Source organism: Corvus kubaryi, unplaced genomic scaffold (genome assembly GCF_017639235.1).
Source record: "Corvus kubaryi isolate FWS band 111438036 unplaced genomic scaffold, C.kubaryi_AGA036_p1.0 68, whole genome shotgun sequence".
NCBI classification, from domain to species: Eukaryota; Metazoa; Chordata; class Aves; order Passeriformes; family Corvidae; genus Corvus; species Corvus kubaryi.
Genome location: NW_024582056.1, coordinates 21,713,096 through 22,001,453, shown reverse-complemented (window position 1 = coordinate 22,001,453; position 288,358 = coordinate 21,713,096). Strand labels below are relative to the sequence as shown.

General features: G+C 42.6%; 5 protein-coding genes and 1 long non-coding RNA gene across 18 annotated transcripts in view; 3 read left to right on the top strand and 3 right to left on the bottom strand.

Moving 5' to 3' along the window:
* Positions 1–76,326: 76,326 nt before the first annotated feature.
* On the bottom strand, positions 76,327–82,490 carry TDP2 (tyrosyl-DNA phosphodiesterase 2). The gene is made up of 7 exons (XM_042048846.1): positions 82,276–82,490; positions 82,114–82,202; positions 80,034–80,201; positions 78,918–79,009; positions 78,337–78,455; positions 77,779–77,949; positions 76,327–76,970 (listed from the first exon to the last, which is right to left on the bottom strand). Exons 1-7 carry the CDS (start codon positions 82,465–82,467, stop codon positions 76,689–76,691), a joined length of 1,113 nt encoding a protein of 370 aa, XP_041904780.1. The 5' UTR covers positions 82,468–82,490; the 3' UTR covers positions 76,327–76,688.
* A 12,901-nt stretch (positions 82,491–95,391) lies between these two features.
* CUNH6orf62 (chromosome unknown C6orf62 homolog) lies at positions 95,392–102,995 on the bottom strand. Its single transcript, XM_042048847.1, has 5 exons — positions 100,808–102,995; positions 98,749–98,925; positions 98,049–98,171; positions 97,186–97,320; positions 95,392–96,686 (listed from the first exon to the last, which is right to left on the bottom strand). Exons 1-5 carry the CDS (start codon positions 100,934–100,936, stop codon positions 96,561–96,563), a joined length of 690 nt encoding a protein of 229 aa, XP_041904781.1. The 5' UTR covers positions 100,937–102,995; the 3' UTR covers positions 95,392–96,560.
* Positions 102,996–104,943: 1,948 nt separating this feature from the next.
* On the top strand, positions 104,944–111,221 carry LOC121674462. The gene is made up of 3 exons (XR_006019625.1): positions 104,944–109,447; positions 109,911–110,045; positions 111,071–111,221. It is a non-coding gene; the product is annotated as an uncharacterized LOC121674462 (long non-coding RNA).
* A 149-nt stretch (positions 111,222–111,370) lies between these two features.
* Positions 111,371–119,726, top strand: GMNN (geminin DNA replication inhibitor; the record flags this gene model as incomplete). The annotated part of the gene is made up of 7 exons (XM_042048656.1): positions 111,371–111,614; positions 111,907–111,971; positions 113,653–113,751; positions 114,095–114,227; positions 114,910–114,992; positions 115,071–115,181; positions 116,727–119,726. Coding segments are annotated over 7 exons (939 nt in total), but the record flags the coding sequence as incomplete, so codon positions are not given.
* Positions 119,727–122,840: 3,114 nt separating this feature from the next.
* On the bottom strand, positions 122,841–231,469 carry RIPOR2 (RHO family interacting cell polarization regulator 2). Of its 7 annotated transcripts, none has more exons than XM_042048695.1 (24): positions 231,449–231,469; positions 156,982–157,108; positions 155,662–155,817; positions 154,954–155,032; positions 154,712–154,735; positions 153,663–153,716; positions 150,653–150,802; positions 149,656–149,719; positions 145,710–145,753; positions 144,311–144,436; positions 142,775–142,923; positions 141,599–141,728; positions 140,913–141,059; positions 138,896–139,585; positions 136,054–136,238; positions 134,134–134,302; positions 132,586–132,721; positions 131,523–131,684; positions 130,394–130,552; positions 129,160–129,362; positions 128,836–128,901; positions 127,624–127,707; positions 125,620–125,710; positions 122,841–124,473 (listed from the first exon to the last, which is right to left on the bottom strand). In XM_042048695.1, the coding sequence occupies exons 2-24, from the start codon at positions 157,080–157,082 to the stop codon at positions 124,373–124,375; spliced, it is 3,270 nt and encodes a 1,089-aa protein (XP_041904629.1). In that variant the 5' UTR covers positions 157,083–157,108; positions 231,449–231,469; the 3' UTR covers positions 122,841–124,372. The 7 variants fall into 7 exon arrangements, with proteins under 7 accessions (XP_041904629.1, XP_041904632.1, XP_041904630.1 ...); XM_042048698.1 differs by lacking the exon at positions 231,449–231,469 and adding an exon at positions 191,488–191,730; XM_042048696.1 differs by lacking the exon at positions 231,449–231,469 and adding an exon at positions 175,001–175,204.
* A 26,251-nt stretch (positions 231,470–257,720) lies between these two features.
* CARMIL1 (capping protein regulator and myosin 1 linker 1) overlaps positions 257,721–288,358 on the top strand; it is a 193,529-nt gene continuing 162,891 nt past the window's right edge. For all 7 annotated transcript variants that reach the window (XM_042048962.1, XM_042048958.1, XM_042048956.1 and 4 more), the window contains exons 1-2: positions 257,721–257,947; positions 261,830–261,927. In XM_042048962.1, coding sequence (XP_041904896.1) covers positions 257,908–257,947; positions 261,830–261,927 — 138 coding nt within the window. In that variant the 5' untranslated portion in view covers positions 257,721–257,907. The remainder of the gene's footprint in view (positions 257,948–261,829; positions 261,928–288,358) is intronic.

The window sequence follows — 288,358 nt, the reverse complement described above, 5'->3', positions numbered from 1 at the left end:
GGTCTGATGAACTGTGGGTGATATGCACAGTGTAAATGTTGTTGGCTTGTCCTGGAAAAGGACCACAGAAACAAAAACCTTGTGCCTTCTCTTTACTGAAATATGGCCATTCTACTTCTGTGAAAAGGTACGAGTATGATGCTTTAGTTCATGTCAGATTTGCACCTCTCATTGGTTTGATATTTATGAGTTCTAAATGCAGTGCTCTGTACATTTCACAGAAACACAGAATCACAGAATGGGTAATCTCGGAAGGGACCACAGTGGGTCATCTGGTCCAACCTCCCTGCTCCAGCAGGGTCGTCCCAAAGCATGTGGCACAGGATTGTGTCCAGACAGTTCTTGAGTATCTTCAGTGAGGGAGACTCCACAACATCTCTGGACAACATGTTTCAGTGCCCGGTCACCCACAGAGTAAAACAGATTTTCATGTTCCAGTGCCATTCCCTGTACATCTGGTTTTGTCCATTGCATCTTGTCCAGTTGCTTGGCACCACTGAGCAGAGCCTGGCTCCATCCTCCTGACACCTTCCCTTCAGGTACTGGTAGACATTGATGAGTTCCTCTCTCAGCTGTGTTTTCTCAAGGCCGAACAGGCCCAGATCCTTCAGCCTGTCCTTGTACAATTCATTGAGGAGTATTTGTCTTCTGCTCAAAGCTGCAGAAACTTCACTTTGTGTTAAAATATGATGCAATCTCCTCTTCATGTCTGGGATGACTTTCTTCAGGCCCAATTCCTAGGACTTTCTTTCATTTTGCATTGGACTTTTTCCCTCAGAGAAAGGTTTTCCTTTGCTAAATCTTAGTCCTGAAAACCATTTCCTTGGGCCTTCTTGGTTTTGGCAGAGAAGTTTAATTATTGCTGACTGTAACTGATCTGTCATACATGTTTCATTTTCACCAAACTATGATTCTTCTTTTTTTTTTTTTTTTGCATGAAATAAATACTGAGAAAACACAGGATGGCATAAATATAGATAATACCACATATCAAGATCATTATTTCACTGTATCCTAGACTTGTGAATTCCATGATCTTTCATAGAAGTTCATAATCTTTCTGTCTTTCATAAATCCTCCTTCATCTGTACTTAGCTCTAAGTTACTGAGCAGGCAAATTAACTGATAAATTCTGCAGTTATATCTTGATAGACAGATGTGTTTCTGTGAATCCATAAAATAATTCTTTTTCCCGAATGATATTGAAAAGTGTGATGAGAAGGTGTGAAGTTCAAATTTTATTTATGTTCACTGGGAGTTTGTGCCGGTACAGATTAAATCAATTGAATTTTTACCATTAATTTCACTGGGGGAAAAATTTTAACAAAGCCAGAAAAGAAAAAATAGAGAAAGAAGGGGGAAAGTCAATTTAAAAAGTAATGCTAAAGCAGTGAAGTATTAATTCAACTCCTTTTTAGGCTTTGATTGGCAACAACAGAGATCAGGTTAAAATTTTAAGAATGCCTGTAAAACACTTCCACAGTCATCAACCTGGAGAGCATTATCCAATTCTCCCAATTTGCAGGTATGTTGGTTAGATATGCAAGGGGGGAAAAGATAGTCCAGCACAGTAGATAAGAAGGCAGTGTGATATCTCTGCGCCTGTTAATCAGGTCTCAGCTTGGTGGCTCTTGGGAGCAAAAAAAACTTTTGATTTTGGAGAACTGCAGGTGGCAAACAAACAAAGAGATGTGCAGTTTAGTTTTGGATTAGGTTTTGCTTCAATATTGTATTTCTCTTCAAGTCTGAACTGGTTCAAATCTGAACAAATGGTTTTGTTTAGATTTGTGCTGCTATCATATCCAGGCAGATATTTCAAAATTACGTGCACAAGTGCTTGACAAGGATTAGTGATCCTCTTACAGTCATTGGAAACAAAAATCTCATAAAAGCAGATTTCTGCTCTTTCAATGTTCACTTTGTCAGGACTAGAAAAGACACACATCTCTCAATATCTTTTTTAAGTCCAACATGCTCTTAAAAAAAAAAAAAAGCAGAGAAGTCAGTACTTCTCCTTTAGAGATATCTATCTATCTGTCTATCTATCTATCTATCTTTAATTATAAATGAAAATTTGTCCCTAATTTATAAAGATTCTTTCACCTCTATATTAAGTCTTCCCAAATGCGATGTTTTAAATTCGTCACGTTTAGAGCCTATTTCTGTGTTTTATTTTACCATGAAAATTAAAAGAACATATACATGCAATCAGAAGCAAGTAATTAATAGTGTATTATTTTTTAAATGGCAAGTGGCACTATCTCTAGATCTTCTTTCTTTTTTTTATTCCATAATTATGTGCCAAAAGATCTATTAGAAAATAATAACTAATTCCCAAGAAAGATCAGTATCTGGGGTGATCTGCAATACTTTGTAGCTGCCAAAAAAAGGTTTCAAGCAACACTAGTCTTAAAATTGCTAGTAGGGAAACTCAATTTGTTCAATGTATTTTCATCCAAGACCAATTTAAATGCTGCATTCTTAAGTTAAAATTACTAAAAAGAAACATTCTTGGTTTGACTCAATTCTGTAAAACCAAACAGGACCATCTAAGATCAGAAAATTTCCTAGATGATCTCCAGATAAAAATGCAACAAGATTGCCAGGGGAGGGTTTAATTACTTCTTGAAGCCCTTCTTTATGTATTGTATGTTGTGCAAAGAGTAGGAGCATAAAGTTTTGGGAGTTGACACACACTTATTATTAAAACATTTTGGAGGCAAAGAAGACTCCAAATAAAATTTTTAAAAGCTGTATTCATCCAGCTTTTTTGGATTTTATTTGTAAATGCTCCTGTAGGGTGGTTCATAACAAATTAATGTCCTCTAAATAGCATTGTGGTGATGTAGAACTGCTTATGAATCCAGATGAATGCATAAAGATTGGTGACTTCATGTACTTTGTGTTCTGAAATGTCTGATAAATATAATTTCTGGTAGATATGTTAACATGATTAACAAAATGTTAAATAAAAAAAGGATTTTCAGGAAATTACTCTTGAGCAAAGATCTTGAGGTTTTGAAACTCTGAATAATAGCAACTGATGCAATATTACAAATGTACAAATATTAATTTAGTTTCAAAGTGCACTTTTTTCCTGCCATGAAATTAGAAAGAACTGTTTATTTTTGAAAAGAAACAGGACTATAGATAGCTCTGATGAGCTAATGCTCACTTGAAAAAATGGGGTGATGATTATGAAAGAGAAAAATGGCATTGCAGACTGTAAAAGGAAATGTTAGAGGCAACATCAGGGTGTGAGGCAAGATGGATGCATGAGGTAATAGTGTCAGAAATCCACTAGCTTTTGATTTTCCTTAAGGAAAAAAAAAGCCAAAATCCCTCAAATAAACCAACCCTGTGAAATTTCTAGAAAGCCCTTCAACCTGCCCTCCTTCCTCAAAGCCTCAAAACATTAAATGTTGTAGATGAAGCTGCCTGCAACAAAATATGTTTAGGTTGCAAATTATCAACATTGTGATACTTACTTTTTGTGCATTGCAGAGTGTGACTTCACCTGTATCTGCATGGTCCTTTGACAGCTGTTCAAATTTTAGCCTAGACTATTCCATTGCTTTTTTATGTATCATTGACTTATTTTTTACACCATCTGTAATCTGTCTCATGGAATACATGCTCTGACTGGAAATAGATGAAAAACAGTCCAAATATAAAACAGACGGAATATGTTTTATAAAACTTATCTGCAATGTGTTCTGTTGGTAAATACAGTTCCCACCTGATTTATCTTTTGAAGATCTTGCTCGTGTTTTTTGTGGGAAAAACAGTCAAAAATATGTTCTAGGTGAATGTGTAAACATCCCTATTTTGTTGTGACATAAGCTATGTTCACAGTACCAGGACAGAGATGTTAGTAAGTTATGTTCTTGTTTTTATTTTTTGAAGACAGATCTGGAACTTAGAACCTTGTTGTGTTAGGGTACTTCTGATGCTTCTGAGAAGTGGAAATTTTTGTTCATTCCATTATCCAACCCTATCAAAGTTTAAGAGCACATAAGGCAATATGCTGCATTTAATTTCTTCTATTTTCTATTTATCTGATGATTGAACTACTTGTAATTCTCTTGGCAACTCATCTTACCACCTGAGGATAGTAACAGGTTCATAGAAAACCACATTTTTATTCTGAACCTTTATTTATTCACTAACATAAATTTGAAGCAGTGTCCATATGTCTTGCCCTCTTCACTGAGAAAATAAGAGTTTCAAATGCAACAACCTGCACAATCAGTATGCATTCACTCTCTGAATCACTTGCTCTAAACTAAAATCAGTTGTAATTGCTTGCCTCTTTCTCATCACCTGCTATGCCAGCATGGAATAACCCAGGGATTTAAGGGGTCAGAGCTATAGCAGACTTGTAGTTTACTGACTTAGCTGCTTCACAGTTAACATTGTGGTTTACTTTCTGATATTTCATATAAAACTCTGTATTTAGTGATTTTTTTTTTTTTAAGTAAGAGTATATGATCTTTATTTACCTTATTCTACCAATGTCATTCTTCTTGTATTTTCAATTAAAGGAAAAATTTGACAGTCTACTGAAATTCTTAGTTTAGGTTCTGAAAATGAAATGCATTTTTAAGTATCTCTGTAACATTACCCAGGCCTGCCAAGCCTTAACTACTTGAAGAAACCTAAGAATCAAAACCAAGTGTGTTTCTCTTTTCATAAGAAATGTATTTGCCTTCAAATGCACAAATTTTGCTCAGCATAGAAACCTACTTCTTAGTAATACAACGAAGTAAGGCATCAAAGAAATTTAAACACTAGTACAAATTAAGTAAATGGCTGGTTTAAAGCACGCATATGTACAATATTACTGCTCTTAAAAATAATATAAGAATTGCCTGAGGTTTTTGCTGTAAAAATTAGCACTCATATAGTTTGAAAGTATGAAAACGTATTAAGCTGGTGAAAAAATTTAAATAATAGTTTTCCTCTGTATCATTATGACTCTTAAATCACATAATTGAGTTTGAGGGAATGCATAAAATACAGCTGGAGGAGAGCCATTGGCTTGTTGGAACGTACTCATATTTATCCAGTGACTCAGCCTTAGTATATCTGTGTTCACTTCATTATGCAGTATCCATATATTTTAAAACCAATATGAAATCCAGCTAGCTCAGACCAATAATTATAAAATTCATGTTCATGGTTTATGAAAAACAGTATGGTATTTATGTTGATAATGAACTGAGTGAAGGCTATGTGGAATTTAGAAATAAATTTATTATAAGTTACATATTCCATAATAATGTTCTTAATTAACAGAGCCCATCATTTCCTATGGAGCACACATAGAAGTTCTTTGCAAAAGATTTTCTGTAAGTGGTATCCTAAAAATCACTGAGCCACAGGAACTGGAGTGACAATGATGACAGAGAATGTGACATTTTTATCTGTAGACTCCTGTGTATCTCACACCTTGCTTAACCCTGTTTCTGATCCCTCCTGAGTACACATTTTGGAAGAATCAGAATAAGAAAAAACATACAAGAAAATCCTACTGACAGTGCAATTTTGTTGTATAATAAGATTCACCAAATTATTGAAATTATTTTTAAGAATAAGGAGGAAAAGTGTTTCCTCCTACTGGGAAAGTGTTTCAGGATCTCACTGTGTGGTGATTGGAAAGTACTTTCCAATCTCTAGCCTAAATTCAGTCACAGCCAGTTTCTGCCCATTGCTGCCCATTGCTAGCATCATCTTTTAGTTTAACATCCCTTTTCTATCTTTTTGGAAATTATAATCATCAAAATCTCCAGCAAGATAAAAAAGCAAAACTTTTCTCTGGTTTTGGGAGAGCATCATGAAAGTCATCATCGGTGATCTCTAACTTGTTGTAGTGGTTTGGTTTGAAATAGCCATTATTTTACTTATTTTTCTTCTGTGAGATAAGAATTGGGAGGAAGCAAAGCAGGCACAAAACTTGAAAGAATATAAAGAAGATTATTAACAGAACTAAAAGAATGAAAAAAAAAGTCAGACTAAACCTTCAGTACATTTCCCCCCACCTTTGTCCCTTCTCCCACTGACAATGTAAAAAGACAACCCTTGAGATTTTCAGTCAGTTTACCACCTCTATAATAACCTTTCTTCCAGTTCACTTAGGGAGAGGAGTCTCTCTTGCTCATGCTATGGAGACATCTCCACAAGAAACAGTTCTCTTACGGCTTCAATGTCACAGCAAGACAGCTGCCCAGATTGGCTCTCTGCTCGCATGTGAAAGTCCCTTCCCTCGTCTTACAGCTTTTCCCACAACTGCTTTCAAGGGTCCAGTCTTGAGCTACTGGGGTACCATTTTAAGGATGAGCTGTTCAGAAGCAAAGGTTCTCTTCACCCATCTCTGGGAGCATCTTCAGCTCCAGGAACAGAGGTCTTCTCCTTCCCTGGGAGCAAAGGTCCTCATCACTTTCATCTCTCTCTGTTCAAGCTTCTAATCTGATCACAGCTACTTTAAGATTTGCTTATTTCAGCACAGGTACTTTTGCTCATGGTTGTGGTTTGAACGCTCCACCCCTCATGCTTTCATGAAAATCACAACGGGTACTCTGATGTATCATATTTCATCACCATAGCCTTACAACAGAATTTCAGCTTCTAGGTTTTAAGCATCTCCTCTTTCTCCTCTCTTGGGGTTTCAGCTCTTCCTTCTTCACTGAATTTGGTGTCTTTATGGTGTTTTCTTCATGTGCTTTCACATTTCCCTTTCCTCTGACCTGGGAGAGGATTGATATCTGCAGGCTTCATCTGTTCTGGAGGAATCTTACAGCACTAAGAGAGTTAATCTCACCCGGGCCTTGCAGCTGGAATTCGCCTCTCGCTGTAGGTCACATGATCTTTGATGGGCAGTGGCCTCAGATGAATTTTGGCTGCACTGGGTGAGGGCCGGCCTGCCTGAGCCGCACTGCGGGGCCGCCTGCACGGAGCAGGGCTGCGGGTGGAGCAGGGCCCCGTGGCTCAGGGGTGGCTGTCTTCTGGCCGGCCTAGCCTGCACTGAGGGGGCTGTGCCGGGTGTCCAGCAAGCAGAAGCAGCTGAGATCCCAGCCAAGCCATGCTGTGGCTGACCTGGCCAGGCTGTGCTGAGCAGGGCCCGGCCTGGTCCTGCTGGGCTGCACCACGAGCCCCCAGTTACCTGTCCGAAGGCCGGAAGCAAGAGAGCTTTCCTGGGGTTTGTTCGTTCTTAAATGTGGATCACAGAGGCCTGTTCGAGCTTCTTAAGTGGCTTAAAAGGTTGCCAATATTCAAACTAGCCAGTTGATTGGTTCTGTGCGGTCTAGAGGAAGCTGTAAGCACCTCTGGAAAAGAATCACTTCTGTGGCTGATGGAGCCCTCCTTAACTAAAAACGCAAACTATGCTAAACCATGACACTTGTAAGAGGAGAAACCTCCTAAAATCCCTGCTATGAAAGTGCAGTTTAGAAAGGAAATGAATATTGGAGTGACTGAACACTAAGGTGCTTTAATATCTCATTTCGTTGGGATAGGAATTCGCTGTATCTGGTTAATCTTCCTTAGGAATAAGCTTCTGTCTCGGTTTTTGAGACAAAACTTCAGGAGAAAACACTCCAGAATGAGTGTTCCTCCCCTTTTCCTCCATCAACGAGACAAATGGGTCCCAAGGAGTGAAAGTGAGAAAAAGAAACTAAATTGTTTATTAACACACAAACAAAACAGGGTAGAACAGGATTTAAAAAACCCTCAAAATGCAACAAATTCTGGGGAGGGAATAGACAGCTGGGCTTGGACCAGCCGGGGCCACCCCGCAAGCCCGCTGGGGTCGCCCCCGCAGGCTCCCCGGACCAGCGAGGAGGGAAGGGAGGCAGTGAGGCAAGGGGAAGGAAAGGGAAAAAAGAACAAGAAAAACCCAACAGAACCTTTTTCCAGCTAGCTGGAACACAAAGGAAACCAAAAAGCAGCACAGTGCTCCCAGCGCACTCCCTCCCGAGCCCTGCCCAGACCCCTCAGAGCCCCTGATCTGTTGGGCCCTGGCTGTTAAACTGCCCCGCACTCAGTCCTGTGACCCCCAGGTCCATCAAAAAGGCACAGCGTCCTTGGGCACTGAGCGGACGGTTAAGGAATAAAGCGGCTTCATAACATCACCCCAGGACATTCCACCCCTTATTCCATACCGTCTGCTCAATGTCCAAATTAATACATTTCAACTTTAAACATACACGTTTATACATATATATACAGCTAGGAATTGGATCTCTCAGGCAGGTCCCTTGACTTTGTTCTTTTTGATGGCAAAGCCGGCTTCCAGGAGAATCTGGATGATCTCTCCTTTCCCAAATACCTCCAATGCTGTGTTCCCCCACACAGTGATGTCATCAATGTACTGCAGATGTTCTGGAGCTTCATCCTTTTCCAGTGCAGTCTAGATCAGTCCATGGCAGATGGTGGGACTGTGCTTCCACCCCTGGGGCAGTCGGTTCCAGGTGTACTGCACACCCCTCCAGGTGAAGGCAAACTGAGGCCTGCACTCTGCTGCCAGAGGAATGGAGAAAAAAGCATTAGCAATGTCAATAGTGGCATACTACTTCGCTGCTTTGGACTCCAGCTCATACTGGAGCTCCAACATGTCTGGCATGGCAGCACTCAGCGATGGAGTCACTTCATTCAAGGCACGATAGTCCACAGTCAATCTCCATTCCCCGTCAGACTTGTGTACAGGCCAGATGGGGCTGTTGAAGGGTGGATGGGTCTTGCTGATCACCCCTTGGCTCTCCAGCTCGTGGATCATCTTGTGGATGGGGATCACAGCATCTCGATTTGTCTGATACTGCCGGAGGTGCACTGTCGAAGTGGCAATTGGCACTCGCTGCTCTTCTCCCTTCAGAAGCCCAACTGCAGAAGGATTCTCAGTCAGCCCAGGCAAGGTGTTCAATTGCCAAATGCCCTCTGCCTCCACAGCAGCTATTTGGAAGGCCCACCTGAGTCCCTTCGTGTCTTTGAAATACCCACTCTGGTGAAAATCTATGCCCAGAATACATGGGGCCCCTGGGCCAGTCACAATGGGATGTTTCTTCCACTCTTTTCCAGTTAGGCTCATGTCATCTTCAAGCAGTGTCAACTGCTGTGATCCCCCTGTTGTTCCAGGAATAGAAACTGGTTCTGCCCCCACATGTCTTGATGGAATCAAGGTGCACTGTGCACCCATGTCAACCAAAGCTTCATATATCTGTGGTTCTGATGTGCCAGGCCATTGGACCCACACTGTCCAAAAGACATGATTTTCCCTGGCCTCTACCTGGCTAGAGGCAGGGCCCCTCTAATCCTGGTTATCATTCGAAACTTGAGCTACTTCCTTTCTGGTGGAACTCCCTCTCTGAGCATTACCATCCTTCAATTCATGCACCCGTGCTGCCAGGACAGAAGTTGGTTTTCCATCCCACCTCCTCATGTCTTCCCCACTGTCACACAGGAAGAACCATAGTTCAGCTCTTGGGGTGTACCCTCTCTCCCTAGCTGTGGGACGTCTGCTTCTGGTAACAGGGCCTCTGGTCTGCACTGATGCGATTTGGAGAAGGTCCTCTTTCAGCTCCTTCCTGAGTTTCTGATGAGTCTTGTCTATCCTATCTTCCATCTTCTGTATGGTGTCTGACAGACTCTTTTCCACAGCTGCGATTCTTGCTTGTGTTGGGCTGTGCACAGTGTCTGCATACGCCCAGAGCCTCCTCACCACAGTACTCACTGTCTCATCCCCGTCTTTCCATGTCATCACTGCTAAAGCAGGGGCATATTCTGGTGGCGTGTGTCGTGCAAGTTTCAGCCACATCACCGGTGTACATTTTACCATGTCAGGGCTCCTAATTGCTTGGTCACCTGAGAATATGATCTCTATCACAGCCAGTTCTCTCAGGCATTGAATCCCTTGTTCCATGGTTTTCCAGGGGTTTAGCTGCAGCTGGAGATCTTTTCGGCACAGGTATCTTTCCTTCACACTTCTTAAGAGATGTGTCCAGAGACCGAGAGCTTCAGGACCCCTTGTCATCCCTTGGTCAATACTTAAATCACATGACGGTGTCCCAAATGCCTTGCTTCAGTGCCATCCAGAATTGTACCATCACCTGCAGCATCCCAGATTTGGACCATCCAACTTAATATAGTTTCATCAGGCCATCGGGTGTAATCTTTCCTCAGGGTACGAAGGCTCTCCATGGACAGGGACTCGGTAATGATTTCGGGTTCCAATTCCTCTGCTGGCTGTGAAGGTCCTGGCTGTCCGTCATCATCCACTGGGTGAATGGATTTGGCTTTGTGTTTCTTTCGTTGGACAGGAGCAATTGTTGTTGGTTTAGGCTCCCCATCTGCTTTAGCTGCAGCTGGAGTGATTGGGGTGTCTGCTGGCTTATTCTCCTGATCCTCTGGCTGTATCATCTGCCCTATAGTACCCAGCAGCGTGCAGTAAGCTTTAGCCAGGATCCAGCACACGGCAATGAGCTTTTTCTTTTCATCCACGTTGTTATTGCAGTTTTCTTTCAGATACTTCCCCACCTCAGCTGGATTCTGAATTCATTCAGGGGGGAAGTTCCAGGCTACTGAGTCAGAAATTGGCTTCAAGGTCTGGCCTATATCCTCCCATACCCCACACCACTTCAGATTTTCCACAACTGGGGCAGGTGTCTGGGCAACCCCTCTGGATATCTCAGCCTTTATTTTAGACAAGCTGGGGACCACATAGAGAAACCCTGCTAGATAACATAATAAGAAGGTGGTATCTTTGACATCCAGGGGAAACTGGATGCTTTCAAAAGGTGACGTGCCAAATCTGAAGGGGAAGAAGGAGATGAAGGGCTGGGAATTATCATCCCCTGCTTTTCCCCTAACAAACTGGGTGTAATTACTAATATATTCCAGAAGAAAACTACCAGTGCCAGAATGGAAAAACAACATAACATACACATTCTCAGTGGTTGCCATTACGTCAGCCAAACTTCGAAAAATCACTAGCACCAGGCATATCAAAATGGCAGTCCTGATTCTTATTCCTGACTTATAAAAGGTGTAAGCCAGGGACCCGACTACCCATAGCTGTGGACATGTACTTATGGTTAAGTTCCACAGAAAAATTATTAAATCAAACAGCATGGTCTTACTGCTGTAGTTCAAAACAAGGTGATTCAAAGCAAAATGTTGGTGGGGTTTTTTTGTTGGTTTTTTTTTTTTCCACTTTCACGTGACCCTTAAGTTGGGTGCCAAATTTATGTCTTGGTTTTTGAGACAAAACTTCAGGAGGAAACACTCTGGAATGAGTGTTCCTCCCCTTTTCCTCCATCAGTGAGACAAATGGGTCACAAGGAGTGAAAGTGGGAAAACTAAACTGTTTATTAACACACAAACAAAACAAGAAAAACCCAACAGAGCCTTTTCCCAGCCAGCTGGAACACAAAGGAACCCCCAAAAGCAGCACAGCGCTCCCGGCGCACTCCCTCCCGCGCCCTGCCCAGGCCCTGGAGCCCTTGGGCTGAGCCGTTCAGCCGCCCCGCACTTGGGTCCCGCGGCTCTGGCCCCGCCCCCGGGCCCATCCTAAAGGCACAGCGTCCTTGGGCATTGAGCGGACGGGTAAGGAGTAAAGCAGCTTCACAACATCACCCCAGGACAGCTTCTCAATTGCTATAAAGCTACTGAGTTGTAGGCAGAGCACTTCTGACCAAATATTGTACTGTACCTGAGATCAGTGGTGTGCAAATTAGGAAGCAGGAAAGAAATTTTTTGCTTTTGCTTTACTACCCTAGCAAATTCAAACATTCATATTTTAGTATAAAATTCAGTTAAATATAAGACATTTTAAGTCCTAACAGTGAGGCTCAAAAGCTGATTAGGAGGTTTTCCATCAGGCAGCAAAAAGTACTCATGAGCTTATGGAGAGACTCCAATTAGCCAGTGCTGATTAGATGACACATGGCTGTGGGAGGAGGCGGGTGTCCTCTGGGAACAGTCACCTCTGGGAGTGCACCTGCATCAGCAGTTCAGTGCACAGGTTTCCTTGAGCTGTGCATTTTCTCATGTCTGTACCTGCTGCTCTGTACAGCACACCTCTTTGCTCCACTCATGCTCAGATAAAGGTTTTCAGGATTCCTCACTAGATCAAAAGCTGGTCAGTATGTTCCCAGAGACTGCCACAGAGAGGTAATGTTTCTAGAAATTTATAAAGAGCTTGGTTCAAACAAACTGGTATTAATAAGGTCCTTCTGTACAAATTCTCCAAACGAGGCAATCAGACTGAAAAATGTCTTAACTAAAACTCATTAGCCTGAGCAGTCTGCACTGCCAAGCAGCTGAGCCGTGTACCCACTGCTCCACAACTGTTCGTAGCTGGCAGGAAGAAAGAGGGCTTTGTCTTTTGTTTCAGTGTTTAACTCATTGTAGCATATTATCTGCAATTTTAGTCTCTGTAGCCTAAATTGGTTTTGCATTGGAGAAGGGAAACAGGGTCACAAAAACATGTGTAGTGATAAACTACTTTTTTCCTAAATTATTAAATATATCCATCATACATATATGTCAAAGCAGAACATTTTAAATTATGAACCTTTTCTTAGTGTCTGAGTTAAATATCCCTTCTCTAAATTTAAGTCCATTGCTTCTTCCCTTTTCCCTTTGGACATGGGGAGTCTTTTAACAAACACGGGATGTCCTTCGGTTTTTCAGCTCTAAACTAGAATCTCAGTTGTGTTTTGGCCTTCTTTTGTGGAACCTTCTTATGGAGTTGTAATCATTCTTTTTGTTGTCACTTTGAAATCCCTTTGCTACCTGTTACTTGCAAAGCGGTACTTACAGTTGGATATAACACACCATCTTCTTGGTGTGATTTGCTTTAGAGGAGAAGTCTTCTTCTTCTTGGCAGTATGATCTTGGAAGGAGAGGATGATGCTGATGCATGTTCAGCTTGCAAAATTCTAGAATGTCCCACCCCTCTTCCACAAAACAATTGTTCACCAACTGTGTCTTTGTGCAGTTGATTGCTCCTGCTTAAATGCAGAAGTCTGTACATAATAACTCCTCTGGTTCATACATATCCACTTGATCCTGCTCATCAGTGGGATTGCAGCATTTTCCAGTTCTGAGTTTTGCACTCACCTGTATTTCTACATTTTTGATATCTAAAAACTTGCTTGTAAGACACTGTCAGAGAAGACCTGATTAGATTTTAAAGGCCTGCTTCAGAGCCTGGATATGCATATCTGCAGCTTCCAATCCATCCTCGGGCCTTTTGCCCTGTCGCAGGAGGAGATTTGATTGATTTGATGCTATCAGGAGAGTTCTGTGAAGTGCACACATTTTGATATATTACTCTTCATTTTTTTCTTCCATGTCTTTACAAGTAGTTCACTGGATTATTTTTGCAGACAGTGCATTTTCTGGTTCTTCTTTATTCCTTTTTCAAGACAGCCATTATTTTATCCTCTGCAACATGCTTCTCAGTTCTCTGAGATCACTTTATCCAATTCTTTAACTGTTTAACAGTATTTTTGTTGCTGCCAGTGCAGGTTCAGGCTAGAACACATTGAATATAATATCTGTGTGCATTGCTGTGCGCAGCAGTGACTAAAATGAATTAGCTTAGCTATGACTTTAGAGAAAAAAAGGGCTCTATCTTCAAGTCAGAGAAGTTTTATGTGATGGGATTATTATATCCTTTTATTAATTCTTATAATAAGTAAATCATAATGTTCTTGTGCATCAACATTTTTAGTTTTTAGAACATGAGACAATTTTCATGAGTTACTGATTTTCTCTGTTGTGACTTCACAGAAATCTGAAGGGAGCTGGTTTTAATTGTTGCATTCTCACAAGCTATAGAAATACCATCCCTTTTAATATGTAAACACAACTGCACTGTAGAAATCAGCAGCTCTCTTAATGACAGCTGGTTTTCAAATATCACTTAGGGACTTGGTGAAACAATAGCAAAGTGATGTGTTACATAGGGGGGCACTTTGTGAAAAGAGCACAGATCTGTAGTGCTTCTTGGTTTTTCCTGGGTTGTCTTCCTGTTTGCTATTTCCGGCTGGGCACTCAAAATCCTCTCCTGAAGGCAACAGCGACACGAGCCTGATTGTGTAATGTCAGATATACTTCAGGCCTGCACTGTGAACAACACTGTGGGTGGTTACAGCTCCATTAAAAACCCCAGAGAATTGCCATTAAAGTAGTTTTTAAGCAAAAATTGCATTATTAAGTTTAGACATGATTAGTTTATGTTGCAAAGCAATAGAAAAGCATATGGCTAGCAACTCCCAGATTTGGTTTGTTTATCCCTGTCTTACATTGAGGCCAACTGCATGAACTGAATAATCCTGTATTAAAAAAAAATTGGTGTGTAGCCCAGGAGGTTCGGGCATTACTTAGTGAACACATGCAAGTCTCCTCTCAGTCTGGTTTGTTAGAATTCTGCTAAAATTCTGTGGCCAATTTGCACTCTGTGTAGAAATACATCAGAAGAGATGAAGGAAGAATATATAACTTCTAAAATGCTTTACAGTCTCTTTACATGAGACTTTCATGGATCACATTCTAATAGAGACTTTCAAGAAGTTCCACACCAATTCAAAACCTACTGCACTCTGTGGGATATCTGAGGGTAATTTATTTGCCATCATAAACAATCATGATATAAATTTCGGAAATGTTACTAGAAGCAAGTTACATGATTTTAGGAATCTCTTTCTCAGCATAATAAAATGCAAAACTTCCTATTACAAAGTAATGGTGCTTATACAAAATTGGTTTGCATCATGAGATACAATTATCATAGTTTATATAAAGGCAAATAAAACCAAAATAAAGCGAGAGGGAAAAAATTATGCCGTGGAATAAATGAAACTGCAGTACTTCTCCTGACTTTTTAATATCATGCATAATTTTTATTCTTTAAAAATTGTTTTGGCAGCTCTTTGTGTATCTTAATTACTTATTTTAATCCCAGGGCTAACTATTTTTCCTGCTGTATTATATGAATAACCCCTTTTTAGCACAGAGATAGATTATTTGAAAAAAATGTGTATTCTACCTGTGATATTTCTCTATCAACTATTAAAATCTCATCAAAGAAGTTTTCATTTGAAAAGCAATTAACTAAAGAGTATAAGGAAAAATGGCTGTTTTTCCAAAAGTTGAAAAAATTCAGAATGCGCAATTATAAGAAGCTGCAAACAACATAGCAGATTGCAGAAATGTGAAAAGAAGAGGTAGAATTTAAAACTACATGGAAAGGAGTAGGGATAGCAAAAACAAGAGCTAAATACTACACATTTAAAAATCATCTTACAATTACATCCAAGATCTGTTGCGAGAGAATAAAACTCAGTTTGCAAATACTTTCCCTGGCTAGAGGAAGTTCTTCAGACATGCAAATCTCTCAGATATTTTTTGGTTCTTAAGATGTTTTCCTATAGCCATGAAGATCTTCCATTTGTTAATGTCTTATTTCATATTTCAAATGTTCTCTTACCTTTATTAAAAAATATATTTTAAATAAGCCACCAATATGAACCTTGATATTCTCTATAACCATTTCAGTGTTAGATTGAACCTTGTGTTACTCCAGTGCTTTGCCTTTCTGGAGGAGTGCAGCAGGAGGATGGTGCTTCCTTATCTCATGGTGCCACAGCTGCAGAGAACAAGGATGTACAGTGCAGAAATAACTCACTGGACAGGTCTCTGCAAGGAATGGGCAGAATTATTCATAAATGACGTAGTCAGTGCATTCTTCTGCAGAAAGCATAGATAATAAAGTGAAACGGGAGTCTGAGAGATCACCTACTTTCCCCACCTCATCTAATTAGTCCATCATTTCTCGTAGCATTCTAACCTGCAGGTACAGCCCTTATCCTTTTTTATCATTGCAGCTTTCTACATCAGAGTGTGGTAAGTATGTCCTTCAGGTTCATTTCTGTAGAAATACTGGCTGCCTGATTATTCCCCAATTTATGTCTGTGCTGCTGGTTATTTCTCTTATTTCTGGAAATCATGCCAGTGCATGTTGTGTTCAAATGCTATTCAAGTGGTTCCAACTATAATGGTATCCTCAAAAATACTAATCTGTCACTTTTTTTGTGACACTTGTAGGTTTATAACCAGGTCTTTTATCATCCAGTTTTGCCACAGAGAAACTACTAGGCAAAAAACAATACAGTACAATTGAGAAAGAAAAAACCCAAACCCAAAGCCGACCTTTAATTTTTTTTTTTAAGGAAGGAAAAGATCTGGTGTTTTTATTCAGGAAAACAAATAACTTTTTTGAAGAACATAATGAAATGTAGACTTGGATAACTCAGTCTGGACCTATATTTATCTGTAGATACACAAACCCTACTAAATCTCATTTCTTTTAGAGCCTGGATACCAGAGTATCTCAGATAAGCACTACACTTGCAATGAAGAGTTTCTTTAAATCTCTGACATATCCAAACTTCCTTTTCTGAGCCTTTGGAATAAAATAGCAGAATCTTTAGTGTGACTCAGCTTTGCAAGAGCATATTTAACACAGAGGACTCCTCAGTTTTATTCTTCTGTAGGGGTTTCAGACAGTGAAGAAATATCTATTCATGTAATAGTATACTTTATTTTTCTAGTGGTGAAATATACATTTTCTACTTATTCTCTAGCTTAGAAAATGAAATGCCCCTTTTTGTCACAGTGAAATACAGTTTTATATAAAGTTCACTTCTTAGATTTGATATGAGGAAAAGACAGTAGAGCTGTCTCTCTGACATCTTCCATTAATTCCATGTCATCTGAATTCACTCAAATATTGTATCCATGTTTTATATCAATAAATTCTAAATCCTCACTTTTTGATTCATCAGCTTTAGAGCTTTGGAAACTCTATTACTCTCCCAGTTAGACACAGGAATATGCTCATACATGTGCGGGGTCACATCCTGTAATAAAAATAAGGAACTTACTTCCTTTATTACAGTCAGCAGTGCATGTTGGGGCCCTCCCTCCCCTGCCATGTAGTCCTGGGAGAGGGGCCCTGGGCGGGAGACACGGCATTTCCCTGCCCCTGGTCAGCCTCGTTCCCATTGGTTGTTTTGTGTTCCCCTGCGCGGGCAGAAGGACCCTCGGGTCCCGGGATTGCCGCAGTTTCTTGGCAGAGCCCCGGCCATGCAGCTGGAGAAATAAACATCTCTGAAACATCTACCAAGAATCCGTCCATATAGATTTCTTTTCCACGGCCCTCCTGTGTTACAGAATCCGCACTGTAACAAGTGCGTGACTACATAGACCATCAAGCCACACGAAAAGACCACATTTTTACATAGTAATTGGAGTAAGATTTCTGTCTGGAGATCCAATCCAAAGCTTTACAGTGTTTCAGATCTGGCCTAAGAACCCAAAGGAGACTCTCTTCACTTCTCTCTCTCTTTTTTTTTTTTTTAAGAAAACTATATAACCACCTTTTTTTAAGCAACATTTTATGTGAATGAACATTTCTGAACTACGTTCCTTAACAGATTCAATAATAAAACTTTTATTAATTATGAACTTGGCAGCTTTTATAATGCAGATTTTCATAATCTCTGCATTTTATGGCATTGTATCTTTTGAAATCTTTAAAGCATGCTAAAAATCAAGCTTTTATAATAAATATCTTTTATGACACAAGGCAAAAAGCACTCCAGATTTTCAGATCTTAACTATGTAAATTTCTCCTAAAATTCAGAAGATAAGAGGATATTAAAATTAGCATATTCATCAGGTTTCTCCATTTCAAAAACTCTACTCCTGGAGTAAGCCTTGCATTAGACAGAGAACAGGAAATTTATTTTGTGTCTTTGTTCCCAAAAGTGTGGTCATTATGTTTAGGAACCTGGTCAAAGACACAAATATTGCCAGAGGTAATGAAAGGCAAAAGATTTTCTGCTGCAGTTTTGTGCGATACAGAGAAGAACCATTGCTTTCGAGGGGATGAGGATCTGGGAGCAAACCGAAATCTATGAAAATGGCAGCGGACCTCAACAGGAAAGAACAATAGGCTTTCAAATTAGAAACATGATGAAAATGCTCTTGTCACTCCTGCTTCATTTCTGGCTATTGCACTGCTTATTTTTTCCTACCACTTTTTGAAGACTGAACATATTACAAAAGGAAGGATGGTATCCCAAAGTGTTTGCAGTAGCAAAGTCAGATAGGCTTAGGATTTTCTAAGATTAATTTTGTCCAGAGAAGCCAGAGCTTCTGGGTGAATAGCACTCCATTGTTGGTGGATTGAAGTTACTAGGCTTTGCAGAAGCATGCCAGCTCCCCAAAGAAAGATGTGTTCAAAGAAAAACAATGTCTTTTTATTTCCACAAAGAACCTGTTGCAACATCTTTGTCTCTACTTCCAGCAAACTTTCCCAGATGAAATTAATTCTAGACAAAAATAAACAAATTTCTCTCACAGCTGCTGATAGTTACATACAATCTTATGTTTGAGTTTTCACAAAATGCTGAAAAATAACACCCGAAATGCGGTTTTAAGAGCCTCACAAAAGGAAGAAGACAGATGTGGATGTATTTTTGATGCAACATTTATACAAGTCATTAAAGTTACACATCTCCTGTCCCACTGGTGTTTGAAGACAGTAATTTCCTGACTGAGGGATGGTCTTTCTTTGGTCCTTGCACATTTCTTAGCATATGGTCAGGCACACATGTTCTCAGTGCATGTAAAATGTCTTAGATGTTGAAACTAAGCTGGGTTTGCTGTCTTCAGGTAACTTCTGGAACAAATGGACAACTCATTTTATCTTTTGACAAGTAAAAGATTAAACATTTCAGTTCCTTTAAGGGAAGAAGCTAAAGTGGCTTTGCACTAAAGAAACCCTTGTGCTACTTATGAGGGACTAATTATTAGATAATTATATACAAGCAAAAATTTGAAGAAAACTTTAGTAATTCTTTGGGTTTCTGATGATGATCATATCCTTTTCTGCCATCTGTGTCATGGTAATATAGTCTGTAATCCTGATAAAATCTGCTGTGTAGAGATGTCATTGTTAAAAATGATGGTAATACCAGAGAAAATGTTTTTCATTTTATGTCAGTATGATCGTGCTCTTGCTGTTGTTGAAACATTATCAGAGAACACTGAGAGTAATGTATCTGAGAGGGATGAGAAACTCCTCCCTCTTTTTTTCTTTTTTTTGGAGCTAAACACACTCTGAAATAAATTTATATTTTTGTGTGCAATGCTAAGTTACTGAATTTACATTAAGTTATTTTGAGAGTCTAAACTCTTAATGGTTACTTTGTAGTGAATAATTATGGGGACCAAAGCACGAAAGATTGACAATCTAAAATTACAAAATCTAGCAGAGAAGATGTATCAGATCTTTGATGGGCTTGTCAGGAATAAAATAACAATGAATGTTCTACTTATATGTAACTGTTAGAATAGCACCAAGAGGATAGTGAGGCAATATAAACATTCAAGGTTAATAATATGGTGCCAAGACAAGTTCTCTCCCTCATTTACATTGTCGATCAAAGAAACTAGACAGAAATAAGCCTTGACTAAGTGAATCTGTGTCCAGGATCAGAGCCTGACATGAATCCTGCTTCAGACTTGCCAGGACACCTCATGACTTCCAGAGGGGAATGCAAGGCAACTCTAGACCACAGAGACCTCTCAGGATTTCTTGTGTCCAGTCTGGTGTCTGTGGGCCCTGAACTGTGCAACCTCAGTCTTTCCAAAGTGAGATCAAACTGAGTCTTATTTCCTCTTCCTTGAGGCTGTTTTTCCTTGGTATTTGGGATTATTAAAAACATTTCAACTATGTGGGCTCCTTTTGTGGTTTTCATTTTCTTTTATTTTCTTTTGTTTTCTTTTGTTCCTAAGACCAGTACTTTAAAGTGGTTGTTTTAATCTCACTTGTCTGAAACTCATTCTTGGAGGAAATAGAGTATATTTTAGATTAAAGGTTAGATTAGAAAACGTACTTTTAGATGAAAATTTCTGTTTCAGTCACAGTACTGATTTCACAGCCGAAATTCCTCTCAGTGCAGCTTACAAGGACAGCTGTCTCCCTCTCATATTAACTTGTGCTTGATTTGACTTGGGTACAAACTTCTTTCTTGGCAGGTCAATAATGAAGACCACATCACTGGAAATGCAGTGGCTGCCCAGCCAAAAGCACATAGCAGAAAGTGTACATGAAATGGACCTCATCATTAGTGTGTGCAAGCAAGGAAACCTGGCACTTAAAGGCTGTAGTAGTTGCTTGTTAAAATTTAAAACAAAGCTGGTGGGACATTTCTGCATTTAAATAAAATTGATTTTAAAGTATTGTACAAATTCCAACAACTGCTTATCAGTTCTGCCCTTAATTGTTCATGTTAATTTTAAATAAATACATCTGCCTTTTGGATAATATACCAACATCTTATAATGTAAAAACATGGCCATGTTTATGCTATAATTAATAGCAGTGGAACAGGCTCAGTTAAACTTACTAAATAGAAAGCAAGAAAACTCTAATACACCTATACTCAACTTTCTCAACTTTAAAGAACATACTTAGAATGCACTAAAAGTTCCTTGAAAATGTGTATTATACTCTTCAGGATGTTACTTATCAATATCTTTCTTTTGCTCTTACTTTTTCACTTCTTTTTTTCCCTTCAGTTCAAAGTATTTCAGAGCATCAAAGGATTGCCTTGGATCTCACTGATAGAAATTTTATAACAGGCTGTGCACTGTATGTGCTGTTGCTAAAGGGCACTTGGAGGTGCTTGGAGGTGCACAGGCTGCAAGGAGAGCAGGGAGGATGCAGTCACATCCACTATGCTCTAGGTGAGAGCTTGATGGGATAAACTGTATCTTCAAAACTGTTTGCAGGCTTTTCTGCAGAGAAAAGCTACAGGAATATTAAAAAGCAGACCCAGGAGCAGAGGATATGGTTCTCATATTTGTTCCCTGGCCCTCTCTGGTAACTGGTAACACTCAGTTAAGACCTACCATAACAGCAAGGTCAGTGGAAATTTAAAGACTCTAAGACTAAAAAATCACCTTCAAACTTTATTCAGCGCAATGTCTTGCATGTGTGTGTGTGCATGTGTGCAGTCTGATCTGAAGCCAAAAGAAAAGAATAATATCTTAAAACAGGTTCATAAAACACCTGAAAATGGAATAATTTATTCTCTTTCCTATAAAAGGGAGCGCACTAGAAAAATTAGTGACTGAGCCAACAGGGTGAATTCAAGGCATAACATCTCAGTTCTTTCATTTAGTTAGTTGTGCTTGTCTCGTAACAAACCAGTGGGACTTGCAGCTACAAGAAGTGAATCCATACTTGCTTTTGAGCAGCCTGTTTTGTGGCAATGTTACAGAAATACCTACCAATGTTTGGTTTTGGTTTTTTTTTTTCCTTTTTATTCCACTGCCCCTCAAACACTGGTTTATCACAAAGACAAATTATCTTGTCTCCAATTTTTGTATAGTAGGTAGAGGAAATAACTGAAAATGAACCCCCAGGCTTGTGGACACCAAGAGACCAACGAGTAAACAACAGTTTGAGCAGTGCAAGCCAAAGGTAATGGAGGGGCAGCTCATGCGAAACCTTCATTTCCTCTGTGTGACCAGAATCAGGAGCATTCAGAGCTGGGAGGACAAAAACTTTTTAAAGCTTTACCAGGAATATCCTTAGCTCTTTTTTTTCTCTGGATGTGATAAATGGCCCTGCTATGAAACACTGGGAAAGAAATAAAAGAAAATAAGATTTTAAATTTTTTCCTTTCTTTTTTGGGTACTAGAGATGTATTTGTACTATGGCAACAAAGAGCGCAGCTCTAGTCAGCATCTGGAAGTTAAAATAAAAACCACCTAGAGGCAACAATATAACTTTTACTACTCTTGGCACTAAATACGTAATTTAATTTTCACTTACTGAGTCCTTTTGTCCTGATTTCTCTTCATCTTCCAGTAGTCAATGCTTTAAAGTGGTGTTTTTCCTGCAGCTTATTGAGTCAGCTTACTTAACTTGTTGCCTTGTAAAAAACTCCATTAATGTTACTTTTCTTGGCTGCATTTGAAATAAAAATAATATCCATAACTACTTTTGCCTCTATTTATTTATAGACAGTCAGAAAAATATACCAGTTTGTCTATTTTCCTGTATGTCTTTTCTTCAGGTCAACAGGATGTATATAAAAGCATGAAGAATGAACGGACAATTTTGGGAAATTCAAGCTTCCATAATTTGAGAATCTGGGAATTCCACATTATTTATGATGAGTTTCTTTTTAACTTACAAACTTCTAACTACCTAAGAGAAAAAAAAAATTATTAAATTGATTATTTTCATTTCACCACAAATCTTTTTTTCTGCTACTAATTAAGTTCTGCCTTTCTTCTGTGAGAGCCTGAGGCTTCTTCAATTTAAATTCTCATTTCAGTTCTTACTCCTCTTTCTTGTCCTCCATTAATCAAGATAATTACCATTAATGATAGTGTGTATGTGGGGGGGAAATAGACCTATTTCTTAGATACAATTTTTTTTGACTGATGTTAAATAAAAATCATCAAAACGCTGTTGCTGGTACAGCAGACAGATTTTTAAATTTTTCATTTATATGATCAAACTTATCACATTTCCGCCAAATCTTATATGGAAAAATAGTCCAAAAAGTAGCCAAACTAAAAGGCAGCTGATATCCTTTGAGAAATACATGGTACACACAGAGGCAAGCAAATCTCAGTGGTCACTGTACAGTAATTTGACAAAAATAAACCCTAACAAGTTTACATTTGTTGCTGTTGTTGTCCGGGATAGCTACACGTGACAGTTCTTTGAGGTTGTCTGAATTTCTAGCTGTATTACTGTGTATGCCAAGGAAAATAAATAACAGATCTTCCCTAAGAGGAGACTCCATGCTGACAACAAAATGCTATGGGAAATAAATATGGGAAATAAGCAGTAAACATTTTAAAATCACAGTCACTGCCAAATGAAGTTACCATTCATTTCAGAGGTGCATTTCACTGACTTTTCAAAAAAAAAGGGTTTATATTCAAAAGTGGAAATGATGTCTTTTATTCTGACCATGTAGTTTGAAGATAAACATTTATTTGCTTTCACCAGAGTACCATAAATGTTCAGAAATCAAGACAGAGATGTGAGAAGAAATAATATCTTGCATTAGATCAGCATACAGAGATGGAAAAATAGAGCATGCCAAATGTTTTTCAAGCTTACCTCCAGAAACACTGAGATTTAAAATGTTTTCACTGGGAAAGGGGATCTCCATGTCAGTCAAGGCAAATATTATTTGTTTGGAATCAGGCAGAAAATTAAATGGTAATTATGTAACTTCTACTTACATGCTGAAATCCATCTCTTTTTTTCCCTTATTTTATAGTGATTTCATATTTGAGTGAGACTGACTCTTTCTCCAAGATGTGAATCAGACTGGGGCATACATCTCAGGTCTTTTCCTTTTTTTTTTTTCCATTAAGTGATTAGAATATAGCAGGGAATTCTGGATGAGTCTGTAAAGTCAGAAGCACTCTCACATTCATCCGTGTTAAAAGCATAGTATGTGAGAAGTCTTGCATGAATCAACTGACCTTTGAGAGGCAAATCAAGTGTTAGTAATTCTCAGGCAGAGAACAGATAGCAAAAGAAAGGGCATAATGGCATTTTTTGGATCCATGGTTTGCCCAAGTCTTGAAGGTGCAGTTCCGATCCTCTTTGTCAGTGCAGAAAAAGTGAGAATTGAAAAGAAAGCAAGCTAAATAACCTGCTTACACTTGTCTGACTGTTGAGACAGCCCACTCAACTTGCCAACCCAGAGGAGAAATAACCCAGCAAAATGGAATGTCATTGAGCTACGTGGGAGGGAAGGAGCAAAAGGCTCATTCTTTTAAAACAATCAGTGATGGTCTATGTTGAATTTAAATAAATTAAACAACCTTCTTAATTTTCATGAAAATATTTAAGACTGACAAAAACATATGAAATTTTAGAATAACACTGCTTACCTTCAGTATTCTTTCCTGCAACATAGATGAGAGTAGGCAGAATCAGATTTTCATATCTCCTAGATCATTTAATGCCACTACAGCAGCATAAAAGAGATTGTAAAGCAGATGTGAATTATATTGGCACACACATTGAGGCAATGTTGGGATAATGCCAAGTGCCTTCAGTGTAAATGAAAGACTGGTTTCAGCAATGGCTAGTAAGTGTATCCAATTATATTAGTCAGCACCATATTAAATGGACGAGGACTCTCAGACATTATGGAAAAAGCCAATGACTAATTAAGGAAGCATGGAAGAAATGGTTTGAACAATTGAATGTTGACTGTGCATATATTTCTTCTATTTTTTGTTATGTTTTTAGATAAAATCTTTTTGGTTTCTTCTGGGATACTGAACTAGGTGCAAGTTCTGCGTGGCAAAATTTGTTGGAGAAACATTAAGTAGAGCAATATTTTTTACATTTTGGAGAAGGTCATTAACTCATTTTTCCATTTTAGGGAGCTTTTCACAGAATCCTGTCTTGCTCATGTTAGCAAATTCTTATCAAACCACATATTGAGTAGGAATTGCTACAGATTGTTTTTTCTGAAACTTTGCTTTCTTCTTTGCTATGAAATATTCTGTCACTTAGGAAAAATATTAATTAGGCATTTTACTTATGAGTTAAATTTATAAGAGTTAAAACTTTCAAGTATTAATTGCTTGCATAAACAAGTAATCAGAAAATATGCTGTTTGCAGATCAATGTGCTACTTCAAACAGTAATAATCCCTGGGTGGTAGAGACGAACAAATCACAGCAAAATGTATGACAGTAGAAACAATATTTCCTCAGGCATCCAGTGATGCTCTAGGACATTATGTTTTGCAACAGGAAGCCCAGAAGTAACCCTAGAAGGCAAATATGCCACAGACTGCCTGTTTTATATCACTGGGAACTCCAATGTTTGGTCTCCTGGGTTTACAAAAAGAAATACCTTTTTATTTTGGACTTAATCCAGATAACTCCGTATCCCTACATACCCGGTTCTGAATGGCTGCTCCTCTACAAATATATAAATAGAGATAAATATACATATATGCACATGTGTGTGTATTGATTTCTTATTTATTTATTTATTTAAATACATATAAATATATATACTGACATATATTACATATTACATACTACATATATATTATATATTGTATCTTATATATTATATGTTATATATCATATATCATATAGTATATACTATATAGTATATACTATATGCTATATACTATATATAGAGGGAGAGATAGCTATATAGAGATATATATGTACAAAGATGCTACCACTTCATGAATCATGCCATTATGTTCTAGCCTAAGTTTGACAATTACTAAACTACTGAACATAATGTTAGTAGAGTGGGAAAAGAACCACAGATAAGACAATGGCCTAGCCTAGGACTCTGACAGTTTGGTCATTAAGCTCAAATAAACAGACACATACAATGGAGGTTGCAGTGACCCAGTCCAAGCCTTTTGCCAGATTCTCCTCACTAATTTTAGCTGTCTAAAAGTTAGATGCCTGATCTAAGCTAGCTTTCCAAATGTCCTTAGTATTCAGCAGAGATAAAGGCACTTCTGGAGGGTGATTCATCTGTCTTATTTTACAGAGGTGCTTATTGCACACGTTGTTGTTTTAGCTTAGTAACCCTAAATGTTAGGGTTTAAATAAGCAACTTCACAGCAAACATGCCAGGGGGTCATACAAATTGTCAGTGCTGGTCATAGCGAATTCACAACTCTGAAAGCAATTGCCATCAAGTAGGAGAAGTAATTTTTGAACAAACTCTGTCGATTTCTCGTGCAATGACACAAAATGAGGAAGCCTGGTTTCTTGCAGATCTCTGCCTGGCAATGCATGAATACTGGCTGCAGCACTTCTCACGTATGTGGCAGGTATAATGCCACATGTACCTTCTGGGACAGGGAATTATGATGGTAGACACCTCTGCAGGTAGGTTTCCTGCTTTACCTTGGCTGCTGCATTTTCATTAATTTGTTGCCAATTTGGGGTTATTTACCCCTGGCAAACTGAGGAAAAACTGAGCTGTGGGTTCAAATATCAGTGGGGCTATGGAAGGAGGAAAGGTACACATAGACACACACAAATGAATGCCTGTCATGATCGCAGAAACCTTTTCATAACAGCTCATGCTTAGAGGAGTGGAGCACCTCTCCTACAATGAAAGGCTGGGAGGGTTGGGTTTACTCAGCTTGGAAAAGAGAAGGTTTCAGGATGACCTACTTGCAGCCTTCCAGTACCAGAAAGGATCCTACAAGAAAGATGGAGAAGGACTCTTTAAGAGAGCAGGTAGTTGTTGCAGTGGCTAAGTCCACTTTGCACCCCTCAAGTTGCCTTAAAAGTGGTCTCTCCTTACAACACTGTGCTAGAAAGTTCTCCCTTTGTCTAGATTCTGCTGGTCATTGGCCCTCTCCCCCTCCCATCCCTTTTCCTATTGGCCCCTGTTATGCCAACCTTGCCTCTGCCCCCTAGCCCTCAGACTATTGGTTTTGGATGCTCTGCCCGCCTTTGGGAGTTTACTGTGAGGGTGGTGAGGTGCCAAAACAGGTTGCCCATAGAAGTTGTGGATGCCTGATCCCTGAAGTGTTCAAGGCCAGGTTGGATGGGGCTCTGAGTGACCTGATCTAGCGAAAGGTGTCCCTGTCTATGGCAGGGGGGGTTGGAACTAGATGATCTTTCTTGTTCCTTCCAACTCAGGACATTCTATGCTTCTATGATTCTAAAAAAAGCAAGCAATTCTTCTCCAAGAAAAATGAGATGCTCTAAACCCACAATCTTGTCTTTAATCTTCTCTGTCTGCCTGCTAATTAAAAATGCTTGGCTGGCCTACTTGCAACTTCAAGTAAGGCTAATGTTAACTAGAAGCTATCATAATCTTAACCACAAGACCTCCAACACTATTCAAATGGAAGAATTTGCAGACTGATACCAAAAGCTGTGAGTTATATGCAGAGAATGATGTAAAATACGTAAGTGAAGCAAAAAAAAAGTAGGAATGATTAAGGGCAGTCAAAAGAAATTTTCAGTGATTAAAAAAAAAGGACTAGCAGCGCCAGTGTGTGGTTAGGTAGATATTGTGGAGACGGCAGTAATAATTCAGTGCCTATTATGTTCTGAATTTAGGAGAAAACAAGCAATTCCTTCCTGGAGAAGGCTGATTAATAAATATGTGCTAATAAAACTGCCACTCAGAACAGGGTGATCAATAAAGACAGAGGCTTCTAAACCAGTAGCTGCAGAGGGTTTCATCCAGCAGCTGTCCAGGAAGCTCCCTGAGCTGTCAGAAGACCAGCGTTGCACCACCAGTCAACAAAATTGGAAAAGATAATGTAAGAGTTGTTTAGTCCATCAACCATGGCACTGATCCTGGACAAAGTGAAAAAATGACTGCTGCAGGTGTTAGGAAAGATGGGGCTGAGAGGACTGAAGGACCAAAGTATCCGAAGGCAAATCTTAGATCTACAGACTCAGTAAAGCTCTTTCTTGGGACCTTTTCCAGTCATAATCTTTTAAAAAAATTGTATCAGTTCATATTCTTTCTAGGATCAACTGAGTATTGGAAAGTTGATGTACCTGCCAACCCAGTTTGGGATTCCACAAAGGTCATGTACAGTAAAACATGTGAAATTAGAATACCTGTAAGTGGGGTCAATGGCCACCATTTCTTGGGCAAAATACCAAAGCCAAATAAGGTTGTTACCTAGACAAGATTTGAAAGGTTTAGGAAACCAACAGCTCATCATCAAAATAGCACAAAACAGTTGAGCAAAAATGTAGGAAGAAGTATTACATAAGCTCCAGTTATTCCTGGAAGTTTCATTCACTTTACAGACCATCTGAACTCCTCTTCAATATCAACTTCACAAGCTGACTTTGCCAGCAAAGTAAACATGATGAAAGTACAGCCTCTATGTGCTTTCACAGTTTTAAAGATGTTCTTTTCTCTGCTGCTAACACAGTTACTTCTGATGAGATTGCAAGTTTGGTTGATAAAGATAATATTATTAATGTAGCAGACTTGCTCCTGTAAGGCATTTGACTTAGTGTTGCATGACATCTTGATTAATTATCCAGGGTGGTACAGTATCAACATGGCACTAATGAATTTAGGACAGATTAAATTACAAGTCCCAATAGTAATTATAAATAAGAAATTATTACTGAGTGCTTGTGCTTCTTGTGATACCCTGCAGAGATTTTTGGCCTCCAATGCTTAATGATTTTATTTGTGTGTTGAAACAAAATCAAGTATTAGTGATGAAGTTCTCAGTTAAGATGGCAAATTAAGTGTTGAATTACAGGGTGTTTGATTATGATGGGAATATTTATTCACAACAACTCTGTTTCTCCATGTGCTGTGGAATGCAGTCCAGCAACAGCTAAAATCAGATAGAGGAGTGGGTTGCTCTCTGCACATCTGTAAGGGATGGTTTGAAATCAGATTTCTGGTATGGTTGAGACAAAACTGTGAGTATTGTGCTTGAAGCTCTGAAGCTCATTTAAATTCTTTTTAAGCACATAAATCCAGCTAAAAAAAAAATAAAATATTTTCAGCATGGTTAATGACCTGAAATAGCTCACTGCAGGCTGATTAGTGCTGTGGCCAGCATGAAGAGGGCAGGGTGAAAGCATGGCAGAGGAAAGGGGTGCTGGGAAGGGCAGGACCATGGTCACCAAAAATCACAGCCTCTCCTGTGAAACTGTCTTGTAGAGAAAGGTCCTCAAACCTATATCCACAACATGAACTATATAACCTCATAATTCTATTTTATTTACTTACAGCCTGAGATAATGAAGCTAAAGGAGCGTGATTGTGATTCTATTTAGAAGCTAAGAGCACCTGGTTTTTAAAAATTTTTTCATTTTCGTGTAATTTCTGCTCTCTTGGTTCCATTGGAGATATTCCCTTTGAAAAGAGATTGTGTGAAATGTGGTTCTAGTTCTGCTCCTTAGTGGACAGAAGGTTAGTGGAAAGCCCACGTGAATATAGCAGTTTGTCTTTTGAGGAGCAATTCTTTTAAAGGAGAATGTCCCAATGACAAAGCATTCCAGAAGATATTGTACCAGACTGGATCGGTGCAGAATAAATCCTTCTGTGTCACTTTCAGTCAGAGAATACACAATTAATTTAGTTCACAGAGACAGTTCAAATTAAACCTTCTCACTGTGATAATTATACCAGTTAGTGAAGCAAAGCTTTAATCTAAGTGTTACTAAGATAGAAGTAGAGAATAAGATAAGAAGCAAGATTGCTATGATCTAACTGGCAAATATTTATCTGTGTTGAAAAAAGTGTTTGAAAATGCATCTAATGTTAGGTGGCTTCACAAAGAGGTGTGGAAATTCTGCTGACCATGTACAAAATGGCAAAATATTTACACTTTCTGAATGAGAAAGACTGAAGTTAAGTGGCATGTATCTTCTTCAAAGATAAATAACTTTTATTAATAAAGTCAAACTTCTCTCAGCATATAATGGGAGATGACAATTTTCATTTTGGGGAAGGTTTTTTGTCACTTGTCCTTTGGACTTGCCATGGTAACTCCATGGTGACTGGGGAGATAAGGGAGAATTGATAGAACTAATACTTAATGTGTTCAAAAAGTTAAAAGTTTCATAACACAGCAATTACTTACCTCAGACCAATTTTCACTATCATAGTACCTGAGTTTGAAAGGCTCATTGCCTGAAGTCCTGCACTGGGCTACCACAGGTCAACTATGAGATGGGCTGATCCAAACTTCCAGCTTGATCCTTTTGAAAGAGAGGATCTCGCCTCGCCTCGCCTCGCCTCGCCTCGCCTCGCCTCGCCTCTCCCAGGTGTGGGGGTCCCATCCCTCCCCAGAAGATGCTTGATGGGCAGAGAGCAGGTCACACTTGCCATCCTGGTATATGTGTTTATTTTCTGGATTATTTGAACTAAGCACAAAATTCCTGCTCACGTTTTACATTTGAGCTGTAGGGCAAGATAGTAAAGGTTCAGCTGTGCTTTACAATGCGTTTTTGTCTGGAGTGAATAATCCTCTGGTGATTATTGAGGTAATTCAAAAGAAAGTAAAAAGACAAAGTAGAAATTCTTATTGTCAGAAGAATGTTTGCAGAAGTCTGTGACTGTAAATCTGTACAAGATAGAGTCTATGATTCTTTGGTACTAAAAATGAAAGCAGAGAACTTAAAGCAGGACCATGCTGGTTGTACAAGCAGTAAGCATGTCCCACTGGGATTGCAAATGCCTGCTACCACCAGCTTGATCTTTTGTGGTGACAAAAAGGGACTAAGGCTTTAGAATTTGATTTCAAACAACAACATTTTGTGGTGACTATTATGTCACTGTAACAGACATAATTATGTAGTATTTCCAATTCCAAATGTATAAATTAATTTATTAATGTAAAAATGAGTGAGAAATTGCTTTAATTTTTATAAATATCATTAATCAACATTATTATAGAAAAAAATCTCAAAGTATGAATTTATTTTTTTGTTTTCATTGGAGCAGTAGAAATTCTTAATGTTAACCTGGTATTTGTTTCATATTAACATAATTATTAATAGGACTTCTTACATCCAGGCCTCCTTCTCCTACAATTTTGCTTAAGAAAACAAAATTTCAACTAGGGGAAAGCTGGTTTTTCAAGAACTAGCAATACATTAGCCCTGAAAGAGGAAATGCTGAACCTGATCTTGCCTTGCCTTCTTCTCTATCTGTGTGTGCTTGCACAGATTATAGCCGCTTGTCTCCAAAGCCATAAAAATGGCTACACAGAAGACAGGACTCTCCTGGCTCTTTAGCCAGGGGTTTCAGAGAGACATAAATTCAGGGATAGTTTCCTTTGATGCTGTTTACCATATTTGTTTCTTGTCTGCCACGTAATTGAAAGAATGGCTGATTCACAAATGTTCCACAAGTATCTATCAGAATGATGCTATCAATTCTTTGTAGTAAACACACAATTACCTACTCTTCCTGTATGTTAACCACACCAATTCTTATGAAGTATCTATGTAAGAGATGTATTTTACTTTTTTGGCTCCAAGGCCATTTCTTTAGTTCTGAAACTCTTCAAATAAAAAATATCACTCACAAATCTACTGTCCCACTAGTTCCCATTTCTAGCAATAACAGACCATGCTGGAGAAATCAACATGTGTAATGCATAACTGAAAAATACCATAGCTCTCTGATAACTGCACAGTTATGATGTGTTCGGATGGATCAAGAGGATATTCAGACTTTGCACCCAAGTTGCCTGTATCTAACCAGGTACCTGGTCATTTAAACTGCAGCCAAACACAACTGGAGCTTCTCTTCACTCCTCAGCTACAAAAGCAACCTTCAATGCCACTGAACCAGTAACTGGCCTGGGCTCAAAAAGGTGGTTTCTGCAAAAAAAGGGGAGAATGGAAAATTCAAAACTCACTCCTGGACTTTCAGCTAACAAATTATTCAGATTACATGGAGGAGAATAACACTTTGTGCCACTGCAGATGTCTGGTGCTTTCGCACTTCACATTTTAAATAGTGTTCTCTTGGAGCTTGACACATGAACAAAAACTCCATAGCAGGAATCAAACATAAATGGTTAGGGAGCAAATTAAATAGTGCCAGCCTCTAAACATCTTGAAACAAAATTAGTGAGGACTACAGCATGAGGCCAAGAGAAAGGCAAGGGCTGTTATCCCCGCCCAGGCGTTGACTAGCAGGGAAGCAGAAATAAAGGGCTGCACTCAGGCTGCCTCACTAATGAGAGCTGGGGCAACAGGAGAGAATAATACCAGCTGCTAATTTTGTTCACATCTGTTGGCAGAGACAGGCAAAATGACATGGATGTGGCCAGCTCAGTCATTAACATCAATCCTAAGATGTCCCAGTAACGAGAAGAAATACTGGAGAGTGTCGGGGTCCCTTTCCTCCACCATGTAGCCCTGGGAGAGGGGCCCTGGGAGAGAGATGGAGTTTCCCTGCCCCTGGTCAGCCTCATTCCCCATTGGTTGGTTTGTGTTCCCCTGCGCGGGCAAGAACCCTCGGGTCCCGTGATTGAGCAGTTCCTCAGCAGAGCCCCGGCCATGTGGCTGGAGAAATAAACATCTCTGAAACATCTACCAAGAATCAGTCCATATATATTTCTTTTCCACGGGACTCCTTGTTTGATATATGCGTGTTACAGTATTTGCACTGTAGCAGGAGAGGTCAGCCAGGAGTCCTGTTGCAACAGTCATGGCTCACACTACTCCCCTCAAACAGCCTCCTGCACTTAAACTGCCTCAACCTTCCTTGCTGTCCTCCTGGCCTTTACCCAGGAGCACTGCTCTCATCTTTCAAGTGTTCATCCAGAAGCAACCACCTGCCATATTCACAAGTGCTTTTGTCAAGGACAGACTTTCCCCAGTTCTTTTTGATCTCCCATAAGAGGTAGCATACAGAGGACTCCCAGTTCTTTTTTGTCTCCTTTAAGACACCATCCTGAGGGGTTCAGTGGGTCTGAGCACAGACATGCACAGAGCATTCAGCTCTTGGTCCTCTCGTTCCCAGCAAGTAGGTGGTGACTCTGTCCAGAAGACTGTTTCTCAGGTGAAGGGGGTGGGAATAAGCAACACACTTGTCAGGAACAGCCTGGGGAGAATTTACTGGCCTTACAGCAGCAGTAACGTGTTTGCCCTCCAAAGTCCTGTCAAATGTTGTTCTTATGAAGGACATTTGTTCTGACGTGTGGCACAAGCAGTGAAGCTGAGTAACAGCCCATGGGACAGATTAGTTCTCTATTTTCAGCTCAGTTGTATTCTTCCTCCACATATTATTGTGATATTACTGACCACCGATTCTTGTAACAACTGCCTTTGACTTCCAGTTTCTGCGGTTTTCTGCATATTTTCCAGGATAATTTGCACTGCAAAACCAGAAGCATGTGAGACATGAATTTCAATCCAGAGTCTGTTAAATGCTACTAAATTATTTTAGGGTAAACCTAATGTGATTTCATTGATGTAATCCAGGACGGGAGGAATCTGAGGGATGGAAGAGATGAAAAGACAGTCTTGCATGATGAGAAAGAAAGGAATGAAATTTGATGCATCAAACGGCTGTGAGGAAGGGTAAATCTGTGAAAGTGAAATGTTTTAACTGAACATCAGATTTTCAGTCTCTTTTTACGTAGTTTAAATGTTAGCTGCAGTTTCAAAACATCAGGTACTAAACAAATTTTAAGACCTTTTACTAAGGAAACCATAACTGGTGGTAGGAGGCTTGTTCCCTCCCAGCCAATCTAGAGACACGATACCACCAAAATGGGGGAAGGAGGTGCTGGTGTTCCCACCCACTTTGGTCTTGTGTTCCCTCACTTGCTCTTATATCAGTTAAAGACCTTGATTTAGCTGTGCAAGGACTGGAAACAAATTTTATACACAAAAGAAGGATTTGTGTTCAGTTAATTAAATGGTCATTTTCATAAGGCTCTGCCATCATATGGGAATATAGAGTCACAGCCAGGGAAAGTGTGAAATTGTTGGTAGCAGCATGGTTTTAGACCAGCTTAGACTGTCTAAAAAATATGCCTTTCATGCTCATACCGAGAATGTAATACACAGAGGACACAGAAAGAAATGTTAGTTTCACAGCAGGGGGTATTTTCATCTGAAAAGAAGTATTACACTGATTTCCAAAGCACGTGAGTAATCTGCTGCTGGGCAATGTCTTCACCAGGTCACTGACCATTAGTGCAGCCTTCTCGTGAGCTGCAATATGGGGCAGTCGGTTTGGTTAGAGAGCCTGGGAGGATCAGCCTCCTAGCCCAGAACCTCACTGGGTGAACCAGAACAAGTGAAACTCGTTGGAAGTGAAAACTGGGGCAGGCAACCAGCAGTCTGTATTTCCATGAGAAAACAGGAACAGATAGCAGTGTAAGACCCAAATCCTTGGCAAACAAATTAATTGAATCTATTTATTTATTCAGAACTTTGTGCAAATAGCTGTTCCTTATTTGTTTTTGTGACTGTCTTCAAAGTGAATGGATCTGGGTCCCTCAGATAATAGATAAATGAGTGCAAATTTGTCATCTCCTCTGTGTATTTTAAAAACCAGTACTATGAATAACAAATTCAACAATTACATATACAGAATCTTATTGTTCCATTTGCATTCACCATAAAATTGCAACAGCAAAAGCAATTTCAGCCATGTGGCAGGTTAACAATTCCTTTTCCCCAGACATGTGTCTCCAAATTTATCAAAAATAAATTGCAATCTGGAACAGGAAAAACTGAATATGGGGAAAGCCCCAATCCAAGGGCTTTATTTTTATTAAACCAAATGTATGGCAACAATTAACTCAGTTTGCCTTATGCATCACATTAATTTTATGAATAACCTTTAATTTCATTCTTGTTAGTCACTACTATTCGTTTTGATGTGGTTTTAGCTTGGATGTGCTCTGATTCTGTTTTTCTGTTCATATCTGTTTTGTTTAGACAGAGATCAAAGACTCTAAAAATTATTTTCCTCCCTGTAACTTTTGTGGGTTTGTTCCTAGTTTGTAGCTTACCTCTGAGAGCTCTTTAACATTTTCTCTATGTTTTATTTGTACAAAAATATTTTCCTAGGGCTAGTAGTACCTCAGATAAACTTTTATTGAATTTTGTGCTCCTTTTTTCAATCACTAGCACAAAAAAAGGGGTAACTGGAGCAAAGCAGCTAACACAGCCAGTTGAGATACACTTTTTGTTTAAAACTAGTTTGTAGAAGTAGATAGTGGTAGTTCATTCCTCTGTGTTGAATGAAAGGAGACCTCTTCAGGTGGTTGATCCCATTGCATAGTGCCTGACTTTAGACATCTAAAGGATCATTTTCAAACAATTTTAGAAGTGTATAGAAAGCACTAAAATTTCAGAGGCACTGACAAAGAGAAGGGATTTTCAGAAGACCTGGTTCCCACTACTACTAGTTATTTTTAAGTGTTGAATGTTGAAAAAAACCCTGCCTTTAGACACTTCTTCTTTGACTTCCAAAAAAGAGAGACCTCCCATCTGCCAGTTTGTCTTAGGCTTACTGCCCCTCTCCACTCTATTCTGTACATGTTATTGCTGTGTTTGAATTTGAGTGAAGCAACCTCAGAAGGAATAAAGTCTCTAGAGAACAAGGGTGTAGAGTAGATTAAGGAGATTATTTTAAGCCAAATCGCAGCAGTAACTGCATTTGGGTTGTTGTCATCCATGAAATTTAAAAAAAAAATCCTGACTTCTTTCCCCACCATTGCCAGCTTATTTCTGCTGGAAGACTCAAAGGTTTGAAATTATAAATGGAGTTAGAGGAAGTCAGCTGGAAATGACTCGAGGTTCTGCAAACATTTATAAATTCCTTTCCTATCACCTGTGGCATTTGCATGAGATGTGAGTTTCTTGGCTCAGAGATCTACCAGCAGCTGATTTGTAAAATGAACTCATCTGTGTTTTGATTCAACCCTGGATTAGTTGCCATTTTAGAAGAGCTACTGGAACTGGAATTTTGTGACTCACCATCATCATTTTTTGGCTAAGAAAGTGTCTTGGGTTGAGAAAAATTTGGAGGAACATGCAAAATTAATGTACTCTGGTAGAAGACAGGGTTTCAGCCGCCCCTCCCCCACCAGGTTCAGGAAAAAAATTCCTCGGAGGAAAGTGCAAACACCCTATTTATTTAACAAGCAAAGCACACGCAGGCACAGAAAAAAAGAATGATGTTAAGTAATAAAACCTCTCGTTGTGGAGAGAACTTGGTAAATTCAGAGTTCTTTGTGGGTGTGGCTCTCTCCTCTCTGGAGCTGGGGTTTGGCGTGGACCCCTCCGGGCCGCGGTTTGGGGCCTCCTGTGATGATGCTCCACCCAGAGCAGAACAGTCCCAAGAAAAGTTCTTGCCAAAGAGGCAAGCAGCTCAGCTAACAGGCTAGCTGAACAGCAAAAAGTTTTAACTCTCCATCTCCCTCCCGAGAAAAGGAGCCGAGAGCTGGCTAAAAGTAGGAAAGTGCTTCCTCCACTCCACCGCAGGAACACAGGGGAGTGTATGTGTCCTTAAGTACAAAACCACTCTGAAAAATTCACCTGGCTTCTCTCCCCCCTCTCCTGAGAAACAGCTTAAAGACACAGAAAGGCACAGGATTCATGTCTGGGAATAGAGCAGACGATAAGGGATACACATCATAAAGACACCCCAAGACAGAAAGATACAAATGTGATGTTTGTGACAACTGATAGTCACTACTTTCCTGCCTTTCTTTTTTTTTTTCTTCAAACATCATAAACTCCAAGCACCTGGGGCTGTTGTTGTTTGATCTTGTTGATGTCATCTACAAAAGAGGCCCAGAAAAGGCAAACAATCACCATCTGTAGCCCCTGTGTTTTTCACCACACTCAGCAAGAGGAGCCTGAGGGAATCAGCAGCAACAGCCACTACCCTGAGAGCTCTGCCAAGTTTCTCTGGAGTGTTGCAGTGTGTTGAGGACAGCACTGAAAGCATTCTGAGGTTTCAGTCCCATGTCAGCTATATCCAGTCAGCAGAAGATCTCTTGGCAGAGTTAGTCCTCATGAGGCACCTGGGAATCAACCACATGTGAAATTATCATGGAGAGAATCCTTTATTTGCTGAAGAGTGGAGAGCATCCAAAGGCAGTCTAGCCTGCCAAGGATATTTCCCTGTGATGCTGCTGCAGCTGCCATTCAAGGACACCAGGGTGGCGGCAGCAGCAGCTGCAGCAGCACCGTTGCCCCACCTGCCCTGTACCCCATCCTTCCTGGGGAATGCTCGACACTGACAGGGTGACTGCCAAGCTGGAGAGCCCAGATGGGTGAATGGCAACCTCCTGCTGCTGCTGTGGAGCCTGCTGCTGTCACTGTGACAAGCCATGGCGTGCTTTTGTGAATGGGCATTACAGCTACAGTACCTTTTCCTTTCCCCTTGCACTGGCACATTTGCAGCTGGCAAAGCTGCAAATTTGAAAATTATGTTCCCACGGTGACCACTGCCATGCTGGTGGTGTGGTCCCAGAGTAATCAATCAAATCAGTGATTTGGGAAATAGCACATTGCTATTTCCCAAAAAAATGCTCAGTGCATGCTGAGTGGAGAAACGGTGGTCTTTTTTCCTTAACAGTTTGTGTTGACTTTGGGCTGCTTAGGGGCTGTAAATTCCTGCCAGGGGTGACATCTATGGAGGAGTTTTCAAAGCTCTCAGGCACTGCCATATGTCACACACGCCTGTCTCTCTTGACTAGCCAACTGGCCTTGCTTCTGCTCTTGCAGTGCTTCCTCCTACCCTGATTACCTCTACTGTCAAATTCAATTAATAGTCCTAATTAAGGGTGATCCTTTGTCCTTTTACTCATCTACAGCTTGGCTAAAATAATTGTTATCAAGCATGCATTAATAAAGGGAATTATCCACATCACAGAGAATATAAAAAATTATGATGTGGTGCTCTGTTAATGCCTGGAGTCTTAATAACATCAGTAATATCCAGAACAAGAATCCTGATTTGTGTTATAGTGGGCACACTAACTAAGTTCTTTTTTCTTATTTTACATTTTGGTAGTTTTTTATTTTCTTTCAATAAATACAACTAATTCATTGGATCCTACTGCTTGTTTTAGCAAGGGAAATTATGAAAATAAGATGAGTATTTGGCTTGTCCCCTTGTGTCCCCAGACATTTTTACTCCGGAATGGCAGCAGCCAACCACTGACAACTGCAGTTGTATGGATATTTCATAGAAGCACCTGCTACAGAAAATGAACATAAATTCCGTGTTTCGTTGCCATACCAGCTGATCAAGGAAATGTAGGCTGTTTATCAGATAGCTGGAGGATGACAGAAATAAAGCTATCAACCACCAGGAAGGATCCTGAATATAGCCTATTGCGCTGCTCAAGGGCTATAAAATCTGGAAATTCTCCCGTTATCAATTATACACATATATGGAATAAAATCTCCTTCAGTGTCTATAAAACAATTCCAAAGTTAATTTCCTGTAACCAGGAAATACAAACTTAGATGAGGTCATAGCTTGTCTTGGTTCTTTGGTGCTTGGCTCTACAGAGTTAACTGTGTCAGAGTGCTCTGAGTTTTCCATCTGTGGCGCTATCCAGTCCCACAGGTCAGCCTTTAGACCGTTCAGATGTTCCTCCTTTGGTAGCAAAGACATTATTTTGTGTTAGCAAGAGATAGGTACACCTAAAATGTTCTTCTCCCCTCATGGTTTATGAGCTAAAAGGAAGGAGCAGGAAACACCCAAAATCCGGAATAATTTTGGAGGGCGCTTCTCTGTCCATGTGTTGCTGTTACACTCCCTCTTCTGTGGTTTGTTGCACCTGCGATGCTGCATCACACCCTGATGTGCTGTATCATGTCTGAACTTGTTGGATCTGACAGCACTCCAGCAAAACAACCGTGAGACATTAAGGACTTGCATTAGGGTTGTTCCAATATGCTGGGTGGGTTTATTTGTGTTTGTTGTCATTGATTGTTTCCTCCTCTCTCCAAATGATGCTCAGTTTTCATTCATTTCTGTCAAGGCAGGTGTTCTATTTCCCTTCCCTACACAGCTCCAACACTTAGACCAATGACTGTAGGGCCACCTGGCACTCCTAAACGGCAGCGTTCTTACCTCACCTTTCCAATTATGAAATATTTCCATTCCATCTTTCCGTAACAAGATTGTACCTACAAACATTTTTCTAACTCGCCCTACACACCAATGGCATTTAAACAGTGGTAATAGAGTCATGGTATGTGCTGGCCATTTGAAATATCAGGTACTAACACTCTTTACTACAAATATATTAATTTCTCTATCTTCTGCGTAGTAATTCTGAGGTTACACAGCAGATGAAAGTTACCTGTTTTGCATTTCAAAAAGAACTAATTTCTACATTAAATGGCAAATTGTGAGGGTCCATTTCAGAAGATTTCTGATGACTCATTACTAAATTGACTTTCTGGTATATATTTATTTTTCAAAAGTCTTCTGGTTTAAACACCATCCTGATGTTTTCTGATGTCATAAACACCCACTTTAAATAACTGGAGCTACACTATCTACAAAAGAATAAATAGCCTGATAGCTAAAATACACACTGAAAAGGCCTTGGAGCTCTTTGACATCTTGGGACAGATCAGCTGTACCTCAGAAAAAATTGGCTGAAACATATCGAAAATAATTACTCTATAGAAGGTAAGTAAGGTGTGCAAAATACTTAGGGATTATAGATATCTGCAAAATCTTATGAGAAGCAGCTGAGGGAGCTGGGGATGTTTAGCCTGTGGAAAAGGAGGCTCAGGGAAGACCTTATCACTCTCTACAACTGCCTGAAAGGAGGCCGTAGCCAGGTGGGGGTCGGCCTCTTCTCCCAGGTAACAAGTGACAGAAGAAGAGGAAATGGCTTCAAGTTGCATCAGGGGAGGTTTAAGCTGGACATTAGGAAAAATTTTTCCATAGAAAGGGTTGTCAAGTGTTGGGACAGGCTGCCTAAGGTAGAGTCAGCATTCCTGATGGTATTTAAAAGACGTGTAGATGTAGTACATAGGGACATGATTAAGTGTTGAACACTGCAGTGTTGGATTAACGGTTAGATTTGATTATCTTAGAGAGCATTTCCAACCTAAATGATTCTATGATTGTATTTCCTCTCCGAGATGTATGCAGACCTTACAGCATTCCTGAAAGCCTCTGAATTTATCTTGCCAATATAGCTGAGGGAGGTGAATCCAACCACAGAAAAATGAGCCATGTGTGACTGTACCCCCCTGACAAAAGATTTGTCTCATTGCAGTGGTAATAGCAAGACATCCAGTGATGCCACAAGGGCAATTACTTACAGGCTTCACTCTGTTATCTCACAGAGTAGGTTTTGGAGCAGAACAAGGCTCATATTTGCTGTCTGATATGACCATAGTGTGTGTTTTCCTCTCCTAGCAGCGGAAAAGTCAGACTCTGACCAGCCACCATGTTGCAGCTCTGCCTCTGACACTGACTCCCAAACCACAACCTTCAACCCTCACGCTGCTCCTGCTTCACCACTGCTTGTCAGTGTGACACATGCTCCATTACTACCATGGCTACAGATTAATTTACTGAAAAAATTGCTTTAAAATTCTGCCTCCTTTTGGATGCACGCAGCGGAGCCTGTTACACCTTCCCTTGCAGCTGGATTACTGTGACAATACATCTCATACCATAAGGTCCTGAGTAGCTCCATATGCTATATCCCCCAGAGAGATGTGAGAGACTGAAATGCTTAATGGCTTAAACATTGCTAAAACCTTTGAAAAACAACAGATCTTGCCCAAAGATGTTTCACTGTGGTGCTTCACAGCCCCAGTGGCCTCAGCCTGGTCAGGTCAGGTGAGCACTGGAGAGGGAGTTTATAGAGGTGTTGGGAAATTCTGAAGTACAAGCCTGTACTGGGTTTGCATGGGAAGGTTTTGGTAGCAGGGCAGCTACAGGCATGGGTCTGTGAGAAGCTGCCAGAGGGTTTCCCATGTCCAACAGAGCCAATGTCAGTCAGCTCCAAGATGGACCCACCATTGTCCAAGGCCAAGTCCATCAGTGACAGTGGTGAAATCTTCAGGATAACAGATCTAAGAAAGGGGAAATAGTTGCTGCAAAATAGCAGCTACAACCAGAGATAGAAGTGAGAACACGTGAGAGAAACATCTCTGCAGACATGAATGTCGTTTAAGAGGGAGGGTTTGGAGATGCTCCAGGCGCTGGAGCAGAGATTCCCCTGCAACCTGTGGTGAAGACCATGCTGAGACAGCTTTGCCCCTGAAGAGAGTGGGACATGGACAACCCTGTTCTGGAGCAGGTGGATGCCTGAAGGAGGCTGTGACCCTCTTGGAAGCCCACCATGTAGCAAGCTTCCTGTGACCCCTTGGAGTGAGGAGCTGCATTAGAGCTCCTGTGGACTGTAACACATGGAAGGGACCCAAACCGGAGCAGTTTGTGACAAACTGCAGCCCTTGGGAAAGACTCGCTTTGGAGAAGTTTGTGGAGGACTATCTCCAGTGGGAGGGACTCCACACTGGAGCAGGGGAGGAGTGTGAGGACTCCTCCATCTGAGGAGGGAGTAGCAGAGACAATGCGTGAGGAACTGACTGCAGCCCCATTCCCTGTGCCCCTGTGCCACTGACGGAAAGGAGGGATAGAACTCGGGAGCAAAGCTGAGAATGGAAAGAAGGGAGATGTAGGATGAAGGGGATTTAAGATTTGGTTTTTTGTCTCATTATCCTACTCTCATTTGACTGGTAATAAATTAAACTAATTTCTCCAAGGCGAGTCTGTTTTACCTGTGACAGTAACTGGTGAGTGATCCCTCCCTGTTCTTATCTTGACCCATGAGCCTTTTATTATATTTTCCCTCCCCTGTTCATCTGAGGAGGCAAGTGATAGAGTGGCTTTGCTGGGAACCTAGAGTCCAGCCAGGGTCAACCCTTCACAGAGCTGATTACCAGGGAAGCTGTGCAGGGATATTGCTTCTGGCTACAAGTTATGTCAGCTGTTTAATCATCTAGTCCTTAATTAGGTTCATCTTTTGAAGCAGGCGCATGAAACTGGGCAAAACAATTTCAGAAATTACTGTACAATAAAAATAACAAGACATATTTTAACATTCCTTCTTATAACATTGCAACTATCATTTTGTTACAACATATGGTGATAACATTATCCTAACTGTGTGTTATTATGCTTAGAGCCTATCTGGCTTTATGGAGAATGGAACAAATGAGCTGCAGCTGCCTGCCCTTATCAAAAGAGCCGTTCCTTCATCAGAATAAAAAACCCCAAGTTGCAGTTTTTAATCCATAATCCATTGAATCACTTATCTCTGTACAAATATTGGGCTTTAGCTAGTGAAACACCGAAGATATATTTTTCCTGAAAAAATGTTTCACTCAAATCTTCCTTGTAATGACATCAGGTTTACTATTGTCATCAAATAGTAAAAATGAAGGCACCTTTTTTGTCTCTCAGGACTCTTGATGTTGCAATACATTAATTACCTGGTTTGCATGGGTTTCAAACCTAACACGAATACTCTGCAGTGTGATGCTGCTGTTAAGCTATTAACGTGAATCACATAACCTTCCTTTGCATATGAATTGTCCACATACCTTGATAAGGACTTCCCTAACTCATACATCCAAAAGTCCAAACAGTCTTACATGTTGTTATGAGACAAAAAGTTAATCCTTTCAAATCCTAAAATCTATTTCCACATGCATTTTGACAAAAGGCTTTGAAAACAACAACAAATATCATAGTACTGTTATTTGTATTACTTTAACTTCCATGTTGGCCACACTTTAGTAGTTGATACGTGACAAGGTTAGAAAGTGGAAAAGCTGTATCTTCTTTCCCAGTGATATGATAATGCAGTTTCTGGCTGCCATTTAAATCCATTCCCACTCTTATCATCATGCCCCAATGCAATCAGTCTCTACACAGCGTGCAGGATGAAGCAGTTTTAGTCAACATGCTGCTGGCTAATCTGGCATGGTTAGATATATTATTTAGGCTGGAGGACATATTATTATAGCAGCAGGCAGTTAGCATCCGCTTGCATTTGTGGAGTTTTTTTATAAAATAAATTCTAAGTAAAACTCTGTGTCAACATCTATTTTAAGCAGGGAACTTTTCTATGAAAATAATTGTTAGGAGGAATTTCTCTCTCTCTACCTCTCTCTCTCTTGCTATACACGCACACCGTGAACTAGGAAATGCAGACGGGTGAGGGCCATACATTTTAAACAGATATTGTCAAAGGCTGCAGACAGCCCATTTTGTGACGAAAGTGTAACAGAGAAGACTGGAGTCCTTCTGTACAATGGGAAAACATTTCTATCTTGATGCAGTTATGCTTTTAAAATTGCATTTTAGTGGCAAGATTCAGTGTCTGCTTTCTTATTTTTCAAATGAAGACATAGACTAAAATCTAAACTTCTCAGGGAAAGACTTAAAAGTGGAGCAGGTATGGCAGCTGCAAGCAGCTGTTTTGAAGCATCCTCAGAAGAAAGGGTGGTTTCCCATCTGACTTTTATAATCTGAATCCACAGAGATGAGCATTCAGAGGAGTGAGCTTCAGGGCATTTCAGATGGACCACGATGTGTATACACACCCACCAAACACTGTACATACATAAACAGAAACATTTTGCTTTACTGAAATGGAAGATCAAGTTCACATAAGCATGGCACTGAAAAATTTGCAACTACATATTCTAATGCCAAAAACCAGAGAATACTTAGTCTGCATGCAGGGTCAGACAGTAATGAAAGGGCAAAGTCAACGTCAGATTAAATGGAATGAAAAGTACCACAAGACCAGAAAGGAAGATATGTTGGATGAGTTCTCCAAACTACAGCAGGACTCTGGAAAGACTCCTAGAAAAGTAATGATTTACTGAACGAGACAGAGAAATCCATCTGGTGCCTGTTGAATGGAGGGAGCATTATTGCTGCTCTTCTGCACTGAAAGTTTGCTGATGAGCTCCCACAATATTTTGAGACCCGTATAACCAGATACTTGCAAGTGAGGAAATAAGTGAGCTCTGGAAGGAACACTAGACGATGAGAAATAAGTCTGTATTTTATTTCATGTGCAAAGGGGAAGCATATTTGGAACTCTTTCCCGTGGAGTGTATGCTCACAAGACTACCTACTCATAACCAAAGATTCAAGTTTGCCCTGTGCCCTGAACAAATGTCTTATAGTCCCAAGAATCACAAAGAGAACAGTAACTTCTCAAGTACCAAAAATTGGATATCTGTGTAAATAAACATCAAGTTTAAAGGCATTAGTTTCTAGTTGCAGTACATCTTATTAACTTGAAATTCACCAGAGACAAACAAGAACAGTGTCAAATTTGGTTTCTGCCAATCTTTCTTTTGGGGTTTTATTCACATTGTAAAAAGCTGATGGTGAATGCCACCGTATTGTAACGTTATAATAAAGCATAAATAAAACAGGTTCTTACAGAACACACTATTCAATCTATTCAGAATCTGAAAATTTTAATGTAATGTAGCTACTTACTTTTTCAAGAAATAATGTATCACAAAATCCTCTCATATTTGCTCTGAGCAATACATACTGAAGTTGTTTATCAAAGCTCTGGGTTATTTACATATAAAATATTTGGGATTTTCAAGGGACATTGATCTTCCCCGTCACTGGGGGATTTTAAATAACGAATTAGTGCTGCCCTCTGCAGTTATTTTGGAGTCAGAACCCCTTTCTACTGCTCTTACAGCAGTGGTAACAATGCTGCGGTTGCTGCAATGGTCTAAGGATATATGAAAAGCATTTTCTTAAATTAAACTATTGTAGCTTGGAAAAAAAAGCCCAAACACAGATGAGGTCTGAGAATGGGGTACAAATTGTTATTCTGGTCTAAAACAGAAGCAGGACACATTTTTTTCAGGCTAGGAGAAAGGCTGACATGCTGAAAGCTCCTCTGTTTCTTCCAACCTGTATGACTAAAGTTCTTTCAAGATAGCACCACTCCCTACAAATTTTTCCACCTGAGTAACTGAAAGAAACCACAGATCATGAGATGGGTAAATGTGTAAGGTCACCCGGCTCTGCTGTGCAGCTTTTTAAGAGAGTCCTGAGACCAACTAAATATTTTATCTAAAATCTTAGAACCATAGAATATCCTGAGTGGGAAGGGACCCATAAGAATCATCGAGTATAAGGAGTGACTCAGACATGGAAGACTGAACACTCTTCTCGTAGAAAAAAAAGATAAGGATTAGGGGGAAACAGTAACCATTCAGGCAATTTTACAAGGAAGATGCATGCTTTACAAAGTGAAGGAAGGAATGTCAAAAGCACACATTGATGTTAATGTCACCGCAGGAGCAGGTACTGCTTCTCATGCCTGTCATTTAGATCTGCAGCCTTCTAGAAATACCGGTTTAGAACCATAAATCTGTTGATGGAGATTAAATCTTACACAGTATTCAAAGCAGAAATCATATTTTCATCTGGTCTACTAGGACATGTTGCTACAAAGAGATTTCTGGACTCCACATTGTCTCATTAGTAACAAGTGAGCAAGACAAAACATTATGTATCTTGTTAAAATTTCTCAGGCTTCAAAGTCCATGAGTACTAAAAGTAGGATTTAACAGGTTTTGTTTGAAGTTTAGGAATACTGCTGGAGTTGTACCAAGCATATCAACAGCTGCTTGGTTGTCATAACAATTATACAAACTCGATGGCTTTCTCTTTTTAACTTCTTTGAAATGAAAACCCATTTATTTATGAATAAAAGGACTTTAAATAAAATTAGTGCGTTATATATTTTTACATCTAAACATCTGCAACTGGATGAGATTGTAGTCACAGTTTCTGGATAGCTGGCATTTTCAATACTGAGGAGACAACAAGAGAGCCCCAGGGACAGATAACTTTAAGGACCTGCACCCTAAAGATGTCTCAGAAGCCAGTGGTTAGTTTTACCTGCTGGAAGTTAGATTCATGTTATGATCCTTAGTAAAGTACTGCCACCCTATTGATGTTGCAGCATACAAAAGTATGACCTAGAAACACTGAATCATCACTGACTTAGTGTTAGCTCTTCATATAGTAGGTTGGTAATTTGAGGGTTGTACAGACAGTGACAGCAATAGTATCTTCTGCATATGACACAACAGTTTTCACATATACATTTACATTTTGCTTATCTTTTGCCTACGGGTCATTCTTTTTAGTTGTGATGGATTGAATTTTATTTCAGCTCCAGTTAGTCAGGGATGTTCTCAATTCCAGGGGGTTTTTTTCCCCAGTTTGATACGGCTTACCATGAAAAAACAAAATATTGCTTACTAGCTGAGTAACAGCAACCTTTGATTTGTCAGCCAAGCTGTCAGTAGAAATACTGAAGAATACCACCCAATAACCTGTGATCCCATCCTTTATTTATCCTATTGTTTCCTTGGAGTGCACTTAGAGCCCTTAGTGCACCCATCATATTCCACAGTGCTTGCATCTGTCTAGGAAGAAGTAAGACACCAAGAAACCTATGCTCATACTGGTATTAAGCATGCATTTAAACAACAAAACTGTTCATTTGTTGAGCTTTCTTGAAATCTGTTGTACCCGGAGCTTGTTGTATTTTACACATTTTTAAGTCTGTCTCTAATGACTTAGCTTGCACACCCAAATACAGAGAAATTACTCAAAGGTTTGTATCCATAGTTGTATATGCAAGCAAAAATTGTTGCTTCATAAAAAACAACTAGAAGGAAAAAAAAGGAAAATAAAAGATAACAAAAATGAGTGTGTCTGAGAATTCTGGTTACAAGTCCAGTCTTCCCATTTGTGTAAATTGCAAGCTAGAAGATAGTCGGAAGGAGCAGAGCTGATGATTAGCAGGAAAGACAGCTGTGAGCTTTGAGGAATACCAGGCTCACAGAGCATCCAGCTCCCACCATTTTCCTGTTTCGATCAACACCACTCCGTAACTGATCCAACCTGAAACTGCAGCATCACTCCCGTAATTCACACAAGTGCACTTTGAAACAAAAGCCTGTAGGCAGACTCATTAAATCAAAGGCACAGTGTCAAACATAAAGCACTTGTCGTTCTTTTCAGGTCTTCCCCTGGCTCTGTTCTCACTTCACCCCCTCTCTTGTTTGTCACCATAAAATAGTTATTTCCCATCAGTGGTGGCAGCTTCATCAGCTACTTGTCTTTCTACAAAAATTTACAGAAAATGTACATCTTCCTTGTAATAAGCTCCTTCACTTAAAAGAAAATTTACAGCCTCTGTAGGCAACTCTGTGAGCAGAGTGTCAGGAATGGAGGTGAAATTATTTGTGAATACACATGTAGTCAGGTCAGGATTAGAAGAAGGTGACAATCCAGGTCTGAGGTCCTGAGCACTGCTGTGTTTGCATTCCTTTTACAACAGCACAATCCTGCAGCAGTCTCACATGGCTCACTTTGTGATGTGTTCTTTACAGGACATTTTGTTTCCTAGTCTGGCAAATTCCAAGCATTAGTTGACTATTAATACTCAAGCTTTTGCTTTGAGCATGTATTATAGAGATAATATAACCTCATGGGTTTCTGATAACACCAGTCAACTTTGATGTCACTTCACAGGAAAAAAAGTATTCCAAGGTTTGTTGTGCTAGATGCAGTCATATTCTGTGTTTTCCTTCAACCTCAGATGCAACGTTAAGAAAATTGAAAGCTACAGGTGGCATTAAACTGGCAAAAAGGGAACAGCTGCCAATGTTATTAATTATCTTTTTCCCATGTCCTAGCTACTATTTAACAACTTGCCTTGACTGAAGTCCCAGATAATCCCCCTTTTTCCTCACCTCTAAACCTGCTTTGCTGCTTTAATTGTGTAGGGAGAATATAGATTCTATGAATCAGCCTTACTTCATTTTCTAGAGCAGAATGAAAGCAAAGATAAAAATTAAGTGACTCGAGAGAAATATTTATCTGCAGCAATTTAGCATGCACTGGGAAAATATCTTTCCCACAGGGAAAATTGAAACAATTTTGAAGGACCTACATCAAAAGAATTTCAGACACACTTCTGTGTACTTTCTTTAATAAAAATCATCTCGTGGTAAAAATATTCATGCACTAGTGGTTTGGAGAAGCTCTTGAGCAGAAAACTTCAATCCCTTCAGATACATGCTATGGCTTCCCACAAAATTTTTGTTTATTGCTATAAATATGTAGCAATATGTCACACAGGCAGCATGATGAAAGAAGCATTCCCTTGGCTGGTTCTTGTTTATGAAAAAACAAAATACTGCAATGTTTAAGCCTAGTAAGTATGAAATGTCAAAAAGCTGCATATGCTTATATATCAGAAAGTAAGTGTAAATTCAACTCTTATCACTTCATTATCTTAGTTCTGCTGCTTTATGAAGGCTACTCTACAAGGTAAAAGAATGCATCCAAGGCAACATGGGACAGCACTGAGTTTTAGATTACGCTTTTTATCCTCTAAATTAACTACAGATTGCTAAAAGTGGAAGGGGGAAAGAGTTTTTCTAACTTTTTGTAACATTACGCAGATTGTTTTGTCATGCCAACTCATTTAAGAGAACGAATGGGGTTCCAAGAAGGAAATAGCATTAGTATTTATTGTTTCTCATCCCCAGTATGGATTTTAGGATTCAGTTATCTCAGAAAAGCACTAGGAGGTATTTTAAGAAGAGAACATAAATGTAAGATGAGTGATAACCAACATGAACCAACATGTGCATGTAAGATTAGTTTGCCATGGGATTTTTCACAAAGCCTCCATCAGTCCTCCCCCAGCTTCATGACCCAAGGTTCTACAAGTGCAACAATTCAACCAAAGTGCCACATTTACCAAACACAACTCTGGGTTCTTGTAGGCACACTTGTATTTGAATCCATGTGAACTGACCCAATAAATTATAGTAAATACCATAAATATCTCTAATTTATATCCAAACACACATCAAAACCACTGTGCTTTTAGTTACAGACTGCCATGGCACTACTCTTTAGGAAGTGATGTGGTATTTGTTGGCATGCCCTCCAGCTTGCTGCTGCTGGAAGCACCTCACTTTCATGGTGTGCCTCTCTGTCCCCTTACCCTTGTGCTGTGCTCGTATCAGTGCACGGGTCTTCACCTTCAAACCCTAAAATCCTGCTCTGGAGGAAGAACTAAGAATCCCCATATTTCTTTGCTGACAAGGCTGATGCATTCTTGACTGTACTTGAATTTTCAGTAAAAAGAACAAGACTTAGGTGTTTAACAGAGAATGCTGACATTTCTAGGTGTTGCAGGTTGGTTAAAAACACCTGAGAATTCTTCTATTATTCTTATTATGCAACTAGATTCAAATGTAGATGTTGTCTAGGAATTCCCAATGGGTTTCACAATTACCTCTGCTGCACTTCCCCATAAGACATTTATTTTAGAGAAAACAGAAATTGCATAGGAGTTGTATCAAACACACCCATTTACTAGACTTGCTTCAGTATATCAGTTTTTCTTGGTCTGGGGATCCTAAACTGCAGGCAGTACTTCTGAGGGGACCTCAAATGCCTAGTAGTAGGGAAGAACCACTTCCCCACTTGGGAAGTGATAGCAGGGGATAGGAGTGAGCTAGCAGGCAATGAGGATCATGCTCATGCTCACCCATGCCAGGATGTACGTGGCTTTCATTGCTGCAAGGGCACATTTGGCTCATGCTTGGCTTGCTGTCAACCAGGACCTCTTCTGTGAAATTGCTTTCCAGCCAGCTCTCCCCATCCTGTTCTCTTGCATGGGATTAGCCTATTCCAGATGCAGGACCTTGCATTATCTTTTGAGATGTCTTATGAGATTTATCTCTTTTTGCATCAGACTTGCTCTCCTTCATGCCTCCTGCCACCTGTAGTTTGGTAGCTGTGAACATGCTGAGCTTGTGCTACATCCCATTGTCCAGGTCCTTAGTAAAGATGTCTAAATCTTTAGATTTAGATCTGGTGCCAATATTAACCCCTGAGGGATACCACTAGGGACTGGCTGCTAGTGGGAATTCATGTCATAGGCTGCAGCCCTTGGAGCCTGGCAAGCCAGCTGATTTTCCATCCACCTATCAAAAACCGTATTTCAGCAATTTGGTTGTAAGGTTATTGTGTGAAACTGTAAAAAATCTTGATAGGATGAAGGTGAGAAAACAGCCTGTTTTCTAGTCACCAGAACCTGTCCCTTCCTCACAGAAGGTCATCAGGTTGGTCAGATCAAACTTGCCTTTAGGTAAGGAAATTAGGATGTTCCCAGTCACTTTCTTTTTCTTCTTGTACTTGTACATGACCTCCAGGAAGATTTTCTCTATAACCTTTCTGCTGACCAGACCCGCTCTGTAGCTCCCTGCATTCTCACAAAAGGATGGTGTCCTTTTGCTGCTCATAAGGAAGTAAACTAAACTTCAGAATTTATTCACCCATTATACCAGCAACAAACACATCAGAAATGGAGCTCTGAGCAACCTGGTCTAGGAAAGTTGTCCCTGCCCATGGCAGGGGCATTGGAATTAGATGATCTTTAAGGTCCTTTCCTACCCAAACCATTCTGTGGTTCTATGGTACTCCTTGCTCCACCCCCTCTGCACCAAGGTGCAGTGCAGTGGCACTGTATGTGTGCGTTCACCTCTAGGAAAAAGGGCTTAATGCTCTGGCTCTGTATTTGCAGCCTGGCTCTGCTCGTGCATTCCCACTGCCAGGTCTGTTGGAGCTGAGCTTGCCTCTGCCTGGATTCAGCCTGGCAGGTGTGAATCTGGACTGTGGCAGTCTCTTCTCATGTAGAGCCACTCCACATGGAAAAGAAAAGTTAGACCAGACAGGCTTGTGCTGCTGTAGAGCCTTCATTAGTTCCTCTACATATACAAGTGAATGATTAATTTTGTTCCCTTGCTGCTGTCTTATTGTTCTCATTTTTTCCTTTAGCAGCTTTGTCATAGAACACAGCGCCTTTCCTGTCTCTGAAACTGCCACCTCACACATGCAGCAGCTCTTCCTGCCAGAGCCACTGGGCCACACTCAGTTGCATCAGGGGTGGTTTCAAGTCCAGCTTAAACCAGTCACCATCCCTTCTGACCCTGAAGCATTTAAGTTTGTCCTTTCTTTAAAAATGGTGATTAATGAAGTAAATTACAGCTTGTCATAGGCACAGGGTGTAAATTCACCTCTCACCAGGTCACCCTTATCTGCTGGTAATAGTTCAGGGAGCTGAAAGTGTTAGACTTTTGAAACTGGGCTTATCTCTCTCCTCATGACTTAGTACAAATCTCTAATGCCTTGTATCCTCCTTATTGCAGTTCAGTGCTGTGGCAGGCATTCAAGAGGATTTGGAGAGAGAAATTGGGCCCTTCAGTCATTTTTCCGAAGATAATGAAGTTGTATTCAGCTCCAGGCAGCTGAAGTTACAGGGGAAGGATTTGAAATTATTCTGAACACATTTTCCTTTTTCTCTTGGAAACAAGGTCAAGAGAGTTTATTGATTTAATAAATTATTCTTTACTCATCCTTGACATCGTCTCAAGTCATCATGACAGGAACTCAACTGAGTTCAGCAAACAGGGAAGGAAGAGGAGAAACAAGAAGAGAGAAGAAGAACTTGCTAGGATTTCACCATGGTAATTTCACAATTGTTGCTTTACAATTCATCTATTGTTCCCAAAATAACTTCCATTTATTCTGCAGTTTGTACAGCAAGCAGGGTAAAAAATGTATTAATCACAATGGAATGAATTGCTGGCTCCTAGAATAAAAGAAGTAGAGACTCTGAAAGACACTTGGGAAGAAACTGACCTTCAGGAATACTGGAGATGGTACCAAAGTAATATATTACATTTAATCAAGTAAGATCCAAATGTTCCAATCAAACCCAAGTCATTTTTGTGTAAAGTACTGAGAAAATGCAGACAAAGAGACAGGACATAGTCTCAGTGGAACATACACAGGCAGCTCTCGTTGGGGTTTTGATGCACCGTATTGTGAACTAAGTAATGTACATGCAGCTCAGGAACTTCTGCAGTAAGCAAGAGACCATAAATGCAGCAGGCAGTGTCATTAGAAACAATCCATCCATGTTCTTGTGCTCTCTCTGATGGGATTTGTAGTCACGCTAAACCTCAGGTCATGCCAGTGATCTCCAAAATATGATTCTGCTGCTTACAGAGATTTACGGATACCATATTTTGCAGTTACCACCTGGCATCAGATGCTGAAGATTTATATCTTCCGTTTCAGCTGTAACTACAGTATACTACACTTCTTTTTTTCAAAAAGAGGACCTAATGCTTTTACTGTGTTATGATTCAACTTTAAGGAGTCTAAGAGAATGCCAAATACAAGATTTCTGATGAACTGGAGAATTAGCAACACAAACATGAAAATAGAAGAGCTTTTCTCTGTACTTCAGTTTATGCATCAGCAAGCACAGATAATATTTGCTCAAATGTTTAAGTTTACTCATTGCAGTTAAACCTGTTTAACTATCATAACTTAATAATGCCTTAGCCCAAGATTGAACTGACAGCACAGATTTCTACTCTCCAGCCTGAGATAGAACAGACATTAATATCTCCCTGGGGTGGAGTAGAAGATGCATAGTATTTCATGTCTTTTTATATGGCCTTAAATAAGGCATTTTAATACAAATGCTTTTGTTTTAATTTTAGTTTTATTAAGAAATTAATTTTTTTTTTAAAGCAAATTCTGAATAGGTGCTGAAAAAATTGGGGTATAAACTGTGGGTTAGCACTGAAGTAATGCTAATGAATATTTACTCCTTAAGTAGTAAAATAGAGAAAGTCAGCTGGAAAAAACCCCCAGTCTGTATGGAGATGAAAGAGTTGTTATATACTTCCATAAGATACTGTGGGACTACTGCCATCTTCTGGAAAGTGAAACAAAGACATGGGAACACTAAATGAAATACTTCTGTGAACCAGCGAGGTTTAGGGCTTGAGATACAGAATAAGCAGTAATGCTTCAGGGATGACTCATTTGCCTATTGTCTCTTTTACAAATCATATTCCAGTTCTTCACCACTTACATATTTGACTTCCAAAAAGCAGGTCAATATCATTTTATAAGCACAGCAATATTATACTCCTTTAAGTTGTGAGGAAGAGAGATTTGTCGTATTCTACTTCTGAGAAGTTTCACAGAGTGATCACACAGGAATAATGTAATTTTTTCATTTATATCCTACTGATTGACATGTCATGGTTTACTATTAGGGCTTACTGAAGAGCTGTTGTATTTTGTACTAACCTATAATTCAGTAGATCAATGTTTGTGTGATGCATTTTGTGGTAACTTTCTTGCACATTTCAGGCTTTTTCTGCTTTGGGAAGGACATGAAACACTGAGAGAGTTGGATTCATCACATAACATCAGACTTCCCAGAGACAGGTTAAACTTTAGGATCACTGAAAATAAACAATTCATGATAAATAAACAATAAATTAAATAAATAAATAAATTGGACTCTTCATTCTCACTGAGTCGTATAACACTCCTGTTCCAAAATAACAGCAACTCCCACTCAACCTTAAAATCTTGAATAGCCACCTACTGGATGAGACTATTGAATGCATACAGCTGATTTCAATGAATATAATACTTCTCTCTAATCTCTGATTTACCAGCCTGTGGCATAACTAATCTTGGGATGTTTTCATTGTTTTTACCAGTTTCTCCCAATCTCTGTCTTATTTTGTGTTGGATGTCTTCCAGCCCAGAATTACAATGGACTCCTGGCTAGTTTTCCCCGCAAAAACGCAAGCAAACACAAAAACTTACCTGTTCAAGAACTCTGCCCACTGGAGGTGTGTGGCAGGAGCAAAACTGCAGCCGTCTGCCCACAACCCAGCAAGACACAGGAGATCTCAGGTGGCCTTTGGGACAGGGCTGCCAAATGCCTGTCATGTGAGTTCTGCAACACTTGGCACCCTGCCTTGGGTTTGCCTTGGCTGCTAATACCAGTCATCAATCTTGTTCCTCCCAAGGCTGACTACTCCAAAAAGAAACTGCTTTACCTCTGTCCGCTCATTGCCTCTCACTCATAAAAGACAATTTCATGCTCTTGGCACAACTAAGATTAGCAGCCTGTTGGCTCAGCAGAAATAAACCCATGCCATGAGAAAGTCCTTCAGGCTCAGGTGAGATGGCAGAGAAAAGATGCTACAGAGCCTTCAGGTAATCTGCACGTGTGTTCATGATAAACAGCAAGTGAAACACACCACCCTCAAATAACAATTTAAAGAAAAAAATCTTGGACAAGACCTGTGCAACCAGACCTGTGCAACATTTAGCTAAGATCCCATTCTGCAAAAAGTCCTGATAGGATTCTTCATTTTATCATGCTGACCAAAATGAGATACAACCAGGTGATTCTGAGTGAGTTAGTTACCTAATATGGTTTTTATAATGTGAAACTCATTTTTTTAATATTATTTTAATATTTTAATATTTACACTATTCTGGATGAGAAGAATTTAAATGTTTATTTACTATGAAAATCCAGAAGAAAATGAGATCTGTGTTCCATCTTTTGGCACCGGATTGAGTAAAAATTTGTATAATGTTATAATACTGAATTTATATTACTTGCTCCATTTTTAACTGTTTTGAGTTGGAGTGTTTTAACATGAGAACCTTGGCAAAAGAGGAAAGAAATGTTTTCATCAGTTTTTATCCTAAGCACTGATTTTGCTGATAGTGAACAGTATTTTGCAGAGCATAGGTTGCATAAAGCTATGGAGACAATCTGTCATCTGTCAGTAAGTGCTATCCAAGTTATGTTGTGTCCCTAGGAAACACAAAATAGTACTTAAATAAGCACGACAGTGTAAATCAGTTATTGACTTGTTACCCTTGGATCTTATGCAAAACTCTTCTCTACGTTCTAGTGTTAATATTTTGAACAGCTACTACGATGTTGGCACCACTGCTATTTGCAGGGAGGGGGGGATTTATTGCTTCAGGCTTCTCTTGCCTTTGCAAAGCAATTTCTCACTGTGCCTCTGTTTTCAACTGGAAGCTGTTCAGTCTATCAGATCATGTAGACACGACCTTTGAGCTGTTCATAGGCGCATAGAGCTCAGCACAAGTGTGCATAAAAATATGCCAGGTCCTAGAAAGCCTTCTATGCTCCAAAAAATGCTGAGATGCACATTTAGTGCACTAGTAGAGAAATGTGTGTGGTCTTCCTTTTATTCACTTCTGTGTAACTGGAAAAAATGCTGAAACTGGCAAGCCAGTTAATTAAAATTTACTGAATAACTAGGAGTAGCCCAGAAGCAGCAAATCCTCAGGGTGCCACTCCTTGGTTGTCTGCTGCCCTACAAAAGCAGCTTTACATGACGGGGATGATCCATGTGATGCAGCCTGTACTGCTCTGCCAGGAGTGTTTCCCAACAGAGACCCTCACTGTCACTGTTGTGCATCCAAGATGGGTCATGCTCAAGAAGCACTTCGAGGTCTCCACCCACCAAATATTGAAGGCAGTGTTTTGTAAACAACTACACTTGGTTTGCTTGCTTTAAAAAAAAAAAAAAAAAAACAAAACCAAACCAAACCTAAAACCAAGGAAAGTGTCATGGGAGTGGGGAATGGATATAATGGGGTTTTGTTAGACTTGCATGTCTGCTAAGGTGTTTATGTAGTAAATGTAGAATATTTTAACTAAACATTACCTAAAGAGGGTTTTTTAAAATTTTCACAAATTCAAAATAAACCTTAATTTAACTTCAGTGTAGTATATTTTTTTCAAGTGAAGGAAGTTTTGACAACATCTAATTTGATATTCTGGGGAAAAAAACCTGAATGAGACATCACATTCATAAGCCCCTCTAAAAATGATCAAAATTTAAATGCATTGCCTTTATCCAAGGTGATAAAAGCTCCAGTACACATCCACAAAGGAGCATGGAGAAACAATGGCAGCAGGAGAAGCCTGAATAATAACTTGCCCTGGCTGCTCCCAGGCCTGTGGCCGAGGCCCTCAGTCTCCCTCACAAGCCCAGAGGAGCAGGGGCACAAAGCACACAGGAATCCACACCAAGGACAGGAGGCCTTGCAGAGCTGTCCCAGGACAGCCTCAGCCCCAGGGTCCAGGTGTGACACCCAGCACTGTAAGGCAAAACTGGAGCACCTTCTGTGCTGAGCTGTCTAGGGGTGAGGGACAGTGGATGGGATGCAGGGGAAGAGTGTTTTGTAGAAGCATATACATAAGGGAAGTTCAAAGGAGAAACCAAAGTGAGGAGAAAGGGGGGGTTTAGGTGATCTGTGGAGAAACAATTGTGAGGAGCAGAGGGGTAAGGGGTTTAAAAGGGCCAGTTTAGTGTCAGTAGCTGAGTAGTCAATACACTTGCCCAGCCATGCCCTGTGCCTGCTCCTCACAGTCTACCCTTAATCTCCTGCACTGACCTCTTGAAAACCTTACATGCGATTTGTTCAGAGCACAGATTGATTACCAGACTGGTTTAACAAATTAAATTCAGTTTCTTGGCTTCCAGAGACACTAAAGCCATGCTGCTCTTTCTACACCAGAGTTCAGCAGGGAGCACCAGGAGACCTCTCACCCCAAGAACACATTCTTTATTATTAGCAGATCCTGGTTGCACTGGTTTGGAATCCTGTTTACTTCAGTGAAGTTATTGGTGACTCAAGCAGGATTTACTGAGTACCTCCCTTTCTTGACCTGTGCAACTGCATTTGCTTGTGTGACTTGCTCGATGACTTTCAGCATCCCTTCAGTTTTGTACAGAAGAAATCCATTGTGTTTCACTTGCCAACAAGGACTTTAAAAGAAAATGACATATAATTTCTCTAGTTGCAGAAATCTTGCCTTTACTAAATGGATAAGTATTACTTACACATTCTGGAAAGTTTCAGTATAATTTGTTATCACTAGAGCTGGGAAATGCAACTTGAGTCTTGTACCAGAAAGGCTTTTGGCTCTCAGGGAAACTCATCCTGAGCATGAACTCATAATGTCCCTCAGGATATCTGCTGGGTTAAAAGAGCTCTGTGGAATATGCAGGTGTCAGGTCCTGGGGGATTCCAGTGACTGCCACTGTACACCCAGACCAGTCTGACTAGCAGAAGCCTATGCTAGAGGATGGGGAAAAATTGAAATTTGCCCAAGGTGGCAAACTTCCAGTTTTAATATTGTCATAACTGAATGAAATGGTAATTATGAGCATTTTAGAGTGATCATCAAGAGAAATCTGACCACCTCTTACTGATGGTACATTTATTCATATATGGCATAAAACAATAAATGACACCTATTGCTGTCTTCAAAATCAAGCTGAGCCACACTGAATTTAATACAACTGCAAATACAGCTAAAAGATTAAGTCATGTTACTAATAAATGATCAGGCGCTTCATGGTCTGATTCAGAAATGTATTTAAATCTAATTCTAACTAAAAGCGGCTGCCTTGCTCTACTGCATACTCACAGATTGTAGTAAAAAGAAGTAAATGGGGCTTAAAAATTATCCTGAAATGAAGTCACTCAGCTGTATTTATGCTCTTGAATATGTAGCCATTTTTGCAAATAATAGAAAATTGCACTGAAGATATGTAAGTTGTGTTACATCAAGCTGCTAATTTTAAAATACCTTATTTAGAAGAATTATGCAATATTCGATGCAAAAATATCCTCCTGTGGCAATATGCAGAATTTCTCCATCTAAAATATGTATATTCATATTAACCTTTACATCTGCATGGACCACATCTTTGTTTTCATTAATGAAGTTTGACAATTTATGACAGGACAGAAAAGAAATTCATTATATTTAGCAACAGAAAACTCATTTCCCATTTTTCTAGTGTCAAGCAGCTGCTACAAAATTAGCTAAACCACTTTATCACAATTCTTCACCACTGTGATTCTTTAGGTGACCCTCAAGGGTCTTCAATTTTATTATGTTCAGAGCTTGGCACCTGGTAATTTTCAGAATCAGGAAGTAGAAGGAAGCAATATATTTTTATATGTTTTTGTTCTGAGAAGGATTTTTCTTTATTTAAGAAGACAAATATCAGTCATATTGAAAATATTAAAAACCAGAAGCATGACTAATAACCACAGAAATGTCAATGCCAACTTTGTTTATCAAAATTTGGAATGACAATGTTCTGCATGACAAAGAAACCTCCTCTAACCCTGAGAGAAATTGTCCATGTACAGGGAAATTTGAATTCCTTGTTCAATAGTCAAAGGAGTTTAGGAAAAAGTCATGATAAGACACCCAGGATTATTGTTCCTTAAAAAGTTCTTGCTGCTGCCAGCTTCCATGGGCTATGTTGGCTAAAATTAGAAAAAGGTTCAGTAATTGTGTCTCTATGTAAAATGGTTATATGATTTGTACACCAGTATTAGTGCTATCATCTATCATCTGCTGTTACCTTCTCAGAAAAAACAAATATTCAGCAGAACATTTATATTTGGATGGTGAGAGGATGCCACCTGCAAGCATCATACAGCATAACAAGTCTAAGGCTGTGTAGGGCAGGACTGATCCCTCTCAAAGTCAAAGCAGATTTAAAATTTTCATACTATAATGGGTTTACCAGTTTAAGCTATTCTTAGAAAGTTGATTCTGTGTTTGGGGTTTTGTTCTCATATGAATGGGTGGGATTCAGTCCTGAATCAGGGATGTGATTTCTTACCATAGTTTGAAGAGATTATTTTAACCCTTCTGGATATTCCCTGTGACTTTGAGAATCGCTCATGTTGGTGTTTGCCTGTAACACACACACAGAGTTTCAACCCCACCAGTTACTAGTTTTGTACAAAAACAGCACAAAAAGCCGCATGTTATTAGCAGGGTTTTTTCAAAGTTAAATTTTGGCAGGAGAAATCCAGTCTTTCAGGGGCTAATAGCATGAACTACGGAGATATTCTCCCATTGCAGTTACAATGCTGATTAACTAATTTCCATCCATCTGACGTGTAATAAACCGTGTTTTCAGAATAATTTTTTTTTATTAAATATTTATGGAAGAGCTGCCAGTGTATTTCAGAGATGCTGGTGTCCTGACCAGTTGTGTAGTTCAATGGGAAGCTTTAAGAGTAAATATATCAGGATCTTAATGGCGATTGTGCTAGAAATGTGTAAGTGGCCATTAATGTCAGCAGAACACATGCTGGGAGACGCCATGGCTGTAGGTGGGAAGTGTAGCCATTATCACTACTTCTATGCAACATTTAATTTCAAGAGGCTTGATTTGAAAATTAAGCAGTTGAAAGGCTGCTGTTATTTTGGGTGTCGTCTCACCAAACCCTGAGCTTTATAGCAAAGCATACCTACCCCCTCTTCACCATTTTTCAAAAAATCTAATAGCTGGTGAGCTGGCTGACTCAGCTGTGCAAGGACACAGCTCATGTAAGTATGTATCAGATCACTAGATGTCCTCCTCCCACAAAATTTCTTGTCATTCTCAGCTAGCAAACATAATCTCTTAAAAAACACCTACAACCATGTGCAGCACTAAAGATTGCCAGTGCAATTCTGTGTATTCACAAACGACCTGTGTCCAGAAAACAGCCCCAGGGTAGGTCAGAGCCTTCAAGCCCAAACGCAGGGGCACTGCACTGGCTGAGAATGGGTAATGGTGTTCACCACTCCTTCCAGGCACACTCATGCTTTACCACACCTGTCTTGTCATCGTTATTTTCAGTGCATTAAAACAGTTACGGATCTCATTCTAACGACTAAGGCCTAAGACTGGAATCACCTGTATTCTAGCTATGTAAGTGATGAGAATTTTTTCACTGGAAAATGAGGAGCAGATCAAAAACCTCAATGTGGAAAGTGAGGTTACTACAGTTAGGCACCAAAAGCTTAATGAAAGGATCAAGTTGCATCATTATATCAACAAGTAAAGTCTGCATGGTCAAAATGATGTGTAGCAGAGCCTGGTGCCTTTTCCAACCTGAGAAATTATGCAAGGCATTAAACAGAGTGAAGGGTGTACTTTGACTTTAACTGACTATACATTTCACTTTACTGACTTGCTAGAAGAAAAGCTGTTTTACTTACAGGTCAAAGTTTGCCCTTAATTTTTCTTTCTGTGACTATCTACTTCGATGGATGATTGCATCTATGGCAAATGTTGACTCCCTGCCTTGCCTAAAAGCTTTCTTTTAGTGAAATGACGTTAAGTTAAAGAAAAATCTGACCTTGTGATTAGGTTGTGGGGATTTTTCCTGGAAAGCATGCTTTCCTTACTTGCACAAATGAGATATTAATGGATGTTAAGATATGAGAACAAAAATATTTGAATTAAATTTCACTGCAATCTTGCAAAGGCATTTGATTCTTTGAAGAATCAAAAAGTTTTGGCAAGGATATGGATTTTTCAGTGCAGTTTTTTGTTCAAATTTCAGACTTACAAAAATGCAAAATGTCAGATTTCTTTCACCCACTGCTGTCACCATTCCATTCTAAACATAAGCCAAAAACTAACACTTGGGCTTGAGGCCACTGGAAAGATCCTGTTTTGCAGTTTCTGCTGCCACGAGCCACAATATCATTAAATGCCAAAGACTATCTGTAGGTCAAGGTCAGACAAGAGAAATGACTGGGAAGACGGTAACTCTCATGGAGCAGTCAGAGAAATCAAGCTGAAGAAAGGAACCGAAAAAACCCCATGAACTGTAACAATCATGTTTAATGACAGTCCCATTCTAATCAAGTAGGCTTTTTATTAATGCTTAATAATTGGTAAACATGCAATCCTGTCTTCTCTCCTTTTACTTGCAGGTATCTTACTCAGCAGGACCACTTTGATCAAATAGCTCCTTTTGCACCTGAACTTGCACAAGCAGGAGTCATTTCACAAATAGACTGCACAAGGTCTGCCTCACTTTCACTTCAGAATACAGCAATTCAGGATGTAATTGTCACTTCACATCGTATTCACTCACATAAAAGTACCATTTGAGACGACAGGGGAGGAACTCAATGACACCAAGTCCATGTTTGCCTCGTTAGTGTACTTTCGTGGATATTGGTGTCCTGCTTGTAACCCTGACCTTGTGAGAACAAACATTGTTAGACAATGTTTCCATTTAGTATCTTTCCAAAACAGACTAAAGGAGTTAACCTGTGAGAGATAAACTGCCCTTGATTGGGCTGTCTGCACAAATAGAGTTTGAATGTTGTCATTTTACACCTTTTGCACTAAACAAAGTTAAATGGAAACATTGTCCTTATTGCTTGCTACTTCTGCACTCTTTTTTTTATTTTCCAACTAGTAGCATCTGCTTCTAATTATGGTCAGTCATGTGCAAATCACAATTCAGCAATATAGTTTCTTAAGCAGCTATTCTGGGGACATTAATGCTTCAGATATAAACAATCAGCTCATGAAGCGCCTCACAGGTTCATGTTTTTTCTTATCCTAGGCACTAGAGGGCAAAAGACATAGAAGTAACTCAAATGTGCGTTCATTTCTATCACCTTGTGTTTACTTGTATTATGAGCTCTAGGAACAATACAGAGCTGAATTAGTACTCACAGTATCTTTTCCTAGATGGACTTAGATGGTGCTTTATATGTTCTCTTCTCACAAACTAAAAAAGAGGAAAATTATATATTTTGGGCACAGTGAACTACATTTATAGATGATTATGAGGTCAACATTGTGGGTGAAAGTGAAGTTGTATTAAATCAAGAGTAACCTTCTTTAAGGACAGGAACAGGTATTTCAGACTCTTCTTTCACAAACAACTGCCTTGTGAGGGGGCTGTGACACTTACCTCCCCATGCAGCTTCCCTGCTGCCATGAGAAACCTGAAATGTAGCTGCAACAGCAGCAACTGCTTCTGAACAGTTGATAAGAAAACAGTTTTTGAGTTCAGCTGATCCAGTCATAACACATAAAGACTCTGCAGCTCACAAAATACAGCACAGGAGAACACGGCTTGGAAGACTCACAGCAGTTTAGAAGGGTGTTATTTTATTCTCTCATATGCATGCAAACTTCAGGTGACAGCTTGCCTTTCAAGATGACCCAAGTTTGCTCAGAAAAAGAAATGATGCAGAGCAAGTATGAGGCAACAAGGCTAAGGTGAGAATATGAAAGTACTTTACCAAAAAGCTCTAATTCTCTTGCCTTTTACACTAGTGTCACACCAGTTTCCCCTGAGCACTCCAGTGCATTTACATTTGGCCTGGACAAGAGCTCCAACTGAGACCATACTGGTGTTCCATAATTTGTATGTATTTACCTTCCAAATTTCCAAAGCTTGGGCTAAGAAACTGGTCAAATTACTGGACCTTCCACAAGAAGTGTTTAATCAAATTTAAGTACAAAACAGGCAGTGGTCATAATTAGATAGTAGAAAACAAAAAGATGAAGTTAAACTTACTTCTACTCACCCTCATTTCTTGTCTGTTTAATCACTGATCTCAAGGTAAGTTTGGGTCAAGACTGTAGTAAGAGGTTGTTTGTTCATTTCTAGATAATGCCGTGATAAAAATTCTTAGGTTTTGCTTTCTGGTTGGGGCAGGTCAGATAAAAACTGATATGGGCTGACACTCCTGCTGCACTGTAGGTGAAGCAAAAGACTTTTTTTTTTAATTGGAGTTGCAGCCTCAGCAGTTTCCCGTGATGAGATGTTTCCTGTTCTGTTAAATAGAAGCTTGTGGTGTAAAAATAAACAGTGCTTATTATTGGAAGCTTAAGCCTACTGAAGTTTTACAGATTTAGAAAGTTTGCTAATCATAAATTAATCATAATGATGCACTTTACTGCAGGGCATGCTGAAAATATTTATTTTTAAAAAGTGGTGCCAAATTTAATCCAGAAGTGGTGCTTATAGTAACAGTCAAGGCTTTTGAACTGCTACAATTGCAAGTTTTTTTCTAAATATCTTATAAACTCAGCAAGATTGTGCTACCAGTGTCTTTGCATCTGGTAACTATCAAGCAGGTTCTGAAAGACAAGAACAGAAAAGCAGTAATTACTCTGAGTGTCTGGAGGACTGGAAGTATACAGTGTTCCCATTAGACTTTCTTACATTCAAGATTAGAGAACAGTAAAAAAAGTATTGATTCCACATTACTGTGAGAGAGAGTAACACAGTTCTTACCCAGTATCCTGTTCCTGCAAATGCTTGGATATTAGAAGGATATCCTGGGATAAATTCCTTCTAGGAAGGCAAGGCTTAAATTATGTGTTATCAGATTTATAAATATTCTGGTCCTAACATCCAGAATATTTTCAGGAGGAGAAGCCACATGCTTTAGCTCTGTACCAGCAACAATGGTTTCACACAGAGCCCTAGAGAGGTGTGTGCAAATCCCTCTTTAAACCTGCAATGTCTGGCTTCTTGGGTTGCCAGAAATCATTACTGCAAAAGCTCCTTAAAAGAGTGTTGGAGGCAGGAGGGTCTGTGTGCTCATTACAGCACACCGTGTTAAAGCAGAGACAGTGCCCAAAGACCTGCAAGCTGATCCAGGGAAGTCAGAACTCATCACCTTTTCTTACTAGATTTATGACAGGCATCATGGTACCTGGCTGTTCCAGATGTACACCCGTAGTAAGAATCTGTACATCTCAGTCCTTGGTTGGAGTGCAGCTGTGGCAGACTGGGACCTGCCTCCCTCACTGCCCCAGCCATGGACCATGTGATGGCAGCATGGGGCTGGCACGGGGGAGCAGAGCTGCACCCAAGGCCTTTGCAACCTGATAGTGGAATTTTCTACATTTTTCTCTAAAAAAAACAACAACCAGCTGACAAACGGTCTAGGATGAGTTCCTAGGAAACACAACATGAATAGATGGAACTGTTTTGTTCAGTGCAAAATAATGCAAACAAATGAAAATGTCTGAGATCCTGTGAATAAAGCATCAACTTACTATTATGAAAAAATTGATATTTTTATTTCATGAAAAGTATCTTTCCTAGTGATTGTGATAATGAAGCACATGTGGTATTTGTTAATCACTAGATCAATGTTAAACTAACCAGCATCAAAATATGATCTTTACTCATTAACATTTATTAAGTTATAAGTATGTTGTTCTCACTATTCAAATAAACAGTAAACAGTCATTAGCTGGGTGGAATTTCAAGTGGAAGCATTTCAAATCTCTAAGGGCTTCAGCTTTTGTGATATATCCAAGGTGTTCTGAGGAGCAGACAATACTGATGACCTCCAACACATGGCAGTGACTAGAAAATATCTTAATTAAAAAATTCAGGTCTCAATGCTGTTTTCCTGTAAGCAGTACAATAAAAAAAATGTGTTGAATACTTTCAGTTTATATGTTTACACTGTGCTTAGTATAAATATGCTGGTAAGCGACGTAAAAACTCTTCTCTTTCTCTCAAACTGGCTTTTCTTTAGATTCTCTGTGATGAACATCAAGGTTCTATCAAATCAAGCCAAGTCAAATTAAAAACTCTCATTATGCCTTGATCTTAGCAAAATACACAAGAAAGGAAAACCACCTGCTTACTGACTGTGAGCCTGGAGCTAGGAAACTTCTGCCTTTATCAGAATGAGGATTTCTCTGTATCAGTCCCACAACATGTGCCATCACTTGCTTATGGTTTTCATAGAATCAAGAGGCAGATCCTATTGCCTCTACTCTTGCATTAGAAGCATTTCTCTGCTTTTCAGTTTAAAGTTTTGCTTGGAGACATATGTGAAGAAATATTACATTTGCTGTCAAACGTTTTTATATTCTGTGAAGCTCATGGGTAGCTGATTTAAGTACTAAAAATAGCTTTTCTTTTCAGTGAGGCTCAAAGAAAGCATGTTATTCCTCCATATTTTTGAACTGTCTTCCTTGAAATCCATAGACTGCACTGCATTTAATTTTTTGTCATCAACACAATAAACCAAGTGCTAACCTTAGCAATTGTGCCAAAGTAGTAGTGAAGATAAATATTTTGTAACTTTTACCTGAACAGTATAGCATTAAAGCACTTGCATGGGATTTGAAATTCCACACAGAAATGGTACTGTGTTCTGCCCTCCTGTACTGTATGTTGTATTTTATCAAGAGGAACAGAACAAATTAGTACAGGAGAAGATAAGACCACAGCAATTCATTCTAGAGTTACAACAACTTCTACCTCTCTGGGACAGAAATATGGGTTACTGATTCCATGGTGCTTCATATCTGCAATGAGATAATAACTACTGACAGTTGTACCCAACTGGAAGTTTGTTCACAGCTACTGGATTCTTTCACTTGAAATACTCCAGCCAGGGAGTTGTGCCCTCTGATGGAGCGTAAATTAGAGCATCTCTGCATGGCTGGAGGCTCTTTCCCAATGATCCCACCACAGAATTGCTTTCCATTTCCAAGTGGCCAGTCTGAGCTGAAGAGTACCAGACTTGTTAATGTATTGGGTGTGGCAGAGCTGGAGTTCATTTCCCCACAGCAGCCCTGACAGGGCTCTGCTCTGCGGGCTGGGAAGGTGTTGATGACACACCAGTGCTTTGGGTCCTGCTGAGCGGCGCTGGCACAGCAACAGTGCTCTCCAACATTCCCCACTCACCAGTGGGCTGGGGATGGGCAAGACCTCAGGAGGGGACAGAGCCAGGACAGCTGACCCAAACCGACCAAAGGGTATTCCATACCACATTAATATGGTTTGCAAAAAAGAACAAAGGGCGAGGGTGGGGGAGAAGGGAGGGACGTTTGTTATTACAGCATTTGCTTTCCAGAGCAATTGCTATGAGTGCTAAAGCCCTACTCCCTGGGAAGTAGGTGGGCATAACCTGCTGATGGGAAGTAGAGAATAAATCTTTTGTTTTCCTTTGCTTCTGTGTGACCTTTACATCATTAAATTGCCTTTACCTTATCCCACAAGCTTCCTTCAATCTTACTTTCTCCCCCCATCCCTTGTCCTGCTGATGAGGGGACTGACAGAGCAGTATGGTGGGTACCTGGCATCCAGCCAAAGTCACCCATCACAGCTAAAAATTGTATTCCTCAAATTGTGACTGGTAATGACCTGTAAAGTCTACCCAGCTACTCCGTGGAAATCGTTCTTCAGTGCACTCTGGTGTCTTAATCTTCTCTTACTCTCACAATGCAATTCCAGAGACTTCAGCTTTGAATCAAACTGGCTTGGCACATCATGGATGCACAGTATCACTAATAGTTATCTTTTAACATTATAAACATAAAAGATGTAATTCTGAATATGTTTTTTAATCCAAATATTAAAACACATCATTAATTTTGTTCAAGCAAATAGAATTAATTAAACCCACTGACGCTGTGAATTGATCAAAAATACATTGATTTATAGGTTTTATGACTCTCTTGAAATTCACTAAAAGCATTGTATGATCCCTTGTATAACTGATTTATGTAGTTTTTCATTCAATACAATATATTAGGTACATATTATTGATAGCTTCCAGCATAAAATAGTGCATACTGGCACTTTCATTCAATATTGCAAACTATAAATCCACTAAGTGCAAAAAGGGATGGTTTCTTCCAAGCAAAATAAGTCAGAAACTGATTTATAGAGATAGTATAGGGTAGTAAATATCTATCTTCTAATATTAAAATGCTTATTTGTAAAATCAATTATTCAAGACACTCATTATATAAGAAAAAGACTCATAAAAAAGACACTGGATATGAAATATCATGGGCTTATACAGATAATACATTTTTACTTAGAATGCTTATTTGTAAAATCAATTATAAAAAAGACACTCATTATAAAAAAGACACTGGATCTGAAATACTGAGGGCTCATACAGATAATACATGTAATGGATATAATTATCAAAGTTGGTGCTATATTGTTTCTTTATCTTATTGCAGAAAATACTTTAGCACAAATATTTAGACCAAGACTACTAAATTCTCCAACCACTTGTAAAATATTTATGAAAGCTTTTTACCACATTAACTGTACCTTAAAATGATAGCCACCTGTATCATAGCTGTGCCCTGAGTATGTTTGTGGCAGTTCTTGAGTAGTCTCAAATCTCACCCTCCAATTCTTTCTTCTTTTACTATCCACTCTTTCAAACCTGTATTAAAACATCACTCATAGCTGTTAAAGAAGGCCATGTCTTTACTTCATAGTCTAATGATGAAGTAGTAACCTAGCTTTAACTATAAGCCATATAGCAAATGATGAAAAATAGCAATACCCTGAAGTATTTATCACCAAATAACATCCCAGAGAGGAATAAGACATCTGATTGCATCTGGCAGAACTCCCATGCCAAATGACTAGCAATTTCTCTGCACCGGATCCACTGTCCCACTTCCTCTTTGCTTTTATTCAGTGGCCCTTTTTTAAGTTCTGACATTTAATCTCCTTAGGACTACTAAAAAACAAAACAAACAACAAAAGAACCCCAACAACCAAAAAAACACCCTATCTGGTAGCTCTGTTTGGAGCTTATACCTAGTATAATAACAATAAACATGAAAACTTCTCTTTCTCTGCGCTAGCTTTCCTGAAGAATGCATTGTGGTTAACTAAACAGGTATTTTTCGTTCACTAAACTGAAATACTAACATATTAAAAGGGCCATTGATACCTGTTGATTCTCAACATTTTTCTTTTCATTTCTGACATAGATTTTGATTGCCATATGTTTTCAATTTGTACTTATTTAAAACCTTGTCTCTCGTTGCAGCAAAATGAAATTTGGCTTCACTGATTGTCTCAATGTTATCGGTGCTTCCCAGATTTTTCTTTCCAAAACCCACACACTGCTGGTACTTTTTTATTTGTCCTGTGCTCAGACAAATAAACAAAATTCAACTAAAAGGATCAGACTAACATTATTCCATGTTTTTTTGAAGTTGAATGGCATACTTATTGAAAGTGACTCATTTGCTGGCAAAGCACAATACTGCTAAAGAGACAGGAACAACTTTACTGAATCATCAGGTTGCTTAGAAGCCTTTACAATATTGTCAAAATTAAGCTTGGAGAAAAGATAAACATTCCTTTCCAAAAAATCTGCGTGTTTGTGGAAAAGTATTCTGATGGCTAGAAAAGGTAGACTGTGTGTCTCCTCTTGCTGGTACATTTCTTATCTGATGTAACAAAACCTGGTGATAGCCTCAGTGAAAAGGGCTGGCTATGCAAAATGGCCTCATCTAATATTTTTACAGTCATCTCACACAGGTTCTTAAGGGCAGTATCAGTCCCATTGTTATCATACAGCTGACTGGGGAATTGTTCAGAAGATTTTTTTTCCCCAGAAAACTGTGCTTGTGTGGGAGAGAACACAATATAAAATACAACCTTTCATTCTTTTCCCTCCCCTGAGAAGAATGAATAAAAAAATTTCCCCAAATGTGACTTTCAAACATTTTGTGATGTATGTGTGGCCTTCAGAAATAAGCACTAAACCAGATATATGTCCATTTTCTGGTTTATTGACAGAAACCAAATATGTTTTCTCACTTCTGTCATTTTTTTATAATATATTCACATTTTTGCTCTGGACTTCACTGCTGAGATTTGGACATCTTTTCTGCCTTCCATTTACTTCTCCAGCTGCCATAAAATGTACCTTTATTTAATCTGAAGACAGTATCATTGTAACTTCAGAAGACATATAATCAGCATAACCAGTTTTGTAGAAGCTCACTGATAGATTTCTGTGTAAGTGTGAAAATATTGTGATTGTTTTTAGGATTGGGCTAGGGGATTTGATAATGTAATTTATGTCATCATTGCATGAAGAAGTGATTTTTTTTCTCCTTCTTTAGGATATACAAGTAGTAACATTTTTAAAATCTGTGCTGTGCTCTGAAAACCTTTTCTTCCAAGAACCATGCACCAACCAAGCCAAAATTGCTGTCTTATATATGCAGATCCTCACTTCACACACTCTAAGGTGAAGCTATTATGAATTAAAGAATATTGAAAAGAATATCTCTACTCTGCAGGTCTAAGGTGGAGAAAAATATAAGATCTTTATGTCTTATATCTGGTTGGCCATACACACAGGCTGTCATCTGGAAAGCTAACAGCTCATAGAGAGTGTTTGTTTTCACTTTGCAGCCAGCAGTTGCCTTTGGTAAAATAAACTCAGAAACAAATTTTGGAAGTGCACTGTGCCCAGAGCCCACATAGGAGCAGGAATTCAAAGCACCTGTAGCTGACCTACACATACATTTATCACTGGTCTGGTGTAATGAAGATGACCTGATAAAGATCACACTATGACAGTTTTTCTTTTGCACTGGCTGATAGAAACAGATAGAAACTGTTTCCTGTGGCCAGCTGACTATTGATCAAACTCCCTTCTGCCAGTGGTGCAGATAATGGTAATTCCACAAGCAATTCAAAGCTACATTTTGTCTTCATTTTCATCTGAAATATGAGTTGGTCTGTTGTACACTAGGCAGTCGTTTATTACTCATTTTCCTTTATTGATGTTTGGGATTTAAAGCATAAAGTGATCCTCAAATGTAGTTACAGTGAGGCAACAGCTGCCCTTGTGGCCATGACTACAGCAGCACCACAACCACATGAATCAAGGTTTCATTCATCTTTGAGCCAGCATACAGTAGAAAGTATCCCAAAAATAGAACTGTGTTGCAGTTGAAGAGACGCATCGATTTGTCTGCATGGGGACTAATGGAGACAAAAGGTGTCCTCAGCAAGCAGCAGCAGAGCAGTAAAGTCTTTCTTACTAATTTGCATTCAAGGGCTTTTCCCCACACCATGCCTTGGAGATAATTTGCAAAATGATCTTTCCTATATGCTTTTTAATATTTTTCTCACTGAATTATTACTAACAAAATGAACATAACAAAGCGCTGCCATACACAGCAGGAGGAAAGCCAAGGCACTCAATTTATCTGTGAAATGGTAAAGAACAATTGATAGTGTGGATAAGTATTTTTTATATGCATTTATTAATTCATAAACTACAGCATATCTCATCTCATCTTTCAACAACAGCTGATGTCTCCATTTTCCTCTGGAAAGCCCTGCAGGTTCCATTATAAGAAACATAAATAATATGTTTTAATGAGATATGGATTGATTATGCTGGGAAAGCTGACATTTTCATCCATCATGCTAAATGATGTTTAATGATGGATTACCATGCCCACAATTCCTCTGATATGAGATTAAATAAAACAGCAGGCTGTTTCAGCAGACTAGTCCAAGGAGATGACAATAAATCTGCTCAATTATCGTATCAACAATCTGGTTTTCACTAATAAGGTTATTATTATTTCATTTAGACTTGTTCAGGCATCATAGATTATTTTATTTCAGTCAGTCAATGGGAGCAAGTGCAGTATTTTATTCTCAGAGTTGCAAAGAACCAAGCTTTGAGGGAGTACAGTACATGCAGCTCAGCAGGCTTCAAGCAGACAGAAGAAAGCTACCAATCCCCTTTCAAACCAAAAATACATTGTGAAAGGAACATTTTGTTTTCAACCTAGTTAACTAATCTGAAAAGCCTATGCCAAAGGATACTGTCTGAGAAGCCGATCCATTGAAAAGAGTTACTGGATCCTCTATGATTTGTGCTTCACCTTGGTTCTGTTGTATATTTATAATTAAGACCATTCAGACTATCTTTTGACCTGAAAAATTAGCCTGCAACAAAAAGAGCCCCTCTTTTTTCCTTGCTTCATGCTCAGAAAGCAGAAAGCATGCAAAGTTTATTAACAGAAGCCTAACACAGAGAGTTTTCTTTGCCAGCCAGTCCTAATAAACTCTCCTTCCTTGCAATCTAATCAAAACAGTTACACACCACTCGGGGCCCTTGTTCTCCTCAGAATGTTTTGTAATGGCAGATAATGCTACAGTATGGAGCAGTCCAGTGCCCAGCTAAGCCACAAGGGCATGGGGCAACTTTTTGAGAGATGAGTACTTTTCAGTCTTCTATCCCAGACTGCAGACCAGTGGAGCAGGTGGCCTGTGGAAAACACATCGCACCTAAAGTGTGAATGATCCCTGCTGCTTTAACAGTTACTGTTCTGTAAAACATGGAAATATGAAAATAGTGGCTTCTCCACTCTCTAAAGACCAGAAAGGTGACAGCCTTGCAGTGGTAAGTTGTAATCTGTTCCTTGCAGAAGGGAATTTTCCCAGCTCTGCTCCAAAACCTGCTTCCCAAGTTTTCATGGACCTGACCCTTTCCTTCTGCTGATGGGCATCCCCAGATGTCAATAAGGTAGGATTTTCCGCAAAAGCAAAAACACAAGATCACTTGTACTCTAGGTGTGGAAACTCTGTGCTGAAGTGCAGTAGCTAGATGAAGAGACGCGTGGAGCATGGAATTTACTTCTTCCCTATTATTACCACTAGGAGCCAGTGAAGAAGTGAAAGCTGCTGAGATGAAATGGAAAACTTGCTCCAGTAAAAAAATTTTTCCCTGGCTCTTTCCCGGCTCATGGCCCATCAGATAAGCTTTTGTACATAGACCAAAACAAGGACATGGTGCAGCCCATGATGGTGTCACCATAGAATGATAACCACAAGCATCTCTCCAGTGCTGGACTAATTTAGCTTTAAGGCAGTGATTCTCATCACTAGTCAAAAAGGCAAAGAGAAATGTCATCTCTTCAATATACAACTGTTTTGCTTTGTCTTTTTACTTCCCTTCTGATTCCCACCTTACCAATTTTTTTTTTTAACAGTAGGCTGCATGACTTTTCCTGAAGACACTCAAATCTCCCTTGGTACAAGATCTGTAAAGAGAAAATATTAATCTCTGAACTGTAATACCATACTTCTTGTGGATATATATGAAGGAGAAATTGTCTGATGGCATTTAAAATATTTTTCATGTTATGTTGTTATATCAATTTTGATTCCTCAGTTTCTGTGATTTCCATGTTTAAGCCACAGTTAGGGAAGCTGAAGTCTGCTTATTTGATGTAAAAATAATTGTTCTAATAATAACACCAAAAAGATCAATGAGAATGTTGTATATTTTTTGATGTTGATCAAGACTGATCGGCTTTGAAAAGGAAGTGTGTGTGGAGAGAGGAAGCCTGGCTATCTGCCCTTTGCGAGGCAGCTCCTTTTCTCATGCCTTGCAGCCTTCCTGTCGGCACCCAGGGTTGATTTACAGAGCCAGTGGGGGAAGATGATTGTCCTCCAATGCTTTGCATGCTTGTGAGTTTCTAATTTTACTGACTGGAAAAGCACCAGATATAGCTGCAGATTCTTCTGCAGGAAAAAATATTCACTTGGATACTCAAAGCTAGAGCTTTTTGAACCATCTGTGCAAGTATGCAAAGGGCTCCTTGGTGCAGTGCAGGCTTAGGGAGATAAGCCCTCTTCTCGTCCTGTCAGGAGGTGCCTCCCACCATCTTAGTGATAGTAGGGGCAAGGATGAAAGCAGCAAATGCCCCTCTGTGCTTTCTCTGCACGGCAGTAGCTGGTCCAGTGCCCTTGGCTTTGTCACAAGCAGACTTTCCTTCTCTGTTGAACAAACAAGATGCAGCCAGTCCCATGCAAACACAAAGGCATCAGAGCAAACAGCTCCCACCCGAGAACCCCAGCGACAGCTCCTGTTGCCCACTCACTGTCCATGCACTCCAGAAATGCTATGAAACTGAGGAGCAGACCAAGAAAGCAGATTACTGCTGAGGGCTGAGGCTAAGATGGTATTTTCCTGCTGAGCCAATTCTTGCCTTTCATAACACTGATGAGATAATAGGTTTAACGCTGATGAAATAATAGGCTGAGTGTGATGTAAGCTCTCTAAAGACCCCAAGAGCTTTGAAACGTAGACTACGAAATCAATGTTGATTCACCTCCAGCTCCTTTCCACAGTAGGTGGGTGCACTCCGTTGGGAAAAGTCCTGTGAATCTGCCATCGACCAGGACAGCTAACACACTGCAAGACATCCAGGGGTGGTTTGGAGACCTGGCAAGCGCCCATCCCATCTGCATCAAAAGGCCCTTCTGCCATCCACTCAGTGCTGGTGGCAGGGAAGCCCTGACTTGAGGTATGGCATTTACTGGGAGGTTTCTACCATTGCAGGGTGCTGGTGCAGCTCTCTGGGCACCATGAACTCTTCTCTCCCCTGCTTATCTGCCTTGTTCACAAGTCAGCCATCTGCTTGGAGGTCTAAAAGATGCACTAGTTTGGTTACCAAACCTTGGCGAGATAGTGTAGTGCTTTTGCAGAAAGACCCTTTTTCTGCACGTTCCATCTTAAATGGAAAAAGTTCTGACCTGTTTCAGTTCAAGGAAGTGTCTGCCAACACTGAAAAGGAGGATTGCATTCACCTCCGAGGCATCCGAGACAGATTTTTTTCTGATTTTTCAATAATTGGGAGAATTTTTGAGAGCCACAAGGAACTGAGTTCCCTTTCTTGGATGTATTTGTCCAGCCTTGCCAGCTGTACTTGCATGCAGCATCTTCTCTCGGGTCCAGGTAAAGCTTCTGCCTCAACAAATTATTTCTGAGTAGGTTTTCGTTAGTGCCCCTGTCCCACCAGTAATAGTATCAGGAAATAGAATAGAGCAAAATGTTATAATGGCATGGTGTAATCCTTCCTTTTTGTCTTTCATTTAAGTGCTATCACTGCACAAACAGTATAACTTCCATTTCAATTGCTGTAGTTAAGCAGCGTTTCTGCCTACTGCACCTCCTGTTCAAGCCTCCTACTTTCTCAAATGCCAGTGTTGCACTGAAGACTTCTCAGTCACTGGCAGTCTTTGCTCTGAGCTGATGTTACACAGGCTTTGCCTCCAGGAAATAAAAAGATGAAATCTGTGCATTTCATTAATGAATATTTATTATACTCTTAGTGAACAAAACCTTGGGAAATTTACGTGTTGCTATTCCCCCCCCTTTTTTTCTTTTTAAATACATCTATCTATTTATTATTTACCTCCCCATATCTTTAACATTATTCTAGGTATATCTCTTCTCTTTTAGTAACTTCAAGCTCTTTTGATGTAGAAGTGTTTAAGACTGGCTGGATTCTCAGAAGAAATTGCTTCTCTTGATAACTGAAACAAAGAACTAATAAAATAATGCCTCCAACAGTACATGATTTCCACAAGTACAGGTAACTGTTGATTATTAATATGGAGGATTATTGCATTTTTTCTCGTTTGTATAAATCCTTTGGGATGTATAGATGCCATAATACTATGTTACTGAATCAGGAAAATAAATCAAACTACAAATTGCAGCCCAAGAAATGTTTTGTTTGGTTTAACTTTGCTGTTTCTACCCCTTTAAGTTTTAGTTGCTGCATTCAGCAGATATTTTAACTTTTACATCATTGATTAAGTTAAGAGGCAAATTAATTTAAAGGCTCTGACTGCGCTTGATTGTCAGTAATTTGGGTGCTTATTAAGTGGTTTAAAGTACATTTAATTAAAGATGTGTTGCTTCATATCCAGTAGTCAATAAAACATTTAGTGTTTATGTCTTCTTATATTTATTAAAGTATTACCACCTCTTCTGTAGTTCAAGAATGCTTTTAAAGGATGTATGCATAATTTCCTCATTCTAAAAGAATGACTAACCACTAATTGCACTGAATTGAGCCTTCCTCTTACCTGCTGTTTGTAATTATAAAAATGAATTGGCCCATAAAAATGTTATGTCTTTGCTTGCTGTTACGTCCCCACCCACTATCTATTCCAAAGGTTAAGAAAGACTGCTGATCAAAGGAGGGATCACTCAATGCTAGAAATGGATCTGGAGTTGAGGCATTCAGCTGGATCACACACTACTCAAAATGCTTTTTTTCCCATTCTTTTTTTCCCAATTTAAAAACCTATTCCAGAACACCACGAGTCAGCCTCTTTCATGTCTTCCAAAATAGTCCAGAAGGTGCACCCACAGAAACTACAGCAGCCATAATACAGAAGGCCATATAAACTGGTGTTTCTTGGTGATGAAACATCAGTTTATTGTACTTTCCCCTTCTCTAACACTTTTAGAAAAGTCAAACTGTCTTTGCCTTCCCCCCCAAATCCTTTGGCTGGAACTACCAGGGAAAGGGAGGAGGTGCAAGCCCTGACAACAAACCCCATGATATTTCTTCAAAGGCTCTTGGTAAGGAACAAGACTGTCATGGAGCAAGTCATAATGTGTGATCTGTGCCAGCCCCATTTTCAGCCCAGAAGGAAAATCCTGGCAGTTGAAAAATCCTGGCAGTTTTACCTATTTTTCACTTTCTTATAGAATTACTTATTTGGGAATAGAAACAAGAGATTATGGGCTCAACATGAGTTTAAAAATGTATCAGTGACTTCTCCTTCCTTGGTTTTGAAGCTGAGTTATTATAAAATAATGGGGTATGTTGAAAGCAATCAAGGATTGGACATCCTTCCCAAAACAGGCTGTTCTCTTTCACCTTTAATAAAAGGAATTTGCTGTTTAAAGAAGTGAAAGCAGAACAGGAGACTTCTGCAGCTGATTTCTGTGGAGATGAATTAACATCCTGAGGTTTATTTGCTTGTTTAGGAAGGTCACCTGGCCTCCTGCTGAATGAACAGAAAACCACACCTACCTCAAGCCTCCCTGTTCCTGCAATGAGGGGAAGCGGAGTTTAAGGTTAGCTTGTTCAGGAGAGGTTTAGACTGGACACCAGGATGGGTATTTTTACTGAAAGGATGGTCAAACACTTTTACTGGCCCTAAATTAATGTCACAGAATGTGATAATGGGTAAGGCTGGAAGTGAACACTGGCAGTCATCTAGCCCAACCTGCTGGCTCAAGCAGAGTCAGCCCACTGGAGCACATTAGTAAGGATTATGTCCAGAAGGCTGTTGAATATCCCCAGTGAGGGAAACTCCATCCCCTCCCTGGGCAGCCTGATCCAGTGCTCAACCACCTGCACAGTAAAGAAGTTCTTTTTCATGTTCCAGTCAAACTTTCTGTGTTTCAGAAACAAATTAAGTTCTGCCAACCAAGTCTGTTTTGCCCAGGAGGGTAATTGGGAAGTGTCTTTATCTCAACCCATAAGCTTTCTTTTTTTTGTCTGATTTTCTCCTCCCACCTCACTGGGGAAGGGGACAGAGACAGTGGCTGGGTGGCAGACTGGCTACTAGGTGGAACCAAGCCACCACAGCGCAGCAAATAACTTACGAAGTTATTTGTAAGCCTTGGGCTCAAGACCAAAGACAAATGACAACAATAAAAAGAAGTAAAAGAATTCAGGCTGTCAAATTCTGTTCACTTCACATCACTCCCGGGTTATCTCTCCTTTTTCTCCATGCCTGTGCACTGAACTTCACATCAGAAAGTTAGGAGGCTTTCCCTTTTAAATCAGCTTAGTGCATTGCACATCTATAGAACAACAGCTTCTATGAGATTGATTATTACACAGTTCTTAGAGTAAGAAGGTCTGGTTGATCTGCGAAGTCAGCAAGGCCTTGAGCTGTTCAGGCTTTGCCCAGCAGTTTATAAGAGCTTCTAGGAGCTCACTGAAACACGTCTTAATCTGCACCTCATATCCAGGCTAATAAACACAAAGTAAGGTATACACCATCCCAAGTGAACAACTTCTGCCTATACCCTTTTCTTGCCAAATAGAAGGCATACTGCTCTTAAATCTGTTTAATAGTAGTTCGATTTCTACTTAAGAAACTCTTATTTTGTAAGACTCTAGTCATTCCTTCCTCAGCTCCTTCTCTGTCGTGCCTGAACGGGTGTGTACATTCAACACAAACTTCAGAAGCTAATGCAAAACCACTTACAAAAGACAAGGTTGTAAAGGATAATGGCAACGGTTATAAAATAAACAATGAAGGCACAATAAAAGTAGTCTTAAAATACAAAAAAGCAGCCTTTATTATGAGATCATAATACATGCCAAAATAAGTGTCTTTGAAATCACTGAGTATGTTTATTTACAGGTTTTTCCTGCCATTTTAAAACTACAATGTTTGGTTTCGCAGATATTGTTAAAAATAAATATTTTAAAACGTGATTTAAGAAAGGATGCATACAATGAGAAAAGGGAAACCTGGCTTGAAATGAAGCCATTGCTGCAGACGCCAAGAGCAAAGAACATATTAGAGTTGAGAACTTAAATATGCCCTACCTTAAACTGAGAGCATAAAATTTTGTAAAAACAAGAATAAATCACTTAAAAACTAATACTGCAAGCCTTTTTTTTCTTTTTTATAATATAACATCAAAATTACACAGAATACCCCAGTGATCACTAGGAAACCTGCCACAGTCTAGTTTTTCCAAACCTATTAAGTCCATGCTTCGTGGAATAAAATGCCCCCCTTCCACTGCAGGCCGGAAGTAAACACGGTCAAACCTCATCTTGCACTTGTAGGCTGCATTCAGGTTGGTGTTGGACTGCGTGTCCCAAGTGTAGCGGCAGTGCTGAGGTTTATCCAAAAACTCCCACACATCCTTAATGTTGTCAGGTAAGTTACCAAGTTTAGTAACCTGAAGGCAGAAGGAGGAAAAAAATTCCACAAGATACTGAATTCGCAAATTGTACCTTAAAAAAGTACAACTGAATCGCCACAGCATTGCTTTTTTTTCTGCACAATATAAGTTGTTAAAAATCAAAGATGTTAGAGATGTTTCTAAACTATGGTATTTCTCCAGATACTCTAAGCATAACCAATTCCTGTAGCACTTTCTAAATCCAAAAAATGTTCCAAAATAAATTTTCAGCTCTGAAATGTTGAGGTATAGGGGTCAACACACTATGTTTCCTAAACCAGTGTTGTTCCAGTTCACTGCAATGAAATTTTATGATAGGGAGAGCTGAAACTCTGACCTTCTAGTAATAATGCACAAATTTCACTTTTAGTATCAGAAGCCAAAAACTACTTCTAATTTTGAATGTCTTGATTACGGGGGATTAAGATCTATTTCTCCAGAGCACCCTCTTCCTTCATTGATTCTAGAAGCTCAAGGAATTGGAGAGTTGAACAAGTAAAGATCAGGTTCTCAAAATCAGAAGATGTTTTTGAGGTCAAAACTTCCATCAAATCTGCCTGCACCTGCTCAGATATAACTATTGTTAATACAGCATTTTGTTACTGGGAAGGGCTCTCCATATAAATCACCTCAGCCATAATAATGCTTACGTCTACTTACTTCTACAGTCCCAAATTTTAAGAATAAGTGTTGAATACCTCTGTTCTGCCTAAGCAGGTAATTTCTCATACGGACAGCAGAAAAGCCTGAGAAGGTTTTGTCAGAATACCTTCTCTAGATAGCAAAGTTGCTTATTTTTATTTACCTCACTGTCTCTGAGGTTTGTATCCCCTCCAAATATAACAGTGGTGGACTCAGACTCCTTCTGCATTTCATTTAACACTATTTGCAGCTGCTTTATACGCTCCTTAGAGTGATTTTTGGTGCTCTCCAGATGAGAGGTCATAAGGCAAAGTTCAACACCAGATACGCTCACCTATGTGCAAAACAAAGAGGCAGTGTTACTACCTGCATCACGATAAGAAGCTCAACGACAAAAATCTAATCACAAAGCAAATTACTGAATGACAGAGCTCTGGCTAATATTACACATACACGTTTTACATTGAAGAAAAGGGGCTTACAGAAGGATACAGGCTTTTAGTTTTGTTTTCAGAGGTTATGAGACTTGAAAATAAAGTATGGTAAGTAACTTGCATAAAAGATTTGTCAGTATCAAATGCAACTGGGTTTGTATGCTTGGAGAAGAAGTTTTTCTGCTGTTTGAGACTGTCATAGAGAAAAAGCCAGTTCAGCCTTTCTTGGGATATTTTTTTTTTGGAAGGCAGAAGTACAGCTGTTTAGTACATCTTGACTCACTCACATGCACAACCAAAAGGTTCCTCTTCATGGCAGTTGTGGGAAAAGGTATTACCTCATGCTTCAGCAGCTTCACTCTTGATTTCTTTAACATTATGACAGTGAAATACCCATCTATGTTACCTAAAGAGGACCAAGGAAAGAAAGGTTTGAGGATATCTTCTGCTGTGCCATTAGACGGTTAAGGTTCTGAAAGAGACCTTTTTACCACGATCTGTGAGAATACATTGATTTTTAAGTCATTAGTGAAAAGTTGTGTAATAATGGTCTGATTTTCTTCAGATGTTTTAAATGCAAATACTTAAAAAACTACTTATCTATAGTACTTTTTGGCTACCCTTGCTACCAGTCTTTCAAAATGCAGAAAAAATTACAAGGAAAATGCTAGAAAAGCAAGCTTTTCACATGCATAATTTGCATCAAGCTATATGCTGATGCCAAAACACAGAAACACTGAGTGCTTCCGTCTTCACTTTACTCCTTATGGTCTTTAAAATGGTTGGAGGTTTTGGCAAGGGAGACAGAATAAACCCAAACTTTATTTTCTGGTTTTTGTCTTTAGCAACTGTGGGTTTTTTCTCTTACCCGGAATAATAGTGTAATTGCCTGCTTTCATCTGGAGAAGAGAGAGATGTGGTGGGATGACCTCCTGTAAAAACACAACATCCGGACTGTATCTGAAATCAGCAAGGCAAGAAAAATTTCAATTAATGACTGAGAAGTAGTACCGCAACACTCTGAGGCCACAATGGAACAAAGTCAGGGACTTCAGGTGCACCTTGCCCTCATTTTCCTAGGTTTTGTAAGAATCTGTTCTTTAAAAAAGAAAAAACTATCTGAATTGTATTTAGCAGCACGTAGACATCACCATTACTAAAAGGGAGGAAACAATTATTATTAGGAACATGAAACTGACATGGTAATAAAATGCATGACTTCCTTATACCATGACCTTGCAGGTTTCATATACTACATACATAAGGAATTCAACTTAAGCAGCTGCAAAATAGCTTTGGGACATCTTCTCCTGAAGATTCCAACCACTCCAGGTTAACAAAACCAAGTGAAATTTGATTTTATTTAAGGGGTTTCTGCTGTTTTGACAGGAAATTATTACTTGTTTAAGCAACTTAATCTACACAGGGAAGTTACTGTATTAAGATACATCAGTTTATGTCACTGTTAAATTCCTCATCAGTATATTCCAGGCAGGCTCCCATTACTATAAAAATAAAGGGTAAGCACAGATTCTATTGCTTTTATATTGCACATTTTTTTTGATAAGGCAACTAACAGTAACCACAAGAGAAAACAATGCACTAAAAAATCTTTGTTGCTGTTTCAGTTTGCTCTAGCATGAAGTTATTCACACTACTGCAAGTTTCTTGCAGTTTTTCCCTTTTCATGTATGGGATACACGTATGTTTGTAATGTACAATTGCAACTTAAACAATATTGCTCATTATTAGACTTTTAAAAGCCATCTCAAAATATTTAACCTCTGGGACACTACATAGGTTCACCCTCTTACAGTCAGTTTAACAACTCTCAGCTATTCAGGATTTATAAGGTGATTGTACAGTTGCATCTAACATGAAGATAATTGGGGCATGAAGATTTGTAAATACTTAAATCAAGAAGCATTTTTTTCCCCCTGTTGAATCCAGGTATATGACAATACAAAGAGGAGGCTACACTTACAATGCCAGGTACGTACAGATCCCTCTAGCTCGATCTTTCAGATTTCCTAGATCCAGCCCATCAATGTTCCAGGTGATCAGTGAGAAGCTGCTGTCGTCCTCTTTTTGCTGCGAGTCTGCACTACCAACACCAGCATTACTTGTAGCTGCATCTGCTGTGAGGTCAATGCTAAAGAGAGAGTGTACTTGTTTGTCACCACGCATAATACTAACCTACCTGTGCTTACCTCCCGTATCTTCTAAAGCATGTATTGATCTCAACATCATTGAAAAGCGCAGTAACTAAAACATATAGGCTGCAGTCATAGAGCTGTGCTACACAGGTGAAGGAAGTGGTTCTTCCTCCTCCTTATAGACACAAGATAACATTTACCATTCTGGTTTCAGTTAATCAGATGGTGACCAATGTAATCCAAAGCACTTGAGTAGTTCAACCCTTTCCCCATAGTCCCACTCTTTCCCTATGTCCTTCAGGAACAGGCTGCTTCAGAGTGGATTCCCCACAGGGTGACAAGTCCTGCCAGCAAACCTATTCCAACATGGGCTCCTCTGTCCACAGGCTCACAGGTTCTGCCAGGAGCTTGCTCCAGTGTGGGCTTTCCACAGGATCACAGCCTTCTTCATGTATCCACCTGCTGCAGTGTAGGGTCCTCCAGAGCCCAGGGAGTACTGCACCTGGAGCACCTCCCGCCCTTCCTTCTTCACCGACCCTTGGTGTCTGCAGGGCTGTTTTCAGTTCTCTCTTCTGCTGCAGTTGCTGTTGCACAGCAACTTTTTAACCTTAAGTACATTATCTCAGAGGCACTACCACCATCGCTGATGGGCGCAGCCTCGTTCCACAGTGGGTCTGTCCTGAAGTCAGCTGACAATGGCTTTGTCAGACACAGAGGAAGCTTCTGGCAGCTTCTCAAAGGAGCTACCCTGTAGCGCCTCACTATCAAAACCTTGCCAAGCAAACCTGGTCAGAATAATGTTGATAATACACTGATGTTTTTGCTGCTAACTTACCCCAAGACAAGGACTTTTCAGCTTCCCACGCTCTACCAGGTACATAAGAAGCTGGGAAGAAACATGGTCAGGAGAGCGGCTCTGAACTGGAAAAAGGGATATTCCATACCATAGATCATCACCTTCAGTGAATGAAATTGGAGGGGATTGGCCAGGAGGAGCCAACTGCTGCTTAGAGATGGGCTGGGCATCACTCGGTCGGTGGTGAACAACTGTACTGTTCATCACTTACCTTTCTGGGCTTCCATTTCTCTCTCTCTTTTTGTTATCTCCCTTGTCATTAGAAATTGTTTTCTATTATTATTATTATTATTACTATTTTATTTATAAAACTGTTTTTACCTCAACCCATGGATTTTATCTTTTTTCTTCAAATCTCTTTCCCACCCCACTGAGAGAGTGGTGGTGTGTGAGGGTGTCCAAGTGAGCGGGTGCATGCTACTTAGTTGGTATCTGGGGTTAAACCGTGGCAGGCAGAGGTCTGGAAAAGTTCAATTCCACATGCAGATCAATACATTCAGTACACCGTGTACATTCAGTCCAGGTGTGCTATGAGATTGGGTATGTAAGACACGGATCTTACATCTTAATTTTCACAGGTACATTTAACAAGGTGTGCATGTACCTACCAGGTTTATTTATAGAAATATAAATATGCATACATCTAGTATAATACAAATACGCATAAATTACACATATACAAATGTGTGTACGGTAAAATCTCTGTATATGTATTGCTGCACAAGACGAGGCAATGAGAAGAAAATGTGCCTGTGCCTTCACCTAGGGCCTCGCAATCCACCAATCCAGAGGATCCACAGAGGGAAAATGCAGCCCAAAAGCCTGACAGCCTCTCAAAGGGAGAGAAACGCCGGGAAAGGACAAGAACGGGTGCAGAAAAGGAACAGGAATCACCTGTCTCGGTACACGTCAGCTGAGGTGCGATGCCAGGCGGGAGGGCAGCGCTGCACCCCAGGTTACGCCTCGGGGAACCTGCCTGCACCCGGGGAGGCTCCGCTGCCCGACCCCCGTCCCGCCTCCTCCTGCCACATCCCCCTGTCCCTATCACCTACCAGCCGCCGGTGTCCGCGCTGCCCGGGGCCGCCCCGCCCGCCGCCGCCTCCGTCCCCCGCGGCGGGTCGAAATAGGCGTTCAGCGCTCTCTGAAACACAGGGGCGGGTGGCAGGGAAGGGCCGCCGCCGGGCACCCCGCGGCCCCGCCGGCCCCGGCCGTACCTCCATGTGCCAGTCGCTGCCGGCCAAGAAGCGGTGCGCCACGGCCGCGTCGCTGCTGGTGATGGCGGCGAACTCGGAGCACAGCACCTTCCTCCGCTTGGCGACGTGTAGCGCCTCCTCCTCCTCCTCCTCCTCCTCCCGCTTCTGCCCCGCCGGCGGCGGGCTCGGCGCCGCCTCAGCTCCCTCCTCCATGGCTGCGGCGGAAGGCGCGGGGAGGCACCGCCCGCCGGGGTTGCCGTTCCGGGGCGCGGGCGGTCAGCGGGGCGGCAGCATGGGGTTCACGGTGGAGAGCCTGAAGGAGGCTATGAAATACATGCTGGAGTCGCAGGGCTTCGACCGGGTGCTCCGCAAGGTACGGGCACTTGGAGGGCAGCTCGTTTATACGACCTTCTGTCCCCTTGCAGAGTAACAGGCTGAACCGGGATCAGGGGGTTAGTCCGCCGGGGCTGCAGAGGGCCGAGCCTCGGCGGGGCTGCGGGGCTGCGGGCTGCAGGCATGGCAGGCCTCGGAACGGGGGTGTGTGGCCGTGGTGCTAACACGGGGTAGAAAACAGAGTTGCTATAATAAGAATGATAACTCAGTTGTTATTCAGTAACTCGTTAGATACCCAGCTGCCTTCCAGCAGCTCGCTGAAGGTGACTGTACTGCATAACCTTCAGGAGTCATTCAGCAAGTGGCATTCTTTCCTTCGCAGTACATGCGAAGCAGCTAACTTCCAGGACCGTGAAAATGTGAAATAAACTTCTCCCTGTTTAAAATTAAAAAGGTAGCTCGTTATGACATCTCACAGCTCAGCCTGAAGTCAGACTGAAAGCACAATGCACACCCCAGTGCTCTCTGAATTTCTACACAAGGCCTTACACTATACCTTCACTATACCTTCTGGTGTAAAGCAATGTAGTTGACTGGTACTGCTGCAGTGTCATGCTGATGACATTATGCTCAAAGAAAAGTTGAAGTTACTGTTCATTTACATGGTAAATTGTGTAGTATGTGGTAGCATAGCTGCTGTGTAGTAAAGGTCTGTGAAGCAGTTTCAGTGTTCTCATTAAATTTTCCCTTTAATTTTTATTTGTTTGTGTAACTGTGACATGGAGTCATGGAGTAAATATATCTAAGAAAACCAGCCATGTAAAGATTCATATACTTTGCTTTGTGGAGGAGCAAATGTTATAATGGAAGCAGTGCTTTTGTTGACAGCTCTGTGATCTGATACGTTTAATAGAAATCAACTGTTCACAAAGTAATTCTTACAGTCGTGTTTTTCCAAGACGTGTTGGCGAATATAAAGTTTTTTAAAAATGTATAAAGCTTTAAGAAGATGGTTTATTTATAGAGTCCATTTAGTTCTTAGTCGCCACTTCACCGTCATAACTTTACACTCCTTTTAAATCCTGATAAGCGGTGAGCAAGTATTAGCATTTCAGCTCGTAAAGGTAACTGGCTGGAAGTGAGCCTTGGGAGACAGGCTTCCTATCTTGCTCTGGAATACTTTTAGATTTTTCCTGCAACCTTCTAGAATTAGGATGCTAGGAACCTGATGATAATAACAATAAAAGTACAGTTGAGTTTGAATTAAAAGTAACTGCAGCTTTTCTGGGAGATACCTGAAATCTCTCTTACCATAACTAAATGACTCAAGGTTTTTCATATTCTGGAGATGACACATTTTAGTCTGAAACCTTTCATCTCCAGCCTCAGACTTAGTTTCTGGTTTAACTCCAATGTGGTATCTGCACAGGGTTTAGTGACTGTGTGTTTAAAGCCTGGAAGCTGAAGCAGTGTGCTGTTCCCCGAGGCAGACGCGTGGGAGGACAAGCACAGCAGGGCTGGGAGAAGCACAGACCTGCAGCTCTAGCTGAGTAGGTCCTGGAAGCGTTCAAGTACTGAACTATTTTCATCGAGGAGAGCAGGCATGTAGTGCCAGATCAGAGCAATGACAAATGGGACCAGATGCTTTCCTCGCCTTGCTGGTGGGTTGGAGCACCAGTCCCTGATGGGAGTGGAAGCCATCTGCTCCCAGCGTTGAGCATCAGTAAAGTCCTCCTTAAAAATTCTGTCAGAAGCCTAGGCTTCCAGTGCAGTGCAGCATGCCTGATTTAGGACTTTGGGTTTTCATTGATATAGGTGCCGTTTCTGTTTTAGGATGTTGCCTCAGTAATTTCCTCTCAGTTTAATCCCAGCTTTTTCCATTAGAAGACTGTACTACATCATCACTGATTTAGTAGCATTTGTCTGCAAAATTTGGATAAACTTTGGCTTATCAGAAAGGGTGAAACAGAGCTCTTACATTGCATTATAAATAAGGAACAGTGAAACTAGAAACATTTCAATCTTAATAACTTTTAAGATCAAAAAAGATTTAAATCAGCTCGTAACAGAATGGAAACATTCAAGTTTAAAAAAGCCCTTGTAAAAAACCTGAAAATTAGTAGGAATAAATATAAAATATGTCCACATTTCACTTTTAATAGCCTAAAGGCACTTCAAAGTCTTAGTTACACAGGTATATATAGATGTGGAACTTACCCCAGTTTTGCATCTCCTTTCAGATTTTGAATATAGTGCTACTAACTGAAGAAATTTAAATACAGATTTTAAAATACTGAATTGCAGTAACTTCTTGGTCTCAAAATTCCAGCTTCTTTTGCTGGTTACAGGGGGAAGCATGGTACTGTAGGTGAACTGTAATTCTGTATTTCCCAATTATGGGCTTGAATAAAACTGTATATGCAGATAATGATGCTGTAACACTGTGATACAGCCTTGGATACTTCTACTCACAGATAGGAGTTTCCCATCAGGGAGGCCAATCTGATTAGTATTTCTAATGCTCATTTCAAAATAACTGATTTTTACTGAGGTTGCTCTAATATAATGATTAATGAACTACTGGTGGTCTCCTTTTCATTTTGTGAGCTAACAAATATGCCTTCACAACTATGGTACACACAGATACTCAGAGCAGTTTTGTGTTCCCTCTAATCTGGCTTTTCACTCACAGATTAAAGCTAAAGGAAAACTGAAGACAGTTTCCTGCTAAGGAATTCCTGACAGCATAGCAAGTATTGAAGTTTTGTTAAGCTGTCAGTTTAAATATTTGTCTGCATTAGAAGTACACATTTTTCTAAGGCAGCAGTCTTCTGCTCAAAATGTATGGAAATATCTAATGGGACAGGTGAATTAACTATATTTTCTGTCTTTTAATTTGTCTCATGAGTCCAGAGTCAGACAAAATTTACTTTCAATTTGATTGAGGGCAATATTAGGTGTTGGTACTGCTTGTCAGTAAGCTTTTTATTCCTTTTTTTTGGTTATACAGATGAAACTTCAATCTGCAACTCCTGGAAAAGTTGTTTGTGAAATGAAAGTAGAAGAGGAACATACAAACAGAGGTGGCACATTACATGGAGGTTTGACAGCCACACTGGTGGATGTGGTGTCAACAGCAGCATTGCTGTACACAGAAAGAGCAGTGCCTGGGGTCAGTGTGGACATGAACATCACGTAGGTATCATCCACCATGTTTACTAAAATATGCTGACTTTTCTTCCCCTATTGACTCCATTGTACATCATTTCTGTGCTGTGGCACTCATTGAAAATGTGTGTTTTCTTTGGTTTCAGAAGTCCTGTTTATTTTTTAATTAAGGGGGTTGTGTGTGTATTTTTGGCGACTGCCATTTGAGTTGGACCTTCTTAAGCTTTTACTTGTTACATGTGTTTAAGAGACAGTGCCCATTCCTTCATAGAATATAAAGGGATGTTGATATGTGGTCAATTTTAGTCTTAAGAAATCGGTTTGGTTTCAGTTTTCACTTGTGCAGATATGTTAATGTCTCCTCAAAACCCAAGGTCTAGGGTAAGCAGCTTTATATAAACCCTTTTTTAGTATTAGTCCATAAACCAGAGAAAAATATTAAAGGAGGAAAGAGTTTACCTCTGTTGTGTGCTCATATAGAGGGTGAATTACAGATTGAATCGGAATTTCTCAGTGGAAGAAGATTCCTTTGCTCTAGGTTATTTTAAGGTAGTTTTAAACTGAGAATAGTTCTTCCTGTAATGAAAATTCAAAGTGTCTTAAAAAAACCGGTTGTTCTGAAACTTTCTTGGATCATGCTATTGCAGCTTGTCAGCTTTGCTTCATTACTTTTAATGAAGAGATTAGGACCAATGGGAACTGAAGAAATCCTACTTGGAATAACTAACACAGAGCATTAAAAATCTTTTTTAAAAAAAGCTTTGTAAGTGTGTGAGGAATGATCTGTATCTTTACCAGGTTCCCTCCTTTCTCTCCCAGCACCTTCTGATTTCTCCACTGGGCAGATGGGATTAAGCACCTATTTAAGCTTCATACTACCACTGTGATGACTAGGATCTTACTGGAAATTAAAACCTAAAATTCTCCTATGATTATGGGTTTTCCCTGCAGTAGTATAACAAGAGGCCAACATCTGAATTATTGACACTATCAGTTATGTCCACCCAATTACAGAAGGGCTGAAATCTGAAGAAAGTGCTGTCTTTGGAGGTGATCCAAAATTACCTTTATGCAATGTTACATGAAGCAATATCAACAGCTTTTTTTAACTTGGATTACTGCTTTCATTGAACAAGTGAGATTGGATATCAAATATTGTTATAAGAACTTTTTTCCTTTTTGGGAAGGAGCTTTTTAAAAAGTTGTCATGAGGAAGCTATTTCAGTAATGGAAAGAACAGAGAGAAACAGAAGTATTTTTTTTGGTAACCACAAGAGGATCAGCAGCAGCTTCTGGAAATGAGACAAGGCTGAAATCCTGCCCTTGTCAACCAATGGAGCTGGTGCTACATCAGCGTTAGGCGTGACTGACATTCTTGTGACATGGCATCGTGTATAAAAATGGACTGGTTGATGAAATTTATCTCAGCAAGATGAACATCCAGCAATTTTTCATTTCCCTCTGCAGTTCTAACATTTGAATATTGTTCCCTTACCTCAGATCATGGTTGGATCATGTTCCTCCTAATTCTTTCCAGGGGAATTCTTTGTGGGGAAATTTCTTCCTATTCCCTGAAGAGTGTGTTTTAAAAGCACACCCTCCTGCTCATGTAAATAAAAACAAAGAGTTGTCTAATGAATGGAAACAGCATTTGAGGGCTGCCCAGATTTCCATGACTTTCCTCTAACCAGAGTATGGGAAACAGTTAACCTATGCTTATGATTCCATACAGAAATGACCTTCTGGAGCTTTTGTAACAATGACATTTTGCAGAGCTGAAGCAGCCAGACTAGTTTAGAAAGGCTGTAGGGAGCCAGCAGTGGTTGGAACAGGACTTGGAGCTGAACTTTTAACTGAAGTCTTGGATACCTCATTGTTTCTGTTCCAAAACGGACTTTTCCTCAGAACCAAGCCAAAGGGTTTCTTTCTAGCCTCCATTTTCTCAGAGAACTCTTACACTTACTTACCACTGCCAGTAGATAGAGGAGCTCAAATCCATTAAGTAGGGGTTTACAAGTCAGCAGGCAGACAGAGATGTGTCTTTATTACCCACTTCTGCTAATTCCTTCATGATAATATAAAATGCAGGAATATTCTTGGATTTATCCTCTGTACAGTCTCTTACCTGTTCCTTTTTTTCTTCCTTGAAGATACACTTCTGCTGCTAAGATTGGAGAAGAGATACTGATTACAGCTCAGATTTTGAAGCAAGGAAGAACTCTTGCATTTGCCACCGTGGATTTAACAAATAAGGCAACAGGAAAGTTAATTGCACAAGGCAGACATACAAAGTTCATAGGAAATTAATATGAAAAAGTATTTTAAATAATAATGTTGGACTTCAGAATCCCAAATAGAATTATTTCCTCACTTATGCAATATCATCTGCACAAAGTTGTGATAGTCTCTATCAAGTGAATTTGTCTCACTTCTGTAATAAACGAACAAATTTCTTAATTACCACCGGAATTGCTACAAGCCTGGGTTTGGGATGAACAAGTGTGACAGCATAGGGAGGCACCTGGCTTTTTTTGGTCAGGATAGCAGAAGGGAAGAGCCTTTGGACTAGCCATATGGTTTACCAGCACGACACTGTTTTAAGAGATCTGCTTTCTTTACCTGTGGTGTCATGTGACAAAGCAATCCTGTCTTCAGGCCTGTTACAGTCACACTCAAACTCTACTAAATGTGCTTACAAACTGTATTTGTTCCCTAAGATGATAGTACAGAGTTCCTGTAACATCGTGCTAAACTGGTTTGAAAGTGTAAAGCAGGTTAATGCAAAATGTAATATATTGATGCTGTAACAAATCAGGAAGTATTCAATAAAGCTTTCTGAAACTACCTTTTTAAAGATTATTTCATAGTTTTGTAGCCTCTTTGTACTGAGTAAAAGCTTGCCAGCATAGACTGGTTGAGAGAGGGTGTGGTGAAACCTTTGTACGCAAATTCACCTGAGATGTCATCATCTCCCTCTGATCCCTGCATGTGAAAATGCAGTTATATCTTGTGGGCATTTCACCTCTACCTACCTGAGGTTGTGGTTATACTTGTTTAAAAATCATTAGCTGCATGTTAAAGATGTAAAAAAATAATTTTGGTGAGCTTTCATTCAGGCTAAGGTTCTAGATCATCTGAGCTGGGTTGAATGTGGTAGAGTTAAGCTGCTGTTCATCAGCTGATAACTAGTATCCTCTTGCACTGTTGTGGACAGGCTTAACTGCTTTTTTCAAGCTGTTGACAAATGATTCATGGTAATGCTGTCAAGCTGCAATAAAAACAGCAATGCTTTTTATGAAATGCATGTTTTTCTCCTCTCACAAAAAGCTAATCTACACTAGTCACTAGTAAATGCCATGTCTAAGTCCTTTTTGTTGTGGAAGTTGACTCACTGTCTTCAGTCATTTGACTTTTGTGATGAAATGTGCAGTTAGAGTTTTCTTCTGTGCATTCCGAAACCTAAAGAAGTAATTTTAAATGAATTAGGTGACCTGTTTGTAGAGACTGATTTTGAATACAGAGTTGTACAAGTTTACTAATGTGTCATCAATCTTTCCAAAAGGACTTTTAAACAAGTAATATGAGCGGATAACTAACCCTTCAGTGGAAGTTATCTAAAAAATACCTACAGTGGGCTCAGGCTACCAACATGTATTTTTGCTGCAAGTTTAGGACAGTTTTTCATGGTATATACAGTCTCAAAAAAGCTTTTTCTCTGGGGCCGTCTCAGAAGCATACATGGCTTACATGCTTGTGGCTAGTTGAACTTTTAATAGTAGCAGCCTCTCTTCAGCAGTGCATTCATAATTGGTTTTCCCTGAGTACTTGCACTCACTCATGCACAGAAATCATCCCTGAATTCCACTTAAAGAAACACAATGCTTTGCTGAAACAATTTTGCAAAGGTGCTTACTACAGCAGTAACCTTTTTTGGTTTAAATCTTTGCTCAACAGAACTAGATGCTTCACTGTATGAAATTTTCACTTTACAGCTCCCTCAGCCTGGAGCGCTGTTATGAGTCTTAAGCACCTCCAGTTCCTCTGCAATTACTTGGATGAGCAGGGAGGATCCATCAGAGCAACTGGACACACTTACTGACTTTGGAAATTGCTGATCTGGTTATATTCCTATTAACATGTTCTGGCATCTCCAGTCATCTTTTTTCTCATTCTTAAGGTTACCAGTTTCCTTATGTGTGTTACTCAGGTAATAGAGTGCAAGGAAATAGAAGTGGACATTAAAACTGCTTCCCTCCAACTGCTATAAACCCACCCCCTCACTGGAACACAAGAGTGATTTCGACTTGTTACCTGAAATAAAAGGCAGAGGGTGAGAACGAAGGAGGTGCCAAATTCAATATGTGCCAAAATACTGAGAACACTCTCAGCTCTACATGCTGGGGCCACTCTGTCCTTGTGAAACTGTCCCACTGCAACTTAACATGACTTCCCTCAATTAGCGCTGGCTGCCTCAAGAACCTATCAGAGTTAAGTGGTCCCATTCTATCACTTAGCATTCATCATATCTGCATAATTACAGCTGAAAAGCGTCCAGGCCAATTGAGAGTGGCAAACCTCAACATGGAAACAACAGTATCCTCCTGTTCCCATTCAAGCCTGGCAAGGACTGTTTCAGGCTTGAGAGGGAAACGGAAATAAACCTTCCTGAAGTAACAAGTGAATTCTCTTCTCCCTTACAACAGACTATTCAGCACAGTACTTTAGTACTGCCTAATTAATAAGAGGGACATCATTAATATGCAGGCCAGTTATTTCAGAAGCAGTTAATTAAACTGATTATTTTAAGACAACCTTGTCTGTTGTCCCTCACCAGCAGCATTATGTTGACCTCGTAATTTATTTCACAACTTAACTCAGGCACAGAAATGATCTTAGAAGGAATTGCCGCCATTGAGCTTGCCTAGCTTTGAGAGCAAGCTGACTTAATACTTGGGAGTGTTCTTTACTGATTTCAGTCTAACTTATGTGTTGAAAAATCTATTTTACCTTAGCTGAACCTCAGAGAAAGTAATAGAAACAAATTGCCGTGGTAAGGACAAGTGGCACATGGCTCCACCTGACATCAGAACAAACAGACCTCCTGTGGGGTTGACCGGGTTCCATCACTGCAGATTTAAGCATAGTTCCCTTACAAGCAAGCAAATAAAGTGATTTCATGAGCTCATCTTGTGAGTCTTAGTAGTATACCAGATTGCATGTCCAGTAACTGACAGACAACTGTAAGTATCATATCTGAAAAAGAGACCAGCCCTCCCATATTGCAGTTTGTTGCGTTTTGGCGTTTTTCTTTTAAACATACCGAACACCCAAATTATACTTAGGTCTAGATGTCTTTTCTTATGGAGACCACATGGTGGTATGAAACATGTTGAGGAACAGTTTGTCTCTCTCAGTGAAAGTAACTTCAGCTTCCCACTTCATGCAGTACCCTGGCCAGCCAAGTGTTCCATGCTGGTTTCACGTCACTGCTATTGCACAAATGCATTCAGACTGACACCCACGGGCTTGCACTATGTACAGCTGTGCTTTACAGATGCCTTGAGAAAATAAGGAATCAGAACAGACTTGTTCCCATTGGCACTTGAAACCAGGGGTCCAGATGCTAATCAGGGCAAATACAGATCACAGATTAAGATGCAGTGAGAAGTGGTTTAGTCATTACAGATTCCAGCTCTTGGGAAGACTCATCTTGACACTGATAAAAAAGGGAGAAGGTAAGGAAGGGCATCCCTGCTGAAACACGTTGAAATATCAGAACTCCTTGTTGGTTTTTCAGGTCAACAGGGGTCTCATGGCTGAGCTGCTGGTTTACAATTCTCAAATTCACAGACATCTCCACCTTAGGGGGATGGGGGGGAGGGCATGGATGTGAGGTGAATTAGGCTGTTAAGTAACTGTTCTGAACAGCAGCTCAAATCTGTTCAGCTTCGTTGACTGGCTCTGGGCCACTGCCAGGGCATAAGGAAGAATTTCCAACTGCATTATATCATTCACAATTTCAGAAATTTCCATCTGCAAAAAAACCATTTAGCCAGAACCCCCCAAACCTCTCCCTTACATCATTGTCCATGGGAATGAAAAAAACCCACTTAGATGCCTATTTTGCTACTTGAGATCAGGAACAAGACGATGACAGTTATCGCCTTTGTGATTCTGTAATGCATTCACTGAACGACTGCTACCACCAGAGCACGATCCCAAGCTGCTGTGGTTGTGAGACACAGCAGCACATACAGTTCTCGCTTAAAAGAGAGTAAATTACTTGCCAGCTTTTATCAAACAAAGCGCATTTACTCTCCTTCAGGAAAAAAACAGAACGAAATTAACTCCACCAAAACAATAAGACCCTTATTTTTGTTAACTAAGACAGTACCTGGAGCTTGTACCACTGTAGTAAAATTCTGGATCTTTGATTTCTTTTGCTTAAAAGCAGTAGCTGCTTGAATAGATTTCAGAATCCAGAGGAGCACTTTGTTTAGTGGGTGCTCTAGCATACAGTAATTGTGCTTAAATTAAGGGACCTTCCCATATGTAAATCCTTCCCAAGCAGAAGTAGGCCACAGATATCTTCAGCCCTAAAAAGCATTTCAGTCACCCAAGCAGAAGAGAAATTACTTCAGTACTGTAGCTTCAGTTAACCTGTAGAGCTGATGCAGCCCTCCACAGCATCTGCACTATCCAGTGAGCTGCACGAGCTCCTTCTCAGCTGGGGTGCACAAAGCAGGAAGCAGCACCTACTGCTGCAGACCTTATGTAAAGGGCTTTAATTGTGTTTTGTCTCATTACTTCACTCCAGAAAGCTGTTCCGGAATCTGTAGGCTTACACAGCTTGTGAATTTACCACTGCAATAAATGCAAAATGAAAAATCTGAGATGATTTTCCAGGCTAATAAAAGTAAATACCAATTAAGAAAACTCACATGGCATGTCTATTTCCTTAGTGAATGTAAATGTACTCTACTCACTCTTGACTTCAGCTATCATGCCCAATGGCAGAAACCTTAATGTAATCTTAAATGAAGCCTCCAACAGTCCATTAGACTAATCTCACTATTAAGAGGCAAAAAACCCTTCAGTGACTCTTCTCACTGTTCAACTCCCCAGATCCTCATTCAACATAAGCTGGTGTTCAGTAACTGCAAGTAACCTAAATGGCTCAGCAAACGAGTGCGAGAAGAAGCAGTGTTCTCCTGGCAGCAGAACAGGAGTGGGAAGGGAAGGATGCCTGCAGAGCTCACAAGCTGCAAGTACGTGCAAGGACCAAGAGTTTATGGCACTTGTATCACATTTTAAGTAATTTCAAAACTAATGCATTGCACCTTAATGTGTCAAGGAAAAGATGTGGTCATTCCCAAGTACCATAGTGCAGGCTGATCCTTGGGTTTGTATTTTCAAAGTACAAGACAGTAGGTCTTTCAGAAATGTCAATTTTTTTAAAGTCTAGGTAATTTTACAAGTTCTGATTTTCATCTTTCCACCTGCTGTTTTTCTCAGACTTAACATTTTGCAATGAAAAAAATGAACTTGCAGAGAGAGATCAGTACCTTTGATCTAAAACTTCCAATGCTCAGAAATTAGTAACCAATTCAGTAACCAATTTTTTTTCTTTTTTAAAGAGAAGCACTGACTAATCCCAGTGTGTTCCTACTACCTGATACATCACTTAACAGATAAATTTTCATGTTTATAAAATAACCACTAAAGCTGCAAAATAGCTTTTGAGAAGGGAATTTATACTTTTGAGACAGTCATCACAGTGGGCATCAACTGCAAACTAAATGCAGGCCTGTTATATTTTGGCCGTACTTGTACAGCAGTTCTGTCCATCTTACCATATTTTGGTAACTCTTGCACAGCTTAAGAAGCTTGAGAAGTGAAGCTTCATAGTCACGTACAGACTATAACATTTAAGAAGCTTCTCATCATTCAGGAAGCACCTGACACAAGCTTCCCTTCACCAGACAATTCACTGACATGTATTTAACATTTAATGGCTTTCTGTCTACTTAATTTATGCCTGCCCCCTTGGCACTTACCCAGGTCTCATGATAAATCCTTAGGCAACAGCCTGGTTAAAGTCCCATATTCAGGTGCAATACTGAGGGTATTTCAATTCTTGGTATTAGTATGTCCAAGGTAGCCACATAAGCAGTTGACAGTAGGTAGTAATTAAAATTCTTATAAGGGAGCCTTTCTGTATTTACAAAAAGCTCCAAAAATGAGGTGCACACCATCACAAACTGTGCTTTGGAAACATTAGTTTTGTGAGATAAAACCTACACTTTGAAAAAAGTCTACCAAAAAGCCATTAATGTGATATAAAGAGGTCCTGAAACCAAAAGCTAGGTATTATGAACTTCCATTCACTTCCGAAGGGCATTTTGCTAAAGTAACTCAGAAGAATATTCTGAGATTGAACTAGAAGTTCCATTGAGAAAGAGTGGAACAAAAATTTAATCTCTTCCCTCAAAAGCCAACATGTTTAAGGCGAGAGAAATTCTTCAAAGATGCCGAACAATACAAATGATACATATATGCCCCAAGGTTCTCATACTCTGAAACCCGTTGGTGCCCTTTATCCTTTTTTCCCCACTGCTTAGACAATGCAGATGGTTCTCAACTCACTCTGATAGCACAGCAAAACCCTAAGGTTTGCTAGCTGGGTAGTATAGACCACATTTAACAAAATTAGTTTTCCAGTTTTTTGCTTCCTCTAATCCTGTGTTCTCCCAAGAAAGCATGGCATGATTCATCATGAGGAACAAATGAGCAGCCTGTCTTATGCACTCTGTTCAAAACTAAAAAAGGAATTAAACTGAACAGGTTGTTTTTCCTGTAATACAGAGAATTATTAAAGTTAAAATCCATGATTACTGACATTTGAAAAGCACTGTACACAGCCGCTCAAGCCAATATCCTGAGGCTTCTTTCTAAGAAGACCAAAATTCCTAATGCAAGAACTAAGGCCTTTGCTTTGCTCATCAAGGTAACTATGGCCCTATTGTCAGTGAGGTGAGATGATGTCCAGAATGACAAATTAAGAACAAAGGATGGCACTTAGGAATCAAATTCCAAACTCCTGAAACTTTCATGTTCCAGACCCTATGAAACTTAGTTCAAGCTTCATGTGGACACACTTCGTATTATGTCTTACAGATCATTCCAAGAAGAGGCACCTAAAGTTGAGAAATTTTCAGGATTATTAGGAGGCATGGTGGTTACTAAATATTTTAGAGTGTCTTAACATTCTGAAGAGCAGCATCTTCAAGGTATTTCTTTATAACTTAAGGCAACTATGAAAGTGAAGTTGGAGCTTTCAGGTGGGGTTTTTCTAGGGCTTTTCTAGGGTTTTTCATATTAACCTGTAGGAACTTATAACCAAAGAAGTAAAAATATGTATGCACCAATACAGTAAGATACTAGTAATGCCATTATTTCTGACAGGTACTTTTCAAAATGTATGGCCCACATTTGCAAGAACACCTCTGCCACTGATCTTTGCTGATCTTAACGTTTTACAGTCTGTACATTTTCAGTGTTTGTAGTGGGTGACACTGTTAAGATGCAAATTACTATGAAAACTCAGTTAATAGGATTTACATAAATAAAACCAGCCATCTTTCACCTAATTTATTTATTTTCCATTTTTTTCCAATTCCAAACAAAAGCTAAATACAAGTTTTAAACAGGTAAGCACTAGTTTTATCCAAAGGGAGTAGGCTTATGCAGTTTTACTCCAGTAAAGTACTCAACCCTTAAGCAGAGCCTTCTTTGTCACCAAAACTATACAGTAGTCTTCCTTTTATCATTGCACAACCTTAAAATGTTCTGTCAGAACCAACTTTTGACACTCCAAACACTATTTTACATTGGTTTATAATGTCTATTCCAAAAGAAAAAAAAAAAAAAAAAACCTCGTCAGGTTTTCCATAAGAAATGTTTTAGAAACCAGTATTTCCTGCACAGTTCACCTGCAAGTTTACAAGTCTCAACTCTCAAGAAAAAATAATCCTCTACCAACATTGTTTCTGCAGCTATTATTTTACCTTTTTTTGAGCTGCTTTAGCAACTTCAGACTCCAGGTCTATCTCATCTGTATAAATGCATTCAACTCAAAAGAATACCTTCATACCGTTATACAGCAACTTGGGGAAAGAGATCCAAAACAAAAGTGCCAGTAAACTTAGACACAGCCCAGCAAAATAAAAGAGGCAAAAAATGCCTATACATTAAATGAGATGCTTTTTTTTTAAAGAAAGATTTCTTTCCCACATTTACTTCCTATTGTAATAGCCACTTCTTCGTTCATTAGAATGAATGATAGTGCTCTTCGATACAATCATTAACAGCAAAGCTGTAAGGCTTTTATACCCGTTACATTCACTTCTCACCCTCAAAATACTGATGGTTAACATTAGAGATGTTAGGGGGCATGACCAGCACAAATGGGAACACCACCACAAATGATCACCTTGTGCTTTCAGAAACATTTGTTTCAATGTACAGTCCCTTCATTTCACATTTTAGTAAGATGCTGATGCAGTGCAGAAGTGTGCAGAGCATCCTCTCTTTCACAAGGTCCATGCAGAAAACATCTAAAAAAAAAAATTGCAAAGTTCTGAGATACAAATGATTAAAGAAATCCAGGATGATCAAGTTTCACAATGTATAGTGTTCTGAACATGAGTCCATTTTCTTCTGAATTCTGAAAGAATAAAGTGGTGAGGAGAAGTGAAAATCCACTGCTGCGTTCTGTGATCTTCCCCATTTTGCTGGCCAGTACCTTACTCTGGCATGTAAGGACGGAGGTGATCCTCTATGGTGCCAACCGTCCAGTGAGTGAGCTGCTCCTGTGGCAGGTACAGGCAGATGCTGCATAACTTGAAGATTGTAGCTTTGTTTTTTGGAGTCTAGAGGCAAAGAAAACCCAAAGAAAAGATATTAATCCTAGAATTTAACTAAGGACTAATAGGCAGATCCCACAGATACTTAAAATTCACTATTTCATACATATAAACAGCCTGACGCTTACAATTAGTCTGCAAACTCTAATGCATAAAATGTTTTCACTATTTTGTTCATTCTTCACTTGAATTATTTTCTGTATTGTCACCCAAAGCAATGTTTTAATTTTTCCTAAACACTGTTAGGCCTATTTTAGAACTTACTTAATTTTTAATACAAGAACATTAATTCTATGTGAACATATATGTGGCCCGTAGTTATTTTTGCATGTATGAATCCTATTTATAGCGTAAAGTTCCCTTTGAAATTGCCAAAATGCAAACATGAATGCATGATCAATTCTTCTACTCGAGTACCTTGCAGCAAAATTACAAGTGTTCCCGAGAACAAAAAGCTTTTTATGATTAAAACACACTTGTTAAGACGAGGACAAAAGAAGCTTACCTGCAAGTGCTGTCTGTCAATGAAGAGAAACACCGACTGGCTAGGGTTGTTGACAACAATTCCAGTCTTGTCCTTTCGGCTCAGAACATGCAGAAACTGTTTTTCATAGTCGCCATGATGAAATTCAAACTTGGCCTACATGGTGTGAAGAAGGAGAATAAAATATTTATTAAGATAAATCTCACGTGTAACCCATTAATTTCTTTCAATCTGGGGCTTTGCAACCACTTTTGTTCTTTCCTTTTCTGATCTAATCTGAAAAGCAGAAAGTGGGGACCATGGCAGTGACACACAAGTGTCTTGGCACAATTCAAAGGATCTCCTAATTTCATTCTGCCAAGACTGACATTATCCATTGCAATGACATTAACAACCCAAAGGTACAACTTCACCTGCAGCATATATAAAACCCAATCTACCTTCTTGTGGCAGAAGATCCCTGTGCAACCATTTCTAGGCAAAATTATAATGCGAAGGTTCCATCCATCTCACTCTTCCATCTAATCAAATACAGCAATTTGGACTACTGACAGAACCTTAACAACACCATCACATTTAGACAGAGATTCAATTGTAAGAGGCACATCTAATCCACTTCTACAAATACAAACACACTATATGCATTTATACATATGTGTCATTTGCAGAGGCCCTTTGGAAACTTACATTTTGGAATACAACAGTGCATAAAGACAGGAAGCAGAATTTGGCATTAAAAACATTGACTGCTTTTTAAATAAAATCAGGACAGCATATTTTTCTAACATCCGCAGAACTCGCATACCTTATCAACTTACTGGTTAAAGAGAACACTCCCTCCAGGGATAAGTTAGTTATTGAAGTCAAAACCCAAACCCAAATACCTGAACAGGCCTAAAGGGTTCATCAGATCCCTTCCACCGAGAGAACAGGAGACAGACTATCTTCTCAATATCATTACGAGGCCATAGAATGAAGTCCATCTCCTGGGTACAGCCGATCACATCCTGTGAGCAGTAAAGTTCTGTACTTACATTCCCTCCAGTAGTCAAAGACACAGATAAGCAACTTATCTATACAGGCATGTACTTTAGAGGTGATACTTATATAACATTTGTTTGATTTTCCATTTGTGTTACTCATACCACAACTGAAGTCCTCCTTGCTTTCCACTGAATTTTAGTATCAGTACCCACTTAATATAAACTACAACTTAAGGAAAACATTAGCAAAGACTGTCTTCCAGTATTCATAAAGCAAAATCACTTAGTTGTACAGCAGGAGTTGTTGCAAGAATTATTAACACATGCCTTCTAAAGGACAAAGATGGCAAGAAGATACAATTCCCAAGGCATATATATCTCTGAATGAGACAAATGAAAGGTAAAGCTTAAGAACTACATATTTAAACAGTATCAGAACTGTTACTACATCATTGCTACCGTTCAAACTAGACCCCATAAACACCGGCCCACAGAGCCCTCGTGCAGCAAAAAAAAAGAGGCAGGATTAGCCTTCAGATTCCCATGGAAAGGCACAAGTGCTGAAAAATTGTAATTCAGCAAGCGTAAAAAGGAGCCTTACCCTGCGCATAGACTGGTAGCGGGGTGCATGGAGCTGTACTACATCCTTCTGCAGAAGCTCTAAGGAACTTTCCAAAGAATAGCTGGAATCCCGCACACCTTTCAGGATATTTTCTTCATAGTTATTGGTCATGACTGGTATCACTTCAGACACTTCAAAAAGCGCTGACTTTTTCTTCTAAAAAAAGCACAGATTACATTAAGATTACAATCCTTTCTAGGAAACTATAGGTAACAGTTTATTTCAGGATTTGTGATTTTCTGTATAAATGTTTAAAGTACACATCACACAGGCCTGGACTTCGACACAAACCATGCTAAATTTACGTGCAAAAGTTTATAATTAAACAGAATCAGACCAACAGCTTTTTATAAAAGTTGAACAGGTTTTTATAGTCTCCAAAAATGCAGCTTTAAGTATCAATCTTGCAAACACTAAAATTCTATCTAAACATTAAGAGAATTGCCCCTTCTTCAAGTAGGGTACATGATTTTGGGATGACCAAGAGCATTGCAAGCTTCTCTGCAAATATCAATAATAACACATTTTTTCCCTGCTTTTCAATTTTTTACAGTTGACCCTTTATGAAAAGTGAAATCTTTCAATGCTACATTCGGTTGACAGCAGGTGATTGAGATCCCATCTGAAGTTAGCTATAATCTCCTCAAAGGAGGACTATTTTAATTTGCTAAATAACTTTTACACCCACTACAAATATTTCAGCATCTCTCAAGCAAGGTCAAAACATTATGAGGACATAAAATCACTGACGTTCTATGTCTGTTTCTCACAGCTTTTTTACAGCTCATTAGAAGTCTTGACCTACTTAAGAGACAAAGTATATTTTACCAAACACTGCTCCACTTCCCTTCCTCCCCCATCAAAACAGAGGTAACAGGCAACTATTTGCTGACCAAGCTAGCTTGAGCTAACCTCCTACTTTAAGCAAACTGCTATGGGATGGACATCTTCAGTTCACTGTGATATAAGCAAATATAACAGGATTTAAAACAGGCATTTGCAATGAATTTCTACAAAGCAAACAAAAAGTAGTATCAATGTCCAACTGTAAAAGACTTAAAGCTGTGTCATCTAAGAAAATCTAACTGTTGCCACTGCTTAAACATCTACTTCTGTGTTACTATGACACAGTACCCAGAAATTATACCCCAATATATCCATCTGTGCTTGCACTGGAACTGACAAACAAAAGCAAACTGAACTCAAGAATTTTAAAGAAGCTTTTCAAGGAAAAGTCTTCATTAAAAACACCTACTTATTACAGCAAACACAAAAACTATACATTTGAGGGGATTAAACGGTTTCAGTGCTCATCTACATGCATTTTGTGCATTATGTACTCTGTTGCCCTTTTCTTCTATCTTCACTTCCTCTTCGTTTGTTCAGCACATTCACTTCCCATAAATACCTACTTTTCTTAACGTTCTGTGGATAAACACTCTCCCACAATTGCGGGTCTATAGCTGGCTTTAGAAAGACCCAGCTCCCCCTCCCAGATGTGCAGCATCCCGCAGCAGAGGAAGCAGCCAAGCAAATGAAGAGTTCCTTTTTGCCCTCCCCACTTCCTTTCAAAATGATAGCAGCAGTTCCACATGTGCCTGCGCACTTGGGCCATTTCCACATCACATTTTGTGACTTCTCCCTTCAACTGCCAGGTCTTCCCTTCTGCTTTCACCAGATAAGCACACTCGGCAATCGCCTCAGATTCCCTTCACAGCTCAACTGTTCACAGTACTTGTGCAGGTCAGACCCCAATTAGGTTTAACAAGTTACAGTGTTAACTTTGAAAAATATCTACCCAATACAGAAGCTACCAAGTAACCATTTAACGAGGCACTGGAACCCTCTGCGTTACAAAACTACAAAATACAAAGAGCCAAAATGACAAACATGAAGTAAATATTAGAGCAACTAGCAGTTTAAAAAATAAAATGGAAATCTATTAAGGATAAAACATTTGATGCAATCAGGCAGCAAGACTTTTCACAGAACACTTAACGTGCAACAAACGCAGACACACACTTTAAACCCAAGTTACCTTGTCTTTGAACACAAAGGCAATGTACATCTTGAAGTCAAACTGGTCAGCTAAAGATTCTTTTTTCTTTCTAAGCTGAGCACGAAGTCTGTTCAGAGCTTGTTTCTTCCGGGAGTTTGGGTCCCCCATTTTGTAATACAGGTGGTACTAAAGCCTTTGGAAACTGTCGCTAAACTATGGGCACCTTTTCGTAAGACTTAAGTACAACAGAAACAAGTCGTTTGATTCCTGCTAATACGACTGAATAGATCAAACGCTAATGTAACCCAAAACTGCACCTCAGGCAATATTTTACGAGAATGTCGTATTGGAGGGGTCAAGAAACAAAGAAAGTAGTTGTCCAGCCATGGCTGGACAAGAGGTTTTACAATAAATCAAGAAAAAAACCCCAAAGAATTTTGAAGAGAAAAATTTGAACAGTTTAGCGGCAGGAATAAGTGGGTAAGAATGAAGGAAAAAAAAAAAAAAGGAAAACAAACCCCAAACAAATCTTATCACAATTTATGTGTACAATAAAAAGCAACTGGCACAAGCCCAATCCATGAGGGGGTACTTTTGCTCTGCTTACAAAAAAAAAACCCGAAGCTGAAACTACAAACTGCGTTTTACCCCAGCCAGATTCATGACTCTACTGATTATTATTCTCAGCCTTCCACTATTGCTATGTTGCCTGTCTTTTTCTTTAGAATTATTACACTTGGTGGAGAGCAGAGAAAAGGGTGCAAAGGAGGAGTGCACAACCCGGGAAGTATGACATTTCTCTGCCGCCAACAATAACAAAATCAACTACAGACAACACAGCGCTGGTTTGCAGGGGAGCAAAGAGAAAAGACAGCGGAGTCATTTCTAACTTCATCCTGCTCATCATTGCCCTGAGGCTACTGCTGCCGAAGAGGAGAGGGATCATGATGGCCATTGACAAGGGGCGGACAGGGGTTCAAAGGACAGTATTATCTCACCGAGAGACTAAAACCTGAATCAGTGCCCCAAACCCGGGCTCCCTACCAGTGGGAGAGCCCTACATCGCCCGACACCTCATACACTCCCTGGGCTGCTGATCCCCCGGGGATCCTTCTCTCCCTATCTGCCGCTGCGAGCACGGTCAGCCGAGGCTGTGCATGGCCGGCGCTCTTGACTTTCCCTTCGGTTTCTCTCAGCACGCAGGGCGGCCGCGCCCGGGGCAGCGGGACACCCACAGCAGCACCGCCTCTCTCCCCTCTCACTTCATTGCCACAAGTCGGAAAACATGGACTGTGGTTTGCTCCTGCTTTTCGGTGACAGAATTTTCTGCGAGGTTTTTTTTTTTTTTTAATTGCAATCTAGGTTGCAATTTTAAACCTCTAAAACACCCTCCCCCGAAAAAAAGCAAATCCCCAATTATCAGGTTATTTTCTTCCTCTCTCCAGACATTTTTTCCCCTCCCCAGGTGTTTGATTAGTCGGGGTTAAAAAGTTTTTAGGTTAGCAAATTCGTCGGACCAGGTTAAGAAGAGGAGGGGGGAAAAGTATTTCTCCCCCTTCTCTCTCTGGAGAGAAAGGAACAAATAACAAAGGAAAACAAAAACAAAAAAAAAAAAAAGGGACCCCTCCCAAAGCTTCCCCCCCAGTTAAGCAAGAGACTGAGAGGCTCCGACGAGAGCCCAGGACCGTGGCCCGCTCGCTACCCGCAGCCGGCGGGCGCAGGAGGAGCAGTGGAGGAGGCGGCGGCGGTGCTGGCAGCACGGAGAGGAGCCATGTCAAGATAAAGCCACGAAGCCGCGGAGCCCCCCCATCCCTGCCGCAGGGGACACGGTGACCGGGCCGCCCGCTCTGCCGCTGCTCGGCCCCGACCTGGTCCCCATAGTCTAGCTCAGCGCCCCGGGGCCGGGGAGTGGGGAAATGGTGGCGGACAGAGAAGGAGGAGGAAGAAGCGACGGCAGCGGAAGGAGGAGGAGGAGGACGCTGTCCCTGCGCTAGCGGCTCCTACGGAGGAGGGCGGCGGGCATAGAGAGATCCCGGAGCGGCGTCCAAGGAGGACCGGGACGAATGATGAAAGGGCTGAGGAGAGCCGCTTTTCGCCCAGATGGTCCCGGGACGTCCTCGAGGGCGACGGCAGGAGCGGGCAGTAGAGAGCGGGAGTGCCTGTGCGTCGGCACAGAGCGAGCGCCGAGACGAGCTGCGCAGCCACCACCAACCCCTCAAAATGGCAGCGCCTGAGTCACACAGGCGCCGCCCTGCCCGCATCGCCGGCGCGTACCAAGCACTCGTGCCTCCGGGGGGTGGCGCTCTGTTGTGGTACGGGCATTAGAGCTCAGCCTCGGTAACCACCGTGGGCACGCCTTGTCCGGAACGGCAGGAAGGACAGTGCAACACCGGCTTGGAGCGTCTCCGAGCCCTCCCCGCGCCAGGAATCCACACTGCCCTGCTCTTTCTTCCCCTCCACCCCCCGGTCACGCCTCGTGTAACCACCTGCCCGCCCCGCACGGTGCCCGCGGGACGAGGACCCGGATGGGGCTGCTCAACGCGGTTCGGGGGGGGGGGGAGTGGGGTGAGGCAAAGGGGGAAGGAGGGAACATCTTCCCCCCCGCCCGAGGCGGTATCCGCCCGGGACAGATCTCCTCTCTCCCACCCGACGAACGCCTGATCCCCACATTCCGTCCCATTACGGGAATACTTAAACTTGTTTCAGCCTTAAGCGTGGTGATGTTACCGGTAAACAAGTCTTGTAGTGGGATATTTTGTGTAATTGGTCCGTCGGGGTTTGTATTTAGCCCGTCCCACGTATGCGCAGTAAAACTGTAAATAAGACAACAATTAAAGTCCAACATGTATTCAAAGCTGACATGGCGAGGGGCTTGTCTGCTGCACTGATCTCCCCACAGCAGCCCGGGTGACAGTCCGTGTTCCTCCGTGGCGGTCGCAGCGCTTCCCGCGGAGGCTGGCTAAGCTTTATAAATAAGTAATTGCTGTTCCAGAGACACAGACCTAATCCTTGGAGAGAAGTAAGCGGTTTTATTTCTGTACTACAAGGACAGGTTTATGCCCTCCTTCCCTCCCCCGTCTCTGGAAGGAGGGAGGAATGGCATGGAAGCAATGGGAGCGAAGCGAGGAGGCAGCCCGCTGTTGAGCGTTCTCCCAGTGGGAAGGCCCAGGGCGAGCAGGAGGAATTGCCATCTCAGCACCGGGCCCGGGCTTTGCTGGCCCGCCCCTGTGCCTGGCCTCGGGCGTGCCCGGGAAACTTCGCCGTCCAACGTGCCCCGGACCGGGGTGCTCCCGAAGCGCCCAGCAGTGCCGGTTCGCACTGGGGAGCCTCGGGGCGCTGACCTGCTGGTTTGTGCCACAGCAAGGCGCAGCCTGCCAGGGTGGGTGAACGCATCTCTCCCAGCTTTCCTTGGAAGCTGGTGCCTGTGACTCACCGGAACGGCAGCGATATTACAGAGATTACAGGCAGAAGACAAGTGCGGGCACCGTCTCTCTCGCTTGATCGTGATTAAAAGCCCATGTAGCACGGCAATGGCACTCTCCAGTAACTCCACATTTCAGTCTTTGTTCCCTCAGTCTCTTACTTGTCCCTGCTGATCCCCCTTGTTCTCTCCCGACCCTCAGATTAGTTATTTCCCTTTAGCACGCATTTCCTCTACATGCTTTCCCTCGGACACCGCTCTCCTGCCTGTCTTGTTGGTAGGAGCTGTGTCGCAGCTCTTGGACCTCATTATTTTCCCCCAGTGTTAGTCGGACCCTCTGCGAACACTCCTCATGCCTACCCTGACACAGGCATTGCCCAGAACATTCCTTTGTTGTTTGAACAAGAACAGAGCAGAAACAGATAATTTTACCTACTTAGAGATTGCTGTTCAGTCCTAATGGGCAATGCCGATTGAAAATAACCCTTTATTTGGTGGTAAAAAGCAAGGCAGCTAAATAGGAGGATTACTTTACCCTCCACTTCTGTGGCTATTTCAGAATGCCAGAGTTTTTTAACTATAACATCAGTCTGTCCTTCAGGGGAGCCGCGTTTAGATAGCCGCTCTTCCAGCCAGTTTTGTCCAGTTTTGTTTTCCAGGCTGCCCTGTGCGACATTTTGTGCTGCAGTCTTGTGCCCGCTGCTATTTTAAGCCATGACTCACACTTGGCCTGTGACCCTCTTTGTGCCGGCATGGCAGCACCGCTTGGCGCGGGGATTGCCCCGGCACAGAGGGGCCGCGGAGGGACCTGGCGCCTTGCCCACCTGCCGAGGAGAAAGGAGGGCGTTTTCTTCCAGCCCAGTGACTCCAGCTGCCCTTTGGAGGGTAGGGATGCAGTCACAAGGGATCGGGCAGCTGCCCAGCCCCAGGTTGAGGAATGCATCCAAAAATTTTGTCAAACGTTGTGCTGGCGTAAGAGCAGTTTTTCTTCTGGAGGGCTTTATAGTAGAGCTATGAGGAGAAGAATATATATACTTAGATGAAATATACATATACGTATATATGTGTGCGTATGTGTGTGTAAAGGAAAAGGAAGATCAAGTACAAAGTATTACATGTTAAGCAGTCCCCACCTGTCTTCTGCAAACTCAGGCTGTTCAAATCCTTTCAGAAAGGGATGGGGAGCTGGAATCATTCCAGGTTCCTTCTGTAAAGACTGCTGCTCCTCCTTATAGAGACAACTTCCTTTCTTTACCAAGCTCAGAGAAGAATTTTTTTCCTTTTGGCTCATTGTCTAGTAAATGACAACATTTACACAATGAGTACATTAACCAACCCAAGTATGTTTATTATACATTTACGTGCAGAAATATTTGCACTATTAAATTAATGAGTAATGGCTGAGTCTTGTCCTACTTTTATATAGCTGTGCTTCTTTTCCTCCATCGTGCACAATGATGAAGCTCAGAGGGTAGAAAAATATCATCATCTTAGTTAAAACGTATGTTAAAAAGAAATTTCTCTTACTGAATGGAGAGTTAAGACTTAGCGAAATAAATATTTATATGCTATTGATCCAGAATTCTCTTGACTAGATAATTGCATATTATTGTTATGCTTCATAGTGGTTATGCAATGTTGCATCATTTATAAGAGAAACTTGTGGCCCTGGAAGCTGGGTGTGTATTTTGCAATTATAACACTCAATCCAGTGACAGACTGCCTGTCTTCAAATATAATTTAAAGTAATATAAGGCTTATCACTGAGAAGAGAGGAATGTGCATGTTATACAAAACAAAGCTGACAAGTAGGTTGTGGCATTATATGCAGCAAAAGTTCTCTTTTTTTAGGCTTAAATCCCATTAACACAGCAAAAATAGTGTTTCTTGTGCACGTTTAATCCAGGCTGAGCAAAACAGTCAGCAGTGTGGGTCAGCTTCTGCTTGGTTAGCACAGCACAGACTAATCAGCTGGTGTCCTTGAGGTTTTCCCCCAGAGTGAGGAAGATGGTGTTCGACACCATGTAACTGCAGTCCTGTACCCTTGGAGGAGTCAGGTGCACACAGACCCCTCTAGGGACTGGGGTCTCAGCATCAGGGCTGCCTTCCTGCAGAAATACAAAATCCAGCAGCATGGGCAATGGCCCGTGTGAAGGTAGGAAAGACCTGGTCACAAAAATATATTCCTTGGGAGAGAAAGTGAGTCATGGTGTTTTGAGAAGCACTGAAAGTTTAGAATATCTGGTTGCTGGCTTTTCTTCTCTGAAAAACTGGTGTTTTCCAGTCACTGTGATATCATATCCTCATTGTTTTCAGTGAAATCAAGCACTCGTTTGCATAATAACTTGTGCTTTTTCTGTAAATTAAAAATTATTGATAACTTTATAGATACACCTTGTTGTTTCGGGTTTCTTTTTCCTAAAATTTCTGTAATTTCAGGGTCTAATTCTTGTTTTCAGAATTACACGTTTACTCATAAGCATTGTACTCTAATGCCTCTGCCCTTAATTTCCAGCTTAATAATTAGTTACTTTAAAATTAATAATTTCATGTTAATAATTAGTTTTAATAGATTGTTGCAAATTGTTATGTATGTTATAGACATATTTAGGAAGAGATGAGATGGATTCTGTTATCTTTCTTCTGTACGTTCCACACATATTGTACTGTATGTTAGAAGTAGAATCAGCCCTGAAGCTACTTGCTTTAAAAACAGAACTATGATTAATTCAGTGACAAATATTTATGCATCAGACATAAATAAATTAGTATTCTTTGTAAATTCAAACAAGACAAATTATGTGGTAATTGAAACTCTTTCATATACTTCAGAACATACTGATTCACTGTTCTCTGCCTTTAGAGAAAACATTAGTTTCTAAGGCATAACAGGAGTGCTTGTGTGTAAAAAAATGTCAGTGTTTAACGTGTACAACATTCCTTATATCGTGTTCTGGACCCAGTTAGAATCACAAAACCTTAGAATGACTTGGGTTGTCTACCACTGCCCACCTCTTGTCGTGATGGACAGCAGTGGACAGAAGAAAATTACCCCTGCCCAAACCAGCACACCACTGCACAGCTGTTGCTACAGTATTAAGCTTCATTTGGCACTTCCTTATGTCCCACCTTCTAGTTTCAGGGGGCTGTGGTCATAAAATGGGACATAGGTTCTTGGGCATGTGATGTGTTGGTCCTAAATAATGTAGGGTTTGTGTTTGATCAGCAGATGCTTGCAAGAATAAGGGTAAAATTCAAATAAACTTGTTTTATTTGTCCAGTCTGTAAATAATATTCTAAATACTTGCAGTCAACAGTAGCTTTAGCTTATTGTTAATTTGTAGCCTTTATAGAGCATGTTTAATTTTTAAATCTTAAAGCATTTGTATAAATGATGTTTTTTTTAAAGTGTCTTAAGGAATGTTTTAGTGACTCGCACAGTACTTAACTAGGGGAAAAAAAATAACCAGGTGAGATGTAGATTTTTCTTTAACTTTTCACCTCTGAGGCACTCAGGATTCACGGGACAATCTTTTGTTCTAATACATGAAAATTGTGTGCACTCTGGAGAGATTTAATTATTAAGTGGCCATCATCGAAACCCAGCTGGCTTTATGAATTATACCTGGATTGTGCCGTTTATATAATCCACGAGTTTCATTAGCATGCAGCCTTCCATGCTGATTAATCCGGAGAGAAGAAGACAAACCACGAATTTCTTGTCGGCACTACACGAAGCAAGACGGACAAACAAGAGGCAGAGGGAGGGGAAGCGTGATGCCACGCTGCCACCTACTGTCACCCGGCGGACTGCGGGGAGCCCTTTCATCCCTGAAATAAATACTGGACAGAGGAGCCAAGAGAACATCAGCGAGGGACCCTGAGAGCCACAGGTCCTGTTCAGTAGTTCAGGGATTCCAAAGGCGGCCTCGGGGCTTCTTTCCCCGGACCCTTTGCAGAGATGCGGCCAGGGCAGAACTCAGATGAGACATTCCCGAGTGTCAGAGGCTCAACACCACACTGCCTCCCCCGGCCCTCTCCCCTGCATTGGTGTTCCTCTGCATCCCAAACACTTCCTGTCGTTGCTTACAGTAAATATTAACAACTAGGAGCTCATTTATAATATTTATGTGAGAATACAGTACACAAAATTTTAAAAAATTACAACGTGGTTTACCTGTACTTAATGTGGCAGGTAGGAATAAAGAGTCCTTAAGTACCCCAGAGGTAGATCATTATCTGCAGAGTACAAAAAGGGCCTTGACAGAAGGCACAGTGTGACTGTCAAGTACAAATACCTCTTTGCCAGCACTTGATTCAGACAGCCAAGGCCAGACTCTCCCTGTGCAATGCTTAGGAAGTTTCCACACACTGGCATGTAAGCAGTACTGGACCCCCAAGCTGCTGGAGGGCCACCTATTCCCATGTTCCCAGGCACATGAAGTCCTCCAAGGAGATTTTATTTTTCAGTTGTCATTTGCTGTAAAAACGGATAACATTTATCAACAGCAGTGGAGTACAAAAGCTCCAAAAAGTACACATTCTCTGCTGGCATGAATAATCTAACAAATTGGCTGAGCTCAATGGGAAATCTAGGCGTGTTTGCTTAGACTGACTTGAAGTGCAAATAGTCATAAGTGTTCATGACAGAGGGTTTTATTTTTTATGAAATAAACAAGCTGAAATGCATTATATTGAACTCAATCTGAAGAAAAATGTATTCCGCTAGCATTTTGTTGAAAGATTTTTGCATGTAAAAATGCCCTAATCCCTATTTAAATTAAAACTGTGGTCACAAAAAGGGGAATTTTTACAGTAAAGTAACCTGAACTCTTTTTCTTTTTTTTTTTCTTTTTTTTTTTTTTGGCGAGATTTTTATATTACACTGATTTCCAACAATTAAGGCTATGAATAAGCTTCTAATAATAAATTCTCACTGTTCTTTCTGAGACAGTGATGGGGTTCTTTACAAACGTTTCAAACTGAAGAAACTGAACTCTGGGACACGGTGGTTCATAAGAGAACATGTTCTTCAGCTGGATAAATTGAAGGAGTGGCAGCTTTGTAATAAACCTCCAGATTGTATGCCTCCAGCAAGGAACAAATTAAAAGGAAAAACAACAGGACTGTCACATCAGAACCATCTCCCATTACCTCAGACCTTTCCAATTACCAACATCTCCAAAAGCAGTTATTCCGCTTCTGAACTGTAAATCCACCTGAAAACGTTTTTTGCATTAAACCTGAATTTTGAAAAGGTAATGACGGAGAAAGTTTCACTTGAAAACACAGTATTTGCAAGATGTACAATTTATGTATTGCAGCCATGAAATGCACACAGTGCCTCTTATGTATGATTTATGATATAAATCAATGCATGCCTCTAATTTAAATGTTTTACATAGTTTTTACTGGATTTTTAAATGTAAAATTTTAAACATAAAATGTAAAAATAGGAGTGTTTTTATATTGTGCTTACATATGCATTACCTGTATTCAGGTTTTTCTGAAAGGACATTCAATGCTGGTAAGATTTGTGTTTGTGTATAACCAGTTAAGCATGTCTGCTGGCGTTTTGAAACCTGGAAATTTCAAATTTTCTTCCAAAATCAACAAGAATTAAACTAACCTAAGAGCATGAACTCTTTTTTTTAGTACTGTAACAGAACAATGTTCATTTAGGTGACATTTCTGCATGTGTTATTTTCATTTTCTGTATAGAAGACAAAGCTTACTGAGGTGACAGCTTACTCCTGACACTGTATTATTCAAGATAACAGGAAGGGACCTGACTGAAAAACTGCAGAAGGACATCATGTAATTGAGTGATGGGCAAATACAGCAGTGAAATTCAATGTAGGTAAACATCAAATAATATGCATTAAAAAAAATCCTGATTTCATACATTGAATGGCAAACTTTGAACTGACCATCACTCAAGAAAAAGATCTCAGCGTTATGGCAGATTTTTCCACAGGAATGTCAGTCCAGTGTTCAGCAGTGGCAAATCAAATGCCATACAGTTCACAAAAGAGCAGGAAGATGGAACAGCTTTTGTGTCAGGGATGGCAAAGAAGGCCTGGGAGAGAGAACTGGAGTGCAGTCTGTGTAACAGCGACCTAGATGAGGGTAGGTTGTTTGTTGTGCCTTCCAGTATAAGAACTGGGGACATCAAATGACAATATCAGAATCAGGTTCAAAGAAAAAGAAAAAAGGATGGTGTTCTTCAGACCAATGGTTATTTGAGGTCTAGAAGTACTTGCCAAAGGATATTGTGGACAATGAAAATTTAAATGGATCAATGGGAGACTGAACAAGTTTATGCAAGATAGATTAGCTTTATTTCCCTATCCTTGTTTAAGGATTTCCTAATGCATCAGATTAGCTTTATTTCCCTATCCTTGTTTAAGGATTTCCTAATGCATCCTTTTTTATGTTCTGCCTTTCTTGCTTTCATCGGACCATGACATTCTACTTAAAACATTCTCATAAGCGCCGTAGAGTTTATTTCCAAACAGGAGACTGACAGAATGGCAGGCTAAATAAATACTTCTCGCTGCAATTATCCTAATTTCTAATAGCTCCATCATATTGCCTGGGAAAAATGTTGATAGCTGTTCTATGAAACCTTGATTGCAAGGAACGTGTCCTTAACGCGACAAAATGTTTATTCACAAGCCAGCAGAAGATAGTATTAGTATAAATAAAAGATAAATGTGCAAATATTTGCAAGAACGTAATTGTCAAGTGGCTTCTAGCAAATTTAACAGCACTCCTTAGGCATAATTAGTAAGAGCCGTAGTCTATATCATGTGTAAAATTTCTGTTCTGTAGCAGTTAATGCAGCTTAACATTGTTAATTTTCTTCCCCCGTTTTGCAGGTTGTACCGTGCTTAGATAGGACTGATGAGAATAAGCGGAGACTTGATTAAATCTGATTTGGTACAACTCCTTTATAAGGACAACAAAACCCAAACCCAGGCACAACCCGACCCCAAGTGACAGCACGCAGCAGCGCGCGCCCCCTCAGCGCCGGCCCCGGCGCGCGGGGCGGGAGGAGCGCGGCCCGCGATTGGCTCGGAGAGCGGCCCCCGGGTCACGTGACCGCCATCGCGCTCCTTACAGCCGCGCGCCGGGCGCCAGAGGGTGGGCGGCTGTGGGAGCGCGCGCCGCGGGGCCCGTGCGGGAGCGGTGAGCGGGGCCGGCGGGAAGGAGCCGGGCTCGGGAGAGGGGTGGCAAGGACGAGACGGGGCTGCTCTCCGTCTCGGTTGAGTCGGCGGCGGGGTGGGGCCGCAAGCTTCCATGGCCGCGTTTGGGTGTTGGCGGGCTCCTGCCTCGCTATTCCCTATTGGCCGCGGCGGCGCGCGGCGAGGGAGGGGCCCTGCGAGCTCGCCTGGCGGGAGCGGGAAGCGGGGGATGGTGTGGGTGAGTGCCCGGCTCCCCCCAGCCATTTTGGGTGTGCGCCGGGGACACCCCCGCCTTCCTGCGGGGAGGCCGCTCCGCGGGGCGCTGCCTTCCCGGCGCGCCCGCCGCTCGTGTCTCGGGTGCAGCCTCCGGAGGGGCTCGGGAGGAGCCTGCTGATCACGCCGCGCATGGCTGTCTGCTTAAGGCTGCCATGAGAGCTGATAATCCGAAATTGTAACGTTCTCTAGCTAGTGTCTCCCGAACTTATGTAGCAGACGGATGCTGTATTAATTGTATTGTTTTTCTGTTGCAGTTCATCTTGTGAATTCCAAAATGAAACAGAAAGTGACCGCAGAAAAGTCCTCAGGACCTTTGCAGGTATAGGCTTTAAAGCCTTGAAGCTAGTACCTCTGTCTGACACAAGCTTCTCTGTCCACTGAAGGAACATAAAGGGATCTGTTGCAGTGTGCTTCCACCTGGCTTATGTCCATTTGGCTTGGGTAACCTCCTGGCAGACAGTGTGGCTTGGGAACATGCTGTCCTGTTTTGGCATATGTGCTTATGACTACTTTTTTTCCTATTGCTCCGCAAGTCCTTTTTACTTTGACACTGAGCTTACTGTCTCTCCGTTTAATTTTTCAGGGTTGATTTGGTTTGTTTGTCCTGACTACGTGCCTTTGCTTACTGAATCTGTCTGGCTTATGCTAAGGGGCTGTAGAATAGGTTTTGTACTCTGTTCTTTGTAGGTGGGACCTTTGAAGAGTTATATCTGTCTTGTGTTGAATGTGTTTTAACTGAAGTGTTCAAGCAGGCAGTTCACTTTCTAAAGTCACCTTCATGAATCATAGTTGCCGTGGAATTGGTGGAAATGCATAAACAATTTAGGTTTATTTTAAGAGTTAACTGATTAGGTACAAACCTTAGCTTTTCTTGGTAAATCTTTTAATGTAGGCTCTATACAGAATGGTACAAAACTGTATATGATAAAGGCTAGTAGTCCTTCTACGATGAGGCATAGTGACTGTAATGAAAACTTCAGGTATTAATGAGAATTGCGGATTTATACGTCTGATTTATGGCAGTCTTGTCCCGTAGTGTCTCTAGGGTATAGATTCCTCAGTGTGGCTTTTTGCACTTTCAGTGGGTTAACTTGAGTATTGGCCAATAATTTTTTGGCAGAGTGTACTTCACTCTAATCCTAAGTAGCAGCAAGCGGTGTCTGACTCGTGGTGTGATTCTTGTTCCCACAGCAGTTAATGTTTGTCCTTTAGTGGACCAGTAGGACAATTGGTGGCAGAAACTACCGTGGGAAAGGCGAACTCTTGTCCTATGAAGTACGGTGTGAATTGGTAACTTTCTCACGCTGGTGTGGCATTGTATCCTGGCTGTTCTTGCTTGGTTGTCTGCCATTGTTTGCTATTCCGTGGTGGCAATGTAACCAACCCAATCAGAAAGCTTTGATGCAGGAAAGTATTTATGCATGATAGGAAGGGTGGTAAACATACTGGTTAGACGAAACAATAGCCTGTCTGGATCGAAGCAAGGAGGCTTTTGATCCATGTTAATGGATAATCAAATAACACATCTATTTAAATGAGCACTAGTCGGTGTGTTCACAGGTTATGGAAACAGCTACGGCCTCAAGTGGTGTGCCTTTACCACCTAACCTTGCAACTGCAGTCGCTTTTGTCCCTGTCCTCAACAGTCTGATACTGCTGCCCTCAAACTCAAGTTTGAGAGTTCCAACTATAGTCATTGCATGGTAACTGCCCTTGAGATCTAGTCAGAGTATTTCTGCCATAACACCTGCTCAGGTTCCTTTATGAAGGGTAAATGCCTCGTAAGAGGCAGGGATTGATCATAGTTTCATGTGATTATGATCTGTCTCTGCTACAAATAATTAGATCCCCTTCCTTACAAAGGCCTTAATAGGCTACAGTGTCAATCTTTTTGTCTTGAAAAGATGAATTGTGTGTTACCTTAATGGAAGCATGATGGATTCCTAATTTTCAGTTTATGTAAAGAGTTGCAGCTGTCTGAACTGTATTTGTCTTTTCAGAAGTATCTCACAGATACCACATGCAGTGCTGCACCGAGACAGACTCTTAAAATGATTCAGCTTTCAGCAGCAGGTAGCCTGGTTGGCAGACGTAATGAGGTATGAACTAAATCTGTAGATTCGGAATTATTTCTACTCATAGTGAAATACTTTTGAGCTTTTTACTGAAAACTAATATATTTGAAAAAATACAATGTGCAGACTAGTGTGACACAACTTAAGCTTACTATTGTTCTAGTAATAAACAATAATAAAACCTAGCAGTTTCTGAGTTCTTTGGGAAAATTTGAGACATTTCTTTGTCTAAACTAGAACTATAATGTGAAGAAAGCAGGACTTAATGAGACTTACTTGCAGTCATGAGTGTGCAGGCTGAGAAGTTTGTATTTGTGTGAAGGCTGAGATGTTGCTCAAAACTTAAACCTGCTGATGTTTTATGCAGAAGAAATCTTCAGTCAGAAGGAAACTCTGGAATAACAAGTTTGCCTCAAAGGCTTGTAAAGCTGAGGTGTCTGTGGACAAGGAGCAAGAAAATGAGAATGATGTCATTCAAGCTGTAGATCTCATGATGAAAGGTATGTGGTAATTCCTGAAATGTTTTCTTGCACTTTAAATGCTATGCTACTGTTGGAGTACAACTTGAAACATCTTTCCTTTGTCATTTAGATAAAGGCTTTGTGGTTTTTTTGTAATGCCTAGCAGGAGTTGGTGATTCTTATCCTCTATATTAAATAAAGTATACATGTCTAGTATTTAAGAATGAGTTCATGATAACCAGAAGCTGAGAACCATTGTGTGCAGCAGTGTTAAGGAGTCTTGTAGTTGGTTATTTTGGCTGGGCTATACGTTTTCCAGTGACTAAGTTGGAATGAAAGCCTGTTCTGGCACAGTGTGTTGTGTGCTCAGTTTCTCAGAACCACTGTGCCCAGTGTGGACAGTGACTTGGAAGTAACACTTCTGTCTTCCACAAATCACACATGAAGAGCAACATTTGCAGATGTGTCCGTCTTGCAGAACCTGCTACCATGCTTGAGGCAGCTTCTTGAAGGCACTCTGTACAGCCACTAATGCAGTGTAGGATCTGTTTCCTGTTGGCTTGTGTCACTAGTTGTAGTGCCACAACTAATCTTTGAAAACACTGTATGGAGTGAGTTCTTAATATTACAACTCATAGAATACTTGTATACAAGTAAGATATCTTAAGGTGCTCTCAAGAAGTCAGTCTTACCACAGACTTACTGTAGCCTCCTACTTCAGGAAGTCCTTCATCTCAGTATTGGAAAGAAGTGGCTGAAGAAAGGAGGAAGGCTCTGTATGAAGTGCTTCAAGAAAATGAAAAGGTAGCTACTCAAAGATACCTAAGTGCTTCATCACTGGCTATTGTCTTCCTCTTCTAACATTTTGTTATTTGAACCCAGTTGCACAAAGAAATCGAACAGAAGGATGGTGAAATTGCGCGCCTAAAAGAAGAAAATGAAGAGCTCATGTCCCTTGCTGAGCATGTGCATTATATGACCAGTGTGATTGAGGTACTTAAAGCAATTTTCAGTTAATGTTGTAGAACAAAAAAGTGAGAAACCAGCCAGGGTATCTATAATGAATCACAACTTCTGGTTTTTGTGCTCACATGACTCTTCATTTTAAGTTGCTCTCTGACCTGTTTCCTGCAGGATTGCTCTAATTCTAGAGTCATAAAGCTCCTTCTAGGGGATGAGTTTTTCCCATCTTAGAACCTACAGGAGTAATGAGAGTACAAAAATCGATGTTTTCTGAAGGGGGGATTAAACCTACTCTCTCAACAGAACAGGATTTGCATGTTGTAGATTGTGATAAGGGAAGGAAGGGTTGATTTTTCACTCTTTTGGGATGACATAAATTCATGTGCTTATTAATAGATTGGTACTGGTTGTGTCCTTTGAGAAACTAAACTTGAAACAGACTCACAAAGTAGAGTGGTGAGAGGGAGCGCTATGTTCTTTAAAGTCAAAGTTTTCTTGTCAAGGCAGTACCAGTTTCATGGCCCAAAAAGGGCTATACACCAAGTATCTAGGGTTCATAAGCTTTTAAATTTCCGAACAGCTCCCTCTGAGAATTCCTTGGGGCAAGTAGTTGTGTCACTAGTTCCATGGCTCCTCAGCCTCTGAAGCTGTCATAAATATATAGAGAGCCATGGAACCTGGATGTTCTAGCTTTCAGGTTGTTTTTGCAAGGATATGAAGCTTGGTGGCAAATACTTGGATTCTGTGATGACTAGACTGGAAGGTGGAAACAAAATATTATTGCAAGCAACTTGCTGAAGTTTAATTCTTGATTAATCAAGTTAATCTTCAGTTAGTGCAGTAATTTAGATCAGCCTTGAAAGACTACCATTTTGCTACACTTGACTTTTTTTGGTATTCAGGGAACACTGCTTGTTAGTGATAAAGCCATGGGCAGAAATTATATTACTTGAGGACTTGAACTAATGTAGTTGGAAACTTTTCTACAGTTTCTCAACAGTTAAGATCACTTATTAGTTGTAAGCTGCTCAGTTCTGAGGCTTAAATGAGCCTTTAGGGATACATCAAACAACCAGAAGCTTCAAAACCAGCCTCTTTATGGTCCTGTTTATCTTCCTTAAATCAGGTTAGGTGAGGAACTTCTGTCTTGATCAAGTGCTAGAAACTGCTGGGTCTTAAAGTTCATCTAGACTTAATAAAGCTTCATTACCTCTAATTAAAAATTATGGAGTAAATTGATTGTACAGTAATTTTTCTAAAATTAAACCTATATGGTACTGTAGTAATACTTAACTTGGGAAGCAGTTTGCCATATTTTAGGTTGCCTGAGATAAAACCTGTCCTACTGAAGAACCTAGGAAAAACTTTACAGTCAACAAAGCATATGTGGTCTGCAAGTTGGAGGTAGTAATTTGAGTTGAACTTGTGTCCTAAGATTTTTGTAACTGAGGAATGTTTTGATTATATCAACCTCCTAAGGAAGGTAATTAGTTTGCTTCATTTAATATCCAGAGTCTTATTTCACTGGTTATTAAGTAGAAAAAATATTAAATTCACTGTCTTGTTTCTTTGTAGAGGCTAACTGGGCAAGCACCTGACAATCTTGAGACACTGGAGAGTCTGGCTCTAGAGGAATCCAGACAGGAAAATGAGGAACATAACTGTGGAGAGGAGGCAGACAGCCCTTCTGAAGAAGGGCCATCACAAGTATTGTCTGGCTTAAGGGAGAATAGATCAGATCCTTCTTCAAAGGAAGCAAACCATTTGCAACTGGAATGACAACCTTTAAATAGGCTTATGTATGTGGCTTTTAATTGCAGACTTCCTCTTGAAAGGATATACTAAACCTCAGGTATAGAAACTCTTGTGGGAACATTACAGATGTTGGCATTTTTAACTGGAATTATGTAGCAGTGGGAGTATCTGAATACTGCATGGAAAATTTACTGCAGGCTGCATGTAGTTGCTTGTATGAAACACAAATACTGTGTATTTCAAGTGTTGTGTAAATATCTTTCTTACCAGTTGGTCTGACATGATGCATGAAAATTGATAAATAAATCTTTGCATTACCAAAACAGCCTCTTAATTGACAGGGGAATGGCTAATCCTAGGTTTAAATCAATTGTGACTACTGTAGATGGAAGCTTTTAGTTTTTTGGGGGGGAATGCCTAGGCAGTTTTTAACTCTTTAGATTTCCAGAATTCTGGAGAACAAAGTTACATTTTTGGTGGATAGAAGAGGGGGGGAAAAACTTGTGTGCTGTTGGTGAGGTTTCAGAAAGTCCAGAATGGGTAATAAGAGTCAAAATCTAAAGTTCAGTTAGATTTATGATTTTCAGGTCTTGTAAAATAATTTCCTCGGCCTTTTAAGGAAACCTTTTGCAAGTTGTATAATGAGAGCTTAAGTAGGAAGTATTAGACCATTTCTTTTAGTAATACTTCCACTGGCTTATGAAGAGAAGGTGGTGTGTTCTTGGGCCCAGTAGCAGCTGTGCTGAAAACTAGGTGGAGACAAAGCAGCCTGTACTTCAGAGCTATTCTGAAAGGAGACTGAAAGGGTGTTTTCGAGGTACTGCGCTGGCATTTAACAAGAGATGTGACACCCTTTTACCGAGGTACTTGTGTTCTGAAGGGTTTACAGGGATAGAAAGTGGTTCTTTAAAACCTTGAGCACCTTGTCTGACATCTGCATGGGGTGAGGATGGGACAGGAGAGTAAGTTGGATACAGGTTTTCCAGTACTGAGTGGGGCAGTTGTTCTGTTACAAGGCCTTCTATCTAAGGAGAGGCTTTAACAATGGTGGCTGTTGCCGTATCTTATAAACTGAAAAACTTGAGCTTAAAGTTGAGTGGCTTTGAGGAGGCAGAAATGATCAGAAGGATCCTGGTTCATGGATCTATCTGGCCTTGCCAAAGATGGTTGCTTCAGGGTGTGTGTGAATGACTCTGGAGGGATCAGATTGGCACCTTTATATTCCTTCTGTCTTACTCCCTGTGGCTGTTGATAAGTTAACAGATGTTTAACAACTGATTTTAGTTGTGGCATCCAGGAAATGTCAGAACCATTGTAGGAGGTAATACTCCTGGCTGCCATTTTACCTCAAACATGCTTACTAGAAAAAGAGGCATCACATTTTCTTGTGAACTTTGTAAACACAAGATTGTATCTTCCAGTGTGTGCTCCAGAGGGTGCTTAGATGCATTCCTTTCCATCACAGTACTGAAAAAGTGATAAAGGCGTGTCCTTTATCTTGCACTGATGCTGTCTTGAAGGAAAAACAAAACTGGGTGGTGGGCAAATGCTTTGTACAGCAACCTTGGTTTTCTGTTAAGGAGAAATGGGTAATGCTTGTCAAGTGACTTAGACCTCTCCTATCTCAGATTCTAAGCAGCTTTCTTAACAAAGTAGTTCAACATTAGTAAAAAGGAAACATAAATTTCATTTTGATACAATTGTTTTTTGCAGTTCAATTTAGTTTAGTTATTCATTGTTAACTGTAATTTTTTTTAGAGGTGGCTTTATTTTTAAACATCAGACGTATTGCATTTGCAGAGGCTGTAGGAGGGAAGAAAGGACTGTGGCATAAGTAGCAGGCCAAAATGAGACCACAAGTACAACTTTTCTACTGTTATCACCTCCTGCTCTGTGAACTGCTGTAGTACAAGTGCTGTTGTTGGAACACAGAACTGCAAGAAAGAGACAAATGCAGAATTTGCGTGCAGTATCTGCATCTGTTTTTCTTATCTTTAGGTTGATCAAGAAGAATGCTTATTAGGTTTAAATCTTACGCTTTTTTTGGATTGATTTTATTTAAATAAAAGATGTGACAGTCCCTTGATATGCTGGATCCTTCTGTTGAAATGGACTGTGTACAAGTAAATCATGGAAGTTCTGCAAGTAGGCTGATGGATGTATTGCAGCATTTGGCCCACCTGTAATAGAATAAATTTTTATATCAAAAAGGCATGTCCGACTCAGTAATACATACTAATGTTTTAAACCAAAACTATGGTTTTATTAACTGCCATTTGTTAGCAGAGGGGATAGTTTGCTGTATAAACTGAAAAAATCTTCACTGCAGGAGAAGGCCAGGTGTGAGAGCTAAACTGTGCCATAGTAATAAAACCTATATACATGCTTTGTCACAGATGTATTGAACCTTGACTGAACACTGACTATGCCTACTGTGTCAGACATCAATGTATGAAAATGTTCTTGGCAGTTTTATGATGCTGCAATAATTGCTGTCTAAAAATGTTCTAAAAGGTTTGAGTTTGTTTATTCTGAAAATTCCTGAGTGCTTTTTTGAGCATGCATGCAGTAGCACTGTGCTACATAGTAAGTCTAGGAACTTTGTATTTATGTGCTAAAGGCTTGTCAAACGTGTAGAAATTATAGAGAGATTTGTTTGTGATTAGTTTTCTTATAACCATCTGACATTTTAAGTATATAGGGAAGCTCACTTATCACTGGAACATGTAGCAGCTGAAAATCAACATCACTACAAGCTTTATATCCAGCTAAAGTAGAGAGGACATTCTGTCTAGCACAATAAAATCATCAGTTCTGGAACCTAACTCTAGAATGTGATTCTTTCCAAGAAATCATAAATGCATTTGTGCTACCAGCACACTGACTCCTTCTCAGTGCAGACACAATCCTGTCTTTCATTGAAGCATATTCAGGCTGTGTAGAAGTGGGATGCATCTACTGTGTCCTAGCACTTCTCCCATCATATGTGCATGTCTGAACAGGGCTGAATTTCAGCCATGCAAGAGTAAAGTGTGGGGAGGGGGGTCATTTGCAGGTGTCAGATGCTGTGAGAATGAGCAGCTGTGCCAGGGGCAAGCAAACCATGGGGCAGGTGGATTGTTTATGTGAGGAAGAACTCACAACTGGTTTAAACTAAATATTGTTACTTTTGCTAAACACCTATTGTACTTAAGACAATGTGTGGAGAAATTAATTAGACCATAATATGTTGGGGAAGATGAAACAGGAAAGCCTTATAAATATGATTGCCTGACAAAAGATTTTGGGAATATGAAAACTACAGGTGACATCGAAATGAAAGCCATTTTTGAAATACCAAGTCTTAGTTACTGAACAACTGGAAAACAATGGTATGGCCGACTGAAGGTAATCCCCTCTTGATGGAACAATACCCTCTGCTTGCAGGCAGGTCCAAGGGTCAGAGCAGACCCTACTAGCTCAGCAGAAGGGGTCCGAAGAGTAGTTTTTAGAAGTTAAGATGTAACACTCTATGGTAATATAAGAACTCTTATAGGCTGTATGTAAATGCTATAGGATTTGTATCTTGTATTAGATTGGTTAGTGACAATTAGAATGTTCAGTACAGAAGATGATTTATTGTATTGTAACCAGGACTTCAGACACTCTTACTACACTCTCTCTCACTTCTTCACTCTCATTCCCCTCGCGCTCTCTCTCTCTCTCTCTTACTCGCTTACTCTCTTGCTCTCCTGGGCCTGCTCAGAGCTGCAGCTGGCAGCTCTACGCAGTGCCCCTGTACCCATGCCCTTTGCAATAAACCGCATGTTCCAAGATCTGACTTCAGAGATCTCTCGTCTCTGTCCGTCCCGACCGTCCGAACCACCAGAGCTCCCGCAATAATAGCTACTTGGTTGGGCAGCTGAAACTCACTTGGTGCATGACAGTGGATTGGTTATGTGAGGGCCTGCAGCATTGTCCTGTGTTGCAGCTTATGGTGTGGCCTCTGCATAAGGAATGAAGTTAGTTATAGGTGGGGTTGGGTTTTTTGTTTTTTTTTTTTAAGAAAGTGTGATGCATATTCATTTACTTTTCCTGAAGGGCCATCTCAGGTTGTTTTCAGAACTGGATCTGAGAATTTAATAAAGAGATGTGCAAAAATTGCCAAGGCTGTGCTTTTCCAGCACTCCAGTGTTCCGTATTGCATTGTCATCAATGCTTTTTTCAGCAGAAAATGTTTATTGTGTTATTCGCTTCTCTTTCCATTCTTGTAATAACACAAAGCAGTTCAGCAACTGATAATGGTGTTCTGAGGAGCATTAATTTGCTGCTGTTTGTCGATCTGCTGGCAACAGCGTGTAATGAAATGTGATTGGGACGTGTTCCAAGTCAAACCCTGGGGTCTGAGGGGATACTGGTATCCTACCCTTAGGAGTACTGCAGCCATTTGAAGCTGGGTGCTGTGGATCCTTTCCTCAGGATAATCCCACTGCCAAGCAGGGAGCCACAGTCTGGCGGTTGTATTGGCTCCTTAATTAAAGTCCACATTAATCTGTATATCACAGGCTGCAGGATAGGGTGAAGCTATAGAGGATAACTTTCCTGAAGGTTTAATGGATACAAGAGGCCTTGCCAGTAGCAGTGTCAAACTGGGCATCCTAACCTGCTGCTATAGCTACAGTAGTCTAGGGGTGCTACAGGCTTCTATTTATGGGGCCAAATGCTGAGACAGTTACAGCATGGCAGGGGTAGTAAAAGCCACCACAGTGTAAGGCCAGAGTACCTTTACCACAAGATAAACCCCTTTCCCAAGTGCACTTCTAGCAAGTTCCTCATCTCTTCCATCTGCACTGCTGCTGAGCTACTTTGGTATGGCAACCTTTTCCTAACATACTTTCCTGGGGTGGCCCTGACCTTTAAATTTATCCAAGTAAGCCTGCTGCAGCCCTAAGAGCTTTTGTAATTACTGCCTACTGCTTCCTTCTTTACTAGTCGGTAAGCATGAGCCTTGTGATGCTCACCTCTGGTGCATCTGGTTTTTCCTACTCCACAAAGAAGGAGTGTGTTAATATGCCAGGAAGAGGCAGCGTTGTCAGCTCTGCAAGCATAAAAATGTACAAGCTATGAGACAAATTAAAGGTTTGGTCACTTTTAAAGCCTTCAGGTTTTGGAAGCTTTAAGGTCTGTTCACTTGTCACATTCACTTGTCATGAATCCTGTTAGAAGACAGTTATTTGTGTATTTAGTTTTCTAAAACAGAATTAATGCTCCAGGTGAAACTTAGCCTCTATACATCTGTATCCCGGGTTCAAGCTTGTCAGTCTCAGATACCACAACAGGAACTAAGTTTGGTCTAACTGTTCATACTAAAAATTCCGTGCATTTCCTCAGTGACTTTATTCAGCGCACAATTCGCTCCTTCCTATCTGGTTCTTTTGAATTGTATGCATGATTTTAATGGTTGTAAGGGTGTAGCAGATCAGCTTTAGGCTAATAAACTTCTCAAAGGGTGTCTTTAAACTACAGTGAGATGACATGAGATGAGATGAGATGAGATGAGATGAGATGAGATGAGATGAGATACACGCTCCATTTGGTGCAGTACCTCTATTATGTGAGTTCCCCCTGTTCTCTGCAGCTTTGGCTCCCTGCTCCATAGGCAGTTCTGCATTCCCCAAGATGTGTGCTGTAAGCCTCAATGTTTGAAAAGGGAAAATGAATGGAAGGAATGTCTTCTGTCTGAGGAGAGTCTGTCTTCACAGAAGGAGAGAGTAATCATTGCAAGTGTGGTAACAATCCTGGAGCCTCTTCAGCATATTTTCTGGTAGTCCTGTGGAGCCTTTCTTGGTAAGTATCTTGAATGATACACAAAACTGGCTTGCTCTGAACTGAAACTATAAGCCTGATAGTGAAGAGGCTGTTGATGGAAAGAGTGACTATACATATGGACTGATGTGCTTAGTAATTAAAAAATAATCTTTATTATAACTTAAATGTGATAGGAAATATGGTGAGTACAAATGCCACAAAACTAAAAGAAAAAAAAATTTAAAAAAAAGTAGATACAAAAGGACACCTTGAAAGAATTCAGCTGATGGGACAGGTGTAGTATAAAAACCATAACATGGCTATTTCACCTTCTGCAAAAAGAGTTTATATCCATCAGTAAACAAGTAAGCATTTTGCACTGTACAAAATGTACTTCTTTAATTAAAGGAAGAATATATATATTTATAAATATACAGATATGTACATTCTTGTAACATTCACAGTAAAAAAAACAAAACAAAATGACCCCTGCCTGCCAAAGTGTTTGGCTCACAAGGTTTCCTTTTGATGTGAACTGTTTGCAATATTTTCTATGTCGTCTATGCAAATTTGGATACTTCAATTGACATCTAAATAGCATTTCATGCATAATGAACACAGTACAGGAACACTCTTCTGTTAAATTCTATTCACCTCCTCTGTTAACTTAAGGCTCGTAATCAAGAGTTTGAAGCACTCCCTGTCTTTAATCCTTGCAGTGCAGGGAGGGGAGGTGCATTCACTTCCCCCTCTGTTTATTACTGCCTCCGAGGTCCACTTAGTTTGTTCTGTTCTTTATATTGAAATCACTCTATAGAAACTATGCTCCACTAATTAGAATGTATGAAATCTAATTCTGCCTGCAACTTGCAGGACAAAATGGTTTTGGGGACCCGTGCAATTAGCTGTATTCACTCCTTCTTCTCAGAATAAATAAATGCACTTTACCTTTTCATTTAGTTTTCAGAAACCTACATGATTGTTTGATCCCCCTCATGAATAGCTGGATTAATGATGGTTTCTTGCTGGAGGGCAAGAGAAGGGAATAAAAGACCAGTGGAGGCATTTAGAATGAGTCACCAAAGTGACGCCTCCCAGGTTTTACATCAGCTTTTCTCGAGGCAAGCCTTGTAGAACTTTCCCTGTATTTCATTACCAAGACTCAACTGAGAAAGCTGAGCAGCGTTTCCTGCCACTGGAGTGTTGCTGGGGGCACTGCATGGCAGCAGACACTTCACTTGGGGTTCGGGAAAGCTGCTTTGCAGTCCTGCTCAGGTGGCCTCCCGATTGTCCTTGTTAGATATGGTATCGCACATCTCAAGCTTTCACGACAACTTCAAGGAAGTAAATACAATAGGAAAATACATGGAGATGCCAAATTCTAAAAACCTCACAGAAGTCTGTTGAGGCTGAATAACTGCAATTTCTTTATTTGTTTAGAACCAGTAAAGAAAGTATTGTTCCTCAGCATCCAGCTGTTCCATCATGAGCTGCAATGAGGAGCCAATAGGAACCCTTAAGCTGGTTTTTAGATTTTGCTTTTCTTTAAGAAGTCTGTAAATTGCTACATTTGGGAACATTCTCATAGAATTCTTCAAAGTCTTTCTTCTGCTCCCCACACTGAAGTGCAGCTCCACCCTACTTTAATGACTATTAAATATTAGCAGGTTCTTTTCAATCTAAAAAGTTGTGGCAGCTTCAGTTCCACGGCGGCTTCCAACTTTAACAAATTCCCGGGGAAATTTGTCCAGCTGTTCATATGCCAGTCTCCCATCTTCACCTGAATGCAAAATGATAAAGAATAGTAATGTATTATGTTGTTGCCCTAGAACATTTAAAATACTGGCCTCTCTGCTGTTAGAAAGTACTGATTGGCCAGTAACTTCTACCCCTTCTTAAAATCTATCTTGTTAGAAGGAATTTCAGAAATTACTTGGAAAAGCTAAACATGCTCTGAATGTCCAAATTATTTTTTTTTCCCCTCATGTTACTTGCTTGGTTATCTAAAGCCAAACAGAAGCAGATGTGGCTTGTATGATTAGATGACAGTATCTGTACACTTGTCTTACTCTGAATGACCTATTGACCTAAGCTTGTCAAGGTCTCAGCTGCTGCTGTGATGTACTTGAGGTAAACAATGTTTATCCACTTCAGCCTTGGACAATATAAAGTTTATCCACCTCCCACTTCCTGGAACTTTAAAGAAGTGAGTCTATCCACATCTTTACTTCTATACTTCTGAAAAAGAGCAAGCAGTATGTTTGCTAAATATAATTGTGTCTTTCAACCCCTTTTTCCTTAGCTACTGCCATCTGTATGCACTTTCATGAAGATAACATTGAGCCTAGTGCGTTGAACTCGCCATTAGGAACCAAAAATGGTCTCTATGTTGTCTGGAAGAATGGCAGAGCAATCAGAGTTTTCAAAAGTGTCCCTGGGCTGCTTGTTTTATAACCTGAGCAATAACATGTCCAACAACAGACTGAATTCCTGCTGAAGTGGTGAATGAAAGAGAGCATATTTGAAGAGTCTGCATAACTACAATCACACAAGGATATCCCCACCCCCCATGGAGGAGAAATTCATGCCCAGCCAAAAGGCCAGAAAAACACAATTTTTCTGTGCCACTGAAGTACTGATGCCCTGAAACTGTACAGATTAATTATCAATTATTTCTGTTTCTCAACTTCTCCTTTGCTATCTTTCCTTTTCTACTTTACCCTCCAGACTCACACAATTCAATTTCTCTATTTTTGGCTCATTTTCAAAATGAATGATTTTTAAGAATTTGTATTTTCTGACCTGTTTGAGTCACTATGTAAAGTTTTGTTTCAATTTAGAGTCTCACATTTGCATTACTCAGGTGTCATAGATGCTGCTTTGTTGAAAAATAAAATTAAATAGTGCTCCAAATCAGTCAACTCACCAAGGGAGAGCAGGGTTTCGGACGCCACTTTTCTGATCTCTTCATTGTCAGACTGGCAGAGCGTGACCAGCATTTTAATGCTCTCAGTAGCCTGGGAAGTGCAAAAAGAGCTGCATTAGCACCACACAGTACACTCTGGGGTTTTTCCACAACCTTGCATGGAAATAATAGCCATCCTCTGCATCGCCCTTTCCACTCCAAGTGAAGGACTTTGGTGGAGACAGAAGGAATGGGGTTTCCCTGGGGGGAACCATTTGGAGGAGGCATATTTTCTGCTGCTTTCTAATTTTCCTACCCTATGCACTACATACATAAATCTGGCAGACCAGCTATGTCTGCCACTTCTGACTGTAGGATGGGTGATGGGCTGTGGACCAAGGCCATAAAAGTGCCAAGGTAAGGGTACAGCAGGGAAATAAACACGAGACAGGGGCCTCGAGAATGGGTTTTCTCTAAAGTATGTCAAGCTTGTGCTCACCAATATTTCCATACTTCTGCCTTGCCTCTGCTACTTTGGGAAGTAAGCAAGGAATAATTCTGTTCTCTGATACGAAAATGTCAGGTCTTTGGGGAGAGCAGCTGTCATAGTGTTTCTGGCTGGCTATTTAATACTACAAGAGAGATGAGTGAAAGGAAGGGCAGGTACTGCCCCAGTGTGACAGAGGCACTGAGCCACAGAGTCGGTATCTGTATGAGCCCTGTCGATCCAAGGGGCGCAGGTCTGGTCTACATGCTCGGAATGAGGGCTTTGCTACCAGAGCCATTAAGTCTCACCACCTTGTCTTCAGCTGGTCGTTTGTGTGTGACTCGGGGTAAGTCTGCACTGGGTGCACACTGGTGACTCCAGCTCGAATGCTTGTGAGTGATGGGGCCACAGCAACATGGAGCTTGCTGCAGTCTGAAAAAACCCTCAGAGCTTCAGTGGGACCTTGTGCAACCAGTGTGGATTAAACTGCCTTTGGGTTACCCCATCCACAGCCACCTATCCATTGCAGAGTTTCCATCTCTGAAGAAATAACTTCCAGCTTCAGCTTTTTCTTTGAAGATCCCAAATGATGATACCTCCCCTCAGTAGCTTTTTTCCCCAGCCATTGCTAGTCTCACTATTCAAGACTCACTGGAGCCACACTGCTGAAGTTAAACTTGTCTAGCTCCAGTTCCCACCACTGGTTCCTAGTCTGAGTTTTTCTGAGCAATCAAAAACCCTCCTGCACTCTGCATGCAGCAGAGGTGTAATGTCCCTCACCATTGCCTCTCAGGGATGCCTGCTAGCTTCTCATTTAAGGGAGAAGTTTTTTCATATTTAAACAATACTGGATTATGTATTGGATGGCATCAGTTGTGACTGGGATGAAGTTACAGTTTAGAGCTGTCCTCCAGGGGACAGATTAGAGGGAGAAATTGTCAGTCCAAAGTGCGTCTGTCTCATGGAACACATTTTTTGCCCCATGTCCTGTACCAGCCAGGCTTGGGTGGCTGCTGTCTCGTATGGCTCTATACGTTCAAAACAAAAGTGCATTTTCCCATCCTGTCATAGGCTAGAGTGCAAAGATGGTACCAGATGCTAGCTGAAGCTGTAGTGCCCAGATGTACCAGTTATTTGTCACAAAACAAGCTGTGATCTCTCTTTTCTGCTACTGCAACTCACATGCATTAGAGCTAATTTTATCCTGGGAAAGCATTTTTTTATCCTTCTCAGCCAGGATTTTGCAGATGGATTTTTTTTTCTCTGTGAAGTGGAACTAAGTCTCCTGAAGTCAGTATGAGGGGGGGGAAAAGATGATACACAAAAGATTAAACTTTGCCAAGGTCGCAGAGCCCAAGTGTTTGTGGTTTAGAAGTTTCTAAACCGTTCCCTTTATCTGAAAAAGGATGGAGCATAGCAACACAAAACAAAAACGCTACTGCTGCTGTTACTGCAATTTCTATTTTTTTGTTTGTACCTATCAGATGTCCTTTCTGTAAAGCAAAGCCAAGCACCACTGTGTATTCCTTGTCTCTTACCTTGAGGTATCTTAGAGCCAAGCAAGCTGCTTTCTGCAGCTGGAGGTTGGGCTGGGTTAGTGCTTCACAGTAATAAATCAAGGCCTGAAAACAGATAGAGAAGAACAGCAATGAAAATGTCTGTGCCTCCATGGAGCAGAAGGGTGGAGCACAGAGGTATTGCTACCCTGTTAAAAGGAGAGCAATTGCAGCGTGCCTCCCCGACAGTGAGCATGTGGGATGGTACAGTTAACGGGGCGGGGAGGAATTCCCTACAGCAAATCCAGGCCAGACCACAAGCCGTAGATTAGTAGTCTCAGGCCAGCTTTTGGTGAGGAAAAGTTCATGTTAAAGTGAGATGCAAAATCTGGCACCTTTCAAGGCCTTTCACCATACATCACCAAAGAGCTTTGAATGTGCCTTGGGGTACAAGAGCTGGCCCTTGAGACGGTCTCTTTAATGAAGGGGTAATAATGAACTAGTTGGTATAGACCCCAGGGAGACTTAATAATGATTACAGTGTTCGTAGGAGCTGTTAGTTTACTGCTTGGCCCTAGAAATTAGTAGCTGCTACTGAGGAGCAAATCTCAGCACCACTCAGCTGTGCAGTGAACTCATCTGCAGCATAAGGCTGCATAATACCCTCACAGAAGGCACACTGTGGTCCTTCCTGCAGGCAGTGGATCAGGTTTCAGCTACACATGCCTGTTCCAGGAGAAGGTTATATTTTCCCTGAGATGCTGCCTCCAGGAAGCTGGGGATGCAGAAGAATGGTATGAAATACCAGGAGGCTGCAAATGGAAGATGAAGTGGGAGAGCAAGCAAAGGAGTGGACTGAATTGATAGAATGAGCTCCTTTTTCTCCTCTCTTTGCCTTCCTTCTACTACTCTTCCTCTTCCAGCCGCCTTTTCTTGTGCTCTTTCCCGACAAAGAACAAGAAGGATAGTAGGGAAAGGTCTGCCATGAAAGGGTAGAAGCCAACCCCTAATTTCTTCTTACTCCTCCTTCTCCCCTCTATTTAATTTCTGTGTTTAACCTGTCCCTGCTTGTTGCTTTTGGTATTGGTGATAGACCCAAATCTTAGCTCTCACAGCTGAGCTGTGTTTGCCCAAGGCAGTCCATCTGCTCCAGAAATGGTGGGAAGTCCCATAAATGGCAGATTCCTTTGGAGAAAAAAAAAAAAAAATCTGAGACCTACATCTTTTCATGTTGGTGATGCTGGGGACTGTTACCTTGAAGCCTTGGACTGAAGCCAAGTCTGAGACAGGGCAGCAGAAATGCTGAAGTGTGGAAGATAGCTGGAGAGCACAGGACTCAGTAAGTATTTGCAGTTTTGGTTAGTACCTGTTTAGCGTAATGACAAGTAGAAGCAGACTGGCATAAAGACAGAAACAGACCTGCACATGTGCAGAAAAAATAGACAGGATATCCCTCTGGATCAGTTTAAATCAAGCTTGGAGCAGTTATTTTATATGCACAGATATTTGAGACATACAGGTAGAAAAAGCCATGATGACACAAGTCTCTCATGTGACAGGTGATTTTCTGCCACTTACCTTCTCCCTGAAGTGCCTGTTTTCTGCAGTTGCTGTCAGAAGCGATGCCACAGTCTCACTGACTTCATTTTTATTTTCATTGAGAAGTAAAGCCAAAGCTCTCAAAACTTCCTGCTGTGGTGGAAGGTTATTGGAGTTTATTTTGGACACATTTTGCTGCAGTTTTCCATCTTTCACCGACTGCAGCACCTGAACCACAGATGCTAGAAGTGCAAGAAAAAGGTCCATGTTACTTCATCCTCTCAGTATTTTGGATTGATCCTTTCCTCACTAGCAATCCTTGATTTATACTACACACACAAAGGATATGAAAAAAATCCCCATCTGAGCAACTGCAGCATGGCAGTCTGCCTGGGGAATTGTCTGGGCTTTAAGCTGGGCCAGTTTCTCAGACATTGTTCAAGGGAGGAGATGAGTAGATGGGCTGTGTGGGATAGTGCAGCACTTACTCCTACCCAGAGGTAAAGGCCTACCTGTCTAATCTCTGCTTTCTGCTGGAAGATGTAAATTCTCACTCTAACAATTGAAACCAAAAATCCTTGTCAGTGTATTGGCTTCCAGAGCATCTTTGTGAGAGCTCTTCCTGGATAGATTGATGTCTGCCAACAAGAGCCAGGGCTAGTATGTTTCAGAGGTGAGCTGAAATGCCATTTTGCTTCCAGGTTTTTGAGCAAAAGCTCCCTAGTATGCCCAAATAAAAAGGAAAACTAGGCGAGGTTCCTCAAACTCCCTCTCAAATAGAGAAGAAAACTTGGCTTCCAGGGACTGCAGTCCAGCACACTTTGTGCAGTATCTGCTTCTCTCTTTAGCTCTTGGTGGCAGAGCCTGCAAAACTCTGAGGTGCTGTGATCCCTTGGTTCCTGAGAATTGCTCAGCACTTCAGAAGGTGTCTCCATAACAGATGGTGAAAGAGCAAGACATCATCTAAGCTGTGGGTACAGAACACTTCCCAGACCTTGGGCTCAGCCCACCACCATCAGCCATTTCCTAAAAACAATGCTTTCAACACAGTTTTTTTCCTATTTGAATATGGAAATAGAAATGACTGAGGGTCTATCTTCATTGGCTCCTTTCCCTTGACGTGTACAACAGTTCAGGTGCATTCACTTAGTAGCCAGGGCACTTCTTTGTCTCTTTTCTCTCCTTTTGCAAAATCAGCCTCATCTGCTTTGTGTTGAGCACAGAAGAACAGGCATGTACTCCCTAAATAGCCAGCAGAATTTATATACCCTACCTTCTTTTGCAAGCTGTAGCAAATAGCTTCCAAGGTCATTGACACTGTGGCTGGCAAAGTAGTTGTAATACTGAAAGACAGTAATGGTCTCAGAGGCCATGCTGGAGTAGAGGACAGGCTCCGTCCGGTCCAGGATCTGAGACACCAGGATCCTAAAGACTGCAGGCAGCCATGGACAAAAGGACAGATTAGTGAGAGCAAAAGCTGCTGGCAAAATCACACAGTGCACTTCAAAACTAGAAAGAAAGAACTGAATCTGCAAGACCAGGTACTTCCCCATGTTTCTAAACTCAGCTGGGATTAGGTTAGAAGCTGGACAGGCCTTCTCCCTGTCTAGGTCTCATTACCAGAGAATATCTTTGTAAGGACAAACCTCTGCCAGTTTACAGATGGCTAGTGCAGCTTCCTGTGCAATCCATACAGCATCATCTCCACCTAAACAATATCCTGAACTGTAAAACCTCTCCACATGCACTGCCTGTTTCACCCTCACAGTGCCACTGAGGCACGCGAGACGTGCACAGAGGCAGGATTTGGCTTTGCTATTTTTTATGTTCCTGCATGAGTGTGTGGCATGCAGAAAGCTAGTCTGCAGCAGTGTCTGTGAGAGCCATGGCATGGAGCAGAAAGGAGAACACTGCCCTGCATAGGCATCTACAGTGCAGGTGCCCACACCTGGGCAAATCAGCCTCCATCCCCATTCTGTCCAAGGGAAAGCTAGTCAGTATAAGCTGGAGTTTGAGGTGTGGTACATCCCACTCAAGATAAGAACCTCTGCCCAGACAAACTCACTTGAATGTGGATTAATTTCATCCCAGTGCACTGTATTGGGGTGGGGACATTATACAGACACACAAAATTAAGTGCAAGGATTCCTGATTGACTGAATCACTTATAAACCCGTATTTGGGAATAGACTTACTTTCTGGTTAGCTTACAAACCTCACCTTTCTCTCCTAGTATGATCTGATTATTTGGGCCAAAACTGTTTCAAGAGTTGTAACATTAGTTTTCAAATGAGATCTTGGAGCTGTGGCCAAACAGATCTCCAAGGGGTTGGAGAACAAAGCTCAGTACACAACTCTTCTCCATTTTGATGGCTAACACAATTTTTTGCAGCAGTTTGTACCTGTTTCTGCAAGTCCTGGACACTCTTCATTCACAGTGGTGGCAAAATTGATATCCAGTTGCTTCATCATCTTGTCTGCAGAGGTGTGATACACTCCTGAAGGGCCAGTACACTTCATCCAGAAAGCCAGCAGTGACAGCTTCTTGTGGAACTCTGGAATTGCTGGAGAAGACAAAATGAATGATAAAACAAAGCCATGCTGGAAGCATTGATTTTGAGAAAAGATGGTAAGAGTGGAGGAAATCTCACCCTATCCCACTGATGGACAGTTACTGTTCCCTGGGTTTCCCTGAGCCATTATCTTCACAGAGCACAACCGTGTGCTACCCCACATTTGTAACATGTTTTTTCTGTTTCCCATTGTAATTGAGAAAATTTGCTCCTGATCCAGCTCTTGGCACTGATGTCTCTTCCTTTTAGATAGCACAAAACACTAGGGGAACACCACAAATGGTGTGCCCAAGTTTGGTCCCTGTCCTAGCACTGCTCTGTGACTTCAAGTAAGTCACTCAATTTTTTCCTCAATTTTCTGATATAGTAAATACACCTTGTAGTATTTACCTATCCTGCCAGAGTGTACATAATGGTAACTATGTGTTTGTCAAACTCTTCCAAGTATTAAAATAGATGCAAAAAGAAAAATAACTAAGCAGTTCTCCACAAAGATGACTAAAAATGAAAATGTTCAAAGAGTTGTATTATGCCTCTGATATTGTAATGCAAATCCTGGCTTTCCTCAGGAAAGAAAGGTGGAAGAAGAATTTAGGTCTTCAGAGGTGGTAGCATCCCCACCCCATCCCACCAATGACATCTGTCCATCTTCTGCACATCAAGCTGGGTAAGAAGTCTTTTCTCACCTGCATATTTCTGGATACCAGTGGTGAGGACAGATGGAGGTGACACCTGCCTGCCTGTGGTGACTGCTGCACCTCCTGGTGACCCCGAGCCAGCCCTTACTGCAGTGGCATCGCCTGCACCGCTGGCGAGCTCTGCACAGCGATTATTTCAGCAGACACACACGCCAAACAAACCCTTGTCAGAAGGAAACCCCCTAAGCTCTTACCATCAGTAAGAGAGGTGATGTTTCCCAAGTTCTCAGTGCTGATCTCTGCAATATTCTCCACCACAAGGATCTGCCTGGACAGCTTATCCAGGAGGTCTCTTGTCACGAATGGTGTTTTACTGGAGAACACAATTTGCTGGTGAAGAGAAATGGGAAGAGACAAAAAGGAGTCATTGAGCCAAAAAAACCCCCAGCCTCAGAAAAAACCAAAAAACTCCAAAACAACTCAAGTGCAATGACAAATTCATTGCCTGGAACCACAGGATCTCCTCAAACTTAAAAAAGTTTTTAGTCTTTGGGATATTTTTTGGTCCTGGTTGATATGTATCATTCCTTGTACCTTCAATATCTACATACAGATCCAGACACCTGAGTATCCAAGCAGCCATTTGCATAATTTCTGATTTACACACTCTCCAAAGCTAAAGAAACCTGTCACCATAAGACTTAAAGCCAGACAAGAATATTAGTCTGACTTTCACACAACATAGGCTGTAGACTTCCAGGACATCCCTGCATAGAGGAAGACCTCTGTTGCTCTTTCTCCATTCCATTTCAGCTCTGATCAATTACTTAGGTGCCTTTACTAATTTTATTAATTAATTAACCCTTGCTAATACTCCCTACTGCTGCTGTCTGCATCTTCTTCAGCAGTAAATAATGTTCATATCAAATCGGCTCTGTGTGGACATAGTTCAAGTTCACCCCACTCAGCTGTGTATTTACTGTATACTCTTGTGTTGAAACCAAAAGCCTCCCTTCTTCTCATAGTTGTGAGTCAGCAGAGTTTCCAGCCCAGCACTAAGGGTGCTGGAATCAGGCTCATGCTCTATGGCTTCAATGAGCCTTTGGGAAAATAAAGCTAATTATATCTTAGATGAAAGAACAAAATAATTGTAAAGAGAAAGTTGCAGCATGTTTTGATTTGTCAAGAAAACCCTGATGCCCTCACTTACTGGATGTTTAAATTCACATTTGCTGTGCATGGGCTCTGAAAAAAAACTACAGAAAAATTCCTCTAGTTGTGAGCATGAACTGACAATTTTGATATCACTGTGTCTGTTGCAGACAGAATTTCTCTGCCTCGTGCAAAAATTCATTTCTGCTCTTGAACGCTGTAGCCTCATCTGGGGCTCAGTTAAACAATGGGGACAGGGTTCCTGCTTTACCTCTGAAGACATGGGCTGCTTTAACTGGGGACTGACTCCGCTGAGGACCTCCCAGCGAAGCCAGCAGGAGTTTGTAACCCAGAGCAGGGGCTGCCCCTGTCCCCCACTGCCCTGCCCCTCAGCCCTCCTGGGCAGCTCGTGCCAAGTGCCCCACAGTTCACATGCCAGGTCTGCTCCAAAACAGTCCACGATGGAAACAATGGAGGCACATCTGGCTGGGGTGAGGGGGTCACCATCCTACCCCAGCATGGTGTCCATCCCAGCCCTGCGCTCCCACTGCCTTGCAGGAGCAGCGCTGACCTTGCCAGCCTGCTTGTACCCATGCTGCAGGCAGGAATGATTTTAAAATAAATGCCCCCAAACGAGGCAGGCCTGGTACCTGAATGAGCTGGGTGCAATACTGCAAGTGCTTAACTATGGTTATATCGAGGCTGTCGTTGCCTGTGGTCAGGGGCAGAGGGCTGCCAGCCACGCTGGTGCCCACGCCCGTGTCCTCGGTGAGAGCTTCGCTCAGGTGGCCTCTGGCTTCTGGGTGCTCCGTCCTGTAACTGGGGAGGAGGGAGGGAGGAGGAGGTCAGTGCAGAGCCGGCTGCTGCCACAGCAGACACACACCCACACCCCTCACACTCACACACAAGGTGATGAGCAAAGAGCACGGCAGAAGAGCTGAAAGTACCCAGAAACCTGGTGATGAGCACATCATATCACAAAGGAGCAGGGCTGCCCTGGCTGGGTGCAGGAGGGACATACCCATCTAAGGGATAGACCTGTCCCCTGACTGGCTTGCCTTAAGTGATGTGATGCCCTCAACAGCAAGCTTTGTTAACCCGTGGTTACTGTCCCTTGGTGGTGACAGCTTTCTCCCATCTGTGATGAATCACCTGCCCAGTTGCTCTGGATTAAGCACCATGACAATTTGTACCTTCTCAAGCACTGAGCTGCTAATAACAGCTCTGTGCTTTCTGAGTCCTCCTCCTGCCAAATTTAAGGCTCACTGCAGAAGGAAAGGAAAACCACTGCTAAACTAAGAGACATGATGTTTTCATATGCTGTTTTAGACACAATGTGTAGAGCTTATTTTGCCAATTGTTTCTGAAAGTGTAGAGCTAGTCTTACTGTGTTTTAAATCATTATTTCCAATATTGTCTTGCTGTACAAATGATCCTCCCTGTGTTTAAATGCAAAGCCTGAGGTCAGTCCCCAGATGGCAAGTGTGTTTGGCTACAAGTTCAGAAGTTTCAACACTTGCAGTCTTTACACTGAGTCACACACTTACACATCTAAAAATGGAAGCGGGAATCTGCACTGTCTGGGATGAGCCAGAGGGGAAAAAAGAAATTTTAATTTCTATTTTAACTGGTTGAAGCTACATCCTCAAATCAGCACAGACTGGACTGAGGTCAGAGTGCCAGTTTAGCAAGCAACACAATTTCCCAAATTTTTTTTCCCACCAAGTCTTATTCTGGAATGAGGACATGAGATGATGGGAACTGCATGGTGGTTGCTGGTTGCATTCAAATTGCTTTAAGCAAGCTGTGAGTGGTACAGCTCCCTGGTTGGAAAGCACAGGGTGTGAGGGAACTGTGTTCCTTTCTTTTTTTCCAGCTCTAGTGCCGCTTACGTGCCTGCTGGGCATCGTGTCAGCTCAAAGGATGCAAACATGCTTTTAAGATCTAATGATCGAAGCACAGCATCTTAAAGTCACACCACAATGGCAGGCCACGGCACAACACCACAGCTTTTTTCTCTTTTTTTGCTTTTTTTTTTTTCTCAGAAAGACCAAAAGTGATGAAAGAAGGGCAGGTAACACGCAGGGCCATGAACAGAGTACCAGCCATCACTCTTACATTCCAAAGGAAACCTACATCATGCTGCTTAAATCTGGCCCTGTGTTATTGTTACTGACAAGCTTAATCCACTGCAAAGACTCATTCGGCTAGAGAGAAAAGACAAAGGGAGGGGGGGGAAAAACCACAGAGGAATTAGTAATTACATCCAAGGAAAGCCAGGTCCAAACCTATGTCAAGGAAGAGGCTCTGCCAGTATTGATGTCAGCTTAATTTAATTAACCCTTCTCCTTTGGAGGACAGACTGCATATATTTGAACAGGGGGAAAAAAAATGGTCCTGGAAACTAAAGATTTTGTATGCAGCAGCCATGGGGAGCCCTCTGACCCTAAAAGTCATCAAGGATTAGTCAGTCTTCCTTGAATAAATTGTGCACCAGGATCCCCTGTTAGCGACAAAGAGCCAGGGTGTCAGTTTGGCGTAAGCGCAGCTGGCAGGTACTACAAACTTACCTATTCTTCTCAATCTCAGTATCTGAAAATACCGAGTCTGCACCTCCTCCACCATTACAAACCTCCACACCACCACCATCCTCATCATCAAAGTCAGAGGTGTTCAGGAAATCAAAGCTTTCTAAAGCACTTTCAACTGTTAGACTTAAACTGGAGGACCTGCTTCGGCTTACTGCTGGCTTGCACTGCAAAGGCAGAACGAACCAATGAAAACCCCAGATATTAGCTACTACAGAAAGATAAGAAAAAACAAAAAAGGATAAAGCTTAAAACTTCAAATTCTTCATTTTATTTTTAAAACTTCATTTTATTGGGTGTTTCATTTCAAGCCTTCATATTCATAGCATATACAATCAAAGCCTGAGAACTGGGAAAATCCTTCCATTCCTCCTCCCCTCCTCATGCTACCCACTCTCTTCCCCAAAGGAAAAACCTCAAAGGCAAAATTCAATGTGTTTTATAGAAATGAGAAGTACTTCTTGAATCCAAGTTTCGCAGCTCTCGGCATTCTCCAAAAGGAATGATGGCAATTAATGCAATGGAAGTTGAAAGGGGAAGGCACATTCCTTAATTGCTGTTCTAGCTACAGAAGCCAATTTATACATATCCAATGGCACTACCTGATTTATTCCAGATGTAAGTCAAACAGACCTTAGCCAGGAATGAATTTGGTCCCATATCTGCCCATTTTTTAATGGAATGAGAGGACTTTTGTGGCCTTTGAAGCCAAATGGATTATCAAAGAAAAGCCAATAAGGCATCAGATTCCTAGATGACAGAGAGAGGCAGTATTGTAACTCAGAAACTAACAGTGCTAGAGAGAGGGGGGAAACCATTCCACCTCACTGCAGGGAAGAAATGCAAAGGAAACCTTGCTGTTGCTGTAGGAAGTATGAAAGGCCCTGGCCCCGTGTGGCGATTCATCCAGATATGCCCACAGAGTTGCTTCCAGGGTCACCCAGAAGAATCAGATGTAACTTGAGGGATCATCTCCATTGGTTGGGACAATAACTTCGACATCTTTCACACTATGTGATTATTTGATAAGAAACAGACATGAGCCACTGGTGCCATTATACAAGCTACATCCTCCAGTCCCAAGCAGGAGCCATGACATCGTCTCAGCTCACAGAAAGAAATGCATTGCCCTCTCAAGGAGTTCAGATTCAGCACCAGCTGCTCTAGAGCTGAAGGGAGTTGGAGTTCTATTTGCAATTCGTTTGCACACAATACTAATGGCCACACATTTGCACGTGGGATGTTTGAGTCCTTAAACTGACTGTACAGTCATTAGCTGATCAAACATACTTCCCAACACATCTGTGACAAGGATGGATGCTGTATCCTGCCTCTTGTGCAGCACCAATGGTTTCAGCTTCCATTTCCTTCAGCGCTTGGTAGTGCAGCTTCTTCAAGCAAAAGCAAACAGCAACATGTGGGCCATTTTCTCTGCTCATCTAACATGGCCAAGAGAGGTTTCTTCAGCCACAGCTGGATTGCAGCTCAACCTTTCTGCATGAGGAGTCCATGCAGCTCCTTTCGGCATGGTTGCTGGTGATGCTGAGTGTCAGTCTGCGAGCTGATCAATAGGTGACACCCAGACTTTAACGTATCTGGTAGAGGCATCCATCTCAAGTGTGCAGGAATCCTGTCTGCACACGTCCATCCTCTCTGCCCCCATCCCATGTCTGTCTGTTTGTAACTTCTGATCAAAGCATTCTAAATAAACAGTCTCCATTGTCCCTCTGCCCTTTGGATAGTTGACCTCTTTGTACCAAGTGAGAAAATAATAGTAATGATACCTTTTTTGTCTGCTCGAACCTCTCTAGGAATAAATAATGCAAGGAACAGGGGCTGCAGGCTGTCAAAAGAAGCACTTAACTTGGGAAAGTACCATGCAGCTGTAAACACCAATGGAAATAAGGAGGTTAACAAAGTTTCTTTGTACAAAGGTAATGCAGGAGAATAAATGATTCCCTGCTTCCTCCTCAGCCATGTTTTTGAACGATGAGGCTTAAATGACTAGCAGACCAACTTGCATATGAATATGAAGCATTTGAAATGATTATTTCCCATATAATACTGTTTGCAGAGTAATACTGTTTGCAGTGCCGTGAGTTGTTGTTCATGGGGGAGATATGAGTCACAGTGATCCACAGTAAACATATTAAAAACACACATGCAAACCCCTTTTCTTCCGACTTTTAACATTATTCTCTGCATCTTGATGTAATGACAGGATGTCTCTCATTATGAAAATGGATGAGGGAAAAAGGAAAAGGCCATGCCTAGGTGACATGGGGACAGCAACCTTCAGTGAGACTTGTGCTTCTAAATCCCTTTGGCAATTTAGGAAATGCAGCTTGTATGGCTACAAGGCCTCAGCTAGCATAGTTTTGCACACCTCCATGGAGTTCAGGGGTAGTATGCTAAAGTACACCCACTAAGGATGTGACTCACGGATTTCAAAGGCAGAAGTTTGGCTGTATTTGATCTCCAGTATGGCACAAGCAATGGGTTCACAAGTGGTGATTCACAATGGTTCACAAAGTGTTCAGGGAAGGGTATAATTTAATTACCCTTCTGTCATAGCACCTTTTTCTCTTTCCCCCATGTTTTGATAAAAGATCTGTTGCTTGAGGACACAAGGCTATGATAAGCACACTGCTGACAAAAGTTAAAAAATGGAACATTGTGAAAGGATGCTCCAAGCAGGAGCAAATCTGCTACCAGGGAATTCTACTATTCTCCAGAAAGCCTACTTTAACGTTTGCAAGGCAAGGGAGGAGAGTCTACCTGCTCAGATTTTCTTTAGGGTAGTATTTTCTGAAAATGTACTCACTTTTAGGATGTCATCTAGATGCATCACTTCTTGATCCAGGTCCTGAAACTCTTTATACTGCTCTTTATGTGGCTCAAGAGCTAAGAGAAGCCCTTGCAAGGCTTCCTCAATGCTTCCATCGAGATAAGACTTATATCCTTCTGATTCCCCACTAATGGATCCCTCACACAGCAGCCTCTCTGGGGCCAGGGGTGTCTCTGCTGATGTAAGCCTTTTGACCAGCTGCTTTGTGATGTTGCCCTCATAGGTATCCAGCTCCACGGGCTTGAGTTCTGAACCTTCATCCGTGTCCTGCAGGAGAGACACCGGGACACTTGTTTCTACAAAGACACGATCGCTCCCAGCATCAGAGATTTTTTGGCAAACTTCAGGAGCTGCCCTTGGGGTGTTCTTGTTCTCAGCCACTGCTCCCTCTCCGTGGGATGGCAGGTCCTTTGGCTCAGCAACAGAGTCTCTGTGGGAGTCGCTGCTGCTGCAGTCTAGGCTTGAGCTCTGGGAGGACTCGAGGGCTCGGTGCTGGGTGGGGATCACAGTGATGTCAGGGCTGGAGCTGACACGAGCAGACGAGGACTCTGCTGAGTTGGCAGGGGGCACGGCATCTTCGTAAGGCAGGTCACCAAAAGTGAAGGAGAGAGGCCGCTTCTCAGTGGCCACTGTCCCATTTTCAAAGACATCATCTGGCAAATTCGACTGAAAAGATAATAGGGAGAAAATGTTTTCCATGCAGCATTGGAAAGACGAAAAAAATACAGCATGTGCCCAGGAAAGAAAAAGGCAAGGAAAAAGATTCAAGAAGCATTCAAGACTTGAGAGATGGAAAAAATATTTCAGATCAAACTTCCGCTTTCATCTGTCATGACTCCTCAATTTCAGCATGAAAATTTCTGGAAAATTTGGGCTCAGCATCTCTGCTAAACAGAGATCTCTAGGAAGTGATCTCAAGAAGAGAGACATGAATTCTGCTCACCTTACTATATTCTCTAAGACAGCATTTCCAGTGCACTGCTCTAGTTCCTGTACCATGGCCCTTTTTAATGGGATTGTACATAAGCCACCTTGTCTGCATTTTCCCACTCATTACAGATTTCTGTCCTATCTATTTTCTGACTTCTAAAGTAGCAATCCATAAAATGTAACACAGTTTCCTCCAAGAGTTTCTCTAGTGCCATGGTGGTTTAATGGTGATAGTACCGTGCTATTTCTTTTTATTCAATGTCCTGCATGTGGCATGGGTGTCCGTAACAATTGTTGAACATGAGTTATACAGGAGTCCTGTCCAACATGAGTTTCTGCTGAAATGAGACAGCAAAATTGGTGGTGTATTGAGCAGGACACTGATCATTTAAGAAGCAAAACCAGCCTATACAGACTCCAGAATTATCAGGGCAGAAATATATATATATGTATTAATCTCTGATAGATGTATGGGGAAAAATCACTATAGGAATCACAACCTGCCTATCTAACCTACAGATCTGGCTTTGTTACGCGGCCAGCTCACAGAAATGCATGGCACAGATGGAAGGCAACTACTATTTTGCTGACAATTTGCTGGAAAGAACTGGAGGCATTCACATGTTGTTAAGCTTAAGTGTCCAAAACTTCTGGGTTTTTTTCTAGTATTCCAGCAGCTTTTTATCCCTAAACATAATCATAGACAAAGGTTTACTCCTTCTTTCCCTTGACATGGGTATGCTTTTAGCTTCTGAAAGTCACGTTACAAGGCAAACGTAGAGCGTCAATCAGTGTAGCAGGTGATTTTTAAGAACACTGTTGGCTTGTGTTCCTGCCCTGCTCTCTGCCCACAGAGAGTTGACTTCTGATCATTATCTCTGCAGAAACCAAGAGGAATTTTGATTTAATGAGAGCCACATGGGCTCACAGTTATGTCCTGCCCTCTAATCAGTCAGCAAAATGAGTGAGTTGCAACAGAGAGCAATACATGAAGCATGCATGGGAATGGAGATACCACACAGGGACTGAAAAAATCCTTCACCAAACAAAAACCAGGACTCACATATAGCTCTAGCCCTGCTTTTGGGCTTAGCCTGAGCGATGGCAGGTCACTAAAAGAGCGACTGCGACGAAGCTTGTCAAAGAAAGTGTCTTGAAGAGCATCTAAGATTGTCAACTTTGGCCTGTCTTGCAGGGGATGCAGCCATTTCTTCAACATTTAAAGCAAAGAGGGTGTGAGGAAGGGCAAGTTAAATGAATGCTTTGTAGCAGAGTACTAAATTACAGGCATGGGATGTGGCACTTGTAAAATTAATCTCTGTACAGGTGGCCTGATTAAGCATTCAGGATTTGATTCATGCAAAAATGTAGGAACACCCTGTGAATATCTCCAGTACAGAGGTAAATTTTACTACAGGATACTTAAAAATACTTGTGCTATAATGGTTGTTTAACTACTGTTGCAAAATGAAAACACATTTTTTAAGGATTATTCAAGTATCATAGCAGTCAGGCAAGAAGGATAGGTATGCATTAATTGGCCACATAGTTTCAAAGATGGCAGGATCATAGTCACCTTCTTTTAGGATTAGCAGCTGGGAATGCACTTGCTTTATGAGTATTTGTAAGGGGAACCTCCTAGAACCAGGGGGAAAAAAAGCTTAGACACGCAAAGCAATGAAATGTTTGCAGTGTTTGAACTGCTTTAGGATTTCTCATTACATAAACATGAAGCCAAGCAGAGCTTACAAAGAATGAGTGGTCCTTGAAGGTTGGTGTTTCAGGAGTGCCTTGGCTGTACATGGACATTCTCCTCTGGAGAGCAGATGCCTTGCTCACATTTCCTGTGGATGGGGTCAAGTCTTCAACATCAAAGGGGCTACAGATACACAAACAAGAGGGGAGGAAAAAAAGGTTGTTAGGCTGAGCACGAGGGACTTTCAGGTCCATAGAAAGGATTTTTGAAAAGGTGGTTTATTAGCACATCAAAACCCAGAGGTAGCGAGTTTTTAAACTGAAGTGTTTAAAGAAAATGTTGTTAATTAGACAGCAGTCTCAGAAGTGTGGTTTTCGCTTCTGATAAAAGTGTTCGCTCAGAAATCATTTATGTAGCGTAGTCTGATGTTATTCTTCTCACATGAAAAGTATTCTTGGATTTGAGTTGCCAAGTGTCACACATACTAATGAGAAAGGTGTTCAACTATTAATAGAGCTGTTGCATTATAAAGGAAACCAGGAGCTGTTATTGCTGGCTTCATGTTTATTGCATTACAAGAAACAGCACACATGATTGTAAAAGTTAAATGTGTCAATGCTTCTTCAGAAAAGACATTTACTTATTTCATAAAAATACAGTGAGAATTGGGTTTGTATCCTAAGGCTACCAGCTCACCTAGGTTGACCAACGTGAAGAGAGAATGCAAAGAGATTTCCCATCACTCTTGTGGTGTATGAAGCCCTTAAAAGCCAACTTTTAAAGATGGGCCAACTCCTGAACTTGGCTATGCTAGTGTAAATCCATAAATCCAGCACTGATTTTTACACTGATTTTTTTCATATTAAAAAAAAAAAAAAAAAGAATATATGAGCACTCAGTTATGTCCCCTTTATAAGCTTTGAAGAAGTATAAGCTTTAGACGATTCTGAGATCTATCATCACTAAGTGCTTCCCATACCTTGTGATGTCAGTACTTACCAAACCTAATTTAACAGCTGAAACTAGACACAACCCTCTTTACCACAGGAAAAGCAGGCAAACTGTGGATGACCATGAACTATTTCTCATATACCAAACTTGGGCCACAGTTCCTTGACAGTCTTCCTCAGCAGGGAAAAATATGGAGAGAACAGCCCACATGGATGAACCATTTTTTTCTTTGGTTGAAGTTTTACAGCTAATTGATTGATTGATTGACTTCTACTTACTACCAGGTGATCTCAAGGTTCAGCTTTACTGTGCCAAGGTCATTAATGTCTACTGCAACCACCTGAGGCCGAGCTGCAAACAGGTCTTTTGTCTCACAGGTTACACTTCCCACAAGGATATGAGTAGCAAGTCCTTTAACTTCTGTGACCTGTAAGAGACACAAACCAGGATATTTAGGACTACACAAGGCGTTGCAATCCTTAATCACAAAGTAATAGTTTTGATTGTCTGGCCTGGCCCCCTTGCTAAAAGGCTTCTAAAACATGATTGTTTGTTGCATTACTTAAGGAAAAAATCTGAGGTGTGGTGGTGGTTTTGTTTTGGTTTTTTTAAGAAATGCATAGTTGTGTATGATCACTATTCTATGTTTTGTTAATGTTTTTTATAGGTGTCAGAAAAAAACAACCATGCTGGCTCAGACCAAGGGGCTGTCTGGTCTTGCATTTGATCTTCTGCACTAACAATAAGCAGAGCCCAAGGGAAGAGTAAGAACAGGGAGGGCATAGAGTCTCTCAGCAGTTGACAAATTCCTGACTGGGAATCTCCTGATGTAACCTGCCTAATTAATAATTCCCAAGGGAGCTCTCTTCCAGGTATTTCTCTCCTGTAACTCTGAAGCCGTGTAATTGTTTGTACCAAGGATGGCCTTTGGTGAGGCTTTCCACAGATCTACTGTTGAGGAACCACCTCCATACATGTTGTTACAGTAAGAATAGCACACTATTCATATTTAGAGATATATTTGCCTGGAAATTCAAGAGTGACAGCTCTATATGCAGCTACTACACAAACCAGCCTTTGGCTGTTTGCTTGAAAGCCAGTTCTTGAACCTTTTATGTGAAAGTGTTTGGACAGAGTCCAAAAAGGGAAGAGAATATACACATTAACCTTAATAATACTGGGATTCTTGTGTACTAAAAAAGGGGTTCTCTCCTAACTTTCCACCTTAAACCTGTGAGTTAGATTGAAAAGAGTGACTCACCCTGTGTCACAACTTGCCTTTCATTGAAAACCTACTGTCTCACACCTTTGGGATTATTTTGGTTGTGGGTTTTATAATCACCTGCATTTTTTTTCATAAAGTCTTCGCAGTGTCTAAGTGGGCAATTTCCCCTAAGACTTTTGAGACATTCTTCTGTTTAAGCTGCCTAACCAGGGATATCTAGAATGGTTTTTAGCAGCAATTTCTGGACAGGGGTCAGAGAATGGGTCTCTCTAGGTTGGAGGCTTGTTGGAAAGAAAGCATATGGACCTTCAGCCAGGAAATAATTGTGTTGGGAGGCCAGGAGCAATGAAGAAGTGGAACAGCAATAGAAAAGTTTGGGAAGAAAACCTCTCCCAGCTCTCACAAACTGATTAGTCTTGTATCTAAACTGGACAATACTACAGCACTTTAGTAGGTGTGTCAGAAATACTAATTGTGGCTCATTTCTAAAGAGTTTAATGATCTGCTTCTATGTTTTTGCTGATGGTGCATGAGAAGGCAGGTTCTTGAGTCCTGCCTTGCTGGCAGGCAAAGGAGTCAGCATGCATACCTTAATGGAGATCAGTCCAACAATGAGAGGGAGGAAAACCATCTCCTCTCCGTCCCAGCTTTGCTTGCCATTCACTTCTATTTTGCCTTTCAGTTTCCATCGCTGGCGACCGTAACGCATGAAAATCTGAAAAAGAAAAATCCTCTTATTTTCTTGAGAAATCTGCTCTCATGATGCACAAATATCAGAAGCAGAACTGGGGAAAGGATCTGAGAAAGGCTGGAAGAGTTAGTGGTGGAGGTGCTGCCCTTCTGCTTCTCCTTGAGTCAGAAGGAAAAACCTACTGGAGGATCTCTCTCTCTCTCAGCTCTCCTAATTGCTCCTTTTGGTAGTGTACCCCTCACCCAAGCTTTTACCTTCATGTAACTGGATGACTCATAACAAAGCTTCAAGGCATTTAATTCCATTTACAGGGAAAGTGGTAGGGCAAGGGAGATTTGGGAGGGCAGGATGAAAGCACCCTGGTCTTTCCTAACATTTGCAACTTGCTGGATCTGCTGCCTGCCCAGGCAGGTGAGCTTTTGGCCATTCCCCATCAGAGACCTCCCCAGCTGTGAGGTTTTGGCTGTCTGATGATGGAAATGAATGACATCCATAGTGCAGTAACCTAGTTTGAAGCATCAAGAGCAGGAAGACCACTTTGGGCTGGCTGGAAGACACCTGCACCAACTAACTGACCCCACAGAGGAAGCAGGAATGAGAGCAGCAGGAGTCATTCGTCACAGGGAATGAGAGTGGGAACAAATGAATCTATGATCGAGGCAGCTGGGAAGTACTGGCTGGGGGGATCCACTATCAATCCACTGTAAATTTCTTGCAGGGTTAGTTCTGTTCTGGTAGAGCTGGAGGCTTTTATTTTAATCCATCTCTAATTAGCATGCTCCTGATGTTCTCTTCTGAAATATTGCCATGACCAGAGATCCTGATGCAGCCTCACAGCAGGTAACATCTGGGTCTCAAGCAATGGTTATTCAGTGTCTTTCTGCTGCTTTGCTATAAGATGAAGTAGAGCCTATGCATTCAGCAAAGGATGCTTGCAAGGATGTGTCTCATTTGCCCTACGTGCATGGGATGGGGCATATGCTTTTTTCCAGGGGAATTAGAAACTTTTGTCACAAATAAGATTTTTAAAAGCTGAAAAAAAAAGCTCATCGTTCTTTGAATAGCCATCACCCAGTTCTCTGAATGTAAAATCCAGGTCTTCTGACAGATGCCCTGACAAAAGCAGACATACAGAGAACTGCAAGGTTTTTCAGAGCACCTATGGGAAAAATAACAGCTGTTTATTGAGGTGCTGATGTGAAAAGGTTTTACTCATCGTGATGTAAAAAGCAGCAAAGATCTGCCTTCCTTTTGATTCTTTTGCTATTAAATAAACAAAAAACCCACGCAGACATACCTCGTATTGATCTCCTGGGCAGAGCCGAGCGAAGCCAGCCAGACCTGAGAAGGAAAGACACAGAGGGGCTGTGGGAGGGCCTGGGCTGCCAAATGCAGCTGAGCCCAAGAGTGGGGTGCAGTGGGGTGCCCAGGGCCACTATTGCCACACTTGGACAGAAGAGAGCAACAGCCTCCTGCAGCCCCCCCAGCTGCTGCTTATATCCCCCCTCTTACTGCTGCCTGTGCACCCTCCAAACCAAGACAGCCCCCCATCTTAATTTTCTATTTTCTTCTTTATTTTCTATTTTCTTCTTTATTTTATATAAAATTCATTGGGCTGTGGTTTCTTGCTCATGGAAGATTTATACCTTCCACCTTTTTTCCCTACGAGAGCCTAAAGTTTCCTTTTATACAATAATTATAGAGAAAGGAGAAGCAGCTTCCTGACGTCACCTGGCTTCAGACACTCAGCTGAGAGCCCTTCCCATGGCGGGGTGTAGGCGAGCTGCTGATCGCCGTGTTGTGCTGCTCAACGCCAACCCGACCGAGCTCCACACTTCCACACAGATCCCTTTTTAGTGCATCGCTACAGAGACACAGCAAGCAACGGGGGCTCCTGCTCGGCCTTTTCATAACATTATCATTCCCATGAGAGCTGAGTGTCTTCCAATAGTAAGTGCATCACAAAACATGACTGACATCTGTAATAGCAGATTAATGCCATTTTCCCCGGAGCGGGAAAAGTAGCACAGCAAAGCACTTGTGATACATGTTTGGCTTTGGGGTTTTTTAAGGTAGGACACAATGCTATTTTTATATCAGCACTGTGCATATGAAATGAAAGTTTCCTGAGGCACCATGCTGAAATCCAAGGGGAATTACCACTCCTCTCCTGGCCTGCTGACCTGCTTTTCTTTAGGATTCAGCTGGTTGTTTTTCCCACAGAGGGAGCCTCTCCTTTCTCACAGATCCCTTCAGTATGTAGCCATTGCACTTGTTTTGGTATAAAAACTTACCCAGCTTTGCCTGTGTGAGCCTAAATCTATGCCTCTAGTGTTGCAGTGCCCAAAGAAACCATCTTGAGGCCACATACAAAGCCTGTGGCAGAGAAAGGAATGCCACAACAGAACATACAGGGGGTGTGTTAAAATCAAGGCAAGTATGAGGAACCCTAGTGCTGGCTATATTTGCAGGGATGAATTAGTCCTGCTAGCTGTACTGCAGGAGCAACTCAATCCTGCATGCAGTCATGGACTGTCCTTGTGATCTGCTTATCTGCCTCTTCCATTTCTTTGACCAGAAAAGAGTTTTCTTTGCTCATCTCAGTGTTTGGCAGAACAGAGAGGCCCTTGCACAGAACTCATATTACCAATTCCTTTCTAATTTATTTACTGTTTATAAATAATTTAAGATTACTAGCACTCCACCACTGCTCCTCTCTCCCCAGGCATGCTTTTATAAGTGAATTTGATCTCTGCTGGGACACATCACCAAAAGCATCGGAGGAAAATAAAGGGTCCTTTCTTTGCCCAGTCCATGGGGTGGGAGGGTGAGGAAACTCCAGCTTAAAACCCGATATGGATGTTTAGGTCTATGAGCTGTGACTGGCCCAACCAGGCTGGTCAAGTCTTTTCAGCATAATGAAGAGGGGGCTTAGGGCTGACTTGACAACAGGGCATAACTACTTTCACAGGAAACAAGTTTTTGGTGACTGAATGGCTTTTGGGGACTAAAATAATGGCAGGAACCAATGGCTCTATCATACAGTTTCAAACACCATGCTTTTGTAAAAGCAGACGGGACAGGAGATTGCTCCTGAGGGGTCAGCATGTGGCTGTGGTAAGCAGGCAGGGCCACCTGGGGTTCATGCAGCACGTGTACCTCTGCTGGTGTGCAGGGTGCTGGACTCCTGGACCATGGTTGCTGGTGGTGGGCTCCATGTCACAAAACCTCTGGTGTGTCAGGCCAGCATATTGCTCTCCCTTGAGTGAAACATCTGGCCTTTTCACCTCCTGCTGTCCTGGCACTTCAAACAGCCATAAGGGCACTTTTCTGTACATCATAACAGGACACACAGATTCCATACAGGAATTTCCACACCGGGTTTCCCTGGTAAACTTCAACAACTGATTAATCCTGACCAGTTATCTAAGCCTGCTGGCACATTTATTATCTTGATTTTGAAAAATGATTAGGCTTTTTTTTTCTTTAAACACCAGTCATAAAAGCACTGTGCAACTCCCCTGCTTCCTGACAGCATTGTGTAGGTTGGCTTGCTTTCAGTGTAAGTGACAGAGGGCACAAAATAAAAATAACTTTCAGTGGAATGGCTAGGAACAGATAAGCTTTGGGGAGAGGAATGCTTTGATTTTAAATTAGATCCTAAAGTTAGCTGGATATGCTGCAGTATAACTTAAGGGGGAAACTTGCTGTGTGATCTGCAAGCTTTTGTGCTAGAGCTGTTGCAAGCCTCAGCAATAGCAATAGCTGTATTGTCCTATTGGATTCCTTTTCCTAGGGAAAACTATCTAGATAGAAATCTCAGATGCCCTAATTAGAGAATACTTAATACAGCGTTTCTCTTTGCTGTTTTCTAATTTGGGCTTCTTTATGTGATGCACACTGTGTTCAGAAGCAGCTGCTGTTTGTGCTTTGTGCTCTGCTTCCACACGTGAGTGCAGTACCTTCTCCCTTCTCCAGAGTCCTTGAGCTCTGCTGGAATATTTGGTATACAAAAGAGAAGGGGCCAGACCTCTCCAGCCCAGCCATTTGTGACACTGTGACACCTTCTGCAACATGTCCTGCTGTCAGGAACTGTGCACTGCATTTACAGCAAGTAAAGAAATGCTCCAAGGTAGCTGGCAAATCCCTTTATACACTCTGTGATGCTGTTTCATTCAGCATGTCCACACTGTGGTTCTGTTGTGGGTTTCTGCACAGAAATATCTGGCTCAGCCTCGTGCGTTCATCTAAAACCTGAGGGATGGAGCTAGGAGAACTCCAACAGCTGCTGCAATTGTTTTCTCCAATATGAGAGCACAGAGTAGCTATTTTAATTTAATCTAAAATTAATCTTACGCAATGCAATCATAGGAAACAACTGTGACAAGGCAGGCAAAATCAAAACCCTGTATGAGATTTGTGAGCTCTCTAAACTTCACGAGCAATACCGTGGATGTTTTAAATGGCAAGATTTCAAGTGAAGAATTAAGAGTTCATGAATATTTAGATGCTGATTTTGTTTTACAGAACTATTTTTATGTCAGTGACTGAAGATCCAAAAAATCCCTCCCTCCCAATCCCTTCTTTAAGACATTGAGTCTTAAAGGGATAACAGCATTAGCAATATCAGATGATCCACTGAGGCTTCAGGTAAAACTGGTTCCATTGTATTTAAACCCATAAATTCCCCTGTCATAAAGACAAGGAATAAAATGGAAAGGTGAATGCCATCACGGAGTTATCTAGGAAAACTATCCCCAGCTTTTTGCTGTTTTCACATTTGGTCAAAAATAGTATTAGTCACAATGAGCAAAGTAAAGGACTTAGAAATAGCTGATGTCAAATTGAGAAGGTATTTTGAATTTCAAGTTCAGCTGCATGGAAATTCACATAATTTCCCAGTCTTCTCAAAGAATTACAGAAATAGAGGCAAAAATTACAGCAGCCTTCAAAATTGAATTGCTTTGGCTGTTGGGAGAAGTCCTTGTGGGAGGTAATTAGTCTAGAAAACAAAAAGCAGAATCTCAGAAAGTCTGTAAGCATTGGTGTTCCCATTTCTGTGATCCTTTGCAGTGGGCAGGGGTGTAAGCTGGGGGTTTGAAGGCTCAGCAGTGAGTGTGAGGGGCTGGGAAACCCCACCTCTCATAAATACATGTCCCACAGAACGTCTGGATTCCCTCACCAATGTGTGCAGCAACTGCTACTGTTTTGGAGAAAGAAGGGAAAGGTGAAAAGGCAATTACCTTTCATCTTGATGCAAAACTCCCCCAATAGGTTTTCCAGCTCTGCTTCTATGGTACACATGTTCTGTGTTGGAAAAGGAAACAGTGAGGTCAGACAAACCCTCTTTGGGCTTTTTTTTTTTTTTTTTTTTTTTTAAAGTCTGTTTGTAAGGATAGATTCTGTTAGGCAAATGAAAGATGATTTGCAATAAAGTCAGTCTCAGAGCCATCCTTCTTGTTTAGCTAGGTCTGACCCGAAAAATGGCAGCTCTGCCTGCTTTTGCTGACATTGCAACCCTGTGCTCCTCTGCTGCTGTGTGCCAATCCTCCTGCTGGCAAAAGGGAAGCTGTGGTCCTTGGAGTGTAACCTGGTCACTGTTCTGGTCCTCTCCAGCCAAGATGTGTGCCAGCAGCAGCAGCTCTATGGCAAAGTGGCTCCCACCATGATTTACTCTTTCAAGAAACATGGACTACATTAAGAAAAGAAGACTGTGGGAGATGGGTATCAGACCCTCTCCAGTTCTTCCTTCAGGTTTTGGAAGGCTGGCACAGTTTGTGTGCCAGGATGTTTGCAGCACTGTTAGACTGTTGTCCATCATCTACTGCCTGTTTAACAAAGTAGATTTTGATCAGAGCAAATACAACAGGTAGGATGCAGCAAATGTCCGTATGCACATGGTTTCCAGTCAACCTGCCATCCCTAAATCCACAGGCAGGAAGGAGGTAGTTGAAGTAGGTTTGGGGCAGATTTATGCTTTTGCTCTTGTGCTGCAGTTCCTGGGTATAACCCTGCTCTCAGAGAGTCTAAACTGTTATTTCAAGGAACTCTTTGAAGCCATGTAACCTGTCTTTGTAAATCACCAGGTATTCACCTGAAGAACAACAAATACTAATTCTTCTTTGCTGAGTTTGCTTTTATTTCTTCTGTCTGGATGAAACTCTCCCTGAAAATAGTGGCAAAGTTCCCATGGCTTTCAAACAGCATGAGAGTGAAAAGAATGAGCTGATGAGGATGTACCTCTGTGTACTCCTTGTAGCTCCTGTTGATTTCAGTCAAACTCTCTCGAGCTGCTTTGCTGGCAGGAGACATTGCAAAAGCTTGCTTCATTTTGCTGGCACCATCACAGAGGCGTCTTTGGATACAATAGGCTTCGTAAAGCTCATCCACCTAGAGGGAACAAGGAAAGTGTACTGAAAAAAACCCCAGAAAACCCAGCAAAATAAAACCAACACAATGAAGTAATTTGCATCAAAAGAAAATTCAGCCAAGCCATTATATCCAATGGAGGGGCTGAGGAAATGAAGCTGTGATACTGTTGCAGTCTACGAGAAACACAAAAGTAACTTCCAATGTAAAAATCTCAATAGAGCAACAGTAGATGCCAGCAATTCACCTGCTTGCCCTGCATGCCTCTAAGCATTGCTGCTCCTGTTCTACCCATCATAACAGTGAGGCAGGAATGCGGCCAGCTTCTCAAACATCTCACTTTGGAAGAGCTCTTTAAAAGGCAACTGCAATGCCCACACTGCCAAATGCAACTGGAAGTGGTAAGTGGCACATTTAACAGGGTCAGCGGTGGCTTTGGTTCCCTAATGCCAGCCATGGATCAAGGCTGTTGCAATATTTGACTAATAGGTAGTACTGGAAGCTGGGAGTGACATTTTGAATTCTTATCATCCATCCTCCAGAAACTGGGAGTAATACTTGGAATCAGCACAAGTAAAGGGCTTACAAACAGCTGATGTCAAATTTAAAAAGTATTATGAACTTCAACCCCCCCAGGCATTTAAATAATTCCCTAGTCATCTTCTCACACTCCTTTGACACAACTTAGGCACCCAACATTTTGTAACAGCTCGCAAAACATAGTCACACACTGTTCGAAGTCTCACCTGGATCTAGCTTCAGAGGACAATGGATTTACACATCTCATGCTTTGGTTTCCCTTTTCCCTCTAATCCCTGCACTGAACATATATATTTACTCCATCTGAGTTGTTCATTAAGAGTCTGCAGTAGTATAGGCTGATATATATATATATATGTACACGTGTGTGTGTGTAGATAGATATATACACACACCAGCTATATATAGTGGTTTATATTTTTATAAACTAAATGTGCCAGATACAGAAGATGTGGGTTTTCTAACCTGACTATCAGGGTAAGGAGAACGACAGGAATGGAAGAAGCTGTCTCTTCTTTCTGCTTCTAATGTCCCTGCTAAAACAGGATGATATTTGGGTTTTACCTAGAATAACTTTTTCCATTGTTATCGCTGAAATCAAGAGATCACCCTGTGTCCCATGGTGCTCCTGCTCAGTAATGGATTTTCATGGCAGAATTTCTTTCTATGAAAGCATCCAGCATCTTCGCTTCATCAGTCTATGACTTTGTGTTGCTGAGTTAGAGATGAGCCTGATGCGACAATCCAGGCATGTTTCAAATCCCATTTTCCAAGCCTGCTTAACCTCTAACGAAAAGTGCTGTTGCTAATTTGTTAGGAATGGGACTTGTCTTCCTGATGGCTTCAAAGCCTTAGGTCCATTTTTACAAGGCTATCTTGGATACCGGGTGGCTGAAGCCTCTGACTCGAGGGCACCCTATCCAAAACAGGGAATGTTTGCAAAGTGAAAGAGTTCAGCAAAAGGTAGTGAAGACACAGGTAACATTTTGCCATTTTGAAGTTACAAAAAAGCTTTCTGCACTCATACTCACTTTTGTTTCCCTTGTAAGCCAGCAAGCTAAAAACAGCTACTATAAATAGCTGTCACTTGGTATTTACTTCTGACATCAGAGTGGAACCTTGGTCTGGGATTGATATCCTGCTCTTGCCCATGTGAGTGTGACTAGGACATGCTCATCTGCTCCCCAAGTATGTGGGATCTGCTGTCGTGCACCTCGTTTTCCTTGCTTTGCTTCCTTTACAGAGCAGAGGCAGGCAGCAGGCATCTCTGTGGGCCTAATTAAGCACTGCTGAAAAAGAGCTTCTCTATCCTTGGTAACACAGATATTTCTCCACCTGCCCAAGCCTGTAGGCTCTAACGCCACACAATCAGCTCCTTTTGTCTCTGTTGCCGTGGGTTACGGAGAGTGAACTCATGTACTCTGCAATCCTGAGTAACACTGACCAGCATTACCACTTGCGTTTGGTGCTTTTCACTCTTATTATAAACCCAGAAACCATCAGCTCTGAGCAGGCTGAAGTGGGAAGGATTTGAATGGAAACGTTCTTCAAGTACTAATTTTTGCCATTCATGTTGCCAGCAAGAGAGTAGGTGGCTTGGGGAACAAAATCTCAGTCTATCACCTTATGATTTATATTTTTATTTTTGGCTCCAAGAGTAAGAGAAGACTGAAATTAAAAGGTGTGGATAGGTTGTCATAATTAGAGGACTTGAAGCTGCGCAAATGCTTTTCAAATTACTCTCAAAAGACGTTTCATCTGTCAAAAAAAAATTCATTCCTTTGTCAGGCTCAAAAAAGCAACTAATCACTAGCAGATATGTTTATAAGTAAGAGAATACATGCCATGGATTTTGTCCAGCTCTAAAATGTATTAGTATAAATCACAAGTACCTCCAGTGAATATTCTCACCAATGTATTCAAGTGGATGTGGGCCCCAAACCACGCAGCAAAAGCATTAACAGTGAAATCCAGGAATAAATCCAAACTAGCTGCTGTGTGTGCTAGAGATAACTGCTGAATTAAATTGCTTTCAGATGCAACTCTCTTTCTACCTAAAGTCTGACAATATGCATGCTGTGAGACAGATATTCCCCAGCAAGTTTCCAACCCTGTGTTCCCTCTGTACCTAAAAGCATGTGGGAGTGTCTTGGGGCACGGCTGGACCTTGGGGTCTTTGTGGAAACCCTTTCTCTGGCTCCAACCACCAGCCTATCACGGAAAAAAGTAGCAAATCTGGGAGTGGCCTCCCCAGCACAAAGGGGTAGCACAAAGCCAGGGGTTTGTTTCCTCAATAATATAGGAACAGATGCAGAAGAAAGACGATAGGAGAGCACATTACCTTGCTAATGTGGAACTCCAGCCTTCTCATGTATCTCTCGACCGCTTTGATTTGCTGAAAGAAAGCAAAAGGCAGAGGGTGAGGCACCTTTAAATAAATCGGTAGGACACTGCCACACTAGCTCTGCTAGTCCCCATGGATCAGAAATACTCCTCCTTAAAACACACAGGATTTCCTTGACCATGAATCTGGAATCAGTTGTCCCACCCTACTACTGTTAAGCTACTGCTCACAATGGAGCTCCTTCACTTCTACACCTAATATATATTTTTAAATAAAAATGAGTTTTTATTTGATAGGTTTTTCCAATTATTATTAAAATTAAAGAAAGCAGAACTTTTTTTAGGTGAAAAAACCCAGTATTTTCAGTACTTTGAAATCCTGTATTAATATTGATCAGGTTTTGCATTTCAAGATCCATTCTCTTCCTTAGCAAGCTGGTTTTGAGGATAAACCCAAGCTTGGCATTTTGACTGAAAAAAAAATGTCAGACTTGTTCAGGAAGTGTTTTGGAAAACTTTTCTTTCACCCAAGTTTTCCTTCAGGGAAAATATATTTTCAATTTTTCCTTCTTCAGAACTGGCAGGAGCAGGAATGAACTGGGGCTTGAGCTGGATCCCAGCCCAGCCCCCCGTGTTCCCCTGTCAGCCTCCATCTGACTGGAGCTGGCTGAGAGAAGTTGTACAAGGGAATGGATTTAATGGCTGTCAGCTGACAGAAAAAGGAAGTCTCTCCTCCATTTTCTTCCCTCCTTCCCTGGCAGGGGTCTGTCTCTCTGCCTGTGCCCATCCCAGAGCCAGTTTGACCTAGCAGACCTCAGAACAAGGGTTGATGGGGTACATCTGATACCAGATTAGTGAGCACACTGTGTTTGACTCTGCATTAGTGGGCAATACCAGAGCCCCTGGGAAGAGGAGGGGAGTGGGACTTCTTCCTTTGAAAATGCAGGTGTTGGCATGGCTAGGAGATCCCTCTGAGCAAGGTTTCCATGTACACTGTACAGATATTAATACCTCCTTGCAAAATGAGTGTTAAAGAGCGCAACGTACCTTATCTAAATCGTACAGGACTCCCTGCAACAGAAAACAGGAAACTGTGATTAATTTTGCAACACAACAGCACCATGAGAAAGAAGTGTTTGACAATCAACAGAACTCACAAACAAGATCATGGCTAGAAGGGAAGAAGAGCATGAGAGCAAATTCCCTGTATCCCACTCCCATCCCCTGGCTGCTCCAGCACCTCAAGAAGGCCACGGTGCATCAACACAATGAAAAAGCGTGGCACGTACCAGGCGTGAGTTCCTTTTCATGTCTTTTAACTGAGTAGTCAGCTTATCCAGCTCTGTCTGGTGAACTTCCAGATACTCACTGCAAACACAAACCAGAGAACGATGCATGAGCCCTGCAGCACATACTGAGCTGGCTGATGACCATCCTAAAAGAGAATCTGCCTGACAAATGGCTGTCCTCACTGGATGTGTTTACAGACAAAAACTCATTTACATTGATCTGTCCTAAAAGCAGATCCCTGCTGCCTTTTTGGGAATAAATAGGAGCCCACTTATTTAACTGTGTATAAGAGCTCGGTGTTCTCTTTACACTGAACAACCAGTTCCAAGTAAGCTAATCTGCTGCTTAGTTTATGGGCTGGTGCCTTCCAGTCGCTGCCCCTGTAGCTGGCTGATAAAAGCCCTGTTATCATCTGGGATGTTATCTGAAAGGCAATACAAGCCTTTGATAGGACTCTACGATCAGAGGGAAAAAAATCTGATGTTGAGATCCCAGGCTTTTGGAGCTTTTCTCAAATGTGAATGGAAATGGGATTCTGCCTCTTGTATTCCTGTGTTCCATACAAATATTTTAGATCCTAAGTGTCACAATCCAGACTTCAAGAGGTGTATGTTTGTTTCTTATGAGGAAGGATCCCTGTTCTTGTTTCCCTAGGCTCTAAAATGTCACAGAAAGCTTCAATCAACAAGCAGGATAAAAGCTCTTACTCCAGGCCACTCTTCAGGGCTCGGTAGACCTCTTCCATTCTTTTAGGCTGAGGTTCTTTGGGCATGGTGCTGTTCTTATGGCCCAAATTATGCATTTTCTTCACCTTTGCTTGGGGCTTCTTGAGCGCAGAGGAATTTTCAATAAAGGAGTTACACCTGCAAAATGAACATCAAAGAGGAAGAAATCCCTATAAATCATAGAAATCTCAAAGGAGTGTAGCTTGAAGAAATCTTCTGATATTATCTCTGCTAGCCAAAATGAATCTGCTTCTGTGCCTGCCAGTTAAAGGACTGCATTTCTTTACAGGTTAAGAATCTGAACAGCCTGGGATAAGTGCTTCCCAAGACACAAATGCTTGTCTGGTAATGCAAGGCCAAGTCTGAGGCTCATCACACATTTCTCTGTCTTATACCATGCCTGTCCTAACTCACATTAGAGAGCCCATGAGAGGGCTGAGCTGTATCCAGGTGCTAAAAAGAAAGGGGAGCCCAGATAATTTCAGATGTAAAGCCTGCAGCTCCTAAGGAAGATTGGGATTTGGTTAAGAGTGCTTCTGGAGGACAGTATCGCACCACTGGTCTTGAGTATGGAGTGTATCTTGAGTGTGGAGTGTATGGCAAAGTGAGGGCTGTTGTCCTGCATACAGGTGCCTCTCTGGTGACTTTCTGGGGGGTAGGTCAGCATCTAACCACCATCACTGACTTGGGCTGACAACGGGAGGCAACCCTTTGCCTGCTGTTCCTCCTCAGTTGCTAACTGGTGGTCTGGCACTGGGAGACTACACAAGTTAAAATCAATTGTAAAGTAGCCTCTGGGAGCATCAGGGACTGGATGACTTGGGCATGCCTGACTCAAAGCCCTGAGTCCTGTCCAGCTAAAGGGAAGTGCATGGAAGGCCTCTGTAGCCACACTCAGGGAAACAGCTTTGTTTTGAACTCATAGCAGTGCAGCAATGACACAACTGTCTTTTAGGTAGCAGTGGTCTTGAACTGGGGGTGAGGTGAAGTGTATCATGTTCCTGCACATTTCACATGTTGAAAAGATCACTGCATAAGTTAAAATGATTCTCTGAAATTCTCTCACAGCTCTGAGGCATGTGAGGAAGCCCTGCATTAATGTGGCAGAGGCAAACAGGCAGAGGGTAACAGCTTAGTTATACAAACAATATATAGAGGCATTTTAGCCTAGGACACTGTATTTGGCAGACAGTCAGAGAGAAAGAAGTCCTCTCTCACCTCCTTTCTCCCTTCATCCTCTAAAGCCCAGGACTACCTTACAGCCTGATTTTGAATCTCCCCTTATAGAGCAAGGGCACTTACCTGGACCTTCTTTCCTGAAGCCCGCTGAAGCCAGCGAAGGACTGGCTTCTAATAATCCCATTAGGACCTCCTGGGGAGAATGAATGTGATCCTATTGACATGATTTCAGGAAGCCTCGGAGATATTCCTGAAAAACAACAGAAAGCATGTCAGTGACGATGGAGTTATGGTAAGAGGCAGGCGGTGAGGCCGGACAGCCTGGTGTCCATCAGTGACATTAAGGGCTACCTGAACCCCACGAGGGGCTGCAAGCCAGGGCACAAATCTGTTTGCATTGCCAAATCATCCCCACTCAAAACCAAAACGGTCCTATTTTAAACTTCTGACTTACAGCCCAGGGTCTACTGAAAATGTACCAGAGACACAAAGAGGGTCTGGATGTGGGACTAGAAACCAGATACTTCAGTGTGATAATCCCAATGCCATCCCCAGTTTCTGCCATGCCTGGCATGCTTCACCCCCAGCCCCAGGGTCCCCATCTGTCCTGGAAATTATTCTGGGAGCATGCAGAGCTCTTAGGAGGCGCTCACCATCACTACAAAGTGTGATTATATGTAATAATAATTTTTAAAAGGATTGATACATCATGAACGCCCTGCAGCTCCCCTTTGATCCCTGCTCCCATGGCTGTTCAGCCCAGGGGCTGCTGAGAAGGAAGACGCGGTGGGTGTATGCGCAGCCATGACATGCTGTGATGAGAGAGGGATGCTCTCCACTGTGAAGAGAGGGGAGTAAACAAGCTCCAGGCACTGTATGCTCTGCATTTCATGTCCAGGGGGGCCTCAGCAGGGAGGAAGCCCTTGCCCTCTGTGTGCTCATTTCCAGTGCCCAGCTTGGCATCTGCGCCAAACTAGGATGATTTCAATCCACCCACAAATAAATAGCAAAGAAGTGCTATGGTTCACAGCAGCTCTATCTGCTGCCACAAGGGAAAAGGGGGATGCCTTTACCTTCCTTTCCTCCTTAATCCACCATTTTTCTTGTCTCTGCCCTTGGCAGAGAATTAAGTTGATTTTTCTGCTGCCTTGGTTTTGTGCTGCTCTAGCAAAAGGAATGGCCTCACCAATCTGTGAGGAGCACCATGGCCAACACAGGCCAGGCAGCGGGGCAGGGAGCAGGAGGGAAACGGATGATAGAGAAGAAGGTGCTGGTCAGCAGGTGCTGCCAGACATGGGCTCCCCCATCCTGCAGGACCCATCCTCTCCGCACCTTCCATCCGTCCTGGGACGTCAGCTCAGCTGATGGCACCACTGTGCTGTGAAATGGACTGAGAAACTAGGCCAGCTTAAAAATAACCTGACAGAAAATGAAAAAGAGGGGTTTTAACAGTTTTTTTCCGTCTACTTTAAAAGCCAGACCCAGCCTGCCGCATGCCCCCAGTTCATTTCACTCCAATAGCTGGGCTAAGAGATGAGCTTGGTAGTGAAGCAGGATGGTATGGCAGGGGCTGGAGCTGCCTGCAGGCAGTGGAGCTGATGTTCTGTGAAACTCTGACCTACAGGGCTGAGGGGGTGACAGCAAGTCTAAACAGCCCCACAGATGAGGAATGATTGCGAGTGCCCAAAAACGCAGCCATTTGTGAAAGCCAGAGATCTACACCGTGAGCCTTCACAACTGAACATATTTATCAACGATAAGCACCAGAGCTACATGGTGCTTGCATGGCAAACATTCACTGCAGAAAGCAAATACATGGGGAAACATTGTGCACTGTTCAGTTGTATTTAATTTGTAGCGTTAAGCTGGGCAAATACTCTTTGAGGTGGCAGTAGGTGCCATGGCAAGCTACTGCGTCTCTGTTGAGGGGACTGCATTGCCCAAGGAGCTGCTTTGTCAAGAATATTTCTGCAAGACCTCTGCCAGAAACACTTCTTCCAGTCCCAGCACTGGCAGCACTACTGCTAATGAGACAGTTCCTCTATTGCACAACCCAACCAGAGCACATCTTTCTGTCTCGGAAGTGAGGGCTACCCCCGAGACTGAACAGCCTCAGAAATACCACATGGGGTGCAGTCAAGGACAGTTTTCACCTCTGCTGTGGTCAGGAGGTAATGGTACCTCACCACTTGTGTCCCTAGCTTAGTCTAGATGCAGCCCACCCAGCTCAGGGCTCAGAGAGTTTAACCACAGCAAGGATAAACCCCTGGGACAGAGGAGTTGCTCTCAGGCAGACCAGGACCATGAGCACCTGTATTGGGCAGAAACCTATGGTCAGGGGAGAGGGTGAGAGGAGCAGAGAGGCTCAGGAACAGGGATAAACATACTCCAGCAGCTGGAGGTACCTGAGTCTTTGGTCAACGAGAGCCCAAATTTGGCTCTGTACTCACCCCTAGCTGCATAAGGCTCTCTGCACACCTCTGCAGGGCTGAGCTCTGCTTAGACTTGCTAATATCTGGCACAGAACTTGCCAGAAGGCATTTTGCAGCTTCCAGGGTCAAACTTCACATCCCTGTAGATGGTACAGTTTCCCTGTGCCAGCTCACGCTTAACAGTTAAAACTCCACAGAGAGCCACCTCCTGAGAGACAGAGCGGAAACCACCCGACCACAGCACTCTGGGGGTCTGTGCAGCAAGTTCCCTTTGGGTTTGAAAATAATCTTGAGGAAATTAGGCTCCAGTCTGCATGCTCCCATACAAGAATTTGCATTAAAAGTCGGGTCCAGAGTGCCAAGGAGCAGAAAATCCCTTGCAAGTGTTCAGCACTTGCATCGCTTGACAGGATGATTAACACACACACAGAGACAACATCTGGAGACCAAGGAGGAGCTAAACAACACTGAGAGTCAGAGGAGATATAGCTGCATAAACATCAACCATTCCTTAAAAAAATGAGATAAAACAAAACTTGAAGTTGGGTGCTAATCACGACCACATCAGATATGAAAAGATCAGGACTTTAGATTCAAAACTGTTGTGAAAACGCTAGCATCTTCTGCGTGATGAGTCTCTTCTCTATTAATATGAACAGAGTCTTAGTGTCCAAATGTGACTGCGCAGAAACACTGGAACTGTTTTGGTTTTCTCTTCCTTTGGGCAAACTTAAAAAATAAATAATCTTGGAAAAGGAATGTACTTATTTATTTTCTTTATTTTGCTCAAGCACTCAGATGGCTTTGAAAAGCTTTAGTAGCTAAGACTTTCCTCAAGATACCAGAAAAAATGTGCGAGAAGTGCAATTGAAATGCAAATTGAAGACTTGCCTGGAGCTACTTTTGCTTTGCTTTTGCATTAAATGGTCAGAACTCATAGCCCAGATAGGCTTGCGGCCTCTTCCTATATATTATATATAATCTTGGTGAATAATGTATGTTTAATTTCTGTACAGAAGAAAACTGAGATAAAAGGAGGTAACAGAGTCAGAACTGGTGAAATCTCCCAGTTCTGTTATTTTCCATTGGTCAGGTTAGAGGTTGGCTCTATTGTACAAGCACAATCTGTTCTTAAGATTTAAACTAATATTGCTGACATCTCAGATACTTCCAACCAACCTCAGAAAATTGCAGACTCTGCATCAGCCCTTAGCCCAGATTCAGGGACAATGGCTGCATATGGGCACTGCATCAATGGATTATTTATGGTACCTACATCTCATAAATACACTTTGAGTGATGAGTATCTGTCACATTGTTGCGATATCCTTTGTTGACAGGGGTTTATTTTCCTGCCTCTTAAAGCATTCACAGGTCTCTGTGCTATCAACTACATAAACCTACCTCTGAATTTAATAATACAGTTGTATCCTGATGATTTGCATGGATGTAGTTGCTAGTATAATTTCAGTAAGGCTCAGCCCATGAGGACCCACCCAGATCTCTTACTGGCCTGACGGGTATCCCCACAGCTCAACACTGCTAAGGGGATTCTGCTGCTACGCCAAGGTAGTGATCAAGTTTCCAAGTCTACATTTAGCAGTTATGTGAGATAATGCTACTGTCTTCTACATGCAGTGGAAATTTTGCTCTCAATATAATGCAAGTTGCACATCTAAAATGATATTAAATGCTTTTGTGATTTGAGAGATCCACTTCAATCATGGATATAATGGCTACACTTACACTTTTAAATCTATATAGTTAATGAACCAAGGATGTTTCATTTTAAAAAGACACCAGTCTCCCTACTGCTAATATAAGCATGGCCTGCATAGAAGTATAATTAATATAATTAGTACTGCCCATGCTAAGTGCACAGCAGTTGAATGATGAGCCCATCAGTGAGTCAAGGGATAAGGTGAAATCCTATCAGCACTCCTCTGCCCTATTCGCTGACAGCTTGCAGCAGAGAACAGCAGATAATTGATGATGTCTCTGTCCCCAGGGAAATGGAAGTCCCCCCTCTCAGCTCTCCTTTCAGTCTGGAAACAGGGAAACAGCTGAGCCTGAACTAATGAGTGGGGAAGGGACCATCACTTCCAGAGGGCTGCCCTCTCTTTATCACCCTCAGCACAGACCTCTACCTCCCACTATGCCTAAATATTTGATAAACAGTGCGGACTTTTATCCAAGTCAAGACGGGAAATTCAGGCAGAAACGTATTTGCTAAATCTAGTCTGACTTTTGCACAGTCCTTTTTTTTTTTGCTTCTTCCCCATGACCAATTTGGAGATGGTATTTTTTGCTTGCCACATGATGAGGGGAAGTTGGTTTTGCTAGACATGTGCTAGCAACCATGTAAAGCTGCAATACGGAGTGGTGATGGTGCTCTGGATTCCTCCTGTTCTCTCCTTGTAGCAGCTACAGTTACAGCTCCAGGTCTAGAATTGCTGTAAGGTGTGAGGGAGCTGTCTGCAGCGAAGGCTTCGAGGACACTTCAGGATTACGTATAATCGCTGATTAAATGGGAATGTGGGCAGGACTGAGTGACTGAAAGCATCCTTGACAATCCTTTTTTCCTATATTATTTTCTTGTGTGACACATGGTTCAAGGTCCGTTCTGGATCTAAGGAGAGGCAGTCCCTACAGTGAGACAGTTTGTATGTTGATTCTTTTGTTGATCTGCAGTGGTCTGCAGGCTGCCTGTTAAAATTTAAGTGATAATTATTTCGGTTAAGGTGAGCTGAGGGGCCCCACTTACTAATGAGAGTGGAAAAGTCAAATTATTCTGTTTGGCATGCTAGGAACATTTATTACCTGCAAACCTGGGGAGTGTCTAACAAATGAGCTGCTATCTTTGTGACTAATGAAAGAAAAAAAACAATTCTCCCTCATCTGCACCAAATCTATGTTCTGCCTATTGGGCTGGCTGGCCTACAAAGGTAAAAAATTTAAATGCAATAAGATAACATTCAGGACTATGCATCTCTCCAAAAGAAAACCGCAATAAGGGAAGGAACTGCTTATGCCCTAGAAGTCATGTCCTCCTCCCAAACAGCAAATTCTTTCTGCTTTGCTCTCATAAGCCCAAAGAGCACAAGGCAATTCTAAACTTCCACAGGCTCAGTTCAGTGCCAAGCTCATTCAGTGAACCTTCAGCTCATGTTGCTTGCTTTTGTAGCCTAAAGTCTAGTAATTTTTAATATTTATTTTCCAACTTCTTCCTTCTGATTTAGTTGAATCACCTTGGCAATACAAGGTCAGCATGGCCAGTAGCCCAAATAAGCACCTGGAATTTATGATTTCCTTGTTCCCTAGGCTCCTAGAAGGTACAGAGGTATGTGTCTTGGATGAGAACATAGGCATCCTTTTGCAGTTTTTAATATAAAAAATTGACAGTGATATGTGGCTAAGAGTGCTCAGGAGCATTATAAAAACTTTCACAAGAAATTTAATTCTTGCACAAGAGTTTTTACACTTTCAGGACAAGCACTCTTAGGCATGAGTGAGCAGGCTCATAATTTCTGTATGTGTCAGGAACATTTCCATGGGGTGGGGGTTTCCTGGAAGCACCTGTAGAAACGTGTCTTCTGCTGGTCTTCCAGTTACACCAATTACAACCTTCATGGCACATTTTATGCTCCCAGTGATCGGGCTGCTCCTTCCTTGTGCAGGGCAGCATTTGCTAGAGTTGTACAGAAATGTGAGCTCCATCTGAAGAACTATTCTTGGTTGCCAGAATAAAATCATGTGCATTTGTTCCACCAAAGTCCAAGGCTTAGAGATATTCCTAAATAGTAGCATATGGCTACACTGACAAGCACACTTCCCAAGCCTACATCAGCCAGTGAAAGGCCAGCAGATCCGTGAGCTTCAGATGTTAATTTTAGCGTACAGCGAGAGCCACGTGGGCTTACCCGCACGGCTGCAGAGAGCAGGGCTGCACAGAGAAGGAGCTGTAGCTGAGATGGAGCCCTCTCCTTCAAATGGGAGATGTGGGAGCACATGGGACACGCTTGGGTGGGCATCAAAGCCATTGGTAGCCACGTACTCCTGCCCCAACACAAGGAGGGAAACTTTCTGCCCCACTCTTGCAGCAACAAGAATTTTAGTTTAGCCCACTGCAGCTCATCCTGCTCTTGCTGAGGTGGGTCTCTTCCCCCTTCACGGACAACCAAACCTCGGCACTGATTATCCAGGAGGATCTCTCTGAAGGCTTCTGCACACTTCTCACTGATGATTTTATGTCCATCAGGGACACCTACAGTGATTCTTTTATGAGCTGTATTTCAACACCTTCAGTTTGGGTGGATTCAGTTTTTACAATGCACAAAGAAATGTTTATGCAATGGAGGCATCTTTTATAGGTCTTAAGCCCGCAGCTGGGAGCTTTACTTTTTCATGCAGAAGTCCTTGCAAGTGAGCACAAGGTGCCATTACCTGTTTCTAATAAATGAAAATGAAGTATTTCAGTACCAAATTTCAGCTTTTGCTTCAAATAGTAGCAAGCCTTAGGAAAAAGATTAATAGCAAGGCTTGTACTTTATGGTCTCATTTCCGTAAGAACATTTTACATGTTGCATGTAAGGGCATTTTCAATTCAAATGCTACAGTATTTGCTAGCTCATCACTAGACACCCTGAGCAGAAATACAAACTGTCTGCCATCTGGAACAGCCCATGTTGTTTGTTCTGCTCCTCCTACCCAAACCAGATGATGTACATAAACCAAAAAGCAATTATAACAGTAAGAAAAAAGCTAACAACCCAGGTAAAGAGCAAAATGGTAAACTATGTATGGCTGTAAGCGCATAGGACCTGATAGCTGATGCTCCCACTGCAATATAGCTCCATAAATTCTGTAAGCCATCTCTCCCACCACTGTAGGTACCAAAATCAGTGTGAGGACTTTTCATTTCATCTTTTATTTTTATTGTAAAACATGCCTTTGGCTCTAATTCTCATCACCTCACTAGTACACAGAAACGAGGGTTGGCAGTGGCTAAGGTGAAAGCAGCACCCTTTTTGTCTCATACCACAGTTAGCTTTCCTCTTCCCCTTTCTGCAGCTACTCCTTCACCAGAGCTCTCAGTCCATGCCCCATTTCCCTATTTTTGTTGCCAGAGAGCCTCTGCTTAACCTCCCCTCAGAGAAAGACCTACACTGCTCCTTCCCCTTGGGATAGCTGAAAACCTAAGGAGAGGGAAATGCAAATGAGTTATTTCACTGTAATAAACCCAAGGAAAATAAATTTGATCCTAAATGGCTCTGCACACGACAGATGGGTTCATAGCAGCTGACCTCCTTTTTTTTTCAGTTCCAACATTTATTTCACACTGGTGGCTGGAGGGAGCATGCGCAGGAGCCCACGAGGAGCCCTCCCTAATCTTGCTCCCTACAGCATTAGAGACACAGAGCAATCATATTCAGCTGGCATTAGCATAAATAAGCAAAATTTGGCTTATAACTGTACATATGAGTGTGGCTGAGGGATCAGAATCTGACCATCTAATTACATTTGACATTCATTCATTTCAAACCCACTCCAGTATGCAGAATTATCTTTGATTAGAAGTCAACTCCAATTGTACTCATCACTGATAATTCTTTATGTCAATATAAGATTTAATTAAAAATGAAGTCCCACTGCCATTCAAGTGCTGGCAAATAATCTAAAGAAAAAGCACTTCTGAAACCCAGCTGAGAACAATCCTCTCGTGCTTTAAATCCACCTTGCACAAAATCCCTAACAAGCGGTTCAGCGCGAGTGACCTGAGCACACAATTAAGGACACCGTCATTTTGGCAGCACTGCACAGTAATAAAGGTGCAAGACTCTGGGCTGCTCTGTTATCTATCCCTGCATTAGCAGATAAACTACTAGGAGCAATCTTGTGAGCAGTAGTAAGGCCAGCAGGATGCAAAACAGGTTGTGGGAACTCCTCCATCTAGGAGCAGCCTGGCTACTTCTCTACCACTTTTGGCATATGCCTGGTTGACCACAGATGTTGGGCGGAATTTTAATTTCTCAGCTCAGACCACAAAAAGCAACCAACCTATTGCCCACTATGGGAAGCATTAGCATTAGGGGAGGCCTAGGAACTCGTAAGTGCTGTGGGTGGTCTCCCTTGACCCTTACTGACCAACAGTAACACCTAAGCATAAGTGGGGTAAGACAGCCCTGATGTCAATAGATGCAACTCTGGTGGGAGTCCTTTGGCAAAATCCATGATGAATCTGAGCAGTGACCTAAATTTGCACGTCAAGTGTAAGCAGCAAAGCGGATTCACTTTCTCAGACTGTGCAAGGAATTAATTTAAAAATCTTCTCCGTGACAGGAGAAAAAAACAATGACCAGCAAAATTGTCCTTGAGAGTACTGATTTCTTTAATTACTTTGCACCAATATTTTTGCTGCTTACAACCCTCATTAAATGTAGATGGTAGCAGCACGGGCAAGGACAGCAAGCTGAGGATACCATTTCTTTGCATCTGCAGGAAAGTAAATGCATCGAGTAAACACATTCAGGATGGTTTGGGTAACCAGTGGGCTGCTCTAGAGGTTATTTGTTTTGCCCCAGCCAAGACAGACAAACTAGCTGTTCTCGGTATCCACTCCAGGTACGCTGTAATATAAGCGTGAGTGAGCTAAATTAAACAAGTAAGACAGGCTTTTCATCCCTGAAAGGAAAGTAAAACATCATTGTTGTCAAATCCTTTCAGCCACTAATGAGATACAAACGCTTTGCTGCTCCTCTTTAAATACATGGGATTAGGGTGACTTAAAACTCCGTGGATGTTTATATGATCGTTCTATTTCCAGGAGTGTCGTAATGGCATGCTGCTCACTAAAACACTGTTGAAGATACACCGTTACATGTCCTAGGATAGAAGATCTTTAAGGCTGGATGTTCTCCCAGACATGAGCATTGCAGAAACGGATTTATTTAATCTTTTTGACACCTTACGAGTGTGGCCACTTCAAGAGCATTGCCATAAAAGTCCTGTGTTACTTCACTTACATTTGGCTATAGCATCTGTCTGAAGCTCTCTTCCAGTACATCAAGTAGTTGAACATTGTCCATGCCTAACCAAGAGAGGCTGTGTGCTCTGATGCAACTCGCTTGGCTTCCGTTAATTTTCAAATTCAAAACTTCCATCTTCTTACATATATGACTCTTAGGAATTTTACTTAAAGTTATGGCAGACTTTATTATTCTCTTGGCTACAGTATTTTAAGCTTTAAAAACCTCTTGAAGGATATAAGAGTACATATCTAATACCGCCAAACAACCTAAATTTCTCCCAAAACACCACCATTTTCTCTGGTCAGGATCACTGAAGGATCTGAAAGAAAATAAAGGGGTAAGGGTCTGTTCTAGGATCCCTCTTGGAAAAAGCTTGTGTTAGTGACACTGGTGCTGGAAAAAGAGGTCTGATAGCTGAGCAAAATAAAAAAGGTGACTGCTATGTGCAGACTGACAGAAGACACAGCTATTGCAGCCCTGTCCCACACTGTTATCTTATACCAGGCATTCACAAAAAAAGCAGGACAGCTTTATAGACACACAGGTGTTTACAGGAACCTTGAAAAAACTTGAAAAAAATTTCTAGAATTTTATGGAGACCTGCTCTCCTTTCCACCACTTTCTGATACCACATTTCACTACAACACCCATCAAGATGACTCAACAATGCACACTTGGAGCCCCAGAAAGTCAACAGTATTCTGGGCTGCATCAAAATAAAAGCCACGGGCAGCAGAGTGAGGGACACGGTGCTGCCCTCTACTCTGTGCTGGCGAGACCCCACATCAAGTACTGCATCCATGTCTGGGGCCCTCAGCACAGGAAAGACATGGACATGTTAGAGTGAGTCCTGAGGAGGGCCACAGAGATGATCAGAGGGATGGAGCACCTCTCCTACAAAGGCTGAGAGAGTTGGGGTTGTTCAGCTGGAGAAGGCTCCAGAGAGGCTTGATTGTAGCTTTTCAGTACTTGAAGGGGGCTTGTAAGGAAGATGGGATCAAACTTCTTAGCAGGCCCTGTAGTGACAGGACAAGGGGCAATCCTTTTTAACTAGAAGAGGGTAGGTTTAGACTAGATACAGGAAACAAATTCTTTACAACGAGGGTGTTGAAACACTGGAACATCTACAACAGAGCAGCTGCAGATGCTCCATCCCTGGAAACATTTGAGGTTGACTTGGACTGTACTTTGAGCAAACCTGGTCTAGTGGAAGGTGCCCGTGATAGAAACAGGGTTGGAACTAGATGGCCCTTAGAGGTCACTTCCAACCCAAACCATTGTACAACTCTGAGTTCCTCAGTACAGAAAAGCTGTTCTCTCTTGACTCTGCAAGGGCTTTCTGCTCCTTGGGGCAAAGGAGGCTATGCTGAACAGTCACTGGCACAGTTCTGGTTGGGGCCAGGTAGGGCTTTCTCACACAGCTACTGTGCATATTTTGGGAAGCAAGGACCAAGGACCATTCCCAAAGCAGTCTTGATGTACCTTCCTCCTTCGAAGGGCAGGGGAGTTTAATGCCACAGATACAGGCTGGCTGGTCTGTGCCTGTTGCAGCTCCTGCCCAAAAAACATTCCCAAATGCCTGTAGCTTACTGTCACAGACACAGCTGATGCAAACCTGATGAAACCCTTAAATTTACAGCAGGTAGATCTAGTCAGGGTTAACTGGCAAATTTAATTTGTAGTGGACATTAAAAAACCCCAAATCCTGAGTTTAAAATGCCGTATGCTCCAGCTATGCTGTAGGATTATTTACCATTTGAGTTTTCTAGACACAGAGACATTACGGATAAACTGAGCATGACTCGAAAAGATCTGACAGCACTTATTGTCACTGAACTACAAGGTAATTATCTTGTGTAACTTTTCATTGCACAAATTAAGGCAGTGCATCTTGGCACATCCCTGCTATTCCACAGTCTACCATTTAAAAGAAAGACCTACTGGGGCCATCACAGGCTAATGACAAGCTTTTAGGAATGACCCCATAGCTTGTCCTCTGTTGCCCTTCCTTTCTCCTTCCCTTCTCTGTTGAGATTTCTGCATTTTCCAATTCGCGTCATATTAACGGACCATCATGCAGGATATAGGAAAAGGAGTATATCATGGTTTTTCATGAGGATGGAAAACTATTTCACCCTTTTGCCAATGGAGGCAACTGTCTTCCTCATCTGGTGGCAGCATGACATGCCCACAAGAAATACAGTGTCTGGAGGAACCCTGCGTACAGAGTTCAGTTTAAGATAGGAGCTGCTACACTTCTCCACCAGGAAGGAAGATTATTTTCTTTTTAAGGGTAGAGCTAGGAAAGAATGAGGAAAAAGCAACCTTTTGCTGGATAACTGCAGATGAAAAGCCATCTAATCTTCAGGGAACTTCTGTTTTCAGCACAGGGAATGGAAATCAAATGTATTGAAAGCACTTCCAGTCCAGCCCCTGCATGAAGGAACAAGGCTTTGTGGTCCAGCTGCCATCAGGGGAGATGATGACAACGTTCCCCTCTGATTTCAAAGAAAGCAAAACCTTAGTTTACACAGGCAGAATTTTAAGCTGATTATTCTCTGGCCTCAGCTGAGTCTTAGCATTTTTGATACAGCTTTGGTTTGGTTTTGCGTAGCACAGATGACTTAGTGAGCAATTCCAGCTCTTGGCTTTATTAATCTGAACATCTAATAAACTAAACCTTCTTCTCTGTTTACTTTAGCAGACATCTATTCTCAGATAGAAGATTTTATGTATATCTAAGTAGATGTGGCCTGCAAGTGTCACACTGAATTCAGGGAAAAGCCTCATCGATCTAAGAGCACCTCACAGCCAACTGCTTCCTACGCCACCAGCACCTCTTTGTGAAAACCCAAGTCCTTCTTTGAACTCACAGAACACTATTTTGTGGATGTACTGAATGAGACAAGGAAAGGGCAGTCAGTCATGCAGGGCAACACATTACACACTTAATTGAGTATTGGCAACAGCATTGTCACCCACTGATGTTCCTGTATGGTTGGGAAAATGCACAGGGATCGCTGTTGCTGCCATGATCCAGCAATGCTTGCAGGCGTGACCAGAGGAAAAGGTGTGTCCATACCCAAGGAGACTCACTGGCCACAGACTACTTGCAGGGATATTATTGCACAAAGCTGTAACATATGCCACTACTTCTGTACCACAATTAAAAAGCTTTAAAACCAAACCTTTTAAAATTAAATACTTACAGAGGATGTCAAGTTGTTTAATTATGGAAAAGGCCTTTTCCTTCCCGTTATACAACAAGAAAATGCCTATCAGACTTTGAATACAGAGCTACACTGTCTGCCCCACCTGCCTGCAGCAGTACCACAGACCAGTGTCACCATCTCAACCCCAAGCACAAGCCCCAGTCCTTAAGGCTTCTAAGGCATCTTCAGGGGGTAGGTTCATTACAAGCAAAAATTTCTCTCCTTTGTTCAGATTCAGTCTTCTAGCAGATGCAAGATAAATTTGAATATTTCCCTTGCTGAGGGACAAATCAAGGAGTTTTGGCTTGTCAGACAGCCAGATGTTAATCTGGGGAAAGAGAAAGGAAGCTGTGGTATTCAACCTTGCATGGTCTACTGAAACATGAACCTCCTGCCACTATTTACAGGTGCTTATTTGCCTGTCTCCTACAGATTTCACTGAAAAGGAGTTCCTTCCTTTGGTCATCTCAAACAGAAAGGTCTAAATAGTAAAAGATAGGGTTGCTCTAGACTGGTGTTTTGGAGAGGTAAAGGCACAAGCCAAAAGCAGAACCTCAGTGATGACCAGATAGATTTTCTCTGCTGCAACTGCTCTCTGGATTTAATGGATGACTTGAAGTTTTCCTGTTGATGAGGCTTTTCAGGACAAAATCATCTATGACAAATCTCTGGGTGTTGCAGCTAGATGAGGTTTTTAAATTAAAAAAAAAAAAAAAAGGTTGACTTCAGAAGGGATTATTTGAAACAGTTCTGGTGTTCCTGAAGGGTTACCAGCAGGCTGCACAACCTGGAAAGCAATTGCTGCTGCTGCAGCTAATCAGGTTGTTTGAGGGCCAGGAGAGAGGGCAGGCTGTGAGCAGTGGGACAGCAGTAATGAGGTGGTTGGCTCTGCCAGCCAAGGTCAGCTTACTGGAGGCATCAGAAACCAGAGAGCTTCTGATGCTTTAAAGGGGCTGGAAGATAAAATGTATTATTGTGACTATTTCATGTGTTTCACTGGTTCCAGGGAACTGTCAGCTTCAATTTGTTCCTCCCTTTAAAAAGAAGAAAGATGCTCCCATACTTCTGTGCTAATCCGTCATTTCTTTTGTGCTGGTTGGGAAGTAAAAATTACAGGATACCCTTGCAACATAAAAAGACATAAGGAAAAGATAACTTTAGGAAAAAAAGGCCAGTTACTTCTTGTGTCATGCTTAGAGGACTTGCTTCTTGAGGCCACTGGGTGCAGAGCCTAGCTGCAAAGAATATGGCAAAGTCTGTACCTGTGGCTGCCAAAAAGCCATTCAAGTACACCAGGAACCTGCCCTTCTCCACACTTACCAAATCCCATGGGGCAGCACGTACTGGGACTGTCTTTTTTGATCATGGCTGCATTCCTGGAGCCTCACTGCAGCTCCCTAATTAACCTGGATGGGACTGGGGAGAGGGAATTCTCTTTCTTCCCAACAGCACCAGACCCAGCAGCAAAAACACTTCAAAGCTAGAGCTCAAGAGCAAAAACTCAAGGGATTGAATCCAAATCCCCTGGATGCAGACCTGTAGTGATAAGGGGTAATGGTTTTAAACTACAAGAGGTCAGATTTAAGCTAGACATAAGAATTTTTTTTTTTTTTTTTTTAATGAGGGTGGTGAAACACTGGCAGAGGTTGCCCAGAGAGGAGGTAGATGCCCCATCCCTGGAAACATTCAAGGTCAGGCTGGACATGTCTGTGAGGAACCTGATCTAGTTGAAGATGACCCAGCTCATTGCAGGGGGCTTGGAATAGATGGCCTTTAAAGGTCCCTTCCAACCTAAGCCATTCTATGATTCTGTGAAGGTTGAGATAAAACTGGTGCCCACTTGCTGCAAAATAAGAGCTGAAGGTGTCTGTCCCTAGGCTGCCAAATGGGGGTAATGCCAGTTCTCAGAGAAGATTACCTGGTATCCACTGCTTCCTTTCCCCTTGAAACACCTGCCTGGAGGTATTTCAGGTGCCAGAGCACCAGCTTCATGGGAAGGGATAGGACAGGATTAAGCCAGCCCCTGGCCAGCCACACAGCCCACATGGGTGCAGATAAGTGAGGGCGTGAGCAGCATTTGCACTGAGGAGCAGAAATAAAGCTGTGGAACAGCTGTGGATGAGAAAATGCACAGTTTCTGCTTTGATTTGGGGTATGTAGGGAAGGATAGTCTTGGAGTTCAAACCGAGCTGACTGCCCAGCCTCAGCTAAGCCATTCCTGACACTAGGTAGACATATAATATGATCCAGTCTATTGCATCCAGGGTTGGCTTCCGCTGCCGATCTCCTTCCAGCTCTCTCATGGGGAGCTGGCAAAGCCCATCCTGCCATTCATCCTCCAGCTGCCTTGCTCCTCTGCTCACAGACTGCCCTTCTGCCTTTGCTCCGGTGTACCTGAACTCTCTGAAGGACAGCATGGGAAACAAAGACATTGGCAACTTAAATTCTCATTGACTCCATTATGTGTCCAAAAGCGCAGCCACCATGGTTTGTAAAGTCTCCCAGAGCAAAATTGCTTCTGCTCTCAAAAGACTTTATATTTGACTTTAAATTCAAAGTCTTTCTTTCTCTCTGCTTTCTAAAAGGGCAAGCACATCTTGGAGTCAGTGCCACAACCTGGTCAAAACTAGTCGGGGAAAAAAAATTCAGAGCATGTTCTTCCTGATTAATTTTGAAAATCTCTTGCTAAGAAACTTCTTTAGCAACCTCCCTTTCAGAAAATCAGCAGGCACTGTAAGCTGAGGGAACAAAACAATGACCTCCAAGCTCCTGCTAAGTAAGAAAATAACCATTTTTTTCCCTCCCATTTTGTTAATAGAGTCATCCAGGAACCACACAGCTTGAAAGTGATGTGACAGGCCCCTATCCGATACTAATTCACATTCCAGTCCTCTCTAACAAGCCCGTGCCAGGGTGCCAGGAGCGTGTGTTCAGGCATTGCTCTCCTCACTTCCTTCCCAGTCTGCTCTCAGCTGATGCTCTGTGCTGGCTGAATGGCCACAGACACAAGCTCTCTATCTCCCTGCTGCTCGCAGCCTAACTTGCCTGATGAAAACTACCCCCGTTAAAGTGGGTTGTCTGGGAGCAGCTTGTCACTGCCACATGTGTAGCATCAGGAAAAAAAAGAAAAGTCAAACCAGCCATCCCTTTTTTGGAAAAAGCCAATGCTGCCTTTAGTTCTCACTCCCACTTCTTCCCAGCAGGAAAGCAAGGCGGCGTCCCCAGACCTTTTCCAGCAATGCGCTTTGTGTGGAAGTTACCTTTCTGCCTGCTCAGGCTTCAAAATATCAAAGAGCAAAAGGTAACCCTGCATGGCATGTAAACATGCTGCTGTGAGCTTTGAGGCCGTGCTTTGTACCACTCTTAGCCCAAGTGTTTGTTCTGTGATACAGGTGAATAAAATGGTCATGTGCCTTGAAAGCACAAGGGAAGCAAAGTACCTTTTTCACTTACAGATGCTCCCTCACAAACCACACACTTCTCCACTTACACATTCCCAAGCATTTAAGAAATATTAATTCTGCTGCAGAAAAACCTCCTAAGGTATAACTGTACTGTCATTTTAGAGAGCAGTAGCAACATGAAAAGGCTACGTGCTCTGTTTCTTATGCAGGATCCTGGAAAGAAATTCAACATGTTGGTTCTTAAAAAAAAACAAACAAAGAAAACCTCCAAAGTGTACACTTTGTCAAGGAAATGCTGCTTGGATGCCAAAAGTTAAACCAGCATCAGGTTATGGATGCTGGGATTGAAAAAGTTCACATTGCATAAGTGTTTATGTGCACTTGCAAGAAGCTCAGACACCATCTTAAGTGACTGTCCTAGGCTTCAGTTACTAGGTTAGAAAAAGCTGGATTTATGGGAAAAAAAAGATAAACTTTGCTTCCTTTAGACTCCCACTGTGCAACATATATACCCACCCACACTTATTTAAACGTGGAACAATCTGTCGTATTTGCCCATTATGGTTATAAAGCAGGGCTCCAAACCCATCCCAGTGGATGGATACCTTTCCGAGTCTGGCCACAAAAACCGCATCACATTGTATCTCCTCCCGGTGTGTGAAGATCTGGAAGACAGCTGGGCAACAAGCACAGGAATCTTTCAGGAAATACACCTTCCTCCTGTCTCGTTCCTTAAGCTCTCTGTTTGGGTTTGCTCCTGGTTTTGTTTATGCAGGAGAGAGATACTTGTGAAACCTAATTAACCACTGGAGAAGATGATGTTTCTGTTTGGGAGCGTGTTCCCTGCCCCGGGCTCCAGCTGCGTGACAGCAGCGCAAACACGGTAATTAAGATGAGCGTGGCTGAATGCACGGCCAGATTAATGAATGCTGAAATTACACTGGGAATACACTCAGCTCTTCCCAGAGAGATGGATGAAAGGGTGCAAAGGCAGCATGGCCACAAGCACACAGTTTCCAGAAAGCTTTTTGAAACTTTGAATGAGAGACAGCAAAATGCTCGGCTAACACAGCAATAGAAAGACCAGTCACAGGATTAGAGTGACCTTTTGTAACCAGGGCATTCAAAGGTAAACTGAAGAGCAATGCCAGTGTGTAATGTATTTGCATCAGTCCTTGGGAACGAGCCAGAGGACTGAAAAGGGAACTTAAGAGGGTCTGAGCTCTCCTCCAGCCAGTAATACCATAAAAGCCCACTGGAAATAGAAAGACAAGACCTAAGGAAACGCCGAGAGTTTTTTATGGAAAAAAGGCTAAGCACTTCCACGCTCTGTAAGAAAACATTAAGTCAGTTTCATGTCCCTCAGCGAACACCCACGTCCAAGATTTTCCTCACAATCGCAGCCTAAAACCATGCCCAGGACGCCCCAAAAGAGCACCTTTGCCCTTCTCCAAACCTTGCCGCCGCCGGCAGATGAGCGGGGTCGGGACCCGCTCCTGTGAGCGCGGTTCCTCAGCCCCGCAGCCCTGGAGCTGGGCTCGGCCGCGTCCCCGCTCGGCAGCTCCCCTTCCTTCCCCCGCGGGCTGCGGGCCCGCACCCCTGTGGGAGCCCGGCCGGGTACCTGTTGCTGCCGGCGGTGCTGCCGCGGCTCACAGCCCGCTCCGGGACGCCGCTCGCCCGCCGCCGCCCAGCGCTCCTCGGGCACCGCGGTGCCCCATCCCGGGCGGCAGCGCCCGCAGCTGGGAAACTAGTAACAGCGAATAATAATAACAATAAAAAAAATAAAATTAAAGTTTTAAAATTAAATTTAAAATTTAAAATTAGGAGAAGCGAGGGCAGCTCGTCTCCTGCCGCCGCGCAACGCCGCTCTGGCAGAGAACGCAGCCGCTGCCGGCTTTTCCTTGCGGAGCTGCGGGAGGGAGCAGGAGGCGGAGGCGGGGGCGGGGGCGGTGCTGCTGCGCGGCCGCGGCCCGCCCCCACCCCGCGGACGGTGCGGGGGTGCGGAGCCCCCGGGGTCGGCCCCGCGGGACGCGGCGGAGCCGGCGCGGCCGGTGCCTCCTCCGTACCTTTCTGGGAGCGGCGGCAGTGCTGCGGCTGTTCCGTTTTTTCATTCGATGCGTCTGGCCCCTCAGGCCGTTTGTCCCAAAGACGGAACATCCGCAAAATCCCTCTGACCCTTGCCGCGTGGAATGGGGCAGGGAACGGGCTGCCGCCGCTTGCCTTCCCCGTGGCCGGTGGGCCACTCGCTGCAGCCACTCCGTTGCCTTCAGCAGCGTGTGTGAAAGCTCTAAATTTGGGTATGGGGCGGGCTGAAGACAGCAGTTAAAGGCGGATATAAATGAAAGAACATTGCAATGAATGGACCTTGCATTCCTTCCTTTAAGCATCTTTCCTGTCACCCCAAGAAAAAAGGGCAGAAGCACCGTATTTTCCCAGAGACTGTGAGGACTGTGAGGTATTTTCTTCAAATTTAGTCTTCCTTCCAAAATGTATAGTGCTATTTACTATTAACATGTCTCTCTAGAGAGATAGGGACTTTGCATATATTTATTGCTACCCTTAGGACTTCTTCGTTTCTCTTCTGTGACTTTTTTTAAAATCTGGACTTTACATCAACCAACAGAAGTACCAAACATGCACGTTTTATTTTCTATACGATTTGCTGTTCCTCTGCCAGCATTTAAAGATGTAGGGTCCTTCAACAAGCTCTCCCTTGTGCCTCTTAAACAGCTGCAAATGCTTCTTTTTTGGGGGGAGGGGGGAGAGGGAGTGACGGGCAGAGGGAATCCCTGGCAAATCTATGAGGTTGGTAAATAGACACAATTTGGAAGGAGGCTTGTGAAGTCAATGGTGATACCTTCCCCATATTCCTGTATCTTTCCCCATTAGGGTCAGGATAGGTAGACTCACCATTTTGAATGCAAATGTTTCTCATTGAGTACACTGACCTGTCACACAGAGGATTATACTGTATGAAGAAGTTAAGCAAATGACAAGGAAGACAGAGTTAGGTTTTTACAGAGCAATGTGCATGTAAAACAACCCCCAAAACTGTCCCTGAATAAAAAATCCAAGCTGCCAATTCCAGATGACCTATCATCCTAAGTAATTTTCAGCAGGAATAATGAACATGAGCTATTTATATTGTATGCTGAAAATAAACCCTGTAGCCTTAGAAAGCAGAAATGAGAGAAAATTACTCCAGATTCAGTAAAAGCAGAAAAGGATGCTCTTCACACTGGTGTGCAGACTTCTGGGGCCTACAGGCCATTTCCAGGGTTTCTGAGTTCAGATGGGCTCTACAGCACTCACGGCTGTGGCATTTCCAGAGGCACCCATTTCTTCCCTAGGAAAAGTGTAGGGGCTGTTGCCAGCACAGTGTCACTGATGTAGCTCCAAGGCAAAATTTTAAGGGTGACCTTTCTACATCTCTGACTGAATCAACTATTCCCCCATTTCATGTGTGTCACATAGGATGTGAACTCAGAGGCAAAGGCAGAGAAGTCGCTTTCTGGAAAAAGCAGCTGTGTGCTTTGGGCTATGGAATGCCAGGGAAAGAGGAGAGGAAATATTTGTGGCAATGCTGAAAGCTATAAATGTCTCATCATGCATACTTAATATGTGTTTGAGTCCATTTCAGCCTTTTAGGGGGTGGCAGCTCTCACTTCGGAAGCCTGGTTAATTTGTTAAAGGTTTTCAGTGCCACAGACTAATTGCAGCATCTCACTTCAACCTGGAGCCTCCTACAGTTCTGGTCAATCGTTACAAATTCCCTCTGGTCTTTTTGATCTTATCTTGCAGAAGATTTTTTGAACTTAAGGTTGCAGATGCAAATTACCTCATTCATATTGCAGCCTCCTCTTTCAAGGAAATCTCCTCTATCCTATGCAAATATATGTGATAGGGATGTATGAGCTGTTTCTCTTGGTTTCTCAATATAGTTTAGAATAGCAAATGCAGAAAGCTACTCTCCTCTTCTCCATCACCTCAAGCCCTACACACAGTCCCATTTCTCTGCCCCCAGTGCTTGTTGAAACAGCTGGGAGACTGAGAAGGTTTATGGATGCTCTAGATAAAATCTTTGCCCCACTTAGTCCTTCTGGACATGTATTCATCCTGACACACATGCTTTTGAAAGGCTCGGGACAGTCATTCCACGTGTGTCTTGTTTTGCTAATTCAGTGGAAATTGCCAGAGAGGTCTGTCTCCCTCCATCATCAGGCAGAACTGAAGCTGCCATTGTATTGTGGCTGTGATCATGCTACTATGCCTATAAATTATTCACGGTATTGCAGCGTAATCTTCTGTTACGTTAAAAATAGGTCATCGTGAGTGTCCCCAGTGAAATTTCTAAGTGACAACAGCTGATTTTAGCTTTGTCTCCAGAAAACAGTGACTTTTTCAAAGCAGTAATTGACAATTATGGTGTACTTCCATCTCCCTGACAGCTCCAGTGCACCTTCACAAACACTAATTCTCAGCAATGGTATCCCCACATTATACGTGAGACAACTAAACCACAGCTAGCAAATTACCTGCTGAGCTTTGCCGAAGCACTTTGCTTTCTATTAGCCTTTGCTTCCAGGCCAAAGAGTAAATCAGGATTATCAGAGAAGAGATTATAGTCTGAGAATGCCTAAGTGCTCTGCTCCTCCCAGGCACTCAGAAAGCTGCTGGAAAGGGCTGAGCAGGATTTTCTGGCTGATATGCATCAGTTACATATTGCTCTGAGGGGGGTGGATATATGAAGAAGTACTTCACTCTTCCCATTGCTACACAGTCTCCGGCCCACTGAATCCCCTGAATCAAGAGAGCAGGAGGCTTTCAGGTCCATTGCAGGCCTACAGAAACCTGGAAAGGGGGAGCACGACCCAGTAGTCTGGATAGAGGTCTGGGGGAAAGCCTCTTTCTTTCCCCCATAAGATACTGTGTGGGAGGGCTCTGTGTGGACCCCCCTGAAAATGTGGGATATTGTTGAAATTTCCCTGCTTGCTGTGGGGATGTATGTGTGTTATGCAGATACAGAGACTTAGCTTAGGCCTGGGTGATTTCATTCACCTGGAAGCAAGGACTGGCAGTGGGTGGCAATACTCAGCAGACCATGCAGACAGCAATTTGTATGGAGGTCTCTTGTTAGCATGTTCAGAGCAGCAAGAGGCCAAAGGAGGTGGGGGGATGGTTGAGCAGACCACAACTTTGAGCTTTGGGTGTCTGAGGTAGATCAGGCTTGCCTTAGCCTTTAAGGAAGACAATTTATACATGTTTTTTCGATGTAACTTGTCTTTTTTGTGTTTCTGTGTAACTCCCATGCTCAGAAGAGATGCACAAGACATCTTCATATTGCTGATGGACATCCCACAGGACGTCTCCAGCAGGTATCTCACCCAGGCAAGTCTTCTGTGGGAACACAGGGTGCAAACCTGACTGCTCTTACCTCGGGATCTTGGTCCAAAAATATAGGTTAATGATCATATTTAAGAGCGGGGAACACAGCAGGTGCTGGAACCATCACTTGGGAAAGGTTTTAGGGGAGACGTAAAAGACAAGAGCCTGACCCCTGCCATGAGAAATCTGGGCAAGGACTTTAACTTTCTGACCATATACAAGTTTGCCATTACTCTAACTAAACATATTAGAGTGTTGCCACAATTCTCCTACTGCACCCTGCCCATGCTGCTCTTTGGATTGACTCCATTCCTATACTTCTACCTTCTCTGGCCAGCTTGTTGGACATTCATTGTCATCCTGTAACATTTCTTGCTCTCTTTCTAGAAGAGTTTGATACCCGCTTGTTTTTCTCTGCTGACATCCTCTAACCACTGTGCAATCATTTCCCCCCTTCCCATCACTGTGTCGCTGCTCCACCCTCAAGTTCCTCATTTCTCATGATGGTGCTTTTGCAAGTTTTTCCATCTGCTGCTCTGGGGTACTTTGTGGGGAAAAGTTACTAGTGCTGATCTTCTGCAGTGATTCAGGAACAAATTCAATGTCCTGGGACTTGCCAGATGCTCAGCACAGCTGGATCTTTGGGAATGACCAAAGCATAATGCGGTGGTTGTGTCCTGTGGCATGGTGGCCAGGACACACTTGGTATGCCAAGGAACAGCTATGGATACAGAGGGAGAGGGCTGGGGACAGAAAGGGGAGTCACCTTTAGCTTTTGTTGTACCGCAGAGATTACACTTTCCCTAGGTAATCCTTCTTTTATCTGTTCTTTCTCCCACTTTGCTGCATTTGTGGTGGTCTGAGACAGCTGCCTTCAGATCAAGAACACTTCCCACAATGGCCCGTGCCTCTGGCAGCATTTGGTGTTTGGGAGGTGTATGCACAAGCATACACCCTACCTGTCCTCATGTATATAACTTGAGAGAGCAGGATGAAGGAGCCACCAATTGCATTTTTTTCCCCCCAGAACCCATTTCAAAATCAGCACTGATGCCTTTTCTGGGCAGGTTTTGGGTGGCAATGTTCATGCAGGGTTGGAGGGAGCAGCACATTCCAGTTTCTCAGACTGCTTAGCAACCATGGCTGGCTGAGCCGCTCTTAAGTGCTCGCCAAGTGTGTGGATGGCATGTCTAGTGCTGCAGCTCTAGCCTTATTTTTTCCCTGTCTCTCGTTTTTGAAAATCATTCCTTGTTTTCTAGTTAAGGCACCCGAAAAACTTTGGAAACTAATTTTTGCTTTCCTGGACAGCTGGCAGACAGCTACACTGTAAGCTGATCAAAGATACTATAAGAGGGATCAGAGACTTGGAGAGACAGGCACTAAGAGCCTGCTTTTTGGGACCATGACTGCAGGACAATGTTGTCCACGCTGCTGGTAATGGGCTGGCTTGAAGTCCTGCTGCTGGACAGCCATGAAATCAGCTTGCCCAGAGGAGTGCAGGGAGTGGAACACATTGCTTTCCATGGGTCTGCAGCATGTGAGATGCCTGCTTAGGGCTGCCTGTCCTAGTACAACCAACATGCTTAAGATCAAGAAGGCCCTGTTACACCATCTCCAGGAATGGATTCAGCTTTGTAGACAGAAAGTCAATATGTTCCTAGCCTCCCCATTGGGATCCTCTTGAATCATTAGGTAATATTTTGCCTCTTACTTGTTTCTTGGCTCTCAGGTGCCCAGACATGTCTCCCTGCCACAACCTTCACTGTCCATCATGACAGCAGGCTGAGATCCTGAGTCTGTTTGGGGTTCTCTTAGGGACTGAAGCCATCTCTTCCCATGTTATCAAGCAGCAATGCCTGCTGCTGAAACTTGCTGGTTACATGAGGACTACAGTTAAAATGTGGCCCCAGCCCATGTTCACCTCCATACTCTCCTTGCACCCTCACCTGCACTTAAGAGGCAAATTTTAGGCAAGCTCTAAAACACAGCGGAGGAGAAAACCTTTCTTTATACATGCCCAAGTACATTCTGGTCCTCCTCCACCCCATGCTGTGAAGCAGACAACTGGCCTGGAAAGACCAAAGATCATGAAAGATTGTATTCTATGGGGCAAGACACTATAGGACATGTTAGCAAACATCAAAGGTATCCTAAGTCCATGACTGAAAGAGCAAGTCAGGAGCACCCAGGACTTTGGCCTTCCTTGCTGTCACCCCCAGCAGCAGCATAGAGACAGGCCCTGCCTTCCTCCTGCTTTGTGAGCCCCACAAGTCATGGCAAGAAGGGGAGGAGCTGTGGGGGTGATGAGCATGGTCTGGGGTAAACGATGGTCAGGTAGAAGGTTGCAAAGCCTGGGGTGGAGGAAAAGGAGCAAACAATGCCAGACAAATTTAAAAATCTTGTTCCATGTATGAATCCTGCAGTGCTGCACACCTGTCTTCCTGCATGTCCCTAACATGGCAGTTTCATAATAGAAGCCCAGGAGGAGTCCTCAGGTGCAAAGGCTTCAAGCAATTTCCATCCTTAGTTACGTCAGCGTAACACCAGAGTTACCTTGTATTCATTCCCAGATAAACTGCAGTATGGGTGACCTGGCGAGGTCCTCAGTGCAGAAACTGGGCTCCTCTTTCCTTCTTGTGGGCCAGAGTTCTGCACAGAGGCTTGCAGCTTTGGGAAATGATTTTCATTCCCTCTCTGCCTCCAAGATACCACCACTTCCCTCTTTTCCTCACCAGCGCATATTTCTGTGGCTTAAATATAGCAAATACAAAACAAGTGCAGCACACACAAAATGCCATTCGGGGGAGCGCAATGAACATGCTGCCTCTGTAATGTAATGAGCCCCAAGTGCATCTGCCAAATATTTGGACTGAGATTCCAAGGGAGAGGGGGTGGTCTGCAGCCCAGAGAAGCTCCGAGCAAACCCTCAGACCAGTGGCCCCAGGCATGTCTTGGGGGGGATACAGGTTCCTTGTTGGTCCAGCCTGCCTTCACCTGGAGGTGACTGACCATTCATAGCAGTTATTTCCTCTAGGAAAGGTGAAGAGCAGCTTTGTGTGAGTGGATTTAAAAGTCACAAATAATACGTAAAGCAAATAAGAAGTGTTTCTTTAGGGGTGTGGTCTGGCTTTGTGGCTGAGGTTAAATGACACCAGTGAAACCATGCCAGTTTTTGAACATCTGACCCTGTGTACTATTTTCAGTGCAGTGATTTTTGAAGTGATTGATGACAACAACTTGGCACTACTCAGAGGCTGGTGTTGCTGATTAAGCTCACTCTTCCTTGGCTCACAACAGGCATCAGGAATAGAGTGGGCAGGAAGCTCCCCAGAGCAACAGAAGAGGCAGAGCACATCAGGACCTCCTGAGCTGCCTGTGTTTCAATGGGGAAATTAGAAAAAAAAAAAAAAAGCTACTGACATCGAGCTCCAGAGCTGAGCTCAGCAGCGGTAGAGTGCTCTGTTCCTCCTGTGGCTTTCTTTTTCTTTGAGAATATTTTTGTATGGATTCTTTTCAACATTCCCACCCCCTCAATGAAAAAAAAAGAGCCTCCCTTGTTAAGTGTGTGCTGGGACTGCTAGTGTGGCACTCCTTGCATGTGTTTGTAGGAGGATCTCAGAGACGCTATCTGGTTTCATATCTATCTGCATCTATAAAGTATCTCTTTTCTCCAGACCCTCAAGAAAAGGAAATATGTTAGTTCAGTGTGAAGGCAGTGAGCAGGACTCCAAAACTTACAGGAACTCTCAGCTGGCAAACTGCACTTCTACACAGTCACAACCAACTGCTGAAAAGAGCACGGTGCCTTGTAGCCAACATCCACGTTCACAACAGAGCTCTTCCACTGCTCTGAGCTACCATGAAGTGAGAAGGACGTGAACAAAGCTCCATTTATGCCATGGAGCCTGAATGCTGGCCAGCCTTGTTAGCCACTGGCGTCTTAATCACAAATTTGAGAAAGCCATGGGACTCATGTGTGAGATTTTATAAGCTCATCTCCCTGAGGTCCTGCAGGAATCCTTGAAGATTTAATGTCTATGTTAATGACATATTTAATATATTCACAGAGCTTTTAACCATCCTGCCAAGCCCTTCAGAGAGGCTGTTCCTCTCTCTTCTGCCACAGGTGGCTGTGACACCCCTCCAGGGAACCTCCTGGACACCTCTCAGCTGCTGCCATACCTGAACCATAGGTGCATTCCTCTGGGAGTGAGGAGAGCTGGGGGCTCTTCACTCTGGTGTTACACAGCATGAAGAGAGGATCACTTGCACAAAAGCTCATCATTGCAGGTCACTTCCCCTAGGGCTGGGCACAGGGAGGGCAGGAAGGCAGGGTTGGCCTGGGGAGCAGCCTGGTGTGATGAAAGGGGAGCTGTTGCAAGCCCTTGTGTGCACTGCTATAGGCACCTCAGAGAGCTCTATCTGAGTTTTTGGGGCAATTTTGAGGTTTGCTTCCCAGGATGGTCATTTCGCCTGAGATTTTGGACTTAAGCATTTATTTCACTGGACTGTTTTGAGTGTCTTTTCTTCTCTGTGGAATGGGTTGTAGTTAATTGTAGGCAGGGTCATGCGATGCCATGACACGGGCAGTAAATCCAGGGCAAGGGTCTGGTTAGTGAGGCTACAGGAGCAGCCTGGGTGCTGAGCTCCCCCACCACGGTGCAACAGAGCAGCACCAAGTGCAGGCAGTTTTCCCAGTGGGGCATAACTAAAAGCATCACTGGGCACTGGGGGAACCTAACCCAAGCCCATGTGGGCATTACCTGACCTACTGGGTCCGGGTTAGAGGCAAAGCTCAAGTAAATGTCACTTTAATGGTAAGCAGCTGCTGCAGGGCTTTCTCCTTGAACCTGCTATCACAAAGATGAGTCTACCTGGCTCCTGCAATGGATCTGCCTCCCATTGCCCTGTGGGTGGGAATTCTGGGCTGTGGACCCCTACAGGCACCAGCCACACTTGTGCCCACTGCTGCCAGGCTAGCACCAGGGGACTGCCATGGTCAGTGAAAGAGCCCAGGTCTTCCAGCAGTGAAGGATCCCTATTTCCATGCTCCGAATTGGCACCTGGAGGGGCTTCTTGTTTCAACTCTTGCCCTCCCTCCTTCTCACACACACTCACTATTGACTAAGAGGAGCATAAGGTAACCAGTTTGAGGAGCTAGAACACTAAATCTCAGAGAGGGCTAGAGTGGAAGTCATTCAAACTTCCCAACTTGGGTGCAGCCATTTGTGTTTATCCACTGCCATCTGTTCAGGCAAGGGCAGAGTCACTGTGGCCTTCTCCCCAAAATACCAGTTTATTTTCTCACTCTCTATGGCTTCTTTTCTTTCTACTTTAATTTCTGTCTTCCAATCTTTTTATCAACTATTAGAACTCAAGGTATCGTTTCCAAGCTCTTCATCTCAGAACTTTCCAATTCCCAGACTACCTGCAGTTAAACCAGGGTAAGCCAATGCCAGCCCCCATAAGTTAGATTGAAGACTTCAGGATATCCATAGTGGTTTTGCTTCACCTGTTTTCCAGTTGCCAAAGACACAGGAATATCAGGGACTCTTTCACTGCATGAACCCCTGCTTCAAATCATTTCCCTGCTCCTGGATGCCAGATCAGCAACACACTGCTTAAAATTCTGTGTGGCCTGACAACACCCCTCACCCCCACAAGCAATGCTGAGATGTAGGAGAAATCCTACTATTGGGCAGTCTTCCCACCATCCACTTTTTAGTGCCTCTGTGACATTGTCAAGTGCTTGACTACCCTCTCTCTCTCTTTCCCCCTCCCTCATGCATACACACAGACTGTTTTCACTCCTTGCCTTTCAACTCTGCACTTCCTGACCCGGTTGTTTTGTGCCTGTCACACCCATGGTACAGCAACCACAAGGCTTTGGTTTAGCATCCAGGCAGGCGGAAGCTCATTTCACAGGCGGCTGAGCTGTGCCTCGAATTATTAAAGGGGTGAAGTTGTTTACACCACCCACTCACGTTAGCCAAGACACATTTATTTTTGAATTTAATGACGGGACTGAGCAACAAAAAGCTTGTGTTTCTTGGAGCTTTGTAAAAATGCTATGTAAAATCAGGAGGGGAAAAACATGTGAAAAGAAAGGCAATTTTGCTTCAGCCTTTGGTGTGACACTTGTTTTGCAAGCTTAGAAGGCACCCCAAGCACACCTGATCAGTGGTTTCTCTCTGCTTGTACATACCTTCCTCTTTTCTCTGAGGAGAAATGCCACCTGTTTATTTGACCTGGATTTTCCCCTCGTTGTTATTATTAGTGATCTAGAAATATTGTCAACAGATATGAACCAAAAAAGTTGCCTTCCAGAAATGGAGAAGGAAACACCAAAAAGATCAAAGATCTTTAATTAAAAAATAGGGAGAGAACAAAGCAAGAAGTGTCTCTCATTTCCATCTTTTTTTTTTTTTTTTTCGTTTTGGGCTTCATGGGCTCAAACTTTTCTGCTTCATATATGGAGTGTGATGCCCTGTTAAAAATATCCCTCCAGCTGCCCACGACAGCTGGAAGTGCCAGAGCACTGTGGGTGGGTCAGTGTGGGGGCGCCTGGGGTGGGGATGGGCATCTCACACTGATTCCTCCGACCACAAAAAGCTCTCTCCCCCGTCTGCATAACTCTGTGTCCGCCCATGGAGCACAACCAACACGAAGCAGCTGCGAGAAGCAGGTGAGCAGAGCATTTAGTGTAAACAGGAATAACAAAAATGCTCCATAAGACAGCACCCTTTTTTTCCTGGCCATCCTTGTCCTGCATGTTAAATAGGTCTGATGTTAAATAGGTCTGATCATGCTCTTGCAGAAAGGTGCTTCAATCTGAGTTTATAGGCCAAATATCTCACTACAATCCATCTATCTGGATGAAGCAGATACCATTGCCTTGGTGATGGGACTTCTCATCCTCTGGGCTGCAGGGAGTACAGCACACACTTTCTCCATCTCCGGGAATGTGAGATAAGCCAAAAGGACAAGTAGGGCTGGTGGGACCTGTAAACGTTTTCACGACAGTAATCAGCAGTCTCCCAGCAGTCAGGAAGGAGAAGCTTCCAGGCTTGATACATTGCAAGGCTGCTCATCCTTACAACAGCCTCCTGAGGTACTGGGAACTTGTATGCTGGATAAAAAGTAGCCATGTCAAACTCTTTGGGGTGAAAACATGGGAAAAACAGCATTTCTGTATATCTCTGAGGTAGGCATCTGCTGGAATACCATACTGATATGCACACATAAGTTACACCACTTTGATGTACTCTGTGGGGAGGGGTCACACCTGAGGTCTCACCAAAGCAGGGCTGGATGCAGCACGGAAAGGAACCTGGTCCCATGGGTCACAGACAAGCTGTGACATGGATGTCCCCCCTCTGACATTTTGACAAGCCACTGCAGTTATATGCCCAAGAAAAGCAAAGTGTCTGGTATTGCTTTAGGAGAAAAGTTGCTTAACCTGAATTGTTGCTGAATAAAGAGTCTCAACTATAAGTTAACATTCAAGCCTTTATCCTCAGTTTCCTCTAACAATTCTGACCTCATTATGTGCAGGCAGTGCACATAACCATGTACAGCAGCTACCTTTCATTTCAGCTAAGTCTCAAAGCTGGTCCCAAACCCCAGAACTAAAGCTCTTTTCTCGCTTATAAAAGACAGGCAGGCTTTACAAGGATGTAAAGGCATCTGGTGCAATTTTGAAGCACATCTTAAACATTTGATGCAGTTACTGTTCTGCTGGGAGCCTTGATGGGCAGCAGTGCTGGAATGTATCCGTATGCCTTAAGCAGCCCGTCAGTCCTGGGCAAGGAAAGGGCCCTGGGACTCTGACACTGTGCAGTGCACCATCTAAAATGGGGCTCTGGTCTAGTGAACTGGAGCACACACTTAATGAATGTAATGAAAAAGCGTTGGTTTCCCCCCCATTCTTTGAAAACACTGATGGGATTTTGTGTCAGCTTTGACCTGAGAGGGAGGTCATGGCTACCCCACGTACAACCAGAGGGCATATACAGGAGATGGGAAGTGGAGGTATGAGGAGGGGTCAGTGTAGAGCAGCTGCATGAAAAGATCTGCAATAAATCACAGCCTAATTTTTGTTTTTCCTGTGCATTCTCAGTTTGGATACAGTGATAAGTGCTAACAAATATTTGGACCCAATTCTCAAAGGAATACTAAGTAAGTTTGCCAAAACCACTAAATTGGGAGGAGCTGTTGACTCTCTCAAGGGCAGAGAGTGCCTGCAGAGAGACCCCAACAAATCAGAGGCCTGGGCAATCACCAACTGTAAGAAGTTTAAAAAGGGCAAGCGCTGGATTCTGGACATTGGATGGGGCAACCCTGGTTGTGTGCATAGGCTAGAGAATGAGAGGCTGGAGAGAAGCACTGTGGAAAGGGACCTGGGGGTCCTGGCTAATGGCAAGTTGAACATGAGTCAGCAGTGCCCTGGCAGCCAGGAGGGCCAAGCCTGTCCAGGGGGGCATCAGGCACAGCATCACCAGCCTGGCAAGGGAGGGGATTGTCCCACTCTGCTCTGCACTGGGGCAGCCTCACCTTGGAATATTGTGTGCAGTTTTGGGTGCCACAATGTAAGAAGGATATGAAACTATTGGAGAGCATCCAAAGGAGGGCAATGAAGATGGTGAAGGGCCTTGAGGGGAAGCTGCATGAGGAGAGGCTGAGGTCATTTGGTCAGTTCAGCCTGGAGGAGACTGAGGGGAAACCTCATTGCAGTCTGCAGCTTCCTTGTGAGGGGAAGAGGAGGGGCAGGCACTGATCTCTTCTCTGTGGTGACCAGTGACAGGACTCAAGGAAAGTGCATGAAGTTAGTTCAGGGGAGGCTTAGGTTGGATATCAGGAAAAGGTTTTTCACCCAGAGGGTATTTGGGCACTGGAACAGGCTCCCCAGGGATGTGGTCACAGCACCAGCCTGACAGAGTTCAAGAAGCATTTGAACAATACTCTTGGGCACCTGGCATGGCTCTTGGGGATGGTTCTGTACAGGGCCAGGAGTTGGACTCGATGATCCTGATGGGTCCCTTCCAACTCGGCATATCCTATGATTCTGTGATATGCTTGCTGAGTGCTTGCCAATTCTGTTCATGGATGTGTCTGCTTGATCTAGGAGCTCCTGCTGTGCCAAGCCTCTGGTCCCAGTCAGAGGCTATGCTGGTACGGTGGCATCACGCCTCCGTGTGAGCCCTCAGCTCTCCTCCCAGAGAAACCAGGGTCTGCCAAGAGAGCTGACTTGTGCCCAAATCTCCCTCCCTCTCTGGACTTGGGTCCCTGTCTTAGAGTCAGTGAAAATCCACACTTGTTTGGCTGCAGCGATGAGGGGAAGCCTTGTGCTAGTGGAAGGGATTTCTTTTTAATGAAATATAACTTCAGAATCTCAGGCACTTAGAGTCACTAAAAATTAAACAGCATTTTCCCCAAAGTGGGTGTTTTGACCTAACAAAATTGAAAGAGTAACTGAAGACATTTGCTTTAACATAGTGAGTAGGGCTTAAAAGAAATGAAACCTATCACTGCCTGTACTTTCAAGAGGCTAAAATAATTTCTTTTTGAAACTTTTGCTTACTACAGCTGTGCCCTGTTCGACACCAGCCACATTGCAGAGGAGAGGGAGTTGTGCTTCAATGAACCTAAGCACAGTCACTTGTAAAATCTCTGCAGAACCTCTGAAGGAGAAAGCACCATGTCAGTGCAAGGCACTGTCATTACAAAACAAGGGAAAGAGCTAACAAAGTTTCTTTGAGGATGAACATTTCAAAGCTTTGAAAACCTACTGCATTTTTGTGAAGATAGTTCTAGCATATTTTGTCACACCCAGCTCTGTGACCTGCCATTTCAATGTAAAATAAGGAAAACCAGTGCCTATTGGAGCGTAACTAAATGAAAATGGTGGAATTGTGAATTATGCTAAGGAAAATACAGTTTTCAACAAATGTTTTGGTTTGCATGTGGGAAAACATCAGTGCCATCTTATAGTCTGTATCAATCAGAAAATATTTCCCCCTTGATCTTTCCCAAAAGAGAATTTAAAACTGTAATTTTGAGAAGAGCTATCCTATGAACTCCTTGTTGATATTTCAGAAAGCTTGAAACACCAGAGGAATTCCAGAAAGCTATAAGTTAATGTTGTGTCACTAACGATGCTGTAGCCTGGCAGTGGTCTTGCCCTTGTCAAGGAATAGCTGATGTAGAAGTCACACAAGCAAAATTAAAGGAGATGGAATACAACCAGTGGCACTCATTAGGATTTTAGAGAAAATAATTGTATTGATAGTGTACTTGGACTTTAGTAAGAAATAAAACTTGGTACCACATGAGATCTTGACATATGTAACCCAGCTGAGAAACCATCATGGATGCCAGTTTCTAGAGAGGACATATGCAGATTGGTTCTTCCCCATGGGATTGAACTATTTTTATGTCAGTGACCTGAAAGGGAACTTTAAACAGTGATTGACTGAAAATGCAGATGGCACAATGTCTGGGCAAGTGGAGGACAGGCTACTTGAGGAAGTGAGATGATTCATCTGGCTTTAGTATGGGCATAGCCGGGAGCAAAGGAGATAAGCCATACTGATGGGACAGCACTGACTTTGTCCTGAGAAATTTGACTCTGAAAGACTTGAGGATTAAAGAGAAAAATCTGAGAAGAGCAGACCCTCATGTGATGCTACAACCTGAAAGGACTTTAGCAGATCATTGAACTGATCCTGACATATATATATTTTAAAAGTATGAGTAAACATATAATGTAACTTCTGGATTTGTCCCTGGTCTAATAGTTTTGGAGCACTGGGTTCCATGCCGGTGTCCACATTTCCAAGGGATTGGTCTCAAGAACCATGAAAATGATTAAAAGATTAAAAATTTATAAGGAAACAGTAATTGACAACAGTCTGCTTGGCAAAGGATAAGAGTGGTCTGAATATAGTCTGTAGATAGTTATATGAGATTTTTATATGCACAAGCAGTAGTGAGATCTTAATTCTCCTGGACAGGAGGGAAACTAACTCCAAAAAACTAGACAAATCAGTGCTAGAAGAAATAAAATGTAGCTGTCTTTAACTGTGATGGTAGCTAAGCCTTGGGATGAGTTAAAAAGGTGGACAGAGATTTGCCATCACCACTTTCCACATCAAGCTGGATGTGGAAAATAATAAAAAATAGCCCATGCCCTGAGAGCCGAGGTCTGCACTGAGCTGGGAGTTCAGTGCCTGACAAATGCCTCCATCTGGCCTGAAAATGTGCAACTAAGCTTTGGCTGCAACTAAGTTTTGGCTGGCGCCTAAGTCTGGGCAGCAGGAGTGGGGCGGGGGCTGCCCTGTGACCGGACCGGGCCCTGCTCCTCCCTGCTCGGATCCCACCCAGCCCGAGGGAGTGCACTGCATTGTCCAGGGTCAACAGCGCTCCAGAAATAGCAGCCAAAAAGCTAATGTTTCCTTGCTAACCCGTTCAAGAGAGAGGAGAGGGGCTGAAGGGGAAGTCTAGCACTATGCCTGTGTTGTTGGGCTCTCCAGCTGGCAGGTTTGGGAGCCAGCAATCCCTCTGCCTGAGAGAGCAGCTGGGATACAATTGTTCCCAGTTACACGTAGGTGAGTTGAAGAGGATGTGACCAGCTCATAGACTCGTAGGATACCTCACGTGGGGTGGGACCTCACAAGGTCATCTATTCCAACCTCCTGCTCCAAGCAGGGTCATGGAGAGGTTTTTAAAATGTTCCTGCCTTTGGACAGCAGAGCCTCCTCTAGCTGTTTCTGGATCAGCCCTGCCAGAAACAACTTAGCTGAGAGGCTGGAACAGATTTTTTAAGTGATGTATCATTCCCTTCAGATAACACAATATATACGTTGACTAACCTGCCCACTTTTCTCTCCTTCCCTTCTACATTTCTGATTAAGAACATGGGCTAAAGGTTTCCGAAACAGCAAAGCAGCTTAAAAACCCACTGGCTCTTCAGAGCACTTGAAAATGTCCAAATCAAGTCAGAGCATGTGGATGATTATCCTGGGAAGCAGCATCCACCTGTGTTGAATGCAGGATGCAGCAAATGCAACGGGGTACTTTCAATGCCAGTTGATTTGCCCAGTGGCATGAGGTGTTTCCTGGACTATCAGGATTTCTTCCACAATGCAAATGCACTGACCTCTCCTTTCTGCAAATTCATTGCCCTCTGAGCCCCGAGTGGGATACAGGGTGAGAAATGGGGGCATAGAGACGTGAGAAATGTATTTGAGCACAGAGAGAACATCATTGAAACTGCTTTCTTTTCTGAGCTGATGCTTTTCACTGGGGCTCAGATAACTTGATTTGGCACTGTTCACTGCTAAGTTTTCCATACCAACCGCAGCTGAGCTTTGTTTAAATGAGGCTTGCTGAAGCTGTGCTGAAAGTGAGTTTAAAGGTTCACAGTCTTTGGAGTGGATCCAGGCAGTTCTTTGTGCCTTCAACTCCCTTAGAAACTGTGGAGGGCTGGGGGCCGGGAGAAGATTTGCATGAGCAAGTTCTCCCCTTGGCTTGAATGCAAAGGGGAGCAGCGAGCAGCGGCAGAAATTGAACACCATGGGCCAGATTCTTCCTCCTCCTCTGGGCTCTCTTATCTGCGTCTCTGCTATTTTGACTTGATAGCACTCAGTACACATGTAAATGGTGGTACAGGATGCAAGCAACGAGGAATCAAGCACCAGCAGAAGCAGTTTTAGGGATAAGAAATTGTGACACTGGCTTTGTATCCCAGGTTGTGGCAGTTGGAGAGGAGGACGCTAATTTTGCTCAAATAATTTAAGTAGCAAGTCACCTTTAGCCCCTGTAAACAGCCCCTACCGCTTTAATGACAGCCGCACCTGTGGTGTTGAATGCCCAATGTGCCACTTTGCACAGAGCAGCCACTGTAGAAAATACACTCGGTGTCCCCCCAGCTTTCTTCTGCAGTAACTTCCTCGCTGAGGAAACAAGCTGCTGAACCAGTGTGAAAGTATTTTTATTGTATCTGTGGTCCCTTTGTTCTCCATTCTCTAAGGAGAAAAAGAGTCTGGTCACCCTGTGACCTTGAAGCCCACAGACAACTTCAGAATTTACACAAGAAATACCACCCAGGCTAGAAACCGGTCTCTAGTCTGAGTAGGAGAAGGATTAGTTCAATAAAAGATGACTTTACCTTCCCCAAAGGAATCATCTTCTTCTCCGGGTGCAGTCAAATCTTCTTGGGAGTGCTGCATCGTGGCAAGGACGCAGCTCAGGGAGCAGCCAGAGCCGAGTGCTTGAACCTGTTCCTACACTACAGCTCGACTGTTTCCTTTCACCAGTTTCCTAAACATTTTGTGGTAACAGCTTCCGCATCTGCACTTACGAAAACAATCTCATTCATACAAATGACGCCTCTTGTTTTTACAGTCAGCCTTTGAGATGAGCTTTGAGGTGGGGTGTCCTTACTGCTGAGAGAGAAGTTGGTTTTGAGAGCAGAGGAGGCAGGACAGGCTCAAAATGCACCCTGCCCTGTTGCTGAATGCCATAGCTGCGCAGCAGCAGCCCTGTCAGCCTGGGGTGTAAGAGTTTTGCATATGAATGGCAATGTTTTCTGGTGGCAGAGGTAGAGCTGGGGAACAACTCACCCTGTTCGGACTGCAGAGCAACTCCTCCCTTTCACCCCAGGGACATTGTGTCAAGAGGAAACCCCCAGGCTCTCTCAGTGTTGTGTATTCATGGCACTAATTTTTCTTTTGGCACGGCGGCAGTGACATCACTTTCTCACCCACACTGGGGTGGCCCATAGCAATGGACATGTGGACAAGCTGGAAAGCCAGAGGTGATGGCAGGTGTCCCATGGGCAGATGCCTTGGCAGGGACACGATTCTCACAGTTACACTTATCCGAGTCCCAGTCTGTGGTGCACTACCAAACCTAAGGACCTTCCTGGTCAGGTGTACAACAGAACAACACCGAAGTAAAACTTGCTGTCTGCCAACAATTGGCATATTATTTGAGTCACTACTAAGTCCGCATCAGACTGGTCCATTCTGTCACTGTGTTTCCTGAACTTTATAAAGCAAGTTGACTCCTTTGTGTCAGGTCCCTCAGTTTATGAGAGGACCTTACCTATAAACTAACTTACTCTAAACTTGTATGAAAATGGTTTTGGCCTTTAGCTAGTGTGTGAGCCTTGCATAGCCCTGCTGTCTTAATTGGTGCATTCAGGGATATTTCATATGTGTGTCTGTCCACTGTGGGGCCTAGTGCTGGCAGTCCCCCACAGCTGTGCTATCAGAAGTTAGAATGTAATGATGGTAAACCTGCACCGAGCAGTGATTACTCAGTCTAGTAATTGCATGTGTCACCACACCCTTGGAAGCGAGACTCCAGCACAGCAGCCGTGTTTGCTGCAGCTTCCGGCAGATGAGTCACAAGCAGATATAATGAGCTCTTCTCTGGTTATTATGTTGGGATTTTTTAAAGCTCTCGCAGTATGTCTGCAAGGCACTGCACAACTTGAACTAAAGATGGGACAAATCCATTTGAAGCACCTGATCTCACTCCAGCCCAGGCCATGTTCATTAGCAAATCCTATGGCAGCACTTTGGTCATCACAGGAAGCTGAAAGACCCTTTCCAGCTCATGCACAGCCTTCCTCTGGGTGCAGGGTCCCTGGAACGTGGTGCTGCATCCTACCTGCTCATGCCTCCCCCTTGCTGTCCTATCAGGTGCCTTGATTGCGCAATCTGGGAGTTGCTGCCTTTCCAGGATTGGGAAGCTGTATTTTCCGAGGTGGATGTGGTTGAAGCCAAGAGCATCCCAGCGCTGGTTTTAAGTGGGGCATTGTGGTTTGCCTGCTGAGTTGTTCCTCTGCCATGGCAGCAAGACTCCTTAGAGAACTCCATTCCCAAAAGGCCCCCCCTCGTACTTGGCTTTACTTTAAAATTGCACTTGTCAAAATCCCCACAGAGATGACAGCTTGGCCCAACAGGCAAGAGAGAGAACTTGTTTCTGGCCCTGCTGGACAGCCTTGGGGAAGTCACTCCTCCTTTCTAGACATCCTCCCTCACCCTTTTTCTTGCTCTGCTTATTTGAAATGATTTTTTCAGGCAAGGGCCGTCCCTGTTCAGATGGTAGCTGCTCCCTATTGTGCTCAATAGCATCCCTCTGCCTCAGTATGGCCCTCCAGCCATGGTGCTGAATAGATGGAGAAAGTCATAAAAAGAAAGAAACAGCATTATTGGGTGATGAGGGAAAGCAGAGAAGAAGAGGGGATCAGCAGGAGAGAGAGGTATGAAAAGAAGAATAGTAAGAGACATGAAAGCTGCAGAGGAAAAGCATCAATCTGGAGGGAAGGGGTGCTGGCATAGGAGGCTGGGACCTCTCCAGGCACTGCCTCCCAGGGTCAGGTCTGGGAACCCCTGAGCTTGCAGAGGCTGGCACAGCCAGCATGTGAAATGATTGCTGGGGGTGAGGGAAAGGAGAAGTGCTGAAGGAAAGACAGCCACAGGGTGTATCTTGCCTTAAAGTTTCCTGGCAAGACCCACTCCCAGCAATGGGCAGCTGCTGCCCATGGTTTCCTTGAAACAGCAGGAAGTGGTTGGCAGAAATCTTGAGCCCCTGTAAAGTCAGGGGCTAAACTGCCCCAGGGTGCTGTGTAGCATGTCAGTCTCTGAGGACTGGGGTGGGCCAGAAGAGGCTTCTGCTCTGTTGAGAAAGGTTTTTGGGCTTGATTAGAATAAGCTGCAAGATGAATGATGCTACAAATACAGATGTGGATACTCAAACCAGACAGACAGCCTAGCAAGAAGAATCACAGAGAAAATACACTGCAACAGCAGTGCTAAATTTCCTGTGTTGTCCTGCAATTGGAGCTCATTTGAACTTGGGCATGGGAAGTTTTAGCCATTTACCACTTCCTTCAGAAACGTGAAGGAACAAGCCACACTGTCCTGGTTATTGTGGCAGCTCCTTTTATGCTGCATTTCCCTGGGACTTAAAGCTCTTTCCTTACCCACTGTTTTCAGTCAGCCTCTCCGGATGCCTGTTACCTTGACAGCCCTTTTTTCTTTTATTTTCAGGAATTAAAAGGCATCAAAAGCTGTCCTCTCTCCCGAAAACAACTGTCACCAGAATTAACACAGCAGTCGGGCTGGTGATGAATGGTAATGACTCAGCCTCCATTGCAGATGCACAAAGAGGAGCTGCTTTGATTCGTTCCCGTTTGCCACATCGTCCCTTGACGGCAGCCTCACCTACATTGCTCGCAGTATGGGATGTTCCTCCAGAGACCTGTCCCCCAGGGGAGCCCAGTGCTCTTGCCCTCGAGGCAGGATAAATTAACACGGACAAAACCAGTCCACCTCGCATGGATGCCCAGGTTCCCCCTCTCCCTGCTCCATCTTTGCCTTTGGGGCAGCAGGATTTTGCCCTGGCAGTTTGTGTGGCTGTGTCTTTGCTGCTTACTGATCTCAGCCATCAACCTAACAAAGTGTCTTCCTCCCTGCTTTGTTTTGTAGCATATCTGGGGTCTTTCTCCTCTGTACCCACAAGAAGCATATTTTTCTCATTCTTGTTGAGCTGTTCTGAAACACAGTAACTTCTTAGCACCTGTTGGCGTAAAAAGCCCCACTCCACACCAAAAAAAAAAAAAAAAAACCAAAACAAAAAAAACCCAAAAACAACCCAATCAATTTTTGCACCCACTGCAAAACTCTCATGTGCATACTTTTCATGTAACCACATCTGATGCTGCTCTCAGAAGAAGTCACCACCCATATTCTAAGAACTTGTCAACAAAAAGTAGGGGAGCCTAGGGAAATGTCAAAAACAAGGGAGGATCAAGCCAAAGGAGACAACTTTTACAGCAGCTTCTTTATACTACTCCAACCTGACTCTTCTTCCCCTGCAAGTTAGTTTATTAGAATTTCTGATCCAGGAAAAAGTCAAGTGTTCTGATGTTTTATCTTCAGATACAGGACTAAAAGCCATTCCTAATGAAAAAAGAAGTGTAAAAAAAATTGCCATTTAGAAGTTTTGGGGTTGTTTTAATTCAACCCTACCTTAAATTACCAATACATCCACAAGCAGCAGGAGAGATGAGTTGGCCATTTTCTGTGTCTGAAACAGCTCTGCCCTATTCACATCTCCTCCTGTTCCAGCACTAGAAAGATTCTCAAGATACAGAAAGTTGTGTGTCACAGGGGTAGTTAGTGCCCTGCTCTTTTCTGAGGCTATTTTGGGAGTGAAGATTGCATATGGTGGGATAATCTACATGGAAAACAAGGCGGGGGGGGGGGGGGGGGGGGAAGTGTAAAAAGAAGGGGAAGATCACCCCGAGGTGGAGATAGCATGAAAGAGTAACTAGAAAAAGGTGGCTGACACTGGTCAGTTTGGGAAAGTGAGTGTTCACCTGCATTTGGAGCACTTGTAAAAGTTTTGCTCTGGATGTTGCTGCAGTGTCAGTTCTCCAGCAAAACATGCTCCTCAGAAAGCTGATAAAAGTTACAATAACTTGTCTAGTTGTTAAGTCATTTGCAAGTTACAGTGACTCCAGAGACTTAGATTATGTTTAGACAGTCTGTGTCAGTGTCTGACTGACCTTAGTATAATTTTTTCTTTCCAACTCTGGAAACTTTTCACACTTTTTTTTTGCCAAAAATCTAAGCTTTTTTTTTTTTTTTTTTTTTTTTTTTTTTTTTTTTTTTTTTTTTTTTAAGTAGGGATATTCAGTTCCAGAGAAAACCTGGGAGAATTCCTCCCTTTTACTGTCCAGAAGGAGAGTCAGCAGCCAGGCCAGTAGAAGACATGACTCACTGCACACAACTTTACAGACATTAGGAGCCCTGTGCACAAATCTTCACAAGGCTATGGAATACACACCATGCATTTCGGAGAGCTGAAAAAAGGGCAGGCTCCGGGAACCATTCACCCAGCAGAGAGGACAGTGGCTCCTGAGGACCTCTGTACTACCTTATCTTTTTGCCCAATTTCCCAGGAGACACACACTGCAGTGAGCAGGAGCCACGGCACACGTGCTATTGGTGCCCTGCTGGTGTTCATTCATGTTCCCCACCCCGACGCGAGCAGGGAACTCATCGCATGCCCCAGGGGTGAGTGGCATTTGTGTCCATTCGGGTGTGACACTGCAATCTACAACACTAGCACATCCCACCAACACATCAAAGGTGACTTTGGCTTCTTCCAAGATAGCCTTTTTTAATTCCAGTATCACTTGGCCTACTATCTTCTCATAGCAAAATATTATTTCAATTCAAAGGGAGGAAGCAAACCATGCTGGATGAAACCCCTACAGAATTAATATAGTCTTGAAAATTGTACTCAGTTAAGTAGTTCCCAAGTGGCTCATTATCAAAAGATAAGAAAACGATCAAGCATGGTTTTGCAGGGTTCAGCCTTGGATCGGGTATTATTCAATATATACTTTAATATCCTAGATGATCTTTAATATCCCAGAATAGATATGATCACACTCATTACAATTGCAGATGCCAGCTTTCCCAGCATATGTACACTGGAGGACAGAATCAAAATTCAAGCTAATAGTGACAAACTGGAGAAGCGCTCTGGAAACAATTAAATGCAAGAGAATGATCTGTGAAGTACTGTGCTCCAGCAGGAATAATCCTTATAAATGCAGGCTGAGGGGTGGCCACTTTGTGTTTTCAGAAAAAAGGCTGCAGGCAGCAAAAGGGGATTCAGCAACAGCACCCAAAACCAGCAGACAGCTTGTCATCAGGTGTGATCAAAGGCAGAGACACAAAGTAATTCAGGCAGTGTTTGAGGTTAATAAGGCCTCTGCCAAGGCAGGACAAGGCTTTCAGACATCTCAGTTCAAGGAGGATAGAGACTGTTCAGGGATGTTCCTGAGGGGAACGACCAGACCTCTCTGAGGGCTAGGAAATGGGACATTAAGGAAAAGATTGGAGAAACTGTAGCTTATTCATTTTGAGGGAGAGAGAACGAATATAGGAGATAAGAGCAGTACTCAAGCCCTCTTCTTCACCTTTGTTGTGAACAAGGTGTCATGAAGTGAGACTGCAGAATGGAGGAAGCAAATCAGGAGGCAGATTAGGTAGCAAACTAGCAGAAAATAGGAAGAAGCAAGTTAGGAAAAACTACTTTCCAACAGCCAAGACAGTGAAGCAGCAAAAGACAGTGCTTGGGTGAGTCGGTGCTGAGTGAATCAGAGTGCTGCTTTAACCTACAAAGCATATATAAGGCTTTTGAAGAACAGAGCAGAGAAGTAGCTATTGGGAGTAACATGAGAATAGTTGATTCTGCCTTAGGGGAGGGCAGTGGGAATAGGGGATCTCTTGAGGTTAGACTCAGTGCTGTTTTGCTAGAGCAGCTATTGAGTAATACTGAATTTCTACTTGTTAGATTTATTTCTCAGTGACACTTAGCCGAGTGCTAAATTTTCCTGCTGCTTGAGGGGTCCAGCACATTCCAGTGGCTCTTGACTGGGATGGGAATATTTTTGCTATTTCAAGCAATTTAAGTATCCCTACTATCTTTCTACTTCTGTAAGAAATCTTCATGTCTGCTTGCTTTCGCCTTCATTCTTTCTTCCTAGTCCTTTTGTCACCTATTCCTCTGTAATCCAGTGAGGTCATAGTCATCAACAAAGAATAGAGGATGAATTTTTCATCCTTTGATGATTAAATCCCATGGGTTTCTCTCAGAAGCACCTCAGATTGTTTCCATAAATTGTTAAAGAGAAGCAGTCTGCGAACCAACAATTATGCTCAGTCCTGCTAAGCATCAAAACCTTGTGTCTTACTAAAGGTTAGATATCAACTGTTTAATACTTTTATCAATGTGAACAAATTCTAAAATTGACCCAAGAGGTCTAGACAATATTCTAATGCCTATGCCAAAGCCACAAGACCATCTCAATTTTCTCCACCATAATTCTTGTTAATAATACTTTTTTTTCTCCAATACTAACTACCTTGGGTGTTGGAGGAAATACAGGCAAGAAAGTCATCTCATTGCTCAGCTGCATGTCTTCCATCCCAGGCAACGGATATTTCAAGGTGCTTCATAACATTATTTTAGTAGTATTTCCAAAAAGATACGAGTTCCCTTTCTTTCCCTTTAGGTAGGCTATTGGGAATGGAGTGAAAGCCCCAGGTAATCTATTTTAAACTCCCAGGTCACACTGACAAACAAATGATGTCTGTGGATGGATGCCTTTCCTTCACATTTATAATTCTGCTTATGGACTATTCAGTTTGGGGGCCTTTACTGATCTTCATTGTGTACACTGTGTTTCCAGTTTCTCCAGCTGCTGGAAGGAGTTCAGGAGCTGGCCTTCTCTCCTAGACTTTGCTTCTTCCAGCTCCAACCAGCAGTGTTCTTTGTGCTGCTGGGAGACGGTTCTTGACAGAACTGATCCCAGGTATTTTGCAAGACAGTGTGGGTTGTTTTCCTTTGCCAAAGGGTTGTTTTTTTTTTTACATTCTCCCATATTCCTGCAAACTGTGGGTGAGATGAGCAGCTTCAGTTGTGTGATGGCTCAGACCCTGCCTGGGGCTGATCCCAAAGGAACAAGCGTGTATTTCTCTCAGGCAGTCTGACACAGCTGCTTCCATCTCCAGGACACTGCCAAGTCTCAGCATTTCCCCCTTGCCTACAACCCATTCTTCTCATCAGTCCCTAAACTACTATAAATTAACATCTCTGGCAGAGCACCACTTAGCAGGGACTAGTGGACATAAGGAATTGCTGCTGTGCATAATGCTGCAGGCAGGAGTATGAAATTCAGGCAGTGCGAAGAGTGGGTGCATAGACTGCAGGGGTGTCAAAGCCTGGGAATTCCTTTGTTTGGGATCCCCCTGGCCCGCCAGCTTGAGCTGTTATGTTGCAGCACCACAATTGAATTACTTAAAGAAGCCAGATGTCTGGCACTTTGCTATGGGAAACTTAGGATTAAGGGGATAAGGGAAACTCGTCTGTGTGAGCATGGTGTGTGTATGGAGTCAAATGGGTGACCCATTGGTTCAGTGGAACTTCCTTCTGTGAAGGGGCTTCAGTCTCAGCAGTTAAAGTCTCAGACGGTGGGGGTGTGACCATCCGAATGGTCAGATTCATTAACATGGTAAGTTTCATTAACACAAATTTTATATCTCCAAGAGCTGGATCAGCCCTGAACCTTGAACTTTCTCTATTTTGTAGGAAGGCATCACTTCCTTGTAGCTCACACAGGTAACAGCAAAGACATAATGGTGTAACATCAGCTTCACCAGTGAGGTCGTTTGGTTTCAAGCCCAGTCCATTTTCTGTGAAACCTTTGCTGATACTGGCCCTAACTTAGGTGCTATCCCCCAGGCCATGTGTCCCTGACTCCTGGTACCAAGGTCCCAGGGAATCTGAGCATTTAATCCTAAATAGTGGCAATTTGAGCACTCAGGCTTTTGATCCTTCCCCAGTTCCAACCCATACACTGCAGGTGGCCATGGCACAGTCAGTAGTGGGGTTGTATTAAAACTGGAGTATCTTGGCTTTTGGAAAACAAAGAGTGGTTGCCAAAGGATGGAAAAGGTCTCATACTGCAAACTGTGCATGTGCCAACAGAGGAGAACACTTTTGTTAAGGAAAAAAAGGTTAAATTGAGAGGGGCCTATTCTGTTCTGTATTTCAGGTTGCTTTTTGAGAAATTGTTCTGAAAAATGTCCCTGTTTTGTGTTTGCAGCCTCTTGGTACGCTGGCAACACTCTGGGATCAAGTTCTCCGAATAATTGCAACAGCAGGATTTACTTCTCTTTTTTTCTGAAGCCCTAGAATAAAAGCATAGATGAGAACGGAACCTGTGGTAAAGGAAATCTCACCGCAAGGCATCCCCACCCTGTTTGCCTTCCTCCTTGAGCAAGTGGTACAGGGCATGTGCAGGGGCTGGATGTGCACAGGGCTGGTAATAGCTCTCCTGGAGGGATTGCTTCATTTTTGCTCCTACAAAGTAGGGCAGAAAAGAGGAAATTTTTTTAAATTTTTTTTTTTAGCACAGTGTCTCCCTTTTTGCAATTTGTTGAAGTGATTAGCACCTCAGAAATACTGTGATGACCACAACAGACCTACTTGGCTTTTTTGGGTTTGGTTGCTTTTAACTGAAGAGTAACTGTTCTCCCTTCCCTGCAAAGCACAGGGGGGTCAATTCAAGGAATGTGGATTTGGGGTCCCTCAAAAGAAAGTAGTGAAGAGCCACATCCATATCTTTCAGGAAGAAATTCTCGCAGCTGGGTGGACAAACAATGATAGCATTTGTAGAGTATCTTAGAATGAGGAAATCTCTGCAAACATTTGCATGCATCTGCAGTTCTCTTCCCTGAAAAGATAAAGTAGTTTAAGACAGGAAGCAAAGAGCAGCTTTTCCACCTTTAAATAGTGGCAGTTGTTGGTCATGGTATCCCAAACAAAATTCACCCATAGAAGGTACCTGAAACCTTCCACTGTCTGTACATGGCCAGGATTTTGGGTCCCTCCTGCTGCACTGCTGCACTAATGCTTAGCTGGCTCAGGGGAAGATCACCACCCACTGCATCAGTGGTTCTTCAGCAGCCTTGATTTTGCTAATCAGCCTGTCTTTCATCCTGGCCTTATTTGCTGAGAGAGCAACTTCAGAGAGAGCGGTACAACACAGAAAAGTAAAAATAGCAACAAGAGTTTCTGCAAAATGTGGCACTTCATGCAATTACTTTTCTTCCCATTTGCATCTCCTGAATTTTCTTTTTCTAGCAAGTTTAACTCTTGTGTAGAGACCACACACACACATATTGAAGCTAGTGCAAGGCTCTTCTAAACAGCAGTGGACCGTGGAGTTAGTTTCTCACAGTAAACAAAAAATGGCTCAGTCTGATGTTAATGAGTTTTAGTATTTTACACAACAGGCAATTCAGAAATAATATTCATGGCTGACAGAAAATAACATAAGCTGGCCAAAAAGAAGGAAAACCAGAAACAAACAGCATATCCCTGTGGGCAGGTTCTTTCTTCTAGGACAGGACAGTGTTATGGTTGATCTAATAGCCTTGACATAGGTTTCAAAATTGCAGAAGAGACAAGAAATTGGTGGTAACAAAGTAGTGATCTACACTGAGTGACAAAGCAGCTACGGTGGAAGACACACCAGCATACCCTAATTCATGCTCTCTGCACAGAGTGCTACAGAAAAAACTGTGAAAAGATTTGGGGGTGGGGGGAAGTATATTGTATCTCAATTTGATTTCATGTTGTCCACCCAGTCGTAGAGATGGGCAGAGAGATGATACTGCTCAGGCAGGGTGGCAGGATGGAGCAGCTGAGTGAGGACTGGCTTGGTGAGCAGCAGTGAGCCTTGCCCAGGGTACAGCAGCTCATCTTTGCCATCACTGTGGTGTGAGGCAGAACCCCAGGAAGAGCCTCTCCCCACCTCTCACCGGGTGTCTGCCCCTTGCCACAGCACCCTTCCCTCGTGCCAGAGCCCGGGCTGGTGTGCAGTGGGAATGGTACCCCTCCTCCCTGCTCCTCTGCAGAGCATGGCCAGGATGGGAATAAAATCAAAAGAAAAAAAGGATTTTTTTTTTTCCATCATGCATCTTAGCAACAGCACCTACACAAAGATCTAAGTATAAGATCTTTTACCCCCCACCTTTCCAAGCAATTAGCATGCTGAAATGCAAGAAGAAACAGGATGGCGATGTCAAAACTGACACGTAGGAAGACCATTTCCTTTTCTCAAGGGTTTCACAGTGTGGACCAAGCTGCTGAGAACAATTTCTGAACCTTTCTCCTCCCCATGGAGAATTGCCTCTGCAGCAGCTTTGGTAGCCCTCCAAAACCGCCTGCTTTTGGCGACTGGCACTCTCCTGGTAGCTGTTGCCCAGAAGGTCTCACATTTTCAAAGTAAGAAACCCCAACCCCCATGGACTGCTCTCCAGTGAAACTAGGTTGCTTAAAAAACATCTGAGAAAGGTGGAAAAGGGAGGCTGCCTGTTTGAAGTAGATAGGCTGTCTTTTGGAGCAGAGCAGAGAAGAAAGGCAGCTGGTGACATATTCAGTGCAGCATTGGCTCCGTCTGAGCCTTCTTTTGTCGGCCAGATTTTAAATTAATCTCAATCTGGTCTCTGAATCTTGCTGGCAAGTTTTCTGGTAAATTTAAGACTTAGAAGAGACTAAAGAAAGATGCTAGGCAGACAAATTTATGTTCGGGTTTCCAGGTGTAGCCAGCATTGCCTGGGAAGTTATTTGTGAAAATGGAGGCTGCTGTGGGAAATGTGGGGGGATCTCCTCCAGAGCCACACAGCTCCTCTGTGCAGGGGGAGCAGGCAAAGCCCCCTGGCTGAAACACAGCCAGACCTATGCAGCTGGCCATGAACCATATCTGGTTACTCTCATGAGCTGATATTCAGGGTTTGCATCTTGAATAAAGAGTTGAATGAATCCAAGCCCTTTGGTTTTGCTGTGTTTTCCTTCCTAAAAGTAAATAATGATGTTTTTTTCCCCTCTTAGGATCTGAGCAATGTTATTTTCACCCAAAAAGCATGCTGTTCCAGCCTGCAGCTGATGAATGGAGCAGACAAGTTGCAGGGAGGATTATTGCTGGGGGCAGCAGGCAACTGGATGTGGGAAAGAAACACCTGAAGGGAACTCCTCATACGTGTATGAGCCTTCTCATACATGAAACATCCATAGAGTTTTAATCTTTATTTCTTCATGTTTACTGAGATTTTCCCTCTGAGTGCTTTGTCAGAGTGGCAGCCTGATTCTTTTTCTTCTCTCCTTGCACCACAAGGCTGGGACGCTGTCTAATGCCAACTCACCCAAACACCTCTTCCCAGAGTGCCCACTTGTCCCTGTGCCGCACCTGGGGATTTGTGACTGATTAAAGCAAAGCAAAAGGTCTTCTCTTGAAGGTTTTAATGAAATCCCCTCTGGTCCCCACTTGCTTTAGCCTTTAGCTGAGCAATCCCCCACGGCTGTGTTTGCAGGCCCAGCTCTGTAAGTATGCCTGAATGTGGCTGTTTCCATTTTCAAGCAAACTTTTGAGGCAGGCAGTAAGCCTGCAATTAAGACTTTAGAGTAGATTGTGTTTTAGAAAATGCATTTGTGGAATGAATTGCTGAATTTGAAGTTGTTAGATGATTTTTTTTCCTTAGCGGTCAAGGTTAAGCATAAGAAGAAACAAACTCAGCGTAGGAGGATCACAAAATATGCTAACAGTGTAACAGCAACAGAAGGACTGACCCAGCCCTATGAATTTGTGGATTTTAAGGGTGAGAGTGAGCTACCAGAGCAGCAATACACTGACCTTTCAGCCCATGCTCTCTTGTTCCCTCATCTCCCACCTTCAGTCACAGTCAAGTGACTCTGCCTGGCCCTAATGAGCTTGAGCAAGTAGGGGTGAGAAATCCTTGCTTGCTCGAGTCCTCTTTTCTGGGAACAGGGAAGGCAGAGCAAAGCTGTGCTGCACAGGACAGCCTCCATCTCTCAGACCTGACTGTGGGTCAGCTCTCGGCCCTCAGTTACTTGCTCCACAGCCCCACGAGCGGAGCAAAGCCACCTGAGACAGGGACACATGTTCCTCAGTGGCTGGCTCGTGCTGGTGGAGAGGACTACTACAAGAGCTGGTGAGCTTCTGTGATCCATTCCCCAGCCCAGACTGCTCTTTGTTAGCTGGCCTTTCCTAACATATACATGACAGTATAATTACATTCATTAAAAACTCGCACAAACCAGAAGCAAAAAGGTCACTAAAACACTCCACTGCACACATTTGTCCCTTTGGGGATGGGAAACAAGAATAAGGGGGCTATGGCAGCTACCAGTCATGGTGCCTGCCATGTCCCTGGAAAGTGCACTTGCCATGGGCATGAGCCCAGCTGGAAACCTCAGCAGAAAATAGAATACAGTGCCTTGCAGGCGTGCACAATGCTCATTTAACCTGAATTTGAGGGAAGTCCATTTAGCAAAGCAATTTGCATAGGAGTAGCAGCCCATCCTGAACATCAGGGTTCTCTTTATCTTCCATTTCATAGCCAGTGCTCAGGAGATCCAGGCATACCCAGTGTGGGCACTGCCCACTTCCTGTGGATAGCACATTACCTCATGATCTACCTGCAGGAAAGGCATCACAAAGCAGAGCTGGGCAGTTCTCTTGCTTGAGCATTTAAGATGTTGCTTTCTGTTCTCTAACAGAGAGAGGTTCCCAAGAGTACATAAATATATTATAAAGCAGCAGAACACTCAATAATTAATTTTCAGCAAGGAGAAGGTTTTATTTCGACTGGAATGACATAAAAAGCCTTTTGGATTCTCTGTAAGTGAAAAGCTGAGGTGATTCAGTCCAAAGACTGCTGTGCAGAAGGCTCAGACAACGTGACCCAATCCCCGTGCACTGACACCCTGACTCTATTTGGCAAAAATGCAGTTTTCTATGCAGAAAGTACACAATACACCAAGCAGCAGATCCCTTTTCAGTCCTTTACTCTTATTTTGCAACTAGGAATGGTCTTTCAGGTCCTTCATCCTTTCAGCCAGAGATGCAGATCCCAGAGGATCATCCCGCTCGTTGCCACCAACAGTGTGAGCTCTGCTCATATGTGGTGTTGCTCCCTTTTCCTATACAGTCAGCTGGTAGTCAGGAAATTGAGTATTTAAAGTGTATTAAGGCACAAATGGTTGTTACATGGTATTGCTGCTACTTTGCAGGCATTGGGAATGCTAAATAATTCCTTTGATGAATTACCCAAATACAAATGGAAGTTCGTGAAGGATTCACTCTCTTGGGACAACTGACTCAAATAACTCTAGCTAGGGACAAATAACTCTTTTCACCAGCTCTTTGAGGGGCAGAGGGTAGTGAAGGAGCTCTGCTTGTGTCAGAGGGTAGTGAAGCAGCTCTGCTTGTGTCAGGAGGATGCCTACATGCCACAGCTCATTTAAGAGGACCAACAAAAGACATATGAGATTTTCTGAAAATACACAAAACCTTCATGAGCAAGGGTAGTGCTGCAAAGCTGGTTACTATGAGAACTTTTCTGCATGCAAAGATACATAGGATTCTCACTGAACGAATCCTCACAAACTACTTATACTAAATTTCACTCCTCATTTATTTATTTATTTAATTTGTTTCACTGCTCAAAACCCAACCTCAGAAAAATGGCTGCCTCTACACAGTGCATTAATTTTGTAACTGGGTTTCTTAGTGCTTCCCCTCTGTTACTTTGTCTGTCATCCCTGGCAAGTCCTGCCACAGCAGTCTAGCCCAGCATCAGGGTGCAATGCACACAGCAACTCTTCCTTGGGCAAGGAGCCCCTCCTTGCACCCCCCTTCCTCGGCTCTGCCCCACCAGACCAACTGCCAGACGTGTGTTCCAGGGACAGACCCACTTGTCACCTAAGGGGCTGAGAGTGGCACGAGAAAGCTGAAACAGCCACGTAGACCCCAGATCACAACCTAAAAATACCAATAAAAGCCAGGTGCATTGGCTCCTGGTGCCACTGTTGAGGCTAAAGCCAGGGAGCTTTCATGTGAGGTTGGCATTCCCTCACCGGTTTATCCAGCAGGTGTGGAAATTAGGGATGGAGAGGTTCACTTTTTCTTTCTACAGCATGCTGCAATTAAAATGCAGTAATAAAGGCCTAACTGCTGTGTGACTGTGGGCCAGCAGCTGGGCTGGTGCCTCACAGCAAGGACTGAAGTGAGCTCATCCCCTTTGCCCAGCAAATGCCCCAGCAGCATGGGGTGCAAGGTGCTCCTGCAGCACTGGCTGGACCCCACTCCTGTTGTTTCTGGGATAGTTACAACAGCTTTTCTCCAGTTGCTCTTAACCTGCTGATGCTTCTGGTGGGAAGAAGCCACATCTATTTCATGCCAGCCTTCTGTGAATTTTTTTGGCATCTATTTTAGAACTCATTTCAGTGAGTTTCCTTAGATTTCTCGAGTCTGAAATGCTGTGTGTTCCTGTAATAAGGGTGCCACTCATAGCTAGGAGCATTTTTCCTACATTATTTATTCATTATTCTATGTGATGAATGTGGGATGTGTTATGAATCCATGGCAGGAGATCTGGAGGTAAACTCATTTGGTTTTAGTACTATGTGATTAAAAAGAGACTCTCTGCTTGCATAGGCAATGAAGGTATTGAATTTCTCTTATCACCAAGATGGTGAAAAGCTCGATTCCTTTCATTTCCTCCATCAAGGAAGCAATGACTGCCAGCACAAGCACATACAGTGTGATCTATTCAGAAGATACAGAGTTGCTAGACTAGATATGTTCTCATCACTTGCAAAACGAAGAGCCAGGAAGTAGGCATTTAAAGGATAGCATCAAATATTTAGGAGATAAAATCTGCACAGAGTGTAAAATGAAAGATTTAATCTGAGTCTTACCTTAAGAGCTGGTTTTGTTTTCCTGTCTACTATCTGCTGCTCAAATTCAAATGAAAAGTTAGAAGATATTACATTTGGGTACAGGCAATATAGTGTTCAAAATTTCCTGGTTCAGGCATGTTGTCACTCAGGGTTTTGTTTCCGTCTGTGCCAGAAGCACAGGCCTTAACAACCAGGTGAGATGGTCAGAAGTTTCATGCAGGTTTAAAAGGGTATAAATGAAGACACATCTTTTTGGTTTCTATGTAGTCCTGCAGCTCCACCCTACCCTTCCAACAAAAGACCCCAAACCAAAAACCCACAAACCCCTGCCACTTAAAAGAACAGCCAGCCCTTTCTGAAGGGGAGCATGTGGCTGGCATTCAGGAACTGCAGGGTGACAGACACGTAAGAATAGGACTGGTGTTCTTCGACAAGGAGGATATTGGTACCTGCAGGCAGTACCAAGACTGTTGCCTGGGTATGGAATAAAGAAAAAAAAAAGATGGTGCTGGTCAGAGCACTGCCAGGACCTGCACAGTATCTCAAAACAAAGGAGATGGGAGGAGCAATCAGATGGACATGACCCAAATAGCCAAAAGATGGCAACACTCTTAGGCAGGAGGCACTTCTTTTCCAGATGGCCAGTGCACTCATGGCAATTCAGCAGTCAGTCGCAGTGGCCCTGGGAGGCACTGCAGGGATTGTGCACCAGTGTCCCAGGGGACAGACTGTGTGAATGTACTTCTGGGGGCATGGCTAGAAAATGCCCTGTGTGCCTCCACTGCTTGCTCAGCCCTTCTGTGCTCAGGCCTGGGCTCTCCCTTTGCTCTTCGCACCTCTGCTTGGGTCCCACAGCCCTGCTGTCAGCTGCCCTGGGCAAAAACACACTCCCAGGGCTGAGGACTCAGTGGTAGTTGTTTTTGCCTAGAGCTTTCCTCTGCTTTGCTTGCATGGTTTCACTTCTGATCATGTTCACTACGTTCTCTTTAATGCATTGTGGCACTTTGTTTCTCGAGGTATTACTTGCGCAGCTATTTTGCTGAGTATCTTAGTGCTGAGGAAAGAACTGGTACAAGAAGATCTGAGAGTATAACGTCCTTTATTCAGTTGTCCCTGGAGGCTAGGAAGCCTCCAAGATCCACATCCCAAGCTGCACAGAAATAGCTGCTTTTAATGGCCTGGTGCACCAAAAATCCATGCTGGCTGCTGGAGTTAGGGTGTCTCCTCTGCTCCCAAGCCGTGGACAGGCCAAGGAACCATCAGACACAAAACACTGTAGATCGAAACTGAGACTCAAGCAAACACCAGTCCCACCAAGAGTAATGCACCATGCACACAGCTGTCAGCATTTTGGTTTTGGGCTAGCCTCCTGGCTTTTCCTGAGGGTGAGGAAGAAGTCCTGGTCTCCCACACTCAGCTCTTGCCCCAAGCCCGTCCTGGCACTTGCAGACACTGTGCAGACTGCAGACAGCAAGCAAATCCCTCAGCCAGAGGCTTTCAACAAGGTCCCAGTGACATTCCTCAGGGCAGTGCAGCAGCGGTGACAGCTGAAACAGCCACTGTGTGAAGCCTCACAACCTACAGCAGTGAGAAGCAGGTGAGGCTGCCAAGGGTCGTGGAAGGATGGTGGCTCCATCCATCTCAGCTGCTTCCAGGGTAGCTTGTGGAAAGCTACAGCATCACACCCTCGACTGCAGTATCCACAACCACTGGGTACAAAACAGTCTCATGGGTGCCAACAGACTGCAGGTGGGTGGAGAAACAACTTTTCCTCTTATGGCTTTTGATATGGTGGGAAGGGAAGGGAAGGACAGCAGAAGCAGTTGGGATATGTGTATCTTTAATCACCCCAGAGTAATTGGGAATTGATGTCTGGGAATTACCCTATTAAAAGGAGTGAAATTTCAAGCTGTATGAGAAATAAAAGTATATTGGTATAGCTTTCTGAGCACAACTGCCAATGGAAGTTCCTTCTCCTGCTAACAAATAGTGGGAGGGTTTTTTACTTAGGTGTCAGAAAAGTCTGAAGACAAATTTTCAATCGCTACACTTTGAAAATATGCAAACAAAAAAAAATCAACAAAAAACCCCCCAAAAGGCCCATGGTGGGAATACAGAGCTGTACAACATTTTGGTATACAGTTAATAAACTTACCTAAGAATAGAAGATGTAATTTTTCTTTTAAAAAGGTCAAGTTTAACTAGCACAAATATGCTATGCTGGAAAGCAAGTACAAATCTAATGAAATCGCTGTTAGCCAAACACCAGCTCCTACTGGCTATGCAATCTCTTAATCTGCTTATGGGCTGGAAACATGGTTTTCAGGAAAACAATTTATAACTTGTAGATAAGTCATGGGACTATAGAATTGCAGAAGCAGTGGGAGAAAGACCTACAGGTACTGCAGCCAAATCTAGATACATCTTTGCCGGATTTTTCTGCTGCAGGAGAGGACGAAGAGAAAAGGGATAAAAGAAGGAAGGAGTTCGAAGGGCTGGTTGTGTAGCATCAGCTAAATTAAGCCCCTGGCCCAGGTAAGCCTCAGCAGCTGTGTAGGAGGTGTGACAGAGACACCTCCTGACAGAAAGAGATGCTGAAATCCTAAATGAAGTTGTAGTTCACCTGAAGGTGAAAATCTCTCTCAGAAAAGATCCGAAATAGCTTTCTGACAAGACATTTTGTACCATCTCAGTGAAGTTAAGCAACTTACCAGTAGAGGTAGAAATGACCATCAGTCATAATTTCCTCTTGATCTGAAAACTCTGGTCATGTGTGTAGCTGGTAGGGCCCATTTCACCGGCAAACTCTCAGCAGCCACGTAACTCTTTTGTGAATATTTGAGAGTTGAGAAAACTCAGGCACAGACCAGGAATAGGTTTACCCAAAAAGGTTTGTCATCAGACAGATCCACAGCAGTGAATGGAAGATAGTATCTTCTGAAGATACTTGGTAAAATGTCCTCTCAGGGCAGAAGCTGAGCATAGTGGTGCAATTGCCAGGAGGTCACTGCCTGACAACAAGTTCTCTGCCACATGGAAAACACTTTACTCCTCCTGACAGTAAGTCAATCTTTAAAGACCAGGAAAAATGTTTAAAGACAACACAATAAAATAAATACAAATTACTACAGCTTGTGCTCAGTTGCCTTATGCAAATCCCAGGGTGTGTTCCACAGTGTGTGCCCTCTCATCATAAAATAAACCCTCAGCAACTTTCCTCATCAGCAGATTTTTGGCAATCCAGGAAAATGAAGTGCACTAAAAGCTGAACATCACATTCATAGAGCAACTTAAGAGGAGAACACTTTGGTCTTTTTGGTTTTTTTCTTTTAGCACAACGACAGCCTGATTGCAGAAGCAGCACAGCCAGGTGGTAAAGACATCATTCAGTGATGATGGGGATGGGATCCTGGCCTGTGATGTGTGGCATGGAGCAGCCACATCTCTTCAGCAGGGGACGGTGTTTCTGCCTCCATCACCATTCCTGTGGCCCAGGCAGGAGGTGAGCATCTGGAAGCTCCCCTCCTGCCTCCTCCTGTATCCTGCATAGCATCCATCTCCCACCCTGGCACCATGCTGGGAGCCGTTGCTGGCTGCTACCCTACATTGAATGGGGACATTAGTTAAGGACAGAGGTACAAAGGAAAAACTTAGAAGCCTAGAAAATTCAAATGGGGTTGGAAGAGACAGAATCACAAAGTTACAGATTTGTTAGGCTTGGAAGATGATCATCTACTCCAACCCCTTTGCCAAGGCAGTGTCACCTAGAGCAGGTGACACAGGAACATGCCAAAGTGGGTTTGGAATGCCTTCATATGTCTCCACAACCTCCTTGGGCAGTCTGTTCCAGTGCTCTGCCACCCTCAATGTAAAGACATTCTTCCTCACATTGAGGTGGAACCTTCTTGTGATTTAGTTTATGGCCATTGCTCCTCGTCCTGTCACTGGGCAGCATGGAAAAGAGTCTGGCCCCATGCTCTTGGCACCTGCCTTGGAGATACTTATATACATTAATGAGATCCCCTCTTCAGTCTTTTCTCCTCCAGACTGAACAGGCCCAGCTCCTGCAGTCTCTTAAGAGAAATGCTCCAGACCCAAATCACCTTTGTGGCCTCCCCTGGACCCTCTCCAGTAGCTCCTTGTCTTTCTTGTACTGAGGAGCCCAGAACTGGACATAGCACTCCAGATGTGGCCTCACTAGGGCTGAGTAGATAGCAATGATCACCTCTCTCAACCTGCTGGCCACACTCTTCCCAATGTATCCTAGGATACCATTGGCCCTCCTGGCCACAAGGACATATTGCCAGCTCATGGTCAACTTGTCACTCACCAGGATTCCCAGGTTCTTCTCTGCAGAGCTCCAGCAGGTCAGCCCCCAGCCTGTGCTGGTACTTGGGGTTATTCCTCCCCAGGTGCAGGACCCTGCACTTCCCCTTGTTGAACCTGATTAGAATGTTTCTCTCCATCCAGTTGTCCAGCCTACAGATGTTACTCCAGATCTGCAGAAGTTACTTCTTCTGCCCCAAGGTGAGACCACTTTACACAGATGTTGGCTAAATTCTTCCCTAAGACCTCGGGTTATGGGGATCTCAGCCTTTCTCAGCAGCCTTTCCCAGTGCTCTGTGGTCTCCACCCTTTAAAAATGTTGCCTAAAATCTAAGCCAGCTCTGACCTGCTGCAGTGGAAAACTAAACATTGATGCAGTGTTTACCTTTCACAAATAGGTTGAATTTATGTACATTTTAAAGGAAATATATTGATTAGGGATTTTTTCCTTATTTTTCTTGAGCAAGATATGTAAGAAGCCCTCACTTGAAATAATGCAAAAACAGCCTTCCCCCTGAATTTTTTTGCCAGTCACTTGTCAAAGGGACAACAAAAGAGCAAAGATTGATTCAGGAAACAAAAATGTGTACTTGTCCAAAAGAGTTATGGTTTTGAGTAAAACATCCCCTTTCTGAAGTTAAATGAATGCTGTGGTTTCATATCACACCCTCAGCTTTACAATAGGAATGGACTCTAGTGCAGAAACTGCTGGGCTTGTGCCAAGGGCTGGATGAGATGCGTTGGTCGGACGGGTTCACTGCAGGCTGGCTGGCTCTGAGACCCCAACCAGGTAGGCAGCAGGATGATTGCCATGTGTGAGCAGCCCCCTTGATGAAATCAAGGCACAGCTGCTCCCAGTCCCCCAGCCCAGTGCTGCCTGGCACCCCACAAGCACCTCTCCCTGTCCCCAATGCCCCTCTGTGCCCTGCCGGGGGCTCCTCCCACGTTGTCCTATCCTGACCTCACAGCTGGGTCTGCACAAAAAAACCCCAAATGAACCACACCTGATACTTGTTGCTGCCAGGAGGGGAGGTTTGGGATTCTTAAGTGTTGCTGCAGCCCCTGTGCTTGGCACTGGTTCAGCTCTGCTTGTAGCTGGCCACTCATGATAGCAAACATCTGATATCATGCTGTACATGAGATGTAACAAGCACACAAGCTGCTGGGAGGTACAGGGCACAGCAGAGAGCAACCATGTTCACATGAAGCAGTTTTGAGTCAGTCTTGGTGGGAAAACTCTTTTTGTACGTGACATAGAGGGGCAGAACGTATGCTCTTTGTGGTGGGGAATGAACAGGTTAATTCAGCTGAATAACATCACGAATCAGCTGATGCTGGCAGTTTTCATAAGAAAAGGAAATACTTTACATAAGTAAAGGCTTACTAAAACTAGTAATAAAGAAAGAAAATGGAAGACAGGGAGGTTCATACGTAAGCCAGCCCACAGTCAAGGATGTGCAGTGCCCAGCTGCAAGTGCTAGAGCTCTCCAAGTAAGTGCAGAGAGATGCTGCTATGTGCTATTGCTTTTGCTATTTGCTGCTTAGAAATGTCTCACTGAGAAAATCAAATGGAGTCATAAAATAACAGTGAGTTGTTTATTTGCATGACTGTCCCAGCAGGAGAGTGCTGGTTTGCATGTGATTTGAAATCCCAGGGAGGACGGGGTATAAACCAGGGAATGCTCATCCAAGATTGCAAAGTATGTTCCAGCAACCCTAGCAGCTCCCAGGGGAGAAAAACTCTCATAAATGATGTTTTACTTGCCTCACTAGTATCACATGGAGTTTTTGACACAGGGCTTTTCTGTGCATTATCAAGATTTTGGCTGATGTAAAAGGTTTCTTAAAGCTTTTTGAAAGCCATTTCTCCATGGCAATAAGAGGTAGGATTCAGAACAACTATTAGGACCCCACTGCTGCTGGCTTACTTTACGAGGGTGTGAAGCTCAGTTTCTGTAGGTGATGGGAATGGTTATTCCTCACTAGCATGTGGTGTGGCAGAGCTACTGATGTCCAGCTGTGTTTGAATACTTTCTTTAGCCTCTCATTCAGTGCCTGGTGGATCATGCAGTGCTCACCTTTCCATGGCTAAGTGTCATCAGCACTCTGGACCAGCAAGCTCAGTAGCTCCCATGGTAGGTAAATTAGGCACTCTGGGTTTACCCTCTGCTTTTGTCTGCCACCTTAGCACCTCACAGTCCTGCCAGCTCCATGGGATGGTCAGAGTTGCCAAAGCTCTACTCCTGAAGCCAGTTTTCCATTGGTTTCTCAGTTAGTCTCTGCCCCCATCTACCTCAGCGTATCTATGCAAGTACGCTTTGTGCATAACGCATCATTTTGGTGTGTGAAGTGTTTCATTGATCCAAGATGTGCCACGGATATTTCCAAGGAGTCACACTAAAAGGTATGCTTTCTATCTTGTATGCCAGTCCCTGCATTTAACTCAGGCTGTGGAAACAAGACTGTGAGTGTGTGAGTGCAAATGAATCTCTGGATTACAGTGCCTGAGTCTCACCAGGATGAATGTGTCTTCCATTGCCATGCAATGTTCTGCTGTGAGAGCCTGGGTGTCCAAGAAAGAGGGCAGAACAGCAAGCCACTAAGAAAAGGTGTTTTAAAAAAAAATAATCATCAAATATGTAATCATCCTAAAGTACAAAAAGTTCTTCCCCATGAAGGAAGAAGAGCCCCAGGATCAGCATAAAGATTCGGGCTGTTACATGATGTTCTCCATCTTTGAATTAATCCGTGTGCCAGGAGCAAAGGCAGCGCAGCTGTGCTGGAGCTGCTGCTGGTGTTACCAGGCCATGTGGCTGGCAGGCACCGAGGGGAGTCATCTTTAGAAGCACAGTTGAGGACTGAAGGCAAGTCTGTGTGAAGGCATCTCAAACCATCAGCACCCGTGCTATGCACGGCAGGCATTTCAACAAGCGGTGAAAAGCAGCTGCTGGGGGAACTCCCACAGGACACCCCAGCTCTACAGAGAGCTTTCAGGAATCAGGAAAGAACATTTATTACCTATTTGTGCTATTGCATCATTTAGGGATACTAGTCACATCTCAAAACTCCTTTTTTATATCCGTGTCAGCTTGGCTCTCTTGACAGACCTTTGCAGCTTTTAGACAAGAAAATTCTAGGATTCTTTATTAAGATTTATACTCCAAACCAGATAAAGTTTTTTATGTGTAATGGGGGTATATTAAAGTTAGGGGAGCCAGATTCCAGCAGCTCAAAGCAGAGCTACAAAATCTGTGCCTCTCCTCAAACTGGATTTCAGGAGCAGCCCAGGTAACTTTTTTGCTCAGTCTTCATTAAATGAGAGAGCTCTGGACTCCATGGCCTGTGTTCGCAGATCCTGAGTGTAATTGTATGTAATTTCTGACTGTGATAAAGAATCTTTAACGGTAAAAGGCACTACAGAAACACAACAGAGATAAAATCAAAATAACTTGAAATTGGAACACTTGGAAACTTGGCAGAGAATCCGCTTAGGAAGTTTACATGGCAGGGAGGAGTGTGATCCCCCAAATGCTGGGGATTACATTTCCAAAATTACAGCAGGGATATGCAATAACAACTCCATAATATTTTGATTAGGAAGGAAGCAAATAACATACTGCAGGATGCTGCTGTCATAGCACACCCCTTGGCAACACCCTCTTTAAAGAAAAAAAAAAGGTGGGGAAAAAGGAAATCATCCCACTGCTTAAAGATAGGGGTAGAAGTCAATGCTTGGAGAAGGCATTTGCAGGTATTCCTTCCCTTACCACCATTTTCCTCTTTGAACCCATCAAACAGAAATCTGTGTTTATAGAAACCCAGTTGTAGCCAAGTAGAAAAACTCATCTTCAAGTCTCCTGCAGCCAGTGACAGTTTCTTTGGGATCTGGCTAGTCTAAGAGGCTTTCCTCCCCTTTCATGTGCATTCTCGATGTTCTTCACTTCTGGTCAATCTCATTAACTCAGCACACACTTTTCATGGGCTCCAGGCTCTCACACAATGACATGCAGAGAGGAGAACTCAGTTATAATGATCACTTGTCATAGTTTTGGGGCTGAGGACATTTGAGACTGAGGCTGAAGATGCAGCTGTAGCAGGGCCTGTTCTGGCTTTGTGGGCTGACTTTTTCTTGAAACCGGGGTGTTAAAATAGCACTATCAGTTCCTCTCTCATGAGTGCCCACCACATCACCTAAAATAGAAAAATGTCCCAAAGGCCATGTGTCTGCCCAGGGCACAGCAGGAAGCTGGCGTGCTATTCTTTCCAACACTGCAATATCAGCACTCTCTGCATCTGGGTTCTGTTTTCATCCTGCAGGGCCTTTCTTGATGCATGTCATGACATTTCTTGAACATAAAAAAAATCCTAATGTAGGCCCACAAAATATTTCCAAATACTAGACTGGGAAATAGAAGTCATAATTCTACTATAATTAAAAAATAATAAATGCAATTGAGAAATTTATTTCATAGCACACAATAATTCCCCTACATCTTATCCCAGTTAATCCCTTAATGTGATAGTTACCTATTTCTTGTCTGTATGATGGGGGCTAATGATTTCAACACCCTTTTTCTGTCTACCGTTTCCCATTACTTCACGGTTACAAGCCATGCTCTTCTCTTGAGATGTCTGAAGGATTAGTATTGTTAGGATAGACTCTCCAGTAATACTTAACTCCCAGTACACTATTTGGTTTTAGCCTGCTGCTTGCTGCCCGAAGAAGAGCTTCTGTGCCCAAAAACATGTGTTTCACATTTTCAGTTGTATCTCTAGGCTGAAAAGAGAAGGTCCCCTTCAGTCTTGTCTCACTGCAACTATTAATTTGATAGTTTGAACTTACTAACCAGCACCATTGTTAGATCTGAGCAGTTTTAATGTGGGAGGGACAATATGTCCTTCTTTTCTGTCAGGAGTCTTATTTCAGACAGAGCAACTACCTCACAGTGAGAGAACAGGCTTGGAAGAGGCTGAAATTAAGAAGAGCTGGGTTATATTCCTGACCCCTCCATTATACAGTTTATACAATTAGACATAATGACAAAGTTAGTACTTGGTATCTGGCATCCGGTCCTCCCACAGATTTCAGCAACCCTGGGGATTCATGGCTTTTCCGGGTTCTCCTCTCTAAGTATTCCTATTGCTAAATACTGAGCATCAGCAGTTAGCAACTAAAACCACTCACAGATAGCCGGTGGGAAGCCTTCCAATCCAAACCGAATATTTGGTCTTATTTTTGACACCTCAATACTGTCTTTTAGCCATAACTAATCTCCTTGTAGTAGATCACTAGGATAAAACACAAGTTACCAATTACACAGTCTTTATATCATCCTCCAAAGTAAAAGAGGCTCCAAAGTTAATTTTACCACTCCTGAATGCCTCATGACTATTGTTGCAATGCTAATGAAGTGGCAGAGGGAACAATGGGGAAGGAATATTTTCAGAATCGCAGGAGTTGTTACAAACATAAGTTTAGGCACATCAAAAAAAAGTAGTGAAGTGCAGTGGAAGCCTATTACAAAGATCTCAAAAAGTGTTGTGAAATTGGAATTTCATCTGCTTGCTGGTGTTTTCCTCTGTGCTTGTGCATAATGGAAAGGCAAAAAAATCTAACACCAAACCCAAACAAAAAAGAACAAAGCCTGTTTACCTACAGTGCAACTGTGGTGGAACCTGCCCTCCTCAGTCCACCAGCAGCAGTGAGACTCGGACTAGCCAAAGCTCCTCAAGGGTTATAAGCATCAATATTTTCACCTGCAAGCACACCCCCACGGAGTTTCACTACCGACTTGCAGAGAGGCTGCCGAATATCTCAGTGCCTCTGAGACATGAGATCATTTTCAGTGCAGCAGCCTGGTGTCCCCAGGCAGTAGGAGGAGGCTCCTTCACAGGAGAAAGCCATTTATGTGGGCCTTATGGTGGTCCTGTCCACCCTGCCGTTGACACCAGCACTCATCTACTCCCAAAAGAGCCCATTGATGGAGCTCAATCAGGAAGCCCTAAGCTACAGAACAATTTCCCCAAGCAGCTGAGTCTTCTGGGTGGGTTGTTGGACTTCTAAGACACGCACCAGCATGTGCGTATGGCACATGCACAAAGCAGCTGTGCTACTTCATTATTCAACATTTACAATTGTCAGGAATGCTGGTCCCACCTAAATCCTCTTGTAGCTCTGGGCTTTAATTAGCAATGTGTCCAAAATACTTTGAGTGCTTCTGGACGATAGCTGTAGGTGCTTACAAACAATGCTGGATGGTGCCAGAAGCCTTGTCCTGCAAAGGGAAATGTAGCTGGGTGTTGATGAGTGTCACGGGTACTTAGGCTCGCTCAAACAAGCTAACAAATTCATTTCTATCGACATCTCTATTTATAGCTTCTCTGTGTATTTAACAAAGGAACATCGATGGTGAAATAACTGACAGAAAAAGACAGAACTTGCATTAAACTATTGTGGCTAATGAGCATGAAATCGGGAACTGAAGGCAATGAGACCCAAGTCAGCTTCCTCCAGTTCATGCCAAACCTTGACTACAGTAATAAGGAGGTACAAACTGAACAAATGTGGAGGAGCACTAGCATGACAAACTCCAGTTGCATATCCTAGTGTGTTTACTTTCCACCTTCATGTAAAGCTCTTTCCTGTGTAGGACCAGGCCAGTGCTAACAGGAAATCAGCAGCCCTTTCCTGGTACCCAGTGTTGTTCACTGCTCTGCTTTGCTTCCCTCATACTTCTTACCCTTTTCTGCTTTCTGAAAATGGGTGTTTCTAGGACATGAGCAGTCCCTGGGCAGTGGGTAGCTGCCTGGCTGCCTGCACATGTACAGTGCCAGCACAGAGCATCCACACTGCAGCTACCAGCAGTCGCCATGTTTCTGCTCTGTTGGGGAGCTGCTCTCTTATAAAAACCACAACTCTCAGAAAAACGTCTCACACAAGATGACAAATGCCTTGCTTATAGGCTGGCACATTATCTGAACTCAAATATATTCATATAGCCTATCTTGCACTTTAATTTGATGAACTGCAGCATCCCAGCGTGGCTTTTTTGGCTTCGATTGATAATTGTGCTAATTTTCCCATCTAAATTAAGCTGTGTAATGCTTAGGGACAAAAACAGTCACATTATGATGCGTATTAGAGTAATGTTGTACAAACATTATGAGCAAATCCCACTGTGATGATCATCAGTGGCCTTTCTTATAGCAAGCAAATAGAAGACATTGGAAACATGGCAGGATTTTTTTCTTTGCAGAGTCAGGAAAGGGAGCTGGAATTGGTTCACCCAGGCACAGAAGCTCGGAGGCTCATTTTTGTAAGGCTGCTGATGGCTTGTCCTCTTTTCTTCCCCAAATGTGTTTCTCTAGACCCTATGTAGTGGCTTGGGAAGAGCCTCAGAGAGACGAACTTGTCCCTCGGAATTAGTGGGTAGGAGGTCACATCATCTGTGAGGAGGTGGGCATGAGATTCAAGCCCAGCAGGGGGTAAGCCTGTAATGAAAGTGGTCTCTGTAGGAGCCAAGTTTTGGTGATCCCTCTTGAGATCTACGGCTGAAAGAAGAGTCTATGTAAGTTTTGAGAAGGATTGTTACCTTCTGATTTCTTGTTTCATGTAGCTGCACAGGACATACAACTATCAGAGTGCAGAAACCTTGGCAATAACTGCCAATGACTGCAGACAGAACTAACAGGGTTTATCTTCATCTGAGAGAAGAGCTGGAACTCCTGTCAGTGGGCTTGAAACACAGGCTCCCTCCAAGGGGTCGACTGTGATTGTTACTAAGGAGGTCACAGCAAGTTTAACCTTCGGCAGACAGAGCAGGATGTTTTAGTCCTTTGTCCCTTTATGGCCTCATGTAAACCAAGGATGGGAGAATTACACCACTCTCCCTCAGCTTCACACAGTGGTTTGTTGGTTTTGGGTTCTTTCACGTTCAAGGACACAAATGCCTGACAAATTGTACCTAATTCTATATAATCTGCAGGTAGCTGAGCACCAGATATATCACACTGAAAGTCACAGCCCCCAGAGTACCTTATCCTCTTCCCTCTCAAAGGGGGAAACATGCCTTTGGGAGACTTTAGGATTTTGTGCTGCATCTTTGATGAACCAATTGCAAGTCCGCCAGTGGGGAAAAAAAGCAGTCATGGTCTCTGGTCGGACTCACAGGCACTGGAAGGAAAAGGTGGCATGTTTATCTCACAGGGCAGGGAGCAGGGACCACTCAATCCCCTGATTGATTGCTGTAGCAAAAATATGCCACCAAAGAGCCGTGACCACCAGACTTGCTCCATATTGTGTTAGTAATTCAAGTGGATTTAGCAGCACATACAGGTTTATCATGCATGCAATTGATTTGCATTTATCGAGCCTTATCCTGCTTCCAATTGGATACTTGCAATACCACCTGCATATTTCTCTTCAGACATACTGTTTCTATGTGACTGAACAATTCTCATGAAGTAACTGAGACAAAAAAATGGCCTTATTTTTGGCACTTTCTATGGAGAGCTTGATTAGAGAGGTCTGGCATAAACAACTCAGCATCTCTGCTCCAGCCGCACTGTAATGTCTCCACAGAAATGAAATCATAAGTTGGACGCACATTTTTGCCTTGAAGGAATAAATGCCCCCCAAATCCCATCTGCCACCACAGCAAGAGGGTTTTGAGCTTCTGCTTTTCAGTGACAGCAAGAGCAAAACCTGCAAAAGAAATGAAAAATCAGAGTAGAGTGCAATTTCAGAAGGGGGGTTCTCCAGGGCTGTGCAGAAGGCCAACTCCCCCAGGTCCCCCCTCCCATGGGTGTGCCCACCAGAGCACCCTGCCAGCCCTCGGTGCACACACAGCACAGCCACATTGCTCACGTTACTGCCACATGCACATCGAGCCCATCCTGGAAAAAACTTAGGCTTAGAAGAGCCTTGAAATCTGGTTTTGCCACTGTTCATTTCTTCTAAAGGAAATTATATTTAATGAAAATACCTGAGACACAAAGCACCTTGTTTTCATTTTAATTAGCAGTTATGGTTGCTAATTAAGGCAATACCAAAATAATTGTGTCATAGTTCAGAGGTAATGCCCATATTTCTCTGTGCCAGATAAACAAGATTATGATCTCCAGCCACAGTCCCAGAACAGATAATGCTCTACTAATAATTTTTGCAGGGCTTAATTTAACATGTGTATGAGAGAGAAGAACTATGTAGCTTTTGTTGTATGGTGAAGGACATATGTCATATAAAGATGGAGGCAGAGGTCGTAACTGTCCCTTGTCCTAGAGTTGAAACACACTGAGCCAAATAATCATCTTCAAGTGATCTCACGTTCCTCACTGCCCATAGTTTTTAAAATCTTCTTTGTATGTTGAAAAATATATACACTATCTTATTTTTATATTATATGTATTACACATAATCTGTAATTCTGTTGGTATGAATTTTCTGTGCCTAGTGCCTTCACACAGACACACCTTTGACCGTTTACCCAGGGAAGCACTCACTGAACAAGACTTATTTCCTGCAACCAACTAAACAGTCTTTTTTTTAAGAAGTCAAGAAAGGCATACCCTCCACAAAAGCTAATTCATGCAGCATGGCTCTGAATATATAGTCTAGCAACACACAAGTGTTGGAAGTAGCCCAAAAGATCCTTGAAAACACTTCTAATTGATTAATTCAGCAGGGTAGCACCATGGAAATTATTGATTTTAGTCTACCAGACCTCCTTCTGACCTTTTTACAGCCTCTGTTGATGGGTACTTGAACAGAAAAAATTTAAATACAAATGGCAATATAACAATAGCACCCAGATTCCCATCATTTTAATATATCAAATTGACTGCAACAGGTTTAAGATGCCACAAGGACCAAAGCTTTTTTAAAAAATGTATCTTTAAAATAGTGAGAACTTTAATGTCAGTAGTAATGACTGATCTCAAATGACTGATCTGACTCACAAATAATACGTGACTGTGTTCTTCTTAGCTAAGGATGAGTTGTAACAAACCTGGTGATAATGACTATTAGAAAGAGTAGAAAAAAACACTGCAGTACATTTCTTTGAGGTCATCAAAAAATTGAGGTCATCAAGTTAGTTTCCTGTATAATCAGGATTTATTGCAGGGTTTGCAAACCAAACCAAGGCCAGGTACCTTACCAATGCTTACTTAAACTGAACCTGCCCTTATTTTGCCAATCAATGTAAAAAATGTAAATAATGTGGGCTGATATTTCTGCCACTCATCTGGAGTTTGGGGACAGGTGATAGCTGCACAGAAGACATACAATTATGAAATACCAAAATAAGAGGGTCTATTTCTAAGCATTTGATCCTTCAGACTTGACTCAGGCAAACTCCCACTCCATCTCCAGCCCACCTTCAGAAACCATGCAGACCTGCTGCAAAGGGAAGTGTTATTCCTGCCCTTCCTTTGGCTGGATAATGTTTGAACATAGTTTGTGGTTTTAGAAATAACCATGGTTTTTAGAAATACCCATTTCATTGTGCTTCCAGAGTACTCATGTAAAATATTGATGTGCTGATGACAGAGGAGGCAGGCAGTGGCTGTAAAGGAGACCCTTTCTCCATGGGAGAAGGATCACCCCTATCTCCTGCCCTGAAGTAAACCTCTTCTTGATGAACTTGTGGCTTTTTGGAAGCTCCTTGGCTTCCCTGGGCCCCTGTCCTGAGCCAGGGCTGTGCGGGTGACGTGGATTTCACACACGGATGTCTGCACAGACAGCTGAGCGGTCAAGGGCTCAGCAGGGCAAGCAGGACACATCCCAGAGCCCGGTTTGAGAGAAAAAGCAATCTCTGTCCTTCCTGACAACCCAATTTGATGTAAAATACACATCATATGCTTGGTGGGGCCTGCCTAGATTAGCAAGGGAAAGCATGGAAACTCATGCTCATCAAAGGTATTTAGGTACCTTCTGCTGATATTTGCAAAGGGATCTGGGGTTTTTGAGGTTCTTGAGGGTCTAAACCTGTTAATGTGATTTCTCTTCACAGCTTCCAGTGGTGGCTGGCTTTGAGCAGCTCAGCTGCATTGTTAGACCCGACCTGTGCCATCAGGACCTGCAACCATGGAAAACGTCACTAAACAAGTTACAAGTGTTTTTTCAGATGTCGTGGCTGGGGCTTAGTCAGGCCGGCAGGGATTCAGTTTTATATGCATTTGTTTGTTTCAAAATCTACCAACTTGTTTCCTGCAATCTCAGCTCTGATTTATATATGTATTCAAAATCTCTCGCCATGTGATTGTAATGCAAACTGTGAAAATTGTTCACAGAGTGTAACCAAGCAACATCTGCCCAAGCTATGAGCTGCTGAGGAAGTGTCAGTACTGACATTCCCTGTCCTCTCTTCCCCGCCCCACAGAAATGCATAGTGAAGAAGGGGAGAGTATAACTTTGTAAGCACCTAAAAACGTTTCCAAGCAAATGACCTAAGCAGAAAGCATTTCAGTTTGGAGTGAGGCATGGCACCTCCTACAGAAGTCCATCCCTCCCTTCCACTGGCTGGCCCATCAGCTAGGAGGGAAGTACAGCATGTCAAGCTTACAGTCACCAGACTGTGAACCAAGCATCTCCTGTGGAAATTCCTCCCTGCACATTTGCTGCCTTTCTCTGTGGCTGTTGGTCACTGTGCAGGGGGGTCCACTACCTGGCAAAATGCTGTGATGTTTTTCTCCTTATCCTTTATCCCCTGACAGCTTACAGCTTTCCAGCCACATGTCAGAGAGAGCCTAGGCTGGCTGGGCTGGGCTGATTAGCTCTGCATCCCACCTGCATATTGCACAGAAATGGGATTTTTCTGTGATCCTCCTTTAGGTCCCTCCTGTTGGGGGCCATGGCAGTACACTTCTCAATATCCAGGAGGTAACCATCTTCTTGGTGCTGCAATAATTTAAACTTTTTTCCCAGTACAAGTGCATAGGAAGCACCATGAAATGGTGTGCCTGAGTCAAGCTCCCAAGTCAGTCCCTGTTAGCAGTCACACCAGCTCATGAGATTGCACAAAGGGCAATGGGAAATGGCTTAGTCAAGCTTACTACCACAAGCACAGTGTTAATGGGCAATAAATATTTCACTCAAGAGCTGTGGGCTTACCTCATGTGTGTAAAAAGGACTAATAGAATGACAGTTTTCATTACAGAGATATCATCAGCTAACACTCAGCATCAAGAAGATGGCAGTGGGGTTGAAACTAGGTCCCTTCCAACCCAAACCATTCTGTGACTGAACCACAGGGCGGTTGGACACTGGAACAGGCTCCTAAGGGAAGTGGTCACAGCACCAGCCTGACAGAGTTAAAGAAGTATTTGGCCAATGCTGTCAGGCACATGGTGTGACTCTTAGGGCTGTCCTATCAGGGCCAGGAGCTGGACTTGATACTTATGGGTCCCTTCCAACTCAGAATATTCTACGATTCTATAACAAAATGTGGTAGTTTCTCAATTCCAGCTGAAAAACTTGATGCAATGCTACAGTGTTTCTAAAGAGCATCTAAGTATATTAAAATGCCCCCATATGCATGTGTAGGTAAATATTAATTAGTTAAGTTTTAAATTACACTGGATTTATCCAGCGCTCTTGCACAAGAAAAGCAAAGGAAATATAAGCCATTATAGGCAAACTGAATTGCTCTGTCTACATTCTTCTTAGAAGTTTATTTTTTTCTGCTTCAAGGCGATTTGACATTTTTGGGTTAGATTTTAGGAACTCAGTGCAAAAGCCTGGCTTTGTACTGCCGCTCCAAATGAGAAATGATTCAATTATGCATCAGCCCATCCCTTTCCCAAAACTAAACCCTCTCAGATACTGAACTCCCTTCAATACAGGTTTTAAATAGAAAGGGTAAGTAGGGTAAAGCTGGTTGTGGGAGTTACTTTATCTTCCATATTTTCCATAAGATGATTCCTCTGACCTGGCCAGACTCTGAGGTCCCTGTCTGTGTTTTCTGCTGCTGGGAGAGGCCAATCTTCTTGCACTCTGTGGATGATCAGTGGGAAAGGGAGACACTTCTGCCCTGTGTAGCTCTCCTCCCTAACTGTGGGTCTATCTGCTACTCTGTTGAGGTTTGGTGAATGCAACAGAAGCTGTTTTAATATAAGGATTCAAATTTTATCTCACATTTTGTATTAAACGAAAGGGCCTAGTTTCACTGAAGCATGGTTGTGTGAAAGCATTACATGACTGTTCATCTTATGCAAAAGTACATAATAGATACTCCTACTAAGCAGTTTTGCAAATTTGGTGACAAGATTATTGCTGTTATTTCACTGCAGACTTTTTCCTTGATATTTGGAATATGTTCACCTTTTTTAAAGTTTTCTCCTGGTGTTCTAAAATCGGTGTGTTAAAAACAAAACTGGATATTTGAGCTTCATTTCTGTATTGTTTTAGAATATGCTAGTTCGCATGCAGAGAATTTACTCCAGCAATTTGATTTCAGCATCAGTGCAAGCGGTGTAACATTTTTGGAAGTGGAGAGCTTTGCTTGTCCACAAACATGAAAGCCCGTTTTATTTGGGTATGTTGGAGAACAACAGATATGAAAATTAGAAGTGAAAATCTCACTTCAAAAAATTTGACAACTCTAATTAAAGTGAAAAGTATTTTTCAATTTTAATAGCATGATAGTAGTACATCACTGGAGGTCTGTATTCCTCCCAGAATTTGTGTGACGCATATTGATATTCCTTACAGCTGTCCATCACTTAGAAAGGAACTGCTTTCCATTATTTAACACAATGCTTTACAAATACTTCTGTAACTCAGATTTTCCTCAAGAGGAGCACCCAGTTCTTGCAGAGGTACAAGAGTTCAGCTGTGGACGACTGCAGCCCACACTGGTTTTTGAAGGTGACTTGCAAAGAGGACTTCAGGATCCGGTGTCCTTCTTGGAAAGCTGCCACCCGCACTCGGAAGTGTTGAGAAATGCAACTTCTACCTATGGCACAGGATCATAATCCCCAAGGTGTTAAAAACCATTTCATCATAAATGCCATGCCACAGCATCTACACCAGCGACATATTTATCCTGCTTGGGTTTAAGTTTTCGTGTGTTAAGGGCTAAATTTGTTCTTTTTCATATTTTAAAATATAAGTTACATGCTTTTATCTGGACTTCTCAATCCAGCTGCTCAATGTAGTGACCACTCCACGCCTGGTGACTGTACTAATGCTTTTAAGGCTCTTAGGTGTTCTGTGCATTTCTTCTGCCCTGATGTCCTCCACTCTGCACAGGCATAGACTGTTCCTTCTCATCATTTGCTGTTTGGTTTCCAGCTTAGTTTTCCAATACATCGCTCCTTACTCTGATCAAAAGGATTAACAGAGCTAAAAAGGCTTAACAAAAGTAGCCATTATTTTTGGCACAGGGTCACTGGTGCCTGTGCCGTGGACACTAACCTCTCTGTTTAAATGACCAGCTTTGGAACAGACCATTATTATTTTCAGTGACTGCTAAATCCTTACCTATTTCGTAAAAAAGTGTTGAAACCCTCTTTAGAAGATCACTGCAAGAGAGATTTATCTTGACTAATTTTATCCATGTAAAAGTTTTGGGACTGGATTAGACCCATACAATTCTCAGGGAGGAGAAGAGCAGGCAGTGAAATGGCCATGTAAAATATCCAGATTGCTCCATTCCCTTTGTCTTCAGAGCAGGAGCTGAGGGCGTAATGCTCAGACCTGGAGGTTGTGCTGTGCCCTCTTCTTGGAAGAAGATGCTGTCGAGCAGTTCCCATCTCCCCCATGTAGTGCAAGGCTCACGCTCCACCTCTAAGTACAGTCTAGGAGGGATTTAAGTGACATTGGCCCTAGGCCCACTCAGGGATTTAATTCCTTTGGATTTATGTATGGATTTTATTTTATTTTACCAAAGCTATTTAGGGCAAGGCGTGCTCTGGAAATGTAGAGCTTGTGGGTTTTTAAGAATGTTCAGCAGAGCGGTGAAGTCCTCACTTTATGAATGTAACAGTTTTAATGCAAGGAAAAGGGAAACATTTGGCTCTTGGGCAGGTTATTTCCTTGCAGTGCCCCTAGTATTTGGCAAGCGTTGTTTTATACCCCGGTGAAATCCATCCTAAGTCCCACAAGTGCTGGGAGAAGGCTGGTGACTGAACACCTTCCTTTCATTCAGCAGTTGCCTCCTAAGGTCAAGGCATCCCTGACAAGGCTTCCCAGGACACTTGTAAGCTCGTGTTGTATGAGAGTGAAGAGCAGTAGTGCCGTCCCAATAAGAGCTATTGCATCAGCACAATACCTTTTAACTGATGCTGAGTATGAGACCTCTACCATTCTGCATGAGAGTTACCAGATTTGCTGATAATTCAGCTGAGAAGTGCTAAGGTTTGGTTGCACCCAGAAGGATGACATGAAGGAGGCTTTATATGTAAAGAGTATAATAATAAGGCAGAGTATAAGGAAGGACCTCTTCAAAAGGAAGAGGTAAAACACAACAAACAAAATAACTACTGCTACTGGTTTAAGTTACCGAAGGTTTTGTCTGTTTTCCTCAGGTAATTGCAGTCATCACCTATTTCCTTGGAATTCTTACTATTGTTACCTGTGAATTATTGCATGTCATATAAAGTTATCTACTACATTTTCGTCACCAGCTGCCCTGACAGGAGACTGCTGCAGACTCACCACTAAGCACTCAGGTTTCCTAGCTGTAATGAATAATGACAAAAAAGTTCCAACTTTTCTGAAATGCACCAAAAAATGAATGGTTGAGGGGCCATACTAAGAAAAACAAAACAAACCATGCAAATGTTCTTGAGGTTGTTTTGAAAGTCTTACTGATGTGAAATTCACAGTACTTTAATCATTATTCAAAAGGTACCTTGAATCCCATTATGATTTTCCAGTCACTGAAGGATTGAGTCTAAGCATTGCATGGGCACAGAATTAACAAAAGCTCTGTGGGAAGAGGTTTTTCACAGCCATGGGTGAATATTACTCATACTTGCATATTCTTCTTTCCACACGTCAAAGGTCTGAGGAGACAAAGAACTGTGCCTTGGATGGTTTTGAAATCCATCAATCTCCACTCTGGTCCTGAAAGGACCCCTCTGAGGAAAGGTTTTTTGCCCACACAAGTATTACAGCACTTCAAGGGGCACATGCCTTCAGGTACATAACATTATGTTTCCAAAGAACATTTCCCTGAGGTAAGAAGAAAAGTACAGCTCTTGTATCCAGCATTGCATGAAGTCTACTCCTTTGCAGGAAAACAATCTTCTCTCTTTCCAAAACAAAAGCATAATTTAAAATTACATTATTACCAAGAATGAGTAGGATAAACAGCACACTTTTTTTTTTTTTTTGCCATTTAAGTGTAGTTTAAATCCAGACTCATCTATTAGCTTACTAATTATTTCCATTTATGAATATAAACAATATTCTTGCCTGCTTTCCCGAATACCAGTGACTCGTATGTTGGGGTTTTTTTCTATAAACCAATTGCACATACAACAAAATAAGGTAAATTTTCATATTGTGAGGCTATGCTGTTCATGTACAAATTATGCTTTGACATTTTTCTTTTACACATGACATTTTTGCTCCTGGTTTCTTTCTTTTCCCAGATTTTTTGAGCAATTGGGTTTTTTTCAGTTGGAAACAAATTGAAATACAAAGCAGACCTTTTGCTTTCAAAATTACACAGCCAGTTTGGATCAGAAATAATAAAGGACTCTTCACAACATTACTTTAGTGGGCTTTGCTGGTGAGGAGAAAATGTGCCTAACGATGAATACTTAATGAGATTTGATTAAAGCTTGCCATCGATTCCTTGCCCTAAACGTTACAGGTTGTGAAAGTACATTAGCACCAGAGGATTCAGCCTTTTAGGCCCACCCTTGCACAGTAAACACTATGGCTGGATCCCAGATACCTGGCAGCACTCCAGGATGAGTTTATGCTGATGACAGTCAGTGCTTGCAAGGACTGGACCCAGACATGGACCTGGACCCAGAACCAGACCCAGACCCAGACCCATCACAGTGCCGTGGGTGGCCAGTGCTCATGGGGTGACCCCTGGTGTCTTGCCCCACAGCCCCAGCTGGGGTTATGGCTCTAAACAAGTCACGGAATATTTCTGCTGTGGCTTCCCAAAAAGCTCTTGCCTTTTACGAAATGCTTTCAGCAATATGTGAAGAGGTACAGATGAGCCCAACCCTGCAGAATTGCAGAGACCTCTCACGACCAGAGACATTGCAGCCTCTGAGTATTGGGCTGGCATGGCAAGCCAGCAAAGGCCATCCAAAACAGCCCTTGGCCACACAGCCAGCAGAATTTCCCTGTTTGCTGTCTGTGTCAGGCACATACAATCCTTTCTCTCAGTGTGAACACTTAACGTTTTCTGTGCAAACCCCATCTGCTAAGGTTCAGGAAAACCCAGAGAAACCTCCTCCCCACAGATCCCCAGGGCTTTAACATGCACTGGTGGCCAGAAGCCAAGTACATTTTGGGGAGTAGCAGCAAACAGCTGCTTTTCAGACTCTGCACAACACAGTTTTAAGACTTGCTCCACACACTTATTACTAGCATGATCCAAGCTCAGCTTCCAGCCTTGGCATGAGCAGGACCTATTAGCCTGTTTTCCTAAGGAAACATTATGCACAGTGATCATTAACACTTTTTAACCCACTGGCCAGCTTCAATCAAACCTAGCAGCCAGGCAGCAGTCTTGGAGACCCCAAGTTCCTACGAGGTTCATGAACCATATGTGTGGCTGGGACAGTGGAAATGAAAGGAAAAGCAGGCCAACCTGTATGAGACCTCAGAGAGCCCAGTGAGACTGAGATGCTGTGGATGACCACTCCAGGAAAGCTTCACAATGTTTTTCCATCTGGATGGACACAGGAGTGTCCAGAGGAAAAGCAGATTTCAGTATTTCAAGTGTCATTTTTCTACAGCAGTATCATGAACTTACACTCTCTGTCCAATGTCTCTCTGTTGGAACCAGCCCTTGCTGCGAGGTGAAAACGGAGGATTCATTTTGTGAATGTCAGAAGCCTCTCAAAGGGCTTCTCTGGTGCCAGCTGCAGTGGCTTCCCCTTGGTCAGAGGGACAGCCACATCCAGCCGGGCAGTGAGGAAAATGAGGAAACTATTGCTCTCTCTTTGAAAACGTGCCTTTGTTCAAAGCAGTGTTTTTGCCATTGAGCACACGTGCCTGCAGGGAGCTTCCTTCAGGGACTCGGCTGTAAAATGAGGCCACAAGGGCAGGCACAGAAGGACTGCAGAGTCCCCCGGCTGTTTCTTTGAATGGCTGCCTTAACAAGGAGGTACAATGACAGCCTATGCTCATAGAGACTTCGAAAACCAGCCAGCAGTAGCTTCCTCACTAGATTTTTTTTTTAATTCTAAACTGCACATTTTTAAAGAGAAGATTAGCATGTCTCCTGTAACAGCAGCAGTTTTGCTGCAGTGCCTCAGCAGAAGGCAGCTAAAGAGGACAAACTGAATCTGTACACAAGGAATTTGCAATGAGCAGTTCTTCCTCAGGACTGGCCTCATCACCGATCACAGAAAGCTGTGCTTCTTCACTGATGCAGGCTAAAGCAACCTAATTAAAGATGCCAGAAGTTATTTCTAGTAACAAAGCCAACAAACACTCGTCTGAGTGATTAGCATTTTTCAGACTCATTAACAAATAAAAATAAAAAATCGTTATCCCTTTCTTTTGGTTCAGTGCTGCAATGTTTCCCTAAGGCAGAGGCCAGCTAAAAAGAGGAGCTCTGAGAGATGTGCAAAGATAGCACCATTGTCAACCAAAGAAACCTCCTTCAATTATTCAGAGCATCTGCTGTTCTCGAATTTCTCATTCTTAGAGCTCCAGCTACGTGATGCACTTGGCAGTAGTCCTTATTAACTCATTGGACAGCACAAGTAGGAACATATGTATTCACAAGATAATTAACGCTCAAAGCGAATATTGTGGCAGGAAGTTTCCATACACATTTGCAAACTATCTGCCAATTACATATTTTTGAAGAGTAGGGAACTTCATATGGAAAAGGTGAATGTAATCCTAAGCAGACAGGAAACAAGAGTGTTTCTATTTTCCTGCTTCACTAACAGCCAGAAAATTGACCAAAATACTCACAAAGGTACAAGCATTCAAAACCAGTGAACAGGGCATACAGTCAACTGACAACTAGGAAAATCCGTCTCTCTGACACCTACCAGTAATATTTTGCATCTGAAAGGCACACTGGAGTTGAATTCACAGCAAAACAGTATTCAAGAAGGTAGCTGTGAGAGCTTCCTGTCTATACTGCCATGCTATGAGTTAGAAAATTCAATCAGACCTTGTTATCTCCATGGCTAAACTAGGATACTGAAATGACATGAACTTGATGCAGAGTTGACAGAAAGCATGCTCATTTTATCATATTAATCCTTTTGCAGTGTATTCCTAATGGCATTCTCATTCCAAGATCCCTTTTACAATATATCACCTTGATGGGAGAGATTATGCTTCATTTGGCTGGCCAGCCCAGCCCATCCTCCCAAGCCATTGCATTGCATCTCCTCAGGAGTGATTAGACATTACAGCTGACTGAACCAAAGAAATCCCCTCTGTTTCTTCAGTTGTCACAGATACATTACCCTTTCTGGGTCTCTGCAGAACTGCTGGCAGCATTTCTTTCCAAGGTGCCAGCTGAAAGGGAGCCCAAATAAATCAGCTAGAAGTGGCTGGAATCTCCATATATATGGTCTGTCAGGGAAGGCAAGCAAAGTACCTCCAGTAAAACCATGGTGAAATGGCGAATAATATACCCCAGCAACTTGCAGTAAGGCTATATACACATTTATATACATATATGTGTTTGTATATATGGACACACACATAGATACATCAGTGATGAGCATGGTTTCTAACCAGACAAAGAAGTGGCAGGTTCAGAGTGCTGTCTGCACTGTGATACTTCACAAACCACCTATCTGGTTATGTTCCTTTCAATCAAACTTTTTTTGATTCCTGCAGCTGGTCAAAAAAGAGGAGTGCGTATTATTGTGCATTTTTCCTTATTCCCCTTTCACCCCACTGAATTCCCCTTTCACCCCACTGATGCGCTCTCAAGGCATCACCACAAACCATCCCGGCTTAAAACTCTCTTAGAAAAGTGAAAAAGTGCTCATCCCTGTTAGGAAGAGGCCCTTTCAAACCATCCCGTCCCGAAGACGGTTCCCAGCCGCAGCGCTCCGCTCAGCCGGGGCTGCCCCACCTCGGGGCTGATGGGGACACGGAGCCATGGCCCTCAGCAGCCAAGCTCAGAGCCGCGGACCTGGGCAGGGCAGGTGGGCTCAGCCCGCCGCAGGGTCTCTCTCCATGGTGGTGGGATGGGTGCCAGGCACCGAGGGCACAGCCAAGGGGGAGGGAAAGGGGGAAGGTGCGCGGGGAGACGAGACGCGACACTTACTGCAGAACTGCCTCCGCCTGACCCTGCAGCGCCACAGCCGCGTCCGCACCCAGTGCAGGCACGGCGACAGGTCCATGGCTCGAGGGGCCGCCCGTCCCCGGGGCCACCTGGCACGGCCCGCTCCCCGCCGGGCAAACCTGCGGCAGCCCCCGGCCAACCTCCGGGCCGCCGGCAGGATGCGGCGGGCGGCCACCGAGGCCCTGCCGTCCCTTTGTCGCCATGCCATGTTTTATGCATGAAGGTAATTTCATCCCGATTCTCCGCGCCTGGTGTCTACGTGAGCTCCTGCGACGTGGAGGAGCCACGGCATCCGTCCCTGGGGAGAGCGAGCTCAGGGGGAGGCGAGGAGCGAGCATCCCTCCTGGGGCGGGGGAAGGTGCCCATGGCAGGAACGGGGCCTTTCCCAGCCCCTACGGAATGGGCTGAAGTTTACACGTGTAAGTCTGCAGGTGCTTGGGACCTTGGAATGAGGGGAGATCTGAAGATATTTGGGAGCCCAGCAGAAACCCATGTGCACTCTGGTCACAAAATCATGGCCTGCATTTGAAACCTCAGTCCTGCTGCTGCCTTCTGAGGAAACAGGAGCATTTGAGGGCAGTACAGCTTTAGCATGTCCATGTCAGTGCTGCACTGGTAGGGGTGGTCAGCATTTCTCACATTCTAATTTCACTTTTGTTATATACAGTAATTCTCAGAGTGCCCCTCACAACCCCATCACTGCTGCCCGAGGCAGTTCTTATAACATATCTAAAAGGCCCCTTCTTCAATGAGTTCACACAACCACAGTATGTCACAGAATAATCTGAGTTGGAAGGGATCCACAAGGATCATCGAGTCCAACTCCAGGCCCTACATAGGGGTTTTCAAGTCCAGCTTCCAGCCCTGCACAGAGCCATCCCCAAGAGTCACACCATGTGCCTGAGAGTATTGCCTAAGCACTTCTTGAACTCTGTCAGGCTGGTGCTGTGACCACTGCCCTGGGGAGCCTGTTCCAGTGCCCAACCACCTTCTGGGTGAAAAACCTTTTCCTGATATCCAACCTAAACCTACCCTGACACAACTTCAGGCCATTCCCTCAGGTCCTGTCCCTGGTCACCACAGAGAAGAGATCAGTGCCTGCCCCTCCTCTTCCCCTCATCAGGAAGCTGTACACAACAATGAGGTCTGTCCTCAGTCTCCTCTTCCCTAGGCTGAGCTAAGTGACCTCAGCCACTCCTCTTCCAGCTTCCCCTCAAGGCCCTTCACCATCTCCATTGCCCTCATTTGGATGCTCTCTAATAGTTTAATGTCTTTTTTATATTGTGGCACCCAAAACTGCCCCCAGCCCTTAAGGTGAGGCAGCCCCAGCGCAGAGCAGAGCAGGACAATCCCCTCCCTTGCCAGGCTGGTGATGCTGTGCCTGATGCCCCCCAGGACAGGCTTGGCCCTCCTGGCTGCCAGGGCACTGCTGACTCAGATTCAACTTGCCATTAGCCAGGACCCACAGCTCCCTTTTGCCACACTGCTTTCCAGCATCTCATTCCCCAGTCTGTACATACATTTGGCAATTTAGGCCCTGCTTTCATACCTTTAAGCTTTGCCTCAACAAATGTATTTGTGGGGTTTAATTTAAATGTTCTCTATGTCACAAGAAAGAGGTTACCCCCCCCCGCCCCGTACTGCACACCTGTTACCAGGCAAGAGCAAATCTAAGACATGGGGTACATGGGGTACATGTCTGGGGTACACAGGCTGTGTTGCAAATGTATAGGCTGTATCCTACCCAGCAGGATTCCTGAAGTTTTTCCCTTGCCATATGAAGCTGAGACCACTGAAGGCTGGACTTGAGGACAGCAAGCCCTGCCACATGCACCAGTGTAACTGGAGAGTGGTTGATGGCCAGGTTTCAGGTTTCCTTGCCATTTGAATCTCACAGTAGGGTCATCCAAAGGGCCATCGTTGATTTTTTGCTCCTGACATAGGCAGGTAAATCTTGTGCTCTCATTGTAAGGATAGGTAAAACCCAGCAGATGCATTTGAGCTTCATTTTAAAGCTCTTTTGATTAATCTGGATCTGGAATAAATGTAGCATTTTGAATCCCCATTGGGAATATGAAAAAACTCGGTGTTATTTGCCCCTGAAGGTTGCATTAAAGCCCAGGCGTAGCTCATCCACAGTGGGAATTCACACTGGATTCTGCATGACAACCCCAAGCAGCCTAGAGATTTAAAAGCAAACCCACAAAACACTGTCAAATCAAGATACGAAATTCCACAGACACTCATTACATTTTGCCAAGCAACAGTCATGTCAGATTATTCATTTGGAGCTGATCAGAAATGAAAGTAATGGATGGTGCAGAAACACTTTGAAAAATACGAAGAATCCACATTGAGTCTTGTGTCACTGTGGGTTTGGAGACTGGTCAGAGTGAATTGGTCACATACTGTGGTGGGCAACACTGCTGGCGTGACAGGGAGCAGGTTATGTTCCCCATTGATTTGCTTCTGGTATTTCAATGGGCACCATCACCTATTTTTCTTTCTATCTAGAAGGACTCATCCTATGATGCTTAGGTCTGCTGAAACCATGGCTCTACCAGGGTGAAAGGGATTCCTGGCTCACCATGTCCAGCTGCTTTGACAATCCCAGCATATTTCCGGTCTTTAATAAGTTATATCTCAGAATTAGGCTTCCTGTCCTCTTTTATTTGAGGAAGAAGGAAATAGGAGTGGAGGGGACTTTAGGTGGTGAAAAATCACTTCTTGATTAGAATTCAGCACAGCTGTGATCTCAGTGTCATCAGTTACTTGCACTGATGCTGATGCACATAATTTACAGCAGTAAATGAGATATAACAGCAGGTATGTGTGGGCTGGAAACAGAAATTAGATCTGAAATGAGAAAGGTATGACGGCTTTGGTGTATTTTATGCTTTAATAGTGCTTATAATTGTCTTTTTAGAACCATGCAGACAAATAGAATAATATAAGAGATGGGCTAGGTAGGATTCAATTTTGCTTGTTTAAGGAAAATACATTACAATGACAAGTATATTTGTGCTGATGATAGCTTGTTTTCTTCAGTATTTTATGTTTGTCCTCCTCCCTTTTTTTCTTTTTTAAACACAAACACACCTAAGCTTAGAACTAGCTATTTGTAGACGTATTTTTACCTTAGAGTTGGCAGAAGTCATAATTTTTACACTTGGTTGGCTCCAATTCAGTATTATTTTTTTCATAACATTCTGTGTGATTTGCGTGCATCCCTCTGGCACCGGCGTGCAAAGGAGACATTCAGAAAAGCTTGATAATGCACATCGTTTTTGACACCACCCCCCCTTCAATTTTACTCCTGTAAATGAATGATGGCATGTCAGACTCACAAGGCAGGGCACTCAGTACATGTGTCTTTCTGCATTTTCCTTTAAAACCTTGGTGGAGAGGAAGAGACATGCAGTTGCACAGAAGGAATAGGAGCTGTTGAGCCGGTTCACACCCGGACATGGTGCTGCTGGAACTCCAACCTACACAAGAAACCTTGACAACAGCTAATGAAGGCATCAGCCAACAAAGGCAACATCTTTCAGTCATCACAGAGTTCCTAAGGCTAAATATAGCTGCTCAATCTGATGCTCACCGTTGACCTCCCAGTGCAATGTGATTGTCTAGCAGCTGCTGCTATTCCTCTGGAAAGACAGAGACCTCCTGCAGATCATGATGACCACAAACCAGTGCCTCAAGCCCTGACATGTGGCTCTACTATTTTCTCCCTTAACATGCTGCTGGTAAACACAGTTCATAAAACCTTTTCCCCAGCAGAAGGGATCTGTTGTGGGGCTATGTTCCCCCAACACTCTAAAAGGCTTTAAAGTGCTCTGACTGCAATATAAGCAAGAACTTTTCAAGTTAGCAAGCCACAACCCTGCTGAATGTCAGAGCATTGTACTTTGGCATGCTAAATTTCTATTTTGTTGTACACTGGTATTTAATCTTGTTTAATATTTAAAAGCAGTCGATGTAGTGATGCTAGTGGATGTCAAGAGTACACAGTGCAGTCTGCGATGGAATAACGAGCATTTCAGAGAAAGTTCCACTTAAGCCCCTCACTCCGTGTGCTTCAGTTCAATGATTCAGTTAGTTAAATCACTGGCTAACAGGGTTTATAAATACTGCCGGGTAGGGGGGAAGGCAGGATTGCTGGCTGAGGATACAACCCTGGCCGCTCAGATCCTACACTGCAGTGCAGTGCAGTGCTCTTCTTGTGCCACCTACTGACCAGTTCCTCCTGGCTTTCAATGAGGAAACGGAACGTTTTCCAGTTTATTTTTTAATGCAAGTATTTGATGTTGGATTTTGCCCAAGCAGTTAAGAGCTAGTGAATACATACAGTCTTCATGCCTAGATAGCAATGCTCTAATTTAGAGCTGAACCATCCTATCCTGCACTATCTGGCTCAGAGCAAGGAGAATGGGATGGGATGGGATGGGATGGGATGGGATGGTCTGTGTTATCCAGCATGTCTGGTCCAACAGTGCTTTCTCTCTTGAATTATGTAATACCCCGCTGAAATCATTATGATTGCCCAGATGTTCAAAATCAGAAGCTACCCGGAAAGTTTGCTCTCTGTCCATAGGTGCTTTCTGGGACACGGCTGAGGTATGGCAAGGGGTTGACCTCTCATTCCCATATCAGGGAGCGGTACTGAAATGCAGCCTTCAGGTCCTCACTCATCCTCTGTGTTAATAGAGAAACACCTTTCTTTTGGCTCTCCAAACCCCTGTAATTTGGAACTACCGTGCAGAATTAAGATAATACTTCCAAATTTTTTTTATTTAAAGTCAAGGCAATGGCTAAATGAATGTGTGTCCCCCCCCAGAACATTTCTGAAATGCTTAAAACTGGAAAACACATATCCTGTTCCTATGTATATTCAGCTGTAAAGCTGCCCATTTCATTTATCTTGGGTAGATAGTACCCAACACTGGGCCCAACACTGGGAGTTGCTCATCTAGTGGTGAAACAGGGACTTAAACGATTGTAGTAGGCTCAGTATTAGTATTGCTCTGCAAATGTTTGTGATAGCCACTGTCTTCCTCACTCTGGCTGTGGCAGTCAACCTTCTGCAGGCTTCAGCTTAAAAAGAGAGATTCCAGCCCTCATCAAGAGCTGACTGAAACCTGTAAAGAGTAGCACATTGATAGGACAAGGCTGGGATTGGGAATCTTATATGACTGTGGCATCAGTAAGTAATTTCTCCACAATAGTACCATCAGAGGACTGTGCAGGCTGCAGTAGGTGCCCCGTCAGAGCAGGTGGTTGTTGTTCTAGAGTTTCTCACAAGGAAAAGTGTGGTCAGAAGGACACTCTTTTCTACATATGATTCTGAATGACCACTTTGCTCTGGGGCCAAAGCAGCTTTGACCAGGCCAAGGCGTGATGCTGGAGAAATTGCTTCCAGCTGCACTTTTTACCTCCCACTTGTGCTCTCCTCCAGCTGCACATTTCAGTGGGGCCACGACCTCAATGTGTATTTTAAAAAATATGTGAAAAATAAGCTTTCAGTTTTCTTTGTTGCTAAACGGGCTGCCTCTTGCAACTCTTTATTAAGTGGGAAGATATGACAGGCTTATTCACCCTATGCTAAAAGCATGATGTAAATTTCATATACTGTTTAAAAGGGATGACAAAGAGACCATGGATAAATTTTGTACTTGGGGACACAGTATTTTCTTTCTAATTATTTAAAGTTCAGTATGTGATCTTAATTAATGCATTCTTCTTGCGTTTTACTTGTTGGCCTGCTGGCAATTCCTGCTAAAATTAATTAGATTAATCATTCCAGAAATCTCAACTGGATGATCATATATATACTAAATATTTTTAGAAACAATTTCAAAGATTGGCAAGCATTTGGATTTTTTTTGCCAATAAACTTGGCACACCACTGTACATTGAGAAGTCTTTTTAGGTAGCTGTGGGAGATTTCTTGCTCTGCGCTCAACTATTCTACAGGACCTGCCAGAAAGCATTAAACATTTAGGATTTAGAGATCATCTAATGCTTCCCATGTGTGTACATAGATTTGAGTCAGAAACACTGCAGGAAGCTCACCTCTGAAAAAAATAAAGCTTTTAAACTAGGTTGCTGGCCCAGAATAACAGCAGGAGACATGACAGTCATACCTCTTGAAATATTTATCTTAGCTTTTTCTCATCAAACATTGAAAATACAGCTGCACCACTTTTGGGTCAATAAATATATATTGTACTTAAGGCAAAATTCTGTTGTTTCCCTAATCTTTTCCTTTTTTTCCACTTGCAGACAGTTACCCAGGGCAGTGGAACCAGTTCATTAAGCCAGGCTTTCAGGCTATCCAGCCTTTCACAGGTGTGAGAGCTAAACCAGCTGCTAAACTCTTTCAGATGGATAAACTCAGGGTCTGTAGGACTGTGTTTCTGCAAAGGAGGATGCCTAAAATAGGAGTTGCTGTGAGAGTGGAGTTCACGTGGATGTTTCCAGTATGACTTTTCTGCAGTCTTCCTCCTGGAAAGGTTCACCCAAGCAGAACACCAGAAAGCACACAGCAAATCTGTGTCTGTTAGGAACCTTTGGAACACTTTATTGGAATGCTTTTATTAGATAAGTAGGTCTCACTCTAAAGGCCTCTCAACCAAGAATAAGTATGATTTTAAGTGATATCCATTCCCAAATTTATTGAGCTGCTTTCAGTCTTTTCCTTTGAAGCTTGCTCCCTTACTTACTCTTTTAAAGTGTCATTTCTGATAGCCTTGTTAATCAACTCGTCTGTTAATTTCATCTCAAATTTCCGGGGTTTAGCTGTACTCTCTATTCTTGTAACTATTTTTTCCTCTTCTTACTCTTTTAAAATATGTGCTGATTGCTAAAGCGTCGCTGTTTTCTCTAGCCCTGACTATGTTTCTATCATTCTGCATTTTTGCCTTTAAAGTTACCTTTTGGCAATTATGACTCCAGTACCAAACAGCACTCCAGGAACTTCACAGGTCAGAAATTTATGTCTTTGTTTTGCAGGGTTATGCTTTTGCAAGCACCATGGTATATAGTCCCATATCAGGGACTATGAGGGAAGCTCACACCCTGTTTCCATTTCAGTCTTCACAATTGACTTTCTATAAGTAAATTTATTTCCTTGGATTCAGATTTCGTATTTATGTAATAGTGGTTATTACTATGCTTCAAGAATTTTAAATAATATTCCACAGAATAAGGAGTGGTTAATTATCTCCTATAATTATAACATACTTGGTCACCTTAACCCAGAGAAAGAGGTAGTGCTTAGAAAGATTTTTAAAGATGAGTTATTGTTTACCTCCCACTACCCCTTCAGATAAATTGTGTCTTTTAATAATCCTGTCAGAAGGTGCTGCTCACCTCTTAGAATGGACATAAACAAAGAATCACCACCTCTTGCACCTAATATTATATGGAGTCCTAGTGCAGACATTTGCCTGCATGATTTCTGACTTTATAAATCTGCTGGAGACCCTAATGGCATGACTCAAAGCCAAAGAAGAGTCTAAACCTGTATTCTAACCTATTGTATTCTCAAACTGAGGTTGCACAAGAGACCAGGTGGGATAAAAATGGGTTCAAATTTCTCTATAGTTTGACAGAAACTTTTCCTTCCACTGGCTCGTGACTCAGATGCTTTTGCTAACTGACTCCCTTAGAAAAGTATGCCTGATTAAACATTTCTGGGCATTGTTTCTGCCCCACCTCGCTCCTCTCTGAAACAAATGACTGTATAAAAATAATCTTTTAGGCTTATTGCAAAGATCAAAGACTTGAACTCAGTGTACTGCTGTGAAGGCCCATCAGTGGTCATCCAGAAAATAAAAACAAATCACTGAGTCCAAAAAATCATGTTTTAAAAGTAGTTTGCCTCAATCCCATAGGCACATTCTTTTCCTTCTGAAATTCTGAAACTTCCAGGCTGCAAAACCTGAAACTTGAAAGTTATGTTCCAAATATTTGTAATAAAATTGCAAAAAGAGGCATCCTGTGTCTCCAGCAGCATGATAGCACTTGCATCATGATGTAAATAAACTATGAGTTAGGCCTGAGCTTCTCTTCAAAATGAAGACCCTGATCACAGCTTTATTGAAAGCTTTCTGGTCTGAAACTCAGTTTGATGTGTCACACAGCTTGCTCAGATAATGATAGAAAAATTGAGATTGGAAGGGGCTTCTGGAGGGCATTTAGTCTAACTCCATGTTCAGATTGGGGTCAAACAGCATTTCTCAGGGCCCTCTCCAACTGTGCTTTGAAAGGTTTCCAAGGATTCAGCTAAGAAAGCAGTGCCAAGTACCTAAGGTCTTCTACCTGCATTAAATAAAGACAGGCCTTTTCAGTCCTGAAAACTAAAAATTCCTGGGTTTTGTCCTAGGGTCATTTTTTGAAACGCTAAGGCTCCTCTCCCTTCAGGTTTGGCCATAACCAAAATTGTACACCCAATTCAACCCCCACATCCATACAATTCCCCTGGGCTGGCCATCAAGAGGTGTTTCATCCTTTGTCCTCCTTCAGGAAAACAACCACAGAGAATCAATCCATCTGGCACCCTCTGGGCAGACATACATTTGTGTGTGCAATCCACACAACTTTACACTGACCTGGGACTCAGTGTATGTGAAAACATTCACACAGTGTTGGAAACACCCAGTTCAGGTGGAAACACCATTGCAGCTGAATAGCTAAGTGCTGGCATCAGTCTTTGTCAGGGGCTCCAAAGTGTTCACTGGCTCCGGAGCACAGGTGGCACAGTCATGAGAACTGACTTGGTTGATGTGATAAGTGAGTGGAGAAGGAGCTGTCATCGCTTAACATAGAAGAAAACAAAGAGAATGACATAGAAGGTGATGCACATGAGGCCTGCAAAGAGAGATATTACTGCTACCAACCTGAAACATGGTTTGTGTATCTTGGAACAATATGTGATGTCCAGAAAGGCTCCTGCGCAAGCAAAATATTCCTGCAAAGCAAATTCTTCCAGACTGGGAAGTTCAGAACAAGCATTGCCCTGTGCTTAAGAAAGAGCCTTGGAGGAGTCTTTCAGCTCTTAAATTCATAAAGGTTCATTGAAAAGTGATGTTAAAGCCCAAAAAGCAACAGAGCTGGAAAATCTGGGTTACTCTGGCTTCATTTGTTGCATGGTTTTAAGAGTCTGACATTGTCACTGTGGACAAATGGCCATTTACATCATTATAATGGTCACCCATGAAAAAGTCAGTGGTTTTTTTCCCTGGGCATCTTCAAGAGATGACTCTTGTACTGTGGGAGAAGTTGTGCGCTCTGCACAGGCAAAACAGCTTGAATCAGGTAACACTTTCATTGCCAGCCTCTGGAGCAGCCCAGTGAACTTTCAAGAGCAGGAAGATGATTTGCACTGTCTTCCTCACTCTCTTTTTCCCCTTGGGCAAAGCTTTCAGCCAATACCTGAAGAAGTTAGACATACCCTCTCTGGCATCTCTGCTCAAAATTCACCTTTTCCATGCTGAAGTACAAATCATTCTCATCTGATATCACCTAAACTCAGTGGATGAGCAGAGATGTCTGGTTTTTCCCTCTTTCACTCTTATCTTCCCAGCACACATCATCAGCTTTAACCCAGTATGCCTACCTGATTCTTCTTGTCCACTATGTAGACACAGAGGACATGAGGTGATGTCTAACTACCTTTGAATATTTTGTTAGTACCAAGCCCAGCACACTGAGTTCCTAGGAGTTGGTGCGATTTAAACAATAAAAATAAAACCACACATAGGAAGAAATGCCAGGTTGGAGTGAGGGGTGTTTCAAGCCCATTACACTTCCATTTCCTTGAGCTAGTTTTGAGTCCCGTTTTTTGCTAGTATGACAATTAAGAAAACAGAGTTTTAAAGAGAATCTCAAAGGTTATTTGTCAAGTTTTATGCAGAAACAACATCCTGAAGGCAAAACTCATCCTGTCCTCAGATTATGATGGCATGCTCACACATTTCTTCTGCTTCCTAGGCCAAGGTCTGTCCTGGAGAGGTCTGACAAGGGGCTGGGGAACCAGGGCTAGTAGTCTCAGAAAAGTCCACTGGGAGATCATCCTACTCTGGCTTGCCCAGTTCTTGCAAACGGTTTTATGGAGAAAAATTGTTCCTCAAATTCCGGCAAAGAACTAGGAGTGAAGTCTCCCAGTGAGATGATCCTTGAGCTACCTTCTCCTTGAAGGATAGTTTGGCTGGAGTAAAAAAAAACTGTCTGGCTGCTAGGTCAGCAAATCCTCCAAAGCTATTTTCTCTCCCTGGGAGACAGGAAGTGCAATTGTTCTTAACAATATAAATACATAAATGAAAAACACAAACCCATGTTTATGCTGATACTTGGGTCCTCAAAGAAAGGATGGTTAAAGAAAATTTTGCCCTAGGGAATCGACAGATGATCCAAAATGGAATAGGATTATTTTGATTTTAGCACTTTACGGCCACAAGGTGTCATTCGTTGCTCACAAGAAAAACTAGTGGCTGGTATATTGTTCTCAAGCAGTGCTGAAACAAAGTTTATGGCTCCTCCAGGAGCAAGAGCAGATAGGGAAAAAGAGAATGAAAAGCCAGTAAATGCAAAGGACAAGCATAAAACTCAGCGGCAAAATCTTCTCCTTTCACCTTGTAAGGAGGTCACACACATGCTTTGTAGTATTAGGTACATAGCTCTCCTGCATAGCTAATGGATTAAATCAAAACTCTATTCCGTTGTTGTTTTCCTGCAGTATTTCAGTTTTGATGAGATATATTAAAAAGTTGCACTCTCCTCAACATGTTTCTATTTAATGAAGATGTGAAAGAGATCAGCAAAGAACAAGAAAGCTTTAGAGACACATCCAGAAACACTTAACACTTCAGAATAACAAGTGACAGAAGAAAAAGACAGTGACAAAAAAGGAAAAGTCAGGCTTTCAAAAAGCTCAGCATTTACATGTCTGTTAAATAGCTAGATTTTTTAACAGTGCTTCAGTAATGAAACACCTTCTTGCCAACTGATGCTTTATAAACAGCAGTTCTGTCCTCAGAAATCCTAGCAGAGCACTAACAGTCCAGCTGAAACATAGCAAAGACATTTTTCCCTTTTACCATAGCTAATGGACATTGAATTCCCTCTGGGTTCCCTGGGTGAACTCTGTGTGCTCCGAGTGGCAGTTCGGCATTCAAGTCCCGACACTGAGTGCTAGCAGGAGAGAATAGCACTGATTTGCCAGAGAGGGAAAATACAAATGACAGGGCACGTGTAACTTAGTGGCATTCTAAACTGTTTCTTTCAGTGTTGCTATATGGTTTCATTTCCCCTGTGAGCAAGATTGTGTCTGAATATGCATGAATTTATGTTCCATGGTGTCATATTAGGGAGGAGGGAGGCATTTTGGTCTTCCTTTAGGGATTTCTTATACATTTGGAAAAAGCTGTAAAGGGGTGAAAAATTCTTTCTGTCCAGTCCGCAGCAAAATAGTCTCTTAGTGCATTCACACTCTGAAAATTGATTAAAGTTGGTGTGTTCTCACTTGAGTAGGTATCTCCAGGCCCTAGGTAGTGCTTTGCATGCCTCCTTAGCACCCCTCTGCAGCACTGGCGGCCATCAGCTCTGCTGGCTTCACTGCAGTGGGTTTCCCCATGTGACGGCATTAGAGCCACCAGATAGACCAAGCTGTCACTTGGAGCGGCAGCTGATGGCCACACGGTCACACAGGCGCCGCCGGAGCCTGGAGCTTATCAGCACGATCCTTGATTACTAGCGTCATTCCAGCTTAAGGTGGAAGAAAGCCAGCTCAGCTGCTGGAGACTTGACTGAGTTGGCAGCTCAAGGAAACACTTTCTCTTTCAAATCAAGCCTATTTCATGGGGAAATCATCGTTACACAGAAAACATTGCAAGCTCTGTGAAAGGTCTCTAGGGAGAAGCTGCACTTCGCAAGGGAATTAGCATAAACTAGGTGGGTCTTCCAAGAGAATGAGAAGCAAATGATAATTTAATGCCCTTGGAAAAAAAGGAAAGGAGGATTGCAAGTCTGGTGAAGCAGGAAGTTGCTTCAGGAGAGATTACTTTTTGTAAGTACTACAGGGAACTGGAAAAACTTCACTGGGCAGCTTCCATCCCCTGGCGTGAGCATCTCCTGCTGTCTCAGCTTTGGCACGTTCTGCACTCAATGTGCTGGCATGTGTTGCATTAAATACATTGGCAGATATTGCATCTCCCCAGACTAACTGGTGTACACTGTGTGCTCGTGTCCAGGCCAGTCCCTTGTGCTGCAAGGACATCCGGCACATTTTCCCCAACACAAAAGCAAAAGTTTTATGGCTGAACGTCCTTGTTTTGGAAATAACAGCATCGCGGGGGCTTAATTCCTTTGCTGGGAAAGGAAATGAGTCGATCGGGTGTGTGCAGCTGGGAAGAGTGAGGAGGAGTGGAGTCTTTGTGTTTGTGGAGGTTTTTTCCCTCTTTTTCTTGAATCACAGCTAAGTACATAAATTCAACAATACAGGACAGCATGGAACAAAAACTGAAGGTCACTCTTAGGTGCAGGTAGAACATGAATAAGGTCTGCCAAAGGTCTAACTGTATGAGTGTTCACCCTGAGATGATGACAACATGCATTTTGGTGTTTATATAAAGAACATTAATTTCAGATGCTGTCTGATGTAAAACTGGAAATAGATACACAGTTACTCCCTGGGTAACAGTAATAAACTAAAGGTTCACAGAGCTCCTAGTTTCCTGGGAAATGTGCCTTCAACACTGCCCTTGGAAAAGAGCAGTCAGCCTGATTTGTGTCAGACTGTTCAAGCTCAGCAAGGAGTGGAAGTGCCTATACCCCTTGTCAGGAGCCCCTCAAAACTCCCTGAAGATGCATGAAGCAATTGTGGCTGGCAGAAGGAGTAGAAGAAAGCTGGATCTCCCCAACAGTTTCAAAATATTGATGGGATTTTTTCTCTTGTCCACCTCTGCCCCAGTGAACGGGTTTCTCTTCCTCGAACCCTGTCCTTTGTGTGTCCTGCTATCACTGCTGCAGATCTCAGAGTCCTGATGATTTCTCTGCCAAGGCTCTGACAGTGCTGAGGTGAATGCTGAATTAGCTCTTCAACTTCTATTTTCACCCAAACCCACAGTTTTCCACCTCTGCTTCCTCCCAGCCCTATCTGCAAATATTGCAGTATGCATATTTTACTACATGCTCACTGTATGGGATATTTTTAACCAGGTTGTTTCCATCTCTCATTCTCCTTATTTTGGTTTTGACTTATTCCAAGTTTTACCCTTCATATTTAAATGTGCTGCAATTAAAAGAGAGGTAGGAAAACCCGGGACCATATGTCTGCTTGCAGCACAAGGAGCGTCACTGTCAGCTTCATGTGTCCTTGAACTGAGCTGGTCAGCTGGGTTCTGCTCCAGTGCCTGGGGATGTTGGCAGGGTCAGCACAGCCCCTCAGTCTCTACAGACCCCTCTGTCTGCTGCCAGGCTTATTTAAGGTCCTATTGGTAATCTGTCTGTACACCCATCAGAAACACAACCGTGCTCACCAAACAGTTTAATGCAAGTTGTCTGACAAAGAATTTCAGCTTCTGTTACACTGAATGCAAATGAGTGTGTGTAACAGTGACCAAGGTTTCCTGTTATGAAGCTACCTGGGAATAAGGGAACTCACTTGTCTACCCAGGTAAGTTCATCTGCATAGAAGACTGAATAAAGCCATGCCATGTATACAGAAATAGATGATATCTTGTCTGGTAATATATAAACCCAAATTCTTTTAACTTTCAGAAAGCCTACGGCAACATTTAGTTAAAAACTATTTTAAAGGTAGAAAAAGAATGCCAGGACCCTCTGCGTGAATGCCAAAATGAAGAGACTTTTCTTAAGAGTAGGCCAAAAAAAAAAAAAAAAAGAAAAGCAAGCAATTAATCAACCAGGCTGGTGGTAGAATACAGTCCTCTCTAGGAAAGACTTTTAGCTGCCTGTGTCACTTGATATCTCACAGAAAACCCTCTCTTCCCTCTGTGCCAACCGAGACAACAGCCTAGCTGCTTGAAATCAGAGAGCAATGGAATTTTCCAAAGCACAAAATTTAATGTGTTGTTACAAAACAAAAATAATTTTTGACCTCTTGCTGAAGAATGGGGAGCTAATGCTTTCTATCAGCAGAGAGCTGTTAACATGTTGAAAAGATGACGCTGATTCCTTGATGGCGGCACAAATGAATTAGAATGAGGGAAGGAAAATTGTCATCCTGTGCTGAGCACCTCATAATTTTGCTGTCAGTTGAAGAGCTGAGATTACTGCCAGCAGCAGATAATACACAGTGAAAGGAACCAAAAGCATCAAGTTGCAAGGAAAAAAAAAGATGAGCGTGTGTGCAGTGAGGCAGGGAAGGAAGAAAGGGTAATAAAAACCTGTTCTGAACACTACATTAACCACTTAGGGGCAGACTGAAGGCTGCTAAATGGATCCTTTCTGTTGAAATGAAGATGAAAAAAATTAAAGAACTCATCCCTGACACTGCTTTATTTTACTGCACATAATCATAATAATCTGATATATTTTTGCTTTGAGAAATGGTGTTACAGAAAATGACAGCCAAAGTTGGTGACTGGGGAAAACGCTTCCAAAAATCTCTAATGAAATTGATGATTCCACTGGGGAGGTAACCATTAATTGTTTTCAGAGATCATTTGAGCACTTGAACTTGATGAGAACTGGTGCTCCTACGCTAAAAGCAAACTTCAGGCTGATTGCGAAATAAGTTGTTCTTGTTGTACTAGTTTGTTATGTAAATCATCCAGAGGGGAAACAGAAATAATACCATTTGACCTACACTGCTGACAGAAAAGCATAGTTTACAAACTGTGAATGTTACAGCCAGTTATACAGTTTTCTATTTGCCATCTTTATGTCCTCCCTTAAATAAAATGTGGTCTTGTTTCTGCTCCCCTGACTGGAATTTTTAGGCATTTGTAATTGAGGTCAAAATGTGAGTTGGAGATTAGAAACTGCAAATAGTTATTCATAAACTTGTGCTTTGCACATCAGTGATTACATTCTGAAGAACTATGTGGGTAATTCTTTCCTAATACCAAATGCATTTAGTTACTGTGTGGTCTTTACAATGGTGATTTGAGATTAGAGAAATGGCAGAGTGGTCTAAAGCATTCACAGCAAGTTAAAAAATAATCTGTGGTTTTTCTGGAGCATCTTCTCTTTATGAGTGTGATCTCAATATATACTGACTTGTTTTTAATGTGGATCTTCTCAGCTGGATTTCAGTACAGCCCTGCAGAGAGTTGTAACAGCCCGGTGTTGTGTGTTAGCCCTGGTGGGCAGCTCAGCCCCACAGAACTTCTTGCTCACTCCTGCCATGGGCTGGGGGAGAGAATAGGAGGGCAAAGTGAGAAAATGTATGGGTTGAGATAAACACAGTTTAATAAGTAAAAAGGGAAGGAAACTAACAGACAAACCAAAAACGCCACAAACACACACACACACAGAAAGCAACAACAAAAAAAACACCCAAGAAAGACAACTGATGTAAGAAATAGCAATTGCTGTCCTTGAGCCAACTAGTGCCTGGCCAGTCCCCAGACAACAGCAGCCCTGGCAAACTCCTCCCAGCTTTTATTGCTGATCATTATATTGTATGGTATGGGATGTCCCTTTTGTCACAGAGGTCAGCTCTGCCCCGTGTCTGTCCCCTCTAAACCTCCTGCCCACCCCCAGCCCCATGTCTGTCCCCTCCAAATCTCCTGCCCACCCCCAGCCCACTCACTGGTGCATCAACAGGAGAAGGAAAAGCAGCTTTGATGCTGTGTAAGCACTGCTCAGCAGTAGCTAACACATACCTGTGTTATTATCAACACAATTTTCATCAAAACCCCACAACACAGCACCATATAGGCTGCTGCTAAGAAAATTAACTCTGCCCCAGCCAAAACCAGTACACCCAGAAAGGAAATGTGGTCATAGGGTGAGCAGAAATGTTTCAGGTTGTTTTTGCTGATGGCATTCCATGGAACTTCAAGGCAGGCTTTCCTTCCACAACCCCTTCATATTTGTGGCTTATCTCGGGAATTTTACAAGTGTTTTTCCTTCTACTGTTCTCAAAGTGTTCCTTTGGTGCTGCTGGCTTCAGTTCACTGCCTCTGCAGCAAAATGTCCAGTGATTTCACTGTATTGGAGAAGTTCTCTGAGTGCCCTTCACCATGCAAGGGAGAAGAGACTGAGCATGCTTAGGCTTAGTGTATACTCCAGAAATAAACCATGCCAGGAACCCCTCTCAGCCCTGGAAAACAAACATTGCATTAAAAACTGCTCCTGGATTTGAGCTTGCCAAGTGCCAGCTAGCAAACAACTCTCCATCACTGCGTAGTGACTAAGGTGCTCCACAGACCCTTGAAGGCTAAGGGAGCTCCTTAGCACAGACACAAGCTCCTACATGCTCATCATTCTTATCACCCAGCAACACAGAATCATAGAATGGTTTGGGTTGTGAGGCATTAAAGATCATCTAGTTCAACCCCCTGCAATGGGCAGAGATGCCATCCACTAGACCAGGTTGCTCAGAGCCCCATCCAATCTGGCCTTGGACACTTCCAGGGATGGGGCATCCACAACCTCTGTGGGCAACCTGTTTCAGTGCCTCACCACCCTCATAGTAAAGAATTTCTTCCTAATATTTGATCTAAACACGCCCTCTGTCTGTTTGAAACTATTGCCCCTTATCCTATTACATGCCCACTACATGCCTTTATAAAAGGTCCCTCCCTCTCCAGCTTTCCTGTAAGCTCTCTTTAGGTACTGAAAGGCCACAACAGGGTCTCCCTGGAGCCTTCTCCTCTCCAGGCTGAACAGCCCCTGTCTTCACAGGAGAGACGCCCTAGCACTCTAATCATCTTCATGGTCCTCCTCTGGACTCACTCCAACAGGTCCACACCCTTTCTGTGTTGGGGATCCCAGAGCTGGTCTCAATACTCATCACTGGACCATTCAATTTATTAATAGAAAAACAGCCTTTCTTTTCACACATGTGGTGTGGCCAGTAGCATTTTTTTAAAGCTACTGATGTAAATTTTACCTCTTTTTCTTTTTGCTGGTAGGCAGAACACCTAACTGGGATGTGAAGTGATACCCTCAGTTGTTGGTAGACTTCGTTGCAGTACCCTGAGGCCCACAATGAATGGCAAAAACTGTTTCCTGCCCATTTAGCAAACCAAAACCTCTCACAACATTTGGATCAGTGGTGGCATTTGTCCCCATATACCAGCCCTTATAGGAATTAAAAATAGGGCTTGGAATTAATAGCCAAAAGATACCATTTTTCACTAAGACTGAAATGGCCATATGTGGAAGCAAACCTACTCAGAGGAACATATGCGTGTACACTGATGAAAGGAGGTTGTGTGTGTTGGTGATAATCCTATTGCACAGGATTTTTTTTCAGGTCTGAAGAGTGATGATTTGAATGTGAAAAATAACACTTTAAAAATAATTTTCTCCAAGTCATTGCTGAAGTATATCCATCCAGAAAACCTGATGTGACCTCAACTTTACTGTGTTAGTCAACTTTTATGTTAATATCCTGTTATGGCCAGACCCAGAAATGGCAATCTCATTTTGCCAGTAAATTCCTATTACATTGCAATACCACATCTGATGCTGTTTTATATTAGGAACATGCAGCTAGGACATTCTTGCAGCTTGCTCACATTGCTTTCCCTCCTTGCTGATTCCTCTATATTTTATTTGTAAAACTTTCATAAGCTGTCCAGAGATGACTGTTGTTCCTTACTTTATTTTACAAAACAGCTAGGGCAACTCTGAGGACTCTGGAAATGGCAAGGAGATCTCTAGGAAGATCTCATCCTCACATGGAGTTCTCATGAAGCTAGAGATAACTGTGGATTTTGCAAGGTGGGTGCAAAGTTGAGTGCAAAGAAAAAAAAATTAGTCCCCGCAAATAGTACTGTACCAAGCTGAGCAATACTCTGGTCTGTGAAAAAGACCAACACAATTTTAGTTTCAAGCACCATTCTTCAAGAGTTCTGTAAATGCCTTACCAACATAAGTGTGTGGAGTTTCTCAGGCTGTACTGTGCAAGCTCCTCCACGGGAAGAAGCTTGTGCAAAGGGAATAGAAGTACCATAGCAAATATTATTGCTACAGCACACATCAGAGTTCAGGTCTTGTGCGTGAAAGGAGACTCCTGCATGTTCTAGCCACATCCCAAACTTTTCATAAAAAATACTGAAATTCAGAAAGTTGATAGCTCAGTGTAGCCAGAAAGCTTCTTTTGCACTTAAAATTCACATGTAATTGCTGCCAGTGTTCTCTTTAGTCACTATATATTCAACTTCTTCTGGCCCCAAAGCAGTATAGTCCAAGATAACTTTTCCTCCACAGTTCTCACTTTTTTCCCTTGTCTCTCAGGCTATCATAGTGTGAGCTGGAGGGTTATGTGTCTCACCATTTAGTCTTAGCATGCTCTCTTAAAGGCTCTTCTTGACATACCATATGGTCAGTGACCTCTGCAGAATGTGCTGCTTCTGAGAAAGCTTTTTGAGATTTAAAGAACATACTTCTTGTAGCAGAGGTTGCTAGGCTGAATGGAAGGTATTGGTATTGATGGAAAGGCTGTTAGTAGTTTCTGCAGGGGAAGAAGTAAGAATAGTAAAGGCTGAGAGAGATGCTCAAACTACTAAAAAGGAGAGAGAATCATGCTCAGTTTGAAATTTAGGTCAGAACTACTTCAGATTTATTTTTATACAGGTTCATTTCATCTGCTTCACTGCTACAAAGAAAATCTGTCTTCTCCTTCAGTAACCTCATCCAGTACAAATGTCTGTGGAGTTTCCCCACCTCTATTACAGGGACTAGTTAATATCCCAGGGCTGGAAACTGATTGGGGAATGTTGATCCATTAAGTTGGAGTCAATGGTAAGAAAAAGAGGCTTGCTGACACATCTGACATGATCAAAGTCTCCAGTAGATGAGAGATGAGATTTCACATACCCTAAAAATGGTGGAGCTTGCCTTAGTGACAGGCGACCTGAGTAGCTGCAATGCTCACATACCTGTTTTAAATGCTTTAAAATGTTGTGTTTCCATTCAGTATCTTGCTAAGTGTTTTTCACATGTTGTTAGTAATGCCTTGTACAGAACATAGACAAACAGGATGACAGTATAAACTGTGCTTAGGAATCATCTGCTTTTGCCCCTAGTTCAGCATCTTAAGTTATACAAATTCTAAGTGTCTAAGTGTGATGGGATATGCAGAGGATTATGCTTTCATGAGGGAGAGCTAAGTAGCAGAAGCAAATGAGCTCTTAAGCAACAATGATCCTGATTTTACACAAATATGCCTGCTAAAAATGTTTGAAGCAAGAGGAATAGATGATAAAATAATCATAGAATCCTAGAATCATTTAGGTTGGAAAAGATCTCTAAGATCATCAAGTCCAACTTTTAACACAGCATTGCCCAGTCCACCACTAAATCATGTCCCCAAGTGCCACAAATACATATCTTTTAGATATCTCCAGGGACAGTGACTCCACCACTTCCCTGGGCAGTCTGTTCCAATGCTTGGCAACCCTCTCAGTAAAGGAATTTTACCTAATATTCAATCTAAACCTCCCCTCTGCCCAAGACAGGCTTCAGCTATCACATCACCAACCAGTTCCTTCTCTGCTTAAAAACAACCTGTCCAGTGGGTGTGTTCCCTAGTTCCCTTGCCAGCTGTGTCTTCCACATACCCCAGGACCCTCCTAGACTATTTTCTCTTTGCTGTATTTCCAGCAGACATCTGGTAAGTTGAAGTCTGCCACGAGTAGAAGGGCCAGTGATTGTGAGACTTCTCCCAGCTGCTTACAGAGTATTTAATCTGCTTTTTCATCCTGGTTGTATGGTCTATAACAGACTCCCACCAGGATATCTGCCTTGTTGATCTTCCCCCTGATTCTCACCCATAAACACTTAACCATATCATCACCATCACTAAGTTCAGACAATCAAAACACTCACTAACATACAGGGCTACCCCACCACCTCTCCTTCCTTGCCTATTCCCTCTGAAGAGTTTGTAGTCATCCCTTGCAGCACTCCAGTTGTTCAAGTCATCCCACCATGTTTCTGTGGTGGAAATTTGTCATAGTTTCCCGGCTGCACTGTGGCTTCCACTTCCTCCAGTTTATTGCCTGTGCTGCATGCATTGGTGTAGATGTACCTCAGTCGGGATATTGGTCCTGCCACCTTTATGGAGGGAGAAGCTCTATTTCCTACCTGACCATTCTCAGGCAATTTTGTGATTTCTAGCACATCAATCCTCACACCCTTGCATGGATCTCCATCCTCTATCTCCACTGAGACAGCAGACAAGGACCTCGCTAGTGCTTTGTCCCTTGAACATTGGCGTGCTGCTCCCAGGCTTACCTTTGGTGAGCCTGGTTTTATCCCTTTCCCCCTCCAAACACAGTGGAGTAACCAGAGCTATTCTGAATAGATTTTTTTCATTTTAATATTTTCATGAGGCATCAATTGCCCTTTGTAATTCTCTTCTTAACACTACCATCAAAATATGCCTTATCAAAACATACATCTTTGCTGCTGCATTTATATTCACCCTATTTAAAATCAAGACAAAATGCATTTTTTTGAGTGCAAGGTACTGAAATAATCATAGGAGCATAGGGAGTAAAGGGTTTGAAAAGACTCAGTCACAGATGACAACGGGAGACTACTTACAAAGTGTGTCATTTCCTTTACCAAACTAGGTCTGATGTAGGACATGCATTTCTCCCTGTCAATTTTGTCTCAACTGGTGAAATGCAAAGAAGGCATCCAATCACCCAGCAATGTAAGACATGTTTATCATTGTGCAATTGGCCAGCTATTTGTTTTCTGCTCATTCATGTTCATTCAAGGTTCATGTTAAAGGATCCCCAAGTCCTGGAATATCTACAGGTTTCCAAACATATGTGATCGATGTGAGAGACCTAAATACCACATTTAATGTTATCACCACACATAGACAATGAACAGAAAGATATATATTGGGTAAAAATTATAACAAACAAACAGCTGGAGAGATCCCAAAATTGGAAGTGCTATAAATTATTTTTAGGCTGAGTGGAAATGAGGCTGGCATGGATGGGTAGATTTCATGAGCAACTGGGCAGAAATAATTGGAAGCATGTGTCTTAATTGTGCTTCATATAGAGTGGCAGATTACGTGCCTTTTGGTTTTAAAAATGCCCATAATAATTGCAGTGATTAAAATGAAACACTCCCTTAAATGACACTGCTCTTGGAAACCCCTGGCTGGCTGGTACTGTGGTACATGAGACAGTATGGCCCTGTTCTGTCTGCCTTCAACCAGGGCAGGAAACAGAATCTATGGGATTGCACAGGCATTCTAACCTTTGAATTTGTTAGAAATGCAACTGGCAAACCTGGGTCATTTATATCTACAACTGTTTTTTTATGAGACATTCTGTCTTTTACGGGATGTTCCAAGCTTTTACTCCAGGCTGCAAGGCAGCTTTGCAGATCAGATTGGATCACCTGGTTTCTCCCACCATGATGCAGCAGGATGACTCCGGGGTGTAACTTGAATGTCAGTCTGACACCTGCTGTTGGCACCCGAAATCTTTCCACTAGCTTCAGCAGAATCATTGAATTGATCATTTCCTGATGTTGATGACCTCATTCTACTGCTCTCAGAAAAAAACTGAGATTCTTCAGTGCTAAAGCCATTATACAAGGGCCAGAGAAGTTGGCAGGGAGGACATGCAACACTTGAGACTATAAATACCCTGCCTTATGACAGTGTACATGGCTTGGCGACAGCTCATATTGACACCTGCCTTATCTGCAGGAGATGACAGGATTTAGGCTGAGAAGGAGGACAAGGGCAGCAGACAGGCTGGGAAAAAGGAATATGTTATACTGTATGTCAGTACAGGTTGTGAGGTGCCATGATAATATAGACCTGCAAGAGGTGGAGTCAAAAATCAGTCAAAAGTTACTTCATGCAATTAATGGTTAACCTGATGCGTAAAGGCTGCAGTTTTGAGGACATTTCCCCTTTCTGTGTTAATGTCTTGCTGATCAATGTCTTCTGAAGCTCCTAGTTCCTCCCTGCGCTGTTACTGTCAGTTAAATACAAGCTCTGGATCACCAGCTGCAACATCCCCTGCAGCCATCTAACCCACACACGATCCAGCCCACTACCCTCATCAGCATTTCTGTCATGCCAGGAACTACAACAACCTGAGAAGCCTTCAGAAAAAAGGTATCTTCAACAAAACCCCTCAGATCCCATTCCTTTGGCAGGCAGATCAATTATCCTTTGAAAGACTTTAAAAATTACTCCAAAGATCTTCTGCTCTGGCAGAAGACAAGGTAGCCTCTTTCCATTCTCCGTGTACCTGCTGCGCCTGTGATATGCAATGTTGCACTGCTACTGCACTGCTACAACTACCTTAAAGGAGATGGTGCTGAGGTGGGAGCCAGTCTCTTCTACCATGTCTAGAGTGAGAGGACTAAAGGAAATGGTCATAAGCTGAGACAGGGGAGATTCAGATTAGTTACTGGAAAAAAATATTTCATTGTTAAGGTGGTCAGACTTCAGAATAGGCTGGCCAGGGACATGGTGGAGTCACCGTCCCTGGAGGTGTTTAAGAAGCGTCTGGATCTGGTGCTGGGTGGTTTAGTGGTTTACAGGTTTCAGTGGTAGTGCTGGGCTGACAGGTGGCCTTGATGATCCTAAAGGTCTCTTCCTACCTTGATGATATGGTTCTACTGGAGTGTGATCCTAACTAGGGCACCAACATTGTGGTCATTTGCATCAGTGCCACTAAAGTGAGGTTATGAGGCCCTGCAAACATAGCCAGGACTGCTTGGGAGCAGCCAGGGCATGAAGTGCACCTGAGAGTTAGGGGAATGCCACTGAGACCAGACAGGAAACCCGTCTGCATCTGCTTCTGTTGTTTCAGTTTAAATTGGGCACATCTGTTCTCCTCAGCTGTGCTGATGTGCCTCTACTGGTGGGCAAGGAAGGATAAAACACAATTAAAATTCAGTTACTGAAATGACAAAAATCCCCTTTCTGCTCCCTTTCACTAGTTCAGGTTACAAGACAGTAAAACAATTTCTCACACTGGCACAACATGGAAAGTGGTAAACAGCCACAAGTGGATATGGATGACTTGCTGTAGGGGGCTGAACTTCTTCAAGCATCCTTGCCGCTGGGAAAGATGCCAGTGACAACTGCATCTCTGCTGAACTGACTGGTGGAGAGTAAGGGTCAACAGGAAAGGATGAAAATCACACCTTCTTACAAAGCCAGCAAACTCTCCATGGTGAGACTTTGCCTGTAAACTGTGGAGAAGAGTCTCTGGAGACTCTGGGCGTTGATTGTTTGGGACCTCTGGGATGGTGGTCCAGTCCTCTCTGCACTGGGAGGTGGACCCTTGGGATCAGAAACGCCCTTGTTTTCACAGGCCAGACTGACACTGAGATAGTGCCAGCACCTAGGCATTACTGTAGCTGGAGAGCAGGAGCAGCAGCCTGCCTGGGCAATCATGTTCTACCTCCTGTCTAGGGAACAAGGAATGGGAAACTAGCATTTTGCTGATTGAACCTAGTCGTGGAAGCACTAACCCACCTGAGTTTAGTTTGTACCTTCCCTACCTTGAACCAGGTCCAATCTCCTAAGCACCAAAGCAGGAATTATATAGCAGCCTTGGCACGGCTACTTCATTAGACTGTAGTGCTGTTAATTAAAAAACACAAACCAAAACAAAAAAAAAAACCCTGCCATCATTCATTCTTCTTTTCTTTTTTACTTTACACAACCTGGGCTCACCGTATTTGTCAGCTCATGGTAGGAAACTGGGGTGGAGCAGGTGCTAGCAGTATACCAGCAGAATGCTACAGGCAGGCAGGCATGGAAGCAGCTCATCATTTTTGCAGCTGATGCATGCTGAAACTCCTGTGGATGTCTGGCAGCAGCCAAAGAGGCAAGGTCCATGCTTCAAATACTGTGTCAGAAGCAAGCCAGTGGTGTAGTAGCATGAGAAACTGTCATGCTTAAGAGATCATAGATCCAAAAGATATATTTTTTGTACAGCAGGCAAATAGTGATGGAATAAAAGTTATCTTTCCAGAAGTCTTAGCTGAAGACAGAGAATTAGGCTCAATACCAAGGTATGAAATTACATGGCCTTTCCTATGCAGACTTGATTGTCTAACTTTTCCCTCCTGGGTATTAGAAAAGATATGAAATTCTCTCTTTTTTTTTTTTTGTTTCCTGCCAAAGCGAACAATCCAGGCCCATGTTCATTGGTGGAAGTAAGCCTATGTGTACCAAGTGAGCAAGAAATGCAGTTTTCTGCTGAGCCATGAGGAAAAATTGGCAGAAAGGAAAGGAAGAGGTCAGCAGGTATTCTGCATCCCTCATAAAAAGATGCAGTAAGGAAAAGAGAGGAGAAAGCAATACAGTGCATTTTATTGAGAGATTCATATCCAGATAGGATTGATTGACACTGCTGTATATTAAAAGCACACAGCTTACCTTATTCTTTTACTAATATATTCACTTCTTGTTTATTTTCTTTAAAGGATGTGTTTATTCTTTACATGTAAACAGCAAACTGTAAAGAGTGCTAATCATATCCATCTCGGTAGTAATGTTATCTGTGTTGGCAGAATTATCTCTGACATAATTTAGAGAGCTGGTTGGTGCCAAGAGAAAACATGATACATTTATTTGATAAGTGACACCAATTTCAAAGTGGTCATGTTTCTTCTGAAGACCACGGTATGCAGTAGTCTGTGACACACAGGGGTGCAGCAGTGTGGTACTGTACTAGCAAAATAACTTACTGGATTCACATTGTTGCTCTCACTTAATGCATTTCAGACTTCTTAATTCGACATAAATGACTTTGATCTCCCAGATCCACCAGTAGAGTGCTTGAAACATGAGGTTTATGCAGTAATCCACCCTTTTAGGATGGAGGGTGACCAATCACAGTCCTGCTGCAGTGAAAATGATCCTTTCACTGAAACCAGGCATCACTACCAGAGGCAAGCCGAAGAATTTCCAGGGCTGCCGAGCCTCTTCCTTTGCTCTCATCCAATAAGCATCGTTCTGTGCTTGTACTTATGGGTGTAATTAGGCAGCTCGCGTGCTGTGTTTCTATAATGTGGCTGCTACCACATGACAAAAATCCTCAATGGCAAAGTGCAACAAGCAAAATGCTGCAACTTGTGGATTTTAATTTGGTCCTGAGAAAGGAAGCATGTTTGGCTCCCTTCAGTGTAGCACAGGCTCAGCAACAGCGAGGCTCCCTGCACAAGGAGTTTGCTAAACCGTCTCTAGCCATGGCGTTATCTCACAACAGGTGCCGAGGCAGCCGCCGTCCCCATGGAGATAAGGTGACGGAGCGAGGGAGAGGCAGATGAGTTCTGGATAAAAGGTTAGCCTCTTCCAGGTCTCGAAGTGATCCAGCTTTTCTGGGAAGGAACTGGGCAATCCCTTTCCCCGGCGGCGAGGACTGACCTGACGATGACAACCACCCCCTTCGTACCATACACCCATTTTAACGAACCCAGAGGAGAATTCCCGCGGGGTAAAGCCTGAGGGTGCAGCGGCGGAAGGCACGGTCTGTCGGGAAGGGCCGGTGCTGCTGCCGCCTGAGGTGGTACCTCGGGGGCGAGGGCCGGGCCAAGCCGGTGTAGCCGCGTTGCCCGCGGCTGCCGGCAGATGGCCCCCGCCGCAGCGCCGGTCGGCGGGAGCGGGCGAAGGAGGGGCCGGCGTCACCGCGCTAAATCTCTGAGCCCGCTGCCCTCCTCCACCTCCCTCGCCGCGATGGCTTCCTAAGGGCGATGCTCCCGGCCGCGGCCGCCACGAGCTCTGTAGCCGGGTGCTCGGTGGGCGCGGGCGGCTCCCGGCGGCTCCCGCGCGGTTCGGGGGCCGGGCCGGGGTGCGGGAGCCAGCCCTCCGGGGCGGGGGCAGCCGCCGCCTCCCGCCGGTGCCGGGCGGGGGAGCCGGGCGGCGCGCAGGCGGGAAGAGGGGAGCCGGTGCGGGGACCGCCGTGAGCCCGGAGCGCCGCGCCTGACGGCCGCCTGCGGGCCATCCATCCCTCCCTGGAAATGCCCCTCCTGGCCGCGCCGGCAGCCGGGGGCGGCATGTAGCGCGGGAGGAGCGGGCTCCGCGGGAGCGGGAGAAGCCCCTTCCCTCCGCCCGCGCTCGCAGCCGCACGCACACCCCGCGCTCCGCAGCGAGGCTCACGGCCGGCCCTCCTCCTCCTCCTCCTCCTCCTCCCCCGCCCGCTGGGTGCATGCCCGCCTCGCCCGGCGCAGGGACGGCGCGCCGCTGAAGCAGCCCCGCCGCCGGGCACCGTCGGGCGCCGGGCAGCGCCGCCGCCATGGCCGAGGAGAGCTCCGACGTCCCCAAAGAGTTGATCGGTAAGGGACGGGGCATGGCGGCGGGGATGGGGGATGCGGGGTCCCGGGGGAAGGTGCTGCGGGGGCAAGTTTGGAGGCCGCCGTGCGCGGCCGCGGGATGCAGCGCTGCCGGAGGCGGGGGTGGGGGGAATCCGGGGGTGGGTCTGTGGAGCCGGGCAAGCGCCGCGGGGGCTGGCCGGGGGAGCCCGGGGGGCTCCGCGCGGGGCTGGAGGGACTCGGAGGAGCCGGCGGGGGGCAGCGAGGCCGCGCTGCTGCGTGCGGGGAATGGGCGGGCGGGGGCTGCGGGGCTGCGGCGGGCAGCGGGGAGGCGGCCGCGGGCAGGGACTGAGCCCTCAGGAGCCGCGGTGGAGCACAATGTGTGTCCTCTCTCCGGAGGGGTCTGTCCGACGGTGCCGGCAGGCTGCGAGCGCGGGCAGACGCGCGGTGAAGCTGCCCCAGCCCCCCGCGCCTCCCGCACCGCCGCCCGCCCGGGGCACGTCCTCGGAGCGCCTCAGCCTGGCGGCACGGGCTGCGGCTCCGCTCGGTGCTTTTTTATTTATCCCCCCGGGTTTTGCGCAGTTTAAGACTTCGTTTTCCTCTGTACGTAGGAGGGAGTGAGGGTATTTGTAATTAAAGTTTTATGGCCCCATGCACACGAGCCCCCGTCCTGCATGGTATACGCTCAGGAAGTCACAGGTGATGGCGAGGACTCTGAAAATGCTGTCACCGCTTTTGGGGAGCTTCCGATAAATGGATCGTTAACGTGGCGTGTGTGTAAGCAATGTCATTTGGGGATAACAGGTCTGATGCTCCAGGCCCTCAGCTACCTTGCTCAGGCCGAATTTCCTTTGGTTTTGCCTGTTGAAGAGCTATATAAAGATCTTACCAGCATTAGAATAATTTAGTGTTGTCGTAATGACAGATGGAAAGAGAAATTTGTCAGGCGACAAGGTACATGTTGCGTTGAATACAATCCTTCAGACCTTACCTAGGTAATTTACATTGTTACGTTTCCTTCAGTTTCATCAGTCAGCAACTGGTTTTAGCATGTATAAAATATTGGTAAAATCTGGGTGGACATTTGTAGCTGCTGCAGATTTTTTTTTCTGTAGGTCAAAATAGCTCTGTTTTGCAGTCCTTTGGGTCTCCAAACCATGTGGTTTACAGAGAGACTGTAGTCTATAGCTTACTGCTAAGAAGTGATGAGCTGGGAAGTGTTCTAGGAGTAGCTATGGTCAAAACCATTGAGTTTTTATGTTTTAAAGTGGCCAGGCATGTTTGAGGTGCTAATACACAGTATTTCTTACTCACCATGGGTCTGCACTCTGGTGTCATAGGTGAGGTGTGGTGGCATATTACAGGGAAGAATAAGGTGGGCATCTTCACACATTCCCTCCTCTAGTGGCTTTGAACAATCTTAAGAATTACCCCCCTCCCCTCCCCCCCCCGATGCCCTGCACCCACTCAGCTTGATTTGTCAAGGGCTATCCTGGGGTGTGGGGATTTGTTCAGGTAGATTGGTTTAATTTCTAGCACTATTTTGGTGTCTGCATGTTAAAATTTAACCTTTAAATAGGCTTTTTGTAATAACGATGTTTTGAGAGCAGGATGAAAGGATGTGCTTTAATGCAGAGTGATTGGAGTGTGGAGATTAAACTGGGGGTAGGAGTGTTTGAGCTGCAGGTTTTGTTCTGTTACTCACTTCCCGTGTGACCTTTGTCAGGTCTTGTAGGTCATAGTCTTCAAAGAAACCCTCTCTTAACTGTTGGCTTACCTGGATCCACTCCTCCGAGGTGTGGATGTCTGAAGCCTCCAGCACTAGAAATGGATGAACACTTTAAAATGTGGACCTTAATGTTATGTTTCCATCTCTCAGTCTGAAAATTTACTTTGTGAGTCCACTTGCCACCCAGTGTGGAGGGAAGTGTCTTCAGTCACATGGAGAGTATCTATGAAATCTGTATCTTAGCTCTTTGAAGTAGCGTTTTTAGCCCTTTCAGGCAGATAGAGCTTTGTGAGGAGCTGACATCCTGATGATGCTTTGTGCAATCTGGGGTCCTGGGCCCCTTCTCTCCCTATGGCTTGTTGGAGTAAGAGTGCTGGAGCTGAGGGCATGCAGTCGTTCCCACTTCTGCTGTGTGGAACCTGAGGGACAGCAAAGGGAAGAGGATCTCTCCATGCAGGTGCCTCAGGAGGAAGTCCCTTGCTAGATGTAGGCACTTGGAGCTGTTTGTGGGAGAGGAGAAACCGAAAGGCAGAGGCTGCAAGTGGAGGTAAAGTAGCAAAGACAGCAGCAATGCCTTCTGCAAGGAGACAGGATTTGATGAAAAAGACTCTGTGGTCAGCTTGCTTCTGGGTTCCCAGGCAGGGACAGAAAGACCAGAATTGGGCATTGCCCATGGGAGAGGAAGCCTTGGGAGAAGAGTTCACATCGGGCTGGACTTTTCCCCGGGCTCCGCTCACCTGGCTGCTCCGTGATCTTGCAGCCTGGCTCCTGACCAAGCGGTTGCTGCGGGAGCTGGCCGCGCTGGCTGCCTGCCACGGGGCTGCCGCGGCTCGGGACGGGCTTCGCGCTGCGCAAGCCGCTGCTACCGAGGAGCTTTTGTTTCCTGATAGGAAAATTAAAATTCCTGGGGAAAACATGCCGATTCTGCAGAAAGAGCTCTTTCTGGTGAAGAGTGTCTACGGCCAGCCATGTTTCTGACTTGCACACCCTTCCGCCCTTCAGGCAGAACGCTGTGGCCTGGCTTAAACATCCAGGCTTAATAAATGGTGTGTTGTTTGTGCTAACGTCTTCTGACTACTGGATGAAAATTGTGCAGAAAAGCGCTATACAGAGCACTATAATTAAAAGCCTTAAAAATAGCCTATTATCTTTAATTTTTGCCTTTAAACGTAAGCGTGCCCTAGGGCAAAGTGTATGTGTCCGGAGAGGGTGGAGACTTGCCTTTTACAGATGCCAGTTGTAGGGCTGGAAATAGGTTAATGTGTTTAAAAGATTTCTTTTTCATTCCCTTTCATTGGGGGCTGGGGAGTGAAACTTAGGGAAGGTGCCAAATTGGCTCTTCTAGATGAACTCCTCTGTTTATCTCTCAATTACATCAGTGTCAGTAGTTGTATAAGCTTTCTAGACACAGTTCCCTGTGTGTATATTCCCTTCAGGCCAGGGTGCAAATGCTCAGGGGAAAAGCTGGTTCGTGTCATGCTTGGCAGAGACTGGGTATACATGTGTATGCATGTACATATTAAAACATTATGGCAACTAATGTAACTTTGGTGCTGGCACCATGAGGTGGCTACATTGTCGCTGGGATAGTGACAACAGTGTTGTGTCCATAGCATCCTCTGCATAGCTGCCAGGTGTTACTATCTGGAAGTTTGCTTGGTTTGCTTCGTTACTTAAATGCACAGAGTGCAAAAATGTGTGAACAGTTGCTCTTCCATTACCTGACCCATTTAGCCTCCCTGATATTAACAAAAGGCTAAAACGTGGGCAATGCAAGGAGCTAATTTGCTTTAGCAAGCTTTTCAGGTACAAATAATAGCAGTGAGAAATTAGTTGCATTTTCCCAGAGTAGAGCTAAGCAGTGCTGTGGCACGTCTTGGGAATGCTTTTGATATGTAAGTTATACTGGAAAAAAATAACAAATTGTGTTTAGAATCCTGGCATATGACATCAATAATCCTAACATAGTAGACACAAATTATTGTGTAGATGGCATACTAGAAAGTTGTACTTGTGTTAGGTTGTGTTTAGTACTGGCTCATGTGCACAAGACTTCCATGAGTGCAAGCAGTTGAACAACATAGCTCTGAGTCTTTCCGAAAACTCGACAGTGGCATCTGTTTGCTTCTCGTGTTGACACTGAAGGTATTTAATTAAGATATTTTCTTTCGTTTCAGAAAGTGTCAGGGATGTTATTGGGAGGAAAATCAAAATTTCCGTCAAGAAGAAAGTAAAGCTGGAAACCAAGGGAGATAAAGTGGATAACAGAATATTGGTAAGTACAGTAGAATGGCTCTGATTACATATGTGAAGGAAAAGCCAGTATCTTTTCAGAAGGCATAAATTCTCCTCTGGAAGTATTCTTTAAACTTTGTGTGTGCCATAAGATACCCATGTAATTTATTTTCTTACTTTTTCTTACTTTCTTGATAGCCTACATAGGAAGTTGGTGTGCAGCTGTGCATGTGTGCACACACTCGTTTATCACTGAGTTATTTTGGAGAGTTTAGGGTATTGTGTTGTGGGCTGATGATAAAGCAAGCTATTACCAGAACCTGTTCTAAAATATTTTGCTGCCTTTGCTGGTTAGGTTTCCTGTTTACGTCCATAAGAATTTTAAGTGGCCAAGAAATGCAAAATGAAGTGTGTAGAATTAATTTTGAGAATCTGAAGCTGTTATGCGGTGAAGAGCAACAGTAAAACTGTTGGGCTTTTTGAACTCAAGTGACTATTTGTATTTTTTAGTATTCTCTGTTAAGTCATATATCTTCATTTCAAGAGAAATGCTTAATGTGTGGGATTCTAAATTGTCATTCTTACAACTGTAGTGGAGGAAAGCATCAAATTAATCTCACTTAAGAATGCTTTCCTGTTTTCTCAAGAATAGTTTTGCTGGCCTCTCTTGATAGGAAGAAAACTGTGGTAATGAGCTGCTACGTTTGCATGCTATCTTGAATATGCAAAAAGACATGGAACTGTATTTCCTTGCTCTTTTGATCTCTCTCTATTAGGAGAACTCCTAGACTAGCAAACACAAATAAGTACAATGCTGCCATAATATTTTGCAAGATATTGAGATTTTATTGAGTGTCTTGTGTTTGTGCTGTAGCACAATTTGAAAGTTTTGTTGCCAGAGCTGTTGTTACAGATATCAGGTACATTCCCCATGCAGATGTGCTATTTTGTCTTTCAAAACCACAACTTCTTAATCACTTCTGAATTATCTTCTTAAAGTATGTGTTGCTATCCCTGGGCAGTAACACTGTAGATAATGGCTCACTTTTCTGCGAGAGCTGCTACTTAAGGAATTTGAAATATTTTCTGCTTAATATCTGCTCGTGTTATATCTAGTTCCTTGATTTACAGCTTCTGTACTGGAAATAAATTGAATATGTGAATGTTGATTGATTGTCTCTATTTATTTGAAAACCATGTTTATAGGGAAGGCTGACAGGTTGCACTGAAGTGGTTACACTTGATTGACTTTTTGACTTACACAGAATCATAACTATTATCAATAGTGAAATATGTTGTGGAAATACTGAAATCCTGTTCTGAACTGATGGGACCAAGAGAATATCAAGCTTTGAATCATCAGTGAGGTTTCTGAGGGATGTACGACTTGGCAGTAAAATGCCTATACATGATGATTTGGGTGTTTTTTCTCTCTTTAATCTCCTAAGGTCTCAGGTGGGGGACTTTCACTTTCCATGACTGAAGAGGTACTGAAAGGGAGAGAACCTTTCAGAGGTTCATGAGCTAGTGAGCACTTCTTGTGTGCATTCATGTTGTCTTCAGTGCACAAAGTGTTTCAGGGGAATGATTTGCTGGATGTTGTCTGGTAGAACCATTTGTTCGATGATGCAGAAATGCAGGGGATTTATATTGGAGGGAGAAAAAACCTTTTTATTCTTAGAGAAATTGATTATTGATTCCTGGAGTTGGATTTTGTGTTTTCCTTTGCCTTAGAAGAAAACTGCCTCATGTGAAGCTTTTTTACAGTGTTTTACAATGTTTCTCTGACTGCATGTGTAAATCTTTATGTGTGGTTGTTTGGTTTAGGGGTTTTTTTTGAGTTTTTTGTCATTTTGGGGTGGGGTATTTTTGGGTTTTTTGGTTTTTCTTTTTTTTTGCAGAGGTGCTGAATGTTGTCCGCTGTAGCAAAGGCCGATAGAGACTATGGTTCGCTTTGCAGATGCAAAATTCTCTGAAATGCAGAATGCTCTGGAAGAAATTACACCAGAAACACCTTGAGTTCGGTACCTCAGATTAATGGAGACTTTCTGGCCTTAGTGTGTTGGCACAGTCTCACTTCCTACCTGCAAAGTGTAGAGGACATACACCCTTCTCTCATCAGTAGAGTGATGCTGAAAATAAATAACCTTGCTTCAGAAGTATGTGAGTGCTTAATACTAAATGCTACAAGAAATCTGCCAGCAAAACTAAGAACTTTTGTACTCTGAGCTGGAACTTAAGAGTATTCAGTAAATAATGCATGCGGCCGCGTTCTGACTGGAGCAGGTAAAACTGAGTTGCTGTGCCTTGGGTGAGCCTGTGAAACAGAATGCTGAATGAAGTGTTGGCAGCAAAAGCAGCTCAGTAATTAAAGACTCTATCCTTAAATGAATGCACCAGAGGGCTCAAATGTGATTGCATGGGCAACCTTCATGCCAGCGCTCCTCAACTCCTGAGAGCTTAGTTTTGAAACGTTAATCCTCTGAGTGGTGTCTCTGGAGTGCACGTGTGGCAATGGATTGTTTTGAGATTTTGGGTTGAATTTTATTAGTAGTTGGGTGTTTACATTAGGTGCAATGCTTTGGGTCCAGCACTTAATAGGGAGAAAATACCAGTTGCTCTCATCTAGCTAACCCCAGAGCTGTTGTGAAACGTGCTCATGGCTTTAGAGGAGGTTGATCACAGAGGCTGGCACTGAGCCCTGACACCCAAATCTGTGCTTTAATTAAATGATCTCTCATCCTTCCTTCCTAGGGAAATCCAGCAAAATCAGTACCACTTTGAGAAAGGGAGATTATTTTAAAATGACTGCACTTGGCAGGTAACTATAAAAACACTTGACCTCTGGCCCTGTTGTTCACAGTGTATTCAAGGTACAGAGTACTAGAATATGGATGTAACCATCTACTTAAATCACTCTGCTATAGGAAATTCCTCTGATAATTAAGATGGAAATTAGAATCTGAGACTAAAGAAAAACAATGCAAAACCCCTGGTGTTGCTTGCAGTAGGGTCCCAGTATTAAACTGGTGAAGTTGGCGGATAAAGACCATGCTTGCCTTAAGATGCTTTAGGACCCCAGCTTTGGGTACCAGCATTTGGAAATTATGTCTAGGAATTTTGATATAAACCAGATTTTTTCAGTCTGCACAAGGGGTTTGCTGTCTCAATCTCAATCTGCAGTTATTTAGTTTTTCAGTTAGTCATAATGATGCAAAACAGTAAACATCATGAGCTGCTGAGCTGCCCCTGGTCTGCTGGCACCAAATCTCAGGTCTGCGGGCAGCACACTGGTATCCAACCCTGAAAAGGCAATAACCAGCTTGAACAGGCAGAAAATCAGTCCTCAGGTGATTAGGCCTAAACCCCAGTCCTATCTGGGTACTCTGGCACTGGAGAAAGTGGGGAAACATGCAGGCGTAGAGGAGACCTTGAAAGGTGACGAGCTGCCCTACAGGGCAAGGGGAACAGACATCGTGGGACTCCGCAGTGGGGCACAGTCCCACTGTGGGCCAGTCCCACTCGGCAGCTGGGGGTAGCTGAGCTCTGGTGGTCACCAGCACTGCAGTGACCCAAGGCCAGGCCAGGCAGCTGGGTCTGTGGGGTGGCCTCAGCTGCGAAAGGGACCAAGCACAGCCGTAGCTGTGGTGTTGCTCAGGCCAGCGTTGAGTGCCAGAGCTCTGAAGCAAGGTTGGGGAGTCCTGGTCAAGACTTGTTCCTACTCTTGGGGTCACATACATGCACTGTGTTGGGTGCAGGCAGCCGAGCTCCGGCAGAGCCCTTGAAGAGGCTGCCCCAGCTAGCTCCAGGTGGCCCTCAGCCAGAGGCAGAGTACTCCTGCAGGAGGGGACTCAGCTGTGTTCGGCTTCAGTGTGATTCTCACAACAGTAGTCTTACTGAGTTATCACTCTTTCCTAATCAGTGGAGGATAGCTTTGAATTTGTGTGATTGTTTTGTTTAAACCTGGTTTCTTATGAGAACAAGGTTTAAGGCATCATGCTGAGTGCCTGCGGTGTTCTTCCTCACACTGACAACTTCTGACCTTCTCTCCAGTTTCAGTTTAAGCTGATGGGTATGGAGACGTCCCAGTTGTGATGATAACAGAGTTGGCTGGGTGTGGGGGGAGACAGCCAGAAAAAGAAGAGAAACTTTACACCTACTCCCTCCTCTAAGGCCTCCACCTTTTGCCACCATAAGGGATCAGGCAGAGTGCCCGTCTGTGTACTTCGGTTTGGTGGTTTTTTGTTGTTGTGTTGGCTTTTTTTGTTTGTTTGCTTGCTTGGTTTTTGTTTTGTTTTGTTAAATCCAGAGGCCTCAGTGTTTATCAGATTATCACCTACAGACAAACGCTGGTCGGGACTGGGCTTCGTAGCTTTGGTGTTTGTGGTGCTACTTTTCCCCCTCAAAATACCCAAGATATTTGTACATAATTTTGCTGATTATTTCCTGCTGCCTTTTCTTCCTCTCAGATTTATTGCAATTAGCAGCAAGCATTGAGAAGTTAAAATGTTTTCAGCAGTGGTTTCAGGACAGCCCAGAATTCAGGATTCATCTTACTTTTTTTTCTTTACTATTAGGAAAAGAGAATATTCCTGCTCTATTTGCCTTTGAGATTAGTTTTCTTTTCCGAACTAATATTATTTTAGACATAACATATAAGAAAATATTGCAAGTGACCATGCTCTTTATGTGTTTGGTTGCATTTCTTTGCTTTATTGCTGTGTTTGTTGTGATTTTTTTGTTTTTTTCCTGACCTTCAGGCTACAGAATAGTGTGATGTGATGTAGTGACCAAAAGCACTTTATTAGGAAATCCCATTGAGGACTCTCTGTTACACTTCTGCCCTTGGTCATTTACATTCTCTTTGTTAAAATATCACACTGCTACTTCTGAAATTGAGACAGTTGCTTTGGCAGGTGGCTCTCCTTAAAATGTACTGTATGCACAACATAGATTCACTGGGAGCAATTCATGTCCTTGTCACTTTCTCTGGGACATATGTTTCCATGGGCTTTTAAAACAAAAAATTGAATTGGCTCCTGTCGAAGAAGTTTATATTTGTCCTGCGCACATGGTCTGAGATTTCATGTTCTGCTTCTAAAGAGTCTCTTATAAAGACTGGAGTTCTATTTTAAAAAAAAAATCTATCTGTGTTTACTTTTAAAGGAGCAATTATGGCCATTTTGTGTGCTCTCCATGTGGTTTCTGAATACTGCTTGAACAATGTGGTTGACTACTGAAGCAACAGAGCCTGTATGAGCTCCTGTGCCTGTTCAGCTATCAGGGTGGCAGTCTCCGGCTGGAGGCAGTAGTATTTTGCACTGCCAAAACTATTTTGGGATTAAAAGCTCTGGTGCTTGTTTTCCATTGCTCATCTTTCGTCTCGATCCATCCACAATATTCTGTTTGAATAGAGATGAATTTCACATCGTGCCTTAAAAAATATGCACTTCTTTTAAACCACTAAGAGCACAGGGTTGTCTAAGGTTGGCTTTACATAAAATGTGTGCAATCTCACACGTTATATCATGACAGCTGGTGTGTGATAATGATGTTAAATAGGGACATTTTTTAAAAATAATGGTGTTTCCTCTTCCCTGCCCAGAACATTGACTGTTATGACATATATCTTAAGTGTGTCTTTATGAAGATGAAAGGAGGTAGGTGTTGATGCATCCCTCATGTCAGGAAATCTAAATGAAGTGAGGTAGAGTAATCAAAAAATACTTAGATGTGAAAACGTATTTTAATATATTTACAAGGTGCCTCTTAGAAAGCAACTGAACTGTGGCCTGTAAGATTGCTACAAAAAAACTGAAATAAAAAGAGTACTGCAGGAAATAGAATTTATTAATTCAGTCATGCAGTTGCATTTGTTTCCATAATAGGAAACATTTTAAAAAAGTACTCATGTGCAAGTTTCACTGAAATTTATGTTTATGTTAAACGCTGATCCATGAGGTTACTTTTAACTGGTGGGAAGATTTACAAACCTAGCATTCTGGAGTACCGTGTCCAGCTCTGGGACCCCCAACATAAGAAGGACATGGACCACTTACCTGTTGCAATGAGTCTCCCCAGGGATTCTGCCCCTCCACTCCATACTTGTGAGAACCCACCTGGAGTGCTGTGTCCAGCTCTGGGGCCCCCAGTATAAGGACATGGACCTGCTGGAGTGAGTCCAGGTGAGGCCATGAAGATGACCAGAGGGCTGGAGCACCTCTCCCGTGAAGACAGGCTGAGATAGTTGGGGTTGTTGAGCCTGGAGAAGAGAAGGCTCCAGGGAGGCCCTATTGCAGCCTTCCAGTACTTAAAGTGGGCTTATAAGAAAAATGAGGTAAAATTTTTTAACAGCACCTGTTGTGACAGGAAAAGGGGGAATGATTTTAAACTAAAAGAGGGTCAATTTAGACTAGATGTAAGGAAGAAATTTTTTACTATGAGGGTGGTGAGGCACTGGAACAGGTTGCCCTGAGAAGCTGTGAATGCCCCATCCCTAGAAGTGTTCAAGGCCAGGTTGGATGGGGTTTTGAGCAACCTGGTCTAGTGTAAGGTGTCTCTGCTTATTGCAGGGGTTGGATCTAGATGATCTTTAAGGTCTCTTCCAACCCAAACCATTCTATGGTTCAATGATTCAATGGTTCAATGAATTGCTGTGATAGTGCATGCAAGTGTAGAAATTCAAGATGATTTCTTGCACCTATAGTGTGTTTTTTCCATGTTTTGGGAGGACAGAAATGCAGCTGGCTTGCTCTCCCTTTCTTTAGTTTTGGGCAGCTGGTACAGGCAGGGAAAGGTAAGAAAAAGGGACTCCTCTTTCAGCGCCCTGAAAGCGTCTGCTGTTGTCCTGGCTCGTGTAGTTTGCATTTTCACACTCACCTGCAAGTACATACATCCTTATCTGTGTTCTGGAAGGAGGAAACGTGAACACAATCTCACTCTTAGCAGGTTCTGGTTCTCTGTGTACAGAAAACCAGCTCTAACAGTTACCAGGGTAAAAAAAGTGGTGGGAGGGAGTGTGGTGGCTGGTGAACTTACATTAGAAGGGAGAGAGAGTTTTCAGTGAGACAAGTCCCCAGTACCACAAGTACCTCCAGGTTAGGGCAGCCAGAAAGGCTTCTCCCAGGGTGCTTGTTCTGTTATGTTAATCTATCCCAGTTTGGATTCCCCAGTTGGCTGTTGGCCTCTACTCCTTGTCACCCCCCAGAGCTTCCCCATTGGTCCCGTTCCCTAGTCCCGCTTTTTCCCTGCCTCCGGATAAAACTGTGAGTTTCCGGATCATGTTTGTATTTGCCTCTGCACCCTTTGACAGTGTAGCAGCCATAAATGCTCCTGGCAGAACACACACAAGTGCCCCTCTCGACTCTTTGCTACCGACTGTAACACTGAACCCACCCGTGTTTCTGTGGGGGCACGTGGGACCCCACGGAGCTCGGCAGGGACAGTATTAAGGGAGGAATCTGCTGTGGCTCTGAATTGATCATGGAATCTTTCCTCCTGTCAATTTCTTGTAACCCAATTAGAAAGCATTTCCTTTTTAAACTGCCACACTCTTTCCACTTCTCTTGCTGAATATATAATGTACCAAAGTGGTTTGCTAATGTGCTTTTGCTTTCAGAGGGCCTGACTCCTTGCCACCATTACTTATGAAATGGAGCCTTCCTAAGCAAGGATTTTCATTGAGATCTGTGCATAAAAGAGGCAGAAGACTGATTATTTCATATAATTTCCCTAAAGCTGGAAATAGAAAATGAGCATTAGGGTCAACTTCTTGTCTCTGTCACTCTTTGCCACTGATGGCTTTTTTTCCCCAAGAATGAGAAGACTTGGAGGAGAACAGAATTTGTTATTTGGGAGACATATATAAATGCAAGAGCAGTGTCCATATTTGTGTGGGGTTTCTTTTTTTCTTTTTTTCCTCTTACAGCTTGTTTTATCTGCCTGACTTACTTTAAGAAAAGACTTCTCATGCAGGGAATGTAGTCTACTTTTTAAGTAGTGTGGAGGAGGACAGAGTAAACTCGAAAAAGGCTGCAAGCGCTGCTAAATGAAGAGTTAGTGCAGTGTAGTGTGAAAAATGCTTCTTGTTGCTCAGAGTCCCTCTCTTCAACCACTGTTGTGGTGGAAAATTGGTGAATGTCATTGATTTGTTTGATTGTTAGAATACTTACTTTAGCTCACCTACAATTCTGCTTCTTTTTTTTTTTCTCATGGTGATGGTAATTTAACTCTGTGTAAAGTAATTAAAGGCCCAGGATGCAAAATTATCCTTTAAATTTAGCTGCTGCTAATGGTGCTCTGTACAGCTACCTGAGTCCCCAGGCTGATTTCTGCCCTTGGTCCTGTCTCATCTCTCCCTGTTTCTCAAACATCTACTCTGTGTCAACTCACAAGTGATATCTTTGTCTTAGTGCTAGCTTCCCTAATTTGATTATTTCAGATAACAAACTGTTAGGATGCAAAATGTAATTATAAGAGCCAGATTCTTATAACCCTACACTCCTGAAACAGACCTAACGAAATTAATTGGCCTGCTGGATGAGGGAAGAGAGACTCTGGCTCAGGGAGTCAGGGTTGCAGAATAAGATCCAAATAGCTGTGGCACGTGAAATTTAAGGCTAGCAAAACAAAACTGGTTGCTACAAAGCTCAGAAAAGGAGTCACGTTGCTGGTGTGGATACAAATTAAAAGGGTTTGTGTGTCCTGTGAGGCTACTGAAAAGGTGCTCACAGGGTGGAAACTGTCGGCAAGTGAGGAACAGCTCTTATTTGAACAGGTTATGTTTCTGGATCTTCTTTGCAAAGTGATCTTTATAAAAAAAATGAATACAAGAATTTTGGTCTGGGCTCATGGGTGTGGATGTTGTGCAGCTTATCCCCTCGGCTGACAAGTGGCATTTGTATCCCTGCATACAGTAGAAGGCCTGTGTGACAGCAGGATGGGCCTCAAGGTGTGCACGTGGAGATGGAAAATTAGAAGAGTAGATGTTGGGTCTATATTCCCCTTAAGATTTTCATCTTGCATTGTGTTTTCAATTGGTGCTTGTTTCTATGCCTTTTAGATCGGTTGATAACTAATTTTTTCCCCTTTCCACAGCTGAAGCAGTGGTTAGCAGCATGCTGCCCATGAGGCAGACAGCAGTCTGTTTGGGATGTCTGGAAGCACGCTCTTAGCCAGGGCTTAGGAAGCTGAGGTCATTTGGAGCAAGCAATTTCCACTTTGTGCCTCAAAGATGCTTGCCAGAGGCATGTCTTTATGGAGTAGGCACTTAAAGTACACATCACTTTCTTTGAACACGTCTTCGGTCCTCTGAACAGCAACCCTTCCCTTGTAGCTAAGACTGTCAAACTGCTGCTTTTGTAGAGCTCCATGAAATTTTGAGGATTTGAGCCAAGTTATAGGTACCTCGTTCTTGGGGCCAGGGAGCAAAACAAGAGGGCGAGATAGGTGCTGCAGAGCAGTATCTACTCAGATTTGGTTAAAGGAAGTGAATGGCTGTTGACCCCAGTCTGAATTGGGAGACAGGGCAGTGCTGTGTTTTTTCAGGGTCAGCCTTTGAATGAAAAGGCTTCTCCCTCTCTGCCTTGAAGGCCATTGGCAAGACTGAAACTATTCACACAGAACTATTGATAAAGGGGAAGCCTTTCAGAGGCTCATGTCTTAACAAACACTAGTGGCTGATGCTTAAGCATGATACCTTTTATAGCCATGTATGTGAGCCTCTACTCCAATGCAGAGCTGAGGAGCCATAGGCAGGGAGCAGTGAAGGTAGGTCAAAACAGATGTTTGGATTTTTAGTGCAGCTGGCTTTAGATGGCAATCTCTTCTTTTGGTATTTGTAATGTAGCAAATTATATATTTTTCAAATACTTGAAAAAATATTAGCTTTGTTTGGTATTGGTGCTTTGATGAGTAATAATTTCTGCCACTTGGTAAGTTTATGCATATCCCAAAAGTAAATTATTTATTATTATTATCACAGCATGAAAAATGAATTTTAAATAAAACAAGAAGTTATCTTGACTGTGCTAGTCTTTACATCTGCACTTGGCAAGTGGCGGAAAAGCACAGGCTTTGGCCTTTCTCTTTTCTCATATTAAGAAGGTGCTGAAATCCCTGCATTTTTGGTAAAGCATATTGGTGTATTCTGTGTACAGCTGTTGCATACACTATGGGTGTCTTTATGCTCCCTTTCTTACCTTGTATCTTCCTTTTTACTGTCCTTCCAAGTCTTCTGCTTGAAAAAGTCTCTGGAAGCTTTCCTGCATGCAGATTGCTGTCAGGATAGGGGTTTGCTTTTTAGTCTACCTCTTCTCACTCTAGTATGCCCATTTTTCTAACAATCCATATTCCCCCACTTCTGTTTCCTTTCCTTACAGACATAATATAAATATCCCCAAATTCCTCAGTATCCCTGCAAGTACAGGGATGATGGACCGAACATGATGCTGCTATGCTAAAAAATATTGTAGGCTGCCACAAACTTACTCTGTGTACATTTTTATCTTGTCTTGCTAGCCAAGTTCTCTGCTTCCTTGTTCTACAGTTCAATCAAAATCTATGCTAGGTCTATGTTATTTGTGTCATGGTGGCAGTTTGGTTCATGCTGGACATTATGGTACTATTTGTGTAATTTGGCTTTAGGTTCTTTCCACCTTTCCCAAAGCAGCTCCCTTTGGTTAAAAAAAAAAAAAAGGCAACACAACAAAAAAACCAAAAGCAAAAGAAAACAAGCAAAAACTCACCAACAAACCCCAACGCAACAAAGTGCTGTGCAAATTATGCTTGTCCTAAGGCAGGCAAGGTAGTACGATGGACACAACTTGCTTGCATTGCTCTCTCCACATCTCTAGGTACAGGAGTGATTGGGCTGAGAAAAGGGAGAAAGTTAAAAGAAAACAAGAAAGGAACTGTAGTATAACATGGCAATTTAAATGTAATTAGCTGATGTGGATAGTGCCAGAGCAGTGTAAGAGACTGTAAAATAGCTTTAAAAGGATTTCATCTGTGAATACAATGCTTTGTTACCCAAGTTTTATAGTTTTATCTTTACTTTGGGAAGACACCCTCTATGAGATTTGGCTCTGCTGATGGAATTTAACTGTATTTTATGTAATCTGTACTATTTCCTTCACATGTGATTTCAAAGCCAGTTTTCTACCATTTACTTGCTTAGCTACACCGTGTTGGCAAACTGCAGGAGAAGTTGAATGCTGATTCCTTTGTGATTCTGTGCAGGCATGTCAGCTGAAGTTTGGAAAAGCTGCTTATCTGGAGAAGAATGTTGTGTTCAGTCTTTAGCCAAATGCCAAGAAAAACCTTCAGGAGTCACCTAATACAGCAAGAAGGACTTTATTTCCCCCCCCAGTCTAAACTGTTGCTTGGTTTTTTTTTTGCCTACACTAAGTATGGCTAAAAAGCTAAGATTGGCAGGTCTCAACTCTTAGAAGTTGCATATTCAAATTAGAAAAATCTTAGATGGTTGCAGGTTTAATGGTGACACTGAAAATAGATTGCCTTTTTTGCCCTCTCATTGTTAAACTATAACCTTTTCCAGCTGACAAAGATTTCTGAAACTGAGTAAATCCTTATTGGAAGCCTTGGAAATATATTTTTCAGTGTTAAATATTTTGAAAACATTTAGCCAAAAATAGAAAACCTGAAAATACTAGTTTCACATGATTTTTATAGTGTAATGTTACCCTTTTAAAGTACTTCCTGTAACATTATTAGATGGATCTGCTGTTGTTTCTATGTGCATGAAATTGTGTGAAATTAAAATTCTGCAGGTTTTTATATGGTATTAGTTTATCACAATGTAGCCTTAATGCAATTTTAGTAGGTCTTTGTTCAGCCTGAGGGCTTACGTCCGTCCCAAGTACATTATTCTTCTATTTTATTTTTTCCATCTTTTCTCTTATTTTTCTATTTTTATCTTCCATTGTTTATTTTAGAATATTCCTTATGTTGCGTTTCTGTTTGGAGTGTCTGTTTCCTCTCACCATAAAGATGATTGCAGACAATTCTTTGATATCAAGACTGGCATTAAGGACATATGCATATTTGAAGGAAACATTGGCAAGTCAGCTTCTGGGCCTCCCCTTTCACCTCTTAAACTGCCCCAGTCTCCCACTGCTCTCTGGGCTGTGATTCAGCTGATGTCCGTGGTGCCTCTTCATTCCGCATGGAGCAGCACTAACCTTGTGTGGAAGGGGTCAGTGAATTGTGCTTGACACGGAGCACTAGGAACCAACTTTCCTCTGCCTTCCCAGGTGCTGCCTGCCTGGGAGCCAGAGCTGTCTGGTGCTTGTGCTCTCTGCCTCACAGCAAAGGCAGGGTGGTGCCTGGGAGGAAGAATGCCATCATGTGTGTATTTTGAGATGTGCTGCAAAGAAAGCTTTGCTGTGCAGTAGCCTCTGTGTTTGAAATCCACAATGTGGCTCTTCCTTGTGTAACTTCGTGCAGGGAAGCTGGAAGGGAGCTGGAAGAGGCTGGACTGTACTGGGGGAGGAGGTGTCTCTGCTTGCACAATTCCTTCTGTAATGCTAGACCTCTCACTTGCCAAATGCAGGAATCTGCATGGCCCTGCTCGGCTCCAGAGCATGATGGGAGGAAGGGATTCACTGGTTTCACTGCTTTCAGAGCACTGAAGACTTGGGAGTAAAGGAGTCTAACAGAGAGACTACTTGCTCTCACCAGCCTTTTTACCATACAGGTTCTATGAGGGGCCAGCCTCAGAAATGTTTTCCCATGTCATCTTCACTTGCTTTTTTTTTTTTCTTTATTGGTAGTGCTTCTGAAAAACCTCAGCTTGTGCTAAAGAGAATGTATAGTATGACAGAACTACCAAAAAGAAGAGGAATAACTTTCTCTACCTTCCTGCGTCACTGTTTTTGAAGTGGTAATAGCAGCTTTTCCTGGAACATAAAGAGGAAGAGCTGGCAGGGACATGAGACTCTGTCAGAAGCCTGGCAGGAATTAAACAAGCTTCCTTAGTTGTTCTTGTACTTTTGTGTTCTCTTCAAGTGTACTTTCCCTGGACCCAGCAAAAATACTGCACCAATCTCACTGGGCATTAGTTACTGGTAAAGTAATTTGAGAACCTTTGGGCAAAGATGTTATTTTCATACCTTTATTTGTTTACTTATGCCATTGTAGTTACCTTCGAAAGAAAAGTTGTTGTGGTTTCACAACTTTTAAATAGGTTTTATTTCTGTAGGAATACCCTTGTGGGAAATACAGCAAATGGGCAGAGGATTGCACAAGTGTTTTAAAATACATGAGAGACTTGCTACAGTGCAGACATTGCTCTTCTCTCCCCCAAAACTGTTTCAAGCTGTACATTAGCCTTTGGGTTCTCTGGCTTAATACCTGATATAATGAAGTAGGCTGAAAAAAATCCTTAAGCATATAGGGTCCACTTGCATTTTTGCAAAGCTGAGTTGTTTGGTACAGTGTAGTTCTTGCCACTTAGTATCTTGAAGGACACTAAATAAGTTGGGTAATTGACTTTTACATTCATGGATATAGGATGACCCTCCCTTGGGGAGCAGAGAAGTTTTCATAATTGACCTTTGGATAATCTGATGGCATTGTCTAAGACAGAAAACAAAAAATACATGGTCAGGTGGAATTCGTCTTGCCACATCATTTAAACTTCGGTGGTGAAAATCCATTAAACACCAATCTGTTATATTTTTGGCTTTCTGAATAATCCATCTGTTCACTTATGTTGAACTGTATCTAGTTAAGATGTGACCAAAATCTGATTTTGGTTTCTTTGCTGTAATCTCTAGTTTAAGAGCACTCTTGGGTGGCTTTTGGACCCCACACACTTGCAAGGTGAAGAGTGGATTGGATTGCCCTGTCCAGTGTTTCTTGCACAGCCTGAGGATTAGTGGATCTGTTGGTGTGTGATGGAGCCAGGCCAGTTGGACAAGGCATTAGGTTAATGCTTGGGGCATTTTGGATGCACTGACATGAGGAAATTTAGTATCTGGGTTACAGTAGCCTCTGGCTGTAATATTTAGCGGATGCTACTGTAAGAAAAATATTCCTTTTCTAATTTTTTTTTTTCATTCCCCTGTAATGGAAAATCTGTCCTGAGCTGATTTTAGCATTACATGGAGGTTAAGATTCATAGTGGTTTGCAGTTATCACTATGCCACTGAGTGATAAGGTTGCTTTCAAGCATCTGTAATGGAAATATTGATGTTTTTCCATTCCTGTAGGTAGAGTTCATGCGTAAAGTAAGTGTTGAGCTTTTATGTGTGCATAGTAACCACCCCTCCCAGGAATGTATACCAATGCCTATAATGTTGCACAAGTTGTATTAGATCGGTCCGTGATGTAAAGAGCCACTTTGTTATATATTGCCTAATATATCACACACAGATTATATCAATTTCAAAGATTGTAATGTTATACTCTTATTTTAAGGTTAGTAGAGTAATTGAAACAAGAGGCAATAAAATCAAATCTTGCGAGCCCAGCATGCTGCCTCTTGCATGAAGATGGTGTTCGGTTCCTAAATGTGTTTTTCCCCAGACAGGGAGTGCATCTGCAGATTCTGCAAGGCCCATTTGTTTCAGCCTGAGCACAGTCCTCTGTTGACACTTGCTGTGAAATACCATAGCCTGGTACACTCTCTGTGCTGCTGAGTTCTTATAGCTTTATCTTCTTTGTTTATTCATTATTAAACGCTTGCTTTCTGCTTGACAAGTGCTATAAAATCCCTTTCACTGTGGCTGAACCCAAGAACCTCTGCTGAGAGTCTAGAAGGGTTATCAGGTTTTTTTTTAATGCAAATATATGCATTCTTACTTTCTGCTGAAGTGCTCTTCAGACCAGGCTCCTTAACAGGCTGGTAGATACTCCCTGTCCTGTTCTTTAAGCCATGTAGTCTTGAAAAAATAAATGCTAGATTTTTCTAGATTCCTACTGGAAACAGAAACAAGAGTATCTCGTGTGCTGGAAAAGTGTTTCTAGAGGTCTGATAGTATATTGGATCTACATGAAAATTAATGTTCATACTGTGTAGCTTGTGTGTTGTTACAGTCTTCTGTATTGATGTAGCTGGTATGCAGACCCCATTAAGAACACAGAGCATAGAACAGAAAGATGTGCTTTTCTAACATGGGCCGCAGGAGTTCTAGATTCTGAAGTTTTGTTTTTAAATTAACTGAGTGTAGATGTGCAGCGTTGAAGTTTTTTGGCTTAAGTTTTATGATTATTTGAGAACAACAGACAAATCAGGGCTTTGGGTTTCCTTCGTAAGCTGTATCTTGTGTCAGCACTGTTTTATTTTTCAGTTCTTATTAAGCATTTTCTGACTTGTTTTTTTTACATTGTATTTTATTTATCCTTTCTTAGATGAGCATTCTGGTATTTGAGAGCTATAGATATACATGATACTAATCCAGGACACCAGGTTTTCCTCCAAAGGGAGAACAACAGAGTTAACCTCTTGATCTTGGTTTGGTAAGAAGGTATCTTTCCAAATAAAGGCCTTTTGGTCCTGATTCTTCTCAGAAAATCAGCCAAGGCAGATTTTTAGCTCAGTTTTCACCTGTGTGTATTTATTTGTTTGCTTTGAAAATAATCAGTTTGGGACTGTGAGATTCCTTTTCTGTGTGACTCTTGGGTCAAGAGAGGTAGCCTCAGGATTTCTTGTGCAGTTGGATGTAATACCAGCAGTGACCTGGGAAAGCAGTTTTGCTATCTGAGATAACTAGCAGTGGAAGAGCTGACTCTTCCCCCAGAAAAGAACAAAGAAGCAGATGGGAGACTGCCTGAAGAATATTTGAAAGCAAGGCCAGGGACAGTGAGATCAAGGCCAGAGGAATTACTCAGACTGCTGAGTGAGCCTTCTTCTTGCTCTCTGTACTTGACAGACCACAGCTGTGAACCTTGTCCTCCTCTGTGCAGCAGAAGACCTGTAAGGAAAGGCACAAGATTTTTTTCTCAGCACACAGGTCAATTAGTGTTTATCTCACTGGGGGAAGAGAAGCTGAGAATAAAGCAATGGAGCTCAAGTGGCTTGAGCTCCAGTCTACGTGCTGAGTGTTTTTTATGATCATTATTAGTATAGAAGTCCAAGAAATTGAACCTTCCCACGCCTCAGACTTGTGGGTTTTAATCTAGTCTCAGCTGTGATCATTGTAGCAGTTCCTCAGCTTCACTCTTACCTGGCCAAGGGGCAGCTGTACATCTGCTCCAAGCTTTACAGCTGCTGAAATAGCTGTCGGGTAGCCATGAGCATGGCAGGTGGTGTGCAATGCTCCTCAAAATGCTGGCTACCAGAAACCAGTTCCTCCTGACTCATAGGCTCTTGGTCTTCCACTCAGTGCTGAAATGGCAGGACAGTTCCTTCTAGGTTGTAGCATCTCCTCAGAGGAGATATGCCGGATTCCAGGATAAGCGTGCCACTGATGGTCCTGACCCTCGATAGACCTGGAGTCAGAACTGGTTTGGTTTAGCTCCAGATTTATCACTACCCTTTTCTGCTAAGGAATGCTGGTTCAGTGCCAAAGGTGTGATTATCAGATGAAAGCAATTCTTTTTAGTAACACTGGATCTGCTGACACACTTAAGTTTCCAAGGCATAGGGTCAAACTTTCCTTTTGTTTTAGAGCCATGAAGAGCATGGAAGTTTTGGGAGCACTAATTGGAACCAAGTGTGTCAACTGCAGTGAATGAGTAATTGGATAAATTTGTATCCTTACCTCCTCCGTCTGGTCATGTGTTTATAAAAATGCCATGGTGTTTGTTTTTAGGTGGACTTAACACCATTCCTTGAAAATCTCAGGCAGATGTGCAGAGCTCTTACAGCACTCGCTATTCAGAGGCTTGAGTCTGCCTTACTGGGTATTTGAACATTTTTTCCACACCCAAACTTGCAGATGCTGGAAACATTGCTGTTGTGAATATTAATGTTTGTCTTCTGTGAATAATCATGGGGCAAAGCCCCACTATCACTTCTGTGGGTACTTTTTCAATGAACTTTGTTTCTCAAACATTTTTGGAAGGAGTGAGTGCTTGTGTGAGAACACTAACCTACAGCTGCCGGTGCTTGCTGAGAACAGTGTGTGGTCTTTGGCTTAGCCTTGCCCTCTAAAAACAGTGCTTTACTGAGGTATCCACTGCTTTTGCTCTTTCTGCCTTTTTTGAGAATGATTATAAACAAATATAAACTTGAAAATAATTCCCCCCCCCCCCCCATTTTTTTTTCTTTTTGGCACTTCTGGTATCTGACAGGATAACATTATGTCAGAGTACACAAGGATGGCATTAACTCTGAATCGCAGTGCATTTTAGCTGTTGTGTTTGTTGGTGAAGAGTTAGAAAGTTGGGATCTGGCAGCTTCTAGTGACAGAAAGCCAGAAGGAAAATCTGTTACCTCAGGTCGTATTGACAGTTGTGTCTGCTGTCACACTCCTTTCTTTAGATTTACTGGTAATAAAAATCTGAACAGCAGCTCGAAGCAGTATATTGATAACTGAGTGAATGTTAAGTATGATTATTTAATGGCATTAAATACTGAGGTGCAGATGTATAAAAACCTCCAGGCAGCAGCATTCAATAATCAAGTGGAGCTGTTACCTATTACAGCCATCACATAAATCATCTTTCACCTATCCATGCTGAGCATCTACCTGAGGTCTTCCCCCCACGCCCCCAGACCAAGACAAATCAAATCAATGTTGTTTATTTTCCCCCACCAAATTAAAAAGGTGATTATTTGCATGGAGTGAGGAGAATGGTTTAATGACAGGAGAATAAGGTCTTGAATCCTGGACCCATAAATGTCAGCTTTCAGCAGCTGTCTGTTTTCATAAGAAGGCAGGCCCTTCTGGAAAGACTCCCCTTTGCAGCTGGGAAAACACACATCATGCAAAAATGCTGTTTGAATTGGGCTTAACAAACCGAATATCTTTAAAAAAATTAGTTTTCTTCCAACATCTTCTCTGTTTTCTGATTATCTAAGTTATTGTGGTGTAGTTTTGGTGCTTTCCAGTTTGTGCTTTCCCAGTGAATTCCATGTGACAAACTCTCCTAGACAAGTGTTTTCTCTGCAGGGCAAGTTAGTGTCCTTGAACACTAATAAGCTGTGGTATTCTGGGAACTTTGGGGCAGACACAGCCACTGACTCAAACAAATAAATAATGATCTGTAGTTAAAAATTTCTCTCTTACACTATATGGGCTACCCTTCTGCTTTCAAAATGCTTATTTCTTATGAGATATATATATTTCGCTTGCACATTATAGCAAACTAAGTATGTTGCAATATATTATCAAAGGGAAAACCTACCAGAAGGGAATTGTCTCAGAGTCTCTGACTCTAGATAATATCACCTGTAACTCAGATATAAAGCTCTTTTCTGAAGGAAGCCCTATGCAGGCAGATTTATTTTAAGTAGGGAAAAAACATATTGTGAGGCAGAACAAGTATGTAACAGATTTAATAAATACACAGTATGCAAGGGCATGAGAAAATATTTACAATATTAGAGGTTGCTAATTTTACAAATGACCTTGAAAATGCGCAAGTGCAGCTGTTCTTGTCAACGTGAAACAATGCTGCTTAGGAAAATATGGGTCTGGTAGGGGCTGGGTTGGATCCTTGCAACTAAAAATCTTGAAGGTTTTGGCTGGTGATATCAGTATCTGATTTGATGGAGTTGTGCACAGATTTGAGGCAGACTTCAGGAAGGTGTGCTAGGATTTGGGAACCATCCCTGAGTATTTAGCTAGTTTTGATTGATAAGGCTGAAAAATAGATATCTTTGCTAAGAAACTAGCTTGAAAGCAATGCTGCAGCTTTTAAAGAAGAGCTGTTGTCTTTAGTAGTTAAATAGTGGATATGACCAATACAAATTGCCGGAGAAACTGGAGGCTTTCAAACTTTTCCGGCCCAGTTTGATTTTGGGATTGATTCCTGTAACACAAGAGGTCTAGGATGGAGACCTATCTCTGTAGTTCAGTAGAAAGAAAAGACAGTATTTACATGGCCAGGATGGCTTTTGCTGTGGAGTGAGAATGTTGAATGACCATGTCAAATGACAACAATGAAAGACCATGCCGACTGGTCTTCAAGTGATTAATTTCTTTGCACTTCTCAGTTGTCTGTGTGTGTACACTGAATAAACTATCTGGTCTTGATTCTTCTTGATCTTGTAAGAAAAGGTTGTAATGATGTAATACAGGATCAAAGTTTGACTCTGGAAACTCTTCCCTTATACAGAGGCATATGTGGTATAATCCTTTCTCTAGAAGTTAACTAGTTTCCATTTAGAAGGTCAGTAGTGTTTAAAATGTATTTGAAAAGTTTTCTAGTAACTTTGAGAAGTCATATACTGTCAGAATTTTACTGCTAAGTGAGTTAAACCAAATTCCCTGGGCTCTGTGATAGTTTTATTTTTTCAGTGAAGGAAATGTTTCACTCGGTTTGTTTTCCTTTGTAGAGAAGTCCACTGATCCCCTGAAAACTTGATACCACAATTGTTACGTTTCCTTCTCTGAAGAACTATTCCCTTTCTGCTTCTCACTTTCTGAGTGCTCTGTCGCTTCAAGCAAGGCATTACACTCAGGTTTATGTTCCCTTTGTTGAAGCATCTTTCCTTTGATAAAGCATTCTGTGGAAATGTGGAGAGTCGTATGATTGCTAAGGAGCAACCTAATATTTTTGACATGCTTGGCTTTTGCAGCTTTTCTCTTACCCATGTTTAAAAAAAATAACCACCACAGCTGATTTCTTTGTAATGCCCCACCCTTAACAGAGAGAGCAGCAACAACCTATGGATGTTTTGAAGGAATAAACCCATAGCAATAACTTTGAACCTTCCCTCTATCCTGGAATTTCCTTTATCATTTATTATGCTAGCCAGAGGCGAGACACCAAGCTCTTTGTGGTGGGTTTTCATGTTTCACTGGAGAAGAGATGGGGAAAAAGCTTTCCAGGTAGAGATCAACTGCCCATTACCGTGGTCTACTGTGTTTTCCTGAGCGAGCTGCTGCCATGAGCGGAGTGACAGCCAGTGAGTAAGCGGAGCAGACTCGGGCCGCTGCAGGGCAGTTATACCTGTTAGTGCCGACAGAAGCCAGGTATCAAATCAAAGGGTGGTGCAATAGCTTGTGAGCTATAGCTAGCGGGCTTCACGGTGCCGAGAAGGAAAAAGCAGATGGAAACGCTCAAATGCATTTCCTCCCTCCCCTTCCCTGTCTCTTGGATCTTTTATTTCAGTCAGTAATGGAAATCTGTGCTCTGAAGTTTGAATGAAGGGCTTACACTGCACTAGTGTTAAGTACTTAATGAGCCTCATTTCTCAAAGATCTTGCAGTCTGCCTCAGTTAACCCAGCTGCTTTTTTTAGGAGTACTTGTTTTGGCAGAGGCTTTTCTGTGTATATGAAGAATGCACAAATAAACCGTTGTGCAATTTGCAATTAAAAATGAGGTTATAGGGAATGGAAGGTTTTTTAACTAGGAGGTCAGAGGATGCAGAGCCAAGGAAAACAATTGCCCAGCGTCACTCTGTAGACCCCTGTCTCAACAAGATCTGTGTGTCTGCCTTGCCTGCTGAAGAGAATAGAAATGTGAGTCCATGCTGGGGAAGTCCTGCTGTGTTTGTGAGGATCAGGCCCCAGCAAACGGAGAAAGTAACCTGAAGGGGCCAGGAACTCATTTGGGTTTGTTTTTCTTTTTTTCTTCTCCCTCTCCAAAGAATAATTGCAGTATGACAAAATTCTGCAGAACATGTGCAGTGGTAGTGGTTAGGATTATTGTGGTTAAAATGTCGACACTAGCAACTCGAGAAGTGTGTACTTCCAAAGAGTGTTTGAAAGGATACAGATACATTAATCTAGCTGTGGATACAGATACGTTAATCCACAGCTGTGGAGTTGTTTCAATTTATAGACATCAGTGGTTAGCCATAAGAGTAGCTGTGCTGAGGTTTACCTTTATGCTGAACTCAGATATCTGCACTGCTTACATTAGCTTTAAGCAGGAGTAGTTTGGTCTGATGTAAATTTTGTTTGGGGTGGAAAGGGAAGGAGGGCTGTTGCCTGGGTAATTGCATCAGCAGTCAATCACATCAGCAGTTGCAGTGACAGCTTGGTATTGGCTAAAATCCCAATTATAAGTGTGGTTTTAAAGATGGACCTGTGTTTTTCTTCTTCCTTTTGTATAGATGTCTTGAACAGCTGTCTCCTGGATGTGATGCTTTAAAAATAATTTACCTTTCAGAAGTATCTGGTATATCGAAGCAGGGATAGCTGAAGAGGTTAAAAATGTTAGCTGGGGTTACACAAACAATTGCCTGAATTGCTGGAGTTCAAATATCTGACATATTTGTCACAGCTGGTGTTTGCCTGTGTGCCTGCTCTTAAACTGTGACAAGTCCTGGGTAACCCACCTGCTGTTGTGTGGTGGTCAGCTTGTCACGTGTGCTGCCAAGCTGCTGAGATGTGGTACCAACCGAGCAGCGAGCTCTGGGCCCAGGTTCTTCATGTGGTGTTTTTACCTTACATCTCCATCTTAAATAAGAGACCACAGCTCAGTTCATCCCTAGTCTCCTGGGCAAGACAGAATCTGCTGCACATTTAGCTGGCTAAAAGCAAAGGGTTTATTATTTTAGCTAGTTAAGTAATTGAAGAACAACTCTGGAACAGGTGGGGTGAACCCCCCTCTGTGACTAGAGAATGACCAAAGGGGGGGGTCACCTAGGCTTCAGCTTAGGTTAAATGCCTAAGTCTTTTAGATAGCTCGTGTTACACAGAATTATTTTTCACCCTGCTTCTTTGCACTTTGCTTTCATGTTTGTGGAATGGAAGAGTGGCTTGGTGCTGCCTCGGGTAATAACCATCTTTTTTCCTGAACAGTGTAGCCCGCTGGCATGCAGGGCATTCTTAACTGTGATGGGTTTCCACAAGTGTGTGGTACTTGGTCATGCTGTTGATCTCTCCATCTGTGCTGCTGTGGCATGCTGTAATTGTAGCTTCTGGTTGTCTTCTGAAGCCTATAATGGTTTATGGGGGTTGCCTGCTGTGGGCTGTGGCAATGCATTTAGCAGATGTTTTGTGGCATCTGCTAGACACCTTTTCTACCTCCTTGTGATCTTTGAAGTGTCCAGTGCTGCTGTTCCTCTCTCAGGAAAAGAAGCTGTTGAGAGAAATGTTCAGAGATGTTGTAGAGCAACCCTGAATGACTGTGGATTTGGTCAAGAGCAGGTTACTTAAGTTACAGGTCTCTTGAGTTGCAAGGCTCTTCTTGACCATCCTGAATGGAGACCTTTGATACTGTCCTGCCACAGTAAATTTGGGAAACGCAACAACTGCTTTAGCAGTCCCCTTCCTGTGGCCAGCATGGGTGCCTCTTCTGTGGTCCAGGCGTGGCTGGAATCCCACCAAGTGCTGGAGGAAGGAGGTGTGCTTTTCCCTTTGAGATTAATGCCTCTCATCAGCTGTGTCCCACTGCCTTTGCTCTAACCATGATACCAGAAATTTTCCCTTTGTTTGTGAGAACAGTTCTTCCAAAGAGCCAAAGATCAAAATTACTTTAAATTAAACCAAGTCATTTAAAAGACCTGAGGCAAATGATGTTAAATCAAAGATGTACAGAATAAAGTGTTGTCTAATCCATCACCAAAACCCAACTGAACTAGATAGCAAGAAGGGAATGTCTCACAGGAGCAGTGAAGACAGTTCAGGAAATAACATAAGATTGTCTTCCTCTCCTCACACAGGGATTTCTTGTTACAGTGCTGGTAACAGGCCTCTCAAAATGAAGCCTCTGAACTGGTGACTTGCACTGCTCTGATTTAAAATCATCTTGGCAGTTTTGAAAGTCCAGCTGTGAATCTACTTTATTATATTAGCCATGGGATCCTATTTTTTATTCACAGAATGTTTGCTTAAACACAATATCCTGGGAAGGGTAATAATCCACGGTAAATATGATATAGCCACTGAATGCCTTATTTCATGGAGCTCCTAGTCTTTCTCCCTTCCACGAAGAACTCTTAATTATTTTTCTAATCTCTTGATGCAGTTGTTCTCTGTAAACATGAGGATATTCTTCTGTCTTCTCTCCCTTCTTTCCTGCTGTTGTTTACTGCACTGTGATGTCTGGTCTTAAATGTTGGAAGTTTTTTTGGGGTGGGGCAATGTCTGTATTCAAGCAGGACAGTCGGCTCTCACTTCTAAAATGGTTTGTATGTGCTGCTTGAGTGGAGATAATAAGGAAATGTGAACTGCTTGTGGTGATATGTTTGGCTTGTGACATAAAAAAGAGACAAGTTTAATGACTAGCTATTGAAATGGCCAAAACTACTCTCAGAAAAACTCAAAATGTCTGGAATCCAAAGCATTTTTTTCTTGTATGAACTTTTCTGGTTGATGTCATCAACACCAAAATGTGTTCCTTGAGCTTTGCTACTGCTTAAGGTGGCTGGTAGGCATGACACTAACAACCACAATGTCACGGTCTTCTGGTGAACAGGGCAGCCGTGGTTGTTTCAGATGATCAGTGTGTCTGGGTGACTGATTGTCTCTGCTGAGCCAAGTGGGCCAGGCTGTTATGAATGCACATGTTGCCAAGGTTATTTAAGCTGATGGGGTGGTGGGTAAGAAATGGAGACAGCGTGTTGGTCCAGGGGTCTGCTTGCAGAGTGCAAGAGGCATCTCAGCAAGCAAGAAAGGTGTTTCTTTCTGTGGCTGAACTACCAGGGTGCTGCATACAGAGGCCATTTGTGTAGCTATTGATTGTCTCAAATAGGTGTCTGCTCCTATGGAAGTACTAATAAGTAGCTTTGCCAAAGTTTTCTTGTAGATATGTCCCATTTGCAGGAAAAAAATTAACACTGTATTAATAGGCTGCTAAGACTTTTTGTTTGCTTTTCCTTTACACCCAAGTGGCAGATGTCATTTTCTTTCTCAGCAATTTTATTTATGTTTCAATATGACATCTCAACAAATGATGTCCCAGTACCTCACCCCACTTTCGAGAGGATTGGGTTGGAATCACCAGATCTTGAAAACCCCTCAAATCCTTCAGAAACCCCTGAGCCCTCTAAACCCTTGCAGAAAAAAGCATGCAGTGATTTGCTTGCAGGATTCTTGGCTACTTTTTTATGGTCTCTGCCCTAACAGGACTGCAGTCCAATGGAGAAGCTGTTGCTTGTTTGCCTTCCCTTGTTTTGGAGAGCGACGTTCCGAGAGTAGATTTGTAATAGCCTGTACATTCCTTCTCTTGACGCCTCCCAGGGTGATTTGATCTTTAGATGACATTTTAACTGTGAGAAAAAAGCATTTGTTGTCTTTCTCAGTATTTCTTGTCTGTTTTTCGTCATTTTGAAGAGGTGCAAGCTGCAAGTTGTGCTTGATGCAGTTTAGTAGGAATGATAGCCAGTTCCAAACTGAAATAATGGCAAACTTTTTTTCATCCTCCAAGTGTAACCATACCTGAGATAATTAATTGCATAGGAATGGTTCCTGAGGTATGTCCCTTCAGTGTGACTGCAGGTATACCTGCCTCTTTTTGGTTATGGCAGGACAAGAGACTGTGGCTTTTATTTTGACTGCTTTGATTCTGTGGATGATGTGGAAGATAGAAATGAAAACAGGAAACTTGCTCTTCCTGTCCTTGGCTTCTGCTGTGTGGCTCCTGTCTTCTGGCCCTGCTCTGCAGAGATGCTCTCCAAAGGGACATGCTGGAACTGCAGAGCACCAGGATGCTGCCAGCTCCCTGGGGGAAGAGCTGCCAGGTGAGTTGCAGCACAAAAGCAGAACTGCAGGGAGCTAAGCTAAGCCTGCATTGTGCTGTTGCACATCAGGACTGCAGATTAATCTGGGGGCAAGAGGCCAACCTGGTAGGCGTGGGGGAAACAAGTGTTGCTCATCATAGCAAACTGGGACAACAATGGGGGGCTGCTAAAAATTCCACCAGAAACACAGAGTGTCCAGCGGCTCCGTTACAGCTAGGCCTAATGTGGCCTGATCAGCTCTCTTTATTGGCATGGGAGTGGAAGTGAGAACAAGGATTGAGGCTGTCACACAATACTAATAATACTCAATTATTATCAATAATTTCAATACTGAAAAAAACCCAAACCAACCAAATACGAGAGCATGTATGCAGTGGGGGCAGGCATCATATCTGTTCTAGTGTCCGGTGCTGTGTAATTCCACTAACATTACTGGCCACATCCTGTTTTCTGTGATGGAAAATTTCATCTTTTAAAGCTGTATACAAAGGTGCTGTTTTTAAACCTGAGTTAGAAATACAGTACATCTTTCCCATTTTGTTTTAAATGTGGAATATCTAAAAGGAAGAAAACTGTCAGGAAGAGAGTCCATCTGTGTCCTCAAAAAGATGCATTTAGGACTGAATGATGGACAAATGGTTTAATGTCCTATATTCCATTAATTTTTCAATATTCACCCCACAGGAAGACCTTAAAGTGTTTTCTTGTTTGTCACTTCACCTCTCTGAGTTGGCTAAGCCCTGCTTTTTCTAATTTATTACTATTTTTGAGAGATAAACACATTAAATTTACTGTGTACCCTAGTGGAGCAAGCGGAGAGGATCACTTTTTCTGTTAAAGTGTTTCCTGTAGAAAACAAAGGGCTACTAATTAAGCAGCGATATTAACTAGGTGTGGCAACACGTGTGGAGAGAACTTTGATAGCAATTCCACATGTTTCTTGCTGCTTTAATTTTTTTTGAATGTAAGGGTTTCTGTTAAAGGGCATTCTGCAGCTAACCCGTCTAGACCTTTTGAAAATCCCGCTTGTTTCATGGCTGCATTTATAAACATACCTTCAAAGAACACCTGTGAAAACCTGCTTGATAACTGGTAACTGCTGGAAAATTAGAGAAGAAATTCCATTAATTTGTGTTCTTTGTGAGGATCAACAAAATGAAAGATTCTGTAGGGAAACAGAATTTTCTGAATTATTTTTACTGTGGAGCATTGTATGGAAGTAGCATGAAAGATTGTTTGTAGTGGTGATTTTGTTGCAAACACAGTGGAATCAAATCTTGCAAACCAACGCTTCTTATTGCCAGTTATTTGTTTATTGTTTCTTTGACTTCTGAGATATTTTAGAAAACTTGTCCGTATTTCTGAAAACGTTCATATGGCTGGGATAATTAAAAACCAGGTAAGAAAATGAATGTGTTTGTGATAGAAGGCTAGAGCAGGAGATGGGTAAATGAAGCTGCTCAGTTTTGGTCAGCGAGGCGCCTTCTGTTATCAGTGTGTAGATACAAGGGGCTTCTCCAGGCAGTGATTGAGAGAATCCAGATTAAGCTCTTCCTTTGAATCTCTTTGTGGGGACTGCTGTATCTTTCTGTTGATTGTTATTTAGCTCTGAATTCAAGTAATTAGTTACTTGTCTACACCTAAGCAATATGAATATCCTCTGCTGCCATGCTCCTAAGGAATATGATTTAGAAGGGGTGAGGTTGG

Excerpts from the sequence above, each read along its gene's own strand:
- TDP2 (XM_042048846.1), bottom strand. The coding sequence starts at position 82,467 with ATGGAGGAGGGAGCTGAGGCGGCGCCGAGCCCGCCGCCGGCGGGGCAG. Across the intron at positions 80,202-82,113 it reads AGCGCGGACACCGGCGGCTG|CATTGACCTCACAGCAGATG; the intron begins GTAGGTGATAGG and ends CTCTCTCTTTAG. Across the intron at positions 76,971-77,778 it reads CAAACCTCAGAGACAGTGAG|GTTACTAAACTTGGTAACTT; the intron begins GTAAATAAAAAT and ends TTCTGCCTTCAG.
- CUNH6orf62 (XM_042048847.1), bottom strand. The coding sequence starts at position 100,936 with ATGGGGGACCCAAACTCCCGGAAGAAACAAGCTCTGAACAGACTTCGT. Across the intron at positions 98,172-98,748 it reads GCTACCAGTCTATGCGCAGG|GATGTGATCGGCTGTACCCA; the intron begins GTAAGGCTCCTT and ends TACTGCTCACAG. Across the intron at positions 97,321-98,048 it reads AACCCTTTAGGCCTGTTCAG|GCCAAGTTTGAATTTCATCA; the intron begins GTATTTGGGTTT and ends CACACCATGTAG.
- RIPOR2 (XM_042048696.1), bottom strand. The coding sequence starts at position 175,091 with ATGTTCCGTCTTTGGGACAAACGGCCTGAGGGGCCAGACGCATCGAAT. Across the intron at positions 155,033-155,661 it reads GCCCTGAAGAGTGGCCTGGA|TGAGTATCTGGAAGTTCACC; the intron begins GTAAGAGCTTTT and ends TTGTGTTTGCAG. Across the intron at positions 131,685-132,585 it reads CATCACCTCTCTTACTGATG|CAATTCCAGAGTTCCACAAG; the intron begins GTAAGAGCTTAG and ends TGTCTTCTCCAG.